This window comes from Brienomyrus brachyistius, chromosome 18 (genome assembly GCF_023856365.1).
Source record: "Brienomyrus brachyistius isolate T26 chromosome 18, BBRACH_0.4, whole genome shotgun sequence".
Taxonomy (NCBI): domain Eukaryota; kingdom Metazoa; phylum Chordata; class Actinopteri; order Osteoglossiformes; family Mormyridae; genus Brienomyrus; species Brienomyrus brachyistius.
In genome coordinates, this window is record NC_064550.1 from 8,851,396 (window position 1) to 9,122,729 (window position 271,334).

The window sequence follows — 271,334 nt, forward strand, 5'->3', positions numbered from 1 at the left end:
AAGTATTTTATTATTGCTGTTCCAACATACCTACAAATTCGTCTTAAATACAGATTTATGGAACATCCGTAGCCTATAAATCTAAGGGTTTGTTTTTATTTAGCTTATTCTTAAGTATTAGCTGGCTATATACAGATGCTCCTCTACTTACGAACAAATTACGTTCCGAACGGCCGTTTGTAACTTGAAATGTTCGTAAGTTGCTATTCAACATCATTTTACGGGTATACGCAAGGACTTAGAACTAGGCTGCTGGGAGTACGCACGCTACACTGCTGCGCGGCGGGAGTAGCGGCCAGAAGTCATACTAGGCGGAATTGGCGCGCAGAAAAAAAAAATGATGTTGCGGACAGGAAACGGGAGCCCAATGAACACAATTTGGACTTCCTCTTCGTTTGTATGTCTGAAAGTTCATAAGTTGAAAGTTCGTAAGTAGAGGAGCGTCTGTATTCCTGCATTAAAATGGGAGGTAAATTTATCTGGCTTAGGCCAGTAACCACATCCCAGTTTAGAGTGCTGACTAATGAAATAACTAGTCCTGTTTAGCCAGGTCTGGTTTTATATTTTGCACAACAATAGAAAAATGACAATAGTACATGTTATTAAGGTTAATAATTGTTATTTAATTTACAGAAGCACCTGTCTAGCTATTTGACAAAAATACTCTGTAGGGGCATTGAAACGAAATAGTTATTTGACGGATGATTGATTAGTGGGGGAACGGGCTTCTTACCTCTGCACCGATAACCCTGCTTAATTACACCCCAAAGCTGTAATGGATAAGAAACAGAAGAACAATCAGAGTGACAGAGACCACTGCTGTATGGGAAGATGGCAGAGAGCAAGTCAATGTAAGAAGCAAGGAGAAATTCCCACACACAAAGCCTCTGCAGGTGTTGCAGAAGGTGGGCTTCTTGTACGTGGTCTCGTGGAAATTGTGCAGAAATTTCAGGCCTAGCTTGGCGCACACGGACATCCCCCTCATGAAATAGGAGTTGATTTCGTTCCGGCTAATTTCTCCTTCCCTGAAAGTGAAAATGCATGAGATGTTTCATATGCGGCGTGTAATCCATTCACTTTATTTCCCTTTTATGTAATTGGATATTAGATTAAAACCAGCATATCTGACCTGTCACCTTCATGAGTACAGAAGGAGAAAGGAAAACTGGCGGCAATTTTCTCAAAGTCCTCTAGGGAGATGTAACCATCAAGGTTGTGATCGTAATTCTTCATTATGGCCTGCAGGAGGCGACATACAAAAACAATGGCAATTATTACTCAGAAAAAAATGAGGAATTTGCCATTACTGTTGAGATGAATCTTGAATAATCATGGGCTCTTTAGAACTCACATCAACTGTTAGTTTCACATGTTTAGAGATGGTGTCAGGGTCAATTCTAGGCGTCACCCCTGATCCCCATTCTGCCACTACTGGAGCTTTGACTGGCATAGCAGGCTTCAAGTAAAAAAAAGAGGGGAAAAGAAGGGTTTGCAATGCACACTCACTGTAATTGGTGTCATGAAGAAGCTAAGATGATACCAAAGTTTCACTAACCTGTATCTTGGGATTCTTGGGCTCCTTGGCATACGACAGCTCGTATATCTCATCCTCAGTGTAATACAGGTCTAGAGACAGCTGAAGAGGCACCAAAGACAGCGCATCACTCGAATGTTTGGAGGTGAAACACAAACACAAGCCAGGAGAATCTATGCTGTGGGTGAAAACAAATTAACGGAAGAACGAAATTTTCTTCAACCCTGACCAGGATAACCGGTTAAAAGATGGATGGATGGATGGATATACAACTTTTTTAGCTAAGAGAAAAGAAAGCTATATACCCCACTCATTACACCTATTATGATAAAAAGTTTTTTTTTATTTTTTTTGTAATTTTGTGGTCTACAAGAACCGAAACTATTAGACTTTACAGCAAAAAGTTGTTAATTCTTTGAAACTGTTTCATATGCAAGTAATGATCATGAACTGATCGTAGTAGCTTAGTAGTGTAGGATCACACATGCATATATCACCAAGCTGAAATTCCAGGTCAGGCCTGGTACGATAGGCACACATTGGCCACCTGGAATTTAAGCTTGGTGATATGTGCATGTGTGATCCTACAGTAGCAGTTCTGAAGTATTATTGATGCAAGTGAAACGCATATCAATAATAATGATTAATTAAAGGTGAATTACTGTGTACGGCTATTTTCATGTTTAAAGAATGCAGAAGGAACCTTGCCTTTCCAACCAGCCACAGTCTATTTAATTTCGGTTCCATTCACCGTGACTACATCCAGATCCACCACCCTACCAGAACCCCTTACCGTGAGAAGATGTAGCAAGTCTTTGTTGGCCTCAAAGGGTGGTTTACAGGAGTGAATGGCCAGAAGATCATTGACATTAGTGTAGAGGTTCTGCAGCTTGCCCAAGTTGATCTTATTGTCCTCCAGGTAGTCGGGCAGAACCTCGTTCAGGGAGATCAGGTCCTTGAGGTGTACCCCTAGGATGGGTACCTTGAAACCTATACATTCACTGTACACCCGGCGGTAATTGCTGTAGTTACTGTAAGATGACAGCAGGTCAGTCATCTCACTCAGGGTCTGGAAGGCAGAGAGAAGGAAGTTAGGACTGGCCTTAGAGATGGGGTACAGTGAGAGGAGAAGACTCAAACTACACAAAATCATAGAATTCTTCATGCTTTATTCATGCTTGACACCATATCTCACAGAGTGCTTTGCTGGGCAAGTTGATGTTGAAAAGCAGAGTTGGATAATTGATTTGGCTTTGGACCACATGACGTAGCTGCCTGACCTTTGTGATGTCCTGAGGCAGTAAGCTGGACGTGTCTTTGAGGCGGGAGATGGAACTGTGGCACAGGCCACCCATCACAGCCATTAGAGTGTTGAAGTTCTGTAGAGCGCGCAACTTCTACACCGAAAGAAATATGAAGCAGACATCAGCGAATTCAATTCAATTCAATTTAGAGCTCAAAGTTCAGAACAGGTATAGAGTCCTGCTCCTGCATTTAGGTACAGTATATAGTAGATGAAATGTATTAATCCCTGAGGGGAAATTAAGGCACAAATATGTATCAATCTAGATGAACACAGAACAGTCATTGATGCCTGTATGAGAGTGCGTGCCCCTGGTACCTGGGCAACATGGATGAACTTGGTGAAAACATGGGCCCTCTGCTGTGCGGTGTGCCTGCTCAGGATCATCAGCTGCACCCACTGAGAGACCCCATTGCACATCATCACTGAGCGTTCCAGGGCTGGGTTGCCCCGCACCGAGCCGTTCACCACATAGCTACGGTAATCCAGGCACTGGCCGGCAGATGGGGGGAGGGAGAGGAGGATCATTTCGTTAATGTTAACGAAAACTCAAGTGATAAGAAAACATTTTCGTAAACTGAAATAAAACACGATGCAGAAATGAAATTTAAACCTACAACAATACAAAATCTATAAATATTACTTCCAAAAATCACGGACATAAAAAAGAACCAATATAAAATATTTTGCGTTACCATTTTTAGTAATAAGTACCTATAAGTATTTCTGATTTGTTTATCCTTTATCAGCAATAATAAAATGTGGAACAATGTGTGTTTCATTTTGAGGACATTAGTGCATAAAGTGCACCATGTAGGATTTTCTAACGATCATTTCTAAGGATCAGACACAAAATAGCTCTACGACTTTCAGTCTATCTCTGGAAATAAAATTACTGAACCTAAAATATAGAAAAACAAAACAGAGATATATCTTTAAAATGAAATTTAAAGGACTAGGTAATGAAAATTAACTAAAACCAAACTGGGTTTCAAATAAAACTGAATTGGGTAACACTGCTTCCCACTCGGCTCGTCGGGTTACCGAGACGCTGCGGAAGTTCTCGAATTCTAGGTAGCTGAGGTGCTCGGCCAGCTCTCCTGGCTCCATGTGGTCAAAGAGGAGTGACACCTTTCGCTTCTTCATCGATGGAGAAGGGGCCAGGGATGGAGTCACTGGGGCGTTACTGAGGAGATTGGAGAAGAGTGGGGTGGGGTGTGGAGATTAACGCAAAACACAAAGATCTGAGGGCTTCTAGGAACATTGACACATACAGTCAATCAGTCAGTGCTGGTTTGTACTTCTCCGATGACACACGGTCTCATTGAACCATTATTTACTATCATTTCCTGTTGGACATCACCTTCCTCCTGCTGCTGTCCAGGCAGGAGGCATATTGCTAGATTGTCCAATTCTCCCGAACTGTTTTTTTCCGTTTGAGGCCTTTGTTTTGTCAACATGTGCACAAGATACAGGCTTGCCGCGGTCATGTTGTCATACCACGTGTCACGCCTTGAGCAAACCGAACAGCCCGTGAAGGCTGCACATCGCACAGGCCCCAACCTTTACCACACCACTTACAGGCAGGAAGTGTCAATCAGCTGCTGGTGCATCTCCTCCCCCTCTTTTCTCACTAGGGTCCACAGGTCACTCATCACCCTCTCCAGCCGGGGGTCAGCTTCAAACACATCTGGGATCTTTGTGATCCACTGCCTGTAACGAGGGAGTGGGTGACCAGCGCTGGTAATAGGATGTGAAAGGGGGGTATTCGGGTTGTGTCAGAGGTTCTGGGAGGGGGGTCATTGGTGGGCAGTCAGGCCATGACGGGAAACTATGCACTGTACATCCAGACCGGGGTTTTGTTTCAGCCAACCAGTTCAATATTGTGTGACTGTGTCTCTTTATGCTTTGGTTGGAACAAAACCTTGGTCTGGATTTGTACTTTCTGGACCTGAACTTTCCACCTCTGGTGTCATATATATATATAAAAAACATTTCATGTCCTTCATTCGTACTGATATGAAACAGCAACTTGTTATGGTTAAGAACTCTGCAATTAAAACACATTAACTATGTAAGAATTACATATTATCAGTATTACTGAAATGTTGTCACATTATGAATACTCCTTGGCCTGGCTAAACTTTCAAATTTGATTTAAATTATTAATACTCCTTTTATCTAAATAAAGTGAGCTGGCAGCCACTTTATCTGACAATATGAAGTACAGGATGTCATGTTACCCTTTTCTTCTTGTTTTTATCGATACCACATGCATATATGTCCGGAAGTATAAGGTACCTCCAAAACCAGCCCCTAACGCTAAAGCTAGCGATCATCTCAGAAATGGTGGTGTGCCACCTCAGACCAGTCGTCTGGCTGAAAGTGTGTGCAGCTGGCTGAAACGTCCAGGCCCGACCTTTCGCTCAGCTCTGAATTACACACCTCAGACTCTAAGCACATGCTGGGATCACACTTAGATTTACCATAAAACACAAGCCTCCTATTTTTGTCTAAGTTGACGAGGCTGGTTCACGTATTACAAATGTTACACAGAAAATATTGAGATTATAAGCATTGATAATATGTATTTATATCTTATTTCCCAATATGACTGTTAACCAAATGTCATGACATATATATAAAGCATATTACTAAAATTAACTAAAAAGTTAACTGAGAATTTAACATTGTGCTTGTTTCTGATTATAAAAATTCAATGTTGAATATATATACACATGCAAAGAAATACATATTATTTTGCACTGTACTGTAAAAAAAAAAAATCCAAGAATCCAAAAGATAAATGCAAACAGAAGAGCTCTTTTGACATCATCAAATGAGCAAAATAAGCATCTAAATTCACTCCGGTTTCTAAGTACCAAATACACAGCCCTTTCTCTATTCCCCTGAATATGCAAATTTCATCCAAATCCAATGCATATACAAATGCAATGTAAATGTAATTCTCAGATGTAAAGTACACAGTGTATCTTGTCTGTCTCTTAATCCTGCCAGTCCTTGCAGTACAGGTAGGACAAGTTTTATTTTGGGGTAGATATTCGTGCTTGCAGGTAGGGAGAGGGCGAGTGAGTGGGTACATATGCACATTTAATAAAACAACTGGTGCAGTGGAGATGATGTATACCTTAAAAATTAAATTGTTTATATTTAGTAAACTGCACTGACCTGATAAAATGGCATATTTGTGCACGCCGCTGCCCTCTACTGTCCACGGGGCAGTCCTTATAAGTAAGATAGTCAAGGAATAACAAATGAAATATCTCCATTGTGCAAGATCTTTTCTTACACACACACACACACACACACACACACACACGCACACACACACTCACATGCATACACACAGCATATATGCAAAAGAAGACAATAATATACTCAGCACCAGAATGAGGAGGATATAGAGAGATCAGCTTCTGTGCAAAGACATGGGAAGGCACCACCCAGTTGTGCATCATCAAGGTCATTTGGACCAGCTGGGAATTCCTGCTGAGCTTTCCTTCTGAGTCTGCAACACAACATCACAACCACAGGTTACAGCACACAGGACAGTGTTTCTCAACTTGACCTTTGTGGGGCCTCTGACAGTCCACCTTTCTTTTCCCTCCCAGCTCCTGGTAGGAGCAAAAACATGGACTGTCTGGGGGAACCCAAGGACCGGGTTGAGAAACACTGATATTTAAGAGCTACACTGGATCGCATAGACAGGTCACTCAGGTTTCCCAGGCGCAAAATGACTTTCATGACAGTACTGAGGATTCATGAACAGGAGCCAAATGACATAGACGGCAAAGTGGTCCCACAGCGCTGGGTGACGAGCATCATGGGTAATATGAAGTGGAACTGCAGAGCACGATGACCCAGAGAGAGACAACGCAAAATCATAATATGAATGCGAGTCTGAAATTAGCAGCATTCCAGAGCACTGAGTCTATTAAAATGCATGGTTTTCTGCATTAAGGGAAGAGGACGCAGCGAACAGGGCAAGATCACACCATACTTAATGAGTGTTTGTTACTTTATTGACAATCGCTTGGATGACGCCACTAAATTCATTAAAACATGGATGGCAGACACTAGGACTGTGAAAATCAGGAAAATCACAATGCAGAAGGAGAGACAGGAGAGATGAATTTTCTTCCTATCGACGGTCCACGTTTTTGCTCCCTCCCAGCTCCCTGCCAGACACAAAATTCTGGGGATCCCCAAGGACCGGACTGGGGAACACTAATCTAAAGGGTCAAAGGCCAACACCTGAGCCACATCCTACTTCACCCCTTCATTTTTTCAGTCTCTCCTTCTGCTTTGTGATTTTGTGGGATTTTCACATTCCACTGAGCCTCTGAACTGTCAGCAGGTCCCTGAGGACCGGACTGGGAAACACGGCTTTAGATGTAATCAGAAGGAAAACGACAGTGAACGCTGAGTGGTTCTGGAGGCCACGCTTGGCGCGCAAACCCCCTGGTGCTCACCAAAGCAGAGAAGACAATGCTGGATGAGGTCGTCTAGGCTCAGGGCACGGGTCAGGTAGCCGTGGGAGGGGCTGAGCAGAGCTCTGCTTATCTCCGAAGCGCTGGGGCAAGTCATTCGCCGAGTCAGTGCTGCCCTTTGACATTTCACCCCACCTGGGCTATGGGCAGACTTCCTGCGAAAGAGAGAAGACCAGGCGTCAAACAGGCCAAACTCTTAATATCAATACAATCACTTCAGTACTGTGCAACAATCTTAGGCATGCAAAGAAACATTATTTATCTGGGTAGTAAGTGTAGCTTTGCTCAGAACAAAAACACAATTTAACATCAAAGTAATAGTAGCACGATAAAAAGTAATAAGAATTTTTTCTGTCCCGAAAAAAAGTGACTGATATCTTGCTGGATGGTGCTTCAGTTCCCAAACCTCTCCTCAGGGGCACCCCAGCCATTCCATATATTTGTTACATTTCACCACCAGCTCACTAGCCGAATCATGGTGCGGTTGTGGTCGAATCGAAAAATACACTGATGTATTGGGTGGTTGATTCAAATACTGGTGTCACTTCATGAGAGGTTTTGAAATGGTTAGGCTGACAAACTTTGACAGACGTAAAGTTATAGATTTACACCAACAACATGATAATTTACATCATTTTCTTTGACTGCCTAAGACTTTCACACAATACTGTATTTCTTAACTAGGTAGAGTCCCGGACTAGGCCAGAATGGACTGGTACTTGGTGTACTGATGTGTCATAAACATATTGCAGGTCAGCTGCTTTGATCTTAACCCGTTTGTTTCAGAGGTCTCCACCGAGCAATGACTTACACAGCAAGATAACCATCAGAAAACATGCAGGGCACCTATTGGTTGAGAAGATCATGTGATGTGTTTGATGGGGGCGACATGCTTTCTGTTTGCGCTGGTGAAAAATGTATGCTTAACACACGGCTAGTATTACGTGATCTTTGAAGTGCTCGTCGGTTGTCCTGAGTGCGTAGCGTGTGTGGGCATGGGCGTGTACGCACCCTGTGACTCGGCAGTGTCTAAAACGAGGTTGCAGCAGAAGAGCACAGTTTCTCATCTTGCTGTCGGCAGCTGATGTGTAAGATAAAGCTGCAGCCGCTTGCCTTAAGGGTTTTCTGATACTTTTTTAACGCCGCTGCAATCAGAGAGCTACCCCTGCTTGAGCTCTGGTGCTTATTGCCTTACGCAACCGCTTGTCTGAGCCTGTCAGCGGCATTCTGGTCTGGCAAAGAGACAGAGCCAGTAGGAAGCATGTGCCTCCGCTTGTTCTTCTGAAGAGGACCAGCTCCAATGGTGAGCAGCTACGGCTCGATGTCACTCTGGGTAGAAGGAACAGGAAGCGCAGCAGCTTCAGAGAAGTGGTGGCGACTTCTTAGAATGTCCAGAACCACACGCGCATTGACCAAGAATCCACACCCTCGCTTTGAGTTTCTTTCACTCTTGCAGACACACACACACACACACACACACACACACACACACACACACACACTCAGACAAAATGCTTATTTTCAGTTCTCCCGAAATTGTTGCTTAGTACACACTTTCACATCCCGAATATGTCCACACACACACAGTCACACATGTAGACATAGATAAAAATCAGGTAGAGGAAATGGCTTTACATGGGCAAATCCCTTGGCTGTATAGTCCCGTGTGCTGTCAGTGAGGAGTCCGATGAGATCCCTCAACCTCATCCCCTACATGCTGCTATTACTGTCAGATCTTTACCAACATGTGTCTTACCTTTATATTTATGGTAAGGGTGAAACCAAAAACAGGAATGCATCTATCAGACAGCCCAATAAAAGCACACGCTGTCGAGCTCGGTCACGTGTGTGTGTCTGTGTGTCACGAATTTATATCAGGACGGGGCACAATAAACCACAGCGAGTACACAACTACACGATAGCCCATCAGATCTATTCTAGAATTTACTAACTTATCCAGTACTCTATTGGGTCTTTTTTCTCTTATGCTCTGGGCGGGACAGGTCTAAATTATCCTGCCTGAGATGAAAATGACAGTGAATACCAAAAGAATGACTTCGGTTTCTACCTAAAATTCACAATTAAAAAAAAGTTTTACTGGTTAAACCATGCGATCTAGACTCAAAGTTCTTTCTCACTAGTTCACTGACATGAACATCACAAATTTGATAAAAATCAGGCCAAGCTCACGTATATGGAAACTTAATCTCATTAACAGGATGGCGAATCAGCCAAATAATAGCAAAAGCTGTTAGTACAGGAAAGCAGGAGCACAGCCTTAAAACTTTGGCCCCTTATCACAAAGTCTGGCAGGCGACACCAAGCCCACGTGAAAAATTTTATGTGATCAGGGCCCATGGTGGAAATATTCTGCAATAATCCAGACAATAATTATATTGGGTTGTAGGATTTCATTTCCACTATTTTTTTTGGTGGGCCAATACGAGGGCACAAGCAGCCAGTGTTCTTCAGCTTTATATATTTAGCTATTTAGACTTTTAACTATTTAGCTGATTCTCTTATCCATAGCACAATTGTGGGGTCAGCCAGTCCTGGGAGGAAGAGGGGCTAAGGGCCAAAGGTGACTTCACTCTTCCGACCATAGGATTTCAACCAACAACCAGTCCCGTGCACAGCATCCTAACCCACAGAGACACACGATCACCTGTCCAGGCTTCAGAGAAGATAATAAGGAAAATGGTAAAAAAAAAAAATAAAAATCCTCCGTCACACTATAGTTGAGTCAAGTCTATTTTGAAACCCTTGCTCATTCGTAGAAGTCTTTACGTCTGTGTCACGCCATCCCCAAGCATACGCAATTCTCACGCACATGCACGGCCAATGCAATCATTACGACATGCATGTGTGCACCCTGCCATGCACGGGCATCTCGTCCAGGGTGTCCCCCTGCCTCTGTGCATCTCAAAATAGGTGTCGGGCTCACCGTAACCTTAGACCTGGATGAGCAGTTATGGAAGATGCATGGAAAGATGGATGGATGGATGGAAGGATATTTAAAATCTGAGACATCTGGAAAAATAAATGATCGCCTCTGTAAATGTGCTCAGTTTAAACACTTCCCCACCTGACCGCTTGATAAGTCAGGGACTTACAGATGCAGCTGCTGTCCATTTCCACATTCTCTTAGTGTCCTTTACGAGTGTTTTCATCTCGTCTTCCATCCTCTTTTTATTTCATTCAGAAAACAAAGCATCCTTTTTTATTGGCTGTCGCCCCCCCCTCACCTCCCCTCTCCTTTCTAACTACACAGCTCTTTCACACGGCGGCTCTAAGGCCAGGCCTGTCCCCCCGCCTATCTGCCTTAATCCCCCCCCCCCCCCAACGTTCCCTCGCGGCGCAAACTGAGGGCATGCAAATTCCCTTCCTTTCTCTTGTTAATTGATTAATTGATGCCAAATTGTTTGCGTGTGAATCTCTCACTCTCTTTCCCCTCAGAGAACTGAGTGTTCACACAATCAGGCCATTGAGCCCTAAGCCAAAGTCAGCAACAAGCCGCGGCCACATCCACCGCGTTGCACCCTTTACGGGAAGGGTTTCGCTAACCCTAAAACGCATGGCTTCCAAATCCAGCTGTTTCTGAACCAACTGAGCTGGAGTATCCGCACTTGTCTGGATTTTCAACAGCAGCCTTGTGCCTCTGTCGTTTTTGGAATTTGACTGGTTTACTTACAGTTGGCTATTTTTTTTCTTCTTTTCTTGAATGTTAGCATCTACAGCAGAACCACAGCTATCTAGGTCAGACACGTTATGGGACCCCCTAACGATGACACAAAGTACCACAGAGTTGTACACTGAGGAATTATTTGGAATGCCTTGTACATTAACATTTCAAATGTTCACAGAGAGGTATATATTTCTAAAATAAGTCTGTTAACTTTTAGCCAAAGAAAGTTTGCATTGTCTTCAATACTAAACGCAATCTAGTATAATACAATAAATCTCGGCTTTAATCTATTAGTTGGTACTTATTCTGATACATACATAATGCAGCTCATCATCCTCTTATCCATTTAAGTAATTAAGCAGGGTTGTATTATTAGACACAAGACTGTTGTACATGGCAAATCAGACCACTCTCTCAAAATGTATGACAGTCAGGTTTTGTGCGAGTTTTCGAAGCATTGTTCTTTAGTTCCTCAGTGTAAAGGGCCTTTCTTTGTGCGTGACTCTTTGGTTATTTCATGAGGAATACAAATATTACCCAAGAACAGACATGCTGCAAAATAGGTTAAGTCGTAAAAACGTTTCATTGGCTGTGGATAATGAGGATGTCAACAAAATGCTCCAGCAATTTGTGTAAATAAATCTAGCCCAAATTCTAACTCCTGTTACTGGGGACAAGGACTGACATAATGATTGTTTGTTCTGTTTCCTGCTAATTTGGGTAGAGAGTTATGTCTAATATCAATCCACGCTAGCCTCTGAGTGTATGTACATTACGAAGGCAAGCTACCAATCCCACGTTCTAGCACACTGTTGTACTTAATCATATCAACTAAGACTATACAGTAAAGTTTCACTGTCACATTTTGACTCACCACCAACTCAGCTCACCAAGCAAGCAATCGGCTCATCAGTAAGACAGTTGGAAAAAAAAAATTGTACAAATGTCTACATATAAAGCACATTCACCTTTTGAAAGGTACTTTCTTCACTTGGAAATCTTATTCACACATAACCATTGAGTGGCACATTTTTATAAAAAATAAACTGTAACATGTCGAGAATAACGAAGCAGGGCATGCTGAAAACATCAACACACAGAGCAACAAACAACACAAATACCACGACACCCTTCTGTGTGGGCTACACGTGTGTCACTGCAGTCCTTGAAAGGAAAATCACCTTGAACAATAAGGACGCAATTCCACAAACCCGAACACTTAACAGGGCAACATTCACACGAGGGCCTGCACATTGCATTAAACTAAGCAGAAACATCTATTCAGCATTGTTTTTACACCTTGTCGCACTGGAGAGCACAGCAGAAAAGTTCCCTTTACTTAACATGAAACTCTTGAAAACCACACGCTCAGACAGATAACCACAAGGACACACTGCAAAAATGCAGCAACTGCATGGTCTTCACACACACAGAGACAGACGCAGGAACACTTACCGAAAACAATGCCACAATGACAAGTACTGAGAGACAGCACAATACAATATAATATGATATGGAGCAATACAAAATAACATAAATATACCTCTTGGCCTCTTTGCGATTCATTGTGAGTTTACACGCCTCTCTTCTCCTCCTTGTGTCCTCTTGAGCAGGCATCAGTTACTGTTCCTGTGCCCTAGACGTCCATGACTGGTTGACGACTTCTGGCTGTCTCCGTGTATCGGTCGTTACTGTATTGGTAACAGACCTGATCCTGCTCGGAATGCCTGGAGAGCAGATGTCACACGCAGGTCTGAGATCAGCCCCGGTCTGGTTCAGATGCTGCTCTGGGGTCCTGGATGAGCAGCTCTAGTGGCTGCCAGATTTGTTCAACCATGAAGCGAAGACACACAGAATGCACTGAAGTGGTTAACACAAGGCTATAGGAGACAAAAAGAATGAAAGCAAAAGAAATATTTACAATTTTTTAAATACAACAGACTATTCATTTAAGCAGAACATACAAGTCCCTTACATAGAGGAACTGGTTCTGAGAGATAAGGGAACTGTCATTAGAGAGAGAGAGAGAGAGAGTAACAGAGAAAAATCGGGGAGGGGGCAGTTTGTGTGTGTGTGTGTGAGTGAGAGAGACAGAGAGAGACAGAGAGAGAGAGAGCGAGCGAGCGAGCGTTAGTTTCACTTGTTTTAACTAAGAGTCAGATTTGAATTATTTACAATACAAAGTCACACGTACAAAACTTACAGAAAGTTCACACTGTAACAGACGTTATTCAGTTAACGGAAGACTCTTGCTTCGTAGTGAACCACAAGGCACGCGGCTATAAAAGAACCAGGGACTAATTTAGCTACTTTGAAACATCCAATTACAGCAAATGAAATGCGCAATTTGTTTTTAATATCATCATCCATTTGTTATTGCTAATATCAGTAGCCAGCCTGGGGCTGTGGCAGGTGTCAACATGCAGCTCTGCTGGCGCGTGCCAGTTCCAAAGGCCGGGCAGGCGGTCTGGGTGCTGCGCAGCGGTGTGCTCATCTCTAACGGCACATAACTCACCATGTGGTTTTTATATACACGCTCTTCTTATTTGGCTCATTTTACTCTGTTGCAATATTAGTGTGCCACAAAGAGGTCGTTTTTATATTCCTTAATTCTGGCGCTATCAGCCCAGCACTATTAGAATTAACGCAAACGACGTGATCAAACTAAAGGGCACTTAAAAAGACCCATGTTGGAGAACAGTTGATTTAAGACTTTGTTTAGTGGAAAACATGAAAGTAAATGGGAATCAAAATAGCAGGTTTCCTTACATCAGAGTTTTTTATATATATAAATGGCTATTGAAAGATGGTCCAACAGGTGTCCATTTTTATTTCAATCTGCCGCTCAGTCTAACTGGCGTCTCCCCCCTCACATCCCCTTCAGTTTGGCTTCGCCCCCCACCCGGTTTCCCTTTTCTTTATCCTTTCGCCTGCACAGTCAGTTACTGTCTGAGGGGTTTGATCCCAGACTGTGCAGCTGGACACCGGGATTCAATGACTTAATTGTGGCACGGAGAAGAGGAGTTAGAGGAAGAAAACAGGAGCAACTGTTTTGCTAAACGGTGATAATCTGACCATGTACAGTAAAAACATGTGTTTGTGTTTATGTACGCCATTAAGATATGCATGGATGTGATTTTAATAACTTTTGTGAGTTAATTGGCAGTTTCACGTTCTCTTGTAATCAAAATTAAGTACTGGGCTTTTTCATCTACAGGTGAGTGACATATGACATCGCTTTAATATATATATAAAAAAAACTTGCTTAGTGACAAATAGGTTCAAAGAATTACACACTAGATAAAGGTGAAACATCCATTTGGAAAACATTGCCGCAAACAATGCTGATTGATATCGCCGATTACGGTCGCGTGGAAATGACCGGAAGTAGATCCTGAGGGTGGGAAGCAGGGATACCTTAATAATGGGGCCTCTAATTGGCCTCGGTGCCGGTTATCTGAAAATGTCGAAGTGCTTCACAGCCACGTCGTGCAACTTGTTTTAGATTCATTTTTTTCCTATGCACTTAAGGCCCGACACGAGTAAAGATACACTTAGGTAAATGTCATTGGTTTTTTCGTTAATTACCATTAGCTGGCTCAAGACTGTACATTTTAATATATCGCGAATCTTCAATTCGCTTATGTAACCTGCAGTTAACCGCAAACCACTGTTTTTTGCATTCTGTAGCTACCTGTGACATTACCAATCAGTTGTGTTTCTTTAGTAATCCAGTACACATTTTTCATTTAATTTTTATCGATTTATCTATTTCCTTTTTAACGGAGGACAAAGTCCGATGCTCCCAATCTGCGGCCATGCCGGCTTTACCTGAGGAGCGTTTGCGCATCTGCGCCGTAATAGGCGCCCTGAAAGGGGCCGGGATCCGGGTGAAGAACTGGAAGAGCTTCCTGAACAGCGGCAACGCCGCCAGGCAGGTGCGCTTTGGAGCAGCGACTCACTCCGTTCACTCTCCAGTGGCAGCATGATTTTCATTCATAACGTCCCTGCTATTATAGCTGTTTCGAACGAAACAAGATATTACAGGGTTGCCAACTTTGGTCACCTGGCTCGAGTGAGATTTTCAATTCGAGACAGTCTACACACGCATTTACATGCATATGTAAGAGTTGTATTACCTCGTGAATAGTCTGTAGTATTTGCAAACTATCCCAACGCTTTTGATGTAGCAAATTTTAGGTTTATAATGGAATACTATAGATTTGCCGTAAGATTTCTTGCGTGAGAGTCTGAAAGCGTGAGTGCCTGAGAGTTGGCAACCCTAATATTACATAGACCTTCACCCATTTATCAAGCGGGGGTCAAGTGCCGTCGTCTTCATCAATCTATTATTAATAACCTATAAGGAGCAAAAGCACTTTTTGGAGGTTGTACATTTGTTTGTTGTAATTAGTGTGGAATATATATTCTGGCAGCAGTTGCTCGAAGTCATTTTAAGCCTTGATGCATACACTTTAAATGCTATAATTGCTATCTAATTTTGTCTGTAAGTTAAGATCATCATTGTTGGATGTTTTTAAGATATTTGAAACCATTGCAGCAGAATTTCCAAACGACATATTTTGTTAATATATTTAGCTGTAGGTTTAAGATAAGTTCTGCCTCGTCTTTGACATAAACCTGCCGTCTCCATCAGGAGAGTCGCTGCGTCTCCTTTGCCTTCGGACGCGACTTGGTTTCGCTACCGCAGTGTCACTTGCCGGAAGTAGGGGGCTTCGTTCCCAAGTATGTAAACCGAACTTAATGCAATTCTGCCTATTAATCGCTGCAGTAATGTGGTGTAGATTGGAAAAAATACAATATACGTCCAGGGTATACCTTATCTTGTCGTGCTTTAATGGGATAAGCTCTATTCTACTCTGTGCTTAAGGGGTTATGGAAGATGGACGAATGAATGAATGATTGGCGATATGTGTGTATACATCATAAATATGTTACATGCATTAAAAGGATTGATTCCCTTGGAAATAATGAAATTCAGTTGTGTCACACACAGTCTTTATGAAAAATATCACGTTAAGAATTCCGCATGAATGATTTGTAATATGATTGCCAAACATGTATTTATCTCTCAGATTCTTGGTGGACTCCTGTGCATTTCTGTCACTCCATCTTCACACTGAGGGTCTCTTCAGGAAAACTGGTTCCCTGAGCCGCATCCGTTCTCTAAGGGTAACATCCTGGGGAAGGGAGGCGGGGAAGGAGACTCTAGGGAAGGGGTATCAAACTCCGTTCCTGGGGGGGCGGAGTCCTGTGTAGCTTAGCTCTTTCCCTGTACCACCACAAATTCTTCATACTTGTTCCTGTAGTGTACATGAATATTTGCATTTTCTTATGCATCTGCTGCATTATTTCTGAATTTTATGACTAAGAAGCTTAAGCAACAGTCCCGCCTGTACATTTCACAAGACCGGAAGACGTTAGTGACAGTAGAGAAATGACTGAAACTAACTGACCTATGGCTGATACTCTCTCTCTCTTTTTTTTTTTTTTGTAAATTTGCCAGGACAAATGTACATCAGTAAAAGTTTTGCACGTTGCAATATAAGGTGTCATTTATTTTGCTTACGCTGCAAATTCAGATTTGAAAAATGTTTTATTTCAGTATCGATTTGGAATTTGGCATCAGCTTTGTTCCAGTTCTGGGCTTTTCTCTTGTCTCTTCAGGCTGCTCTGGAGCATGGTGACCCGGTCTTCTCACCTCCGCGCTCTGCTGCCCTGCAGCCCTGCGATGTAGCCACCCTGTTAAAACAATTCCTGCGTGAGCTGCCCGCGCCTCTCATACCCTTTGAGCTGCAGGGGCCACTGTTTCGCGCTCAAGGCCTAGAGGCCGACGGGTTCCAAGATGGCGAACGAGACAGAATCGTTTTGATGGTCACAGCTCTGTTCCCAGCTTCCCACGCTCGTGCTCTTAGGTATTTTTGCACTTTCCTGAGGAACACCGCTAAGAGGTTTGTGTGTGCTACATCGTTTTTTCTTTTCTTTTCTCTCCATGTACACCTGTATGTTTCTTCACCATGCTTACTTTTTGTTTCTCTATTTGCTGATTTTTGGCCCTCAGATGCAGCGAGAATCGCATGGAGGTCGGTAACCTCGCCCTGGTTATTACTCCTAATCTGCTGCACTGCCCGCCTGTGGGCTCGAAACTGACTGAGGGCACGGGGAGGCTGTTGGACAGACAGGCCGAGGTCGTCAAGGTGCTCATCATGCATTCTGATCTCATCGGTAAGCATAATGACAGGCCAGTATGGGAAGACACTGATATCACTTTACGCCTAGGCTTTGATTTATAAATAAACCCTGCCTTTGTGCCATGCTCAGTTTTTGTCATTATGCTTTCCCTTTTTCTACTGGACATCCAATAGGGGTCGTTCCTCCAGCCATTATGGAGTCATTGTCCTCAATGCCTCAGTCGGGCAGTACTACGCCCCCTACAGACGGGCTGTTCTTTCAGGAGAGGGCTGCTCTTGGCGTATACAGAAGCTTGAGGCGCCAGAGAAGGCGCAGTGTGGGAGGTGAGATTTTTTGACAAAGTTTGGTGGGGGGGGGGGGGGGTAGACCACTTCATTTTAAAGGTCTTTGTACATCTATGCAAAATTAATACTATATTGCTTCCATGTAGATGGATGGATTAGCTTATTTCTTGGTTTAATTTTGGATGTTGAACAGTTATTTTCTCCTCTCTCTCCCTCAAGAGATGTTTGTAGAGGCGCTGAGCAAACTGAAAACTGGTCGCACTCCAAATGGTCATTCTCAGCACTCAGACAACATACTGGGTAAGATAGAAACATTTCATGCTCATAACATTTTGGACTTTGTGTATGTGACCAATTCTGTTTGTCAGTTCCAAACTGCACCAAGTGGCACCGATTTATGTTTTAATTAACTGTTAAAACAGTAACTGAGTAATAGGCTGATTTGACCCTAACTAGCGAAAAATGTAGCCAGAGCTATATTAACTACTTTGAAAAGCATCCTCCAGTTCCGGCACACTCTCCCAGTTGCTGATCTCTCTGCAGTGAAATTTTTCTGTGGAAAGTCCAAATGTTCTACAGTTGCTCCCCTTATTATCCACCATCTTAGGCCAACACATCAGTCCCACGTCCCAATCAACCAGCACCATCAAAAGGAAGTCTACCGATGACACTCTTCCAGAGCTGGTGGGATCTGCCAAAAAGAGGTATCTGTTTCCTCTGCCTGTTTTCTGTATTTTATTTTTAAGCTTCAGGATTGTATTGTTTAGGTTGGCAATTTCCATTTTCACGGTTGTTCTTCTGCAGACGATCGATCCATGATCTGAGAGAGGATAGCAAGCCTGTTGTTCAGGCCTGCACAGATGGTTAGTTTTTATGTATATATGTATATATTTTTTTTTGTAATCAATGGATTAAATGTTTCACAACCTTTGTCTGCCAGCTCCGTAGCAGCTCGAGAATTCTTTCCCACTTAGATTCTGAATCCACGGCGAGTCAAAGCCCCACACCTAGTCTCTCATCTGTCCTCTCCGTAACGGAGGGAAGTGGCGAACACGAACCTTTGTTGTCTTCTGTCATGTCAGAGAAGAAGAAGAGCCAGAGAAGGAGCACCAAGAAGTCGCAGAGGTTGTTTTCCATGTCAGCCAGCAGTATTAATGTAACGTCTACAAGTTTGTCTTCAGCAGTAATTGATATTCTTCGTCTCTTTAGATTTTCTGGATTCCAGTTTACACTCCAGTACATCTACAGTATAGGTGCCGTCCTTTGATGGTACCCTTAACAAGTTTCTGTATTAGTCTTTCCCCTCAGGGCATTTTCCATGTCAATTTGTCTTAGTGTGTTAACCCATATGCTAAAGAACAGTGACTGCTGGTCAGAGGTGGACATTTCAGGTCCAGAAAGTAAAAATCCAGACCTGGATTTTGTTTTAACCAACCAATTGAAATGGTTTGTTGAAATAAAAACCTGGTCTGGATTTTCACTTTCTGGAGCTGAAATGTCCACCTCTGCTGTTGGCATCTCAGGTACCCAGCTCAGGAGAACAGAGAGGAGAGGAGGAGGAGGAGGAGGTCACTACGGTTCTTCACTTTGACCAGCTGGAGCAGCACTGTATGTCTCCAGCTTCTGCATTTCGGTTCACTTGGGTATGGTGGGGCAGGGGAGGGGTCGACTAGGAGCAGGTCCACCACGTGGTTCCTGAGTCGCGACTTATCGTCTTGTAATTGCGCCTTGACCCACTTGTGGTTGCAGTCTTGGTGTTGATGGTGTTGATCTTTTCATCTTTCACTTTTGCGCTGCAGCAGGCCCTGCACTCTTCCCCTGCTCTGATACCGCCCCTTGGGGTTACCTAAATTCTAGTGTAATTACTTGCCAGTGAATGTTCACATGAACATGTGGTGCTAGAGAGCGCTCTCAGCTGTGTGGACAGCGTTTATCGTGGCCCTCTGAGCAGTGGCTCGTATGAGGAGATCTTGATATGGTGTTTGGGTGCCGACTGACGTCAGTGTTTTTAAAACTGAATGTGAAAAAGTGCAAGGTTGCACAGTTACATGTAAAATTGCCCCGATGATTAGTCACTTGTAGATTTCACTCGGAAAGAGTAGCATCGGTATGCTTTCTGTGTTTAACTGTGTGTTTAATTCACTGGCATTGTTGCTCTGCAGAGTACAGCTGTACCAAGTGACTGTGAAGCTGATAACTGGTTAACAAGTAGTGGAAAGGTGACTGAGAGCACAAGTGAGCCAATCACTGCTGAGGGGGCAGTGCCATTTAAGATTCCCCTAATTGTGATTGAGGCTTCAGAAAAAGGTTTGGATTATTTTATTTTCAGTCAGTCAACTTTTAATCTGTTTTTACATCGGCATGGTATATTTAAGTGCTGAAAACTTGAGTCATCCTCGGGGTCTTTTAGAGTGATGCGATTTAGTCTTTTATAGCTAATTTTAATCTATACAATATTTCTCTATCATTTCATAGCTACTTATTTTTGGTTATCACTTCAGTTTCTAACCATTGAATATTGTTGATGTTGCCATCAAACTGCCTGTGCATTTTATTAGCGGTCATTTTTTCATGTTGCCACTTCATTAAGCATTCCGACCAGGAAGCATTTACATCTGGATGACAGATTTGACTTCTTAGCTGGTTGTACGAATCTTCATGCTAACCTGGACCCTGTGACTCTCTCTAGCGGTAGTGGAAACCGAAGTGGACGGTGACCCTGATCTCCTGAACTCTGATCTCTTCTCACTACTTGTGCACAGATGCTCCGGTGACTCCGCCTCCAGAAGAAGCGGACAGCGGGCGATTGGTCAAGGAGGCAGATTTGGAATCCCAGAGTGGAGCCGACGATGGAGAAGTTGGGGTGCACTGTGCCGTCATGAGGACGGAAGGGGAGGCAGAGGTGGGGGTGGCAATGGAGAGTAGCGTAACACTTGAAGAGACCATTATACAGTCTATTGCAGAAGAGCAGTGGTTCGAAAGGGAGAATTGTGGGAATTGTAGTCGGGGAGTGCCGTGTCAGGGCGTGGATGTCTTTCGGAGGGCCAGCCGCCCGCCTCGGCGTTCCATCAGCCTGCCTGATGTCTCTGTTGGACCAGCGGCTAGTCGGGGAGAGGAGGACGAGGAGGAGGAGGAGGAGGGAGGCAGAGAGTTTTCTAGTGCTGATTTCCATGAATGTGACTGCTCTGTGTCAGACAGCACAGGGGATGTGTCAAGGCAGCTGCAGAGCAGCGGTACAGCTATGTTAACGCTGGAAGATGCAGGATTAGGGGCAAAGTGGCAGGCGAACTTAAAGCCAGAGCAATGCCTGGGGTCAGAGAGGAACAAGAAGGCTGGAGAGGCAGAAACTCTTTCTGAGGATGGGGGTTATAAGAAGCCCAGCCAGCGCCTGTCTGTGGCTGAGCATGTGCGCCGGTTTAACATGCTGACTGGTTGGCTGAGGGCTCCCCGGGCTTCGACTGTCACCCAGCAGGGCATCGTACCTCCGGAGGCACCGCAAGCCGCTGGTTCGAGGGGCCCAGTTCGCCTGCGTAGGCAGGGGGCACGCCGGTTCAGTCGTTCCATAAGTCATGAAGGAATGTCCGTCCTGCTGCAGAGGCCGGATGTGAAGCAGCTACCATGTCCCGAGCCTCCGAGATCAACAAAACCGGGAAATTCATCTCAAGAGCGACAGTGGCTGCCGCCTGGCCCACCCCGTCCTCAGGGCCAGTCCCAGCAACAGCAGCGCCGAGGGCAGCACAGCCCCTGGGAGAGAGAGCTGGACGTGCTGTGTCAGCTGCACCACCTGGGAGGAGAGAGACTATCAAGTCATGAGCAACTGCGCCTGCAGGCGGCCCAGACACCGCACTACCTTACCAAGCAGCAGGGATCACGGAGGCAGCCGCTAGAGCAGGAACAACCACCGGAAGAGATGGACCTGCACCGGCGTCTAGAGTTACAGCTTCAGCTGAACCGGTTCGAATCAGCGGAGGATCCAGAGATATCGCTGAAGCTACAGTCGCAGTCCCAGCTGGACAAACCCAAGGACGTCCTGTGTCCAACCTTCATTTCTTCCCAGCAGGAGTTCCTGCAGCAAGTCAGACCTCGTTGTCTCCGTTCCCCTGCCACCCTTCTGCACCCCAGCACAGATGCACACGTAGACAAGGGGCTTGATAGCAACGTGCACATGTCCACCCACGAGAGCCAGACACCACCCCCAGACCCGGGCAGCAGCTCCACCCTGCATGTGAGAACACGTGGTGACTCTCCTCTGCAGAATGAGATCTGCTTTGACTACACGCCACCTTTGTCTGCGGATGACACGACTGACGTGGCGACTAAGGGCATCGCTGATGACAAATCCGGCGTCTCCTCACCGGCCTTGCAGTTACAGATTCCTGCCACCAGGAGGCGATATAGAAATTCTCCTCGTTGGCCGGTTTCTGAGATTCGCATTGCCACCTGGGATCCTGTGCAGCTCTGACCATGAGTGTCTACTGAAATCCTGAAGGACTATTGCTGCGCACGTGAGAACTTGCGAGCAGTTTTCTTCGTCCTTTTAATCTATTGTATTTCTGTTGAAGAGAACATGAATATAAGAGCAACAGAAACACTTATTCATCAAAATGACTGTCCAGTCACAGACACTGTCAGATTGAGCCAGTTTCACTCCCGTTTTATTTGTAGTAAATATTATGTTTTTATTACTGCTATTTATTATATGTGCTGTTTTAAGTATATACCTGTAATGGTCTTAATAAATTGTTTTAAATCATTGTTTTCATGTGCCTTCTGCTTCTTCGGAAGACATGAATGACAGAAGTGAAATATGGAAGGATTTGGCAGGTGCTGTCTCATGGGGAGATGGTGTGAATGAGTTTTCTGCCAGGATGTGCACTTCACATATAGATCAGAAGTGGAGAATCAGCAGAAGTGTTTTTTTTTTCTCCCTATCGTGGCTTCTGCTTTAAAAAGACTGCAGCGATATTGGAGCGGAAAAGTCAAGCTTGCTTGTGATTTGAGGTTGTCGAGGTTCGAAATTCTTCACAGACGGATACATTTTCTTCCCCAAAAGTGCTTTTGATCACCTTGCTTTAAAACCCTTGGTAAAGTACGTTCTCCCTCATGTGCTTCTGAGGCACGGCACATTTCAGACCCACTTCATTTATGGAAGATGACAGGCAAACGGGCTTTACACACACGCCAGCTCCAACGTTTGTTGGTTAAACTGAAGCCAGTAATCCCATCTAGTGGGGATCTTGAGAACTACAGGGTTCAAAGTTTGCAACGTTTGAGCCTTTTAAACTATGGAAATCAAACGCATCTCACAGCAAGCACCTTTAATATTCAACGTCCCATTTTTATTTATGAAAGATCTTGAAAGCTGCAGTTGGCGTTATGTAATTTTCTATGGTATCTAATTTTATTCTGGCTTTTTTTTTCCCCCTGTAGCTCTAAGGGGAATCTGACTACACTTGTATCTGCGTACAAGCTGCCCTTATGCTGGCAAAAATATCCCAGCATCCATTCTCATTCTACAGCTGATTTGGTTGCTATGGGAAACTGAAGAGCGATACAGCAGATTTAAAGTTGACACATAGTTTGAGAAATGTGGAGGTGATGCGAAATGATTATGTTTTGAATGCTGTGTGCTGAAAGGGAGTCTTTTCATTTTCTGTTTGGTTAAAAATAGGCCATGAATCGCCGTAACCGGTTATTTAAGCTGGACTGTAATTTGGGTAATAGGCTGATCGAGCTTTTGTAAGGTTAGTGCTCTAGGGTAATGCTGCCACGTATCTTTTGCGTGAGATTTTTATTGTAAATATGTAGGATGAACATGGAATATATTTAGAATTTGTTCTGCTGGATATGTATATAAACAATAAACATTTGAATGCCATTGAATCTGAACACCAGATAATGGCTTTAGTGTTTTTACTTACGCTATTTTCTTTCTTGCCTTTTGTTGCATGGATTCTCCAGATGTTAATGCTTGCAAAGATGCAACTGTAAAATTGAGGTTATTGCCCCAATATTCTCTACATATTCTATATTTTTAGATTTTAAATTTATCTTTTAAAATATCTAAACTATAATAACAAGCAATGGCGGATGTGATGTTGCTTATTATAGAAACGGCTTTCTCTCTAATGTAAAAAAAATGCAGTATTTGCAATCCAGTATTATTAATGAAAGGAATGCATTACCCAGAGAGCATTTTATTCTCTGTAGATGAACTATAAATTATCAGTTGGGATCCTTGATAAATAGAGATTTGGAAGAAGGCCCCAGATGTAAAATCGGTCAGCTTAGTCTGAGTGGCCCAGTTCCACAAATGCAGGCACGTGGAGGGAGGGGTCTGAACGTGTACCAAGGTATAGGCCACGCCCCCTCACAGCCTCCCCGCTGCCAGGAGGAGAGAGCAGGCGAGAGAGCGGAGCTGCCCGTCACTCTCCAGCACGACGCTGCAGGAGCCACCGATCTCATGCGTTTCAGCACAGAGAGGCTCTGAGCACACAAGTGCGTCGAGAGAGAGAACTGCGTCGAGGAAGGAAGGGAAGCAGAGAGAATTTCCCGACTTCTCCTGAGGAGCTGAAGGTACCTTGAAGGAGAGCATGGCAGAGGGTGGAGACGGGGAAGAGGAGATTCAGTTCCTGCGGACAGTGAGTGACACTTTATTTTAGGACTTGAACTGTAAAGAGCCACTGCAGCCTAACACTATTAATCCGAATGATTAACCCTTCTCTCTATACAGAAACGTCTGCTTGATGTATAACGTAGTTTACTGTGCTTCTCCTACCTTTGCTTGTTGTGTCACCATGCTTGGATGACATTCCACGTCGCGGCAGACACAGCACTAAGCCCGGTGACTATGGAATATTTTTAAACACTGAATTCCCCAACTACTTTGTCCTACTTTCCAAAGGACTCCATTTTGCCTTGTTTGGTTTTGCCATTGCAGAGTGATCAAGCCTACTTCTGTCTTGTCTTTCTGGAAATTGCCCACGTGTGTTCCTCCTTCGATTCGGCCGCTTGTCATCACATGGGATTTTTTTATTTTTTTTCCACGAGTCAACAACGTCACTGATTTTCATTTCCAGCTCATTGCTAATTAATGTCTGTGTTGCTTTTCATGCATTTTGACCTCTTCCATGTTGCCTGCTCACTCTCTGAAAGTTGTTTTTTTTTTTTTTTACGTAACGGTGAGAAGATGGACAGGGACTGGTGCATGTGTTTGGCATTGTTATCTATTTATACCCCAGGAAAGACGAGTTTGTCGCTGTAAGGGACAGAGCCCAGTACACTGGGACAGCTGAGGGCCCAGTGTGTGCAGAAAAACAATGAGGCTTCGGGGGGGGGGGGGGGAGAGTACGGCCTATTACTGTTGTAGACTGTTCATTCCCAAAACAGGACAAAAAACGCTAAATTGATGTGTAGGGTAAAGGGCAGAAAAATGCCAGTAAGGGGAATAAGTGAATGGGGGGAGGGGATTCACAGTTGTGTTAGGGATTGTGGTTGCTACCGTATGTTCACTCCGTGTCTTAGACAGCAGGATGAAAATGCAGCACGATGGGAAAGAGTTATGTAGGAGTGTTATGTCTCTGCTATGGAGGATCACATGATTGCAGTTCAAAGGTCAATGCCAGCCAGAGATGATGCTATTCATCCTAATAATATGAATGATAAAAAATATACATTCCAACAGCTGTACAGTTTAATTAAAACCTGTTACAGCTTTATTTGCTGATCTTTTAAAGGATAACTGTCATGTACAAGGGTGCCTTGTGCTTCTAAACATGACAGGACTTGGACTCTCAGTGCCAGTTTAGCATCTTCTCACTCCACAGGGCCGCAAGGGCTGGAGGTCGTGCCAGGCTGCATAGGACACTTAGCAGGGGAATACCTGAGAAGGTATGCCAGTCCACTGCAGAGCGCACAAACGTAATCTATGGGCATTTTTAAGATGCCAGTGCACCTAATTGTCTTTGGACTGCTGGCGGAAGTTGGAGTACCCAGAGGAAATCTGTGTGTTTGTGTGTGTGTGTGGGGGGGGGTGCAAATTCCTCACATTCAGGGGTGATATTCGAACCCCCTACCCTGTGAGGCGTGAACTGGTAGCGCTGCTCACTTAGCCAGCATGCTAAGCATGTTGTAGCAGGCATTTCAACAGTATTGTGCATTTAACAACTGTGATATTTATACATTTGCATGGGTGACTGTGTTCATTGCTGTGATTTTAAAATACATCGATTAGTCATGTTTTGGAAAGCTTTTTTATGACTTGGGGTACTTTAGCACAATATTAAATACTGAATTTTGTCCAGTCTTCCTCCAGCCTGAACAGTTTTCAGTCTGAACTGTTTATTGGTGTTGTACTCTATGGTGAAAAAGTAGCTGGATTTTCAATACACTGCCGGATTCTTACTCTATTGGTACATCAAGCCTTTATGTCGTTTTTTTTAACCAATGACTTCCATGATAGTTTCAAAGTTATTTGCTTTTTCTAAGCCAAATAAAATTAAATGTTCTGTTTTTGTAGCCCTTCTGCCAGACCAAAATAACACAGGAGGAATATTGAAACATCAATGTGATGGCTGACATAAACTGAATTTAAAAAAGATTTTTGAACTAGTTAGTGGAGATCTGATTCCGCAGCAACAAACCAGAAAAATAGGTAGATAATTGTACCTCATGGTTGAGTGTTATTCCATTGCTTCTCTCTCTGAGCTCATGGATTAAGTTTGTATCTTTCAAAATGATACTGCAGGAAGCCATTTATTACTGGCAGGTTACCCAGCATCGTACCTGTAGGGGTGCGTTAGCCTAGCATATAGCTTTGCAGTCTGTTCCATAGTGCTGTTATTGGTTTCATAAAGGTTTCAGGTCACTGTATAGATTCCTTATGAAGAGGCCGTGACTGGAATGAGAGAGAGAATTTGTATAAGATTTCAGTTTTCTGATACAGTGCTGATTGCTTGAAAAATAGGGAGGATGCATGATTGAGTCTGACCTGATAAAAATGTATTTGCTTATGTATGTTAGGTTACAGTGGCACAGTGGTTCAATAAGTAGTGCTGTTGCCTCTTTCTTCCAGGGCTGGGGCTTTGAGTCACACCCTTTCCTACCTGTGTTAGTTACATATTCTCTCTGTGTCAGACGGGTCTCCTACCGCAATCTCGAGACATGCAGCTAGCCTGACTGGTGTCTCTAAATTATATGTAGTTTATGATAATGTGTGGCACGGGCACCTCCCAGCCTTGTACTCTATGCTGTCTGTGATGGACTCCACCCCCCAATCCAACCCCCCTGCCTTAACTAGCATAAGTGGTTACGCTGTTAGTCAAACCTAGAGTCGTCTTATCGTCGTCACAGAGCTTCTGTATATTTAGATTTCTGATTCCTCACTCGATTCGCAGTCCCACTCAGTCATCCAATGCAATCTACCAAACAGTGTGCCAGGTACCTACACTGTGACAATATGATGTGGGAACCCCGTGTGCACTAACTCGGGTCATATCATAGGAGGCCGGATCACCTTCTGTCCTGCACGCTGACGGACATCCATTAGTACATGAAAATCTTGACTTGGAGGTTTTGTGGAGACTTAGGAGGAGAGCGTTTACCTTTGAGTCATTTCAAAGCTGGTGAAAGGGATTCACTGCCCACAGCGATCACGTGCCAAGCAGTAGACTCAAGTGCGGCTGGCTTGTTTCTGTTGGTGCTACGTGACTGGTGCTTCCTAACGATCTCCCCGTCCTTCGACAGGTGACGGTTTCCGTGCTGCTTTTTGCCGTCACGCCACGGGCCCTCGAGGCCAAAGCGGGGCCGTGAATCATACGTGTAAGTTTGTTTGAGGAATCATTGGGCTTCGCTGTGTGGCAGTTTCTATTTATAGCGAGCTTCTATAAGCGTCAGAGAGGGGCTCAGGAGAGAGACGGAGAGGCTGTGTCCTACATCGCCTGCCAGGACCAAGGTGGTAGAGAAGTATGTGCGCCACGCATCCGTTAGTCAGTCTGACCGTGGGGCTGCTGCCGTGTTCGGAAGTGTGCGTCCGTCTCCATGTCTGGATCCTTTAGTTGCTATTTGACTTACTGAGGCAGTCAGGAGGCCTCAGGCCCCGTGGCAGAGTATTTCCCAAAGCATGAAAGGGTGCAGTTGTGTCACATTCTCGTAGTTTATATGCATAGTTTCCTGTGAACTAGCATCCCATCCAGGGAATGAAGGAATTTCTACTATATGGATGGTTGGAAGGATGGATGAACAGAAAGAAAGAATTTTCTCTAGATGGATGAATGGAAGGAAGGAATTTCCACTAGGTGGAAGGATGGATGGATCGATGAATGGAAGGAACGAATTTCCACTAGGGTGGATAGATGACTAGATGGAAGGATTGATATATGGATGGTGATGGAAGTAAGGACGGAATTTCCACTAGATGGATGGATGGAAGGAAGGAATTTCCACTGAACATGTTAAGCACAAATTTTAAAATTCAGAAAACACTGTGTGTAGTTCATTTTTAAGATTATCTTTTTTACATGGACAATGTCAAATTGAGAAATTAAAATTAAATTAAATTTAAAAAGCAGTGAAATCAAGGCCAAGCACTGTGGTATATTGTATGTAGGCAAATATTGTAAAAATAAGGGACAAGGAGTCATGCTGTTGTGTGAATATATTCACAGCTAAGAGAGGATGTTAGCCATACAGTAATGTGCAGTGGAGAAATCACTTTGGTGCTGGCGTTTCCCATGTGTGGCTCTTTGCTCTCAGCTGGAGAGACAGCAGCAACACCGGCTGAGAAAACATATGGAAAATATAGACAGTTTATTGTTGTGCTTTGCCTTGCCACATATTTATGCCAACACCTATGTATAAAGTTATCAATGAGTGTACTTAACAGCAGTCTGCATTATAGTGTACAGTATATTCGGCTTGTGAGCTGGTGATTTCTTGTATATTTGAAGTATTATTTACAAGTGTTCAGTTAATTTTATGAGAGTGAAAATCAGCACAGGCATTCTCAGTCAAAAGGCAAACGTTTGGGTTAATACTTATAGTGAAAAAACAAAAGATCCTCGTTTCATCCTCCTTTGCCGTTTGCTGTTTAATGTGCAGACTCCCACTTTAAATACGAATGCCACAATTGAGCAAGACAAGTTATAGAAAACTCCTTCAAAATCAACAGATAACAAAAACACATGTCCTTTCTTTGTAACAGTTACATGGGTTATATTCTATATAGAGTGATTCTGTAGATATCTCAAAAAGCTTGACTGTTTGAGATCAAATACAGTACTTTTGCATGCTTGTCTTTGTGTGTGTGTGTGTGTGTGTGTGTGTGGTTGTGTGTGTGTGTGTGTGTGTGTAAGTGAGATAAACCTACCATAAGAGGCTCAGCATAGAGGTGTTGGAATGGGTAGTCATCCCTTACTGACATGGATTTTTGGACACTACAGACATATATATTTAGGAGGGATTTAGATTAACTGGTCTACATACAACCATGGAAGGGCACCTGTTTGCTTTAGCCTTTTTGAGAGCAGGGGTGCGGTTCTGCTGTTAGATATACAATAAATAGACACCAGTTCAGGCATCAGATGTCGTCAGGAGGCTTACTTAGCACACGCATCCCAAATAGCATTCCTTAAAATCAGATACATAAAATTGTCCTCAGTTTTCATGTATCATGTTTGTTTAATCACAAATCATTTTACAATGTGAGACATTTTGAGTACAATATCGTAAACCTTATTTGTATTTCCTGAACAGGAAAGACATATGGATTTGGGACCTGTCCAATTAGCTGCAAAGAGACGTTTTATCTTTAGTGCATGGACGAAGATCTGTAACTGTTCAAATTTCGAGACTGACTGCACCAAGAAAAGCATCCTCAGACACTTTGTCAGCATAACTCAAAAAGTATAGCATAGTGGATTTTTTCCAAACTTTGCAGACACATTGTATGGGTGATTATTTGATACTATTTACATTTTAGAATAATTGCACAACAACTGAAGCAATGCTGCTTAAGTAGCAACAAAGGGAAGTTTGACCATAGAAGACAATTTGACCTTGAGAACATAACTCAAAAAGTATTTGACAGATCTTTTTTAGACTTTGCATATGCATTGCATGGTGAAAGAACTGAAATAGATCATATTTTGAGACAAATTGCACAAATTGAAGTAGAGCTGCATAATCATAGCAGACAAGGGCAGCCTCAGGCACTTATACATTTGCACAATAATTAAAATGTATCTCTGACATATCTTTTGCAAATTGAGCAGACACATTGTATGGGTGATGATCTGGGCCTCATCAAGTTTTGAGTCAAATGTCACAAAAACTGAAGCAACACTGCACAATGGCAACAAAGTGAAGGGTGACCTCAGAAGACATGTGACCTTGTGAGCATGAACTCAAAAAGAATTTGAAGTCTTAGATTTAATCTTTTTACCACTTCACATACAAAGATGACGTGGGTGACAATCTACATCTGATTTAATTTTGCAGCAGCAGCGACTGCAAAGGAAATAAAAAGCCGCTGCAAACACTTGGTCTAGTCAAAACAGTAAATTTGTGCAAAAGACTGGTGAAATTTATCATGGAGGGCCAACCCCCCACCACCACCCAAATTTATTTTGTGCCCATGTGTTCAAATTTTATGGAAGACAAACCACCCCCCCCCCAAATTTTATCAGTAGCAATCAAAATCAAGGCCCAAAAATCAACAACTTGCAGAAGCTGGTCTGTTGATGTTCTTATTTGACTCTATGCGTGGAGTGTGTCCCCTCTGTTCACACCTGAGAGTCATTCCTTGTTCACGATGCGCGTGTCTGATATTTCATTGATGGCCGGGGCACCCAGGGACACACACGGGTGGAAATGTGGCCGTGATTTTACTTGCTGATGGGCCATTATGGAGTCTGGCCACATTCCAGGATTCAGCCGTGTTCAGCCTTCCTGCGTGACCCCTGAATGTATGTCACGCTGAAGAATGGGAGAATGCGAGAGCAGCAGGTGCGGCTACCCGAAATAGAGGCAGAGGGAGGGGAGGCGGACAGTTCAGAAAGAAAGGGACAAAGAGGACGTGTGTTTGAGGAATGGGGCTGCTGACAGAGAGGAGGGCGGACGACGGGCAACCCGAGACGCCGACTGGAGCTGAGCAGGAACAATGACGTGAGAGCGTGTGGTGTGGGACAGAGAGCAGGAGGTGTGTATTAGCAGCATTCAAAGCAGCACCAGCGAAAGCTAGCTGCTAAAATCTCTAATAAACCATCATTTCAATCATACATTTCTACAATATATCACCGGCTGTACAGTAGTATAATTTCCAAGAGAGCTACAAAGCAGTAAATTTATCCTCCAAATCACTTTTATTAGTTTAATTTAAAGGTATCGTAGAATTTTATTGACCACCCAGCTTTTTCCATTCTCTCTGGGGAGTTTAGCTTCTGTTCTTTGACATAGTGTATAATAGTTAGCAGCCTGGACAGCAACTTGTCATACCAAAAGCAAAAAAAAGTCCTGCTTTTAATCCTACTGTAGTTTCTCCAGCATATCAGTGTCACATTCAAACTTCCACTTACTTATGCAATTGTCTGGTTTATATTGTAGTACTAGTTAGGATACATTTTATGAAGTATTAAATAATTATTATAGTAAATACTCTGCACTATACACCTCTTTGTCTGTCTTTGAATGGCTTCTTCAAAATACTTATTTTAGGATGGAAATAAAGTCCAGGATGTGGAACTGAGAATGTTCTAGCTTAATGCATATTGTTTATGAACACAGACAGTTCCCTGTGCTTAAGGCGCATCTGCCGAGACATTGTCAGCATACCCCACATAGCCAGGAAGTAATTCTGGTGATGTGATTCTTAAAGGGGATGAAACTGGATCTTTTCAAAGTGTTAGTCCCCCACTGTCCTTGAGTTGCCATGCTTTCGATACTGTATGAAGAAGCATCATGGTAGTATTTGTTTTTTCAATAACTTTTTAATAAGGTAAGAAAGCAATAACTCCCAGAAGCTTGTCTTGTTATTCTGTTGATGTTCACTCATCTGTGCTTTCATGGAGATAATAGATGAGCGGAACGTCGGTGTCTGTGCTGGTTTTTGAATCCAGGTGAACGTTATTACTGTTGAGAGACAGAGAACCCATTAATCCACTGCTACAATTCTAATGGTTTCGCCCCGTAACTTAGTTTGGGTTTTTTTGGTACGTAATTCGTAATGTGTTATAAGTGACAGCTGTGAAAGAATGGTTTATGGGGACTTAACGGTTTATGGGGACTTACTTTAACAACCTTTCATGTCTAGAAGTGACCCCTCTGGGTTTATTTATGAGTGTTTAACGTCTCCTCTGTAGCAGTGTTTCTTCAGCTGCTCCAGGAGTCACAGGCTCTTCTGCTCTGATCTTTCCATACATCATTTACAGATAGGTGATCAATTTGAAGCACTGGATTATACCCAGTGAGGTGGTAATGGGTCCACACAATAGGGAAGGGCCGGCCCGTCCAATGGGTGAGATAGGCGGTCGCCTAGAGCACCATTTAATCGGGGGCAGCAAACGAGCGAGTTAAGACTAGTTTTAATGCTTCACTGCTTTTCTTGTGAAACAGACCTGAGTTACCTAGTTAGGAGCCAGGTACCCTGTGCTGCAGTAGTGTTTTTAATATAAATTAGTTGACAGAATTTTTCTGCTGCCCCTGGGAGGGGGGGGGGGGGACGCTCAGCAAAATCTCACCTGAAAATAGGGTGCCATGACCAATGGTGATTCTCACAGCAAAAATCTGAATATTCTTAGGCTATGCTAAAGTGGCATTTCCCAGGTGATGCTACAATGTACGATGTCAGGAATTTCCTGGACTGCGCTGTAAGCAAGAAGCAGGCTTTTGTCTGGCCTGCACCCAGCCATAGCCCCAGAAGAGACTAAATCTCATTTCTCAGAGAGCAGTATCTTCCTTCCTAGAAGTCTAGCTTATACAGTACGTTTGGATAACGCTGGGGGTCATTTTAACTGTTTACCCCATTTTTTGCTGCAGTGAAAGTGCCAGATAGTGAGTTGGTTTTGGAAGCCAGTCTTAGCTTCCATGATAAACAGGCGGGGGCTGCTAGGTGACTGGGATTAGCCATCAAAGGTTCCGTGCGTCGTCTTGTGCAAGTTCTCATATTTCGAATTTGCTTTTAGCAATGAGTGCAGATCCTAACCACATATTTGGAGGTGACGCAGTCAGGGCAGAATCTGGGGTTTGATGGGATCCCTAAAGCGTGTCGTAAACAACATATCACACATGCCTTTCCGATCTATCTTCACTTATATGGGAGTGTTAATCCCATGAGTTTTCGGACTCACTCTGAAGGAATTTCCTCTGATGTACAAGTTTGTCTCCATAATGTCCGATGACCCTGCTGAAAATGAAGAACTACCCAGACACATGGAATTAAGCCTATCCATCCGTCTTGGTCCTGCTTATCCAGGTCAGGCTGGCTGGAGCCTCCCCCAGCCAGCGTATGACACAAAGCTGGGGTATACCCTGGATGGAATTCCATGGAGTCCATGAGAGACCACATGCGCACGAAGAATGAGAGACCCCAGGCCAAAGTCACATGACTTGGGGAGAGCATGTCGTCACGCAACCAACACATCCAGAGGCTGTTTGGTACATTCAGTCAGTATTTCAGTCGGCTAAATAATTACTCCGCATGCATTTTTGCACATCCGTTTCCTCTGTCTGTTCTGCCGGCCATTATATATTTTTATATTTCAGTACTCAGTAAGTCTCCTTTCCCTTAAAGTTTATATTTATATTTATTAATAGTAATTGCACAGCTTTGCATTGTTTGCACTTTACTATATCATCTTATTTGTACTTATATAATTTTTCTCAACAAAGAATCTACATTGTCTTTGAATAGAAGCACCGATACTGCCAGAACAAATTCCTAGTACACGCAGTGTGCCTGGTCAATAAAGTGAATTCTGACTCTGATTAAGAAGCAAGCTAAGCAGAAGTGAGAATATCTTCAGGCCTGCCAGCTTTGTAATTCCACTGGTTTAATATTTCCGTGTGGGCAGTGGCCTTTGAGAACTTTTTGCTTTCAGTGAACCAGTGAACGGGTGAACTTGTCACATCACTGGGAGACAATCCAACAGTACTACATATTCATTGCCACATAAGGACCTTCAGACCAAGCAAAGTTATGAACGTTCAGAGGAGTTTAGACTGAAGTCTGACAACCGTAATACATTTTGCAACTTTTACAAAGAAGATTGGAGATAAAGAAAAAATCATCCAAAAGGCAAAATAGTTCTGTGATGTTGACAAAGCTTACTATACTTTTCTGGAACACAAATCAATGCCTGTCGGTGAGGTATTGAAATTGAAAGTCCAATTACAATTTTACTGTAATTTTGTGCTAAAATATCTGCAGTGAAGAAATTTGGCACGGTGAATGTTTCAACAATTTCTAGTATGTTTGGTTGGCATGGTGACCCAGTGAGCAGCACTGAGACCCCGACCATTTGTGGTTGGGGGTTTTTAGTCACGCTTCTTAGTGGGGTGTAAGCTACTGTTTGCCAATCCAATCCTCGAGGACCCACAGACAGTCCATGTTTTTGCTCCTCCAATGTGAACTGTCCGGTAGGGAGCTGGGAGGGAGCAAATATGTGGACTGTCTGCAGGACCCTGAGGACTGGGCTGACAAACACTGATGTATGCTACTATATGACCTGTGCTTTCTAGGATAAGCTGTAGGTTCTCCTGTGATGGGTAAGTGATTATGGAAAATGAATGGATGACAAGTACTAAATCTTCACTAAAATTATTTATACATACAGTACTGTAAAATTAACCTGAAATATTTCCAGAAAATGTTCTTTCACTATTTTTAGTAGCAGAACACATGGTTATTTCATTGCTTAAGAATTATAAGAAATTGTCTTGAAAGTGCACTGAATTGGATAAAAAGCTGCAAAAAGTATGATGTTCTGTTTTGGGGGAAGACTGATACAAAATAAAATTATTTGAAGAATTATAGCAAAATTGCAATAATAAGACTAGTTTTCATTTTAATTTAATTAATTTTTTTTAGTTTTAATTTGTTACAGCACCTACACCTTGCTGAGGTCCTGTCCCGGTCACCTTAGTCTAGGACAGGGTTCTTTAAATCTGGCCGTGGTTTCAATTCTCCCAGGTAGTTGTTTAATAGTTACTGATTCTGATTGGCCAGAGGCTTCACACCTGGCTCACAGGTAAAGGAAGGCTGGAAAACCAGCAGTGCTTGGACCTCAAGGACCGGGATTTGAATAAGGTGTCCCATCCATCCATCCATCCATCCATCCATCCATCCATTCTCCAAACCCATGGGCACGAGGCAGGGAACAACCCAGGATGGGGGGCCAGCCCATCGCAGGGCACACTCACAAACCATTCACTCACACATGCACATCTATGGGCAATTTAGCAACTCCAATTAGCCTCAGCATGTTTTTGGACTGTGGGGGGAAACCGGAGTACCCGGAGGAAACCCCACGATGACATGAGGAGAACATGCAAACTCACACACATGTGACCCAGGCAGAGACTCGAACCCAGGTCCCCGAGGTGTGAGGCAACAGTGCTAACCACTGCACCACCATGCCACCCCCTAAGGTGTCTCAAACATTTTGAAAAAAGAACCACAACAGATTTTTTTTCAATGTCAGGGGTCCGGAACTATTTTCAATAACAAAACAGCATTTTGATGAACTTTAATGAATTACAAATAACTTTCAATATAGACATGAATATATAACTATAATGGGAAATTAATGTAATGACTAGTTTAATACTCACTGATCATTTACACTCTGTGTCATGGTGGTGGGGATTATGATGAGTTACTGTATGTGTGTACAGGGTTTGGTGGTTCTACATTGTCTGTTTTTTGTACTTCAACTCACGTTAAGCATTTTAAATTAAACATGTTGATTCTTATGGTGCATTATCGCTTGGGTCTGGATTACCTTGCAGTACGGTCTGTATCCAGACTGCGGACTTTGTTAACCCTTGCCTTCGTCGTTTGTCTTTTCTATCACTGTTCTCCCAGTCTGGCCACTTAACTGAGACATACATCATTCCCTGATTTTCATCCATCCATGAATTCACACTGATATTAGATATGAACCATCGTGGAGACGGAGTTGGCAGACGGATACCCTTTGGTGTCGACCTGTCTCCTGCTCCCTACGTGCCACAGTTTGGGCAGAAAGCAGACATGCAGTCTTCTTAACTCTTTTTTTTCTTACTTTATCACCTTTGACTACCTTTAATCCATTTGTTAGAGGTTTTGCTCGATAGACATAATTGTAGAACTGTTTTATTGTAGCTTTCACGTGGCTTACGTGTGGATCTCATTACCATATCATCTTTTATACTTTTATAACTCATTTGTTGGCAGGTTTATTGCTTTTCTTCATAAGCATTGAAGTGATAATCAAGCTAACAAGAATGTTAATGAAACGCAACATCAGCTTCAGGATACTGTTTCCTGTTTTCTTTTTCACGTCGATCTTCTCCGTCCACACAGCTAAATGTGCCTGAGGTCTTGGCCTTCAGTATGCAGCCCTGTATGTGCCCTGCTGTTGTCAGTCAGCTATAACGTGTCTTGTTTTCTGTAGGATGATCAGGTGGTTCTGCAGTGTACCGCTTCCATCCTGAAGGAGCAGATCAAGCTGTGTCTGTCCTGTGAGGGTTTCGGGAACCGCCTGGCCTTCCTGGAGGCCACCTCGAATGCCCAGGTAGGGCACAGAGGCAGCACAGAATAGTTATCCTGTTAATTACGGATGCTCGGGCTGCTTGTCTGGCTGAGCAGTTAATTATGTTTTCTCTTACAGAATGTGCCTCCAGACTTGGCAATCTGTTGCTTCATCTTGGAACAATCTTTGTCGGTGCGCGCCCTGCAGGAAATGCTGGCCAACACCACGGAGATGAACGAGGTAGGAGCTATTAGGGGGATACTTATCGCTGAGCACACGGGGGAATAAATTACGTTGTTTCTCTGCATTTTTTATTCCGTAAGAGACATGATCCTCGGGAGGTTTCAGAGTCCGAGAGCGTTCGGCTGAATTGTTTTGGTAGATTTTCAAAATTTTCCCTTATGTCCAAATGTCCTACTGAAATATTGCAAAAGTAATTTCGTGGATATTGCTTAAGTAGCAAGAAATTGATTTGCACGCCATTCTTCAGCAAATGGGTGTGTGTGTGTGTGTATAATGTGAATATATATATATATATAATATATATATATATATATATATATATATATATATATATATATATATATATGGGGGCGGCATGGTGGTGCAGTGGTTAGCACTGTCGCCTCACACCTCTGGGACCCGGGTTCGAGTCTCCGCCTGGGTCACATGTGTGCGGAGTTTGCATGTTCTCCCCGTGTCGTCGTGGGGTTTCCTCCGGGTACTCCGGTTTCCCCCCACGGTCCAAAAACATGCTGAGGCTAATTGGAGTTGCTGAATTGCCCGTAGGTGTGCGTGTGTGAGTGAATGGTGTGTGAGTGTGCCCTGCGATGGGCTGGCCCCCCATCCTGGGTTGTTCCCTGCCTCGTGCCCATTGATTCCGGGATAGGCTCTGGACCCCCCGCGACCCAATAGGATAAGCGGTTTGGAAAATGGATGGATGGATATATATATATATATATATATATATATATAAAAGGAAATATCCCGGCTAAATCAAGAAAGTTACTGTGAGAGAGAATGACTTCTCTATGTCTTTCTCTATGACTTCTGTCTCGTTAACGCCACCTACGGCTCATGGCTGGCCTTACATTTTGACCTTTTGTTAGAAAGGGAACTCAGGTCCATTGAAGATAAGTAAGATCCTCAGCTAAGATCAAACGACACCATAACCATCAGGGTTGTTCCAAAACAAGAAAAAATGGCATACAGACCAACCCACAAAAAAAGTAAAGAAAGCTAACCAGACAAAAGTTCCTCTGTCACAAATGACAGACAAAAACCAAACAAACATAGAACCAAAATTGCGAACACTGCCAGAAAACACACAGGAGAGCAGAAAGACAGAACCTGAAGTAAAGTTTAGTAAATGCTGAGCCCGATTCTATTGGTTTTGCCCCAGGCAAAAGCTTTGGTTTTATTTGAAGTGAATTCATTTCCAGAAATATGCATTTTACATAAAGTAAACATGTCTGTATAGGTGTATTCAAAAATCTAGCATGTTTTGTAGTGTTCTACAAAGCTATTTGTAATTCAATGTTTCAATGTTACCTGGAGTCAAAAAATTCCTTTTTGTCTCCCTTTTTGACTCTGCAACCTGTTCTTCGCTGACGACCAAAGGCAGTCGATTTGGACAAATGGGTATGTCTCTGGTCATGTCGCGCTGTCTGTCTTTTCCCCGCAATGTCTCCTTGTTAATACCCTAGCCCTCTCAACCAAAATGTAATTATCTTCCTCTGGTGACTGAACGCCCTCTTATCGGCCATGTGTAACGGCACTTTACAGCACTCTCTTTTGTCACAGTTTGCCTAGCACTTCCATGTTGAATATTATTTATATTGGAGAACGTCTTCCTCGAACCCTGATCAGCATAAGCAAATGGCAGAACTTCTTTCCCCTTGTTTCCCACACCAAAAATCTGCCTTCGATAATGAATGGGCTGTTTCCTTAATCTGGGATAGTGACCTGGATGCAATGCGTATATAATACAGGGTCCTCATAAACCTGGAGCTTATCACCAAGGACAGGGAACATCCTGGACAGGATGTCATGAATGGTAATCTTGTTCCATCCTTTGCCCTCGACAGTCATCCCAAGGAGGGGGGCATCGTACACTGCTGTATGGCCACGCTATCCTGCTTCGACACACACATTCTGGCATGGTGAGACCTTCCAAATATGTCTTCCAATGTCCTCCATTGTCTGAGCCCCTTACCCTTCAATCTGAACGTCTTTGCTCCTTAATACAGTCTGTGTCCCACTGACAAAAAAACAAACAAAACTTTAAATTGTATGTGCTAGTAAAATGATTTTTTTACAAATAATATATTTTACATATTCATCAATGAGCCAAAACATTATGACCATCCCCACGTGAAGTGAATCGCGTTGACTAACTAATTTAAAAGTCATGCGTCGAGGTCTGGGATATTACATTTGGTACTCGTATTTGACTTTTCAATTCAGAAGAAATGCGCCAATAGTAAAAATCTGAGTGACTTTGACAAGGGCCAGATCATTGCGGCCAGACGACTGGGTCAGAGCCTATGTTGAGGCTTGTGTGGAGCTCACAATGAGTACCTACTGAGATCAGTCCGAGGAGGGAAACACCATGAACCGCGACAGGGTGCTGGGCAGCCTAGACGTGGGATGTGAAGGTTATCCTGTCTGGTACGAATCAACCAAAGGTGCACTGCGGCCAAATTAGCTGATCATTTAAACCACGGTTATGGGAGTCCATGTTAATCACTTCTTCGCAGAGTGGTCGTAATGTTTTGCCTCATCAGTGTATATATATATAGGTACTATAATATAAATAGTAGTCTTTTTTATCCAAGTAATTCCCAGTTTACAGAGCCAAGAAAATAGTGTGTCTCTTCCCTCCTGCCGTAGTACCTCAGCTGCCTGACTACGTCGCGGTCCCTCACTGATAAACTGGCATTTGACGTGGGATTGCAGGAAGATTCCACAGGTATTGACACTAGGATCAATGTCTCTCTGTTACTCTGAAGAATGGGCCAATACTCTATTGTTCCATCATGCACGGAAACTAAAAATAAGAGAGACATCTGTCGCCTTAGGCGAGGCGTGCTGGTGGACCATTCACCCAGCCTCCAAGCAGAGATCAGAAGGCGAGAAGGTCAGAGTGGGAGACGACCTCATCCTGGTCAGCGTCTCCTCGGAGAGATACCTGGTAAGACTTTAGAGACATTTCTGATACTTAGGTTTATCTTTCAACGCCACGATCAGAAGACACTAAGATTGAATTATCTTAACCTTCTGCTGTTCAGCATCTCTCTTACGCTAGTGGGGACCTGATGGTGGACGCCTCCTTCATGCAGACGCTCTGGAACATGAATCCTGTTTGCTCTGGGTGTGAGCTGGCCGAGGGTAAGAAATCTTCAGGTCCTTATTAACGCTATAGTGTGTGTGTATTTTGTGCAGTATATATCCCCACAACAATGCCCTCAGAACTCCGTTCCATCCTTGTTAGATCCTTTAATGCTTTGCCTCACTAGGTTTTCTGACTGGAGGCCATGTTCTGAGGTTGTTCCATGGTCACATGGACGAGTGCTTAGCAATCCCTGCTGCTGACCAAGGAGACGACCAGCGCAGGTAGCCATTTTCTTCTATCTGCTTTCTACACATTCTATGTCTGTAGACGGCAAAGTTGATGTTTTTTTTTTTTTTTTAAATACTTGTACCAGAAATGCACACTATGAGGGCGGTGCAGTCTGTAGCCATGCCCGGTCTCTCTGGAGACTAGAACCTCTCCGAATTGGGTGAGTCCATGTGGTTACTTTAGAATATATGTCTTTGTTGTTCCACCCAACATTTATTAATGGTGAGGTTTGTCCCTGTTCTCTCTCCGTAGGTGGAGTGGGTGTCACATGAAATGGGGCATGTCTTTTCGGGTGCGTCACATCACCACAGGGAGATACCTGTGCCTGGACGAGGAAAAAGGACTCCTGCTGGTGGACCCTGAGAAAGCTAACACCAAAATGACTGCCTTCTGCTTTAGGGCCTCGAAGGTTAGAAGAACCAAAATGTAATGTCCACCCATCTTCTAGTCACTGTGCAGTGGGATCCTGGAGGGCACAGGAGAAGGATACATCCTAAATTGGATGGTAGTACAACACAAGGCACTCATACTCTGTTGGACATTAAGAGATGCCGCTTATCATAACTGCATGTCTTTGGACTGCAAGAGGGCTCTCTACTACCCAGAGGAAACCTGCTCTGTACATGGAAAGCTTGCAAATTCCACACATACAGGGTGTTTATCAATACCAGGAACACAAAGACCGTGTTGTGTTCTGGTCAAGAGCATTCTTGCTAACTTGCTTCCCAAGAACCAACTCGAGACACAATGAATTATGGGATTGTTCTTGTTAGTGAGGATGGATCTTTGATATTTGGGGTGAGGCAAGAACGACATCTAGGGGATTTTTACCAAACTTCTGTTGTTGAGTATTAGAACTATGCTACAGCAATGGAAGATGATGTCAAATAGGTGTGCAAGAACACAAGAATGGTAAAGTATGCATATTGATTAACACCCAGTGTAGAGGTCTTGACCCTGGAGGTATGAGGTCATAGTACTACCCAATGAGCCATAATGGGCCCATTGAAATTTAATGTGAAATAAAATTTATTAAAATGAAATATATTGTTTAATTCCCGTGACCCAGTAGGATAAGCGGTTTGGAAAATGGATGGATGGATGGATGGATGGATATTGTTTCATTGTCTGCTCTGTGCTATAGTGGCAGTATAGTATATAGTGCTATTATACCATGAATCATTAGTGTTATACCATGAAACTAGTACTTCCAGCAAAAGTTATTCACTGTATTGGTAATAAGCTGTAAATAAGTGGATCAGTCCATTTATCCTCCCCTTTCTTCTTCTTTTTTCCTTATTTGTCTCCTGAATCTTTTTATGATTTCCTGAGCAGGAAAAGACGGAAGTGGCCCAGAAGCGGGATGTGGACGGAATGGGAACCCCGGAGATTAAGTACGGGGAGTCCATGTGCTTCATGCAGCATGTGTCCACTGGGCTGTGGCTCACCTATGCCTCAGTGGATGCCAAGTCAGCTCGCCTGGGGCCCCTTAAACGGAAGGTGAGGTGGGCAGGGGGGGTCAGTTTCTGCATCCCCTGAACGGGACAAACGCTTCATGAATGTCACTTCAACAGTCTCAGTGCCAACGGCAAAATGTCACTTGGACTTGTAATGAAAACAGTTTTTGGTGATTGATGGGGTCAGTGACTGATCCACTTTGAGAATGCAGAAGGCCACTGGTGTGATCTGAGTGTGTTGGCAGTGGACCTTTGAGCATCGCAGTCTGTGCTTCTCCCCTAGGCCATCCTGCACCAGGAAGGGCACATGGACGACGCCCTGACTGTGGCCCGATCTCAGACCGAAGAGTCTCAAGCAGCACGCATTATCTACAGCACAACAGGCCTTTTCACGCAGTTCATCAAGTAAGACTGCCTCTTGTGTTAAACCAGGGGTGGCCAGTCTTATCCAGAAAGGCCCATTGGGTTGCTGCAGCTGCCTAATTAGATTACTAATTAGAGAACTGATTGGCTGAAGAGTCCTCACACCTTGGTTTGAACAGCTGACCTAAAGGTTATTCCAAAAACCTGCACACACACCAGCCCTTTGCGAATAAGATTAGCCACCAACATTAGCCACCTCTGCACCGCACAGTAGGGTTGAATGCTATTTCCATGTGTGTTATAAACAGTTATGCCTTACGGTCACCATTCCACTGAGGTTTGTTTCTACTCTCACCAGAGGCTTGGATTCCTTGAGTGGGAAGAACAAGACCCCAACTCAACTATCCCTTCCCATGGATCCAGTGGTTCTCTCCTTGCAGGATCTCATATTCTACTTCCGGCCTCCTGAGGAGGAACTAGAACATGAGGAGAAGCAGACCAAGCTGCGTTCCCTTAAAAACAGGCAGAACCTATTTCAAGAGGAGGTCGGTTCATAAAGAGCTGTATTCGCACGATGGGTGGCCTTTCAAATGCACAGGAAAGACATTTCTCAGTGTCTGTTTCTTTTGATATGGTTTGTTTGTCCATGAATCAGTTTTCAAATGCATCAACCTAGTATCTTTGCAGTTATTCACTATTATAAAGACTCAAAGGCAAAGGTCCCTCATTTAGTCAACCACAGATATTTCTGTATAGTCACTACCTTCTATATTGTCACCTGCCTTAACAGGATTCTCTATACAGCAGAGGTAGAAAGTTCAGGTGCAGAAAGTACAAATCCAATTTGACCAACCAGTTAAATACTCTGTGACTGTGACTCTTTATACTCAACTGGTTGGTCAAAACAAAACCTAGGTCTGGATTTTTAGTTTTTGGACCTGAACTTTCCGTCTATGGTATACAAGCAGTCCCCGGGTTAAGAACATCTGACTTATGAACAGTTCGTACTTATGAATAGACTGTCATAAAGCCTATTATATAAAATATTTAGTTAAATACAATGGTCCATATTAACGAACGCACATACTACTTTGTGATGCTTGTGAAAACATTGTGTGGCTTCAGCAGTTTGAAGTTTTCAGCAGTTTTATTATTACTGCATTGTTACTATTATGTACGGCAATATAATTTTTCTGACTTACATACAAATTCAACTGAAAGACAGACTTAGGGAATGGATCTTCTCCGTAACCTGGGCCCTGCCTGTACTGTGTATAATCTGATTTTTTCCCCTAAAGCCTCCATCTCTATATTTCTGCAGGGCATGATCACACTAGTGCTGAACTGTATTGATCGCCTCAACGTCTACAACACAGCTGCCCATTTCTCAGAATTTGCTGGGGAAGAGGCATCTGAATCCTGGAAGGAGATTGTCAACTTGCTGTATGAGTTGCTGGGTATGACCTTCAGCATGCATGCGCGTTTGAAGGTGATGATACACTGGACTTTTCGAGCAATGTTGTCAGGCAATTACCAATGAGCCGAGACAAAGGGCAACCTATCAGGATCTGGATGATCGCAGACAGTTGCCCAATGCTGATTACAACTTTTCAAATTGAAATTTGTTGCCCAATATCAACGGGAAAGTGGAAGAGCGACACTGGTCAGCAACATTGCATGGCAACATTGCTCAGAAAGTTGGTCCCTGTATCATTACGGTAACACCGTTCTTCACCTTTCTGTTCTCAGTGCACAGCACACCCTTTTGAGATTTCTGACACATATACACAACACATCCATTCATCAATTCATTCATCCGATCACTTACCCTGTACAGGGTTCTGGTAAATCTAGCATCTAACCCAGATATTACACTCAGGCTGGGATACCATTGACACATATATCCAGATTGCTGCAGTTAACCAAATATCAGTTAAAGTTTGATCCATTTCTCCTGTCTCTGAAATTTTGCAAAAGCTTCTCTGATCCGAGGAAACCGAACCAACTGTGCACTGTTCTGTGATAATCTGGACTGGCTCGTTAGCAAATTGGACCGGCTGGAGGCCTCCTCAGGTAGTAGTCAATCTCTCCACATCAAAACGATTCATTAAACACTGGTTCGTACTGCTGTGTTCTTGTTGTCTACCATCTTTCTCCTTTTTTTAAGGTATTCTGGAGGTTTTATACTGTGTTTTGATTGAAAGCCCTGAGGTGCTCAATATAATACAGGAAAATCACATCAAATCGATCATTTCTCTACTGGACAAACATGGACGTAATCACAAGGTCAGCAGTCAGTGACATACTGGACACCTCTGAAATGTGGACATTCACGTAAACGGTCTTGCAAATATCTTGCCTTCATCCTCTTTCAACTGTTCTGTGTTCCTCAGGTTCTTGATGTGCTCTGTTCTTTATGTGTGTGTAATGGAGTGGCTGTGAGATCCAATCAGAACCTCATCACAGAGAACTTGCTTCCTGGACGTGAATTTCTTCTACAGACTAATATCATCAACTATGTCACAAGGTGAGATATTAGAAATTGATATGGAGCATATTAAAACTAGCCTCACGCTACCGGCAAAGTACAAAATCAGTGATCTCTAAGGGTGTTTTCACATGTTGTCCTTTTTTAAAAGAACTAGATTCAGTTCTCTTAAAGTAGACCAAAGAGTGGATTCACAGAAAAGGGACTCAGTTCTTTCTCAGATCTCTTTCTAGTCCACTTCAGCTCTGATGGAGCCTCAGCCCTCTTTCTGTTCACACTATTGTTACTAACGGCTATGGTTCCACTTGTTGGTTCTTTTGAGCTCCATTTCCCAAGGCGGTCTCAGTTCAGTTTGTTTCAGACGGGTCCGAGTGCCTTTGGAGTATTCACACATATGCCAAATGTGCTGACTAATGGCTCCGAGTTCGTTTTGAAGGTTGAAAGGAACCAAGTGTGAAAGCACCCTAAGTTGCCTTTTCTAGGTTATTGACCATCCTCATAAACATTTACGGAGAAATTTATTTTGCAGTTTGTTTTTCTCACTTGATCTTGATCCATCTGTCTAGCATGAGGCCCAACATCTTCTTGGGCACGTGTGAGGGATCTACGCAATATAAGAAATGGTATTTCGAGCTGATAGTGGACCATGTGGAGCCCTTCCTGACAGCACAAGCAGGCCACCTTCGCGTGGGCTGGGCTCTGACGGAAGGGTACAGCCCGTACCCTGGGGGAGGTGAAGGCTGGGGGGGCAATGGTGTCGGAGATGACCTCTATTCATACGGCTTTGATGGACTAAACCTGTGGTCAGGTGAGAGAGTCAGTTATTTTTCAGTAATGTTACCATTCTCAGGGGGTGGGCAGCTAGTTGGCCTTGGACCCCCCAGAGGTTTTTTTTTCCCTATTTGGGAGTTTTTTTGTTCCTCTCCTTCATTGTCAGCTGACTTCCTTTCTTTCATTTCTTTGTCTTCCCCTTTTCCCTTTTTTATTATTAATGATAAATCATTATCTTAATGATGTTGTAATGTACCACAACACACCATGTAATGCATGTGTAGCATTCATTGCATAACGCAATAAATTGTAACCCATTGTCTTCTCCCGCTCTTCATTATTAGGGCGTGTCCCGCGACTCGTGGCCTCACCCAATCAGCACATCTTGGCAGCAGATGATGTGGTCAGCTGCTGCCTGGATCTAAGCGTCCCAAGCATTTCCTTCCGAATCAATGGGCACCCAGTGCAGGGCATGTTTGAGAACTTTAACCTGGATGGCCTTTTCTTCCCAGTTGTCAGCTTTTCTGCGGGTATCAAGTGAGTACCTGAATGCAAAAGCTTTCGAGAGTAGGAGATAGTGGACCGAAAGCAAAACGTAAAGTTACACTAGCTGTGAATCAAATTTTATCGATGCTGCTCGGGAGCTGACCCAGAGAACAACTTCTTCTGCTGCTATGGGGTTGCTTGACTTCTCAGCGAAGGTGCTCTGAAATTTAGAGTTTCCCCTTAATGGGCCATTCACCACAGTTTAATTTCTACTGCAACCCTCCAACACACGTACACAAGCACACGTGCAGTACTTGTTCTGTGACAGTTACAATGGCATTCAATGTTAAACACAAGGCGAGATATGAAATTATAGTATTCGCGCATTCATCCATTTTCCAAACCGCTTATCCTACTGGGTCGCGGGGGGTCCAGAGCCCATCGCAGGGCACACTCACACACCACTCACTCACACATGCATACCTACGGGCAGTTTAGCAAGTCCAGTTAGCCTCAGCATGTCTTTGGACTGTGGGGGGAAACCGGAGTACCCAGAGGAAACCCCACAACGACATGGGGAGAACATGCAAACTCCACACACATGTGACCCAGGCGGAGAGTCGAACCCGGGTCCCAGAGGTGTGAGGCAACAGTGCTAACCACTGCACCACCATGCCGCTCCTATTCACGCATTAAAAATAAAAAAATTCTAAATAAACCATAAAATTTCTTGGGGGGTGCTACGGTTGTCATATTAATAGCTGCAGCACCCCCCCACCCCAAGCCTGCTGTTAAATGTTTCATATATGAACTGAGGGTTTAAAAATAGCGATTGACTTACGCCTTATCTTCTGAACTTCTTTAGGGTTCGCTTTCTTCTGGGAGGGCGTCACGGACAATTCAAATTCCTCCCACCCCCCGGTTATGCACCTTGCTATGAAGCGGTGCTGCCTAAGGAGAGGCTGCGCATCGAGCCCATCAAGGAGTATAAGCAGGACTTCAGTGGCATCCGGAACCTGCTGGGACCAACGCAGTCACTCTCCCACACCGCCTTCACCCCCTGTCCGGTGGACACCGTGCAGGTATCCCACATCCCCCTCAGCGTCACGCAAACCCCTCGATGTTAAACTGTAACCCACCTGCTCACCGTCCTGTCCGTGCAGATCGTGTTGCCGCCTCACCTGGAGCGGATTCGGGAGAAGCTGGCAGAGAATAGCCATGAGCTGTGGGCCATCACCCGTATCGAGCAGGGCTGGACCTACGGCGCGGTAAGGTCTTCCACGTCTCCCGCTGCAATTAGTGCCAACAACAGTATATAATGTAGCTCCCATATTCACGGGTGATGCGTTCCAAAAAAACTGCGGCTAATACCGAACCATCCATGAACCACGTATACCGTATAAGGTTATTTTCGTATACATACATATGCTGACGGTTAAATTATATATTACACACAGTAAGACAAGATAACATCTTTAATTACAGCTATTAATGTAATTACAGTAATTACATTAACCACTTTAATTACAATGTACATTATTATGTAGTTCTGTACTCTCTCTCTCGGATGAAAGGGATTCTGATGTGTTCAGCGAGAACGATAGAGGCAGACTGGATGAGAGTACTTTTGGGAGTCGTGGGTATGGAGACAAAGGGCGATGAGTCATGTACTGTACCGGGCATGGCGGGGCTGACGGATTTAACCATGTCATAGCCTGTACTCACTCGGGGCACGATTTGAAATTTATGAACTGCGTATGTCTGGAATTATCCAATATTTTTTTGGCCCGTGGTAAACTGTGGATAACTGAAACCATGATTACTGAAATATGGGGATTGCACTGTATACTGTGCAAATAATAATGAAATAATGGAAGCAAACACAAATGTTTGGTGTTCTTCTTTGTTTACTGTCAGATTCGTGACGACAACAAGAAGCTGCACCCCTGCCTGGTGGATTTCCACAGCTTGCCAGAACCCGAGAAGAATTACAACCTCCAGATGTCTGGGGAAACTCTAAAGTGAGTCTGACTTTGGCCTCTGGCTTCCGTAGTTTGGTGCGGTGCTGGAGGTCCATATCTACTGGCTGCTTTGTCATATTCCTTACAGAACTCTGCTGGCTTTGGGTTGTCATGTGGGCATGGGGGACGAGAAGGCGGAGGAAAATCTGAAGAGAATCAAACTCCCCAAAACGTAAGTCCTGCATTTATCGTAGTGTGCACGTCGCATCATCTGCATTTTCACTCTGAAGCAGATTGTCACCTGCTTGTGTTCTAGATGCAACAACAAAATGTCATATTATCGCTCTCTCTCTCATTAGATACGTGATGAGCAGCGGTTACAAGCCTGCTCCCCTGGACCTGAACCATGTGAAGCTGACACCCAACCAGAACACTTTGGTGGAAAGGCTGGCCGAAAATGGACACAATGTCTGGGCACGGGATAGAGTCCGGCAGGGATGGACCTACAGCATCGTACAAGTATGACCTCCTCCTTCTAGCCTGGTTCACGTTAGTTTTATTATCACGTTTATGACGCATTCGTGACATCCTTTACGTCTGGATTATATAATTTGGCTTTTTGAAATTCTTTCACCAGGACATTGCAAACAAGCGCAATCCACGGCTTGTGCCGTACAACCTGCTGGACGATAAGACCAAGAAGACCAACAGGGACACTGTGTGTGCTGCTGTACGGACACTCATTGGCTACGGATACAACATTGAACCTCCTGATCAAGAAAGTAGTGAGTCCTTCCACTTGTTTGTAGGTGTTTTTAAGCACATACACTGTTTCTGGTAACACTTTACTTCAACAGGGCACAAATAATATAGTACTATGCCATTACTAATGTACTGATTAACCACAAACTAAGTCTTAGTTACCGTACATGCTGATCTGATGTTAATTCATCATTAATGAATCGTGGTGAGTCTTTTATCTCAAGCGGTTACTATATTTATTACTATATCTGCTAATCCTGTAAACCTTTGTGAACTACTGAAGAAACTACCGAAGGAACAATTCATGAGTAACACAAGATAAATGCTGATTTCATGTTTGTTCATCCTTTATGAATTATGATCTTTTATCTCAAGTAGTAACTATATTTGTTCAAGATTTGTTCATGATTTGTTCATGATTTGTGCATTAGTAGTAACTGATGTATTATTGCTAAGTAATAATTTATAAAGTATTTGTGCCCAGTCAAGTAGTGTTATGCTATTTCCCTTTAGCCTTCATCAAGATCCCAAATGTTACTCTTTTTTTTCCCTACACAGGTGCCCATTTTGCCGGTGGCTTACGAGTAGACAAGATACGAGTATTTCGAGCAGAGAAGTCCTATGCTGTGACTCAGGGAAAGTGGTACTTTGAGTTTGAGACAGTGACAGTGGGTGAGATGAGAGTTGGATGGGCCCGTCCCAACGTAAGTGCTGATGCAGAGTTGGGTGTAGACGACTTATCATACGTCTTCAATGGTTTCAAGGTAATTTTAGATCTGAAATTTTACATTTCTCAATGAAAGTATAATATTATTGCTAAGCATTTTTTGTAACCTCAGATGGTAATATATGGTTTATTAGTAGTAATAATTAATGCATTTTCTTATAACTTTATTTGTGTTTTATTTTTTAGGCCCAACGGTGGCACGTGGGCAGCGAGCCCTTTGGGCGAAGTTGGCAGTCCGGCGATGTCGTTGGCTGCATGATTGACCTTAATGAGCATAACATCATGTTCACACTTAATGGAGAGATGCTCATTAGTGACTCTGGCTCTGAGATGGCCTTCAAGGACATCGAGATTGGGGATGGTAAGTACAAAAGAGGGAGAACGTGAGTAAAGGCAGGAAGACAGAGTCCCAAGGTGAGCTGCCTGTGGTCTTCCTGACTGCTAACCTTGCAGCTAAGGTGGCACTTGTCTGCTGTCTGTTTCCCTGTTTGATACTTTGGTCTGCTTCTTACAATCACATCTCTCTCCCCAGGTTTCATCCCAGTGTGCAGCTTAGGTTTGTCCCAAGTAGGAAGGATTAACCTTGGCCAGAATGTCAGTAGCCTGCGTTACTTCACCATCTGTGGCCTACAAGAGGGCTTCGAGCCTTTTGCTATCAATATGAAGCGGGACATCACTATGTGGTTCAGCAAAAGCCTCCCCCAGTTCATCCCAGTACCTACTGACCACCAGCATATAGAGGCATGTTTTATAATGCAAATTCATGGGACAAAACTTCTTATCACGCTTTTACTATAGTAGAGACTGGGGACAGTTGTTTTCATTTTTACAAAAAGTAGAAAAATTACACAATGGACTTTTTTCCTTTCAAAATAAAGTTGTACTAGTTTGGGGTAATCTCAGTAACACATGAATATTACTTTATCCCTTTGAACAACTGACCCTGTTCAAGAACTCTCTCTGGTCTCCCAAACTCAAACAACTGTAATATTCATAAGTATCGAATTATTAGATAATCTAAAAACTGCTTAATTGCTCATCTTTACTACGAAATGTACTTTTTAAAATATACACTGAATTTTTATGTTTTTTCACTTCCTTAAACTTCTTTAGATATCTCGTATGGATGGGACAGTGGACAGCGCCCCCTGCCTAAAACTGACCCATAAAACATTTGGATCTCAGAATGCCAACACTGACCTGCTGTTTCTGAGACTAAGCATGCCAGTGGAGTTTCATGAGTTCTTCAAGGTGCCGGCTGGGAGGACACTTCTCACACGGAGCCTCATCATTCCCGAGGATGAGGTAGTTGTGGTGGATCCCAACTCTGACTTTGAGGTGCTGAAGAAATCTGCCACTCGTAAAGAGCAGGAGGAGAAGGAAAAGGAGCCCCCTGTACCGAAGGAGGTCCCAGGCAGCAAGGGGGGAGAGAATGAAAAAGATGCCTCCACAGAGAAGAGCAAAAAGAGAGGGTGAGAATTAGAGATTAGAGAAGGGGTTCCAATACCTTGCATTACTGTAGCAAAGGTACAATAACACTACTGCAAAACAGCAAATGAGTATATCGTTGAGGTTGCAGTTAGAATACATAATGCATATTCAGAGAAGCCTAACGGCATGAAACGCAGCATAGGAGGGTGCAGGGAACAGACCAAACACTGTCCTGTCCTGTTTCAGGTTTCTCTTCAAGGCCAAGAAGGCCGCTTTTACCACCCCTCCACCTGCTGCTCCCGCTATTCCGCGTCTGATAGAAGATGTTGTGCCAGATGATAGAGATGACATGGACATCATTCTCAACACCACCACGGTGTGATTTGTAAACTTACCCCCCCCCCCCAAACTAATATTTCACCATCTTAATCCTGTTAATCCTGTCCATATAATTTTCCTGGGCTTACAAAAGCACTCCAAATATACGTTAAAATGAATAAATACTATGCATTATTTTATATGAAATATAAAGTGGAAAAACTGCTCAGAAGACTTAATACAGTTTTACCTGCTTACTGCGTAACACCATTTCTAGGAGTTTAAGCTTATATTAACAAAGAGGTTTTAAAACTGAGTTTAGAGTGCCTGTAACTAATCCTTTCATCCCTCTACAGTATTATTATGCAGTGCGTGTCTTCGCGGGACAGGAGCCGAGTGGCGTCTGGGTGGGCTGGGTCACCCCAGACTACCACCAACACGATCCTCATTTTGACCTCTCCAAAGTACGCAATGTCACTGTCACTGTTGGTGATGACAAGGGAAATGTCCATGACAGGTAAATTCACGTGCACTAGGCACACTGGCCAGCAAATGCATATAAGTACACATGGACACAGACAGTCCTTCACACTGCGAATCCGTTTTAAAATGATAGATATTTAATACCCAAGTATTATTTAATACTAGTAAAACACTGAATTGCATTTGTATTTGCATGATTTTCAGTTGGAGAGAAAAGAACTAGGCAAACGATAGTGACGTCCAATTCATGAACAAATCGTTCTTTTGAACCGCTTATTTTCAATGAATCAGTTGAACTGGTTTTTCAAACTTTTTGTACATCCATGCATTAAATAGCTAAAAAATATTTGACAAATTTTCATTTGCTTTTCATATACTGTCTGTAGCCATGTTGCTTTCAGTGTCCCTCCACCTACCTTAATCCATGTATTTGTGTTATGTGCATCCCTGGCCACAAGGTAGCGTTGGTTCACTGTTCATGTCTAATGATGGCCAACCTGATGTTTCATGAACCATTTACTGTATTTTCTGACCCCACTAGATGGTGCTCTTGGTTTCCTTTGGGGCAAGCTTTGAGCCCTTTTTTGTACAGACAGCACCATCTAGTGGTGTCAGAAAATACAGCAAATGGTTCATGAAGCGCTCTCGGCAATTGACAAGTTAGCGAGTTCAGCATGTTCGGTTGAAGCAGTTACTAGGCAATTCTCGTTAGATTCATACAACCCATAGGAGATGTTTATGATATATTTGAAATGTGTTATCATTATGTCTTATTTAAAATGCATGTAATTACATTATTGGCCACTGGCTTAAAATTTTTTATTGGTGTAAGTTACTAAGTTTTGGAGTCACATTCCCCTAACCCTATTTTTCCCACTGTATATGTATATTTTATTATACGATTTTATTGAACGCAATCGTGTTGCACCTGGACTAACTATAAATGTGCCAATACAAAGATGGCATTAAACCCTAGAATTATATGTTTTGTCTTCACATATTGTTTCTGTCTTTCACTCAGTATGAAGAGGAGTAACTGTTACATGGTGTGGGGAGGAGAGTTTAGCAACGGCTCCCAGCAGACACGAATCAGTCAGGAGGACCTCTTGATTGGTTGCTTACTGGACCTAGATACCGGCCTCATGACGTTTACAGCCAATGGGAAAGAGATCAACACTTTCTACCAGGTAAGTGTTATGCACTTAGGATGACCACCAGCATGACTGTGAAAAGGAGGATACCTGTGTCCAAAAAGGAGGACACCCATGAAAAGCTGTTGAGCAGGGGAAGGGGGGGGGGGTTACATTATACACATACTACGGAAGATCTATCACGATAATTATTTTGTTACCTCAACAGAATGACATTAAAAACATGGCTGTTCTCGAATTCCATAGTTGTTGTGTTTGTGTGTTTCACATTTTTTTGTGTGACTGGGGCTTGGAGAGAGTAGTCCTCGTTGTTTATGGGGAGGCTGTTGGTGGGGGGTGGGGGGGGTGGAAGGAGGACACCCAACAGTAGTCCAGAGGCTGAAAGACCAGACTGTCTGGACGAAATCCAGACGAGTGGTCACCCTACATACACTACTTGCTGAGCTGAGGTAAATTTGCTTAATACTGACATTCTGTGTTTTAGGTGGAACCGAACACCAAACTGTTTCCAGCTCTGTTTGTCATACCGTCCAGTCAGAATGTGCTTCAATTTGAGCTGGGTAAACTAAAGGTCAGAACCTTTCAGGATTATTTGATTATTGCCTCTGAATTGATAATTGCATTTTCTATTAAAAACTCTGCCTTTACATATGGGGTCTTCTCCCCTTCTCCTGTTGCACACTCACTCCCTACTTTCTCTTCTTTTCTTCAGAACATCATGCCTATATCTGCTGCGATGTTCCGCAGCGAACGTAAGAACCCGGTTCCGCAGTGTCCTCCAAGGCTGGATGTGCAGATGCTGACCCCAGTGATATGGAGCCGCATGCCCAACCACTTTCTGGCTCCGCGCACTGCACGAGTGAGCGAAAGGCATGGATGGATGGTTGAGTGTACTGAGCCCCTCATCATGATGGCGCTTCACATCCCTGAGGAAAACAGGTCAGCAAGAACAACACTAGACAGGAGTATAATCCTTAAATCTGAGTGAGTGATTCTTAGACTTTCTTATGGTGAAAAGCTTGCTAAATTGGAAGTTGGGTAAGATAGAATCTCTCGACTTGTTTTTGGAAGTTCAATTCAATTCAATTCAATTCATTTTTATATAGCACCTTTCACAGTGTCTCCCCAAGGTGCTTTACATGGTGTGTTGTGGTGCAACATAATTGAGACAGAATAATACTATTCTTGAATATATTACGTGAACACTAGTCTAGTTATTCAGGAGGCTCACGTGGCTGTAAATTCTTCAGTCATCTCTCATTTCTTCATGCAGGTGTATCGACTTGCTGGAGCTTTCGGAGCGTTTGGACATGCTGAAGTTTCACTACCACACCCTCAAGTTGTACTGCGCTGTATGTGCTCTTGGGAACAATCGCGTGGCTCATGCTCTATGCAGCCACGTGGATGAGTCCCAACTCTTCTACGCTATAGAGAACACCTACTTGCCAGGGCCGATACGAAGCGGATACTATGACCTGCTCATCAGCATGCACCTCGAGTCTGCAAAACGGGCTCGGCTCATGACCAACAGAGAGTTCATTGTGCCAATGACAGATGAAACACGCGCAATTACCCTATACTCAGATGGAGACAAGGCTCACGCATTACCAGGTGTGGGTCTTACTACTTGCCTGCGTCCCAAACTGCACTTCTCCCCCACGGGCTTTGTGGGTACAAACCATGACCTCTATACCCTCAGCCCCATCATTCCATTAGAGGTAAGAGATCATGGGGACACACGGAAAATATACAGTCTCTAGTGTTCAAATATGTCTCTTACTATCTGCTCTTCTCCTGCAGATCTTGAAGACCAAAGCTCTTAACATGTTAACAGAAGCAGTTCAGGATGGTGGACAGGCCATTCGTGACCCTGTTGGGGGTAGTGTGGAGTTCCACTTTGTCCCCATTCTCAAGCTCATTAGCACACTGCTAATCATGGGAATTTTTGACGATGAAGACGTCAAGCATATCCTTAAGATGATCGAGCCGAATGTCTTTGGCGGAATGGCTGAGGTAACGGCGGAAGAGGAGTCGGGAAGGATGACAGATGAAGAACAAAATCCATTCACTAACGAAGACGAGGATGATGTAAAAGAGGAAGAGGACAGCCTGGATGGAGGGAGCGAGCTGGAAGATGAAGGAATGGGGGAGGAGGAGGAAGAGCAGATGGAACTGGCAGAGGTGTCGGAGGAAAACCTGCAGAAGATGGGAGAGGGGGAGGGTGATGCAGAGAACTTGGACGGAAAGAAAGAAGCTGAGGATACAGAAAAGGCCGAGCAGGCTGGCGAACAGCGGACAGAAGGCAAGGAGGGAGAGGATGGTCCTAAAGAAGGACTGCTTCAGATGAAACTGCCGGAGTCTGTGAAACTGCAGGTGTGACTCCCGTGCAGCCCGAAATGAAGCTGTTCTTATGTAGCCTTGGGATTCATCAGGCAAACTACCCTCCCCATTTATTAACACTTTTCTTTCCCTCATATGGTAACAGTTTGCTTGTGGGGTCACAAATAATATACAGTCAGTCCTGCTGTAGCGTGTGATATCACACTGATACAGTATATTTAGTACCCACGTCCGATACAATGCGGAATTACATTGGTATTTGCGTGATTTTCAGTCAGAGAGAAGAATGCTATGTGAACTACAACGTGATATTGTCTTTGTGTGAAATAGTAAATGCATTTTCTGATATTAGAAATAACATTTTAACTAGCTGAAAATCTAATTTCTGATATCAGGAATTCAATTGTCACTAGTTATAATTCAATTTTAAAACTTACGTTGAAACAAATGACAAAAATTTGAAAATTTTGAATATCCCTAGCTAAAATAAAATTTTCAGTATCAAGAACTGGCATTTTAACTAGGTAAAACTGAATTTCTGATATCAAGAATGTGAATTCTACCTAGTTAGAACTGAATTTTGGATAGAAATTAAAGCTAAAATAATTCGCCATAGGCAATCGACAAGTTAGCGGATTTGTCACATTTGATTGAAGTGGTTACTATTCAATTCTTGTGAGACTCATAACAAGATGTTTATGATGTAATTAAAGTATTATTGTTACTTATTTGCAATGCGAATAATTACATTACTGGCCACTGATATCACTGTTTTTATTATTTAATTCATTTTGTTTCACGTAATTTAGGAGTGCGTGTGTGAGTGAATGGTGTGTGAGTGTGCCCTGCGATGGGCTAGCCCCCCATCCTGGGTTGTTCCCTGCCTCGTTCCCATTGCTTCCGGGATAGGCTCCAGACCCCCCGCGACCCAGTAGGATAAGCGGTTTGTAAAATGGATGGATGTATGGATGTTTCACGTAATTACTAACATTTGTAGTTGTATTCCCCTTACCCTCTGTTTCCCACTGGAAATGTGTACACGATTTTAGCAAATGTGAGCTTCTTCAGGACTGACTGTAGCTGTTCCATCCATCCATTTTCCAAACCGCTTATTCTCCAGTTGTAACTAAGTTACTAATAAGTATTTGTGCCCCCTCAAGTAAAGTATTACCCTTCATACAAATCCAGATTTCTCTACTTCATTCTGTACAGGCACAGTATAGGAAGACGTCTCAGTCTGTCTTTGACTCTCTTTCAGATGTGTAATCTTCTGCAGTACTTTTGCGACTGCGAGCTGCGTCACAGGGTTGAAGCCATCATCGCCTTTTCTGACCATTTTGTCAGCGAGGTGCAGAGCAACCAGCGGCAGCGTTATAATGAGCTCATGCAGGCCTTCACCATGAGTGCTGCAGAAACGGCTCGCAAGACACGCGAGTTCCGCTCACCTCCGCAGGAGCAGGTATGCGCAGGCCTGACACCCGCATGCGTCTGTAGGGCTGCAAGAGATCCTAGAACTAAATCTGCATTAAATCTATTTGTTGCTGTCAGACACAAGTCTAAGACACATTATATGGCTAAAAGGATGTGCACACAAGCTTATCCTGCATCTCATTTCAAAGCCAAGGTAATTAAAATGAGTTTGGTCTGCCTTTCTTGCTATAATAACCCCTTCTCTTTGTTCCATTACATGTTGGAACATTGCTGGTGGAATTTTCTGCCTGTCAGTTGGTATTGATGCTGGGTGCTCAGGTTTTTGTGAATTTGCGTGGCCCCACCTCTTAACAACTGAACTTGCTTCCAGATTTACAGGAGTCATTTCACTGCACTTGACCAGAGCAGCTCTAGTAGGGCAGAAATTTGGTGAACTGACTGAAAATATGGCATCCTGTGATGGTGCTTAGTTGAAAGTGACTTACGTGTTCTACCCGACCATCCATTCTGCTGTCAGTGTTTGCTGTTAAAAATTGCATAGCCGTGTCCTTAATTATATTCCTGGGTCAGCAATGGGTGTGGCTTAATTAGTCAATTCCTCTAATTAATAGAAATGTCCATGTATTTTGGTCATGTGTAAGAAGACGTTCTAAAGTGTAGAAGGTGTGATTTTGAATGAAGTTAAGTGGCTTCTAGAATAGTACTCGTATAGTTAAATAAATGTCTTATGCAAATTAGTATAAATAAAAATAATATAGCAATAATAAACAGACTGGTGTTTGTATATCTCTTATGCCCAGATCAACATGCTGCTGACTTTCAAACACCATTCAGAGGAGGAAGTGTGCTCTGTGCCAGAGGAAATCAGAGAATCTCTGCAGATGTTTCACAATGACCTTCTGGCTCACTGTGGTCAGTTCCTCCCTTGGATATTCTAAACTAAGGTTAATGTGGTATCAGTCAGTCATTTTAAGTAAAGTGAGATACAGTAATATTTTGATCTAAGGATGTTAGTTACTGTCCGTCTACCGTTAAACCTATTTCTATGCATTTCCCTATTTAATGGTCACAGGCGTGCATATCGAGGAAGAGGAGGAAGAGCATGAGGAGGACATGTCTCTCAAAGGACGACTTCTTCGTTTGTTGGAGAAGATCAAGAAATTCCGGAGGAGGAAAAGAGATGAAGAGCCAGAGTTTGAGGAAGAAATCAAACCCAGTTGAGACATGTTCATTTGTTTTATGTATTTTTCAGATAGTATCATGTATATTTCAAAACTGTTGCCTCACACTCTCATGCACTGGCGTCCCTTGGGGGTGGATCCCACCCTGGGGTGGTGGACTGCTGGGATTGGCTCTCACTTCCCCCCCAACCCTCTAGTGGACAAACAGTTGGAAGATAGATGGAATGATGCCTCATACCTCAGGAGTCTGGAATTAAAATCAGAGGTGGATAGTTCAGGTCTAGAAAGTACAGATCCAGGCCAAGATTTTGTTTCAACCAACCAGTTGAGTGCTCTGCGACTGTGACTCTTTATACTCAACTGGTTGGCTGAAAAAAATCCTGGTCTGGGTTTAATACGTTGGTAGAGTTTGCACGTTCTCCCCAGGTTTCCTGCAGGTACCCTTGTTTCCTTTCATGTTCCCATGACTTGCATTTCGCCAAACTAGTATCTCTTGCACAATTTAGACCAGTGTTTTTCAGCCTGGTCCTTGGGGGACCCCCGGAGGGTCCATGTTTTTGCTCCCTCCCAACTCCCTACCAGACAGTCCACATTTTTGGCCACTGAGAGGGAGCGAAAACGTGGACTTTTTGGGGGAATGAGAAATGCTGTGGTTGGTGAGCATGACATGGAAAATAATCACTGAATTAAATGTTTATTAAAACAGGCTGAAATGTGATCTTAGTAAAGCAAATTTCAATCCTTAACTCTTACACACTCCTACAATGATTATGTTACTATGAAAGTCACCTGACATGTGCCTTTGGGGTCAATTTGACCCCAGGGTAGGTACAGTATGAGACTTAAATGAATTAGTAGCCTTGGTTTGAGGGCAAGGGGCATTGGGTAATTTTTGGGGCCCAACCATGTCTTTGTGCTGTCCCCCAAATCCCCCCAAACACGTGGCGATCATGTAAACTCCATATACAAAGTGATGGTGTTAAGTTAAGGTACAAACTTTCCACTGCACTACCCAGCAACTTCAGTATTTAATCGTAAAATGTGACATGTTTAATTTTAAAAAAGTAAACATGCACATCCTGATCTCTTATCGAATGCAGGCTTTAATGGAAACTTGTATCTGTTTTCTAAGGCACTCTACAAGAGCTTATATCTCACACCATGATCCACTGGGCCCAGGAATCCTTTATCCAGAACCCAGAGCTGGTGCGCCTTATGTTCAGCCTGCTCCACCGGCAGTACGACGGACTTGGGGAGTTGATCCGCGCACTGCCGAAAGCCTACACCATCAACTGCGTATCAGTGCAGGACACCATGGACTTGCTGGAATGCCTAAGCCAGATACGCTCGCTGCTCATCGTCCAGATGGGACCTGAGGAGGAGAGACTCATGATCCAGAGCATTGGGTTGGTCAACAAAATGTGCCCATACCTGAATGGAAATGCCCCTCTGTTTAATTTGGATGGCCATATAAAACAATTCAGTTTCAGGAGAATGAAATATATTTCTAATCAAACACTTTCCCGGTCAGGAACATCATGAGCAACAGGGTATTCTATCAGCACCCCAACCTGATGCGTGCTCTGGGCATGCATGAGACCGTCATGGAGGTCATGGTGAATGTGCTGGGGGGTGGAGATTCCAAGGTATTCTTTTGTAATCACGCTCATTCACAACGAGTTTAAATGAGTTAGAATCCCATACGCTCAGTATCTAACCACATACACTCAGTATCCGATCACATACACTCAGTATCCAATCACATACACTCAGTATCCGATCACATACACTCAGTATCCAATCACATACACTCAGTATCCAATCACATACACTCAGTATCCAATCACATACACTCAGTATCCAATCACATACACTCAGTATTATTTCAGCTTTTCGGTTAGCTGTGCCCACCACTGCATGTGAGTACTGTGTTGCGCTACAACATCACTAGGTGATAGAAATTTTTCAGCTCCATTATAGTCTTATGAGGCCCCCTTTAGATATCCATCGTTGACTGAAACATTATTATGCGGCGTATGACTGCATAAAGTTTTATTGGGTAAATGGAGTATACAAAACATTCTTAATTTGTAGTATAAAGGAGCTGATTTTGTATATTTCTTTATAATCTATACTTATGCAATGTTTTTAATCAATTGTCTTCCTAGGAAATCCGCTTTCCACGGATGGTGACCAATTGCTGTCGCTTCCTGTGTTATTTCTGCCGAATCAGTCGGCAGAACCAGCGTTCCATGTTTGATCACCTCAGCTACCTGCTTCAGAACAGCGGCATTGGTTTGGGTGAGGGACGATGCCACACATTATTCGATAAAGTAAAATCAGGCATAATTATCTATCTTATAGTGATAATGCTGCTCTCTGCCTTGTGCAGTGAAGGTGATGGAACACAGGTAGGTCTCACATGGTGTGCTTTTCAGGAATGAGAGGCTCGACCCCTCTGGATGTAGCGGCAGCATCTTGCATTGATAACAATGAGCTTGCCTTAGCTCTGCAGGAACAGGACCTAGAGCAGGTAAGAGATACTACCCTCTAATACTTCATATATATGTTTTTTCCCCCATTTTTATAAGCACCAATAAGAACTAGGGGCGGGGCCACCGGGGTACTGCCCTCAGCTGAAAGCTGATTCGTCAGCAGAGTCTCCCCTCCCCGTCACTCTCCAGTTCAAAACTAAAATGCTGAAGTTGTCCCCTCTGTATGAATTATGGCCCCCCCAAAAAATGTGAATTTCCCCTGACAAAAATGCATAATTTTTCTTTCCATATTTCTGTGTGCCAGGTGGTGAAATACCTGGCGGGTTGTGGGCTACAGAGTTGTCCCATGCTCCTGTCCAAAGGCTATCCTGACATTGGCTGGAACCCCTGTGGCGGAGAGCGATACCTTGACTTCCTCCGCTTTGCTGTTTTTGTCAACGGTGTGATTTTACATGCTAACGCCTGTCTGTAGCCGACTGATGTTGCCATTGAATGTCAACCGCACATATCAATGCAATAAGTATTGTGAAACCACAAAGGCAGAATATATTCTTTTTTTGGCCTGCAACCACTTCTTTCTTTTATCCACCAACTAGGAGAGAGTGTGGAAGAGAACGCTAATGTGGTGGTACGTCTGCTGATTCGAAGACCCGAGTGCTTTGGGCCGGCCTTGAGGGGGGAAGGCGGCAATGGTCTGCTGGCTGCCATTGAGGAGGCCATTAAAATATCAGAAGATCCGGCTCGGGATGGACCCACTGTTAAAAAAGACAGACGATTCCCCATGTGAGGCCTGACTTGCTTGCAAAAGGATGATTTTGCTTAGGGTTACCATAAGGTGCAGAGTTACGTAGCCGTGTGTGTCTCTTATGACGGCAGGTTTGGTGGCGAAGAGCAGCAGGAGGAGAACAGGGTGCATCTTGGGAATGCCATCATGTCTTTTTACGCTGCTCTCATCGATCTCCTGGGCCGTTGTGCCCCTGAAATGCATGTGAGTCTGCTTAGTGACAGGAAATTCCGAGCTAATGGTCCCTGTTGGGAAAAAAACAGCTTAAGTTATTTAACCTGCTTGACCAACTTGTGATAGTTAGCCATCTTAAGGTATGTTTTCACACGTCACACTTTACTTGAGGGGACATGAATAATGCAGTAGTACATGCTTACGTAATGCATTAATTAACCAGTGATTAAGTGTTAGTTACATATTGACCCAATGCTTGTTCATAGTTCATAGTTAACAGTTAACTAATTAGTTAATAACTTGAGGAGGCAAACATTACTTATTAACATTACTTATTGACTCATTTACTACTCAAGAAGTCAAGAGTTCAGTAACTAGCATTTTATGTTTCTGTTGCTCCTGCTTAATAGCTAATTGAAGCGGGTAAAGGTGAGGCTTTGAGAATCAGAGCCATCCTGAGATCCCTCGTGCCCATTGAAGACCTGGTGGGAGTGATCAGCCTGCCTTTCCAAATCCCGGCATTTGGGAAAGGTGAGGGGAAAGACACCATCTTGTGTTTCAGCACTTTTTCTAGCATAATCACCTTTTTAAAAAATTCAAAACAATTCTGTTTTTTTTTTTTCTTTTTTTTTTTAGTCTTTGAAATAGTTACTGGAAAAATAGTTGCATTGGAAGCGAATTGTATACAGTGAACATAATGCAGTATTATCTTGTCCTGGGTCTGATTTCAACTCAATTTTATATTTCTTCTCATTTTTAATTTTGATACCCTTCATATTTGTTTCTTGATTCATTTATGTTGCCCTTCGCGGCCAGCTTACTACAAAGAGCAAGTTGGGGGAGGCGTAAAGAGAATTTCCCCACAGGGATCAATAAAAGTATCAATTATTATTATTTTCTGTTTGGGAGGTTAATTTGTTAATGTGTTTTTATTGTATTGCTGACGGACAATTGCAGTTTCCATCGGCGCTCCATGAGCTTCAGTCGTATCTCGTTTCCTTTTTAGACGGCAGTGTCATTGAACCAAAGATGTCAGCCAGCTTCGTGCCTGATCACAAGGCCCCCATGGTGCTCTTCTTGGACAGAGTCTACGGCATCGACAACCAGGACTTCTTGTTGCATGTGCTGGAAGTTGGTTTCCTTCCAGACATGAGGGCTGCAGCCTCCCTTGATACAGTGAGTCTCAGCTATTATCTGGTTTTCGGTCATTGAATGTGTTTTCGTTACTGGGTGCGTGTCTCCTACATGCTTATGATTGTCTCTCCTTATTAACTTGCCATGGATGAATCATTGCATCATTATCAGTCTAACAGGTTCTCTCTCCACTCACCAGGCGGCGTTCAGCACCACAGAGATGGCCCTGGCCCTTAACCGCTACCTTTGCCTGGCCGTATTGCCCCTTATCACCAAATGCGCCCCGCTTTTTGCGGGCACTGACCACCGTGCCATTATGATCGACTCCATGCTTCACACCATTTATCGCCTGTCACGCGGTCGCTCTCTCACAAAAGCCCAGAGAGATGTCATTGAAGAGTGCCTTATGTCGCTATGCAAGTAAGTCTCCGTGGCGACCCTCCCTGATCATTCTCCTCCAGTTCATCTCTGTTAGTTTCTTGTGTGTCTGCTATGAATTTATCAAAGTGCGATATGTAATTCTGTAATAAATAAGGCACACTGCAATTTTAACAACATTTTACCGAATAATGAACAGGAGACTCTAAGCTAGCTAAAGTGAGTACGAAGAATGTGCTAGCTTTGAAAATTTTTAAGAGTATGTAGCTTTCTTTGATTACATAAACCAATCTAAACAAGATATGTGTGGAGTGTTCTACAACCTTGTACTATAAACGACCAACTGTTGATAGCCAAAATGCACGTTAAGCTATTGATAAATTACGATCACTCATGGGGCTAGCTTCATTATTCTACTTAAAATTACAATATGAAACCCAAGGAATTATCGTACGCCACTAACGCATCTTTCATTTAATTCTCAATACCCATTGTTTCATTTTGAATCTGTCCCCCAGGTACCTGCGGCCTTCTATGCTTCAGCATTTGTTGAGGAGGCTGGTGTTTGATGTGCCGATACTGAATGAATATGCGAAGATGCCACTTAAGGTAGAGCACTGCTCATTGTGATACTTTGCTGGAGAAATTACGGTACAGCCTACATATAACGTGGAAACTAGGAGCTGAAGGTAGATCAGCAGATTAACAAGGTTCCCGCTATACTGGAAAAATTAAAACATGGGCAGTTCTAGACTGTCGTCAAGTGATGTGTTCGGCAAACCCTCACGTAAGTCGAATTTAAGTAAGTTGAATGTATCCACTATACCATTCAACGTGCTTGAATTTTTAATCCCTGTCTGGCCCTCATAGCAAAGCCACGTAAGCTAAAAATATACTAGTAATACGTATTAATAGACATATATTAAACAAATTAGAAGATAAAATGTAAACTTGTGTTAGTACTTAACCTCTACATGTGTCAATTTTCAAAAAAATCCAGTTTTATGTTAAATGAGAGTTGCCTGTAGTGCTAACTGGCAACGGTGTTGTGATCAAGTATGCAGCTTTTACTGTAAGCAGAGCATTGTATTCAAATTTATGTTATATTGAGTTGCTTTATATCTAGGCTACTCTTTTTAATATTCGGTTTTGGAAAAACGCCTTTGTAGTATTATATGCAGTTAAATAAATATATTCATAGCCGTGATGTCAATTTCTCATTTGTCTTGGTGACGTTTGAAAGCTGTTGACAAATCACTATGAACGCTGCTGGAAGTACTACTGCCTGCCAAATGGCTGGGCCAATTTCGGGGTGTCTTCAGAGGAGGAGCTGCATCTCACCAGGAAGCTCTTCTGGGGCATTTTTGAATCCTTGGCCCACAAAGTAAGTACCTTATTTTCAGAACTATTACTGAATATCTTGGAGTCACACAAACCGGGACCAATGTTATGGTGAATTTGTGATGCTGATATACACTGTATATTCAGAAAAATGCAGGTAATGGCTGTTCTTATAAAAATAACTATTAATAAGGCTACTGCTAAGCATGATCCCCTCTCGTTCTTCTTACAGAAGTACGATGCTGAGCTGTTTAAAATCGCGATGCCCTGTATCTGCGCCATAGCAGGCGCCATCCCCCCTGACTATGTAGATGCCAGTTACTCCTCCAAGACCGAGAAGAAGGCCTCCGTTGATGCTGAGGGAAATTTTGACCCTAAACCGGTGGAGACCACAAAGTGAGTGTGTATAATGAGTGTGGGTTTAAGGGAATATCTGAGAGGGTGGAGTGGAGAAGGTGATGGTGTGGCTCAGGGGGCTGGCACCCGGTGTCCGACATCAGAAGGTTGCCGGTTCGAATCCCCCGTTTGGACCTTGGGTACTCGATCGAGACCGTTAACTACAAATGCTCCATGGACTGGTTGACCCTGCTCTCTCAGATGTAATTCTCTTTGAATAAAAGGACCTGCAAAGTAAAAGACAAGAGAAATAGTGATGCGGAGATATGATCGTATAAAGGAAATTATTCTGGGGTTAATCTTGCATATTGTGTTTATTATATTCACTGCACACATTAATATGGTAGTGCTGTTCTTTGATTGTAGCACCATCATCCCCGAGAAGCTGGATGGTTTCATCAACAAATATGCGGAATACACTCATGACAAGTGGGCTTTTGAGAAGGTGAGTTTCATCTTAGTGCCCACTGGGGACTAGCATCTCAGATGTCCAGTAATTATGCTATTGCCACACAGAGCAGTTCCTAAAAATCTCTCTCTGTGATGTTCCCTAGCTATTAATATTATTTAAAATGCTAATCTGATGATGAACAAAATGTATCTGTGTTATGCACCCAGTTGTTTGTTTATTATGTGGACCTGCTTGCTAATGCAAACAGCCTACGGCTAATCATGTAGTCGCAAATGAATGCATACAGTAGACAAACAGAGTCAAGAGGTTCCCTTAATATTCACCTAATCATTAGAATAGCTCAGGTCGCTGATTTAGTACAGTTTGAATGTGGTTCTGATTGCTGATGCCGTATGTGGTGGTTTTAGTTCTCTGAAACAGCTGCTTTCCTGGGATTTCAGCACACCGGTGTGCAGTGTATACAAAGAATGACGTGAAGAATAAAGAATGCCCACTTAATGCCCGTCCATTTTTATGGTAAAAAAAAAAAAAACATCCTAATAAGAGAGAACAGAAGAGAATGATTACACTCCTTAAAGCTAACGGGAAGGTCAGAAGTGCAAAATTAACAGCTCAGGACAACTGCTCTATCAAATGCACAACTCATTTGCTTTTAAAGTGGTTCTTGGGGCAAAAGTGGGCCCGCCTAGTACCAGGGCTGGACTGAGATAAAACATCGGCCCTGGACTTTGGGGTCCTCCTTAACCTCACAGTAAATTTTGCTGAATGGGGAGGGGGGGGGGTTCCCATGATAAATTTCGCCAGCCCACATATCCTTTGGTGCACCGGGAGAATTCCCAGTCCCGTCCTGCCCAGTCCCGCCAAAGTACATATAATAAAGTGGCCATTCAGTGCATGATGCTGTAACTTCATTGTTTCTTGTTCATCTCCCTGCTCTTAGATCCAGAGTAACTGGACATACGGAGAGCTGCTGGATGAGAACGCGAAGACTCACCCCATGCTCAGACCATACAAGACGTTCTCTGAGAAGGTTACAGGCACTAGGCGGTCGTACTTAACAAAGTGTCACACTGCAATGTTCCCCTGCCAAACCTTATTTCAGTTGTCAATATTTCTCTGATTTAATTTCATCACAGTTTTATGGATTATCACAGTGACATCGAAAGCGTGTACAATGAGTGTGTCTTTGTGTCAATAACATCTCTTCATGCCTCAGGACAAGGAGATCTACCGCTGGCCCATAAAGGAGTCCATCAAGGCGATGCTAGCATGGGAGTGGACGCTGGACAAAGCTCGAGATGGGGAAGATGATAAGACGGAGAAGAAGAAGACAACCCGCAAGATCTCACAGACAGCACAGGTAAAGACAAAGGAGACAAAATGCCCGGTGGCTTTATACAGTAAGGAATGTGGCTGTGTCTGATAAGTCAATGTTTCAAATCATTTGGGCTTTTTCTTTGCAGGCGACCTATGACCCAAGCCACGGTTATAACCCCCAGCCCATTGACGTCGCAGGCATGGCTCTGTCTAGAGAGTTACAGGTACCACAAGGGGGCGCCCCTGAGAGCTCTGGGTGCATAAAGCAAGTTCTGCTGAAGCCGTTCTAAAATCCCGTTTTCCCTCTCTGCAGGCCATGGCGGAACAGCTGGCCGAGAATTACCACAATACGTGGGGCAGAAAGAAGAAAGTGGAATTACAGGCCAAAGGTCATCATCTGATTTTTAACAGAAGCATAATAGCAGTAAAAACCAGGCAAAGCAGCTTCTAAGAATTTAATTCAGTTGATCGCTGTTAGTTATTCCCTGAAAATGTCTTAATTTGATTGCTGTATGCTTTGGGGAGTGTGTGATTATTGTATGCGTTGTCACCTGTAGGAGGTGGAACCCACCCCTTGCTGGTGCCTTATGACACCCTAACTGCAAAGGAGAAGGCAAGGGACAGAGAAAAAGCTCATGAGCTTCTCAAATTCCTGCAGCTCAATGGATACGCTGTTACTAGGTATGCTGTCACAATTAGCACGATCAGCGACTGAGAATTTGTTAGACTAACCACAGCCATAAAAAAAAATGTAATTTGTGACTATGTCCTTCTCTCAGAGGACTGAAGGACATGGAGTTGGACACTTCGTCTATTGAGAAGCGTTTTGCGTATGGTTTTCTGCAAAAACTGCTGAAGTGGATGGATATTGCACAGGAGTTCATCGCCCATCTAGGTACTAAGGAGTAACATACTAAATGGGACGCTAGAAATCTTAGGTTTAGGAAAAGGTTTATTGAAAAGACTTTATCAATAAGACTGTAGGGTCATGTGAGTCGGACAGCATGTCTACCCTAGGATTGTGTAGTATTAAATTGGCACAGCGCTAAAATCAGTACCTGATTTGCCTGTTGAAGATGGCCGACTTGTGAGTTTGAAGAATGCTGATGTGGTTTGTGAGTACGATGGGAATCACAGGTAGCATGTCGTGTATGTATGCAGAGGCTGTGGTGAGCAGTGGGAGGGTAGAGAAGTCGCCACACGAGCAAGAGATTAAATTCTTTGCCAAGGTGAGATGATTTTACGCCGGTTATCGACACCACATGAATGTGTTTATACCTTTGCGTGGTGTGTTTCTATGTATATATATATATATATGTATGTATGTATGTATGTATGTATGTATGTATGTATGTATGTATGTATGTATGTATGTATGTATATATGTATGTATATATGTATATATATATATATATATATATATATATATATATATATATATATGTATGTATCAGCAGTTACATTAATAAGTTATGTTTATACCACAGATCCTGTTACCCCTGATAAACCAGTACTTTAAGAACCATTGTCTATACTTCCTCTCCACTCCTGCCAAAGTACTTGGCAGCGGAGGCCTTTCATCCAACAAGGAGAAGGAGATGATCGCCAGGTACCCACCTTACTCACTCCCACAGAGCTACACAAAGGCTCTTAATTACAAACTTGACCACAAAGTAGGTTAATGAAGGTAGACATTCATCATTATTCAGAATCAAAATGACCGCTTAACCACGAAAATCATAATGTGTTTAACCTGTCTTATGTCAGTCAGATTTCAGAAGTCAGTTGATGGTAACTGGAATATATCAAATGGAAGGAAATAATTTCTGAACACGAATTTCTTTAGAGATGAATTTAAGACATTGAAACTACACAGTGGTTTTGTGGGATTAAATTTTTTGTTTAAATAGAGCCTGTTGGGACAGTTTCTGGGTTGCCTGAAGGAGCAGATAATATAGTATTATGCTATTAGTTATATATTAATTAAACACAAACTAAGTCTTAGTTATATACTGACCTAATGCTTGTTCGTCATTAATGATTCGTGACGCATCTTTTATCTCAAGCAGCGACTGTATTTGTTCATGATTTGTACTTCAGTAATAACTTAGTGACTTGTGTTACTAAAACGTTATATTAAAATGTAAATAAAGAGCAGGCTATTTAAAATGCACCTAATAACAAGTCAGTGATGCTGCGTATCTTTACACCATCACAGTTTAGCTTATATTTACCGTTAATGAACACGATCGTTTTTTGCTTAGATGTTCGTCCCATCCTGCCGATTTACTCCTCTCCCTGTCTTCATCCTTTGAGCTTTGGACCTGTGATCGCCCTTCCCTTCCCTTGCCTCAACGTTGCTCTTCCTTGCTTCCTGTCTTTCTTTCTCTCTTCCTCTCCTGCTTTAGTATCTTCTGTAAAATGGCCGCTCTGGTGAGACACAGAGTTTCTCTTTTTGGTAAGAAACCCGCATGCTTGATCTTCCCATTTTCCTCGTCCTTCCATATATTTCTTTCTGCCATCCTTAAGAATAGTTTAGTTCTCATTCTCCAGTACTTATGTATATTATCATTTTTCCATCCCCCTGCCTCTTTCTCCTTGAATGACTTCACTGTGAACATTGTGGGCTGCTCTCACTTGCTTGACTGTAGCATGTCTCCACAGAGACGGCCATGAAACTGTGCTGGGACACCCCTAATTTCTGTCTCAAAGGTCTATGCACCAGGGATTAATCACCAAAAATATGGCACATGATACTATATAAAGCTCAATTCCGATCACCTAGAATTCAGTTACTATTTTGGTTGTACAGCTGCAGGGATGGTGGAGAGGCAGGGATACGCTGGCAGATTCAGGGGTGGGGGGCTTGAATATGTAAAATAACACTTAAAATTGGCTGAAGGCTCCCAAAGTGACATTCTGTCATGAGGTCCAGAATATCTAGGTGTGCCTACTAAGTTGGCAGCCATTCTATATTGTATTAAATTCTATCATAAACATTGCAAAGTACTGGAGTATGACGTACTGAGTAGGAAGTATTGGAGTACAAAGTACCTAGTAGGTGAGGCCATCATGGAGGGAACTGCCCTTTTTTGAATTGCAGTTTTGGTAATTTTGTTTCCGGAGATTTCCAAAATGAGTCAATGAGCTAAAATAAATTGAACACAGTGATGACACAGTGATCAGTGAACTTGAAGCAACACTTCTTTTTGCTATACTGCCTTCACTTATTGTCCTCCATGTTTATCAGATAGATATTATTATTAAAATAGTTGCGCTTAATAATTCTTCAACTAGAAACACTTTAATTTTGCTCTGAATGTAATACTCGTACTAAAAACCATGTTTCTTATTGACTTGCAGTTTTGTATCGGATGGCCCGGTCGCTGCCTTCGTTTGTATGGTTGCTTTTGCGTTAACGATTCTGCCCTGCATCTTGTGTACAGGGACAGATGCCTCTGCTATCGTCAACTGTCTGCACATTCTTGCACGATCCTTGGATGCAAGGTACAGTTCTTTGTCCATCATGGACAGCTGGAACTAGGGTGGGTCAAGTGAAGGTGTGTTATTGTCAATTTACACACGTGAAATGAAACTGAGTTTCTTTGGGGCAACATACAGCCAGAACAAGGAAAAGCAGAGAAACAATAATCACCCAACAATAAATACCGGCGGGAGAATAAATGAAGAATTAAATGAATGAATGAAGAATTAAATAAGCAAACAAACAAATAAATAAAAATACAAAACCAAAAAAGTACACAACAATAAACAACAACAACAAATGACACAATGTAAATAATACAAGTAAACAGTGGTGCAGGACGGTGCATAAAGACAGCAGATTGTGCAGATAAGAGAATCAGTGTAGTGCAGATGTGCATTTACCAGCGTTTATGGGGTAGGTGGGAGTTGAGGAGTCTGATAACCTTCGGGAAAATGCTGTTGCAGAGCTGGGTAGTTGCGGTGGATAGTCTGGATCCCACTTCCAGTCACATATTCATGTGATGCCCGATACATTTTCAGTGCCTGTTGGATGTGATATTTAACACTGTAAGAATGACGATTATTGATTAAACAATCGACAATGGAATTTAAGATGGACCCGTTTTATATTAAAAAAAAACATGCTTTCTATATTTTACAAGAATTTGCTGTTGCTTTACTTTGCTCATCTTTTTTTCTGTGCCTCAGGACAGTAATGAAGTCAGGGCCTGAGATCGTCAAGGCAGGACTGCGGTCCTTCTTTGAGAGCGCTGCAGACGACATTGAGAAAATGGTAGAGAATCTCAAGCTTGGCAAAGTATCGAACCGTAGCCAGGTGATGTATTTTCACTGTTAAGTTATTTGCTTTTTGTATTCCTGGACTTGTCGGAGCTGTCGCCACACTGCTAGATTACTAATTCAATTAATTTATGTCATGCAGCAGGTGAAGGGTGTATCTCAAAACATCAACTACACTACTATAGTTCTGCTGCCTGTGCTCACTTCCCTGTTCGACCACATTGCTCAGCACCAGTTTGGAGACGATGTCATGTGTAAGTCAATGTTGAAACAGTGATCACCAAAGCTTTAAATGTAGCCCTGTAGACCGTGTCACTAAACATCTAATATCATATGGAACAAGGGCTGGCCAATATGCTCTAAAGATGATATCACAATATTTTCACGATTTTGATATTTATCATGATATTTTAAAATTCTTACGTAGAAAACAATAAAATGTAATAGGTAACTTGGAGGTTTTTTGATTATGATAACCAAATGTTTTTCAAATAGGTACGGAGCATGTGACTGGTATAATGATAAATGATGGCAACAACAGAATCGTACCTTAATGGAATTTGTGTAAAAATAGTGCAATTCAGCTGTTAGTTATGCAAGAAAAGAAATGTTTAGGCTACATCACGATACTCAAGATATACAAATCGATGACGACATGCCTGTTCAAAGTCTTGATACAATATTTTATCAATATATGGCCCAGTCCTATATGGAAGCAGCCGTGAGTAACCCAATAATTAACCACCATGTTTCGGTCTACAGTGGACGATCTGCAGATGTCATGCTATCGCATTATGTGTAGCATCTATTCACTGGGCACCGTTAAGAATCCGCATGTCGAAAGGTGAGTCGGTACCTCTCTTCGTGTCAGACTGTGGACTATAAAGATGTTGCAGTGCTCGGGAATGGGTGACGATGAAGACTTTGACTCTCCTACAGGCAGAGACCAGCCCTAGGGGAGTGTTTGGCTCACCTGGCAGCAGCCATGCCAGTCGCATTCCTGGAGCCGCATCTTAACGAGTACAACGCCTTCTCTGTGTACACCACAAAGACGCCTCGCGAAAGAGCCAGTGAGTTCCTCACCCTTATTCTTTCGCTTTATCGTCTTTATATCTCTATTTATCTCTTTCTCTCGCTGTCCTTGTGCAGTCTTGGGTCTTCCAAGTCAAGTACAAGAGCTGTGCACCGACATACCTGAACTGAATGTTCTAATGAAGGAGATCGGGGATCTGGCCGAATCGGGGGCCCGTTACACGGAGATGCCCCATGTTATTGAAGTTACGCTACCCATGCTGTGCAACTACTTACCCCGCTGGTGGGAGAGAGGTCTGGAGAATTTCCCTGAGCATGAAGGACAACTCTGCACCGAAGTCACCTCAGAGCACCTCAATCAGCTGCTGGGGAGCATCATGAAGATTGTGGTCAACAACCTGGGTATCGATGAGGCGTCCTGGATGAAGAGGCTTGCTGGTGAGGAGACGTCATATTGTATTAAAAAGTGAAAATGAGGAGAGGTGGATTTTGCGTCATAGTCGGTTTTTTCTTCTAAACTATAAACCAAATCTACAGTTGAAAACACAGGTGTTTACATGGGGAAGTTCCAGAGATTTCAAGAGTGCATCCAATACTGTACGCGAAATCAAATTATATGGTTTCAAGTTTTACATGCTTAACAAACTGAAAAATAGTTTGGTACGTTTTAATTTACGTGCCAAAACCGTTCCCTACCCATAGTCCTTTCTCACTGGGTCCTGCTTTCCTGCTGTCAGTAGCGTCATCTGAGTCATTTCTTTGTTCATGCTAGAAGTTCAAATCGTGCCTCATTCGCGCTGTGGAGTTCTCTGATGTTACAACTGTGTTTACTAGCAGTGCTTTTCCTTTGTGTGTTTAATAACGCTATTTTGTTATTTTCCTATTTAAATTTTTTTAATTACTGTTCTTCATTTTTATTAGAGTGCTCATTTAACCTATTAATAGGAAAAAAAATGTGGAATCAGTATTTTGGTGCCAGTGAGTTGGCGCGTATTAGCATTTCCCAGCATGCTCTGTGAGCTGCGTAAATAGCCTCTGTATGTATGTGTTATTGTAAATATTTGCTGGATTCCCAATTGTTCCCTTTTGTGCGCCCTTTACTGTGTCTTGGTGAATCCTGTCCGATCCTTGCATGTCTCTAGCTGTTGTATAACTACCTACCATGTACCTACATTTACATTTACATTTACAGGATTTGGCAGACGCCCTTAGCCAGAGCGACTTACATAATACCTACCATGTTGAACTACCTACCTACCATTTTCCTCACATATCGCCAGTCTTTCTCACTCTTGTCGGTTTCTCCTCTTTAACATCAGGAGGATACGTCTATTTCTTTCCACTCAGGCTACCCAGATACTTGTCCAGTCCCTCGTCATCTCACGCCTTGACTACTGTAACTCGCTTCTAGCGGGTTTACCACTGAGCGCCATCCGTCCCCTCCAACTGATTCAGAATGCAGCTGCTCGTCTTGTTTTCAACCTTCCCAAGTTCTCCCACACCTCTCCTTTGCTGCACTCTCTCCACTCTCCTCTCTCCCGCATCAGATTCAAAACACTGATGCTCGCATACAAACCAAAAATGATCTGGCACCATCCTACCTAAAACACCTCATCACACCACGCTCTGCACCACGATCTCTCCGATCCTCCAGTACTGCTCGACTGGTCCCTCCTCCCCTCAAGGCACAAGGAAGACACGCATCTCGGCTCTTCTCTGTCCTGGCACCTAATTGGTGGAATGAACTCCCCCTAGATGTCCGAACAGCTGAATCCTTGACTGTCTTCAAGCGACGACTCAAAACATTTCTTTTTCAGAAATACTTGACGTAGAACTTCTATATTCTTTCTCGACTCTTATTCTGGTTTGTTTTAAAAAAAAAAAAAAAAAAAAATTCTGCACTACTCAATGGCGTTCTCAGAGATAGTATTCATAGCTTGGGTCCTTATTGAGCTAGCATCGGAAATTCATTGCAGAGTCTCAAAGCACTTATGTAAGTCGCTCTGGCTAAGGGCGTCTGCCAAATCCTGTAAATGTAAATGTAAAATGTAAATGTATGTGCCTTACTGTCCAGAATCAGACCTCCCTGCATTTCCCCAATATGCATGTTGGAGTTGAGGTTGATACTTGTTTTTGGTCTTTGTAAGAGCTAAAGGCGCCCATCTTGTTCCTGCCCTCTGTGATTCTTGGGTCTGCCGACTGCTTTGTGAGTGTCAGAAGTGGGTTGACAGGACTGTCCTCTCTGGTTCTGCTGAAGCAGGTCTTCTATAATGTTATTCTGCAAGCCCAGCCGACCTGCAGACGACTGTGTTAGTGGCAGGTCAGGAGAAGCAGAGGGACCACCAGGCACGCTAAACAAAGGAATGACTCAGAAGACGCACTGTACTTTTTTTCCCCCGTAATGCTAACTTTAAAAACTTTGGAATACTTGTCACGATCCAAGAGGAATCACTGTCCTATCCCTGTGTTCTGCCACCCTCAGTTTTCTCTCAGCCCATCGTGAGCAGGGCTAAATCAGAGATGCTCAAGTCTCACTTCATTCCCACCATGGAGAAGCTGAAGAAGCGCACAGGAAAGGTGGTGGCTGAAGAGGAACATCTGCGCCTAGAGGGCAAGTCGGAAGGAGACCAGGAGGACGGCACAATCCGCGACGAGTTCGCTGTGCTTTGCAGGGACCTCTATGCTCTCTATCCCTTACTCATCCGATACGTGGACAACAACAGGTAAAGAGGAAAAGTAGAACCTGGGTTTAATCTGATATCTGCACTTTCTGCACAGTTGCACAATACGGTTTTTACATTCATATGATTGGACCTGGGGCAGAGCCAGACGTGTACAATGGGAAGGCCAGACTAGACCCAGTGGTTTTATTGGGGTGGCAATATTGCAACCTGGCTGGGGGAGGCTCAGTACTGTATGTTTTGCCAATGGGGAGGTGCCCCCCTTAGGTCATTTTGCTGATCGCAAACATTAATCCATTAATCATATTGGGATCGATTTGGCAACATGGTCACAATCAACTGATAGACGAGTTGAGCAGCTCCAGATTTCGTTTTTTCTTCTTTGGTTAGGAGTGAAAACGGGGGTGGCCACATATTTATTGGGGGGGGGGGCACAGCCACCCCTGGTCACCCTTTTGATCCGCCCCTGGACTGGACTTGAGCTTGGATTACTTAGATACATTTTCCGACATTCAATGCATGTCTGTCTTAGGGCAAAATGGTTAACCTGCCCAGACCCCGACGCAGAGGAGCTTTTCCGGATGGTGGGAGAGGTTTTCATCTTTTGGTCAAAGTCTCATGTGAGTCCTTACTCCTTACCACTGTTTTGACTCTCATCACATTTGCTTTTCCTTCTAACAAAATACCGTCTTCTTGCTTTGTTTTCCTTACTCTCTTTTCCTCCGTAGAACTTTAAACGCGAGGAGCAGAACTTTGTGGTGATGAATGAGATCAACAACATGTCCTTCCTCACTGCTGACAGTAAGAGCAAGATGAGCAAGGTGAGGTCAGAGATACTCGGCCGATTATGTGTGACTGATAGATTGTGTTTGTTTGTGGGATGCCCGTTGAAATGAAATGATTTGGGTCTGGGTATGAACTGCGGCTATAGCAGCATAGTTAATAGTACTGTATAGTGGTACATAGGGTCGTTTTCGACTTGTTTGAGGTTTAGACTTTCTAGTTTCATGTAAAAAGAGGATTTTAAATACCCTGTTATCTGTGAAGCGACCGCGTTGCTACTATATTGCATTGAGTGAAGAATGGAGTCTGTGATGGAAAAAGAAGAGATATGAGTGAGAGCAAAGTGATTCTGTAGCTGCCCCTTCTTTGAATGTGAGTGAGCGTCCTAAGGTATTGCCACACTGAGAGAATTTGACCAGAAATAGCAACAGAAGTATGCATTTCATATATAACTTTGTGGACATTCTCTGTGTTTCGCGTTGATTTTCCATCCGCTGTGTCTTCACCTGCGGTCTGAAGGCATTTGCTCCGTAGGTGAGGTCAGTGTGTGTGTCGCTGACGAGCCCCTGCAGGTGTATTAATGGTATTCTCTCTCTGACTGTCTCCTGTCCTGTCTCTGTGTGGACGCTGGGTCGCTAGGCTGGGGCCGCTGAGGTTAGATTCTGTTTCTGCACGACAGCTGTGCTGACCGCATGGCACCTCATGTTTCGAGGGTCTTTCATCAACCCCTTCCACGCCTTGACGCGCTCAGCCACCAAGCACACTGGTGCACATGGGTGTCGCTCTAGTTTAATGGCTTACTGTCTTCGCATATCCCACATAGATGGGATGTATCTTGATATTGTTGTCCTGTACTATTTTGCACCCACTTTGAACGAGACACAGAAGTCGTAAGTGGTCTGTGACAGGCTACGTTACTTGGAAACAGGATAGCAGCCGCGCCGAGAGAGTGGGCGGTCTGCTGTCCCGCCAGTGTGTGATGGGTGAGGTGGGAGGGGCTTGATGAAAGCCCTCTGCAGTGGAGACAGGCTTGCGCCACTTGGCTTCACGATGGTCTTTTGGAGGCACGGAAACACGCCATGGAGACCCTCAGTGCAGCTGCCCAAGTCCATCATCCTGCCCATGAGTTTGCATTCAGTTGGTTTTCTTGTTTGATGGAAATATTCATGTCTGCCTCTCCTTTTTTCTTGTTGATGGTTGGTCTTTTTAGCGACGGATGTCCGTGTCACAAAGGGGGTCTCGTTTCCATCGTCATCCATTGTAGGCCCCTCCTACTATTAATTTCATTGTCTTATTAACTCCAAGTGAATCCCTCTAACTTAGATAACCTCATTTCTTCACCGATGTTTAACCTATGGTCTAACTCTTGCCAATGGTTGTGTATTTGTAGAGGGTTTAAAAGGGCTGAACGGGGGGGGGGGTTACCCTCTATAACAAAATGAGGAATCCAGCCTTATGGGAAGCTGTGCTCTCCCTGTTTTGCGTAAATAAAATATTCCTTATCTCCCATTCCCCTCTCAAATCACATTTAACGATAACATGGGTAACATGGATCTTTCCCATACTGTCCCCTGAACAGTGCTACTTTCAGTTCCACGTAAGAACAGGCGTTACAGCCAAGATGTACAGTATGTGAGAGAGCAAGAAACAGTACATTCGTCACAATCTTCAAGTTTTTTTTCATTATCTGTATATTTTTTTTGTTCTTGATTTAAGGAAAGCTGAATTGACTATTTTTTTCTACATGTCCTTTGCACAGATGGACAAATCCAATTCTCCCATTCACAAAAAGTCTTCTCCAAAGCTATGGATCGGCCACGACATATATCGATATCATAGCCCACAGGTCCCGCCTTGTTATGAATCATATTTACACCGTCACAACCCACAGACCGGATAAAGTGTGTTAATGACACCAGATTAGGACAGGAGCCACAGATCATTGGCGCACTGGGTCGGATTCCGAGGATTTGCACTTGTTTTGATGTGTTGTGCTGGGGAGAGAGGCTTGCATTGCTGTCTGTGTGGTACTAACCTTGTTTACCTGGTTTACACTGCAGCACCATGTTTAAAGATCATATTTCACCTAGTATTAACCGCACCTGGATTCCCAAATAATCTTAGACATGGTGATAACGGGAGTATAGTGGTTATATGTTTGAGTGGAATGCTAGGCTTTTAGGTTATTTGTATTATTTTAATCATATTCCTTTCCACTCACTGATTATAAATGGAAATAATCGTATCCCTTTCCTTTCTCCTTCCCTCACCCATCTCTTTCTTCCCAATGTAGTTTAACACTTTAAAATACCTCGTCATCCTCCTGCTTCTCAGACTGTCAGAAAAAAAAGTGAAATATCTATAAAAAAAATAGGAAAAGTGTCTAAATCATAATAAAATCGAACGAAGGCATTTAAAATTATTCTGCTACAGATTAAACATCAGTAAGAAAAAAGGCATTAACAGCCTTATATGAACAATATATACATCTGCATCTCTTTTAAAAAGTACAATATTCAGTGTATGATGTTGACGGCCTGTTTCAGAGGTAAGTCATACGTTTTCTAAGTTTTGCTAATGTCATAAAGGGGCATCTATCTGCAGAAGAGCTGGGATCTTTGAATGGATGTATGAAATGGCTACACAGCAAACAAATGTTGATCTATATATATTTTTTTTTTATTTAAAGGAAATGTAAGAATTCCTAAACCTTTAAATGGATAAGGCATATGTTTTGCTATGCTGGAAGTGTTGAATTACCCATGGAATCCGAACTTGCTTTCAGTATTAATGGTTTTTAGCACATGGTTTTTGGCCCCTCCCCCATACCCTCCCCCATACCCTCCCCCAATGTGTAGACAGAGGTAACGCCCTCCCACTGTGTTCCCTGTGCTGTCACAGGCTGGGGGCTCTGACTTGGAGCGCACCAAGAAAAAGCGGCGCGGAGATCGCTACTCGGTGCAGACTTCGCTCATCGTGGCAGCCCTTAAGAAGATGCTCCCCATCGGCCTCAACATGTGCTCCCCCGCTGACCATGAGCTCATCAACCTGGCAAAAATCCGCTACTCCCTGGTATTCCCATCCCCCCCGTGCGCTCATTTTCCTCACCTCCATTCTCTACTCTGTTGACATCGAGTGCTTTTGTTGCTGTTTTTCTTCTTTGCGTTCGTTGGTTCTTCGGTTTTCTCTCGAATACCTAAGACATGTGGCTTACGTGATATTTTACACGTTGCTGTGTGCATGGGCAGCAGGGAACATCGTTAAGAACGCAGTGAAAATCATCTCGAAGCAATTCAAAGCAATGTCATAAAATGGCTGAATTATATTCATGTGTTTAATTAAGGCAAAATGTTCTGAGTTTCTGAAAGCAAACCGTAAACTATTTTGTAAAATTTGCCTATCTTAATATTACCTGCCCATGGACTGCAGATCAAATTTAGCTTTTTGCCGAACTCTGGGTCAGTTACTAACTGAAAACAAATAAATCATTAACAAAATGCCCCCTTTCTTCATATGTGTTGTGCAGTCCATGGCTGTGTGTGTACGAATGCTCTATAATTATATGATGCCTTTTGCTGACCAGAACTGGCTCTGGTCCACCGCCACCCTGCTGTAAACCTGAGCGTGGAGAGATTAAATCACATTTCATGCCACAGAGCTCAGTTAATCCTTGTTGTTCCTGAACCGTTGACAGAAAGATACCGATGAAGAAGTGAGAGAGTTCCTCCAAAACAACCTGCATCTTCAGGGTAAGGTGAGTGGTAGGCCCAAAGTCAGACCATCCCACGTGGGTCAGGCTGCGCGCCTCATCTCACATGTTCCCTTAGGTGGAGAACCCCTCTATGCGCTGGCAGATGGCGCTCTACAAGGAGATGTCGGGCAAGGCTGAGGATGCTGACATTCCAGAGAAGGTGGTGAAAAGGGTGCAGGAAGTGGCCGCAGTGCTCTATCACATCGAAATGGTACCTCGATCTGCTTTTCCTAGTCACACCTTTGATATGCAATATTAAAATAAGCAGCTTCTTCAATAGGCACGTTGGTCAAACCCAAGTCTGCTGTCTATTAAACCCAATATTTCATATACTCAGTTTAACACACAGGTCACCATATAGCATTCCCATCCTTGAATTTCCTCGGGGACCTCCAGGCAGTCCAGGTTTTTGCTCCCTACTAGACAGCTCACATTCTTGCTCCCTCCCAACTCCCTGAGGACCACTTTGGGAAACATGTAATTGGATTTGCAGAGGCTAATGGATTTCCACTGTCTCTTAGACGGAGCATCCCTTCAAGTCCAAGAAAATGGTGTGGCACAAGCTTCTGTCCAAACAGCGTCGTAGGGCCGTGGTGGCATGCTTTAGAATGACACCACTATACAATATTCCCAGGTAACGCACACTAACGCGCAAAGGTGATGATGCACAGGGAAATTTTTTGGGGGCAACGTGTGACTCAGCAGGCTAAGCTTTTTAGCCTGTGATCAGAAGGTTGCTGGTTTGAGTCTTGGCAGAATAGTTACATGTCTGTGGGCCCTTGAGCGAGGCCCTTAACCCCCCAGCTCCATGGGTATGCAAGGCCCTTAACCCCCAGCTCCATGGGTATGCAAGGCCCTTAACCCCCAGCTCCATAGGTGTACAAGGCCCTTAACCCCCAGCTCCATGGGTGTGCAAGACCCTTAACCCCCAGCTCCATGGGTGTGCAAGGCCCTTAACCCCCCAGCTCCATAGGTGTACAAGGCCCTTAACCCCCAGCTCCATGGGTGTGCAAGGCCCTTAACCCCCCAGCTCCATGGGTGTGCAAGGCCCTTAACCCCCCAGCTCCATGGGTGTGCAAGGCCCTTAACCCCCAGCTCCATAGGTGTGCAAGGCCCTTAACCCCCAGCTCCATGGGTGTGCAAGGCCCTTAACCCCCCAGCTCCATAGGTGTGCAAGGCCCTTAACCCCCAGCTCCATAGGTGTGCAAGGCCCTTAACCCCCAGCTCCATGGGTGTGCAAGGCCCTTAACCCCCCAGCTCCATGGGTGTGCAAGGCCCTTAACCCCCAGCTCCATAGGTGTGCAAGGCCCTTAACCCCCCAGCTCCATGGGTGTGCAAGGCCCTTAACCCCCAGCTCCATGGGTGTGCAAGGCCCTTAACCCCCCAGCTCCATGGGTGTGCAAGGCCCTTAACCCCCAGCTCCATAGGTGTGCAAGGCCCTTAACCCCCAGCTCCATGGGTGTGCAAGGCCCTTAACCCCCCAGCTCCATAGGTGTGCAAGGCCCTTAACCCCCAGCTCCATAGGTGTGCAAGGCCCTTAACCCCCAGCTCCATGGGTGTGCAAGGCCCTTAACCCCCCAGCTCCATGGGTGTGCAAGGCCCTTAACCCCCCCCCCCAGCTCCATGGATGTGCAAGGCCCTTAACCCCCGCCAGCTCCATGGGTGGCACTGCAGGTGACTGCCCTTCACTGCCAAGCTCGCTTCCTGCCATGTCTGTATTTCATGGAGATCAAGATAGGCATAAAGAGAATTTCCCCACTGGGATTAATGAAGGATTGTTATAATTATTATTATTATTATTACTGAGCAAAGTTCCCAGGCAATTTCCAACTAGATGAGACAAAGGGCAACTCATCTGGATCTGAAAAAAATGTTGCCCAATACCGGGAAAGTCTCCGAGCCACATTGGTCGGCTCAAAAAGTTGTGATATATATGTTCACCCATACATTTACAAAGCCATATTTTAATATGTTTTAGTGTCTTTCTATACATTGTTTTAAATATATAAGAACAATAAAACATTTAAGACCATTTAAATCTTCATCTGTTTAAAATTCTGTCAGACATAGGGCATCCAACATGTTCCTGGATGCATACAAGCGAAACTGGATCCAAACGGAGGGATATTCCTTTGAGGATAGAATGATAGATGACTTATCAGTAAGTCTTCTTTGCACCGCTACCTGCTCTTATACCTGCCTTCCTATCGTCCTAACCTGTCTCTGTGGCGGTCACCATAAGATTGAGCCGATCGGCTGTGCGCATGAGCGTGATTCCACCCTTTGCCTCCTTCTAGAAAGCCATGATAGAGGAAGAAGAGGAGGAAGAGGAGAAGGAAACCAAACCGGACCCCCTTCATCAGCTCATCCTACATTTCAGCCGCACCGCCCTCACTGAAAAGAGGTGAGGGCATTCCTGACAAACTGGCAGAGGAATAAAGGGACTATCTACAAGGAGAGTCTCACTTTATAGGGATGGATGAAGGGCCACTACCATGCAAATAGATGCACAGAATTTATGTACAGCATGACTTGACAAGCCACTGGCAATCTGACATGTCTAGCATTCTCAACTGCTGTTCCCCACCCTTTATGTTTTCTGCAACAGTAAACTCGATGAAGATTATCTATACATGGCATATGCCGACATTATGGCAAAGGTGAGTTTTGACAGCGAACAGACATTGACACCAAACTGATCCATCCTCAAGCGTGTGATTTTGGTTTTACTCTGCTTATGGTTAAACATCACTTTTTGTTATCTCTGCTTTTGTTTATTCCCCCACTTTTGATTATACCCTGCGTTTGGTTAAACCCCGCTTTTGGTTATACGCTGGTTTTGGTTAAACCCCGCTTTTGGTTATACCCTACGTTTGGTTAAATCCCGCTTTTGGTTAAACCCCGCTTTTGGTTATACCCTACGTTTGGTTAAATCCCGCTTTTGGTTATACCCCACTTTTGGTTATACGTTGCTTTTGGTTTTACGCCGCTTTTTGGTTATACCTCCCTTTTGGCTATACCCCGCTTTTGGTTATACCCCGCTTTTGGTTATACCCTGCTTTTGGCTATACCCTGCTTTTGGTTATACCCCACTTTTGGTTATACGTTGCCTTTGGTTTTACGCCGCTTTTTTGTTATACCTCCCTTTTGGTTATACCTCCCTTTTGGCTATACCCCGCTTTTGGTTATACCCCGCTTTTGGTTATACCCCGCTTTTGGTTATACCCTGCTTTTGGCTATACCCTGCTTTTGGTTATACCCCACTTTTGGTTATACCTCCCTTTTGGCTATACCCCGCTTTTGGCTGTGCCCCATTTTTGGTTATACCCCACTTTTGGCTATAGCCCAATTTTGGTTATACCCTGCTCTTAGCCATACCCTACTTTTGGCTATATGCCACTTTTGGTTATACCTCCCTTTTGGCTAGACCTTGCTTTTGGGTATACCTGCGTTAAGTTAAACACCACTTTTGGCAATACCCCACTTTTGGCTATATCCCCCTTTTGGCTATACCCCGCTCTCTCTATAGGCGTCTTATTGTTTCCTGTCTTTGTTTGTCTTAGAGTTGCCATATTGGTGAGGAAGATGAAGCAGGAGAGGAGGAGCTAATGGGGGGCGAGGATGAGATGTCCTTTGAGGTGCGACAGAATGAGATGGTATGGGGGTGCAGGGGGCTGGGGACCGGGGAGACACTGGAGCGGCCGCTCCCCACACGCTGAGTATCACTGCACCCCACTGCATCCCACTGCATCTCGCACACCCCCCGCCCGATGCCCCCTCCTCTGTTATTCTTTCTTGTCTTCTTTGTCTTTGTGATGTGTCTTGGAGTTTAACTGTTTGTAATGTTCCTATTTGGGTTCTAATCCTGTGTGTTTGGTTTTTCCTGTTCATGACATGTTTGCTTTTCTGGTGCCTGTGGACCTGTGCTTGCCACTCTTCTCTTATTTTTCTTCAATTTATTCTCATTTTTTTCCCCTCCCTCCGACCCCTTACCTCTTCCTCACCACACTCATTTTTATTTGAATGTTTAAATGTTTTCCTTCATACTCACCTAGCGCATTGCTAATTGGACTACAGTAAAAGCCTCTATAGTTTAACTGCATACTTCACAGACAAATGAGGATACACAAAATGCACGCAAAATAATAACAGGATCAAACACTCAGGGCACCTTCAGGCCACCTGTCAACAGAAAACGTAAGTACAGTAATTGACATCTGCTCACTGAAACATGTCCACTCTCCAAACCCTTAATACATGAAACATACAGTATGAAACATGGCTAGGCTTACGAGGGTGGGAAGGGTGGTGTCTAATGGTTGGGGTGGGAGGTGTCTGTTGGGTTGGGGGGGCGGGTTTAGAATGCTGGGGTGGGTATAGGGGGTAATATAAGACGGCATTGTGGGTGGGCTTTTCTTATTCCGCAAGAGAATCGGTTTTGCTTCTTTTAGATAATGAATCAGTTATTTTGGTAAAATACTATCAAACTTCTGCATAAATATTATATGAATTATCCGTCATTCATATAACCCTGATCCAATTCATGGTCACGGTGAAATGAATTATTTATGACAAGCATTTAAAATTATGATGAGATATTCTGCAAAATGCAGTGACTGAGGTGTTCTGTGTGTCACGTAAAAGTGTGTCATATGCAAAGAAATGGCTAGAAATGCAGTGGGTGACCACTGTATTATTCTGCAAGACACCTGGCCAGTGAGGACAATGAGGTCTGTTTGCTGTAGTCAAACGTTTGCTCTAGGCAGCAAATGTGAAGAACGAGAATAACGATTTTATTTAACTAATACTTCTTCGGATGGACAGAGTGAATGAATGGGAAGGAGAGAGAGAGAGAGAGCAGCTGGAGTGGAGGATGTGTAAAAGTGTGTGTTGGATACAAGGACGTCTTCACTCACACACATTTCTCACACAATATGAGAAGGGAGAGATGCTAGGTACAGTATATGTACATAGGTAGTAAGGCTGGTAGGGAGCTGTTTTGAATTTTAAAATGTTTGTGATTATTGCTTCATCAGAGAAGTAAATATACAGGAAATATACTGATAGCAGAGGTGGAAATTTCAGATCCAGAAAGTACAAATCCAAACCAAGATTTTGTTTCAACTATCCAGTTGAGTCCTCTGTGACTGTGACTCTTTATACTCAACTGGTTGGTTGAAAGTAAATCATGCTCTGGATTTTTACTTTCTGGACCTGAAATTGCCACCTCTGACTGATAGACATGAAGGACCACTGAAACTTAGGCAGCTAGGTGTGTGTTTGCGTGCCAGTGACTGCAGTGCGAGTGAGGCCCAAAGACAGTGTGTGCTCAGTGTAACCCAGTGACACTGCTTACAACTGCACAGGAGAAGGAGATGGAGAAGCAGAGACTTCTGTACCAGCAATCCCGGCTGCACAACCGTGGAGCAGCTGAGATGGTCCTGCAGATGATCAGCGCCTGCAAAGGTACACCATCTTTTACTGCACCTGCGGGTGACAGAACTCTCAGTAATGACACAAGTGTCCCATATCAGCGGTGTAAGAATGCAACAATGTTTCAAAATTCAAAAATATGATGATTCGCATTGTAAGAGTCTAATAATACACCCTTCCACAGTACTTCGAAATTTAACAATATAATGATATGCATAGTAAGGGCTTAATAATGCACCATGACTATAAATTATTTATTAATGTTAACACAAGAGGGCGCAATAGGCTTAAAAGCGGGGTACTGTATTTTTAATTTTGCAGTCCACAGAATAAGGAAAAAACTGTAAGAAAAAAAGATTCTTTCAAAAATTAATGTACATGCTGGGAAGGAAATAAGAAAACTGTGAGATCGTCATGTTTTCAGTCTTATTTTGTGGAATAAGTGTATTGAATCGTGATCTCTGAATTGTCTATTGAACCGAATCGTGAGTAGATTGTATCGTTACATCCCTATCTGAAATATACACCATTATACCCCTGGGACTAAGGCATCTCTTTGGGGTAAGAACACGCGTCATGACTGCAAATCATCTCCTTTGGGTTATCAGGTGTGACCGGTTCCATGGTGTCCTCCACACTCAAGTTGGGCATTTCCATCCTGAATGGTGGAAACGGTGAGGTGCAGCAGGCAAGTTCTCTGATGTGGTGTGTTATTTGCATCATGCAGTATTGGATCCATTAATCAACTGAATATGAAGGTGACATTGTTCGCACCAATTCAGAGTAATATGGTAGCAGAGTAATTAGGTTGTATTTTTAACGTATGCTCTTTTCCCTGCCTACAGAAAATGCTGGAGTACCTGAAAGATAAGAAAGATGTTGGGTTCTTCCTTAGTCTTCAGGCTCTCATGCAGAGTTGCTGGTTAGTATTAGTGCTTAGGTTCAAGGTAGCAAAATTATGAAAGAGTGTTTTAGACATTTTAGCAACTAACACCAAAATATTAGTTTTACTAAATAAAAAAGCAAATGTTGATGCAATGCCTCACAAAACATTGTCGATACCTTCATGTTTGTTTTGTCTGGCAGTGTCTTGGACCTCAATGCTTTTGAGAGACAGAACAAAGCAGAGGGACTGGGCATGGTGTCAGAGGAGGGCACAAGTGAGTCAGACACCACACCTGCTCTGCTTACAGCACCACATCTCCCAGCATGCTATTTCCTGTTACTGAAAATTACTTGCTTGGTCTTTGGCAGTTAGAAATTAAATTATAATTGTTATGAGATTTGTGTTGCTATTTGAAAGTTTTAAAGGATAATTGGAAGTTTAAATGTTTATGAAGTTTAATAAAATGACTTTGTATAGATTCAAATTATTATTACTATTGTTTAGTGATGGCAAAAATGTCACTTCATGAACCATTTGCTGTATTTTCTGACCCCACTAGATGGTGCTGTCTGTACAAAAAAGGGCTCAAAGTATGCCCCAAAGCAGTATAAGTTCAGTTCATTTTACACTAATCTGACAAATCATAAATAAATTATTACATTTGTTTAAAAAATTATGAAAATCTCTGCTCTGAACAGGATGCTGCTTTTGTTGGTTGTTTACACTTTTAAAAGGTCACCAGAGCCTCATATTAATCCAACAAACCCAATCAGCTATTTGACTCTGATGCACAGAGACGTCAATACGCTCAGTGTAGCGTGTTCAATGTAAAATTGTTATGTTTCTGCATTTTTCGCATTCGGATTTTGTGTCCAGACACATGAAATCTATTCATTATTGCTTGACCTGCTCTTGGTATCTGTCAGGTTTGCACTCTTCCCCATAATGTTCCATAATAACAACGCACGACTCTCAAGGGTCAATAATCAAACAATGAATTATGCATCAAATTACTTATCTCAGTTTAATTGTGTTCAACTCTAACCTATACTTTGACTTTCTAAATACTTCCTAAATTTGAGGAAGGTTGTTTTACTTTTGTCTATCTAGCTGATAATGCTCAGTGTATTTTACCATCACCTTGTAGCAATCAGATGTTATATTTCAGTGATTTGAAATGTTAATTACTTTTTATGTAGGTGGATTGTAATTCCCTCCTGGGACATTCCTGATTTACTGCTGATTTACCTCACCACCCCTTTCTCTCCACGCCACAACTGTTTCCATGCACCCTCCCCAAACCTCCACCTTGTACCTGCCCATCCACCTTCTCCTTCATTTCCTGGTCCTCAGACATGAAGCTTGAACGTGGTAAATAATGCCTCAGTCTGTCTGTCCATCTCCCTTCTTCTCCTTCTCTCTCCCTGTCCCTGTCTCTCTCATTTCAGTCTTATTTTTTATTTTTATCGTTTGCTGTGAAACACGGCAGATTTTCTTTTTTGCACTCAAGAAAATATATATGAAAATATATATATAAAAAAACACTTTTTGGTCTGTTTTTACATATTTTTGTTGCTGATTAGTTCAGTTTAGGAAACAAATATCTTAGTAAACCAAATACAAATAAATATTTACGATCATTGTATGCCGTTAAAGATTTTTTTTTTAAATAAATCTCCTACAATATATTATTGTTTTAATTTCTAGCTATTATAGATGAGGTATACAATGCACTATAACGTATGCAGCATGAATCCGTTTGTAATTATAAAACAGAACTATACGAACTAATTGTAAACACTGATCGAAAAGTTGTTTTTTTTCTTCTTCCACTTCTTGAGTGTCTTTACGACAGATCTACTGTAACTCCAGAGCAAACATGTACATTCCTGTTCTTGGGAGAAGCATCACACCCCAGGGAATGTGCTGTCCTCATAAAAATCCACAAAAATCCTCCGGAGCATTCTGTGCAGAACAGATAATGCTTGCTCATCACCACTGACACGAAGCTGTGTGAATACTCACTGCTTTATACCCTAAACCTCATTCTTATAATACTATTAATGATAATAACAGTCATTGTTAACCCCTTTAATGAACACAATATTATGTGAATGAAGGAGAGATCAGTAGTACAGCGTGTTTGTTGATTTCAGTATTTTTTTTTTTCATGCTGTTGCTCTAATGCTATTGCTGCTATTTCTAATATATGGGAAACCGTTATACAGACACATGGTGAGATAATATCTTCTGAAGCAGAAATGACTGCTTATCTCTGAACACTAGTATCTTTGAGCGTCTTTTCCTGTACGTCGCCCTATCGTGCTGAACATAGCGTTCAGCGCTCCCTGATACTTTGGCTGGACCCACCAAGACGCACTGTGCTCCCTCACCTTCTAGCCACAGTAGACTTAATGGAGATCAGTAGGTCTGTCTCGCATGTTTGTGTGTCAGACTGTGGTCTGGTTGATGGCAGTAAGAGGAGACGCTTCTCTTTTTAAAATCTGGTCTGTGTTCAGTTCTGTGTCATACAGTATGATTGAATATGATCGCGATATATATGTTTCAGCGTTTTGTTTACTATATGTTTTCTGTCAGTTTGTTTTCCTGTGTATGTTAGGTTTGAGTATGTTTAGGAAAGTGTGGCCATTTTGTGTGTGTTGTATATTTATGTGTGTATATGTGTGTGTGTGTGTGTGTGTGTGTGTGTGTGTGTGTGTGTGTGTGTGTGTGTGTGTGTGAATAGTTCTTTTTCCCCTTAACCTCCCGTGGGGCTTATGGAGCTTCTCCACATGCCAACTTGAAGGTCATCTGAGAGGAAGCCATGAAAAAGAGGGAGACCATTAGTTCTCTGCTAAAGGCTTTTCCATTGTAACAATAATGGTGAATATTACCTGGAGATTAGCATTGCTAAGGATACTGGGGTGCTGTGTGACTCAGTGGGGTGCTATGTGACTCAGTGGGGTGCTGTGTGACTCAGTGGGGTGCTGTGTGACTCAGTGGGGTGCTATGTGACTCAGTGGGGTGCTGTGTGACTCAGTGGGGTGCTGTGTGACTCAGTGGGGTGCTGCGTGACTCAGTGGGGTGCTGTGTGACTCAGTGGGGTGCTGTGTGACTCAGTGGGGTGCTGCGTGACTCAGTGGGGTGCTATGTGACTCAGTGGGGTGCTATGTGATTCAGTGGGTTAGGACACCGTGCCTCGCTGTTTGGTCTGAGAGTCATCAGAGTGACGTCATTGCTGGGTCCTTCGACAAGGCCCTTAACCCACAATTTCTCCAGGGACTATCTGACCCTGCTTATTCAATCGTATGTTGATTTGGATATAAGCATCCCATAAATAATGTAATTGTAATTGGTCCCTGTTTGGATTATGCAGTTTCAATCCTCCTGTCTCTCAATAACCACCGGACCTTTGGGTCATGGGAGGGACAGTCATAGTCTCTATTTCTTAAATCATTTCAATATCTCATTTACATATATAGTTTAGATGCTTCAGTTTGCAGTCAGCCCATATAAGCACACTATCAAGTGTCTCTATCACTATCTCTAGGTCTAAGTATTTTTGCCCCCCCCCCCCCCCCCCCCCCCCCCCCCCCCCCCAACTATCCTTTTGCTCTAGGTGAGAAAGTGATGGCGGACGATGAATTTACCTGTGACCTTTTCCGCTTCCTGCAGCTTCTCTGTGAGGGCCACAACAATGGTGAGTGAAGAGATCAAGAGGTCATAGAGACGAATACAAGTCAAGCTAATTTAGGTGACCAATAGGATCAGTAACAGCTAATTTAGGTGACCAATAGGATCAGTAACAGCTAAGTTAGATGACCAATAGGATCAGTAACAGCTAATTTAGGTGACCAATAGGATCAGTAACAGCTAATTTAGGTGACAGGCATTAGTCATACTGAGGAATGATCAAAGCTAACATGCTAACATGATCATAGTTTCTTCAATGCGAGAATTCAGTGATACAACGTGAGGAGGCTGTTGTCACGTTCCTAACAGATTTCCAGAATTATCTGCGGACCCAGACAGGCAGCACCACCACCATCAACATCATTATCTGCACTGTGGACTACTTGCTGAGACTCCAGGTTAGCACCTTGGCTTCCTACATCGCGTAAAAGTGCCTCTCCATGTCAAAACACTGTCTCTTCTCTTTCAATCATCAACTTTTACCTCTATCCTTTCCTCCTTTGAAAGGAATCAATTAGTGACTTCTACTGGTATTACTCTGGGAAAGAGGTGATTGATGAACCGGGAAAGAGGAACTTCTCCAAAGCCATGACTGTAGCCAAGCAGATCTTCAACAGCTTGACAGAATACATCCAGGCATGTCAATTTTCCATTTCCTATAATGTAGCCAGCTTCCTGCTTGGCTCCGGGTTTCTCATGTTGAGACCCACATCTCCCCTCTCCTCGTAGGGGCCGTGCACCAGCAATCAGCAGTCCCTGGCCCACAGCAGGCTGTGGGATGCAGTCGTGGGTTTCCTGCATGTCTTTGCTCACATGATGATGAAGCTGGCACAGGTATGAATGGCTCCTTCCTGCTACTATTAGTTCTGCATGTTCATATAGTAAACTCACATATTATCATTCTAATTTTTGGGTTGAAGATACTGTATGGACCTGCTGCCTAACCAGACATAAATGCACATCAGTATCTATGCACTTCATATTCTGACATATTACAAACACACCCAGCAATATAGCATAACTGCGCTAACAACTTTTACATCACTTCTTTCTTAATCCCTAAAACCTCTTAGAGTAGAACTCAATTTATATCATTTTATATCTTTATCAGACTACTAATTTGACATTTGCTTCTAACAAATATCTGTTGAGGTTTAATTTGTGCTCTGTGATTGTATATTTTCTGTTTCCCCTCTGGGGTTTCACAAAATATTATTGTCATAGTGTCCCATTTAAAATGTCATTGTAAAGTCTGGAGTTATTGTTGAGATTTAAAAAAATTCCATCAGTTGCATGGAGAAAAATATATTTTATTGTATTCACACACTGCTGTGGGAGAATACAATACATTTATAAGTTGTTACATTCAAAGTACAAAGAGGCCCATAAGCAGAGTAAAATCAATGTAGAACTTGGCATGGTGTCTCATGTTCTTAGGCAGATCGTGATGTAGCTAAGGAACATCCCAGTCATGGTGCATTCCAACATGTAGTTGGAATCAAATTCGAAAATTTAAATCTTACACAACAGCTGTTTAGTGACCAGGGAGATAGTAAAGTTGTTAGAAAAACAAATCATTAGCACATACTTTAAGTAGGAACTGATCGATAAGTTGCACTGCAAGCGTTTATAATTTTGAATACTTCTTACATTAATCTATTGATTAATCTATACCAAAAAGCTTTTATGCTATAGCGTCTTTGTCTGTGTATCAGATAATGTAGACAGTTCCATAAATGTGCCAATCACTGCCATTTCTAAGGCCTGAGTTTAACAGGCTTAATTGAAGGACTGCACTTGCGGAAATTACTTTATTGTTGAACTTAACCATTTTAAGCGTAGAAGAAAAAACAATTATTTAATAGTAGAGCCACACTGAGCAATGACACAAGTTTAGAGTTAGTTGTATATGATACTTTTGATGAAACAGCGAATCATCCATGAGTAAAAGACATGGGGTTGTTTAACCAGACAAAAGTCCTTGCCGTGGTTATGCCTTGTAACACTAAATCCCACAAGCTATGCTTGCAATGTAACTTCATTTATTCAACACAAAATTTTTTGAATTTCATAATTTTTCAAATGTGCATCTGCATCTTGCCACATGTCTGGATTTGTTACACCATCCTGCGATGTTGCATGGGAGGAGGGTAAATTGGGCTTTGCGTGCTTCATCACTGGAGCTCCTCTGATGTTGTGCAGTGGTTTGGCAGACTTGTGTGTCAGACCAATGGCCTGGCTCTGCTGTATGTACACAACCTATCACAGAAGGGAACAGCTCGTATCTAATGATACGTGTGTTTGCTTCGGTGAGACATGGCCAATCGACAGCGCAAACTTGGGGGTTTTCCAGACAGTGGGTTTAGCAAGTAATCCTGAATGTGCATCTCAGAACCTTTCCGTTCTAGAAACCGAGATCAAAATGAGAGCGACTCAGGTACTGTAGCCACTTAAACTCTGAACCAACCCTACTGGAAAGCAAGTTCAGTTACCAGAAACTCAGGGTTTAAAGAGTGGGGCAGTGGCTGCATCGTTAGCGGTTGTTAGTTTGAGATTTCATGGCCTTTAGTTAAAAAATCTGTCTCAGCAGAAGTGAGAAGCTGAGAAGTGCAAATTACTGGCAGAGCTTCATGTTGGGAGAGGGCGATTAGACGTTCTTTCCTTCCCAGATGAAAATCATCCCAAACGGCGCACTGCATAATAACCGTCTCCACTCTCTAGATCGTTTGTGACACTGCAAAAATTCAGTGCCTAAGCAAAATTTCCAGGTTGCCTCCACAACTCACAAGTGGACTTGTATATCCCCCTGTAGTATGACAGTCTTCCACTCGGATGACACCTTACCCAAAGCCAGCACCTGGACCACAGTCCCACTTCACTTAGTGTCCCCCAAACACAAACATAGCTGCTTCCATTTTGGAAAAATATTATTCATTTCAATGCACTTATATCATATAATATCTTTATTCATTGTTATCTGAGAAGTAAAGCTTGTCTGAACTGTAATAAAAAATAAGGCACAATCTCCATGTTGTTATCATAGCTATTTTCAAATTAATACATTTCTTATATTAATATCCACATTTATGATACACTTATGTACCTTATAGTAGGTGTCAGAAGTTATTAATATTCTATGAAATGTCTTTCTCATGTTCAATACAGGGTAAAGTACGTATTTTTCATTCATTTATAGACGTGATTGGATGCAGTCTGTTTGTCGTTCGATCCCTGCAAGTGTTTTTCAACCTGGATATGAGGCTGGAATTAGCATTTTACAACCTGCATATGCTACAGCAGTGTCTCTGAACTCGGTCCTCGGGGATGCCAGAGGGTCAACGTTTTTGCTCCCTCCCAACTCCCTCATCAGGGACCTCCAGATGGTCCACATTTCTGCTCCCTTCCAGCTCCCTGCCCTACAGGAAGCTGGGAGGAAGCAAAAACATGAACTTTCTGGGGGGCCCCGAGGACAAACAAAAACTGTGCTAAAATCTCAAAAGGAGCAAAAAAACTGTACCTATAAGGCCATTTGCCACAGTTGCAGAAGACAACTGAAGACACACACATGCTGATGTGACGCTTTATATGTAAAAAACATATTCAAACAAACCATATTAGATAGACCTTCAAAGGCTAAAATCCAGTTAAGTGTTTGTCACAAAACACCAATTTCATGAATCAGGTAAAGGAACTGCTTATTCCAGACTTGCCTCATTAATCAGTTTAACCATTTTAACTTATTCAGTTAGTGAGATAAACAGAACAACTTACCCTATAGTTAACTTTGTGGTATATTTACGACTGATTCTGACTTGACGTGCGTTCTTTTTAAAGAAACTTGGAATTTTTGTTTAACCGTAGTGTTTGTGTCTGTATACTGTATTAATCAAAATTTTGTGGTTATTGTGTCTGACATACGTAACATCTAATATCAAGATCGTTATTTAAATTGAACACCTTTTCCAATGGAGGTGGTCACTGTTTGAGAATTCATTTTTGTATTGTATATAATGTTTTTGAGAAAAGTATTAGTGCATTTTATGTAGTCCTTATGTAGTCCTTTTCAGAATTACAGTTTGGTCACAATAATTGTGTCACCATATAATCACAATCAAATCTTAAGGTATTCAATAATATAGTATGAAGACAATAATATGAATAACAGGAAAAGTCTTATCAATACGATTTGTGCTATTTAAAAATATCAGGAATAAAATTCTCTGAAATCGTAGTTGACGGATAATTTGTGACGGCTGCACCCACCGATCATACACCAGTGTTCTATTGTGTCGGTGAGGATCTAAATGACCGTCTATGGCCAGCGTCATGTCATCCTCCTTACTGAGGCACATGGACAGAAAGCAAACACGAAGCTTACATCTGTGTGTTTCTCAATACAAAAATGAATTTCGAGTGTTAATTAACATTTTGTTCTGATGTGTAACCCCAGATGCACCCCGACCCTGGACCTCGAAACGGAGTAAGATCTTGACTTTCAGCTGCCACCTCAAACTCAGGCTTCTTCCATTTTTCCTTGTGCTTTGTCTTTCTTCCTCCCTTTCTTCCACATATGTCTTTGTGGTATTTCATGTGCTGCACGGGCCTCAGACGTGTCTTTGCTTCTCTGTTTTCCCCCTGTTGGGCTGTTTTTAGCTATTCGGACAATAAAAAAGAGAAGTGAATCAGGATATCCAGAAAAAAAAGCGTTAAAAAAAAGGACTACAATTTTTTTTTTTTGAAATAGGTCAATGCATATAGGGTGTGTCACGATCTTGCTGGCAAAGCAGGCGATCGTGCGGGTAGGTGCGTCAGGCGAGCGAGCAGGAACAGGCAGGCAGGCAAGCGGGATACGGGGTAAACGGGTCTTTAATCGGGAACAGGAACGGGCAAGACGGAACATAGGCAAAGACGCTCACCAACATCAATGACGGACAAGGGAAACCGGGGAGACCAGGACTTAAATACACAGGACTAATCAAACTAGACACAGCTGGGTACAATCGGGGAAGTACACGTGGGTAATCAGGGGGCGTGGCACACACGAGGAGCGGACTAGCCGGGCATGACAGCGTGGTACGTTAAACCCGCAAAATTATTCTGTGTTTGGATCACAGAATAGTGATTCTAGTCATTGCTGTAAATATGATAGTAAAAATGTAAATATTCATGACACTGTTAAACATTTTCCATTGGTTGCTAATTTCAACGAAAATGTAGCCCTGTTTAGCCTGTATCCTGAGCCTTCCGTTGTGTCACTGTTATCCTTGTGAGCTGATGCTTAGAATGTGACGCAGATAAAAAAAATTTCAGCAAGTACACTGTACCCTTTTCTGAAATACAGTCATTATAGAAATACAAATGAATGGAGTAAGCTTTACATTATGGTTCTGCTGTACATTGCATGTGCAACACAAACACGTGAACGAAAGCCAGAGTAGCATCGTAGCAGTAAAGCACATCTGGGATCTCAATATACAGTAGTTCCTTTGTTGTGCGAGTTTTCCTTCTCATCGTCTCCCCTAAATGTTAGCTCCTGTTGACTGGAGAATTAAATTGCGTCCACTGGCCTTTTCAGAATCTCATAGTTTTTCCTCACCGTATTGTTGCGTTTGGCTAATTGGAGACACACGCTTTTGTCGATCAAACTATAAATCCTTTTAATACAAATTCCTTTTATCAGTCTAAGAGTGGGGCTGTTTTATACAATTCTTTGTCAGACATTTTTTTAACAGCTGCACTTTTTTTTTTTATAACAGCTGACAAACAGTCTTGTTCTAATCAACTGCTCTCTGTCTAGAGCTGGAGTAATTTATTGGGAAACCAATGTTCTCAAACCACTGATTGCGACTCACTGTAACTAGCATTTGCTGTACCCAACTCTTAGCCACAATTAGCTTAATGATTTCTGTGTTGGACATCTACTTGTGAATTTGCATTTCCTCCATGCCAGTAAATGTATTCATTCTTTTGTTGTGTGTACCGTACCAAGAATTCCTATACTGAATGGTATACAATGAATATGTGTACCATTACACCCCTAGTAGACAGTGACTATACACGTAATTGTTTTGAACATGCACGTCCGTGTCTTTGAGGTGCATTTTATGCCTCATATTTTTTAACAGGCAGCTGGCATTTAATAGCTCTTTTAATGGGAAATTTCAAAACAATCCAGGAAGAATTCAAGCTTATTTGGTTGTGTTGGGTGTGTGTCTATTTCAGGATTCCAGTCAGATTGGGCTGTTGAAGGAGCTACTTGATCTACAGAAAGACATGGTTGTCATGCTCCTCTCTCTATTGGAGGGTACAGTGCTCATATAATTATGCACAATTTTAACTCCCCATTTTGTGGCCTTATATTCATATATACGTATTTCTCTTTAATCCCCCATCACCCGTGATAGGCAATGTTGTCAATGGTACCATCGCCCGTCAGATGGTGGACATGCTGGTGGAGTCATCCAGCAATGTGGAGATGATTCTCAAGTTTTTTGACATGTTTCTTAAGCTGAAAGACATCGTGGCATCAGATGCATTCCGCGACTACGTGACTGATCCTCGAGGGCTTATCTCCAAGAAGGACTTCCAAAAGGCCATGGATAGCCAGAAGCAATACACCCCCTCAGAGATCCAGTTTCTGCTTTCATGTTCTGAAGCTGACGAGAATGAAATGATAAACTATGAAGAGTTTGCGAGCCGCTTTCAGGAGCCAGCGAAGGATATTGGCTTTAACATCGCCGTGCTGCTCACTAATCTATCTGAGCATGTCCCTCATGACACCAGGCTTCAGAAATTCCTGGAGCAAGCCGAAAGTGTGCTCAACTATTTCCGCCCCTTCCTGGGTCGTATTGAGATCATGGGAGCGAGCAGGAAGATTGAACGTATCTACTTTGAGATCAGCCAGGTTAACCGTACGCAGTGGGAAATGCCGCAGGTGAAGGAGTCCAAGCGACAATTCATCTTCGATGTGGTAAATGAGGGCGGTGAATCGGAGAAGATGGAACTTTTTGTCAACTTCTGCGAGGACACCATCTTTGAAATGAATATTGCCTCCCAAATCTCAGAGCAAATTGAAGAGGATAAAGAAGAGGATGATGAGGATGTCTCTGAAGTCGGAGGAGAAGGTGAAGGTGGCGATGAAGATGCTAATGGGAATGGAAGTCAATCAGAGTCCAGTTCAGCCTTTGTGGACTTTTTAAATAGTACAGTCAACTTCTTCAGCATGTTTACCTTTCGCAACCTGCGTCGGCAGTATCGTCGGATAAGGAAGATGACCCTAAAGGAGATGGTGGTGGGTCTGGCCACCTTCTTCTGGACAATCCTCATGGGTGTGCTGCTGTGCATCTGCAGCATCTGTAAGGGGTTCTTCCTGCTCGTCTGGCAAACTCTGTTTGGAGGTGGCCTGGTAGAGGGTGCTAAAAACATCACTGTGACAGAACTCCTGGCCAGCATGCCAGACCCTACGCAGGATGAGGTGCATGGAGACCTGCCCGGGGAGTCGGGGGCTGGAGAAGAGCTGGAGGCGGGGGGAGCAACCGATCTAATGGATACTGGGGGTGGGGAGGAGGAAGAAGAGGACAGCCAGGATAAGGAAGGGGGGCGAATTCCTGGCCTTGACTCCCCCGGTGGATTGGGGGATATGGGAGACACTGCTCCCGTTGAACCCCCCACTCCAGAGGGAACTCCCTTAGCCAAGAGAAAAATGGTAAGATTGCTTTCCTCTAAAACCAGCATAGCACAGACCAGTAGCACATTATTATTTCATCAAGAGGTTTATTTCATGAAATGTTGCTGTGCATTCTGCAACGATTAAATTACAACGGCTCCTTTCAAAGTCTCAACAGTCAAAAGATATGTTACTCATGATTTTAGGGTTAGAAGCTCAGAATAATAAGAATCAGTCCTTGTCACCGACATGTGACAGAATAAAGAACAACCTTGCTGTTTTATTAATGGCTACATAACTGGCTATATCATCCGTCTTTTGATATGGTGTATATACCGGTATAACCTGTCCATAAAATGATATTGGTGTTTGTTATATCTGTTTACTTTGCTATGTTTCATGTAAGCATCTTTGAATTTTGGAAAAGTGCTATATACAAAATAATTATATGATAATTATATACAAATTATCAAACATTCTAGTCCTATATACAGTGCGTACAGCTCTGAAAAATTAAGAGACCACTCTATATTTATTAATCCTGCTTTACTCCTGGTTCTGCTGGCTGAAGGCTACACTGTGTCAGGTTACTTCCAGGCTCAAAGTTTCTAAGACAGCAGTACACAAAAATAAGGTGAAGCAGGAGACACTGGGAACGACCGAAAACCAGCCAGGTACAGGGCAGAAACAGCTTTCTAGTGCCATAGATGACTGTCAACCTGTCTGGCAGTGTCTCATAAATAACAGGATGACCTCAAGTGACCTTCATAAACAATGGGAAACATTACAGTAAGTGGTGTGAAGTGCACTGCTAGGACAACCCATAACAGGCTCCTAGAAGCAGGATGGAAGATCCAGAAGAAGCCCTTCATCCATGAGAAGCAGGAAAGAGCCAGGATGGATTTTGCAAAAAAAAAAAACTGTATATTTCACTCAGGCACATTCCCATAAATTGTGAAATGAGTGAAGCTGAAAATTTTGCTGAGGTCTCTTAATTTTTTCCATGCCTGTACTGTATATGCCGACAGACAAGGACTCGGATGCCATTAGAATAACTAGCAAATGTGTTTAGAAGACCTTATTTTGGCTGTGATGATTTGGATTCTGCACACCCTAAGTGGTATCTCCCTGTCTGCTGTCATGGTTCCAGCCTTCAGAAGAGCCTGAAGCTGCACCTCCCACCACAGAGGAGCCTCCCCCAGAACCCGAAAAGGGAGAGTGAGTCCCTCTGCCTGGTCATCCCCTATCGTGACTTGCAATTTCTTTAGAAGGTTTTTCCTTGATCGCTGAATATGAAACGTGAATCATTTTCTCTTCTGCTCACAGTGCTGAGAATGGAGAAAAGGCTGAGAAAGAGGCGGAGACTAAAGCCAGCGAGGTTAGCGCTGAGCAACCCAAGGCAAAGAAGCCCGTCAAAGTCAAGAAGGGCAAGTCAGCTAAGGAAGGGGGATTCGAGCTCTGGAATGAGCTTGATGTTCAGAGGAACAAATGTATGGTCAGTATATTAAACCTGATGCTCATGTGAAGCATTCCTGCAATATTTGCGTTATTCAATTCCTGATATAATATTAATGTCACTTCATCAGATGTAGACCAACACTGGACATTACTTCTTTTTTCTTCTCATAGAACTATCTGTCTCGTAACTTCTACAACCTGCGCTACCTGGCTCTCTTCATAGCTTTTGCACTGAATTTCATTCTGCTCTTTTACAAGGTATGGTTTTGGAAGTAGCATTTTGGTGGCTTTGGATTAATTTGTCTGTTTCTGTTGTGTTGCAGAATTCAGTTGAATTGTGTTATAGCTGAATGATTGTATATCTTTTGGATGGGGTTGATCTCAGTGTGTCTGCCTTGTGTTTTGAATGCTGTTTTTCTTACCTGTAGCTCTTGATTCACGATGTATTTTTTCTCTCTCATGGAAATCGTCCTAACTGCAGGTGTCAGACACGCCCCCAGCTCAAGACAACTTTGAAGGTTCTGGTCTCTTTGAGGAGTCGGGAGTATTTGAAGGATCCGGGCAAGAGCACGAAGTGTCGGGTATCGAGGATGGGGGAGGGGAAGAGGGGGGGGATGAAGGCCCCGTCTATTACTTTCTGGAAGAAAGTACGGGGTATATGCAGCCCACCCTCTCCTTTCTTGCTATATTACACACTGTCATCGCTTTTATCTGCATCATCGGCTACAACTGCCTTAAGGTTGGTCTGTCTCGCACTGAGCTGTGATTTCATTTCTTATCTGTCTGTTTTATATCCACGTGCAGTGAAAATGATAAAGATTGTCATTGGGTCACCTAAAAACCACAATTGAATCCAAGTGGCATATTGTATATCGTTGTGTCTCAGATCCCCCTGGTCATCTTCAAGAGAGAGAAGGAGCTGGCCCGCAAGCTCGAATTTGATGGACTGTACATTACTGAGCAACCAGAAGACGACGACATCAAAGGACAGTGGGACAGGCTGGTCCTTAACACTCCGTAAGCCCTTTACATAAAACATTTTGACATGACATGTCCCTCTGCATGTTTCCAGATTTCCATTTCATTTGATATAGTATATTACAGTATACTGGATAATACATAATATTTATAGATGCATCATAACCATATATTTTAGCCTTTACTGTGTAAAAAGTTTTGAAAGTTAAAGTATACTTCTATCAGTATATTTAATTGAGTTGTGTATGATATACACAGTGTGCCTGTGTGAGTGAATGGTGTGTGAGTGTGCCCTGCGATGGGCTGGCCCCCCATCCTGGGTTGTTCCCTGCCTCGTGCTCATTGCTTCCGGGATAGGCTCCGGACCCCCCCGCGACCCAGTAGGATAAGCGGTTTGGAAAATGGATGGATGGATGGATGATATACACAGTGTCAGTTAATTAAAATGAGTTTTGTAATTAATTAATTAATCTATTTATTTATTTATTTATTTTAATTACAGGTCTTTCCCAAGCAACTACTGGGACAAGTTTGTGAAGAGAAAGGTAAACTGGTTTTTGAATGTTGTTTGTCAGTGTTGTAGTACTTGAGTCCAGTCTTAGTCTTTTTCACTGAGTTGGTCTTGTCTCAAGGTTCAGACTTGCTTTCAAAATTAGATGAAACACATGAAACACAGTAGTGAAGTACAATTAATAAATTATAAGTAAAATTTATCTTTTATTCACCCTCATTGTATTAGCCAGTGATGGGCAGGTTTCTGCTAATCTGCTAACCACTACTTGGTGAAGCTAACTTATTAATTCGCAGATTAGTGTTTTCGCTAACTTTGAAGACCGTCAGCAGACCTGTTAGCTTCCTCTAAATTTAGTTCCACTAATTGTAAATGTCCTCAGTGATTCAGATCACGTATCGTATCGTGATTCGTATCGTCATCCATAAATAAAATTTTAGTTTTTATTATTAGCAGGGCTGATATTGATGGTGCATAAGTGTATTTAAAACCGTGGTTTTGAAAATGGACTCGATTTTTTTTCTGGTCTCAGAAAATCTCGGTTTTGACTCAGACTCTGTCCTTCCAAGTCTTGGTCTTGAATCAGACTCAGTATAGGTGGGCTCCTCCCCATCACCATTGTTTGTGTTGTTTGAGATGATACAGGGTTAGCGTTAGGTAACCAGGCTATTGTCGCCCAGGTGCTGGATAAGTACGGCGACATCTACGGCAGAGAGCGAATCGCCGAGCTACTCGGCATGGATCTGGCTTCCCTGGATGTCAGCAGCCAACAGCATGAGAAGAAGCCTGAGAAACAAGACAGCTCTGTTTTCAACTGGTAAACGCATACAAGTTCACAATCTAGCTATTCGTCCTCCACCTCCTTATCCAGAACCCGGTGTCTATCCCAAGTAGCACAGATTTCTCACATACACCCTCTATGGACAATTTAGGGAAGCCAGTTTGTGTAACTGTGTGTCTTTGGACTGAGGTAGGAAACCTATACAGCACAAGGAGAACATGTGGACCCCATGTTGTGCTCCCACAGAGCTTCGGGAAGGTTAGGACCTCAGAGATATGACAATGCTGCAAGCTGAGCCTGCATTCCATACTCCATACTACAACCCTGTCTCGAAAAAAGTTGGGATGCTGTGTCAAATGTAAATAAAAACAGAATGACATGATCTACAAGTCAAATAAACCTATATTTAATGCAAAATAGAACAAAGACAGCATATCAAATCTACGGTACCTAATATCATTAAAAGATTGCGAGAATTTGGACAAATATCTGTACGCGAGGCACAAGGCCGAAAAGCGATGTTGGGCAGTTTTGTTCTTTGGGTCCTGCATTAAAACCCAGGCAGATTCTATAGTGGAAATCGCTGCATGGGCTCAGGAACACTAGTGAAAGCCACTGTCTGTGAATGCAGTTCATTGCTAAACCCACAAAATGCAGGATGAAACTCTACCATGCAAAGAAGAAACCATATCTAAACATGATCCAGAAATGGACCCGAACTGTCCACCTCTGACTGTATAAATACTGTACTCCTGTTTTCTCATTTTTAGGGTGACCTCAGTTGATATCAAGTACCAAATATGGAAATTTGGAGTGGTGTTTACAGACCATGTAAGCAAAGTGAAGCGCCATTATTTTGTAATTGGTTGGATGCAACGTTTACATACATTATTGTTTCTACACAGCACTAGATTAGTTTCACATTCACTCTCTTCCTGTTGACCTTTTCAGACTTTCCTCTACCTGGTGTGGTACACAGTGATGTCCGTTCTGGGCCATTACAACAATTTCTTCTTTGCTTGTCACCTGCTGGATATCGCAATGGGTGTGAAGACACTGCGCACCATTCTGTCCTCTGTGACCCACAATGGGAAGCAGGTACACGTCACACAGATTCTGCACTAAGCTCCATTTTAGTGTTTGACTTTCGTGATGTTCTGTAGATTTTGGAATATACAGCATTGTCCAAAGGTCCGAGGGCCGGCAAATTAAATGATGTTTAAATAATCATCATGTTGCTGTACAACTGAGATATTCCGTTTGTCAAAGTGTGTCAGCTTAGTCATTTAAAAATCTCTCTGAAAATCACCCCAGTATTTGCAGTACGCATGCAGTATGCTACAATCAGCAGCATACCATGCTTGGCTAATAAATACATTTTACAAACGGCTGAGGTGCCCCTGAGGAGAGGTTTGGGAACTGAAGTGGTGTTCATCTAGCCATCCAACTAGATATCAGTAACTTTCTGCAGAATAGATGAAATTCTTGTCACTTTTTTATTGTGTGACTGTCCTTTTTATATATTATAATGTTATTTTTTTTAAGCAAATACCCAGATAAATGGCTTTAAACATTTTCTTTGAAGGCCTAAAACTTTAATCTAATGCGGATTCCACTCTCTTTGGACTCATTGTGTAATTAAATTGAATTATACCCATTTTAACCCCTTTTCTGTCCACCTGCCTGCCTTCCCATCAGCTGATGATGACCGTGGGCTTGTTAGCTGTGGTGGTGTACCTGTACACTGTAGTGGCCTTCAACTTCTTCCGTAAATTCTACAACAAGAGTGAGGATGAAGATGAACCGGACATGAAATGCGACGACATGATGACGGTGAGTGAGAGAAAGGACTGTCTGTGCAAGTCGTAACTGTGAGGGTGAACTGACTTCCACATGTATGTGGGAGTGTGTATGAGTGAGTATGAGTTAGTATGGGCTGGCTTTTGTGTTTCCTTCCATCAATCCTACCTCTTCCACATGTATGTGGGAGTGTGTATGAGTGAGTATGAGTTAGTATGGGCTGACTTTTGTGTTTCTTTCCATCAGTGCTACCTCTTCCACATGTATGTGGGAGTGTGTATGAGTTAGTATGAGTTAGTATGGGCTGGCTTTTGTGTTTCCTTCCATCAGTGCTACCTCTTCCACATGTATGTGGGAGTGTGTATGAGTTAGTATGAGTTAGTATGGGCTGGCTTTTGTGTTTCCTTCCATCAGTGCTACCTCTTCCACATGTATGTGGGAGTGTGTATGAGTTAGTATGAGTTAGTATGGGCTGGCTTTTGTGTTTCCTTCCATCAGTGCTACCTCTTCCACATGTATGTGGGAGTGTGTATGAGTGAGTATGAGTTAGTATGGGCTGGCTTTTGTGTTTCCTTCCATCAGTGCTACCTCTTCCACATGTATGTGGGAGTGTGTATGAGTGAGTATGAATTAGTATGGGCTGGTTTTTGTGTTTCTTTCCATCAGTGCTACTTCTTCCACATGTATGTGGGAGTGTGTATGAGTGAGTATGAATTAGTATGGGCTGGTTTTTGTGTTTCTTTCCATCAGTGCTACCTCTTCCACATGTATGTTGGAGTGCGTGCCGGCGGTGGTATCGGAGACGAGATCGAGGATCCTGCGGGGGATGAGTATGAGCTCTATCGCGTGGTCTTTGACATCACTTTTTTCTTCTTCGTTATTGTCATTCTACTGGCCATCATCCAGGGTAAGAATGCACATAAACGCCACTGGACTATGCACAGATATATACATTGGTTTTTGTTTTGCAATAACTGATCAGTGGAATTGATGCGAATGAATTTTCTAGTGTAAACAGTGACGACCCCCCCCCCCCCCCCCCCAGCCTTTCATTATACTAACAAAACTCAACTCTTTGTGTGTGTCCTTCATAGTTAAGTGATTACAGGATTCTCTCTGACATCCTTGGGTAATTTCTATTGTAATTATTAATATATTATAGCAGTTTAGCTATAGCTACAGGCAGTTCTGCTATTACTGTATACTTGTTTCCAAAACACGAATTTGCTCATACGTGTTTGGTAATTAAAAGAAAGGTGTCTACATGAGTGAATCTCCTTTAGTTTACATCCAGATTCATCCCAAACACGGTAATGTTTTTCATAGAACAGTAAATCGGCTAAACTTTTTAGTTAGTGGAGGAACACACCTGATCCTCAGTTAGCCAATGTAGTTCCAGTTCATCCGATTTTCTACAATATGGCTACATCCATTAAAACCCCACATTCAGGAGGAAATCTGGAAATAACCGATTAAGCTGTGACAAAAATCTGCAGGCCTGTCATGTCATAAAACTACTGCATGTTACTCTAATGTTACCATGCACATTACTCTAATGTTACTATGCATATTACTATATTGTTTTTTTGTATTAAGATCTGAAGTTATAGGAAAGAGTTTATGGAGCATGCAGATGAAATTTCAGGTATTAAATGTAAAATAATAGCTTTAACTCACCAAGAAAAGCGTGGTATTACGCAGCACTTCGAACAGTGTAAAATACAGTGTACATGGTATTCCAGAGAGAAAATGAAAGCGATTAAGTTATTTATAGCAAAATGAGTATTTAAAACATCAAGAAAAAAGTTTTTGTTTCATTTAGGGTTCCCAAACTTTTCAACCCACGACCCCCAAAATAGCAGTACCAGAGATTGGTGACCCCCATTTTGGTGACCATGGGGGTCCCTTGATCGAATTATCACAATCTGCCAGTTGCGGTTACGGTTAAAATGGAACAATTTTTTCGGGTTTTTTCAAATGTTATTCTCAGATCCTGAAAAACACCTTCTCTAGGTGTACTTTTATTGTACGGTCGAACCCATTCAAAACTGAAATGTGAAAAAAAATTCTTGTTAGAGGGCTTTAATTACAGTTTTGTTAGTTGGGCGGGCCGATGTACTGTATGGCAAAGGGTCAGATAACCTACCATTTACAGGAAGAGTGAAACTTATATATGCCATATATGGTAAGTAACCAAACTTTGTGAGTAAAACTAGGTATGGGCATTTCAGTATTTCAGATAACATGATTACTTATTTTTTTTGTGTTTAAAGGTTTAATCATTGATGCCTTTGGGGAGTTAAGAGATCAACAGGAGCAAGTCAAGGAGGACATGGAGGTTTAGTGGCTTACTTTACCTTATGATCTACATATGCCGCATGTTATGAGCTATTTTTTGTGTCTAATTTAAAGACATTATTTCTTGAAACAGTATTAATGTCTGCGCTTTTCAAATGTATCCCATTACAGCTGAAGGCACAAGTGTGTGCGTGTCTACAGACCAATTTTGTGTGTTGTGTATTTCGGCAGACAAAGTGCTTTATTTGTGGAATTGGGAGCGATTATTTCGACACCACTCCGCACGGTTTCGAGACGCACACCTTGGAAGAGCACAATCTGGCCAACTACATGTGAGTGACTGAGTAACGATTACAGCGTGAAATACGTGCAGCATTTCTCTTGTGCGAGCATTACATTGGAGTAATGTCCAGATGGCTTTTTTTAAGTCTGTATTGTATATGGGGTCACTGAACAAGAAGGATTCAAACTTCCTACGCTGGGGGTGTGAGGCGACAGGACTTTGATTATGTAATCATATTCATTTAACAATGGCACAATTAGGCACCACTTCTGACTTCTGACATGGTAACATGCCGTTCTTTCTCTTTAAAGGTTCTTTTTGATGTATTTAATAAACAAGGATGAAACGGAGCACACGGGACAGGTTGGTCAGCTTTATCTTTGCTTGACAGCCGTATGTCAGTATCTAGAATTGCTCTAATATGGTACCGCACCTTAATTCCCTTATCGTACTACAGTAACATTCTACTGATGTTGACAAGAAATTCATACTGGATCCTTACCTTTGTCAGCTTTAATTACTGTTCCTGATGCTTTATTCTGTTCATAATTTGGTGGTTAACACTAGTTAAATTTGAGGGCAATTATAATAAAAAAAAAAAATACAAAAAAACGGCTTTAAAGATTGAAATTGAGAAAGAAAACAAGGCATGGTGCAAATTAGTCACTTTAATAATTGGTAATATTCATTATTGCATGGATGTGTAAATCTGCTTACAACATTTTCTAACTTGGAACCAAATTGAAGGCAAAGCCCAACAGCCTAACTGTAAATATTAAAAAAGGCTCTTGCACTGAGCACTTCTCTCGCCATCTATGTCACTCGGATTCAGTTGCTGTATGTCGGCCCTGGCTTCACTCCCTTCAGGAGTCCTACGTCTGGAAGATGTATCAGGAGAGATGCTGGGACTTCTTCCCAGCTGGAGACTGCTTCCGGAAGCAGTACGAGGACCAGCTGGGATAAGGCTGCGCGTCAGACCTTTGCAGGGATTTTATTATTTTTAATGTCAGAATGCTCACTGTGTCTGGACAAGACTGAGGGATTTTGTATGTGTATTCCATGGCCTTCCTTTCTGTGAAACATTTTAGACGCTGACTACTTGAAATGCACAATGAAATAAGTAAATATCCAGACATACAGCACTATATAAGCTGGACATGCAGAAGCGTAATGCTCCCTGAATGTGTGTAGTGCAGTGTCCGAATGAAATTTCAGTGCCTAAAACGTACTTTTAAAAAACCACAATAGCCTGAAATGGGGAAGTCCTTAATTAGTTTTCTTACTAATATTGCTATTTTTAACAGTAATGTTAGTGATATTGCTCTGAATATTAAAAACAGTATGATGTCTGCATTTATTCATTTATATTATACAATTGCAAACCGGGTGTTTTTTGTTTTGCAAATAATTTAATAATCACGTCTGCTTTCGTGTGTCTAAGAAATATCGCTAACACGGTGACTTAAATATCCTGACTTTATTTATGCTGAAATTCGATGCATTATTGTGTATTACCATTGTTTAATATTCAGTGCAGCAAACACAAGCATGCTTTATATTCGTGATTAAGTATCATTTCACAGAACTCCGTTTGCCATTGATTGATTCTCCAGTAGTTTTCTTTTTTCAGCATCAGCATTTCTTGTGTGATTTATGTTCTGAGTGAATGATACGTGACTGAGATGGAGTATATATCATATTAACGTGAATTATGATCATTCTGTAGCTGCAGCTCTGTCCCATGTCCATACAAAACTCAGAACATAGCATTTACTGTTAAAGAAGTTGATATAATTGACTAAATTACAGCTTTCGTGGTTATTATGCTTGTTGTGTCTGTTGAGATTGTTCGTTGTGTACATTTTAGGGGAAAAACATCTTTGTAAAATTGATATTCCTCTAGTTTGCATTTGACATTAATTAAATTTACATTTTGATGATTATTCTACATTTTTATAATGATTATTGTAAAGAAATCTGCTATTTAGGTTTCTGTACAGACATTTCGTCCATGATTTTGATAACTTCATACTAGTATGAGAATCTCCCGTTGGCTGCCGTGTGCCAGGATATATCCCAATATGGCCAGAACAGGAACTATTTCTTGAGCTGTGATTTTGTGTCATCGGACTCAAGCCCATGTTTCAATTCAGAATAAATAAATATTTGACAGTCTATGTCTGTGTAGTGTGGTCTAGAAAAACACAATAAGATTATTTTATACTGGATTGAGCCCAGCTGGTAACAGGAATGCTAATGCTGGTGTTTTCTTTCTGTTCTAGAACCAGAATAGAATGCCTTTTATTGTCATTGTAAAGGAACAACAAAATGACATCTTCGTGTATCTTGTTTTGCGCTTGCAAATAATGGTGAGAGCAAGGCCGGGGGTCTTAGTGTAGACTCAGCCATTTTCCCAGCCCAGCCAGAGCAGTTGTTTGCAGTTAAAGGGCTTTGCTCAAGGGACCAACAATGATGTGATGACTTTGCTGCCTATGGGATTCAAACTGGCGGCCAGTCAGTCACAGGCACGGCGTGTAACCCTGCAGAGGCACACGGTGCCCCACCAGAGGGCGCTCATTATTTTCTCACTCCCAATTTCACTACTTATATACAGACTAGGCATTTTGAGCCCCAAGGAAGTGTATCACATTAGGTCCCAAGCCTATCCAAATATATTCCAATTTTTTAGCGCCCCTGCTAGTCAGGGGCTCTTGGAATCGCCCTAACCCCCCCCCCCCCCCCCCCCTTTACAGTACCCCTGTTTATACAAATTGTGCAGAGATTATTTATGTCAGGTGGATTAACCTTTTTCTAAATCCTTAGCCTGTGAGTGCCAGTGCCGGTCATGGGAGGATTCTTCTGAGCCAAAGAGATTCCATGTGTGGCTGGAGACAAAGAGTGGCACACAGCGATACCATAACGGGGCTGGCTGAGATGCTCCCTTGAACCCTGTCTGAGGAATTGTCAATAGAGAAGTCCATCCATCCATCCATCCATCCATCCATCCATCTTCCAAACCGCTTATCCTACTGGGTCGCGGGAGGTCCGGAGCCTATCCCGGAAGCAATGGGCACGAGGCTGGGAACAACCCAGGATGGGGTGCCAACCCATCACAGGGCACACTCACACACCATGCACTCTCACATGCATTCCTATGGGCAATTTAGCAAGTCCAATTAGCCTCAGCATGTCTTTGGACTGTGGGGGGAAACCGGAGTATCTGGAGAAAACCCCACGACGACATGGGGAGAACATGCAAACTCCACACACATGTAACCCAGGCGGAGACTCAAACCCGGGTCCCAGAGGTGTGAGGCAACAGTACTAACCACTGCACCACCATGCCGCCCCCAATAGAGAATTGTTTGTCTAAAATTAACCAGTAGTCTCTAAGGATAGTTTACTGATTGGCTCAAAAGACAAAATTTACAAAGCAAAAGAAAATGTATGAGAAAAGACAGACAGTCACATCACATAAACACTATATCTGAAGATTCCCCACACTAATGTATTATTAATACATCATCACCATTGTGTGATACGAAAGTCTACATCAGTCACATTAGTATTCGCCATGCTGAATTCAAGAGAAGGCCTGTCTGATCATCTGCCCGCATATCAAGTGATTCTGGGCCAGATCTGCCTGCATCTCCTTAAATCTGGGTACGTGTGATATTCAGGCAGAAGAGTCTGCACCAGAATCTGTTGTTCTGAATGATTACAGTTGGTCTGTATACACTCTGGGGATCCGGCACACATTCGTCTGACCACATACATATGATCGGTCATTTACCAGCTGATGCGCTAGTCTGAGGGACGTTCACATAGCAAGATGAGTCTGAAGCAGCTCCGGGCCAAATGCTGTTCAGAAATCGCCAGAGATTGAGAAACCGGATTTGGCCTGGTGTCTTTTCGCACAACGGACCAATACGGCTCTGAATCCATTGTCTGGATTTAAAATATATAAGGATCATATATGGGTCAAATTTATGTTGAATGTTACCAAGTTTGGTTTGTATTTACGCCAGAATCAAAAGTTTAATTCAGATCTGTTCCAGACAGGGGCAGTGGGTGGTTTTCTGGGCGAAGTCTCTGTGCCTGTGATCTGAAGATTGCTGGTTCAAGTCCCGGCCTCAGCAGAAGGGACAAGGAAGAGATCCGTTCTGATATATGAAGCAGAGAAGTACCATCTAGATAAAGCTGAGCTCATCTATGTCTCATTCAGTCATCTTGGATCATCAGCATAGCTAGGAATTCTGTGACCCCTAACAAAATGTCATCTTTGGCCTCCTGCTTTGTAGGTTTTGTTATCTCTATAAAATACTGGGCCATGTGAATCTGTCGGTGAATCCATGACCCTTCAGCACCCTTGTCTATCTGGGGCTACTAAAGAGACCTTCCCTGAATGCTACAATAGTAGCTATTCCCAGCAGGTAAGAAGGTCACCTTAGTTGTAATTTGTGTCTTGTAAAAGAATAGTATACTTTTGTGTATACGCCACACAACAGGTAAGAAGATGGATATTAACTATAACAGTGGTATGGTGTTCATCAGTGAAGTTGTATGTGAAAAGGGTCTTTGAAAGATCTTCTTAAATTTAAAGTTTGCTGTTGGTGTTCCATTTGTAGTAATGTCCATATTGAACATACTGGCAGAACATAAGTGGGCTCATTAGTTTAACGTAGCTTAAAAATAGCTTCGTAGTTCATGACGTCATTAGATCCATGGCTATGTATTCTGAACACGTGCTTGAAAAGATGAGCTGAGCTGAGCTAGCAGCTAAACCGAGTAACAGTTACGTATCAGATGATCAGATGAGCTGATATTCGATACACAAAAAACACAACAACAAATTTTTTGTCTCTAGATTTATACAAGGATTTATTTAATACATTTATATAATTAAGATTATAAATCCTAATAAATCACATGAGTAAAGTGAATTCGAATAATTATCTTAGTAAAATAAGGGACATGAAACATTACAACGCAATTAACAAAGAGTATTGGCTTTCTGGAAGTACTGTGCATAGCTTTCGAAGCGTATTTGCTTTCTGGAAGTACACTGCATAGCTGTAAAAGAGTATTGGCTTTCTGGAAGTACTCCACATAACTTTCAGTGAGTACTGGCTTTCTGGAAGTACTTTGCATTGCTTTCATGGCTACGCTATGCAAAGTCAAACAGATTCTGTGTATCACCCAGGGTACCCCTGCTATGAGACGGTAACAGTAAAGACTAGTATATCACAGAAACCCTGTGTTCCTCAGAGATTATTATTAAAATGCAGAGTGCACCCTTCACACTACACGCACTTTCTTTGTTGCGCTGAACAAGAAGAAAAACTTCATCTTCAAGTTTCTGGAACAAAAAATATGCATAAATGTAACAACATTTCTGTCACTCCCATCATATTTCATCTACTACTGAGTGGTACCTATATTATAAAAAGGATAAGAACTGAGGCACCATAGATATTTTTCCTTCTCAGGAAACTTAAATAAATGTAAATGGCACTAGCAATGAGAAGGTGGCAAAGCTTGTGGCAGGTAGCATTGGTTTGAGCACATCGCTGTGTTTTGGGTCACCGATAAAGTACAAATTGAAATAACTAATTATTATCCAGACATGAAAAGAGCCTACAAAAATGACTAGAGTATTTTTTTTAATTAAATACCAAGGACCAATCAACAGTCCAGTAAAACAGATCTGACTAGCCGGACCCTGTTTTGTCTACTTCCAACGTCATTTGATTTGACTGCCAACCTACTCGCTTCCTGTTAGCAGTACACAGGCCAAATAATAAGAGGAACGCGCATCAGGTCAAAAACAAAAGTTGAAATTCAGGAAGAATGTATGACATTTGATGATTCTTAAATCACGCCAGTGAAAAACTGAATTCTAGCAATAACACATGGTACAAATAAAACTCCAACATATTCAAAAATGACCATAAACACTGCTTTTAACTGGCCTAATAAATATTTTTTGGAAAAAAAAGAAAACATCAGTGGAGGGATTAGATGTAATGGGACAGCGCTTCTGTCAAACTAGGATTTAAGTATAAAAAAGCAGATAAAATAAAACATAGTACAATTTAATTGCATGAATAATGCATGAATGGCATAGTGCAAAATATGAGTGCTGGACAACGCATTACACAACAGATTACACAGCACACACAACAGTTTTAGAAATTGTGCTTTGTGATAGTGTTGTGTGAAATGTTAATTAAAATGCAAGATTCACCCTAACAGGCTCTTTCCCGTTACCATTTTGTTGTTAATCAGCTTAGAAGCTTTGTTTTGATAAAGCATACATTACAAATCAGTGCATCTTCAGTGGATTCCTGGATTGTTTTGGTGTTCTCCACATCTAACAGTCGATACAATTGCAGAGATTTGGAAATGAACTGGGGCATTTCTCATGTACAAATAAAGTTAGCCTGTGCTGACCTGAAGTTTAGGAATTTCGAAAGCAACATTTAATCGTGCTCCACATGTGGAAAAACTGGAATGAACAAAAGTTAGGTTTGCCTGGAAAATAGTGAAGGCAAAAATGTCGCTTCATAAGTTATTTCAGGTTTTTTATGACTCCATTAGGTGGTGATGTCTGGTCAAAAAAGGGTTCAAAGCATGTCAAGAGCACCATCTAGTGGGTCAAAAAAATACTGAAAATGGTTCACAAGGCGTCATTTTGGCCATCACTATACTGTAAAGTGAGGCCAGACTTAAGCCTATGCTAGGCAGTTATGAAAGGCTTCCTATGTGCCAACAGAGTTATGTAAAAAACTTAGTTGGTGTGATGTCTACATGCTGGATATATACAATTAAGTGCAACAGTTAAGGTTGGGCATTTGGGCCATGTACAGCATCATCATTTAAGACCTGTCAGAAGTAGGCAGTATTACTATATATACATTGTTATTTCCCTTAAATTAAAACAATTAAAATAAAACAAAAACTAGCAAACGGCATTACTAAAAGTTAAGCAAAATCACGTAACTTTTCTTGGGTTGAGTGGTCTTTAAATGCACACAAGCAATCCAGTCTAATTTAAATGATATTTTTCTCAACAGGCTTTGCATTGTTATTGTCATGACGGCCTCCAACCTAACCTCCGTTCAGTCACATGCAGCCTAGTCATGATGCACCTCCAAGTCGTGTCTTGGTGAAATATTTTAAGACCTGGCAGTTTTACTCATCTCTTTGTAAGGTGCTGTGTGTGGCCACCATGCTAAGAGGTCATTCTTTCCCTTCTCATAATCTCTGAGTTTTCTAGCCTTTTATCTCATGTTTTGCCTTGGTAACTTTCTCGGTATTGCACCGGCTGGACCTAATATCCATTGCCTTGCACTGATTTTGGTGTCACAATTTGGATGAGGATTTGGTTTTTCTCCATGGTGGCTTTGCTTGGTCTGTGACATACTGCAGTTATGGACTTAATTTATCCAGTTATGGATAAATGAGTTATTTTAATTTATTATACTAATGCAGTACTTTATCGTTTTGTATCCTACATCTAATCACTCTTTTATTCTTATTGTATCATAACATTTTTTTTTTAAATAGATGCAACTGGCTTTGGAAATTATCAAAGGTGGAACAGCTGGTGTAAACATGCATCAGAATGAGTGCCGATCAGCTGATTTTGGTTTAAAGTGAAAAATAACCTTCACATTGTGTCCTTCAGCTAGATCAGATGGTTAAAAATACAACCTCGGTGGGCTTCTTATCATCAAATGTAACAATATTCAGAATCTGCAGTACTCCTCGTTCCGTCACATCTTCCGCTGTTTCTCTCTCTGATTGTGCATATGCAAAAATATATATTCCAAAATAGACCTATACGTACAATTCAATTTACAATTTCTCTTCTCTCCATTCAGTTCTTGCTACAGATTAGGAGGAAAAGGGTGATCCTGTCGTATTGCTTCTGGTTATAAGCAGTTACTTTAACAGTACTGGAAATATGCCTGGGCAAGACCCAGTCTAAGATGGGTGCCATATCAGCATGGAGGATCTCCAGAGTCCACCACCATCCCCCCCCCCCCCCCCCACACACACACACTTGACAAAATGCGCCCTGTCTTAGGACACAGGTATGTGTCAGGCATCTCATGCTGAACTTCATCTTCAGCGTGGACCAGCAGCGAGTGCCCCTCGACGTCATTGCCTGGAGGCTTTCCGAAGACCGCCCTCCCTGTCCTCTCGTTGCTCTGACAAAGGGGTGGAACAAGACGAGCGCTGCAGCAGTAAGGTGGAGTTGGAGGAGGAGCAATTCAGGTTGAGGCTCTCTGTGGAGTCGGTGAGCAGCTTCTGTGTCTCATGTTGAGGGCAGAGGACGTAGCGGCCAGGCTGGTGCACCTCAACAGTCGTTACAGAGTCCATGCCCTTCAGGGGGAAAGGTAGGGGGGTGAAAAAGGGCTCCCGACCCCCCACGGCCCCCTGCTCAGCCCGGGGCTCATCCATGTTCACATAGAGGATCTCCTCAGGCTCCAGAGTGTCTGGCAGTTCTTCTAGCACCTTCTCCAGCTCACAACGGAGAGTTTCAAAACTTGGCCTGTCTTTGGGGCTCAGCAACCAGCAGGAGAACATCAGGGAGTATCTGAAGTGCAGAAAGTGGCCATTGCAAATTATTTGACAAGGTAACAATTACGTAAGAATACGTTAAGTAAGTAATATATAAGTGCTATGTTCTGCTAAGAAACTTTTTCAAATAACACGCTATAGGTGCTTTTTTTTTCTTACAATAAATTCCATTCTTTCAGTGTTAAATACCCTTCATCTTCAATAATGCATTTTGCCCAAATTATGTAGTGAACTGCTATTTTGTTTACAGACATTAAGTAAATTCAGATAATAACATAGAAAACTAGTTTCCCAGTACATGTCCGAGTCACACACTCACATAACGTCCAGGCAGCCTGGGGGCTGTTTAAGGCGATTTCCCTGTCTTAGGTAGTCGTAAATCTCACTGTTCTCCACTCCTGGGTAAGGTGTCTGCCCCCTAGTGGCAATCTCCCACATTGTGACCCCAAAAGACCACTGAAACGGAACAAAGTAGAGCAATTAGTCAGTATGAGTCCCTCATAAATGTAATACATGCGGACTTAAGAAGCCAACCCTGATGCACTGTAAAAATAAAATAAAGGCACACAGGCCAGGATCTCTGGCATTAAGACTGAAACAGGTTCAGGTTCCAGCAATGAAATACCCATTTTGTCTAATGATATCCAGCCCCAGCAATGGAAGGTATTCAGGAGCAGTTTCACCTCTATGTATAAAACTACTCAATGAAAATGTCAGAACTTAATTGTTTCTTGTCCCTTACTATAGTAGGCTACACTGCTTAAACTGTTGGTTTGATACTTTGTGCATCAAAAACACATTTATTATTCAATGATAATGATTTTTGGGATCAGCCTGCTTTTTATAAGAAGGACAGTCTCCACCCTAACTTACTGGAAGATAAACTAAAAAGTCTGCTTTTAGCCTAGACTAAAATACAGGCGGTCCTTGGGTAGAAGATGTCCAACCTACGACCAACTCGTCCTTACGAACAGACTGCCGTAAAGCCAATTATTTTAAAACACTGGGTTAAACACAATGGTTCCTCATAACAAATGCACGCGCTACTTTGTGACGCTCGGAAAACTGCAATCAGCAGTTCAGCAGCCCGTCAGCTTGCGGTACAATACAGTAACATATGTAGTTACTTTGATTATTACCGTATTATTACTATTATTACGTACCCTTATTATTATTACAGCTTACCTACAAAATCTGGCTTAAAGACAGACTTAGAGAACGGGTCTCATTTGTAACCTGGGGACGACCAGCATTGGTAGGGAGCCTCAATCCCACATACTTGCCGGATAAATGTTCTACAGCTGTAGAGCTCTGTAGGAGAAAGCTCTGCAGTCCAATAAAGCAATTTCAACTCTGTGATAACCTGCCTTTTGAAAGTCAAGCAAATGAGGCGGATTATGTGGAGCTAAGAGATCACACAAATACTCTGGGATTAGGCCATTCAGAGGTTTATAATCTCCCCGTCAAGAACATGCTCCTTGTATCTTAGAATCATCGCTAAACTTAGGAATTTTCTAACCTTTCAAGGATCATAAAAATTCATATATGCATTTATATATAGCATATTAGAGTACTGTAGTTCTCTCAAGGGGCACAAAACACATCTTACAGCAGATTTATGATGCGGCGCAAGAACCATTACTAGGAGTAAATATGACCATATTACATGATTATAATGTCTTTACACTGGCTTCTGGTTAAATCCTGGATATGTGTTAGTGAGTGCCAGTGTTGCATAGATGTATTAAATGCTGAGCAATGTGTAATATACAAATAAAGAAATACACATAAACTGCTGTAGCTCACCACATCACTCTTGGTTGTGTACACCCTGTCCGCAAGGCTTTCAATTGCAATCCACTTGACTGGCATTTTAGAGATTCGGCCTTGTCTGTAGTAATCACCGTTGTAGATCTTCTTAGAGAGCCCAAAGTCTGCCACACATACTGTCATGTTCTCATTTAGCCTGGTAGATTGTGAGGAAGAGGCAAAGGGAGTTACGGCATATCGTACATTGGATGTCATTCTGGTGTTAAGCACAAGGAAACTATTTTGTTTCAGTGCTCATAGGAAGGAAAACCAAACTCACATGCAGTTTCGGGCAGCGAGATCTCTATGAATGAAGCTCTTGCTACTCAAATACTCCATCCCCCTCGCTATATCTGTCATGAACTTGACTAGCATCTGAGAAGGCAGGAACTGAAAGACAAAGAAAGCCAGTTAACACAAGGACACGTTTCACACATTCTCTCCACTAGAGGGGGATATAACACCACTCACGGCAAGAAGAGTTCAAGAGCTGTATATTAAAATGGAGGACATTATATTGTTCTATTTAAAAAAAAAGTCAGCATAATAAGCGTCATATAATCCTTTTTAAAGTCATTATGGATACAACAGAGGGGCAACTTGATGATGTAAGGTAACAGTGAAAACTCACTGCGCCCCCTGTGATCCAGTGAAATATAAAACATATTCCACATTGTGAGCATTCAGCAGAAGCTTCAGTGGCATAATAATTTGATATCAATATTGTGTTGAAAACACTTTAAGTCTTGGCTGAATGCAACATCTTGTGTATACTGGAGTAATACTGAAATTTGTTAAGTTGTCAATTCCTTGACTGGAAATATGAGGCTGCAGTGAGTCATCACACACACAGTCCAGCAGTATGCAAGTGGACTGACCACAGGGCAGTCACCCAAGCGAGAGTACAGCAGGTAGCTGTGCAGGTCTCCATGCTTCATATAAGGCAGGATGACCACTGGTGAAGGATAACCCTCACTCTCCACTGTCTGCAAGCAAACCCCTGTAGAGAAGAAATGGTGGAAAGTGGAGCTGAGTAATTCACACTGGGCTTTTAGGATCTGAGAATTTTGCTGTAAATCATGATGGGATTCTAGAATTGCTTTTAGAATAAGCTTTTGGGACCTGACAATTTCACGATCCAAGAATTCTACAATCTGGGTTTTTAGCATTTTAGTATTTTGCTCTAAACCATGATGGCATTCTAGAATTGGGGCTTTTAGGATCTGAGAATTCGGCTCTAAATCATGAAGGGATTCTAGAATTGTGGCTTTTAGTATGTGGGAATTTAACTTTAAACCCCGAAGGGATTTTACAATCTGGGCACTTCAGATCTGACAATTCTGCTCTAAATCAGGATGGGATTTTAGAATTGGGGCTTTTAGGATCTGAGATTTCTGCTCTAAATTTGTCCTTTATCAACATTGATCAATTGTTGAAATTACTTAGCACAACCTTTCACGCCCCCCTCCATCCCCCCCCCCCCCCCCGCCCCCCATTTGAATAATGTAATCTGAATAATCTTCTCCCTCACCTATGAGCCTCATGACATTCTGGTGGTCAAACTCCTTCATACAAGCTGCTTCCCGCAGGAAGTCCTCCATCTCAGTGCGAGTGCAGATGGCAACTATGGGGTACCATGGAGCAGGGAACGTGTGGTTATGAGAGGCAGCAGCAGATCCAGTGAGGGGCTTAAACACATCATCACAGGCAGCCTGCGGCTACAAATTCAAATGCTATGCACAGCCCCTGTAGCGCTTCATGCCTCAGCAGACTCACTTACTCTTCATGGTTTTGACAGCCACCTTCAGCACAAACTCCTCCTGGGTAAGCAGACCCTCCATCACCGAGCCAAACTCTCCTGCAGAGTGGTGAGTTAGTACACACTCTTATTTCTAGGGAGGACATCAGGAGAACAACTGCGTTTATTGAGTGACAATGGGGTCACTCTTACCTTCACCCAGTGTCTTGCCCAGGGTCAGCTTATGTCGGTCTATCATCACATCTTGTAGCTTCTGCTTAAGCTCATCGCTGATGACCAGGCTGTTCACTATGGAAACAGATGTGTTACATACGCACACATGATACGCACCTTTAACCGACATTTGTCAACATTTTCCTACACAAAGAGCTACATAAAAAGTGTAAGTAGTCACTTAATAGTATAGTCAAACAATAAAATGTATGATTTGTCCGTCATTCAAAGTACGTTTTTAACCAGTAATATTGTGTGATACAGAATATATTGCATGCCTTTTTTGACTTGCATACTGACTACAGAAACCAGATAAACAATTACAGGAAGTCAATCTATTATCTAATGCTTTTCAGCACAAAGGCGACACTATAGCAACCAAGCCAGAGCCCAGATGACATCCATCCAAAAACATTGCTCTAACAAGCTACAGAGGAATCCCTGCACCCCTCTTGACCCCACAGCTAAGGGTATGTTCTCCTCCCAGAGACGTCAGTGCTGTGCTTTCACTGCTCCACAACAGATGATATCACTCATCGGTTAAGATCTGGAAACAATACAGGAAATGTGCTTATGTGTTCTGATCTGGTCCTGATAGCTCTCGCTGGCCGCACTGTGTTGCAGTCCACAAAGTGGCTCTGTTCATGTGCGTAGCATTTTAGACAGAAGCTCTTTGGCAGAAGCTTTTTGCTAAAAAGTGTTTGCAGGCGAATTTTTCTGCTAAATATATCATAAGATATGAGACAAAGGGAAACAGAGGATTTCTCACAGAATCAATAGAAAATGAGCTTAGGAAAAGGACGATCTAAATCAGCTGTTTTTGAAGACACATGCTCAAAGGGACCTACAGTATGATAAATCCTGAAGGAATGACTTACATGTGGCTTCCATTGTACGCCGACCATAGGACCGTCTGGCATGGTACCTCACCACCAAATCTCCACCATCCATCGTCGGCTGAAATGCCTCACTGGAAGATAGGCCAATGCACTGAGTTAATGGGCAGCTCCAGCAGCATCAATGGTGCTTACATGCAGGACTTACAGATGGAGGGCACGGACACATCACGTCATGTCTCCAACGCTCAAGAAACGTCATGGTTTGTGACATCACAATCCAAGTCCTAAAGGGTCCAGTTAACTCTTCCATAACCAGGCGTAATGAAAAGCAAAACTCGACACACACATAAAAACAGCTGACACACATGTGATGTTCCAGGGCTGAAAACCACAGACCTGTTATTTCCATGAAGGAAAACCCCGACAAGTTCTGCCCACAGTTATATTTTGTAAGAACATTCTTCCACATTCATAGGATGGCAGCTTGTCTAAAAGATATATGAAACTCTGAAGATTGCTACACAATCTGGTTTGAAAAAAAACTATAGTAAGCAAAAACAATAATGAACAATAAACAAAAACCACCCGGAAACCTCAGCCTCTGGGACGCACCCGAATCGTGTCTCCTTGCGTCGTAGCTTGACCACATAGGTCGCGATCAGTACCGTCAGGGCAACGGCGGCTGCAGTTGCCATAACTACATACCACCAGTGCCAGGAGAAGGCTGATGGAAGCTCTGCAGTGGAAGAAGGGAAGATGGGGTAAAAAAAAAAAAAACACTGAAAAAAATCAGGGATTATTAAAGATATCATGCAGAACTTGAGGGAAAAAGAAAGAGGCGGTGAAGAGAAGCATTAGGTGTTTCTCAATACCAAGAAAGCCAAGATCGTACTTGTGGTCTTGGCAAGAGCAGTCTTGCTAACTTGCTTCCCGGGAATGCACTTGGGATGCAATGGATGATGGGATTGTTCTTGTTTGGTAACAATGCAACTGATGCATCCTTAATATTTGAGGCAGGGCAAGAACGACGTCCATGAATTTTTACCGTCCTCCATAGTTCTGTTCTTAGTTTCGGAACTGCATACAATGGTATGCGAGAATACGAAAACAAGTATGCATATTGAGAAACACCAGTTGCGTCTAAAGGTATGAAAACATGATGGGCAAGAATGAGGTGGAATTATTTTCTTTGGTAATTAGTTAAATGTAATAATATCCATAGAAAAAAAAACAAAAAAAAAATTTGAAAAGTGGACCACATCTATATATGCATAATATCGTGTCTTCCTTAAATCCATGAGATTATACCTAGGATTAAACAAATTTGTCTCTCTAGGGTGAGAAACCTGAACTGGGATTTATTTATGCATTAACATTCTAGAAGAAGTAGATCAATGAGTATCTAGTATGGTTAAGGTGAGCGCAGCAGGGTTCATGCTGAGTGGGGTTATTTGTGTTACGGGAAGGTCAAGGAAGTGAGCTCATCTGTCCAGATGGTGTATTGGGTGTGTCACTATCACACACTCCCACCCTACATACACAACATTCTCTTCAATATCTCGCTCTTTCTTTGACTGTGCTTACCAACCCCTCCTCCACAACCCCCCACGCCCCGCCTTTGTAAAATTCCTTTTGTCTAGTGGAAACCCATGCAAAAACGCCAGAGAATATGCCTGTGGTGGCACTGGAGACTCTTCCTTGCAGGTAGTATAGAGGTGCATCGAGGATTTATACAGAATTTATATTTCAAAGTATCGTCAGGAATGTTTCGGGGAACTCCTTGTGGGTGATAAGGTGGCGTTTTAGGCATCGCAGTACCCCTCGGCGTGTAGAGCTTTCATTTTTTAGCTTACATATGTGCACCATCACACTGACGTACTGAGGCAGCAGGAAAAGCCTGTTCAGAAACGTACAGCATGAGGTCATTTCCCTTGTTAGAATTACATAAGTGCAGCTGTGTGTGTGTCTGTGTCTCAGGCAGGTTGGACTTACCGCTCTGTTTAAGCTGTCCTGTAAAAATATGACAAAGATGCATCAAATATTGCCAATGCAATACACAGTAAACAGATTTATTTTCAGCTATTCTCTCATTTTCATGCTGCCTTCCATTGACCTTGGAGGTGAGAAATTGTCGCTTGGAATTATGTCACACCTGAGGTAGCCGCATTTCAGTACGACAAATCGGATAGCCATCTAGCAATACCATTCGTGCCAGGTTCATCATTAGTCATTGTTAGCAATACCAGTTGATTGTAATGCATTACATGGTTTTTGCACAATGCAAACACTGTAGCAACATGTTCACAGATCGAGGTGGGACTGTACTGTCTGTATGACCGATTTAGGGAGACAGAAATAAGAGATAAGTGCTAATAGACAGTATTTAACTACAGCTTTCACTTCTGTTGATGAAGAGCACAACTATTTTGAATTCTGAGGCCGGTTTGTAGAGGTTTGTCCAACTTTCCGCGTTGGTAGTTGGACTTCAGGGGGCGTTCCAGTTGAAATTTCCAACTAGGGACTTAGAAATTCAGAGTTCCCAGTTCAAATGGAACGCAGCATTATTTTTACACTCCTGCCTGCCTCCATCCCTCTTCGAACTCCCTACACCATCTGTCCATCGGTTTCCATCCACCTTATTTCAGCACCTCTCTCTGCTCTTCCTACCTCTGCATGTCACTTCCTGTGAATGCTCACCAGCTTTTATGGGGCTGAAGGTGTGGGGGGAGCTCCAAGGCCCAGGCCCCGCCCCCGTATAGGCACACACTCGCACAGACACGTTGGACACGGCCGTTGATAGGTTGACGGACAGTCTGGTGGACAAGCCCACGTCAAGCACAACCTGGGACATAAAAGGCATACAAGGTGTACATGCTTCCTGCCCGTGGTTTTTACGTACGAGGGGGTGCGCTTGTCTGTTCTCTTCCACTCACCTCTCAGAATGATGCACTGAATCCCTACTCATTTTTTGGACAAGCAGCATTTTTAAAGCTTTTCCAATCATTATTTATATTCATATGCTTCATATAAATATGAATTGTGGACCATATGTCAAGAGAATCATGTTAATGCTGAATCAGTCGTTGTCTTTCCAACTGCACAACAACCTTCCAAAACTCACTCAGTCCCCGGGATACGTTTTTCAGAAGATTTCTATGGACTTTAATGAAAGCTTTTCATTGGGTTACAAGAGGACTATGAAAGTTTTGGTTCCCAATCCTGTAACACATGATGAGGAAGCCCGACTTTAGGTCATTGGTGGCCTCATCTCAAAAACAACAAAAAATGGACTGGGAGAGCTTTGGAAATGTGCTCTTCAAGTTTGTTTAAAGACCACAAGGTCCACATCTCCCTGAATTTATACCTGGGACTTACAAGTTAAGCCAAGCAGAATCATATCTCATTACACTAGAGACAAAGGGAGTCCTTGTCAAACTGCTTATGAAAAGAGAGAATGTGTGTGTGTTGTACCTCTGCCATTAACGTGCTGTACTCCAGCCAGTACCCAAGCAAGCGCCCATTGAGCTGGCCTGAAGGCTCTGCCCAGTTCACCGTCATCACCGTGTCGTTGAATACAGCGCTGACATTCACTGGTGCGGCTTCTGGCACTGCATACAAAGTCATAACAGAAGATACACACGTAAACTGATATCACATCACCAATACACTTACATGTATTGTAGGCTTTTCTCATGGAAAGAGTATGGCATGGTACCACAATACCGTAAATAAATTAATAATGCCAATAGGAATCGTTATTGATAATAAACAGAAATATGTAAATAAATAAATACACCAAGTTTCCTTAATTATATAAATATCTTGGCTCCTGTGAAACTCAGAAGTTACCACACATCTATATACTAATCGACTTCATGCTACGTTCCATTGAACGCAGCATGTGGGTTAAACGTTTAGACCCAAATGTGTAATTTTATCATTACTAAATGACCCTGCACTTGAATATCTGTCTTAATTATTTGAGTTCCTGCTTCTCAGTTACTGAATGCTTGTCCTACTTAAATCATATTGTGTCTGTAGAGCGTTGGGGCAATCCAGCTGTTCTAGATCAAAGACTGATGGCTTTATTGATCGACCAGCAATACAGTGTAGTGCTAAGCTCATATCAATGGCTGCCATATCCCCAAAGCACACACAGACAACCAAGCTCGCTGCTAACAGATGACAGAATTTCCGTGGGCTGGAAGGGACCCAGGCGTGGAGAGCCGGGCAAACAGCGTCACATCTCTGAAACACACATGTGTAAAATATCGCTCAGCTGTTGTGAGCTTTTTTCCCTCTCCCTGTTTTCTTTGGTCTTTCCCTCGCAAGGTTTTGCCTGGAGTGCTATTCCCCTCTGGCTCCTCTCTGTATTTCACTTTAAAATCCAGATGACAGTATGCAGGCTGTATGTGAACAAAAGGTTGTGAGTTCCAGAAGGGTCTCCTGTTGTACCACTGGGGAGAAAATCTAAGAAGTCAGAAAATACAGGGAGGTCATAGTGCTGAGGTCAGGCTAAGTCCATGGGTTGGACTCAAACTAAGATGACGAACTGGGCGACTGTCTAAGAGTAGCAGTGGGGAGAGGTTTAGGGGTGTCCAGGAATGCCTAGAATCTTACTTTATAGGAAAAACTGGTTAGCAAGAACATTCAGAAGCCACAGGCTTCCTCTGTGCTCCTGACTGTTGAGGGAACAGAGTGGCTCACACATTCCCTCTCTCACTAATATGCACGACGAGGACCAGCAGGCACTGACAGCCAAAGAACCGGCAGGGCTGGAGCAAAATGAGAAAAACAGCCTGAAAATAGCAGCAGGAATGTGCGTGTGTATGTGTGTGTGTGTGTGGCAGAGACAGAGATGATGACAGAACATCTGTCATAAAAACACTGAGTTTTCTGCAACCGACAGCCTGTCATGTTCTGTTTTTTGCACCCCCCCCCCCCGACTTGCTGTGGCTTAAACCTTTGGTTATTCGCTTTTCTGTCTATGTGATGAATAATCGCCCTGAAACAAATGTACTGCGATCTTTGCTTCTGCTATACAGTGAATCATGTCGTGAATCATACAGAGCACATCTTGTCCTCATTGTGTCCAGTACCCCTCACCCCCCCTCCCCCACCACCCACAGGACTCAGCACCGCCCCCACCCTGCTATTGGCCGTCCCTGCTTTCGGCACTGCCCTGAAAAGGACCCCGTGCGGTTATTAGGAAGCATTTATCTGCTGATCGGTTCCACATGTGGCATTGGATCTGAGCCGATCCCTGCCAATGACAGCATGGGACACGCACAACTGAATTCAGGCAAATAAGTTTGCGGGGGGGGGGGGGGGGGGGTTTAAGTTATTAATATTAAAATCAGGACAGCAAAGGCGGTGTGAATGAAGCAGCTATCTATGACCGCATGTAAGACTCAACATGAACGAAACAATCACTGTCAGTGCAGTCAGATCATCCCCAGCTTAGAGGTTACAGGAGGAGCAGAGGAGCAGAGACAACAGCGCACAGAAAACCCACATCATTTAAAAATGCTCCTGGACCATTGTATAAAGATGCTGTATGCATCTATCTGGTTATTCTTCAGTGATTAATCTGTGGTATCACAGTATTTTGTCTTCCTGAATTCCAATTCTGCTAAATGTTCAATGGACATTCAAAACGGGTGCATGGGTTCGTGTTTTTCTGGGAATGCAGAGTTGATCCTCTGGGACAGAACCGGTCTGAGAATTTAGCAGAAAGGATGTTTTTTTAAGCTGCCCCCCCAATTCGTTCTTGCCCTACCAGCTCGCTCTTGTTCAGCTTCCCTTATCCCACAGCGCTCAGTCATGTTCTCTCTCTCTCTCTCTCTCTCTCTCCCTCCCCCCCCCCCTTCAGGAAATGAAACTGTGGGTCAGCAGGGGCCAGGGAATGGAGGGAAAGAAGTGAGGCAAAAGGGAGAGCATGGAAAGGAAAAAATGAGGTGGCTGAATATGAAGAGAGCTATGTTTAGGGAAAAGGGTATGGAAGTGAGAGAAGGAAACAGAAGTTTGTTTAGAGAATCTAGAAATACATTGTTGGAGTTGTCCTTACATGGTTAATTTCCTGAATGACAGATTCAGATAAGAAAAATATTAAGGGAAGTAATGAGAACATAAAAAGAAACGAGAAGGAACGCTACAGGGACAGCGAGGTCTTTATGTATGAAAGACAGAAGACTGGTAGATTGATCTGGTTATTTAAGGAAAAATAAACTCCCTCGACAGGAAGTTTGTTTGCTAGATTTCTATGCTCTCTCATTTCATTTCGTATGTGAACCTATAGCTGCATGGGTCTGTTCTGGAAGAGTATTGTGGTAATCAGTGGATGTGCTCTCCTTATGTGTGTGTGTTATGTGTGCCCTGGAATGCTCTGTAATCTTATCCAGGGTCGTCCCCATCAGTGTGCCCTGTGCTGCCTGGAACTGGCTCCTGGCCTCCCCCGCATGACCCTGACCAGGATATGCAGTTGGGGGATAGGCGGACCGATCCATTCTTTTCAGACGAATTGCTTCAAAACAACAAGATGCTTTGGCTGCCGCATGCCAGTACTCATCCAAGAACTCTGGGCCGATCCAGCTGTTTTTATAGCAGGGACCGGTCCTGTTCCCAAATCCATTGGTGACACAAGGATGCACTCGGTGCTTGTAAAAGGCGGCCATAACCACAAAATCACAGCACGCACACATTTCCAGATGAAGGAGCGGAGTGCGTGCCGAGGCCGGGGGGGAGCTTGCATGGGAAATTTTAGTCAGCAAGGTGAGAGAGAGACATGAGTGGAGAACAGCATGCCACACCACGCCTCTGCGGCCACGGGGGCCAAGCATAAAGCGGAAAAAGTTGTTCAGCTGATACGAGTGGTTATTTGCTGTTCCAACTCATTTAACTCTCGCTGGTTTTATATTCTCTGGCTCTTCATCTTTCCTACTTTCTCACTAAAACGCTGTTCCTCAGTGTCCCCCCTGTCCATCACCTTGAGCACAGATTCCCCGTGTTATAAATGACTCTGCTTTGGGACTCGGAGACATCACCCATGCCTGGCTTGCCTCTCTCCATCACGGTCTCGGTCAATATGGTCTCCAGCCTTTGTGTTCCCTTCCACGAAACAAAGGGGTTTTTCAATGTTTCAAAAATGGCAAACTGGCGGGAGAGTCCCTCTCCCTTCAACACTCATCTCTGCTCACTGTTTTTTAAGTCTCTCTCTTTTCCTCCCTTTTTTAATGCTCAGTATAATCCCTTTCCAGTTTACTCCCTTTTAACGCTCAGTTTTCTCCAGACTGTTCCAGGTTGCAAAGAGCATGAGTTGGCATAGAGAAGCCCCGCCCTTCATCTCCGTTCAAGCATAATGCAGCAGTGTGGGCCCAGCAGGGTTGGGCCTCGCTCTTTAGACCAGTCTGCCACCTCCTGTTTTTCCCTTAAAACCCAATCTCTTCTTTCCTCCCAGCCTTTTACAGCTCACAGATGCAGAGGACGGATATTAACCACCACGCAAAGGGCATTTGCTCCATTTCCTGGTAAAGCCTTCTTGCTCAAACTCAGACAGAAGCTCCTGCTGGTCTCTAGCTCATGCAAAAGCAATCGCCAGATCTCAAATATTCACTTACGGATGCCTGCATATGACTAGAATGTTATTTGTATCAATGGCTAATCATTTTCCAAGTTGAACAGCTGTAAAGTGTAACAGTCCCACAAAATACGTACATTACACTACAAAGGCACAAACGTAAGGGATCATAAAAGGTCAATCGTAAAAACGCATGTGCTTTTTATACAATAATCTGAATAAACAGAAAGAGCCAGAAACAAATTAATTTAAGCTGAACTGAATAAATATGACTTTATTCCTGTGTCCATGTACAGGAAGAGTGGTCTGAAGATGAATGGATGAATTATACAGGAACAAAGTCAATGGAATACACATGAATTAGACTTAATACTATAACACGCAGTTCTCAGGTCTACTGCTTCAGAAAGAATAAGAAGGTGATGGTGAGTCGTACCTCCCTCACTGGTACACAGCGTGGCCCAGGGGCTCCATGGGGAGATGCCCTGGCTGCTGAGACAGGCCACCCTCACGCTGTAGTTGGTGAAGGGCTTCAAGTTTGGAATCAGGTGCCGGGCAGGTGGCACATTCACGTTCTGGTTGTGCATCTGGTTGTGATGAGTGGGGACCATGTGAAGATCGGATTGGCGTATGGCCTGTAACACAGACACCATGGTTGCTGTTTTCATGAATTATATTCCCTTGTATGTAATTCTGACTGAGTCCACACGCTGCTCCAGATTTTCTTGCTTGACTCCCAGCTATTTCTGTAAACAGTTATGAAATTCCCTTGGCCTGCTCAAATGTGCAGCGTATATGATGTGGTCAACGAAGTATGCTGAATGATGCAATGCTATTGACAAAATTTGGGTTTCCTCATTTTCTGTTCTTGCCGCCCCTTCTTCAAATCACCAAGTTTCACTCTGTACCACAGCAGAAGTGATCCGCTGCAGTTCTGTTTTCTGTGAATATGAATCCCAGGAGCTCAGCAAAAGTGCAGAGCACCGATTTTGAATGACAGACAAACAAGCAACATAAACATGGAGCATCCTCTAGTTCACTACTGTATCACGGCACGGCAGCCAGTGTTGCTGGGCACCCGATACAAAGAGCTGTAGCGTGCCGGCACTGCAGCTGCCAGAGAGACAGAAGGCAGGAGGATACAGGCAAAGGGAGCTGGTCAGAGAAGAGGCAGATTTGAGGGTCTTATTATTGAGGAGGTGCTCGTACAAGACCAGAAGGGCTATTTATAGAATGGAATGTTAACAAGTGCCTGAGCATGGACTCATCGATGACTCAATGGCTAATTGCCCTTGCTGGCAAACAGCTGGTTATCCAGCTTCTCCCTGAGTCACAAAGCAGAAGAATTCCTTCGCCATTTCTCACTTTCCCACTGCCTAATCATTTGCCTATTTTCTCCTTTTCCCGGCTGCTCTGCTTCATTGCTCCTTAGATATCATCAGTAGTTTTGCACATGTACTCCTATTCCTGCAGCATGCCCGCGATTCTAAAAGGCGAAAGTAAAAAGCTAATTCCGTAAACACTACATGCCAACATGGTGTCATTCGCACTCTGGGGAAGTTTCCGTTGCTTTCATTTCTATTTGTTCGCCCGAATAGCTTGGTGGATGATCAAAATTTGTAGCTAAGTGGATTATAAAGGAATAGGGCTTAATGGTCTCTAGGGTGGTAGTGTTGTGGGCTTCAGGCGGCTTGCGGAAGAAGCGGCAGTTATGGTGGTGGATGCGAACTGCAGCAGGGATGTCAGCTAGTTACAGGGACACGAAGTGTAGGAGGTCGTGGTTCGCAGTTTGAACCTGGATGACCTGTCAAAGAATGAGTCGTCTAAGGGAAAAAAAGGGGTTAAGACACGTGTAGAGGGTGTGTGAGTGAAAGAGCTGACAAGCACTTGGATGGAACAAGAAGTACTTCTGACGACAGACAGAGGAAAAGCTGTAAGTCTCATAAAAGGATTCTGGTAGTCTGTGACTGGTCTCTCACACACAAACACACATGTTTATATTCATATCTTTGTGGGGACTGTCCATTCGTTTCTATGAATAAAACCCCAAACTTCCAACCTTACCCCTTACCCAGCCTTAACGTTAACCATAAGTAACCAAAGAAAATACAAGACTTTAGTTTAGTATTTTTGATTGTAGTCACATATTTTCATAAAACTGAGTTTCCCCTTGTGGGGACCGAAAAAATGGTCCTAAAATTCTCAAAACAACAGGCTATCATCACATATGTGATCACTCACAATGTAATATATACATACCCAACACACACACACAGAATGTTTATTGATATAGCAGTTGATAGCTTATTATGCTGAGTTGTCCCACTGTGTGGAACCACACTGAAGCTGAGAACTTACCTGGATGGAGCACACAGTGACAGGGTAATTGCCACCAAAGCCTGGCTGCCAGGAGATATGCAGGCTGCTGTTGGTGACTTCTACAGTCTTCACTTTCTCTGGCTGGGATGGGATAACTGTCCAAAAGCAGAGAGGATGTTTGTAGAGAAAGTCACTGCAATAAGGTCCAGTGAGCCATCACTACGGTTCTGTTCTGTTGTACCTGTGACAGTGCCAGATCCAGAAGTAGCCACACCTTTGTCATTGCGGGCCTCACAAGAGAATGTACTGGTTTTATTGAGGCCTATAAGAAAACAACAAAAACAGACAACCGATGAATAGCATGTAGCACAGCAAGCTATGTGTTAAATGCTAGTTAATTAAATGCTATTCATCAGCTTCACTCTGATGGCTTCAAGCATGAGACCTAGCACAATGGTGGGACTTGTGTTGATCCATGCGTGAAAATCTTATATCCAGTGCAGGACTGTATTGAGCTGCGCTTCCATCTCAGGTAGCAAAAGGGCATGAAGTGTGGGTCACCATGGAAAGGGTGTCAGTCCATTGAAAGCTCTCACTCCAATACACTATGGGCAGTTTAGAGACAGCTATTCATCGAAACTTATTGTCTTCTAGGCTGTAAATGGAAATCAGAGTGCAATAGGAAAACCCCAACATACAATAAAGCAGAACTTACTAAGCTTGGTGAGCAGATGATTCATGTCAGACAGGACACGTTGAGTAGGACAGGACTTGTAAACTACCATTTCAATTAAAATGACCTGGAGTACTTGCTGTGAGCTGATTGGTCAGTCTCCTATAATCATGCATGTGTCACTAATGTTAATATGAAACAGCTGAATGAGACAGTCAGTCAATCGAGGAAACAAATCAGTCAAAACACAAGAAGAGTTGAACTGTTCACCTAAGTTCACTTTGTATAGCTAATCAATAAAAAAATGTACTTTTCAAATGAATGAATGAATTAATCAATTGAGATGGTGCTGAAATGTAAGAAATACATGGAATGGCTGAGGTGCCCCTGAGGAGAGGTTTGGGAACTTAAGCGGAGTTCATCTAGCCGTCCAGCAAGGTATCAGTGACTTTTTGGAGAACATCAGAATTTTTTTTACACGTTTTTATTATGTTATTCTTAATTTGCATATGATCTAATGTTAAATTCAGTATTTTGTTCCAGAAATGTGCACTTACTACCCAGATAAACAGCTTTAAAACATTTCTTTTGACTGCCTAAGACTTTTGCACAGTACTGTATCTGTATGCGTTTCTGTGATTGTGTATAATCCTTCAGCAGGAAGTGAATCACTGAGTAGCACATGAAAGTTCCAATCCGGTTAGTAAACAGCTGAGCTACACACTCCTGCTTCTGCTTTACACGGCTTGCTGCTGGACACACTGACATAAGCCCATAAACACGCTGATAAATAGTCGTTTTAAGTCCTTAGACGCTGTTTGACCAGCATAAAGCTTTCAGATAAATGGCTAGATGGGGGAAAAAGGCAGACCAAAGAACAAATGGACTAGCCTCCATTTGTTAATGTGCATTGTACACTACTCCTCGTGATCTTTCCTGAGCAGTCACCAAGAGATGCTCTCTAAGCGTCTACTTCCACATGGCCACTTTTGTGAGTGTAGAACAATGTATGTCTGACCTGGTACAAAGACGGCGTCATTAAGTAATCAGGCATGCTCCGGTTCAGAGGAGCCAAAGCTTTTGTTTGGTCCTGTGTGCCTGTGTAAGGCGATTGTTGCACACTGCTCTGTATATATCCATTCACGGACTGCTTTGCGACCTTCAAAGCTATTACTGATTCCGGTGCCTCAGCAGTTTGGGTAGCTTCCAATTCATACTGCATGAATGAGTAACACCAATAAAGTGGCAGTGGTCTGTGAGTCAGAGCTGATTCTTCAAACTCCACCCTGCTCCGAGACCGAGTCTCGGAATCACTGGAGCTGCACTTGTAGTAAAAATCCTTCCAGATGCAAGTGTTTTCATAGAGACAGTGTCATATAAAGACAGACATGGACAGTCATAGGGGATGAGCATATCACTACCTGTGATGTTGAGAGTAGAGGGTGACTGAGAGTTTGGATCTTGCAGTCCGGTTAGTGGGATACCGCCCTGCAGCCAGATGACCCAGACGGGTTCTGGAGGACCGTGTGCTTCACAGTAGAGGCTCAGAGAACTGTTGGCTGTTACCACCATATCCCGGGGCTCCACAGAGAAGTGAGGGAGGTCTGGGAAGTCAAGAGAGTTTCCATACATCGTCACAACACGCACACTAATGTATTCAAGCAGGCCATTGACAGGAGAGATTTTTTTTGACCAATAACGAACTGACAACAACGAAAATATGGAAGTCAAGGATTACATAAACAGCCATGCGAGCACTCACCCTCCAGCTGGATGCATCCTGCCTGCGAAACCATCTTCTTCCCTCCTGCCATTACAATACAGCTGTAGCTTCCCATATCTGACAGCTGCAGTGCCTCAATCCTACATGTAGAGAGACGGGCAATAATACTCCAAGGCAATAATAACAGTGAGTAAGAAAACCGACATGCACAAAACATCCTATATCTGAGAACTCCCGTAGCACTTCTATGACCATGACATCAAAAGTGTTTTTCATATGTTATAAACAAAAAGCATACATTTTTAGGCCTTTTGCACATTTGGTATTTTCATATAGCAGTGAAGTTTCAATTAATTTTGGCAGTAGAACTGATTTGAGCCCTGCTCACTGCAAATACGATTCAAACAATGGAATAATAAAAAACTAAAATGTTCAGCCAAGATGGCAAAGAAGGTGGACTTCCCATGTAGTCCAAAGTGAGACGGCAGGCACATCCCAGACCCTGATGTCCGACCCCCCCACCCAGGTACAACTCTTTCTTTCATCCCATGGCGATTTTTCTTTCCTGTGTCACATGATTCTCTTTCCCCTCCCACTTGGAGCAGGTCTTGCACCACAACAGAGATTGGGAAATGGTATAAAGGTATAAAATACATTTGTTACAGTAAGTTTCCTAAGGTTAACCTGGATTGCTTCAGTAAATAATAATGACACTTTGTTGATCTTGTGTGGGGAAAGTCTTTTCTTCCCTGCCCTACTTGCTATCCATGACCCCTTGCTCTCCAAGGTGACACCAAACATGGGGCTGGGGGTTAAGGGCCACAGACATCACTGTTCTGCCAACGCCAAGCGTGAAACAGCGAGCTTCCAATCAAAGGCGCAGAGGCTTAGCCCACTGAGCCAGACACAGAACCCTGGAAGTAGGGCAGTGTGACAGGCCAATGGGGCTAGACAAGGGCTAGACCCACAATCCCGCCACTGATGCAACTCACCGGAGTGTACTGACAGTCTGCCAACTGTCATCACCGATGGAGACCTGAAACTGGTCGGTGTTGGCAAGGTCCAGGGGCTGCCCATCTCTCTGCCACTCAACGTCCACCGGCTCCATGTCTCCACCATACACGTGCAGCACACACTCCATCCGCACCGATCTGCCCAGCGACGAGGTCACATTGCTTGGAGTCCGCACAAACTGCAGCTCTGCAAGAAAGAACATAAGAACATAAAAAATTTACGAACGAGAGGAGGCCATTCGACCCATCCAGCTCGTTTGGGGAGAACTTAACTAATAGCTCAGAGTTGTTAAAATTTTATCTAACTCTGATTTAAAGGAACCCAGGGTTTTAGCTTGTGCTACACTAACAGGAAGACTATTCCATACTCTAACTACATGCTGTGTAAAGAAGTGCTTCCTCAAATTCGTTTTAAAATGTTCTTCTGCTAATTTCCACTTATGGCCACGAGTTCTAGTATTTAAACTAATATTAAAATAGCCATTTGGCTGAACAGCATCCAGACCTGTTAGGATCTTATATACCTGGATCATATCTCCCCTTAGTCTCCTTTGCTCGAGGCTAAACAGATTCAGCTCAGCTAACCTCTCCTTATAAGACATTCCTCTAAGAACAGGAATCAGTCTTGTAGCCCTACGTTGAACCCTTTCAAAGGCAGCAATGCCCTTCTTAAGGTATGGTGACCAAACCAGCACACAATATTCTAGGTGGGGTCTTACCAAGGAATTATATAATCATAGAATCACCTTCCTTGACTTAAACTCCACACACCTAGAGATGTAACCCAACATCCTATTGGCCTTGCTTCCCCACACTGGCAAGAAAAATACTTCTAAGCGGTGTCTAGCAAGCTCTCAATTCCATGGAGTCACAAAAAATTCAGCGAGTTACACCTGGCTGTGTCTTTGTACATGAGGAAGGGATTAGTACAAAAATGGAAAAATGTCAAATTGATTGATAATTAAGAAAAAAATGTTAGCAATCACAGGGGCTGCATGGTGGTACAGTGGTTAGCACTGTTGCCTCACACCTTTGGGACCCAGGTTCAAGTCTCCAGGTTACATGTGGATGGAGCTTCCATGTTCTCCCCATGTCGTCGTGGGGTTTTCTCCGGGTACTCCGGTTTCCCCCCACAGTCCAACATTTGTATTTGTCCAACATGCTGAGGCTAATTGGAGTTGCTAAATTGCTCATAGGTGTGCACGTGTGGGTGAATGGTGTGTGAGTGTGCCCTGTGATGGGCTGGCCTCCCATCCATATTTTATCCAGATCCCCTTCATTTGCTTCAATCCATAATAGTTGCTCGACTATGACCTGAGCTTTAACGGTAAACAAAAGCACTGGACACAATTTTGTCTTTCTGGACATACTCAAAGTTGACTCACAATGAGCCGCTGAAAGTTTTTACCAGCCACAGACCGAACGCTTAGCCATTATTCACTGCCAGCTAACTCCCCCTAGCTTCCCAAACCAGCTCATGTTCCCATAAAGCCAGTCCTAAAGACTTAATTGGCAGCGTATGTAGTTTTGCCAATGCTTTGTAGCTGATTAAAAAAGATCAAATACAATCATCCAGGTGCATGTAAACAACATATAAAATCTAATTAGACATCTGCTGTCCAAGTAACCTTAAATGAACTGCTGACGTAATACACAAGCAAAAACATATATTCTTAATCTATTTTTACAGAAAAGGACACAAGGAAAAAATTTCTTGGATGTTCATCAGTTCAGCAGAATGTGCCCTAGGACATTAAAATCAAAACTGATGAATTTGGAATTCATTTGTTTTAAGCAAGGTGTGCTGTTGAGGGATAGACGAACTCCGCTTGTAATGCTGTCCTTAAATTCACATTCACTGTCACCATTATTGTACCATCTACCCATATATAAGATACATTTTGATTCTAGTTTTGTTTTTCTGTCCCTGTGTTTAACTCAAATCAATATTTATTGGTACAGCAGGGTTCTGTAATGTGCTGAGGACTATTTTTTCTTTCTTTTCAGTACCCGGAAAAATCCAAGATGTCCTTCCTTTCTTTCACTCCCGGTCTCTTTCTTTCTTTTTTCTTTCTTTCACTAACTGAAATGCAGGCTACAATAACAAGACACTAAACAGACAAGAATGTTTGCTATTTGCCCAAACATTAATAAAAATGCCAAAAGAAATGGATATTTAAAGTTTAATGCTTCCCTCACCTCTTGCCAGCTTAATCCCCCTCCCAACCCTGACCCCTCCCTCTGCCCCCAGCCCCTCCTGTTTCACAGTGACCTATCACTTCTCCCTGCAGATTTTTTTTTTTTCATTTTGTGACATTTTTACACACATCCATCCATCCATCCATTTTCCAAACCGCTTATCCTATCGGGTCGCGGGGGGTCCGGAGCCTATCCCGGAAGCAATGGGCACGAGGCAGGGAACAACCCAGGATGGGGGGCCAGCCCATCACAGGGCACACTCACACACCATTCACCCACATGTGCACACCTACGAGCAATTTAGCAACTCCAATTAGCCTCAACATATTTTTGGACTGTGGGGGGAAACCGGAGTACCCGGAGGAAACCCCACGATGACATAGGGAGAACATGCAAACTCCACACACATGTAATCTAGGCAGACACTCGAACCTGGGTCCCAGAGGTGTGAGGCAACAGTGCTAACCACTGCACCACCATGCCGCCCCCGTTAACCGCATAACTATTTATAATAATTATTATAATAATAATGTCTTTTTTATTGCCTTACATTGCGAGGTATATTCATGTGCATCATTTGTCTTTTATATTAAAAGAAATTGGTTTTCATAACCCAAAGATAGTTATAGAAGGCAGTTCAAGTTCAATTGAGAGGGCAGTAGTTCATCTGATGTTTGAAGTATGCACCTTTGTCCAGTGCTCTCACTCTTAAAAGTACTTAAACACCCGGAAATCTTCAAAATAGTGGTGTATAACGACATAAGGTTAAGAAGAGCGCCCTTTACACTGTGCTTGGCTTTATTGCCAGAACAAACTTTTATCGCCACTTCTCATTGAAGGTAAATTTGCATCTCAGTTAAAAAAAAAAGGTGGTGATAGCTGACAGACACCCCCAGATGTTGGTGCCTCCCTTTCACACCGACACCGCCACACTTCTACTGCACCCCCATCCTATCAATGGGCCGCCTCACTCCCAGGTTTCACAAAGTCCCATTCTGGTTTGTGCTTCTGTCCAGAGCTTTGCACATAACACTGACCATCTCCTAACAATCTTACGTCACACACAGTCATGCTGTTCAAAAACAAACAAACAAATAAACAAACAAACAAACAAAACAAAAAAACTTACAATCATGGGGGTAAATTATGGGGGGATTGTAACCCTCCCAATAATCAGAACAGGTCAACACAACCCCCCCCCCCCCCCCCCCCAAATAATCATATTGTCATTGGGCAGGGACCTCAACCCCCTCAATATTCAATCCAAAGTGGTACCCTTGCTCACATTCCAAACGCCCTCAGGTTTGCCACATCATTATTGCCGTCTCCCATCTACATTGTCTAAGACTAGAAACAGTCCAGTACCACGTCTAGCTAAGATGGGCGCCAAAAGGTCCGGAATGGTTCACACAGGTCTGCATTCGACTTTCAGAATTCCACCTGCATGCTGTAGGAAGTGTGCTTACGTTTCCTCTTCCCACGATCATCAACTGGGCATCAGAAAAGTATTGAAAACTTAAAGAGAAGAGCATGTTGTCCATGCGTTTGTTTCCATGAACGGCTCATCTGACAATGTGGGACACTATCATAATGAATACAACGAGTAAACAGACCTAGCCGTCACTTTCAAAAGACATTTTCAATGGACAAGTATTTCATCCCAATTCAAGTTACCCACTTGTTGTGAAAGTTCTTTATTTTTGGAAATTTGTCATTACGTTTCACTTTAGGCGTTTTCGGGGGAAACACAGACGTAACAAAATGCCCCCACTGTGGACCTAATATATTTTGGTATAACTGGTCAGATGGAGCGCTTGCAGACTCCCCCTTTGCTTTTCGTACCAAATAAATCATTAAGTTGTATAGTTTAAAGAAAAATTATTAGTAACAACTCCGACGAACAATTAATTACGTTCCATAACACATGATGAGGAAAAGAAAAGATAAAAGTCAGTAACGGGCAATTAATACAACTTCATTAAAGTTTCCATAGTTTTTTACTTACCAGGCAAAGAATCAGTGCTGCCCATTCGCAACCAAGTTAAGAAGGCAATCAATAGCAGATAAGAGCGCAGTCCGACGCTCATAGTCCTTGTTTGGATCAGACTTGTTTGATTCACTTTTCGGGATGTTTTTAAGGGCGACGGCATTTCTGTCTTAAGGGTTACTCCGTACTATCTCATAGCGCTAGACTCCCCCAGCTTCGTGCGAAAACAGCTTAAGCTGAAGCACAATAAGTGCTGTATTCACCGTTACAAGCCCACTCACTTAAAAAAAATCGAACTGAGTGGCAAATAATATATAACTGCTTTTAAGATGTCTTTCGGGAGAAAAAAAAACTTTGTCAGTTAAATGAAGTTACATCAAACATGTTCCAAGCCCGTCCCACAAAATGCTTATTCTCAAAATTATACAGTAAAATAAAAAAGTGACAAAAAACTTCCGAGTACAGTGTTCAACTTTCTTAAATGTAAGCAACTTATTAAAACAAATTTGTTTTTTTTAAATAAGTTAAAATATTTTTTTAAAGACAAAAATATCGCGTAGTCTGTACATGTCTTTGTTTCGTCAGGAAAAAATGTTTTATTGGGACTGGCTTTGAATTGCTCTAGTCAGTTTTCTCATGTCACTCCAGTTCCATTGCCGATGCTTAGTCCGTATCCCCGTTATGCCGCCTTGCCAGTTTATTATGACGGCTTCTTTACCCTTCACTCGAATTACTTATCCTACCTTTTCCCCATTCGCTCTCCTCCCCTTCTCCCTCCTCTTTCTCTCCCTTCTTTACGCATTTAATATCTGAAAAAAACTTACAACGTGTAGGCTTAATTATTTACCAGTTTTCCAGTAGTACTTAACGATAATTTTTATTGTCAGATGAATCGTTAACTTGTTTTTTTTTTTCGGAAAAAAATATACATCAAATATATGCACTTCTTTTCGGAAGAGATTTTGACAAGTACGTCCTGGAAGAACAGTTAGTGTTGTTTTATATTAATCATATTTCTGATAAACTTACTTTATAGGAAATGACTGGTGGCTCGTGCAGGTAGTGTGAGGTGCACGAGCTAAGCGAGATCATACATGGGGACACGAGGCTGACGAGCCAGTGCGCGTGGGATGCACGCTTTCCATTGTTTACTGCATTTCATGGTGTAATGATGTAGGACCTTATAACTAGGGATGCAGATTTTGTTTCGTGGAACAGATCTGTATGCAATCTGGGCTGCTTTTTTTGTTATGATTTGTTAATGAAGGATGGGTGTTTGGGCAGAGTAATACTGTCTTATTCAGACTTGCCCAGGATATCTCGATAAATAGAATGAGCACGGATAAGTTCCAATGTTGCCGTATTTCAGTACAAGCGCTGCTCTTGGCTGACATGGACACAGGGGCGGGCGAAGCTAAAAAAGACGCCGTTACTGGCAGTACAAGAGAGAGGGCTCCATATGCAATATTTTCTTTGGATCGGGCACTTACTAATCTACTGAGATTTTTTTATATTTCAGACCGTGATCTCGTTAAAGAGAGCTGAATGGCCACCTTCTTACCTGGAAAGAATCCAGGTAAGAAGCAACAGAGCTATGTAACTATCGCATCCCTATACAGTACACGGATGCCAGCATTGATGGTTTTGTATTATATTTCCCGCTATGTGCATTTCCACATCAAACATTGTCAAACCAGATATACGCACCTTTGGCCGCTTGTCTTGGAGTGAAGGAGGTGCACCAGCACAACTGAATACTGTGCTTTCGGTGCGTCCCGCTGCCTGTTCAGATGTTCCAACCACCGGCATACCCCTCCTAGGTGTGGTTAAAATTCTAACGGTTTGCGGGTGGAAAAAAAAATCTGACAGTAAAAAAGCAGTGTATACTTTGGAAATGTGATCGCCTGTGTTGAAGGGCTGTGAATAAGTGGGTAAAACTGCCTCCCTATGGTTGTCAATGGAATTGCAACAGAATAGCTCCATAGTAATATGCATGCCAAAATCAAGTATTTGCGCAATGTATTAAGGGAAGTAAACAAATAATGCCATGTACTGTCTTTATATGTTTGTGATTATGTCTTAGTGTTGCAATTTTTGCATTATATGCAATATTACTCATTTGCCTTTTTATTGCTTAGATTTTTTATTTTTCATCGCTGATATTTTATATTTGTGTATTTCTTTCTTGCTTATTATTTGTATATATATGTGAAATTTTAAGCATAAATGCTGTATTTGAGGTTGACGTTATTGTGATTGATTGCGATTTCCTTGTGCTTGCACAATAACAATAAAGTTCTTGAATCTGGTCTCTCAGCTTCTCCAGTTCAGTATTTCAATGTTTTATAAATGACCTCAGAAGGTCACACAAAAGAATGTGTCAACTTAGAGACAAAACAGAAGCCTATGCTCAGATATGTGTTAGCTTGCTGTTACATTTTTGTATATTCTGGATACTGCTTTCCTTTGGTTAATTGCTATTGATCTGCAAAGCTGTAAAGTCGAAAAGAGGCATCAACGGAATTTACGAGAAAATCCATACATATCATCTAACTGGTTCTTTGAAGTGGGATCTAGCTATTTTCATTAGAAATAATGCATAGCAATGTTCTAAAATCTGCATGCTTTTCCTGTATCTCTTCTGTGGGAAAAATACAATCGTTTCTAATTCATAGAAGGAATGAAAGATCATTAATGGTGTTGAGCAGATGGTCAGAGATAATGTAGAGTACAGAGGATTTAAAAAGGGATCAGACCTTCTATTCTGGCTGTTGTAAAGTGGGAAAGCAGACATCCCCGTGTCCTACTAACTGCAGGTTAGGAAGTCCCAGTTTACTGGCCCAGTTTTTCTTGTCGTGTTCCTGCTAAGGTGCCGTGTCGTAGTGCGTAGTGCTCATGTGAGCAGGCAGGTACGGAAGTGTGAACGTGTGTTTGCCCTGGCCTTTCTGAAAGGCCAATGTGGGAGCATCCGTATGTATGAATCCTAGATGGGACAGTTCTAGGGTCACATTACGCATGTGAGGCACGGTTAATAGACTGCAGGCCTACCATGCAACGGTGTTCTGAAAAATGTATGCTCTACTAATGGTCGTAGAACCGAATGAAAAGTAGCACGACAACAATGACGTTTAACTGCAAAAATCTGCTAGAATCTTGTGATTCGTTTATGGAGTATGGTGCAAAATGTCTCACATAAAATGTTATTTTAGAGGATCCTGGAAGATTTTCATTCACTGTTGCGATTATGATTGTGCTTCTACCCGATTCAGAGCTGATTTGGACGCTGCTTCACTTTTGTTTTGAGGCCAAGATGAGCTGGTGCCCCGGGGATTGAGGTGGGGGGGGGGGGGGGGATCCAGCTGAGCGAGGATTACTGTACTGCACATGTGCACCACTGGAAATCTGCATATCTCCCTCTCTCATACCCACTGTCACAAACACACTAACTGAACCAACAGTTTTTCCTGCAGATCCATCTCCCATTTCCTCATCTCTGATGGAGACTGGCTGCTAGCATGAGCGTTTCTGGGATACACTCTGGTTTTCTCAGAAAGTACGGTAAGGATCTCAATTCTCCCAGGCAAATTTTAATGTCTGTAAGTAGTGGTTGTCTGTTTTTTACTTATCGGGGTGCAATTTATGAATAAGATTACAATAAATTTCAGTTTTATTATATTGGATTTCCGCATTTGTCATCTGATTGCAAAACATTTGTGAAGACAGATTTCATGCAGTTTTGTCCTTGCTAAACGACACTCAACTTTCTCCCTAAAATATTCAAAGGTTGTCATGATCTATACAAACAGCTTTTTTGAGCAGTGGTGTAAAACTGTGGAGTAAAACTTAAAAATCGGAATCACTAATGCGTCGAAAAACACGGGCATCCAGTGTTGCTTTCAACTTTCGTTGTTTTTGCTTAGGCATTCAAGCAATGTTGTTATATGACAAACCACAATATGTTTGTAAAAGGTATTTCCAACCCCTCTGAGAATGTGACTGTTTGCCCTTGAACTGGCCAAAAATGAACCGAGACACACAGACATCCCAAATCGGGGTTTAAACAAGCTTTCTGCGGAAGCTGGATTTGATCAGCTCTCGCAGAGCAACAGAAAAGCCTTTTAAGGACAAGCTCTGACACATTTTCATAGCCCAGGTTATCATGCAAACTCTGTATGGCAGATGAGAAGTTGCTTGTCAATAGGTTTCGCTTGATTCTACCATTAGGACTTGTGCCTCACTTATGGAAATGAAAACCATTGTTGCCAACAGTGACCAGTTTCGATTATCAGGACCTGTTGTTTGGAGTATGGGGACAGAGTGTGCTTTCATCCACAGCTGGTAACCTGCTTACAAGGGTGCCATTTGCCCCTGTTGATTTAGATTACTCTGTGTACCCACCTGCATTAGACTGTCTAGTCCCCAGATCCACTCTGTTTGCTCATTTGCTAATCCCAAATTACAGAGCCACTGCTTATAGTTTAATCTACAGGCAGCCCTGAATGATTTTTCTTTCACCATTATTATAATGACAGTATTAAGATAACACAGTTTTTCAGTCTTATCTATGTCTACTGCCTTATTTGCTGACACTGTTCCTCTCTGTGTCCTCTTGCCTAGGTGGCTTTATGTTCAAACAATGGAAGGAGAGGTACATCGTGCTGACAGCAGAGGGCGACCTGCTGGTGTGTCGTGATGTTGGTTCTCCTCCTGACCAGGTGGTGTCACTGCACAGAGGCTGCGAGGCCATCGTCGAGGGTGGGGAAATCCTAGACTTGCCTCGATTGCCCAACGCCGGCCATAGAGACTGCAGTTTCGCTTTGATTCTACCCCAGAAAAAGGTTCTGCTGCTATTGGCAGACAATCCTAGTGACTGTAGGTGCGTGGCAAGAGGGGGCGAGTTCGCAGGGGGGGGGTTGGGGCATTGCTGGCCAATATGTTAATATTTAGAAGTACTGCTCTTCACTTTAATTTCAGTGTTACCGAAAATGCATTTCTACAAAAGGGAGCATGTATTCTGCACTCACAAAGTGCTTGATGATAACAGCAGAAATGTTGACCTTTTTGCCATCTCTTCACAGCCACTGGCTGAACGTTATGAGGAAGGTGAGAGAGGTGAGCTCGTATTAAACTTACTGCAAGCAAACTGGGTCGTGTTAGAATGACTTTGCCCTAATTGAGAATGCTGAACCTCCCAGGCAGTCATTCCCGTTATTCTCTTGCAGTGTCTCTCATCCCCTCAGTACAACTGCAAACGCCATCGGGGTTCGACCTCTTGCATAACGGATAGAGACCCTTATCTTGACCGTGTCAAGGACAAAGAGCACTTAAACCCATGCAAGGAGCCCTTAGAACCTGGGCAGCGTGATAAAGATGTTCCTAAGAGCAAAGGAGGTGAGACGTCAATGTCACTCAGTGGTAATGTGGAGTTTCTTTTTAGCTTTGGTGACACTGTACTTGTTCGCGGCTGTTTCTCTGAGATTCTGAGTGCAATGCGACGTCCAAGACACTGATGGACTAATCTAATCTAACGATGCTTCCCACAGGTCACGACATATGAACAACCACCAGTACAGAAGCGTTAGATAAAACGGAATTCGTTTAACTCCTACGCAGCCCTAACACTAAACATAAGTAACCAAACTGCATGATCACAGATTTGAATTAAATTGAGGTTATCCAAACAGTGACCCAAAAAATGGCCTCAAAAAGGAAGGAAGTTTCAGGTGTTACTGCACTTTAGGGACATTTTGGTCCCCGAATGTGATCTATGCAACCCTCCCCCCCCCCCCCCCCCCCCACACACACACACACACACACACACACACACATAATCAGACACTACAGGTCAGGGCCATGATACTCGCTGACGGGGGGGATTTGACCGAGTTGCAGTTTACATTGTTGTTGACACAGAACATGAAAAGGGGGGGGCACAGTCGATCCCTCAGGTGAAAGAGGCAGGTGCTTGCTCCCCCCCCATGTCCCTACTATAGGCAGTTCAGAGAAGCCACTTTCCCTGATTCTATATTTAGACTACAAGTGAAAACTTGGGTACCCTGAGAGAATCGACGCAAAGCAGGGAACCCTGTGCTTAAACGACTAAGTGATTAACTCAAATGAAAACCTGCATAAAGACCAGACCAGCCCTGAGTCTGGGTACAGAATGGGGCACACTTTCTGTGCTTTCATTGTCGGTCTCCCTGCCACTCATGCAGGCATGCGGTCTTCACGAGCCCAGAGCATGAAGACGGCATCTCCTCAACACTCGGCCAATTGTTTGCGGCATGGCACCAGCAGCGACGTGCGCGGCGTGAGGGCCGTATACCTGCTCATGGGAGGGGCGACTACATCGTCAGTGCTCGGCTACCTGGGGACCTGCTCTCCCTGCATCCATGATGCTAGACCTCCTAACCTGCCCTCCGCGGTGGGCTTTTTTGACCTGGGTACGGGGGGCACCTTCCACAACTGCAGCCAGGCTGGCGAACCAGCACACTATCACAGTTTCAATTTCGAGGGGAACTTGGACTTTGATGCCTTTGATTGTGGGGGATTTGCATTCTAGAAGGACCTACATCAAGGCATTTAAAGCACATAAATAAATACATGAATAAAATCTCTTTATACTCTTTGCAAACATATACAGTAAATTTTACCACATATTTCTTCAAATATTCTAAAAGATAATAATAATAATTTGTTTTTGATATTAAGATGTTGTCAGGGTGCGCAGTGAGCAGGCGAGCGAACGGGCAGGCCAGCTGGCTGGAAGCAGGCAAGGAGGTGAAAATCGGGGAAAACTGGAGATTTATTACGGGGAAGGTTAGGGAAACAGCGAGAAAACATCAAATGACGCTAACTAACATCAATGACGGACAAAAACCAGGGTAAGACACAGGCTGAAATAGACAAGACTGGGTGAAAATAATCAGACACAGCTGGGCAAGATCGGGGAAGCACACGAGGATAATCAGGGGGCGTGGCACCCACGAGGAGTGGACGAGCCGGGCATGACAGATGTCACATATTTTGTTGTTTGTGCTCTACTGAGCTGACAATCAGTATGTCTCCATCAGAACCTGTTTTTTCACATCTTGTGTCCTTCTCCTCTATCGATTTGTCTTACTCATGAACTCCTTTATGCTGAAGTAAATGCACTGATCAGTTATTTATGATGTTAGTTTGTTATTTATAAAAGAGATCTGGGCTATGTAAAGTCTAAGTCCACTAGCAGTTAAGAACAGAGACTGTTCAGGTCATCACCTTTGTTAGAGAACATTTCTTCTGTGATTTCATAGAATAACTCTTAAGTCCAGCTCCTTATCCAGTACACCATCTGCTAGCAATAAGGGAATGCTCATTTTACGTTTTTTGATGTTGTCCAGTATGATAACCAAAAGCTCACAAGAAAGACGAAACGAGAACTGCACAGTTTAAACTCCAGATCAGTTAAATAGCTGTGTGTGTCATGAGGGTTCATATGTTTTTATCTGGATGTTTGTGTTTCAGTTGTGTTTTCTGTCATGTGTTACTTTGCTGTGATCTCATGAGATTATAGCTGCATCCTAGGCACAACTTAACTGTTTTTAGTCTCTCATTCTTAATACAAGCAAACATACACTACCTTTAGTGACAGGTAAGGAGCTCCATGACAGTGAAAGCACCTACTGTGAAGCTGAAAAGACAGTAAAACAGCTAAAACCTGTTATTTGCCCAAGTAATACAAAATAAACTATTAACAAACAATGCTTGTATTACTAGACGTTAAATCATTATACCTATGTCGCTCTTGTTAATTTTTGCCGTCTTATTTAGACTGTGTAAAGACAGCCATTTTTAATTGTTTGAAATAGTATTTTACAGCGGTTTGAATACTAGAATTTAAATAACACGCCCCCTGTCGAATCAACGCTGTGATAAGCTTCCTCGCCCGGAAACGGACTGTCAAATCACGTGATGAAGACCACCAATAAGGAGCGGCTGACGAGGGGTTGCTAAGGAAGTGGCTCCGGTATGTGTCACCGTTTGGCCTTGGTGACGATAAATCACTGTAAATAAGATTATCTGGAACTAATACATCGGGATACAGCTTCTGATTCTCCTGCAACGCGCGGTATGTTTTATTAATTTTCCCGTTTAGATCACAAAATAAACACACGAGGCTTTTTTATTCCTGTGTATTATAGCACATTAGCTAACTTTAACGGTATGACTGATCGTTCATTCTAATCAGTTTAGTCTTTATATTTATCATGCTAGAGACATGAAACATTGCGAGCATGTTTCGAGCAGAACAAGTAAATATCAGAACAAACAGAATAGTGTTTCATGCATTCTTCTGAGTGTGGCGTTATATACTTTGCTAGTCATTGCAGTTTAGCTGTATAATTAGTGCTGGATAATACACACGACTAACCCCGATTTAAGCATTTAAATTAGACTGATAATTGCACCTGACGGAACCCTTTCAGATGACTTTCGCCAACGTATTATTAGACAATCGAAAAGAATTGGGTTATATTGTGAAGGGGAAGAAATTGCTGCGTGAATTTTTATACGCCTTGAAGTATTCAGGTATCCTGTAAACATTAGCCTCAGAATCGCAAAGTACACAATTTGGTTTTGTGCTGTTGGTGCATGTGGTACACAATCAAACATATAATCCAGACAGAAACAAAAAGACACGAATATAATGGAAATAGAAATAGGAATGGAAATATCAAGTTTCAAGTTGTCATATACAGATAACAATGGAACATCATTACCTAAAATGAAATTTCTTGGGTCCAGAGCCACCTTAAGGTTTGCACAGTAAAAGAACATTTAGCAGTGAAATAACATTTAGGTTTTCAATCAAGCAGAATAAGGTCAAGTAATAAAATGGTAGAAGTAGTAAATAGTAAATTAATAAGGTGCATAGTAGACAGCGTTTAGCATTTGAGGTACTTACAGAAAGATTTAGTATATGTATTTACCAGTGGTGGCCAATCTTATCCTCAAAGGGCCGGTCTGTATGGTCAACTGTTCAAGCGCAGGTAGCAATCTAATTAGGGAGCTGCAGTGAAAACCCGCACACCGAATGGCCCTTTCTTGGTAAAATCGGCCACCCCTGATTGAGACATTCCTTCATTTATGCAAAATGGTAAGTGACTGGTTTGTGCTTAAAGTGATTGTAGAAGGGCCAGAGTTCAGGGGAGCAGTTCAGAGGCCAAATAAACATGTAGACATAAAAAATAATTTCACCTTATTAGCATCGATGCCTAAACCCTGTCACTGTTTCTTCCACAGGATGGCTGAGCTCCACATAATTGGACAGATCGTAGGTGCCAGTGGTTTCCCTCACAGCAGCCTGTTCTGCAAATGGGGAATTCACGCAGGTGCTGTGTCTGTGTCTGTGTCTGCCTCTGGCTTTGTGTATACAGGTGCGAGCGTTTCTGACAGCTGCCTGCTCTTTCAGGAGGAGCTTGGAGGCTACTTTCAGGTCTGAGGGAGGGCCAAACCCAGGTAGACTCTCCCCAGACTTCGGACATGGCCTTTTGGAGTCACCCGATTGACCTGCACTACGCCACCAAGGGGCTGCAAGGTGAAAGAGCCTTAGTGAAAAGCTAGATACTTAATAAATACTAATAATCAGAAAATACATTTAGTGTGAAAAAGTGTAACCCCCCTTCTAACAGTAGGAAATAGCTGATCAGTTTTTATGAAAATTAAATGGCTCGTATAGTATAGCAGAGCAAACCCTACAATAAAAATGTTCCTGCCATGGAACAGATATTTCTGAGAATCCAAGCGTATGGATAAACGATCCATACAAGAACAAGAATAGCAGTAAATTCTGACAAGAATAATAGTGAATGAATACATGGTTACATAGCACATGTAAAAGTAGGCAGTTATACATTCCTGTTAATTGCCTGAAATATGAAATAAAAATGGATTTTCATATTGATGTCCTTACATTCCGCTGTTTTTTTTCTGCCCCCTGAAGGCTGGCCCAAACTGCACCTGCAGGTCTGGCACCAGGACCTGTTCGGTCGCTGCGAGCTCTCCGGCTACGGCTACTGCCATGTGCCTTCCAGCCCTGGGCACCACCGGCTGCGCTGCGCCACCTGGAGGCCCCTCGGCTCCTGGCAGGAGCAGCTGGCGCAAAGCTTCGTGGGCGGGGGGCCCCAGCTGCGGTTCCCGGACGTCATCTACAGTGGGGCTGACCGCTACCGGCTCCATACGGCGGCGGGGGGCACGGTGGAGCTGGAGCTCGCCGTTATACTGCGGAACTTTGACAAATATGGCGTGGAGAGCTGAACACAGAGGAAGACGGCGCGGGATGTGGCAGGAATGGTAACTCCTGGGTGGGAGCAGGGTAGTACAACAGACTGGCAAATGGATGGGGCTGTCACTGCCTTTCGAGCACATCTGCTTTGATTGATCTCTGGTTTCTTGAGGTCATTCAAATTTTTTGTCACTTAGATATACAGACAGTCCAAGAGTGAAATGCTCCCCAAGAATATTGTGCTGTTTTAACACAAGGGGGCAGCATGTACTCTCTCTTTAAAAAAAAAAAAAAAAATGTTTCTACCTATCATAAAAACTCTGAAATGGAATCCTCAGTGTATTATTTAATATTGATAGTCTTTTTTACAGTGTTGTTTTGTATTTTCATACATGTATGTGATTGAATTTGGCCTTGTGTTTCACTTCTGTGTTTTTAAACTTTATTAAACACTTTTTACATCGATCCGTGTGCCTGTGGTTTTATTACTTTATCATTTTATTTAGCGTATACCTCTTTATGTTTGAGAGGTTATTAAATGTAATTGAAAACCATTTATTGCACATATATGGTCTTCATCTCCTTAAGACCTAAGTGGAAACATACCTGAGACACATATGTTTTTAGTCTGGTAATTTATAGAAAGCATTTCATTTTATAAACATGGACACAAGAAGTTTCTTCAGTTTTGGAAATGCTTCTTTTTCTCTGTGTATGTTACATGGGTTGTGAGGTGGAGGGTCTATTTATTTATTTTCTTTGCCCAATCATTCAGTCAGTATTAAATGTGTCAGTTTCTTTATCAAAGAATGAATGTTGTGATCACACGGTATCCAGCGGTCATTATCAAGTCAGTCCTTTTGCAAGGTTTTTACTAGAGTTAAGTGTGTGAGCCACTCCGCAGCCCACTGAGTGCAGCAGCCTGAGAGCGAACAGCAGTGCCCCTTCAAACTGCAGATGTTTGGAAACTTTCTGAGCTTTGTTTCCTGGGCGGAGAGCTTTTCACTGCGTTAAGGAACGAGCGAGAAAAAGGGCGGTAAAGAAGGAGGGGATATGCTGCAGCGTGGGGGGGGGGAGGGGGGGTGTATGTTATACAGCAGAGAGCTCGCACAAATCATTTTGTCACTAGCAAGCTCTGACTAGTAGGGAGTGCTAAGAGGTCGCTGTTAAGGTACAGGAGTGCTGGCACTCTGGGACGACTGCGCTCCGACACTGAATGAAAGAGTGCAATAGTGAGAAGACTGCAAAGTCAGACCAGGCAGAGACTTGACAAGAGTCAAAACCATTCCGGCAGTTTCAGACCGCTTAATGTTTCGTGGACATCTCTTTTAAAAGATGGACTTGAAGGCATCTGGACTCCCTTTTGTTCTTTAAACATCACCTTAAGCTGGGTGCCTTTCTATTCTAGATCACCTGTGCTGTTTTCGTTTTCATTCCAGTTTTGTACGGCTCAAGGCATGTCAAAGACGACGGTTGTAAGTCTATCGAGGATTGTGGCTGTGATGATTTAAGAGTATTCGTCACTTTTCAGCTTAATGTTCTGCCTTTGAGAAGCAGTGCTCCAGAGGTCTGGGAATCCCACATGCTTATCTTGGAACCCTGTTCTTGGACAGTGCGTTAACATCATAAATCATTTTTGCAAATATAGGCACTATCTAGTATGGGATGTGTTTTGTAACGATAGTTCATCTTTCTTAGTTTTGTTTATCGTACATTTTAAACTGATTTTCCGTCCTGGGAGTGGTGTCTTTGTGTGCATATGGTCAAAAATCTCTACCATCTGATTATCTGATCATCTGATTATTTTAGGTTAAATATACTGTGATATTTACTGAGAGAGGACATGCAGATATCACCAAGTGTTGTTTAATTTTTTTTTTTATCTTTCCAATGAAAGTAAAAAGTTCCGGGTACAAGAGATTTTAAGATAAATGTAATAACATTTTTAAAACATAGATGTCCTGAAATGTAGATAAGGAACAACAAGATCTTGAGAGACGTATACTTTGCTGGGTAGGGGGTAATAGTCAATCCCAGCGGGGAGTGTGGTGAGTCATTCTGTCAGATTGCGCCTCTGTGAGATCCGTAATTTTGTAAATGGGCTTTCCTGGAAGGAGGCAGCAAGTGTGGTAAGTTTTGCAGGACTGAGCTGCACATTTTCTGCTCACTGGGGGGAAGATGACTGTGAGGCTGCTTTGAACTTTTTGGGGGGTTGTAGAGGGGGTAGTAGGCAGGAAAAAGCAGTGTGTCCTACCCCTTGTCCAGTCTGAAAAGTATGAGCACGCGGAGGATTTCAGAGGGATCTTGTTTCCTTTAACTTTGTTATGCGGCCCCACGCTGTACTCCAGAGACGCCCTCTGGAGAGCGCTGTGTGAGTCAAATCGGTGAGGCATCGTGCCAGTGAGACAGTGACTCAGTGACCAGCAAGGGATTCCGTGGCCGGTGATTAGCGAGCGAGCCGCTGGTCCGTGACCGGGCCCCGCTCCTCCAGACTTTGCGTGCAGTCCCGCAGTTTGCCGCCAGCAGAGGTCACGGTCAGCACCTCGTGGCTGGTAATAGAGGAAATAGCGGAGGTCAAAGAGCCGCCGGTACAAGCTGAGAGCTGCCACAGCTGCGGGGTGGGGGGAGGGGAGGGGGGGGGATTTATAAGTGCCAGTGTGTTTCTACGCTAAGATCAGCTGTCATTATCTCACCCTCCCGAGTGCGGAGCGTTCCTCAGTTCAGAGGGCACATTTGCCGTAGAACAGTCACCATGAAAGCCAGCTGCTGGATGCTAGCACTGCTGTGGTTGGTAGGCAGTGTGTACCAGAGCTACGCCATCTCCACCTGCAAGACCCTAGACATGAACCATGTGAGGAAGAAACGCATAGAGGCCATTCGGGGACAGATCCTCAGCAAGCTGCGGATGGCCAGGGAACCAGAGCAGCCTGAGGGGGAGCACCAGGCGATCCCCGACGATGTCATGTCCACCTACAACAGTACGGTGGCATACAGCGATGAGCTTGCTCACCAAACCCTGGAGTCACCCTCTGGGGACACAGAAGATGAGTACTTCGGCAAGGAGGTGCACATGTTCAACTGTGAGTAGAAGGAATTACGCATTTAGACATATCAAGCTTTCATACCTGCCTTTTCCAAGCTACCTCTCTTAATGTTTTTCAAGCCTGATTTTCCATGCTAACTGTGCCTTATATTATTGGGGCCCCAGAGATCTGTTACCTGAAATTCGACCTCAGTTTGACGTACCTCTTAGAAAACCTTTTCAGATTCTTGGTGAAAAATATTTCTGGTAAAATGACAAAGCACTTCTTAAATATTGCATTCATTTGCCCCCTTAATATGAAGGGTAGAGTGAACTAATCTGACTGATGAATGGTTTCCTGTTCCTAGTCTTTGAACATATTAGCAGCCAAAGTATTTAAACTATACTGAGTTTAATGGCCATTTTTGTGTTTTGTTGTACAGTACATTTGGTGTTACTTGAGGGGACACAGATACTCAGTTACTACTGAAGTACAAATCAAATACAGTCGCTACTTAAGCTGAAATATGTGTCACAATATATTAACGATGAATAAATATGAGATCAGTATTTAATTTGTGTTATTCATAACTTGTTCCTTCAGTAGTTCACTTAGATTTACATGATTAACAAATATAATAAATATAGTACTTGCTTAAGATAAAATATGTCTGACAATTCCTTGATTTGTGGTTAATTAATACATAAATAATAGCAAAATGCCACATTATTTGTTTCCCCTCAAGTAAAATGTTACTAACATTTAAAAAGGTCTAGTTTACTATTAAATGCTATATGTAATATTTAATAGCTTCTTAAACATCACAACTTTATGTATAATTTAATAATAAATGTTATGAATAATTAAATAATAATCGATGTTTAAACATTAATTAATCATGTGGAAAACACAGTTTAAGGAGGAAGGTTACATGGAGGCCTGTCAGCCCCCTGGGAAATCTCCTTTGTATCTTACTTACAATCGCATAAATGCAACTTTGTGAACGTCAGGAAGACAAAAATAGCCGCTGATTTCACTGGGGTTTTATAGGAAATCCCCATTGCTGCCTTTATTTATGGCAGTAAATCTCACAAGTGGTTGGATTATTATTATTTATAATAATAATAATGATAATGATTACGACTGTTTTAGGTTAACCTCTGTGTTAGCTTTAGAGGTGTGTATATTATATGGTGCACGGGTAAATTGTCGGTATCTAAGGTGTAGTTATTGAGTCATTGTTTCTGGTGCGGGTCTGCTCCAGTGCATTAATCCGCACTTCTCAGTATGCGCCTTTTATCTGCTCCAGTGCATTAATCCATATATCTCAGTATGCACCTTTTATCTGCTCCGCTGCTTGTGACGCTGCCCCTGTTATTTTGTCTATTTCATTAGGAAGAGCAGTGTTTAAGGTGTGTGGCACCGGGGGGGGCAGTAAATCAGAAGGCCAATGGTGTCCGGAGGTGTAAACACCATAACAGTGCTCACCCACCTTTCCCAGGTTCTCTCTCACACACACACACACACACACACACAAACAAACACAAGGGACTTTTTGACCAGATGGCCTGGGCTGCTTATCTGGATGGCAGAGTACTGTGCTGCTATGTGACTCACCTCTCTAACAAATATCATTAACATAAACAGTAAATGCCGGCTACTACCTCGAAAACTAACATCTTAATACCTGTCTGTGCCACCATTGATTTCCCGCTCTTTTATCGAAATTTAACAGCTCTAATTAAATTGCTGTGGTGGGAAACACGGAGGCCTTTGAAGTTCTGTGTTTTTCCTTGGTATTATGTACTTGACACTGAGTAGTATTGTATAGTAGAAATGTATAATGGATTGGACTCACTGTAAAAATCTTTCAGTGCTCAGTAGAAAAAGCATTGATCACAGAGCTAAGTTGCTTCAGCAGAATATATATATATAATATTTTAGTATTATGCTTAGAATCCCAGCTGCATAGCTGAGTGAAGTGCATGAATTGTGTTCTGTTTAATCCACTGAGGGTGATGGCGTCTGCCAACCATCAATGATGATGGTAATAATGTAAGAACTCATAAACGTAGATCCTGAGCATCCTGAGCGAAGCCTCTGAGAAGGGGATTTCTGAAACCAGACCAGCTCCTTCCTTCAGCCCTTCACTCGCAAACATTTCTTTTAAGAATTAAACCACAGAGCTTTTATGCTGATTTAGCAGTGGCAGAGTAAAATGTGGCCGACCGTCACAGACGCAGCCAAAGCCACTGAGGAGCCGCACTCAGATAAAATGCAAAAATGAAGCAGTTAAGGTCGTGTGTGTGTCTGCATAAACAGTCAGTCCTACAGTTCTTTTCCAACCACAGTTTAACAGTCCGTATACGCAAAATATTTAAGAGACTGAAGCATTCAATGATCTTTGTTGCTACATTGTTGGCACGACAGTTGTTAGCTTGTACATTTTTATTGCTTATAGCGTCGTTTTATGTTGAATTTCATAACAGATGGATCCTTGCCATGCTGCTTGTTTGTTTTTCAAGCAATGCCTCGTATGATCAAAGAACTTTCTATAAGTAAAATGCAAAACAGAATACAGTAAAGCAACGGATGGAAATGTTAAAGGAGGAATGACAAGGAGGGGTCTCATGGGGTGATGTTCGGAGGTGCTGGGGCAGATGGCGGCTGGTTGGTGTGGGAGGCAGGTATTAAAGCCTACAGGAATTCTGTTACTCCCTGCTGTAATTACAGAGGCGCTCGACTACCTGTCATAACAGCTGTCCTGATCTTACCTCCGCAGGGCCCTTCATTTAACTCACAAATCACCCATGCGCTAGGAAACAGGGAGCCACAGTGCTCTCCCAAATCCATGCGCCTCCGTGTTGTTTAACTTGCCGCCCTTACATTAATATGAAATGTATCGTTTCCTCATTTTCGGCACATTCATCACGGCCGTTCTTTACCTCGGCGTGCTCTGGTGTCGTGTTCCTCGGTGAATTTCATTAACGCATGCTTCCCAAGATCTTGTCCTGGCTTGCCGTCCAATGCGGCGTTATATACGTTTGTGTAACGTACACATGCATTACATAGAATTTAGTCACAGTGTGAAAGGGATACATGTGAGCAGTATGTCCAGGTTCAAATTCTTACCTTATAAACTGGCACAAAAGCACACAGGGAAAAAAATAAATGAACGGGTGTCACAATTTTGGGATCATGCTGTTAAACTTGGGTTGTACCCGGTGTTGGTTTACAAAACTGAATCTATTTAACATAAAAAAGAAACATTCAAATTATACGCCCTCCCATTTCAACTAAGTTTCCATTTGATCAGTAATTCTCTCCTTGTAATTTATTCCTGACAAAGTGAATAACTGTAAATAAACTGGGTCTCCCGTATGTAAGACAGGGATGTCAGGTTAAGTCTGAAAGCGAGTCAGTCTAAATGGCCTCGGCCAGGGGCGCTGTAAAGGGGGGGTAAACGATGACGATTCTCGGGGCCCATGACTGAGAGGGGGCCCAGAGAAGCCCCCAATAAATGTGTTGGGGGCCCTGTCAAGATTCTTTTCATGGGGCCCAAAATCCTTAGCAGCGCCCCTGGCCTCGGCACAATGGAGCATGATACGGATGACCTAGGAGCCTCATTTGATCCACCCCCCTGTCAGGATGGCACTGCTGCTAGTCCAGGGGTACTTTTGCTGTACACATGCAGACACAGAATCCAACACACTAGAACACGACCAGAGGAAGATCCAAATCCCGCAACAAATTCTGCATCTCCCAACCCCAGTGATTCACTTCCAGCCATGACCGTCAGCCAGTGACCACCGTTCTCTGGCTTCCTCTTAGCTCGCCATGTCGGACCCTCAGAACGTACCTTTCTTTTTTACCTTTTACTTTGTTCCCACCGTGCTCCGTTAATTAAACACTAGAGACGTAAAGTTTCTGAAACTGAGACCGAAACTGTGATACAAATGTTCGCGATCTAGTGTCACAGTTCTGGAAGGTGGTATCGCGATATCTACCCGCAACTCTAACCCGCTGGGTTCTCGATTACATTACTAATGTTACGAAACTCATTTTACATTTCACGATTAACACTGTAATACATATAAATCACAAAATTATTATTCTGTTTAAAGTTATGGCATGCTGTATATTTTGTAAACATACATTACACTTATTTATTGTCTTACAACTGTATGTGTCACGTGACTATTCTGGTCCAATCATGATTGAGCAATCACACTTGTGGTAAAATCTAGGCTAGTTTCATTAGCTGAAGGTAAATAATAACAATGAGATTGCAGAGTGCATTCAGGTCAGGTCATTTCTTTTACCCAGTACAGTATAAAATCTAAAAAAATATTTTTGTATACTTAGTTATTTTACGTGAAGTTATGTTAATCTAACATATTCTTTAGTGTTCTTCCATTTAATGTTCCACATTGTTGGTGATTAAAAAAATCCAGAATTTTTTCCTATTTTTCTTTTATTTCACCCTCTCCCCCAAATGTGAGGCTTGAACCAAACTATAAAACACCACTTTTTCAAATTAAGTATCTCACCTGTTGTTACCGAATAAGGTGGTTTATATAGCTTTTCATTCTCTTGTTTCAGTGTTCAAGCCATTATTTTCTTTTCTGAATTTTCCTAAAGTGTGGCCACGGGACGCATAATTTAAATATGAAAGAAAGTGGCCAAACGTTACGAATTTGCCTACTGTGTGTCGTGAGCAACACCAGCATGCTTGGCAGCTTCGTCTGCCAGCTGTGCGCCTGAGTTCATTGTGATGGATGCACCTGGAGGATAGATGTGTGTGTTTAGGTCGGCCTTATTATGATAGGTGCAGCTGGCGAATTGATGTGTGTGTTTATGTGCCGGTTGTTCTTTGGCCAGGTGTCGCTGGACTTTCCATTCAAGTCAACACACCCCCAAAAGCGCAAAGTTCACTATTCAGTCATGCGCAGTGACCCAGACGTCCGTACCTCCTTGGCTGTTCCCGCAGGTGTGAGCAGTACTAGGAATCAGACGATGTTCAACATGAGTGCCATCCGGACCAGCGTGGGCAGCCAGCAGCTGGTGTCCTTAGCCGAGCTTCGGATCCTCATCAAAAAGCCCACGATGAGGGCGGACAAGAAGCAGAGGCTGGAGCTGTACGCAGGCCTCGGAAGCGACGCGCACTACATCAACCACCACTTCATCTCAAACACCATGAACGACCGATGGATTTCCTTCGATGTCACGAAGACCCTGACATCATGGATGCTCAGGCCAGGTTAGTCACGGACAGCCTCCAGCTAAAGGCTCTGATCGCAACTTCTAATTTATAATATGGTAAAAATTACAAAAGAAAGAACTATTATATATACTGACTCCCTGAGTAATTATCAAACCCATGACATGGAACTGAGCTGTGTGCACGACCCCACATATTACCCTCTTAATTACTTGCACTTTCAATATAACAAAGATCGCAATTTGCGCAACGTACCCTTAACGTAGGTTAAACCTATTGCACTTACTGCACATTAGCATTCTTTACACCTTCCGGAGAATTTTGCCTTCTGTGGTAGAGATGTCATGAAGAATTACTTACTACTCATTTCTCACTTTGTTAATTCATTCCAATCAGTCCTTTGAGGCAATCAGTTTACTCTGATTAGTGACTACATCAAAACTATTCTTCTCTGATTACTGACCACCAAATCGCCATCTCTGCCCTCTAGTCACACCTGGGTAGCCTTCAGTGTCTGATGTGTCCCACTCAGGATATCCGCTTTCAGCAAGGCTGAAAAAACAATCCTGTCTTGATACAGCGACGACTCTTCTTGCTTGAGACAAACATGTCTCAATATAAAGGGCTGTGCTTCAGTCATTCCTGGACAATGTGATTAGCTACCCGTTGAAGGTCTTTAACGTGGTTTTATAATTCCTATACAGACTCTGTTGTAGCACTGACCTGGTAGCCATCACTGTCTATATCCTGTGCCTGTTCATTAGTCTTATTACCCACGAATAAGAAACTGCTAGTGCTAGGAAACGGAGTGTAAAGGAGTGCAAGCTGCAGACAATTAGGACACAATGTCTTCTAGTGTTGGGAGCATAAGCCATTTTTTACGCTTTTGTTGCTTTTTCCCGGAACCTCGAATCGGATCAATTTGTGGTTTTTCCGCTTTCCGTGGAGGGACCATTCGCGTACGGCAGTAGCTTTGACCTGTAAAAGCAGGTTTGGCCTGTAATAATTCCCACAGTGGGGATGCCTTTTCATTCTACATCACACCTGAAATTTCCACTAGCCTGCGGTTTGAAGATCCGAAAAATGTGCACGATATTGTGGCTTCGCAGACCAAAATCGTGTATGCTGACGAAAAGGCAGGGGGAGGGGCTTTCACCGACCATAATGCAGTTATATGTATCTATTCCCCTAGGTTAAAAGAAACAACTTCATATGAAATTGCAACAAGATCTCACAGCATGAGGATTACGTAAACGTGGGGCCGTCAGTATGACAGCTGTCACAAAAAAAAAAACAATGAGTTAGGACAGTGTGGTAAGAAAAAGAGAATGTTATTTGAGGCTGATTGTAGACTGTAATTACAGACTGTAATTCACACTTTGTAGCCTCAGGAGATTTGCATAACGTGCCCTTAAGGTTTACCTAACTGTATTCCTGTGTTCTCCTCACAAGAATCATTTACCATGGTTATATTTTTCTTAACGATAATTTATTCAGAAGATCCTGTGCAAGACACATTAGAATTTGATTACCAGTGTTTGAAATTACATTTTGTGTAGTCAATTTATGTTCCCCCAGTTATTTAGGAATATTCTTTAAACTCTGACGATTATTTAATTCAGGGTGAAAATCAATTTGATTAGCTTTTTCTTTCTACCATTTGCAGTAGCTATTGATTGTCTCTCGCAACACTGGTCATAATTCTGTTGTAAATATGGTCATTACCATCAAAATATTGTACTGGATCTATATTAATGCTCACATGTACATTTTACAGACTTCGAATAAGCGGACATAGGCAACCCTTTACCTAAGGGGGCACAAATAATGTAGTTAATGTTTTTTACTTTCTTGGCATTAACTGTTAATACTGTTACTTAATCTATTAATTAACCAATAACTAAGTATTAGTTACATGCTGATCCCATGTTCATCAGTAATCATTCTAATCAATCATGATAGTTCGTGTATTTCATGCAGGAACTATATTTGTACATGATTCGTACTTGAGTAGTAACTGTGAAACTAAGTTATTTGTGGCCTCTCAAGTAAAGTGTTACCCAGATCTCTTTCTGTAATCATGCCCTTCATGACCGTAACATTATGCTTTGGTATGGTAACTAACACCCCCTCTTTAAGATCTATTCCTTCGGACTCACAGTCTTAATGATGAAATTGAAATGGGGGAGAAGTTACCACAGGAAGAGGGAGACAGTTCTCTCCTTGATAAGGTTATGTTTTCCATCTGTCTCTTTTTCTTCTTTCATCTGGAGCTTCCAGAGCACAGGGACTGAATGAATCTTTCTGCTGCTTTTCTTTAAAAAACCTGCTGACAAAACCAATTTTAACTTTGAAAATTTATTATGAGATACTACGAGTTTGAAAAAATATATAAATTTACTGACAGGAAGAACACATGGCAGAGGTATCGGGACACCAGCCTGTTCAGCATCTCTCTCTGAATCAAAGGATATTAATATGAAGCCGACTAACCCTCAGTGGCTATAATAGCCTGTGCTCTTCTGGGACGGCTTTCCATTAGAAGCTGGTGGGATTTACTGCCATTCAGGTTAGGTATTGATGCTGGGTGATCAGGTCCCTCTCTGTGAGCTTGTGTGGCCCCCCCACCTCGCAGCTGAACTTGCTCCTAGATGTTTCCATGTCACAATCACTTCAGTCGCTGTTGATCAGGGCAGCTCTAGCAGGACAGAAATGTGGAGATCCGATTTGCTGGAAAGGTGTCCAGTGGCATCCAATGACGGTCCTCGGCTGACTAACCTCTTCAGTATGATCACCCAATCTGCTGCCACTGTCTGATGCTGCAGATTGTATGGCTGCGTGCTTAATTATACACCTGTATGTCAGCAATGGCTGTGGTTTATGGGGCCAGTTCCTGTAATTACTATGGGTGTCCTAATACTTTTACCTATATAAAGTGCATGTGTATGTATCATTTATGGTTAAGACAAATCTGATCCTTTTAAGGGAGGTTCAGTACTTCTTCAAGGCACTGTGTCAGTCTAACCTCTTATCCAAATCTTGACCATATGGAGTCCATACAGCTGGGATACACTCAGGACAGGATGCCGTCACAGGCCACAAGACTGGGCTACACCAGGGACACACATGCACACACATTTTCACATAATATTCAGCCATTTTCTTCATTCAGCCAATGTGGTTAAATCAGTTTCTTTTTAATTTGTGGGGCCATTTTTCAGATCCGAACAATATATAAAAATCTGTGAATGTAACCAAAAAACTAAAAATGCCAAAAGTATTTTCTTTGGTTACTTATGGTTAAGGTTAGGGCTGGGTGGGGGTTAAGGTTGTCATTGTTGGCGATAGCGTCTTTAACATAGAAATGAATGGATAGTCCCCACAAAGATTTGGATAAAAATGTGTGTGTGTGTGTGTGTGTGTGTGAGTCTCTGCATGTAGGGTCATCTCATCCAAACTGTAAACTACCACGTGTGTAAGGAAAATACATGTATGGTCATAAATCTTAAACTTTTTTTTTTAATGACTGTTTATGTGTAACTACACTAGGCAGCAGATTGCAGTCTGCGTTATCTCACAGTCATATAGCAGACAGCTCCTTTCCAGCTATTAACTATGAGAATGCTGCTCAGCATGCAGGCTGTAAGTCTCATGACTGCTCTCACAGTGAGGGTCACACTTCCTGGACATCGTCCGTATGATATCCAGCTATCACTATGTGAGATCAGTGGCAGTTCCGGCATACTTGGTGCTCAGGGGAAAATCTGAGCCAACAGCAGACGATTAAAAGTTGTTGGCCAGTGGGTGGTGGTGAGGGTGGGGGGTTCACATATAATAATGACATTTTATTCATCCCTGTGGGGAAGTTCTCTTTTCGCCTACCCCGTCTTGCTCTCCATAACATACAGACACACATGTAGTTGAGAGCAAGCGTGACAGTAAAGGGCAGCTACTCTAGACAAAGCTTATTTGTCAAGGGTTAATGCCAAGAAAGTAAAAAATATTTAGGGTGCAGTTTTCAATAAGGTAAACTGAGTGAGGGAATAAACTTTCAGGTTTTGTAAACAACAGAACTCAGTACTCCAAGGGATGACAATATTGTCTGTGAAGACAGAGACCTGGAAATAGATACTCACAGATGGGGGACACTGTGACCCCACACCTCACACAAATCACTGAACACAAAAACACAAATATGCACAGTGAAATCCGGAAAGCTTTTTGTGTTCTTCATTGAGAATTTTGGAGAAAATGAGCCATCATTTCAGAAAATGTACCTAAACAATTTTTTAAAATAATGACCGGATTTTCTGTACAGAGGTTTAATCAATTTACATATTTCATCATTTTATAAAAGAGACATGTGCACGGAACAAACATGACCCATTTTGTAAGCAGTGCGGCATGTAAGGCTATAAGGCAAACAGTAGCACCAAGTTCAGCTGAACTCCCTGTTGGTGACCTTTGACCTTTGACATTTTACCTATGTGAGCAACCTGACATTCGTACATTATTACTTTATCCATTTATCGTCATCCAGCTTCTTCTGGTGATAATAATGGTGTTTTTACTGTTACTGTCCTTTGCTAAATTGATATTTCCTGATTAATCTATGCATTCTATTTTTCATAATCTTGTTTGCACCATATATTATTTTTTGCACTTTGTATTGAGGTTTGTATGAGTTACCATACCATGAGTTTTTATTTCTGCACTTTATGTTCCTTTGCAGCTGCGTCCCTGCAAATTGAATCGCACAGTTTAGTATTGTATCCCTTTTGTACAGCTCAGAGTTTTATGATGCAGCTTAAAATCTGCATCCTAACAAAATGTACGGCTATAATCTCCACATTGCGTAGCTTCCCAGCAAGAGTTAACTTTGGAAGGATAATTTGACAGTAACCATGAAAAATCCTCAGTTCCAGAGGGGTGTCATAATTTGTATTTCACTCCATTGAAGCTGATTCTCCCCCTTTGATGATAACTGTAGTGAAATCTTTTGTTTTCCTCTGTCGTGCAGAACAGGAACAGGGATTCCAGTTGCAGCTGTACGGTGCCTGCGAGGGAAACACAGAGTTTCATTTTAAAATCTCAGGTACTACATCTCCAGTTATTCACTCACACATTAAGCAAAGACAAATTAGTGAGGAGCTGTCTATAGCCCAGGGGCACTGCTAGAGATTTTGGGCCCCATGAAAGCACATCCTATTGGGCCCACAACCCAGACTAATCCAATTATGGTCCAAATCATCCCAACACCCCTCTTTATGGTGCCCGTTACTTCAGACCTCAGCTTTGAGAAAATTGGGGGACCCCTTTTATGGTGATACTGATGTGGCCAGACAAGTCTTATGGTTTTGTGTTCGTCTTCTAATGAATGTCCATTTGTTTGTGAGTAGGGATGGGAATGGAAGACTACAGAGGAGACAGCGGAGATCTTGCTAAATTTATGCAGAAGCCCCACCTCCTCATTATGTCACTTCCTGCTGACCGACAAAGCCACATAAACACTCGGAAGAAGCGGGACGTTGACACAGATGAATTCTGCACAGAGTGAGTTTCTTGTGTTTCGCTTCCTCAGGCTCACGGTCGATTCTTCTCCTCCCATCCAGTGTTACATTTTTGCTTTATCATTCAGACTGCATTCCCCCCGTTAATTAAAACACTGTCCGTCTTCTTCAGCTCTTATGCTATGAGAGTGATGAATTTAGCATATGCGTGGCATTTAGCATTAGTATGTCAAAGGTTTTGTGCAATTGTTAAACAGGTTTTACTTTCCATTCTAGTCTGTCCTCATAAATAGGTGTGTATAGGTATTTTAGAGCCATTGTCACATTATATCTATGTGCATGTGTGTGGCAGGAAAAAAGAGAACTGCTGTGTGCGGAGACTGTACATTGACTTCCGGAAAGATCTCGGATGGAAATGGATCCACGAGCCAAGTGGTTACTATGCAAATTACTGCATGGGCACATGCACATACTTTTGGAATACGGAAAACAAGTATTCTCAGGTAACAATACTACACACTTCTGCATATCCAGTACACATTAACTGCATATACGTCATTTTAATTCCTAGCAATAAATGTCCAGATTAAGGTCTGAATGTATTTTAGTGAAGTGTTTGAATCTGATGGACTTGCAAGACTTTAGTGAAAAGCTCTAGTGGTGCATTGTGGGAGTTTCAGGCGTAGTCGCAATGCTGGGTTATTACCACACGTTAATCATTCCAGTGATGTTCCCAGCTGCATTTTTAAGTTTGACATGAGCCAATTCTAATTCAGAACTAGGAACAATGAATTTAACACATTAAACGCACTGCTTTTATACATACCTTTTCCGTCAGTTGTTTTGGTTCCAAAACCACGGAACATAGAAAGTGAAAGAGCACTCTCCTAAATCTTGTGGAGGAATAAAAAGAGATAGAGAGCTCTGCCTATAGATCTGAGAAAGCAGTTTTGTTTGCAATTAAGGACTGAGGTTAGAAGGAAGCTGTCCAATTGTAGTTTTGTATATTGACATGAGGCTGGGGTGTGAGCTGGATGGGGCATCAGGACATCAGAGGGCGCATGCACAATCAGCCCGTTTCCGGGTCAGAACCATGGCCTTAATACTGGAGGTGCTGATCCTTGTCCCAACCACCTCACACTCAGCTGCAAACCGTCCCAGTGCACGCTGCAGGTCACAGCCCCATGAGGCCAACAGGACCACATCATCAGCAAATAACAAAGACGTAATCGTGACATCACCGAACATCATCGGACCCTCTCCACCCCTTGGCTATGCCTGGAAATTCTGTCTATAAAAGTCATGAACAGAATCAGTGACACAGGGCAGCACTGACGGAGTCCAACACCCACTGGGAACCAGTCTGATTTACTGCTGGCGATGGGAACCAAACCCTCGCTCTGTATGTACAGGGCCCTGATGGCCAGTAACAACGGACCCCATACTCCTGATGCACCTCCTACAAAACCCCCCAAGAGACAAGATCGAACGCCTTTTCCAAGTCCACTGAACACATGTAGACTGCCTGAGCAAACTCCCCTGAACCCTGCAGCGTCCTTGGAAGGGTAAAGAGCTGGTCTAGTGTTCCATGTCACATCCAGAAACGTATATAAATAACTGTTTGCAGATTTTATAATACAACTAGATGTTGAGGTGTTTAAAAGAGAGGGAACATTCAACTCAAGGCCCAGCTTAGGGTTAGAATGTGCCATCTCTAAAATGACTGGTATTGCAATATCTGGGGGAAACAGGTCTCACAAGTTTAAGATGGAGTGACGTATGGTGCCATTCAGCATTGCCTGGTACCTCTTTAGTAAAGCCCAATAACAAATTTCATGGAATCAGCAGCCACAGAAGAACACTGCAGAATAAGCTGCAAACATTGATTTTAATTAGCAGAGAGCAGCATGATCAATATAACAATGAACGGCCGTCAGTATTGAACTCCTTGGGTAAGATTAGAAAGATGGTAGTGCAGTGCTGCTTAAAATGCATCTTTTGCAGTTTTGGTTTTAAAAAGCTGTTTGAATTGCTTGTCTCAGCATCTGCATGGTGGGAGTGCACTAGCAATCTTCCAGGCATTAAGATACAGTAAGATAAGATACGATAAGATAAGATAAGATACAACAAGATACGATAAGATAAGATAAGATAAGATACGACAAGATACGATAAGATAAGATAAGACAAGACAAGACAAGATACGATAAGATAAGATAAGGTAAGATAAGATGATCTTTATTGTCATTGTCACTTCACGACGAAATTGAGAAAGTGCAGGCGACTCAGTGTGAGGCATGAGTAATAAAAGAATATATTAAAAAATATACAAATTGCACTGATTATACAAATTGAATTTACTATACATATTGCACTGAATATATAAATTGCACTTATGAATATAAAAATTAACAGTTCTGTTTAGAGTTTAAGGCCATGATAAAAACAGTTCTTTTGGTGGTTTGCCGTGAGTTTCATTTTTATGTCTCACCAGGGATGAGTTATACCATCTCTTGTTGCTGATGTTTCTTGATACAAAAATTTGAATGGTGGCACCAAAAAAAAAACAGAACAAAAATATTCAGCTTCCCAGACTTTAATGCATCGTCTAATTGCCAACATCAAATCTCTCTGATCATATACTGTACATTATACAATCCACTGACAGAAAACAGCTTTGAGAATTTGTACATTTCCTTTCGTCTTTAACACGATGTGGCAGTGCATGTAGAGACGAGAGGCTTTCATAAACGCATCTGTTTCCAGGATTTTGATCTAATTTATTTCTACCCTGTAGAAATATTAACCAGATTTTCTGTTTCTGACAATATTTCTGCAGGGATTCCTGCCATCTAAAGATTTCCCTCTTAGCAGGGCTTTTGTTGCATTCCTGCTTTGAATGAACTCAAATGAGTTGCATGAAAACCAGAAGTCTACCCTACTTTTAACTCGTTAATGAATATTATCTTGGTAACGTGCTCAGCCAGCCATCAGCTCCTTCTTAACTTTCATGTACAGCTTGGTAGATTCTTGATCTGTACCCATATCTGGAAGGCAGTGAGTTCAAATCCCATGACTAACCTCACATGCTCCAGAGATGCCTGCTGACTGTGCTTTCTGTCCATCATTTGTATGTCCCTTTGGACAAAAGTCTCTGATAATAAAATGAATGTAACGTTAGCCAGTACTGCGTCAGTGTGAGCCTGGGAGCTATCACAGGCTCCACACAGAATTACAAAAAGTGGAAATTTTGTAGGTGCCAGTTCAACTAACAATAAGCTTTTGGACTGCAAGAGGAAACTCAGTGAAGCGCCATGTGAATAGGGAGAGAACAAGCCACGCCCACACACACAGCTAAGGCGGGATTTGAACCCTGGAGTTATCAGGCAACAGTGCTACCCAGATGTAAAATATTCCAGAACAAATTCAGCCTCTGGTATGACGGAAACTCCTGCCAAATGACACATGCAAATTGTGCAATGAAATGCTTATTCATTTTGTAAGTTTTTCTTAGTAATAGTTATAGTTTACTTTGTCATCCCAAAGGCTGATGAACAATTACTGCCAAGACTATGACCAACTCAGCACTAACATCATAATCATGACTGAATATTTATTTCTCTTCATCAGTTTTCTTTTAAAACTGGCTCACAATGAGTTTATTAATCAAAGACATTTGTTTTTCCAGCTGTCACCCGTAATTACAAACTCTGATATGATGTAACAGTTAAACAAATCAAGAAACAAAACAAACATTTCAAACATAAAGCATTTAAAGTAATGTGAAATACGTCTATTGTCATCAGACTCTAAAACTTTCCTGCAGGACTCAGTGTAAGACATAGTAAGAATGTCTGCATTTGTGTCATTAATCCAAGAGAAGATCATTTCCATCTTGGAAATTATGCTACATGCATTTTTATGTAGCAATTTAAATTCCTGGAGAATATCGAGGACATATGAGGACATGAAAAACTCTCTGCTTCCATCTGAAAGCAAAGGACCGGACTTGATTTTAATAATAAGATTGCTGTGTATAATGTACTGTGATATATTAAAAAGCTGGTCCTTTCGGTTTGGTGGTGAACAACTATTTGTTTAAGAATTGAAAGTTAAGATGGGAAACGCAGAGCCTCCTCTATATGGGCAGCAGCGTGTGGCTCTGTGGGCTAAGCCTGTAATCAGAAGGTCGCAGGTTCAAACCCAGCCTCAGACTGCGGGTCCTTGAGCAAGGCCCTTAACCCCCAGCTCCCTGGGCGCCGCTACAGGTGGCAGCCCTTTGCAGACAACTTCCTCTATGAAAAAAAAAAAGAGGAAGTTGTGGGAGGCATAAAGACAATTTCCCTATGGAGATCAATAAGGTATCGATTAGTATTATTATTATTATAACTCTCAGAAATCATAAAACACAATTTTGCTGCTACTTAAATGTGGTGCCTCTCAGCCGAGGCAGTGGTGCATGGAGGGGCGATTTTGAAGCGTTATCACATACTGTAGCAGCTGCCTGCTGGCTCCTTTGTTTTGCTGAATCTCACAGCTGTAGATTTCTGGGACTTCCAGCCTTTTGTTTAAGTGATATTTCGTAGGATTCCCCTGTTTCAGCTCCACCCCACTGCATCGCCCACAGTCTGTGGACACTCTGTTTTCTGTTTAAACACACAGTAACAAAGAGGAAAGAGTAAACAGTCGTTGGAGGTAAACTGTTCTCAGTCATCCTCCCTCTGTCTCACGCTTTCCGTTGTCTGCTTTCTCTCAGTCCTTTTGCAGATATGGGTTTTGTCATAATTATTATATTAACGGCGATAACAGTTGAAGACTGAGCTCTAGCCCATTGATGTTGACACTATTCATTCTTTATGATGGGAACTATTTATCTTTCAGTGAGACAAAATTCACCTTTTAACGAACACATTAATGAAGACATTCAGCTTTCAAGAAAACTACATAATGGAATAATTGACGGTAACAATTAAAATTGCCTAAATATGTTAAATATGACCACTGACTTTGTCTGTCTTTCTTACAGATACAAAGTTTATACAGACATCATAACCCAGGCGCCTCTGCCCAGCCCTGCTGTGTACCAAATATTCTAGAACCTTTACCCATCATTTATTACGTCGGAAGACAGTACAGGGTCTGTATCCAGTACTATCACTGTCATAGTGTATCATTTTGCCTGCAAAATAACAATCAGTGTGTCAGTAATGGACTACGAGTGCAGAGGCCTTTAAAATCATCCAATTTTTCCTTTACTCTGAACATCAGATAAGCTCATAAAATGCATGTAATGACTCCCACATGAAGAGGAATTTTTAAGTGTTACGTGAGACATTAGGTGAAAAACTATGTGTAATCACACAACCTGTGAACGTTAAATTTATGAGCTACAGTTTTTTGGTAAAAAGACTCGCTGTCTCATATTCCTCTTTTGATCTCAGGGAACTTAACTTACAATTTACGTAATTGAAGAGTGACATATTTTTCTGACTATCCATTTGGTAATTTCAGCAGTGGTTTATCTAGTGAAGGCAGTAAAACTCTGTTAATAAAATAGCAATATTGTGTAACAGCAAAATAATTACATTATAACAAAAGGAAATTCTCTTCCTAAATTTGCTAGAAACTGGACTCAATAATATGTATTTGGAAGCTCATATAAACTCCGGATGGGTTTTAAAACATGTAATGCTATAAATTTAATCTAAGTGTGTTACACTGTTACATTTTCCCATACTGAAGTAAAACACTAACTCCTATTTCCTGATACAAATACTTCCTATTAGAGGTTGTTCCTAATTGTCATAGCAGCATTACTGGAAATGTATCATGGAATATACAGATATACACTGTTCAAGATTGACACATTCATTTTTTCCCATCCCAGGTGGAGCAGCTATCCAATATGATAGTGAAGACATGCAAATGTAGCTAAAAATGTCCTCCAGCTCCCACTTCATCAGCTGCTGCACTATATGGGCAAAAGTACTGCGACACCCATAGTAATTACAGGAACTGGCACCATAAGCCACAGCCATTGCTGACATACATATGTATAATTAAGCACACAGCCATGCAATTTCCAGCATCAAACAAAGGCAGCAGATTGGGTGATCATACAGAAGAGGTTAATCAGCTGAGGACCGTCATTGGACGCCACTGGACACCTTTCCAGCAAATCGGATCTCCACATTTCTGTCCTGCTAGAGCTGCCCTGGTCAACAGCGACTGAAGTGATTGTGACATGGAAACATCTAGGAGCAAGTTCAGCTGCGAGGTGGGGGGGCCACACAAGCTCACAGAGAGGGACCTGATCACCCAACATCAATACCCAACCTGAATGGCAGCAAATCCCACCAGAAAATATTCCAGCCTCTAATGGAAAGCCGTCCCAGAAGAGCACAGGCTATTATAGCCACTGAGGGTTAGTCGGCTTCATATTAATACCCTTCGATTCAGAGAGAGATGCTGGACAGGCTGGTGTCCACATACTTTTGGCCATTTAGTGTATCTTCCTCACATATGGATGTTGACATTTGGGGAAAAGGATCATAAAAGACAAAAAACAGTGAGAGACTGAGCGAACAGAAGGAGCCTTAAAGGAAACTATGATTTTCCTCAAACACAAACAAACAACATTTTCAGGATCTCATAGTGACCCTTAATTTTTAAATATTATACACTTTCATAATGTTTGTGGTTTTTGTTGATTTTTATTAATTTATTTTTAGTAGATTTGACTGTGTTGTATGTTGTATTGTGTTTTTGGGGCAATTATTTTACAACAAAGCCTTTTCGGAGGGAATATCTACTATACAAAAGTAGTAAATGAGGTTGAGGAAATTACATTGCTGGAATTGTATGCATTTTCCAATGCTGAATTTGTTAACGCATCAGGTCAAAGATACACTGGGCAAGGCCAATCAGGACACTGCTTGACTGAATAACACTGGACGGGATTGGGCTAAAATTCAGTGACGTTTCCACCTGTGCCTTTTTCGCAGTTGTACTTTCAACACTAGCTTCTTCACACAGCAATGTCAGTGTTTGTGTAAGTTGTGTCTTGACACAAAAGGTGAGGCGTAGGGGAAATATTGAGTGTATTCTGCCAAAGCAGAGGCTAATCTCTCATTATCAAAGATCTTCATTAAATCCAGCCCATATAGTCACTAGGACTGTCTAAACACAGCCAGTACATTTTAGATCCTCTTTCCACGTCCTACACCAAACCCAACCCTTGTATTGATTTGGCTGTATTTTAATACAGAGTGAATGATTGTTGTGTATTAATACGGCTGCTTAGATGTTTTCGTTATCTCCTGCAGTATTACTAACTGCTTTTCATTTTACTTACTACTTTACCTACATATACTGAAGCATTGAAACACCGTTGACAGGAACACAAGAGCAGAGATCCTTCTGAAACGTGAGCTGGCAGCCTTTTCATCGCAGATCCACGTGTTTTAGTGCCACATTACCTGCATAATAAGGGTCCATTCAAGACACCGCCGTGTGATATTAAAGCTACAGAATGTAAACCAGTCAACATCAATCCCTTGGTACCTTGTTGTCTAGGACATGCATTTTTGAACAGCACTGCTGGGCCACAGAGATCATGATACCCCCATACTGGTTATAGGTGGGGGGGCTGGTCACCCTTAACCCAACCACAACATTGTCTCTTCCTACTGGAGGGTAGCTGCTCCGGATTAGACCATGGAGGTTCAGCCTTAGCGCTAACGTGCAGCCCTCCCCACCAGTTAATGCTCACTAATCTCTCTGCTCACTCTTTTGCTTCTCTGTTCACCTCTTTTCTTAGTCTTCATATTTACAGTAGTAGGTTCATATGACAGTAGAACAGCTGATTGATTGCATTTTATTGATTTTTTTGGTATCTGTATTACTCTCTTTTTTTTAAAGAAATGTTGCATCGATGTCCATTTTATATCACACTCCTGTCATGAGTTACATACAGTGTAGCTCTGCAGAAGTACATTTTTTTGATCTTCTGTTTTAATGTAAACAAAAACTTTTATGTGCATGGCGGAACACTGTGTGCTCTTATATAGGCATTTCAGAACCAGCACGTGGAGCTACCATTGCATTGGCTACCAAATCTCATTCCTTTCCTGCTAAGTGAGAAGGTCTAACCGGTAAACAAACCTCAGCTAGCAGACAATATTTCAATAAAGCTTTTACTTCAAATTTGGTGTTCCCATTTCTTCTCTGTCCATTTTCTGTATCTGCTTGCCCCATTCATGATGACGTGGGGTCTGCAGCCTATCCCAAAAGCTATGGGTGTAAGGGGAGGGGATAATCCAGGGTGGGGGTCCCAACCCATCACAGGGCACACTCACACACCAGTCACTCACTCACACACCAGTCACTCACACACACACCAGTCACTCACACAGGCACACCTATGGATAATTTAGCATGTTTTTGGACTTTGGGGTGAAGTGAACTGGAGTACCAAGAGAAAGCTTCACAGAACACATGTACTGAGCCGTGAACCCTGCCCCCAGAGGTGTGCAGTAGTAATGCATATTCCTTATTTAGTACTTCTGTCCAAAGCAGCACACATTTTCTTGAGAAAGCGGGGTCAACCAGTCCCTGGATGCTAAGGGTCTTGCAAAAGAGCCAAGCAGTGAAATCACTCTGCTGACAATGGGATTTAAACAGATGACCTTCTGATCAACACAAGACAGCACATATTTCACCCAGTGAGCCACACACCTAGTTTTATGACTGTTATTCCTATTTGTAGAATTGAATGGCAATGCTCCCCCTAGTGTTTGGTTTGTTCAGAAAAGCACTTTTGGGGGGCGCACTGGTCGAGGGGCCTCCCATTATTCTGCTGGGGCACTATGGACAGGTATGGATTTTCTTTGCCGGGACTTTGTATTGCAATAGGTTCTTTATTTCACAAACACATCAATTCAAAGCTACTTACCTTCTGCTTTATTGTATAATTCACCAAAGTATATAGCTGAATTTACACACAAGGGAAATTCTCTGTAAGATTCTTATAAGTTTCTACGGCACAAGGGGTGGAATCTGACAGGAACAGGCTGTTCCCTTGTGCCACTACATGTTTCGTTCTTCGTAGGGCACAGCAGCAAACGAATAGGGAGATTAAAGGCAGTCTTCCCCGGCTACGTGGCGGACGCAAACAGGGCACGCCTCAACTCGTCTCGCACGTCTTATTAGCAACGGCACTTGTGTGGAAAATTAAACATGTTGTCACCTATGTGCACTCGAGAATTCACGACCCGCTGGATGTACGGTCGAGTAAACTCATCTCAAAGACGCAGACACACATGCTGAAACAAAGAACACACACAAACAAAGACATGCAAGCTACCAGAAAGACACATTCAGTGCCATTGCTATTGGCATAAGGCATGAAGTATAAGCAGCTATCGCTAAAAATTGCTAACCGTCATAGATGTCACGGCATAGCAGGACACCACACACATTACACTGTGGTATAAGGCGGTCTGGTAATTACACCAATTATATCAGTTGCCTCTCGATCATGAAAAACCTCGCAGATAGCAAATCCTCTCCTGGTTGTTGGCATTGCCCTGTGGTTCATTATGAGCAATCACTCCCTTAAACCTTCATAGGAATTTGGAGAAGAAACAATCATTGCATTCGCATGAAAACCAAATACCTCACAAAGCACTTAAGGTGTAAATTAGGCACTAACTGGAATTTATTCAAAAACGTGTCGGACTTTGTCCCTGAAAGAATGGAATTTTCTGCTGCTGCTTTTCGACTGTTTACGCACGTTATTTCCTTAACACAAAGACCACACTGTGCACTTCATTTTGTTGTCTGTTTTATAGCAATCATTTTTTTTGTCACTTGGCTCAAATGTGTTTTCATTGTGATTGGTCACTGCTGAGGATGATAACAGTCTGGAGTTTGGTTCAATTATAAAGGAAACCTGGACCTTATGTTTATGCTGCTGTACTTTGTTGAGTGGGATACTTTTTTTATAATAATAAACGTTTAGCTTTTAGTCTGCTTATTTTTCAGTATGAAATGAGCAGTGCGACGACAGGCTGAATTATTGTATACTTCCGCCATTCCCATTTTAGTGGGCGTCTTAGTTCAGCTGCTCTGTTTCATATACGAACACAATGTGCTGCTTGTTGTCCTTTGGCAAACGTACTGGGACCTTGTGAAACATGACGTGAAAAACATTGTTACAACAATAAGAGGCCGAAATGACTAATCATTGAGCAGCCTCTCTTGTAGGGCACTTTCCACATGTTTTATGTTTTATCTCTAATGAGAAAACAAAATGTGCCTCAGCTAAACGCCAAATAAATATTTAGGGGTGCTAAAATAGGAGCCTTGGTCTTACAATAAAACATTTAGTGCTCCGTCTTTGTATTTCACTCAGCACATGGTTTTCCTGGGGGCCATGTTTTTAGACTGGAGCAAAACAGTGCTGAATCTGTTAGGGACGCGCAGCACATAGCTGCATTTTTAAAACATTGCATTGCTCAAAGACGGGTAAGGGGACACCAAGCATTTTCATATGCGTTTGATCTGAAACATCTTTGGCAAGTAGCAAACGTGACCCTCCAAAGTAACAAGAATGCTTCTTCTCTTAAGTTCAGGGTACTGCTTAACACTAGTGCATTGGGTCTGTTGGTAGCAGATTTTTAAAGACACTGATTTCATAGCATGGATTTTAAAATCGTTCTCAATTAAAAAATATTCATACAAAGAACGATGATTATATATTAACATGGTGCAAGTGCATTTTGTTGCATACTCCATAGGGTGGTGGGTGGCTTAGTGGCTTATGACGTTGTATCCATAAGTGGAAGGCTGCTCGTTCAAATCCCAGAGTTAATAGAGTGATTTCACCATTGGGACAGACTATTAACCTAGGATTGCCTGAAGTCACTCTTTTTTTTTTTAAGAAAAAACAATGAAATTTTAGATCAGAGTGTCTGTTAAGCAAATAAAGCATGTGAGGCAATCAATTACAATTACTGTACTTGTCTTCAATTTCAAGGATTTGGACTGAGCCTTGCAATGTTGTGATAAGTGACACCTCATAATATAAACTAAGCCCAAAGGCCAGCAATGCATTCTGTAGTGCCGCGGTGTCAATACAATTAAAGGATTTGACTCATCGCTGTTCATTAATCAGGGCTATTGGTTTATACTCACACACTAGATGCTGGCTCAACACTCTTTAATTCATGTAATTAATTTCGTAATTCATCTGGGGCATTCATCCAAGACACCATATCCATACACTTTTTCACGGCTACCGTAAAAGATATCATGAGACAGCAGAGCTCGGTAATAATGACACAGGGCGTATTTAAAAGATCACTTTAGATGCTGCTGACAGATATAGTTCCATGCAGGACCATTTGTTCCTTTTATCTCTTTTTTTAAATCTATTTCAGTTCTTTTCATCTGTCCACCTGCCCCACACCTACCCCCCCATGTCTTCTCCCACCCTTCTGTCACACCTGTAAATGAAAAGATGACTATCACAGCTCTCAGCAGACCATTCTTTCTTCAGCATGCATATTCGGCTCTTTGAAAAGGCTCCTTCACCCGATGCTTTGCTTCTATCAAGCTAGGGGAGGGGCAGAGATAGTAACATGTGGAAGGTGAGCCATGGGAGCCCCCATCGGTGGGTCTATAGGCTGTGTGTGGGTCAGTACAGGTCTGGGAAAGAAAGCAGGCTGAAAATGTACAGCAGGTCTTACCTCAAAACATGGTTTTATAATAGAATGAGAGCACAGTGAAAGATTAGCATGTCTTCCCATGAAAATACTTAGGAACTACATTTACATTTATTACAGTTAGCGGATGCTTTTGCGCAAACAGCACATTAACACATACAACTGTCAGCTGAGCATAAGTGTAGCTAGGCTGAGCTTCCAGTGAAAATGCAGTTACAGGTGTAAGCAGGACTAGAGCAGGAGCGACACACCTTTCAAACATAGCAAGAAGTCGACAAACCCAAATACATATGTGCACATGTGTGGCTGTAAAAATGTGTGACAGTAACTAGGCTGAGCAGATAATCCATGTCAGACAGGACACATGCAGCTGGGACAGGATTTGTAAACTGCCATTTCAATTAAAAGGACCCGGATTTCACTTAAGCACAGAGTTCTTGCTGTGAGCTGATTGGTCAGTCTCCAACAATCATGCATGTGTCACTAATGTTAATGTGAAACAGCTGGATGAGTCTTTCAATCAAGGAAACAAACCAGTCAAAGCAGCAAGAAGAGCTGAACGATTTAGTCAGGCACAGGAGACTTTCAGTTTTAAAGCAGTTTGTAAAAGATGAAGTACAAAGTAACCTCCCTGACATGGATTTTCTGGTCGCCAAACACGCAATACACATCATCTCCAGCTCAGCTCCAGCTTGAAGAACCAAGACTTACAGATTACATGTCCATTAACAACCCAGGTATTTCCCTGCCACTTATACATGTCTGTTGTGTTATAATTTAATCAGTACATTTCACATCTTTTAAGTCTAACCTGTCAATGAACAGTCACCTGCCATCTCCTAACCTGATATACTCCTATGTTAAATTATCGTTAAATCATGTTGTTCCATGTTTATGTGTGTCCCACTGTAGTAACAACCCAGCCTAGCAGCCTCTACTGCTTCAAGCTCACCCAGTAACTCAATACTTTAAATTTCATCATAAATAATAGCAGTAATCCCTTTAAATTTGCCAACACCTGAGTAAATGCTTATCAGATGCTGTGATGCTTTGCTAGATTTTTCTTCTTGCGCAATGATATTCTTCAGATGTTCTATAGATGCTTGTAATCCCCAAATCTTCCTTCAGAACCACCTAGATTTATTTCATCACCCACTAGCATGCCTCCTCTCAGCCTTCAGCGCTGAAATCTTATGCTGTAGATTAAATTCTTACCTTCCCTTGTGTGACTTTGAGAAGGTTCCTGTTTCAGGACATTTGGAGTCTGTTGGTGTAAAATATTGGCATGACAGAAAAGGATCTGTGTGCGTATTTGGGACATTTAGGACGTGTAGCCAGAACATGTCCCTGTAAATGTTTCTTTTCATTACTCCTATCACAAGCGTGGGGGGGTGGGTGCAGTGAGGTCACTGTGGCCCCCATCGCCCTTTCTCGTCGCTATTTTTTTTATGAATTCCCTGAAGAAAAGCACATTCCTGCTTTTTTCTTGCCATACTCTCTGCTTTTGACGCACACCGCTTTGAACTTTGCGGGTCCGTGTCTGGTTCTCTATTTTAAATTTATTTACAGTTTATCCCTGGAAAATAGACATCGTGGGCCCCCATACCAGCTGCAATGTCTCTGAGCTTTGAAAGTGCTAAAATCTCACTGTTATCGACTTTTATATGATCTTGTTTGGGTAGAGTTATTTACATTTTACCCTGACCTGGAGTCATGTTGTCAGGGAAACAGGCATGCGCTTCTTGTGTGTGGTCTGCCAGTGCTCCAATACTGCTTACATTCGTACCTGGGCATTTATTGGACACTTAGCTGTCCTTAGGCTTAGCTGAGTCTTTGACAGCGGTATGCTTATAACATCCTATTTGCTTCACATGGGCATTGCGTTGGAAAAAAGTGTTTGCTAAATTATTGTAAAAATGTAAATGTGTGCATGGAGGTTTGCTACATACAGCAGGGTGGAGTACCTACTATATTTCGACAGTGGTATGGTGTGTGTGTATAGGCGTGAAACTGCTCTGTGTGCGTCCAAGATTGGTACTTGAAGATAGAGTCAAGAATGCTGTGGATTCTGGGATTTAGCAACGAATGACTACCGTGAAGTGGAAGGCTGTGAGTCAGCACTAAACCAAAGGTAGTTGTGCAGAACAAGGGAGTGGGATTTAACTGAAAGCAAAGCAAGTTACGCGGCGGTGTGGTGAACAGAGGGTGTTAATGATCGAAACAGGCTGAATCACTGCAAAAGTGATTCAATGACACTTACTAACATGAAGGGGTTAGGGGTTGGGGGGGTAGCAGGCAGAGTTGTAAGGTAGGGTGTCATCTTTCTGCATCCCCTCCCCCCGACCACACACATACCCAGTAAAACAAACGGGGGAATAAAACCCAGACCTCAATGCATGGGGCTAATTCAGACCAGCCATTTGGAGCAAAGATGACTTAATCCAAGATGTAGCCCTATTAGACCTGACTGCCGCGGACAGGACTCCTATAGAACAGGCTATAGCCTCTGGTTACGAACATCTGCTACAGAGTGTCAGGTTCAGCAGAGATGGGCACGATATCATTGACAGAATTTTTATTTTTTTTTTAAATCACTTTTTAACCAGCAAAGTGTTCTAATATTGTATCTGTTAAGAGCTGCTTGCGTTTGCTAAATGTTAACAGGGAAGAGAACAGGGGACGCCGACAAGCCAAAACATTCTGACCACCCCCACGTGAAGCGAATAATGTTAAGTATCTCGTAAAAACGGTGCATGTCAAGGTCTGGGATGTATTAGACGGTAAGCTGACTTTCGGTACTTGTGGCTGACATGTAGAATGCAGAAGAAATCGGCAGGGGTGAGGATCTGAATGACTTTGACAAGGGACAAATCTCTATAGCCAGGCAATTGGGTCAGAGCATCTCCGAAATGGCAAGGCAGAGTACGTGTGTGTTTATCGTCGAAAGTGGCTACAATGGCCACATGAGTGTCGGAACTGGACCATAGACGCTGGCCTGATGAAGCCCCTTTTTAGTTGCATTGTGTGGATGCCCAGGTACATCAAGCATCTGTGGGATGCAAAGGACCAACAAGTCCAATCTGTGGCTACAGTACGTAGCACAGTATCCCCATAGCACCAGTAAATGATATAATCAATTTTGTCATACGAGGAAAGGTTACTTGAGCTAAATCTGTTCAGTCTCAAGCAGAGGAGACTGAGGGGGGACATGATCCAGGTATATAAGATTCTAACAGGTTTGGATGCTGTTCAACCAAATAGTTACTTCAGCATTAGTTCAAATACACGAACTCGTGGCCATAGGTGGAAATTAGCGGGAGAACATTTCAAACTGGATTTAAGGAAGCACTTCTTTACACAGCGCGTAGTCAGAGTATGGAATAGCCTTCCTGATAACGTAGTGCAAGCTGAATCCTTGGGTTCCTTTAAATCAGAGATAGATAAGATTTTAACAACTCTGAGCTATTAGTTAAGTTCTCCCCAAGCGAGCTTGATGGGCCGAATGGCCTCCTCTCGTTTGTATAGTTCTTATGTTCTTATCATTTTAATACTCCTTGGTTGGCTTTGAGCATTTAAAGCAGAGCAGGTTCATTTTTGTAGGGTCTCTAACATTTCAAAAATAGAAAAAAACTCAAAAAAAATAAAAACCTGAAACACTTATATGAATGTAAGATCATGATCTGGGATAAATGGGATCCAGGCTTAGGGAACAGGGTGATAAAATAAATAAAACTAGTGTTTAATATAAGGCGGCAGGAAGGCAAATCAGCAGAGTACACAGGAAGAGGAAGAGCTTCACAGCAACATCCTGCCCCTCTCATGTATTGTTTTGCGTTCTTTTAAATCCTCTCAGTGCGTTTCATGTTTGTGTGTCCTTTACTTAGCAAAACGTGCTGCCCATCCGTTCTCTTGTGTGAATTTGACGTAACATGCTCAGCATGCTTTCAAATGCACAAACAACACTGCATGATGACAGCAAGAAAACGTTGCATCGGAAAGTTGCACCGTAGCAGAGGGATTGGCATCTTTCTGATCACCTGACGTGCTTTCTTTCATTTCTTTCTTCTGTTTCTGTATTATTCTGTCTTAATGATGCTGCAACGTACCACACCACGCCCATGTAAAGCACCTTGGGGCAACTCTGTTGTGAAAGGCGCTATATAAAAATAACTTGAATTTTGGAGGATAGTAAGTGGCAGGTGGCACACGCAGTGTTGTGGATAAGGGATGATAAATTTGGGAATGTGGTGTTTTTTGAGGCTGGGGTGCACGTGACAGAATGCCAGGGAAATACTCTCACGCTCATACACTGTGGGAAACAAAAATATACCAATTAACCTAAAAGCCTGGTGTCTGACTGTAGGTGGAAATAAGAGTACTCAGAAGGAATCGGGTGTACTAAGGAGAAGATGCAAATCCCACACCCACAGAGCAAAGGTGGGATTCAGTTTCTCAACCTTGAACTATTTATGTGATTTATTTATATAATTATAGTTATCAGGGTTGGGGTCATTCCAGAATGCATTCATCAATTCCAGTCCAATTCAGTAAATGGAACTGGAGCTGGAATTTAAATCTCCCTGAAATTCAAATTCTGCGCTAAAAGACACTTTCCAGAGCCACTGCTACAACAAAGCCGAAAACACTGTAAAGGACCCTTCCCATCCGCTACACGGACTCTTTTCCCTCCTACCGTCCGGAAAAGTATCGAAGCTTCCGCCTCTACCAGGCTGTGCAACAGCTTCGTACCACAAGCCATCAGACCTCTGAACACACACTAATATCTGTACTGTCTCTCTTTAAATACCCCCAAACTGCATATACAAAAACTACCTCTAAATTGTAACTGCACTTTACTTACTTACTAAGTTTACATCTCTGCCCTTTTTATTTATCATCTCTGCACTACTTACTTATTATCTCTGCACTATTTATTTACTTCCTGTTTGCACCTTGCACGCCCTGTTACTATAATGTTAAGTGTACTATATATTGCACCGGGGCCATGGAGAAACGTTGTTTCATCCCTCTTTGTACATGTATGAAGCTACTGATGACTATAAAGTTACCTTGAACCTTGAATTAATGAATGCATTCCAGAATGGCCGCAACCCTGATAGTTAAGTACTTATGTGTATAATTTGAACTGAAGAAGTGACACAGTACATGCTTTTCCTTTAGTCGATCATGGAATCACTGAACAACCTTGAAAAGCAAATCATAAGTACTGTAATATCATAAGTACTGTAATATCATAAGTACTGTAATATCATAAGTACTGTAATCACTGACATAACGGTGTCGATATTCACGTGACTGATAGGAGATGACAGAATGCTATTTTATACTTTTACTACAGAGTTTTTCCTGATGCCATTCAGGGTATATCATATGTCACAGATCAATGCCAAGGTTTCTATAAGGTCAAGCGAATGGTCTATTGTTGATCATGGTCATTTTATTGAATACTTCCCTTATTTTGAGGTTCACCTGTTATGGCCAAGCTAGCTACAAAGCCGCAAGTTAGAACCTTATAAGTGCAAGATATTTCAGTGGCAATTGAATTTTCTAAAAGGGGATAACTAGTGTCCCAGAGAAAGCCACAGTGGCTTGGCCTTAGCTAACGTCCTTCACGTACGCTCAAAGGCTGAGCGGCAAAGCCAAATGAAGTGCCTGACGGCATGACCTCACTGCAACTTTGGGGCCCAGTGGTAAAATTTCCACTATTTTCCTCTCTTTAAACTTTACCATCCACTTATTTTTATTTAATTGAGTTTCATCTTTTTAAAGTCCTTCTTTGTGGGCCCCTGCAGCCAGATCCTACTCCCGTAGTCTTGAAGAGAAATTTATGAGGTTTACACTGTCTGATGCGGTCACGGTGCATGCTGTAATCGTTGTGTGCTATGTGCAAGTCCAGACTTGTAAGAGCAAATGTTTTTTTCCCTGTTTGGATATTTAGGAATGCGTAAAGTCCTAACCTCACCTTTATTATTGCTAGGTGATCAGTCCAGTAATTACAGTGAAGACAGAGGCTGGTAGGAACAGAGTAGTTGGTGTTAATTATCCTGTAGTACTATTTGAAGAGAAAATGAGCCAGATCCCTTACAGTTAGCTGCATTTCAAGTGCAATGTGCTCAGTTAATGAGTATTAAAGTATAATGAAATATAGTGTGGATTTACTAATAGTTCCGGGATGCAGATATTTCAAAAATTATTACAAATTATTAAATCCTTACATACTGCTGCTCTGCCAAGGATAAATATAGAAAATAGACAAAACTATTATCAAGTTTATCGGAGTGCATTTTGGGGTTTTCCCTGAAAGTGTCCCGCTGGGTGCCCAAAAGCAGGCATATACAGAACCTAATTAAAAGTCTGCCTCTATACTGAAAACTCTATCTCTGTGAATTTACTTACAAACTTACCAGCACCTTATTTTGAGTGTGTGTATATATATTCTGAGATTCTATTTTATGCCTCAGAATCTATTTAATTGCAAATATACTGTGCATCTGCTTGGCGTGTTCCAAGCTAAATCTCATTGTACTTACAATGGCAAAAAAACATCTATCTATCTGGTTATACATACAATTCAATTCTTATAATTATATATACAAGAACAGAGCAATTGAACTATACAAAGCAGAATTTATTTTTTTGAGGACAAAAAAATCCCTGCTGACTAATTATTACTGGTGAATCTTATAGACAGCTGCACACACACTGTATGAATAATATGTTAGCAGAGAAAAACATTCTGAACGGGTTACATGTATTGGAACACACTTACCTCCAAAGCTTTTTTTTTTACTCTTTTTACTCTTTATTCATTCATTTTATTCTGGTTTCCATGCAGCTAATAATTTATTTCTCCATAATATATATTAGGAATTTTTATAAAAGTCAGTTTTTTTTTTTCTTTACTAAATACCTACTTGTAGACAATCAATGTTACGCATTCTATGGATATTCCGTTTATCACAGCATTTTACTGACATGTCGGAGCGAACGGACATAAATATTGGTAACATTCTCCATGCTCACAGGATTTACAGCTAATTTGCCGGAGGTTTTGCCAAACAGAAAGACAGTGGAGGGGACTCTACATTCCCTGTTTGATACAGTCTCACTGTACAGGCAGTTTCTTCAAAATGTTGCTTGTGATACGACAAACAAAACAAAACCAAACTAAACAAAATAGCAGGAAACGGGAAAATTGTCCCGCCACTGTATATTTGTCTCGTTCCCTTCAACTCTACGTGAATTTACTTCTGCACTATGAAGTACATCGTAACTGCATTTTCGTATGCTGAATCCTTTTAAGAACTTGACGAGAGTTCACTCTGAGCTGAAGCAGGCCAGATGCAGATGTGTAACTGTGAGGCCTGCGCAGGGGCTAGGCCTTGGGGAATGTATACCACGATTCACAGCTCATAAAGAACAATGTGTAGAGCCCGCTGTGTAAACAGGCTGCACACCACAATGAGATGTCGCTACCATTTTATTAGCGCTAAAACAACAGCCACACACAGTGATGAAAGGCCATGTACTGGGTGAATAATTTTTTTTTTCTTTGCCCTAGAATGACTTTTGAAGAGGAGGTGTTTTTTTTTTTATTGCCTCTGTTTTAAACCACTGTGGGCTGACTGCAAACATCATGCCACTGGGCTGAGAAAGCTGTGGGGCTGCGGAGGCAGTGATTTCTGAGGCGTGCATGAACATCTGCAAAGGGTATGAGTGGTGATTGGGAGGTGTCCCGGGACGGGGATATTGGGTATTCGTGTGTGTGGGAGTCCGGAATGTGCTGCGGCGACGCAGCCATAACCTCAAGTTGCAAGGCTGACATCACAGAGAAGGGCGGAGCCGGGCGTGAGGCACGAAGGAGGAGTACCCCACCTTCCATTTGCATCTAAACATAAGCCAGCATCTTGATATCAAGTCGACGCTTTCTACTCTTCCCTGGCCATGCCTTCTTCCAGGCCCTTCTTCACCGTGACCCACCCCTATCTCATCTCCCAACAAAGATATGCCTCATTTTCTTTAATCTCATTCATTTCCTGTTTTGCCTTTGTATTTGATCCCTTCTTCCTCTGCCCTACATGCAGAAAAACATTCGTCCGGTACGCGAAGGAATGTTAGTTGGGGGCTGGCAGGGTGTTGTCCGTTTTTACAAAAAAAAAATAAATCACTTTGTTGTTTATTCCGGTTTAGCTCATCCAAGGCTCACCTAAGACAAAGACAAAACGCGTGACATCGCTCACAGGTAACACGTCAGGAGCACTTTGTGCTCATTTCTGGGATTTTTGTTTTTCTTTTAAGTTAGTTAGCTGACTTCGCACATTAGAAGTGATTTATTTTGCCATTATCTCCAGTGGTGGAGTGGTACATATATTTTTAATAAGGATTCACGGTGGCGGTAGGGGTCAAATACCACGATAAAAGTTGCGGAGTAGATTGACGATGGTAAAATTTGTCTAGTGGGGGGAACAATCGCATGGTCCAGATTAAACTATATTAAGTTTGGTAGTTGAGTGGATTGATTTTCTATTATGTGAGTGAAATTATGCAAATCAAGGATCGGTAAGGGAGGTCAACAGTATTTTGGGTTTTATATACATATACATACAAAGGCCAAAGGCGAAGAAGGGAACATAGACTGGCCTTCGCGACTCCTGACCTAGCCTCCATTTCCACTGTACGGTTATGCTGAATCCACAAAACTGCAGCCAGCAAAGCAACCCACCCATCAATCTCACATTCCTCTTTTCAGTTACTTATGAAGAAGATCCCTATCAAGTCTCACCAGAAGGAAGCAATTCACTGTTCTGGGAGATGTCAGTTCTCGCCTGTACCCTCTTTGCAATCAACATTAAACTGCATGTTAGAGGTCTTAGTTGAATGAGGCTAAAAGACAAAATAACAGTAAATTATGGAGAATAGTGATGGCAAAAACAACACCTCATGAACCATATGCGGTACTACCTGAGCCCACTAGATGGTGCTGTCTGTTCAAAAAAAGGGCTCAAAGCATGCCCCAAAGCAAACCAAAAGCACTACCTAGTGGGGGTCAAAAAATATCGTAAATGGTTCATGAGGTGTCATTTTGGCGATCGCTACTGCAGAACTGTTCTGCCAAGGCTCATATCTTTATATCTAGCCCATGAAAATCACCAGTAAGAGCAGAAAAAAATGCATCCTTGCTGTACCCACACCTTAACCTGAAGGTCGTGCCAAGGATGCAGACATAAATCTTAGCACATTGATGTAAAGACCAAATAGAGGGAAGTACTGGCCTTGGTATCCCGTATTCCTGTGGCACCTCCCACAGTATGTGACGGGACATGCAGGCTGCTGAAGCATTTTCCCAAAAATCTCCCCACAGAAGTGCATGGCAGAAGAGTCAGCTGCTTCATCGTTTTATGGCCTGCCCAGGATACACATTGCTGTCCCTGACACCCTTCTATCTCCCTCACAAAGTCAAATTTGATTCTCACCAGAAAGCTAATGTTCCACATTGATATGAGGCATCCGAATGGTCGCGATGGCCAAATGAAGCTCCGTGAAGTATTTTCTGAACATTTTGGACAGTTTTATGTTTCCAACTTTGTGGGAACTGTTTGGAAAAGTCCCTTATCTGTTCCAGCATGACTGTGCCCCAGTGCACAAAGCAAGGTCCATACAGACATGGTTGGGTGAGTTTGACGTGGAGGAACTTGACTGGCCCACACAGAGCCCTGACCTCAACTCTATCAAACACCTTTGGCATAAACTAGAACAGAGATTGCGAGTCCGGCCTTCATGTCCAACATCAGTGCCTCCAAAATCCTGCGGAAAGCCTCCCCAGGAGAGTGGCAGCTGTTATAGCTGCAGAGGGGGGACCAGCTACATATTGCTGGATTTTGAATGGGTCATCATAAAAGTTCCTGTGGGTGTAACAGCCTGGTGTCCCAATACTTTTGTCCAAATAGTGTATCTTAACATCCAGCTGATCAATCAGCCTGGAGCAATACCCCCCTCCCCCTGCTTGGCGAATTCTGGCAACAGCGCTCCCGCCCCCACCCTAATCGGTAAGGCTGCGGGCAGCCTACACTCTGATTAGCATATTATTGACGTTCCATCATTTTAAATTGCCTCTTGTTTCTCTTCTGGCTCCAAAAGGGGGCCCCCTACTCAAGTCAGCCTAGGGTCCCCAGAGAAGTGAGTCCGCCCCTAGTTTCAGTAAAAGCAGCTGTAATGCTTTCAGATGGTGGTTAACCATCCAGATGTTGCCATTAAACACAAATCCCACCAAGTCCTTCATAAACACCCAACCCCAAAGAAGGTTTCAATCACCACACAATGCTGATTCGTTCTCCAGCAGCTGTAACTTAGGGTCCTGCCTCGGATGTAAACGGATAAATGCTTCTAGCCGTAGGGCAAAATATCCACCGAGAGGAGAAAAAAAGGATCAAACCGCCAAGGATACGGAAATTAAAATGCTCCAGCTCTGAGTGCATGTCACGTAACACAGGGAGTAAAAAGGGAGAGTGAGATTCCATGTATGAACTAAATAAAAAGTGCGGAACGATAATGATGAGTGGATACCGCAAACCTGGGGAAGGGGAGAAAATGTGGGAAGGAAGAAAGGATAAAACAAAGTGGGTGGAGGAGTTAAGAGGGAGGAAAAAGCCAGACCCATGGTCTTGGGAAAAGAAACAGCTACATGACTTTATCTTTCATGTTCTTTGAAGTGGTCATTACTGCAAAATAAACACAGGTTTCTAATAACCAGCCACATCAGACCCCAATACCTCCAGGCCGGAGGGAGAAGGAGGTAGCCTCACAGTGGATATGTTTATGAGATGACTTTATGTCTGTGCTATTTCAGTTATTAAAAACAATGACCAATTACCAAACAGTTCAACATGGGGGGTAGGGCTTATAGAGGCAGATATAATGGCGTTGGTAGCCAAATTCCACATTTGTTTATACCACACATGGACAAACATCTCACTTTCTTCCCCTTGGGGCAGGAAACGAAATCTTGTCCGGTGCTGATTCATGATATGTGACACGCACATTTATATATACACACACATCACAAGAAAGTACAAATAACCGTAATGGTGATTCCATAAAGACAGCTCATTCTGTGGCAGCCGCTTTGCGGTTGGCAAGTGTCTTTGATTATGTTGCGGTCCACAGCAGTCCATAAATGAACGATTTCCTTGTACCCTTGGCCTCTTAATGTGTTTCTTCAGTGACACCGTGATGCATATTTCCTACGTATCTGACTTTTTTTTTTGCCTCGGCTGTGACTCTCATCGGCGTCTCTTGAACTCCTCTTGTTTTAACTTTCCCAGGACCTCTAGCCGAAGTGTTTGAGGGGAGCGATCTGTGCGCCTCCCACAATGCCGGTTATATTTCGTCTGTATTCTCTGCCTTCATACACCCACGTGTCTTTATTCCTTTTTCCACCCTAGGTTTCCCATCTTCTTCCACATTTCCATTTTTATGACCCTTGAGCTCATTCCTCTGCAAACCGACACCACGTGGGGTGAGTTATGTGTCCGACAGAAGAAAATTTACTGAGTGAAAGTTAGGGCGCACGGTGAGCCGCTGTGGTTCTACGTGTACGGAGCGAGTCACACTTCTCCGGATTGTTGTACTGCGGGGATACACGTTAGTCAGGAGACTCCAGACAAGATGCATGATCTCTGTGTCAAGGGATGTCTCTTCGTCTGCATCATCATGTCTGATCTCCACCTACTTCTCCCATCCTCTGTGTCCATCTATGGCCATCTGAGGCAGCCTGGCAAGCCGGTCTCGGCAATTGAGTTGGGAGAGTTTGCATTTGTTTCCCATGAGACCCCAGTCAATTAATTTAATGTTAGTTGGCAAAATAATGACATGATTCCTAAATGCCCCACAAATGGCAGGTTTTTAAATGGATTTAGCCAGACACAGGATTTAGCCAGTACTCACAGATATTACAGTCCAATGAAATGAAATAATTAGAATGGTGTTGATGGAAATATAGGGGAATAAGGGATGTGAATATCTCATAGTGAAGGAGATAAGGGATGTGAATATCTCATAGTGAAGGAGATAAGGGATGTGAATATCTCATAGTGAAGTGGATAAAGGATGTTCATATCTACCACTGATAGGGGGATGAGGAATGTGAATATTTCCCATCGATAATGGGATAAGGGATGTGAACATCTACCACTGGGCATCAATTTATAAAGACCCCTGAAACCTGCTCTGCTCTCGTACATTTACTTCCCAGAAGTGAACACGAGTCCAGCTGACAGGAACCACACCACCACATCAAACAGAAGAGGAAAATAAACGAGATGATGGTCTTAGGAGAGGGGGGACCTAAATGACTATTTCACACGAATTGCCCTAACCACAATCAACAATTAACAACTTCTAAAACTCGTTTACATCCTTTAAAGGTGCTTTATATAATACCCATTATCAATACCCACTATCAATATCAATATCCACTATTTCAGCATAAAAAGCTATAAACAAAACTTGTATTTCAATGTTAAAGTTCTTAGCATTTTCATTTGGTTATTAGTGAGTGGCTCTGTGGGCAACACTATTGCTTCATATCTCTGGGTTTGAGGAGTTGAATCCCTAGCTAATTCCCCCTATAGATATCTTTGCTATTATATTACAGATCTGACATCCAAGGTGGGCTGACCTCCTCCACCGTGTAGCCTTCATGCTCGCAAACCTCTGCAGGAAGTAATTACAGCGAATAATCAGCATCTCACTCAGGAATCCTCTGTGCCTGTGATCGGAAGGTTGCTGGTCTGAGCCCAGCCTCTGCAAAATAGTCGCATGTCTGTGGACCCTTGAACGAGGCCCTTGACCCCCAGCTCCACGGGCGCTGCTGTAGACAGCTGTCCTTTACTGCCAAGCTTGCTGTGTCACCTACATGTTTGTCATGGAGAGCAAGGTGGGGTGGACATAAAGAGAATTTCTCAACAGGGTTCAATTAAGTGTCATTACTATCTGTAGCTTACCCCCGCCCTCACCACCACCCACTGCCCAACAACTTTTACCGTCTGCTGTTGGCTCAGATTTTCCCCTGGGCACCAAGTATGCCGGAACTGCCACTGATCTCACCCAGTGATAGCAGGATATCATACGGACGATGTCCAGGAAGTGTGACGCTCGCTGTGAGAGTAGTCATGAGACTTACAGCCTGCATGCTGAGCAGCGTTCTCATAGTTAATAGCTGGAAAGGAGCTGTCTGCTATATGACTGTGAAATAACGCAGACTGCAATCTACTGCCTAGTGTAGTTACACATAAACAGTCATTAAAAAGCAGCATAAGATTTATGACCATACATGTATTTTCCTTGTGCACGTGGTAGTTTACAGTTTGGATGAGATGCCCCTACATACACACACACATTTGTAATCATATATTTTCCTAACCCTAATCCCAGCAATGACAACCTTAACCCACACCCAGCCCTAACCCTAACCCTAACCAAACAAAATACAAAAATGCCAAAATACTTTTAGCATTTTTGGTGTTTTGATTGCAGTCGCAGATTTTTATAAAATTGAGATTTCCCTCACGGGGGCCGAAAAAAATGGTCCCCACAATGTCAAAATAACAGGTTTTTGTCACAATGTGGGAGTCTCTCATATATACATGCACACACCACCCTCTGTGAGCAATCTAGAGACAGTGGCAGAAAATCAGAACTCCTGGACATGAGAAGATCATGCAAATTCCAAACTAAAACTCTGGATGCTGCCAACTGAAGAACTGCGCCACTGCAATTAGCTAACGCGCTAACAATATGTAATGACAATGAACAATTAGCTCAATTATTTTTTAGAATCTACAAGAACAGGCAATAGCTGTTTTATGTTTTAATGTTTCTTTTTCTATTGGGACAGGAACGAAAACTAAACAGCCTAAATACAAGTTTTAAAAGTACTATTAAAATAACAAATAATTGTGCATTAAATGGAGCTTTTAAAAAGTGCTGAAGCTTAAGAAAAAGCTTCTGTAACGAAAACTTCAATGTGACTCGGCAAATGTGATCAGAGCTGCTCTTCATTCTGAAAGTCTTAAATAATCCCAAATCCTCATTAAACTCTTGGATCTTGGGCGCCCCCTGGAGGCGGATATATAGTGCAACAAATGTTTACTATAAATGTATGTTAAGGCTATGGGAAACGATATTGTCTAGTTATGTTAAAGTGATGATCTGACTTAAAATAGAATCTATTGACATATTATTTTGACCTAGACTTAATACAGGAAGAGTTTCATTAGAGAACATTTTAGTAGACATTTCTACCAAAAGCAATACAGCTAGTTGACATCACAACGTTAACAGTTACCTCAACGAACACAATGAATATATGTCTGCTGGGGTATCATTCCAGAAAGTTTAATTTGTATTTGAACTGCCTTCCAATACCCAGTATTGTCTTTACACTGTGTCACAGTATTTTATTATATAATAAATAATGAATAACAAAAAATAAACCACTTTGGTCAGATACTACAAGTGGATTCCTCAGATTCTTTTAAAAAGGTCAGCATTATGGAGGTCAAATAAGGCACAACATTTGAGATTAAGCTTATGTAAATGCGTATATTAACAAAGTATTGACATAGAATCTGTGCTTTGAAGAAGGAGAGCGGGATGGAAACCAGACCTGGGGTGTGCACTCACAGTGCTACTCACAGTGCTACTCACAGTGCCCAGCCTTACATCTTTGCTCTATCTGTACTATTTACATAGTACTATTGATAAAAAAAAAAAACTCAATAAGATTCGAGTGAGAACAAACTTCAGATACAAAACTGCTAACTCATTACAGGTACTGTGCAATATGATATAGCAGTACAAAGTTCAACTGAGGGGCGGCATGGTGGTGCAGTGGTTAGCACTGTTGCCTCGCACCTCTGGGACCCGGGTTCAAGTCTCCACCTGGGTCACATGTGTGTGGAGTTTGCATGTTCTCCCCATGTCGTCGTGGGGTTTTCTCCAGGTACTCCGGTTTCCCCCCACAGTCCAAAAACATGCTGAAGCTAATTGGAGTTGCTTAATTGCCTGTAGGTGTGCATGTGTGAGTGAATGGTGTGTGAGTGTGCCCTGCGATGGGCTGGCCCCTCATCCTGGGTTGTTCCCTGCCTCGTGCCCATTGCTTCCGGGATAGGCTCCGGACCCCCCGCGACCCAGTAGGATAAGCAGTTTGGAAAATGGATGGATGGATGGAAGTTCAACTGACTATTATTATGGAAAACAGATTTATATAATAAAGAACTAAAATGTGGATATAATTATAAATACACAATTATGCAATACCGGCCCTTTTGAAATAAATGGTGCAAATGCAAAAATAAAACACATAGGCAGTAATTTGCATAAATACAATGCAAAGTTGCAGAAAGCCTGTCCTGGGATATACCTTGGATTCCAGCCCATCATCACGGACATGAATATAAAGCATAATTTGAAGACGCCGAGCCATCTACACTGCTTGTCTTTAAAATTGTTAGAGGGAATGAAGAGAGACACAGGAATAACATGCAAACTCGGACACACAGGGCTGAGGCAGAAAGTGTTAGACATGAGGCCACAATTCTACCCAAAGGACAAAGGAAGACAGTACATTCAGGATGCAATGTCAGTACAACAAATATGTCCCTCACTCACACAATTTTGAGACACCAATCCAACTGAACAATACATCTACGTACTGGTGGAGGACACTGGAATTCCACGGATGAAACCCACGTGAACGTGCGAGCATCACAATCAAAGTGATAACATGCAAATTGCACACACATAGAACAAAGCCCCACGATGACTGAGGTATGAGGCCACAACTACTCAAGAAGGATTTGAAGAGAGATTGTACATCCATGCTTCCAGCAGGTAGTTCCTATCAGAACATAGTCATCTGGCTTCACTCAGACCCCAGAGTTTGTGTCGAGTTCCTCTGACTTTGCCAATCAGGAGGCAGCCAGAGTCCAACCGATAGCCTGTAGCAGAAAGAGTCAAATACTCATTGCCACAGACATAGAACACTGATCTTCTCTGAAAATGATGTTGTCCGTGTAACAAGTTTTTCTCCATTACATCATGACAAATGGACTAACATACTCATACCAGACATTCGGTGTTCTTGATTGGCTGGGAGCTGACAGGAAGAAAAAAATGTGGAATGTCTGGGGGGTCCCCGAGGACCAGGTTGGGAAACACTGGTCTAAGGGAAAAACTGCTTGACAATGAAGCTCCACTGCAGCCTCCCCAGAAACAGTATATTAACTTTATCTAAAGCTTCAGATTCTTCTGCCTCAATTTCTTGCACCTGAAATGCAGGTAGATTATTTAAAAGCCAGGTAATCGGCGATAGGAATCAAGGAATACAGCCTCCTGTATGCTTGAAGCTACAATTCCCTGAAAGGAGTTCAACCAATCACAGTGATTATACACGCACAGCCACACATAAACAACACAAAAGGATAAAGTAATGAACATCGCCAATCACGATGCCTTGGAAAACCATAACAGAAAGAAAAGTTTCCCTGTAAACAAACATATTGTAAACAGCCTTTCCTCCTTTGAGAGATCACAAATCTCTTTACTGGGTTGAGATTCTTCTATTTTTAATGACCAACACATTCACCTTCAAGGTGACAGTCAGGAAAAAGACCAAAAGAACCCATCATGAAACTTGGAGTACATTAAGAGACATATTTTGTCTCTTCCCAGATGACCAGCTCTTCAGAATTTCTCACCAAGCTGTTCTATGGGACACGTGGAAGAGCAAACACATTGGACCCCAGAAAGCTTTCATATATTGATCTTGTCTCGCCCAACATTCAGCCCCTATAGTACAGAAGGTTTATAAGGCCACATTTAAGTTGTTGGCTCCACCTTTGTATTTGAGGTGATTCTCCAACTTTATATGGAAATCATGCTTTTCATCGGAGTAGCAAAACAGCCAGACCAAAGAAAACAAAAATGCTGATAACCACTAAAATATTTAATTTCATCAGTAAGCACTTTGGTTTGATAAACCATTTAGAGAGACTCATGTAGCCAAATAAAACCCCCATTCATTTCCCATCCTTTGGGTTGCCTAGGGCCGTCCTCACCACTCCTCTATAGGCCAAGACACACGTGTCCGTAGAATGCTTTAGATAAGGGGTTTCAACCTTTCTATAGATCCCTGAATGAAAATGACCCAGAGCTATGAACCGCCTTATGAACCCACTAATGCATGATCACACCAGCAACTAAGAACAAAGCATCATGGGAAGGGGGGAGGGGGCATCACAGAAGTCATAGGCCCCTGGTTGCAAAACCCTGTTACAGATTACACAGGTTAGATTAGATTACTCACACAAAATACACATTTGTAAAGAGGATTTATTTCTTCTGTAGGATTACATGACGATCACAACCCTTAAACACTGGCAAGTAATTTAAAAATAGTCTATGACCAGTAAAACATTAATGACAGGTCATCTACTGGGCCCAGAACAATTAGTCAGATTAGTGTAAGTGGGTCTGTGCTAATAATAATCATCATATCACAGGCCAATCGCAGCCTCTGGGCCCCTACCATTCCTGAACCACCTTCTCACTGACTAGCTGTCCATGTGGCTCGGTGGCTCCCAGAGGCAAGAGGGCCAAGTAAGTGGGCGTCTGAGCTCCTTCCTCCGGGCTTTTGGTGGCCTTGGGGCCAGCCATGTCTGTCCTCACCCAGCCGGGGCAGCAGGCATTGAGCAGAATGCCATCAGATGGCCGGGTGCGGGTCAGAACTCGGGCCTGAATCCTGGACAGCACGGTCACCCCAACCTGCAGGAGACCAATCAATTAACCAAGTGAGAAACAGTCTAACCAATTAGAGAATCTGTCTTTATCAAGCACTGGCAATGCAACAGCTGGCTCCATGGTGGGGACACAGTCCAAGGCCACAAACTATGTCATTAACCATGTCAAAATGTATTTGGGAATTCCTTACTCAGTCTACTAAAATGTAGTTACTTCATGCACATAGATTGTGATGCACAAAATACTATAAAGTGTGATTTACAGATGTTAGATTTTCAGCCTTCTTATTGATAGCATCATATATTTAATTAGTTTAAAACAGTCCAACTAGAAATATTGAGATTAACATTACCCTCAATATCAACTAATTATAATAGTTAGAAAATGGTAGAATATGACCGCAATTAATACAACATGCTATTTAGCTGTATGGAGCCTTTGAAATTCCATTGTTTCCTGGCAATGAGCGTCAGACACTTTTACTCTAACAAAAATACAAGCGGACATTTTATCATGACGTCAGCTTGCCGTTTTTACAATCGATCTTGCTTAGTGGTCGTGGCCGTCTCCTTGTAACCCCACAGGCAGGGCTGTGACAGTCAGGACCGCACGGGTGATACCTTGGTGGTGCCATATGCGGTGCTAGGCCACCCCTGGGTCAGGTGGTCCCCTTTCTGGGCGGCTCTCACAAAATCCCGCATTAGAGAACACAGCTCTTCTTCCGAGAGCTCAGGGTCACGGAACCTTCAGCGTAAAACAGACAGAACAGGGGTGGTACGATCCACATAAACTTCCGATTAAAATAGACGGAACAAATGGTCTGAAGAATTCTACTAACATTCATCCAATCCTTCCAAATTATCTTTTTTTCTGGCAGACAACCCCCCCCCCCTTTACATAATATCTAGCAAAAACAGCAATCGTTAAATACACCAGAAGCAATATTATAGAAGGGGGGAAGCAAAAAATAATCGTATTTACCACTTTCTGAGTAATCGCTGGTTCAAATATTTGGATCCCACAAATCCAAAAGATAAACAATTAAAAGTAACTATTTACAAAACCACACCACCCCCCTATCTTAATTGAATAACCGGATAAAACGAAAACATACAAACACAGAACCATATCAGATAGTCGAGTTTTAGACCCATGCTCTAAACTTCAGTTAGCCGTTACGGTGCTTATTGTGGAGGATCTTACTTAGCCTGCAGTTCTGGGCAGCACTGCCCCAGGGCCCTCTGGCTGACAAAGCTGGAGACGTTCACCACCCTGGCATGAGGCCGCAGCAGCGGCAGCAGTGCATTGCTGGCCCACAGGGTGCCCCAGAAGTTTGTGCGCATGGTCACCTCCGCTTGTTCCCCGAAGGGTTCCGCTGCATCGTCTGCAACAAAACGAATCTATTGCTGTTACACTGTAACTTAATCTTAAAAACGTGCAGAAATCAGTTATAACTGTAATTACGCCGTTAAGATTTGGACAATTTATTTTAACGATAAGCGATAACAATTGATGTGTGGCTCTGCGGTGGCATTTTTATCTAACATTGTAGATCTTGTTTATTCTAACTTCCACTGAAAAAGAAAATAGTGCCAATGCCAAATACTATATAGCCGTTGTACTTAGAATTCTTTCCGAAAGTAATGGAGCATACTTAACTTTTAAAAGCGATTCCTGCGTTATTAACAAGCACGTCGATGCCGCCGTAATTCGTCCGTAAAAAGTCGGCCAGTCGCTTGGCACTCTCTTGATCGCAAATATCAAGCTTATGAAAGATCGCAACGCAGCCCTCTTCTTTCAGTTTCCCTACCGCTTCTCGTCCACTCTCCTCGTTTCTTGCAGTAAGGAGGACGTCCCCTGCAAAACCAGCCTTGCAAAGTTCCTTCACGATCGCAAATCCAATGCCTTTGTTGGCGCCAGTTACCACCGCCACTTTCTTTGTCATCGTTTAGGCTCAAAATGTCCTTATGATTGGATTCTAATTAGAAGGAAAAACTAAGGTGCCTGGAGCAGGATGAGAACAACGAAACCACTTCCCCTTAACTTACACACCGTATAAAATGTGTTAAGTCACGGTGACCCGCGTTAAATACATTTTTTCCCCACCTGTCTGCAGGCGTGGTCAGTGACGCTGCAATGTAAACATACATTGTTATGCCGAAACGTTAACTTTTTTTTTTTACGTACAAACGTGTTCCGGACTGTGCAGAAGTCTTAGATAGTCAAAAGAAATGTTTAAAACTTTTTGTTTGGGTAGTAAATGTACACTTGCTCTGGACAAAAAACAAAATTTAACATGAAATCATATGCAAATTAAGAATAACAAGATTAAAGCTAGTAAAAGTTTCTTTCGTTCGTCTGAAAGTTACTGATATATTGCTGGACGGCTAGATGAACACCGTTTCCCAAACTTCTCCTCAGGGGCAGCTCAGCCATTCCATGTATTTGTTACATTTCACCACCAGCCAGCTCATTTAAAAGTAATTTTTATTGATTAGCCATACAAAGTGTGTGAGTGGTCAAGTAAAAAAATACAGAGGTATATTGCATGGTTGCTGTAAATACTGGGGTAATTTTAGCAGATTTTGAAATGGCTAAGCTGACACACTTTGACAGACATAACAGCGCAGTTTTACACCAACATAAAGACCATTCAAACCATTTTCTTTGGCTGCCTAAGACTTTTGCACAGTACTGTATATTGTTGTTTCAACATGGCCATGCGATGCTGGCATCCTTTTGCACATCTCTGCACACATCTCACTACATCAGCACTGATATCACTGTGAGGTCAACTCAATTGTTCCTTTTGGAGAAACACCTCAGTCAGCCATCAAAGCATAATCAGCTAATGCAATAAAAACCTGTATCACCTGTGCAAACACAAACAACTAAAATTATTCACTCGATTCCCTATATATACTTTAGTGAATAGATGTGAGACAAAAAGCCGGGGGAACTAAACGGAACAAGAAAGAGTGCAGAGGGGAAGAGGTAGTGAAATATGCAGTCGATGAGGGAGCAGCAGAAACAGCACGTGAGATATAAGTGATTTTAGTGGATTTTAGTGTCATCAACTATGTCAATGACCATGCGAGAAGCTGGGCAGCCAGTTTGAGTCTGCATGCTGTAATTAGAATTACGAGAACATTTCACAATGAAAGCAGGTGAATCTCACAGCATAATTGTGTAGTAATGGCTTTTCTATGTCTAGAAGACACAGTGACTATTTTCACCATGCAGACTTCATCAAATAATGAGAGAAACCGTCTCTTCAGTGAAAAACAAGAAATGTCATAAATCCATAGGCTTCAATATGTAGCAGGTCCCCCCTCCGCAGCTATAAGAGCCGCCACTCTTCTGGAAAGGCTTTCCACAAGATTTTGGAGGGTGTCTGTGGGAATTTTTGCCCATTCACCCAGAAAAGCATTTATGAAGTCAGGCACTGAAGCTGGATGTGAAGACCTGGCTCGCGGTGTTCATTCTAGTTCATTCCAAAGGTGTTTGATGGTGTTGACGTCAGAGCTGTGTGTGGGCCAGTCAAGTTCTTCCACACCAAACTCACCTAACCATGTCTTTATGGACCTTACTTCGTGCACTGGGGCACAGTCATGCTGGAACAGAAAAGGTCCTTCCCCAAACTGTTCCCACAAAGTTGGAAGCATTGAATTGTCCAAAATGACTTGGTATGCTCCCCAGTGCATTTAATGAATATTGAACACCGCCAAAGAATTTAAAAATTGTATACGAGGTATATAGGATTAAGACTGCATGATATACACAATGTACGCAACACACAATATACAACATGATATAATACAGAAACAATATAATATATTGCACATTATATAAAAGAATACCATGGAGCTATTATTGCGTTGTGATTTATTACTGCATATAACATTTCTGATTAGTAAGATATATTGTTTTTGGAAAAAAGCTCTTTAAGTTATAAGCAGAGGTCACATTTTTGGTTCTGTAGTGTTTTCCAGAGGGAAGTGTTTGGAACAGCTAGTAGACAACATGAAAGGGATTCAACAATGATCTTCTCAGCTTGCTTCCTCATTCTGGATGCATACACTTCCTGGATTGAGGGGATGTTGCAGCCAATGATCTTCTTTGCAGACTGGATGATGGTCTGTGACTTGTCTTTAGATTGGGCCATTGCATCATAAACGCAGATGAGAGAGACTGTGAGGATGGACTCGACTACTGCAATGTAGAACAGAACCAGTACAGGTTTGGGAAGACTGAATTTCTTAAGCTGCTGCAGCAAGAACATTCTGTCCTTTTTTCATAATACTTGAAAGATGTCCATCCCATTTAAAATTTGAGGTGAGAACAGTGCCAAGAAACTTGAATGAGTTAAAGTCAACTGTTGAGCCATCTAATAACATTCGGCTCCTTGTGTTGTTTTAGTCCCACCCCCAAAGAGACAGTATAGTCCCTCAAACCATACTACCTACTGTATGCTGTCATATGGGGTAACATTTTCACCATCATGGATCATCCAGCAAAGATTTGATTCCCACCATTTAATGATCTTCCTTCCAGCACACACCCTATTCCTCATTGTAATTTGCTGTAATACACAGGCATACCACAGTAACTTTTTTTGTTCTGCAAAACAGTATTCCCATGACATTATAATTAATATATTATTCTTTTGTCCCTCTACCAGTTGTATCCTTTATTTTCTTCATAGATATTTTTTTCTTTTTTGGCAGCACAGTATATAATTAATGCCTACTGTTTTTGCTGTGTGCGTGAGATTCTTACCGTTGTATGTAGGTTTTTTTCAGGGTTGAGCGAGTTCATCCCTGCGTTCAGTGTTTTTGGGACTGGTTTTTGGGCTTTGCTTGTATAGTTTCAGCTTTTTGTGTAGTATTATGTGAAGTGTGTGTTTGAGCAAATGACAAAAACGATAAAAAAAAAAAAAAGTTTTCTAACCACTGTTTAATTCGTGAGAGCAAGTACAGCCAACACCCAACGCTTGTATTGTCAATAGACGTTCAGGAGATCCACCCCTCCGCGTTGCAGTAAAATCCATAAAAAGCAATGAACACATAAAAACCATCAATAAAAGCGTGCGCATTAGGAACCAATGAAAACGACTCAATAAGCGAAGAGATGTTTCATTAGCTATGCCCAAAACCTCTCGGGCGCCCTAATCATAGCGTGTCAATGTTTTGCTAAGGCGTCGATTTACGGCAGTATTTGAGAGTAAAGTGACGCGACAAGGCACACTTTGCGACCGCACCTCATTGGCAATGGCGGGCACAACGAAAAGCGGCAGTGCGAAGATGGCGGCGAACGAGCGAAGTGCCGAGGACCTCAAGGAGAAAGCGAATAAATACTTCAAAGGTAAAGCAAACTAGGAACTAGTTCTTTATTGAGTTTTTATTTGTTGTGAGAATATGTGGCTAAAATTTAAACCTATTGTAATTCAATGTCATTGGTGATACCTGATATGTTGGTAAGTGACTCAACCACGAAGCCGGCAACGTTAGCTACACACTACAGTGAGAAGGCATGTATGATAAAAGCCCTGGGGGTGAATTGCTTTTAGCTAGGCATTGAAATTTAAGCACTTGAAAACAGTTACAGATACAGAAATTAGTGAAAATAGTCTATATACGTAGTTAGGGGGCTTTTGGAGAATTCTAAAACAGGAAAGTGCATATAGGTTAAAAACAACAGCTATAGATATTCTGATTGTTGCGGTTAGCTTTCTGGCTAGGTTACCACCTGTCAACTGAGTTGGCCGAATACACGCACATGTGGTAACTGGCTGTCTTTCCTTTTGATTGTGAAATGACTTAACACTAAAAGTGTGATTTATATTTTGGCAGAGTAGCTACCTGTCTGGACAATTAGGTTATGAAATGTTTCGTTAGTTAAATGGTTTATGTGGTATTTACTAAAGTCAGTCTTTGTGCCCTCGCCAATAGTTAAGGGCGTTTTCAAGTTTGCGGCATAACCATTATACCGATTCAAAGTAAGGTGAAACGTACATAGTAATTAAATACAAACTGTGTCGTGGTTCCCACACACAGTGACAATGGTTATATGCGGCGAAGTGTCTCATAGTTTAGATATTGAACAAAACACGCGTTCGTCACCAATGAGTCTTAACTGTTCGTACTTGAAGTTAGCTCCAGTTTACGCGGTATCGGTTGCCATTTATCACTCTTTTTTGAATAAGGGAGGAACACGTGGAATGATTTTAAACTTGAATTTAATAGTTGGAAGTTTTGGAGAACATCCGTATGAGAAATGAGTCTGCACGATGCACTTCCACTCCTAAGTACAGCTGCGCGTGGATCAGCCGTCCTCGCGGAGAACTCTGGCACCTTGCTGCGCGCCTTCCGCTGACGTCACGGCCCCTTCGCCGGGTTCACGCGGCACTGTGACATCTGCGCTCATTTATTTATTCCCATTCATTTGTTTCCGCTCTCCGTACTTCCCCTTAAAGGGCGATGAGCGGCAGGACACCTGCTGGGCACCGCAGTGCTCCGTTGCTATTGCCGGTTCGATTTTTAAGAATATCCCAATCTAATGTTTCTACTGTAATCTTAAAGCCTTTTCTTTTGAAAATTTGGTGTTTATCATTTGCTTGGTTCTCGACGGTCACCTTTTTCTCCTTACGAATGAGGAAGTTAGTCGGATCATTTTACTCATTATTCAGTTTTATATTTATTATGTTTAGGTTCAGCTGCATAGGAGAGAGTTTGAATTTGGGGGGCATCTTGATAATTTAAATAGACAAAGGTCCAAATTAATATTGAGGGGCACACGCCCCTGTTGAAGTTCAATGCTTTTCCTCAAGGCTATGATAGCAAAATTGTCTGCTGTGCTAGTTATTTCCTTTTACATTTACAACATGTAGAAATATATATATATATATATATATATATATATATATATATATATATATATATATATATATATATACTTTGCACAACTTTCAAGATATGTAAAATACAATGTTTTCAAGGAACACAATCGGTTATAACCAATGTATTACTAAAACAAAGCTAATGCAAGATGGATCTTTGTGTGTGAGCTGCCTGAATGAGTGATGTGAGTTACCCACTCATTTTGCCCATAGCATTACCAGAAGGAATTGAAAGCAGTGGTCCTCTCCATCAAATTAAGCTGCCTGACAGATTCGATCTGAAAAAATAGCTCAACTCGTGTCATACTGCCCAGAGCTATTTGTTTTTAAAATAAGGTTTCATGCACGGTGTTTGTAAAGTTTTTGGGTTTAGTAGTATTTTACTTTATCACATTAAAAATGAAACACACTTTTTATGGTCTGAACTGATATGAGACCTATCACCACAAAATGAGTCTTATGGGTGTATTTCTACCAGTGCGACTTAAGACTCATTTCGTGGTGATAGGTCACATATATCCATCCACACTGAATTGAATTTGATTGGGAACTTTCATATACAGCTGTACTGAATGGATGAATGGCTTTCTGTACATAATTATTCCTGGTATTATTTCATGGACCTGCTGGCTAGGACTACAGGCAGCCCCCAGGTAAAAAATGTCTGACTAACGGACAACTCGTACTTACGAATGGACTGCCGTAAAGCATATAATAAACATTTCATTTAAATACAATGGTTCCTAATGATGAGTGCACACACTACATTTTGATGCTCATGGAAAAAATGACCACGCTTTAGCAGATTTTTGGTTCAAAGTACAATACCATTTGTAGCTTTAAAAACAGTACTTTCACTGTATGACCATCACTATTATTATGTACTGTATTTTTCCAACTTGCCTACAAATTAGACTTAAAGACAGACTTGAAGAACGGATCTTGTTCGTAACCTGGGGACTGCCTGTATTCCATAACGGTCATTATTAGACATGTTTAGCTGCCACTGAACAAGCAAAGGTGCTTTTTCATGTAGCTTACAGGTAGTATATGAGTAAGCACGTCGCAATATTTATTCCATCATAAAAATAGTTAATTCTATTTTTGAGCATTTTTAGTCTTGCTAATATCAGCAACTTAGTTAGAAAAGGGAATAGTTGCATATACAGCCGATTTGAATACCTCATACCTGGCCAGTTTGGTTCTTTGTATTGCTAATGATTCCTATGTCTTTAATGTATCTCCTTGCCTACATGGGATTAAGTCAGCCTCCCAAGGGACAAGGGATGTTCAGTCCTGTCTCTTCTCTTAATCATTAAAAAGCATAATCGATTTGACATTTGAGGTTACGTTGTCAGATGATACTGTAGTTGCAGCTTGTTTCACCGTCATCCCCCGGCCTGCCTTTGAGATCGACGTCTTGGTGCGCATCTATAATGTCCGGATTTTTTTGCTGAGTATTTAAGACCCGGAGGTTGAAGACCTTTTGGACTTACAACGTTATCTTCTAACTGCCAGTTGTGTTTCTGTGTTTCAGAGAAGGACTATGATAACGCTATCAAGTATTACACAGAGGCTCTAGAACTGAATCCGGACAATGCGATCTACTACAGTAACCGCAGCTTGGCGTACCTGCGCACGGAGTGCTATGGGTATGCACTGGCAGATGCTACGCGTGCCCTGGAAATCGATAAAAATTACATCAAAGGCTACTACCGACGTGCCACCTCCAACATGGCACTGGGCAAATTCAAGGCTGCGCTCAAGGACTATGAGACGGTCAGTGTGCTGATCCTTCCTCTTAACCAGGAACTGAACAAAGGGTGGGATTGATTTTGCTGACAGTTGTGAGGAAATCCTTGGTAAACAATAAATGTTATCCTAATTCTGTAATTCCTGTGCATTTTCAGTCATTTTGTAATTACATTATATCCTGTTAAATGAACCTATTTAATGACTTCGCACTTTTTACATTTTTAGCATTTTTCACCTTGAGTTGCTTAGTGGATGTGTGTTTTTTTTAAACCACTTGGCAGGGCACACAATTAGCAGTGTGATAGTAGTCCAGTCCAGTATTCACTCCCTCTACATCATCCAGTCAGTCACTATGTAACATGTTATGTGTTCTATAAAAGGGTTCATATGTAGATAATGTCTTTTAAATCCCCTCATGGGACGTTCACTATGGGACAGTACAAATTGCAGTTAATACAGTCGTCCCCCCATTACCAGAATTATCCTCAGTATTTAGTGCTAATATGACTTTGACAGCCTCTGAGAAAAAATTAGCTGTGCAAGGAGTCGCCTTTGTCGTGTGTGTGTGTGTGTGTGTGTGTGTGTGTGTGTGTGCTGCTTTGGCTTCAGTATAGTAGTATGCTGTTGTCTTATTAAGGAAACTGCATGCATGCATATGTAAACCAGTGTGTGTGTGTGTGTGTGTGTAAACATGCTTGTATAAATTAGTCTTAGGGTACTATTGATTTGTCTTTATCAAGCTGAGGAACAACTAGATCGACTGCAGTCATTGGTGTTTTTTCTTCCTAACAGCAGGGGATAGAATTGCCTACTAAATGTACGGTACTTTCCAGAAATCTTAAGGGGACCTACAGTGCAGGATCCCTGTGAGAGATTTAACACTAAATTGACTGTTATTCTGAACCAATGTCTTGTTTTGTGAATGTCTCATTAACGAATTCAGGTAGTACGGGTGCGGCCCAATGACAAGGACGCCAAGATGAAATACCAGGAATGTAATAAGATAGTGAAGCAGAAAGCCTTTGAGAGAGCCATCGCTAGTGACGAACTCAAGAAATCAGTGGTTGACTCCTTGGACATTGAGAATATGAGTGAGTATTGCCTGCAGAGTTTAAACACCAATAGTCTGTAGGATGCATTTTTAATCTCTATAATTAGAAAAGATCTTATATTTTAAGATATTTGACGGTTTAATAGGCCTATTAAAAATAATTTTGGAATGTTTTCCCTATAGATCGATATTTTGCCGCTTGAGATGATTCATGTTTTCTCCCTGCAGTGATTGAAGATGACTACACAGGTCCGAAACTTGAAGACGGAAAGGTGACTGTACAGTTCATGAATGATTTAATGGAGTGGTTTAAGGATCAGAAGAAACTCCACAGGAAGTGTGCCTATCAGGTAGGGTTTGGAAAAACAGGCCATTTCGACCCTGCTGCTTTGACAAATTGCCATTTCAGTGGCTTGTTGTGATGTTTGTTTGTTTGACTTTTCTTGGGTGTTTCTTTCCTATTTTAGATTTTGGTTCAGGTCAAAGACATTTTATCCAAACTCCCAAGTCTTGTAGAAATAACGTTAAAAGAGGTAAGAAACTTCAAATTTGTTTTAAATGTGTGCAGTAATTGTCACTGTATCTATAAATTGCCTTCATTTGCTACTTTGAGTCATTTTTACTTGTCAGACTTAATCTTTTAAATCTTTGCCTTTCTCTAACCAACAGTCAGAGAAGATCACTATATGTGGTGACACGCATGGCCAGTACTATGACCTCCTTAACATATTTGAGCTGAATGGATTACCCTCCCCGACAAACCCCTATGTATCCTTCGGCTTTTTGTTATATGATTTCTTAAGGTCAGGTTGTAAAAACTGCTATTATTCAAGGAATGGGGCGGATTATACAAATGCTGGAAATTTCTGGTTTCTGTAGTCTTCTTTCTTAGTTGTACAATAATTATGACCGTAAGGAGTGAGTTTATTTTGCGGTGATGTACTTGTAGTGAGTGTGAGAGAGCGCTCCTATTGGCTGAGGTTTTCCTTTGACCGACGGCTTGCAGCTGTTCAATGGTGATTTTGTTGACCGTGGCTCCTTTTCTGTGGAGGTGATTCTCACGCTTTTTGGCTTCAAGCTGCTCTATCCAGACTACTTCCACCTGCTGAGGGGTGAGTCTAGCTCTTCCTGCCGTCATCTTGGGTTTATAAAATGGACAATTGCTTTCCTCACCTGAAGGAAATATTCATACGCGAGTCGTGTTACCGAAATCAGTCAAAATACTGATGGTCTTTGCAGGTAACCATGAAACGGACAACATGAACCAAATGTACGGCTTTGAGGGGGAGGTCAAAGCCAAGTACACGGCGCAGATGTTCCAGCTGTTTAGCGAGGTCTTCCAGTGGCTGCCCCTAGCACAGTGCATCAACAGTAGAGTTTTGGTAAGGACGGATCTGCCGTGACTGTAGGAAAAAGGCAGCCCTCTTTGTGTATGTTGAGCGGATGAGAGACGCCTGCTTTGCCCGTCGTCAGGTAATGCATGGGGGTCTCTTCAGCGAGGACGGCGTGACGCTAGATGACATCCGCAAAATTGAGAGGAACCGACAGCCACCAGATTCTGGTAGGTTCTTCAGTCCATTCTCAAATTACACACATTACTGACTGACTGCGTATAAGTAGCAGTGACCTTTTCACTGATATATCAAACAAACAGGAATTTTATGCTACGATGTGACATTTACTATCAGTTTTGCCAAAGTCATTTTATCAAGTTTTAACTGGCTGGCAGCCTTAAAGGGCCAGTCTCATGACACCAATACAAGCTGATGTATACCCCTTACAGGCCTACCACCACACTCTCCTCCTCTTTTCCTTTATATAGCAAATAATTCAGTCAACCATTATACCTGAATGCCTCCCAGTCTTTTGAACAACACAAAATAAACTGGAAATGTGGTCTCATTTGTAGTTAGAATCGATAATGCGCATGTTCATGTAGTGTAACTTTCACGCACGTCTGTGTGTCAAAAACTACATAAAAATGTTTTTTTCTGGTACATGCTAATACATGCCCGACAAGATGATTGATTGCATTAGCTGTATCAAATTAACGTTTCTAATGCATCTATTTATATATGCTGTAATAACATTAATAATTAAATGCCAGGGCTCTTCAAATCTGGCCCGTGATTCTAAATCCAGGCCATATTTTCAGTTCTCCTAGGTAGTTTATTAATTACTGATTCTGATTGGCCAGAGGCTTCACACCTTGCTCACAGGTAAAGGGAGGCTGGCAAATCAGTGGGACTCTGTCCTTGAGGATCGTGATTTGAATAACCTGCCCTGTTCTGTTCCCATTTCAGGCCCCATGTGCGATCTGCTGTGGTCAGACCCCCAGCCACAAGTAAGTTTCCGTAAAGAAGCTCCTTTAGTCTGCCAACAGTAGAAATGCCCCGTCCAAGGGTGATTCCCAGAGTGAACATGTAACGCTTATCACATTATTGCTGTATTTATGTAACACTCGTTATTACCTTCATTTGTACCTCTCAAATCTGTCTGACCCCCCCCCCCCCCAATCACTCCAGAATGACACTATATAAGGACTGTTTTACCTCGCACTAAAGCAGGGGCGTCACGGCACTGTCCGCGATCCTGCATCTTGTTGCTTCTAGCGCCATTGTACCAGGCGGCCACGCAGTTTGATACCGGGCCTCGTGGCGACGGGTCACAATTTTCGAGTGTTGCACGGCACCCTTATGCACCGTCCAAGGCTGGCCTCTATGATAAAAAAAATTGCATCGTAGTTGTTGCGCTCACTGTCTCGTTGACGCGTCCTCATGAAGTAAAAGCCAGCCGTAAGCCTGTTACCTGGCCTTTCCTCCCTCAGAATGGGCGGTCGATCAGCAAGAGGGGAGTGAGCTGCCAGTTTGGGCCAGACGTGACGGAGCGATTCCTCACCGAGAACAAACTGCAGTACATCGTTCGCAGTCACGAGGTCAAGGCCGAGGGCTATGAGGTCACCCACTCAGGGAAGTGCATCACTGTCTTCTCGGCACCCAACTACTGGTACGTCATGGATGTTCGGTGTCTGTCTCTTTAAAACCAATGGCCTTAATGCATTTGCAGCATTACAGTTACAGTGTTGCGTCTCTCTCCTCCAGTGACCAGATGGGTAACAAAGGAGCCTATATCCACCTCAGGGGGTCCGACCTTAAGCCAGAATTTCACCAATTCACTGCTGTGGTCAGTATCTTCCTAGTTACCATAATGAACTCCAGGAGATGCCTTCTTATTGTTCTCGTCTGTGGTTTTTCTGCTTCAAAAATGTTGATGTTATGTGTCTTATTTCGAGGTGGCACAGTGGGTGGGCTCACACCACCTGAAAAAAGAAAAAAAAAATCCCACCTCCATTTTGAATGTGTGAAATATGCATGCTTTCCCTGTGTTGTGCAGGTCTCCTGTAGGTATTGGTTTCCTCTAGCAATGCAAAGGCTAATTGGCGTCACAAAATTGCCTGCAGTGTGTGATTGTGGGTGTGTCCCCTGGCCCTGTGCCCTGTGTTGCCTGGGATGAGGTCTAGGCAGTGCCAGTTGCAGGGTGTTCCTTATTCCCAATGTCAACATCCCTTCCCGCCCCATGTCACTCAAAATACGCTTTACCTTTCACACAATCAAGTAGGGCCATTTTTGACGTTCTATCTTTGGTACTGGGCTATCGTGCCCAATAAATATCCATAAAACACCCTTTGTGTTGAAACTTCTCTGTGTATCTACTACAGCTTCATCCACAATGAAGACTCTCAAAGTTAAACTGAATCTATTTCTTCTTTAATAAAAGTATTTTGATCGTGATTCTCATATACTACACACCTAGTCTGCGGCTGTATTTTGAAAGATGAAAGCTCTCATTAATTAAGTTTTAATGAAAGCTAGGCCATGGGATGTTTTCCCCAAAAAAACTTAGTTTCTTTCTTTGGTAAGCATTTTTAAATTTTGCAGAAAATTCAATTTTGTTGCAAAGCTTTGCAACATCTCAGACTCTCACTCGTTTGTTAGCTTACTTTGTCAGAGAATGTAAAATAAATTGCAGGAATAATGCATTTATGCAGTGTTGCGTTAAACAGCATGTGTATGCTCTGTCTTCCCCTGCAGCCTCATCCGAATGTCAAGCCCATGGCGTACGCAAACTCCTTGATGCAGTTGGGAATGATGTAAAGAGCCTGTCTGTGTGTGTGTGCGTGCGTGCGCAGGTGTGGCATCTTTACCATTTCGTTTTGTTTTTTTGTTTATCTGTCTTTTTTTTTTTCGTATACAGCTCTTATTGCCACTAACCTTACCTCCTCTCAAAAAACTCTTCTCAAACTCCATGTACGCACACGAGGGAGGTTAGGGTATTTCTCTACTGGTCCAGTCAAAAACATGTGCTTCGATGTTAACGGTTTAGTACAACTACGCAACACATCTCTGGCCAATTCATGCTATGACATAAATTTGTAATTATTAGATTTTTTTTTTTTTTAATTTAAATCACATAACTAGTACATGATTACTTCAGTGTTGGGATTCAAGCACTAGTTGGCGCCAAAGACCAGTACTGGAACAGCTTTCAAGTATTTGACATAACGTGATTATCCACCTTAGAGGAAATCTTTCGGGTGATGCTGAGTGTGTCTGCGTCAGAATGTGACAATATCATGGTCCTGTCACTTTGCCAAGTACCGTCTTTTTAAAGTTGATGCATCCCGCCGCCCCCACAATTACTTTTAATTTGTGGGATGAATATTTTAAGTACAGTACTGTCATTTAAAACCAAATATAGGTTATTCACTTCGGGGGGGGTAGTCTAACCGAGAGAATTGTCACAGGTTCTATTTTAATAGTTCTGTGTGTTCTTCTTCCATATTTATTCTGAGGCTTTCTGACAAGCTTGTCTTGGCAAAGTAAATGCGCTACTTACCGTTCTCTCCCAGTACCAGGTCCTGGTAATGGGGGGGACGCTGAAGCCACTTTGCTGAGAAACACACAGGCAATACTTTCAGTCCCTTCGTGTGTCGTGAAGCTCCCTTTATGAAAGACGTGTTACGGACATGTAAAGCCATCGTCCTGTTTCTGAAGCGCACAGCAACATTGTCCTGGGCTTTTTAGATAATGTTATACAAATGTGTATGTGTGTGTATATATGCTGTATATCATTTCAGATTCCAGTGTACATGTTTGAAGAAGCAGGAGGAGAAAATAAAATGGTCGTCAGTAATTTTAAACAATGAAACATCTGTTTGTTAAATGAGTGGCTGTATAGCCTGCCCCCCATGAAATGAATTTGTACTGCACATGCCCCCCCCCCCCCCTTATAAAAAAGCTTACTGGTATTATCTTGTTGTGTTTTAATCCTGCTACTTAGTGCTGTAACTTATAAAGTGACTTTATAATGTGTGATTTTGGGCAAAGAAAGACAATGATCACACGAGAGTAATCAACGCAGCTTATGTCCATGGAAGTCACAGTAACACTGAAACTGAAGCCGGAAATGTTAATAAACATCTTTGGAAAACTACGGAAGTGAGTTAAATAAAACATAAACATAAAGCCCACCCTAGAATTTATTCCAAAGGGCACAAACAGAAATTAATTTTTGGTTAGATTCCCACATTAAGTTGTTTTCTGTGGTACACTAACCATTAACATTCAATGTAGTTAAATCTGGTTGTTATTCATCATTGATTTGGTTTTCACACCAAGAAGAGCCCAAAAATAATACAAAATTAAATGCCACCCATTCTTTTACAATAAATTTTCATGCACTCTGCACCTCACTTTGTGGTCTGCCACTTCATGGCTGAGTTTTTTTTACTAAATGTTTCCACTTTGCAATAATACCATGTACAGTTCACCGCAGAACACCTAGCAACAGGAAGAAATTTCATAAATTGACTTACTGCAAAGGTGGTATCCTGTGACAGTACCGCGTTTAAAAATCATTGAGCTCTTCAGAATGACCCATTCTTGTACAAATATTAGTAAACCTGACTGCATGGTTAGGTGCTCGATTTTATTTACCTTTGGGTCTGAAAGAAACACTGGAATTCAATGATTCAGAGGTTCAGGATATTTTTGTCCGTATAATGTATGTTGGGTTAACGTATGTATATAATACATTTACTACTTTGCCTGCTGTAATATATCAACTTTCACACGTCAACATCAAAAGCTGCAAGCCTACATATATTTTAATTTGTCAACTATAAATACAATATAAATGTCTCACTTTTAGGACATCATTCAAAGTAGTTTTCCCCGTATGAGGTGGTGTCTACTCCAAGTCACATCTATTTGCGGGCATACCACACCCCGCAAAGTGACAGCACCTCCAGGCCACCAGTGACTGACGCGCAACGTCGCGGAAATCGGACCGCACAGAATTAAAACCGATGCGACCCGGGAGCGTTATACGTCCCGTCTGCCCACCCAACTAATCACCGCCCGGTCAACAACTGTTAACCGCACGTAGTCCAATACTAAAACTTACAGTGATGAAATGCACGAATTAAGGAACCTTATCTATTTAAAGTCAGGGTTGCCAGCTCTCACGCATCTGGTGTGACACTCATGCAAGAAGTCTTACGGCAAATGTATATTATTCCATTATAAACCTAAAATTTACTACATCAAAAGCTCTGTGGTAGTTTGCAAGCCCTACAAACTATTTAAAAGGTAATAAACTGTTAATTACATACAAATCAATGCGTGTGCCTGTGTGTGCAGGTTTGGTCATATTGATAATCTCACGCAGGCCAGTTGACAAGCTGACAACCATGTGAAGTTAAACTTAAATGAATGTAATAATAAATAAAGCGGAGGTGTACAACAAAATCACTTGAATTGGTATTTTTTTGTCCGCTGATTTTTCCTTTCAGGAGATTTAGGGGAACGTAGAAATAAGATGACGGTGCTCATGAGGATGATGGCGTCAATTAAGGGGGTTACATAAGCAAACTGGCATGTGTTCTGTGTCAAGATTCGGTCCAGTCTGAGTTAAAGAAAGAAAAACAGACGGTGCTTTTAATCAGGGGTATTTAAACTCACAATCGAGTTGCATAGTGAAGCTGATTTAATAAATATGAGCGAATATGAGAAGAATTTTAGCCGTCCGACGCCGAAAGCCTTTCTGAGGGAGTTTTGTTCCGATGGAGAAGGAAAGAAAGATTCCTTTCGATCGCGAGTTAAGAAATTGCTGCATGGAAAATTATCCCAATCGGTGAATCTCCGGAGGAAAAGTCAACGAAGTAATCCGTGCCGCAATCCCCAGAACGAGGTGAGAAAATTATATTGTCTGATGCCCTAAAATCCGCGAATCAGGTGAAGTGCACGTAAGATGGTATACAAAAATTACCACAAGAGCTCCTTTAATCTTAATTTACGACAACGTATTTACTTCGTAACGTCCGGTACATTGTCTCCAGGGGACTAGAACTGCAGGTTTTTACGCCTAAATTTGGAAAGTGTTCATCCAGCGATCACTTTTGTGTTGGACTTCCCTAGCAGGTATCAGGGTGCTAGGATATAATTTTAATGATCCCTCTCTGGTTGCAGGTGGTTTTAGAGACGGTGCATGGCATCACGACTTTCAGCGATAGTGGCCTGGCCTGTGACCCCCACGCCGGAGTGGTGGCCTATCCCGCCGGGTAATCTGCCGCCTGTCTGATGCGGATTCTGCCGTCTGGAACGTGGCCATGACCATTCCTGCTATGAGCACAGCAACATCTCCCTGTCTGATAGCTGACACCAGGAGAAATCCAGTGTTGGAAAGTAACTAATTACCTGTAACTGCGTTGCGTATTGGAATTCCAAAATGAATGTAATTTAAATCCGTTAGTTACTGAGAATAAACTAGTAATGGCCAACTAAAGCCTCATGAACCATTTGCTGTATTTGTCTGACACCACTAGATGGTGCTCTTGGCTTGCTTTAGGGCATGCTGTGTGCCCTATTTTCTACAGGCAGCATCATCTAATGGTGTCAGAAAAGACAGCAAGTGGTTCATGAAACTTCATTCAGCAGAAAAAAATGGGTAATTGAGTTAGTTACCAAATGTTGGTGATTACAAAGGGGTTATAATTGATTATATATTCTTTTCAGTGAAAAGGTTATGTAGAATATAACATTCATTTTATTTGCTTTGCATCTTTTCAGCGATCCTGTTTGGGAAATTTCAGACACATGGGTCAGCAAAGCTGTTGAGACCTTTCAGCCTTATTTCCCAGTTTAACAGTTATTACAAAAGTAATCATATGCATGGGTGTAACCCCCCAATAATCATCAAAACCAACCAATACAACCCTGTAGACCCCCTTAATTGGGTGGAGACCTCAACCTCCCCAATGCCCAACCCAAAGTGATGCCTTTGTTCAAATGTAATAAATGACATAACTGTTAAGTAATCTGTAACACATTCCATTTCAAATGTAACCTGACCCAATCATTACTCCTCAGTGTATCCACACTTCATGCAGTTCGTTGTCGTCACCTTGTATATTGTACACAGGTGTGTAGTTGTCATCCTGCATCCCAAAGAGAGAACACAGAGTCACATAGTGAACTCTTCCAGGTGAGCTTTTGCTTTATTTTAATTTCCAACATACTGAAATAGACATCAGCCAGTCTTATGGGTGTTCTATACCGTTGTATTATCGTCAGTGTGGTGATCAATGTATGGGCGTCAAGCTGAGTTTCACTGGGGCGTTTGTACATGAATGACTTTTAAAATTATATGAAGTTTTCTGAATTGCTACACTTGACCTGCTGTCACATTGTTTTCTTTTGTTTAATTTCAGGAAAGCTTTCACTGCCTTGGCCTTCTCACGAGATGGGAAATACTTGGTTACTGGTGAAGTAAGTATTGGGAAGCATATGGGCATTTCAGAGGAGTCCCTCTTTGTGTAAGGTTAAGTTGCGTAATTGGTACTACGACAGAAACCAGCTCCCTCATCATCCATCTACATGTTCAACCCGTTGTCTATTCTGCTTAGCCAAAAAACATGTGGTGATGCATGCGCTGATAAGAGGAACTGGCATTTAATAGTTGACACAAGGTGTCCAGGTGGTCATTATTTTAGAATGAAAATATCGTAGGTTTAAGCATAAATATAAAGTAGACATTGTGCAGTAGTGTCATTGGTTTCGAAAGTACGATTTATCAACAGACTTGTTGGTTTTGTATCTTTGTCATTTGTAAGGTTATCCTTCTGCCAATGCATTTTCATAGCTTTTCCTAGGGTTCCCCCCCCCCGATTATTTTCCCAGCTTTCTCATCCTTGTCTTTCATGTTATGGTCCCCCTTCAAACAGCATGGTCACAAGCCCTGCGTGCGAGTATGGGACGTGTCCAAGGGGATGGAGCTGGCAGAGGTGCAGTGCCATCAGTATGGAGTTGCCTGTGTGGCATTCGATAGCAGCGGGGACTATGTTGTGTCAGTGGGCTGCCAGCAGGACATGGCTGTCAGCGTATGGGAATGGAGGGTGAGAATGAACGAGATCAAGTCTAGAGTAGCTATCAGTGGCGTTAACGGTATTTATGTGAACAGTTGCATACGGTATGCAAACAGTTCTTTTCCTTTGAAATCATACATTTTGTATATTATATATTATAATATAATATGCACTTTATCTGCTTACCCCCTAGTGATGGCTAAATGAAGCTTCATGAACCATTTGCAATGTCTTCTGACCCCACTAGATGGGGCTGTCTATTCAAAAAAAGGGTTCAAAATATGCCCCAAAGCAAACCAAGAATGCCATCTAGTGTGGTCAACAAAATACAGCAAGTGGTTCATGAGGTTTCATTTGGCCATTACTACTACCCTACCCCTTCATGTTAGAAGGAAAGTGTTTGCCTGACAGCTATAAATTCCAGATACTTGGATATTTAAATTGCGTCGGGTCTTCGATTTTACCTTTCTGCAATACAGAAGGGAGTTGTAATAGCCTCGAACAAGGTGTCCGGCAAAGTGCTGACTATGTCATTCTCGGAGGACAGCAGCTATTTTGTCACAGCGGGAAACCGAATGATTAAGTTCTGGTATCTGGACATCTCCAGAAATCGACAGGTGAGAGAGACCGATCTCGAAGAAGCAGAAGATCTTCATACTTATTGTAGTAGTAATTGACTATTTGACAAGGTTTTTAAAATGTGTATTTTTTTATTTTTTACCCTCTTCCTTTAGGTGAACAGCACGGTGCCTCTGACTGGCCGGTCAGCTTTGCTGGGGGAACAGTGGAATAGTACCTTTTGTGGTTTAGCGTGTGGGCGGGGCCACATGGCCGGAAGCACTTACTGTGTCACCATCCAAGGTCTGCTCTGCCGGTTTAATAGCAGGAGGTTGCTGGAAGCCTGGGTTGATCTGAAGGTCAGACCTGAAGATATTCGCCTAACATTCTTTTAATATTAGCTACAGACTGTCCCTGACTGCTTGGTGCTTAAAAGAATGAACTAGCCCCATCCTCGTTCCCTTCCTTTGCAGACGGCCCCAGCACACTGTTTGTCCGTCAGCGAAGATTATGTCTTCTGTGGCTGTGCCGATGCTACTGTACGAGTATTTAAGCCCTCAGACCTTTGTTACATTACCACCTTGCCCCATCCTCAGAATCCCTGCATGGACATTACGAACGCTGCTGAAGCAGGGTGGGTACAGCTACTGTTGTGTAACTTAGTTACTTTACTTTTAAGTTACACATGCATGGATGGTGTTTGGATCTGCAGATTAGTAATCTCTGCCTTTGTGGTGAATGTTGTTGGTTTCAGTCGCATAGCTAGCAGAATAATTTCACTGATGGGCCCTTGAGAAAGGCCCTTAAACCCAGTTGCTACTCCAGAAGTGCTGGAAAAATGGATTATTAATTTTCGCTCTGACCGGCCACAGGACACCTAGGTGTGATATGTGAAGACCTGTACTGGTGCTTGTACGAATTGCAAATAAACCTAAATTATTATTTATCTCTTTCAAAAGTGAAATTTTGGGAAACGTTCTTCTGATGGTAAATTTTATCTTAGTTTTTTTTACTTCACCTTTCAGAGACCTCCTTGCTGATGATCAGGTGGCAGGTCATCCTGATACTCTTGCCCTGGCCTTTGATCCTCTGGCAAGATATCTGACGTGTGTGTACAGTAACCACAGCGTGTATGTGTGGGACGTTCGTGACATCAGAAATGTGGAGGTGGTCTACTCCGCCCACTCCCATAGTAACGGTGTCTGGAGTGTAGAGGTGCATGTAATTTTATACTTGCAGAGTAACATTTGATAATGACTAATCCTCCCCTAACATATGGCTTCTAAAGCTTCTTGTATTCAGCTATTAAAGTTTTGTTGAACAATTGGAAATTTTTATGCTTTTTGTTAGTCTTGAGTAGCTACGCAAGTTAGAATGATTCTAGTCCTCTACTTTTTATAGGGTTGAAGTTGTTTTGGTGAATAAATGTGTTTTTTTTTTTTGTTTTTTTTGGGGGGTTTGAGTTACAAATGACCATGTCTGATGGCATCCTAGATGTACCCTGATATGGAGGAGCAGGCTGAACCATGTCTGACCGTGGGATCCTTCATCACCTGCTCCTCTGACGGCACTATCCGCCTCTGGCCTGGAGACCCCAGTAATTGCTGTAGTGGAAACACTGGCTGGAATGTATGTGTTGCATTGATTTGCTGGTTTGGGTTGCCGACACTGCCTGCCTCACTTGCACGCCGCATGCCACTGCAGGACCCCAGGCAGGTAGTGTGGCTGAAGAAGGATACGGAGCAGCAATGGATTATGGGTGAACCCAGAGAGGCCAGGAGCTCTCATGTGAAACCAGGGATTAGAGTGATGAGTGTCAGCCCAGATGGTCTGCATCTGGCTGCTGGAGACTGGAGTGGCTCCCTACGGTGAGAAGCGCACTTTTTATTAAGATGTGTGAAGTAAGCATTAGAGAGACATTTCTAAAGTAGTGACATCCTTCAAATGGTCCGTTTCGCTGGCAGAGTATGACGGGTGACGTCATACTTGGCCTCGGAGATCCATAAGCATTTAAAAACTCATTTCTGTTGAATCGTCTCGTACCCTCTAGAATACACTGTTAATAGTCTCTTTAGAAACGTGAAAGGTTTATGTGGAGGAATGTTTACATGAGGACTAGACTATGAGGAAGAGAGCGAATGTTTTCCCTTCTGCCTCCAGTGTCTTCTGCTTGCAGTTCCTACACGAGTTGTTGCACATAAAGGCTCATGACTCTGAAGTTCTGTGTCTGGAGTTTTCTCCCGCTCTCATGGGTCAGTTTGAAGCGGCTTCCCTGTCTATAAACGTATTCCTGCTTGCCTAGTACCATCTCCACTACACTTTGCAATCCAACTTTTCGTTGTACATGACTGTTTTGCTGGGAGCTGTTATTTTTTTAAATACTGCTTGACGAATCTCCTTCTACTGTAGGTTAACTAAAATTCTGATTTTCTGCGTATTTTGTGATTTCAAGAACCAGATGCCCATTTGATGTTGTGCAAGGGCAGTTTAGGAAAGCATAGTAACATATCACAGGCGGATAACGATTTCAAGCGGAGTACTTGTGACTGATTAGCTTTGTGGATTGTATGAAAGAAGCATTAATATTTTATGTCTCTAATCCTGCAGGCCTGGATCTGTTGGCTTCAGCAGGCCGCGATGGCTGCATTCACATTTTCAACAGGGAGAAGGGTTATAGTCATGAGCAGACGGTGTGCGGCCACTCTGCCTCCATTATCGCCATTAAGTTCACAGGTCAGTGGGGCTGCTTACTCCGTGTGTGTGTGTGTGTGTGTGTGTGTGTTTGTGGATTAGATTTATGTTACATTGGACCAAATGTCCCCCACAATGTAATAAAAACCTGTCTCATTGATATTATGGGGCCCATTCTTCAAGTCAAGATCTGTGAATGCAATCAAAAAAGTAAAAAAGCTAAGAGTATTGTATTTTTTTTGGTTACTCGTGGTTAGGGCTCGGTACGGGTTAAGGTTGCCAAGTATGTTTTCCACATAGAAATGAATGGAGAGTCCCCACAAAGATAAATTACCACATGGGAACTCCCATCCATCCATCCATTTTCCAAACCGCTTATCCTAGTGGGTCGCGGGGGGTCCGGAGCCCATCACAGGGCACACTCGCACACCATTTACTCACACATGCACTCCTATGGGCAATTGGAGTAGCTCCAATTAACCTCAGAATGTCATTGGACTGTGGGGGAGAAACCGGAGTACCCTGAGGAAACCCCACGACGACATGGGGAGAACATGCAAACTCCACATACATGTAACCCAGGTGGAGACTAGAACCTGGGTCCCAGAGGTGTGAGGCAACAGTGCTAACCACTGCACCACCATGGTGCCCACATGGAAACTCAATTTTATTTAAAGATTTGTTTTTTTTTTTGTTAATATTTTTCTTTTGAAATCTAGTTTTAATTTTCAGTGTTGTGTGTGTTTACTGATACATACGGTACTGTGCTTAAGTCTCAGCCCGTCAAAGCAAACGTGTTAAGCTGTTTTCTGGGTATTAAGTATATATTTGCTTGGGACAAAACACAATTTAACATTAGAACATGTATAAATTAAGAGTAGCGTGTAGTTCTCTTTTAGAGAAGAAATTCTTATTGAAATCTTGCTGGACGGCTAGCTGAACACTTCTTCAATTCCCAAAACTATCCTCAGGGACACCCCAGCCATTCCACGCATCTGTTAAATTTCACCCTCAGTTCAATTAATGTAGTTATTTTAATGTATGGCTTTTTAAAATCATACATGCAATGAGGTATTGCTGAGCCATATGCGGTGTGCTTTTGGTGGAATCATTTTCATCTCTTATTTCAGCTTACTGAAACCTTTTTTGTTAATGATGACCCTTGTCTGCATGTCCCATCGTGTGTGTTTTGCAGGTGCTTTTCCTAACGCCGGCTTGCTGAGCTGTGAAGGCGACGGAAATGTTTATCTATACACAGCTGAAAAGGCAGGTGTCTGTCTACACGTGGGAACGAGGTGACATGTAATGAACTGACTGCTGGGAATTTTTGATAACTATACTTTTAAAATAAGTGGCTTGTCTTAGTATTCTATTATGTTGTAATATGAAAATGGATCAGGAAATGCTTACTAGTAGAGAGAGAGAGAGAGAGAGAGATTCATTTAGAAAATGACTTTCTCTTGGGGAAAGAACATTGTTTGGTATGGCCAGGCATGCTAGCGGACATTAATGATTGTGTTCCAAGCTGTGAGGTGTAAGATTTTTTTAAATTTTATTTTTTCCTGTCATAATAATCCACATTAGATTATAGTAATCTGCCTGTTAACCCTTTGAAGGGGCAGCTCTCTTGCTCGAGTCGCATAGCGACGAAAACTACGGTGAACGATATGAGCCTGGATGCTGCGTCGCGTCACTCTGTCGTCGCCTGTCAGGATCAGAATATCAGGTTGTGTTCCCTGGCCCGTTACCACGGTTATCTTAATGCCAGCGTAAGAGGTCTGAGTGCCATAGTTTGTTGTTCCTGAAACAGGGTTTACAGCCTGAAGAGTGGAAAGATGACGAAGAATATCAAAAGCCCTCTGAGTGACGTCACCTTTCTTAAAGTAAGCGAACTGCAAGAACTGCCCATATTTGGTCAAAAGCTAAGCCTCAACTCCACGAAACTAGTTGGTGCTGTGAACGGCAAAAATGAATGTGCGAGCGTTATTCATGATGATGTACTTTTTATCATCCATCCCATAATATTTATTACACTCATTAATAAATAAGTGAAAGGGCTTTTTTTTCCTACTGTGATGTTCTCTGTATTTGACTTGTTTCAGACCTTGTCTCACTTTAATTTGGCCCATGATTTGGTCCCCTTCTGCATTTGTGTGTGTGCAGATGCAGACAGATGTTTCTGGTACTTTCCTCGCTACCAGCTGCTCAAACGGTACCATCTGCATCTTCGACTACTCATCCGGTGACTGTGTGGAGACTCTCTTTGGACATTCAGGTATGCGTTAGCCGGCCCGCGTTGCTCCTGTAATGTTGTAGCTGAATCCTTCTGTGCTATTCCTGGTGTATCCACAGATTCCGTGACAGGAATGAGATTCAGCCATGACTGCCGGTACCTTATTACTGTATCTGGAGACAGGCAAGTTCGCTTGGTGCTGCTTTGGGTCTCTGAGTGGTGTATAATGGAGTAATTGCCTAGAACGTCCTAATATGTACAAATTTTTGCTCTGCTACCCATTTATCCAATTCAGGGTGACCAGGGAAATTAAGCTACACAAACTATAACGTAAACTAGTTTTAAGCTATAGAGGTAAATCAATTATATTGATATACTGCAGCCAAACTTTCTATCTCGTGAAAGTAAACCCTGAGAACCAAAAGGGGTGATTGTTACATAGTGATTAACAACATCCCTCTGCGGAATAAGGGATTGTGTCTGTATCCTGGAATCCGTGAGTGATATCAGTTTCATTTTAATGACCTGTTTGTCAGGAAATTGCATTTCAAGACGGTATTCTCTCACATGCACATTCCTGCACTCACAGCTGTGTGTTTGTCTGGAGGCTTGCTTCCAAAATGACAAAGGCCATGAGGAAGAACCTGGCTGATATCAGACGGAGAACTTTGTCTTGTAGCTCCTCCGGAACCACCATCAGCCAGCTCCCTGCCAGGTTCAGCTTGACCCTTGTTACTTTATTCCACTTAAGCCTAATGTGATTTGTAGTTCTAGCCGCATAATGGAATGTGATGGCTGCACGTAATTCATACAACGGCCCTAGAAAGCAGACTTGTGAAGATGTACGCGGACCGCTGACTCCATCTAAAGTGATTAAGAGGCCGAACCAGGAGGAGCACTGTGAGAACATCCTCACCTACTCCGCTCACGATGAAGGTAAGCATGAGGACAAATAAAACCACCAGAATTATAGGAGTGATTGTTTTCCTTCCATTTTTCAACCTCTTGTTCCTTGCAGGGGTTTAGGATAATTTTATTCTTTAACTGGGTTGGATTAAGTTTTAGTTTGTAAGCTGATAAGAAGCAAATTAGTATTTCAGTCTTGGTAATATCTCCAGAATATCTTTCTCCAGTTAACCAGCTTTAACATGTATTAACATTTTAACCATTGTCTTGGTGATAGACTTGCATTGCTGTAATCTGCTTGGTTCGATTTTTGTTTGTTCAAAGGTTTTATGTGATTTAAAAAAAAAAATGTACTACAGTGACCATGTTCTGCAAACCTCCATACAAATCAAGAACACACCCTGCTTATTCTCCACATGGAACCCCCCCCCACCCCCCATCAGTGACCCTGACCCCTCTGCAGAAAAATGGTGGGCCCATGTTGGCCAGGACACTGGTAGGTCATTCACAAACTCAGAACGAACATGGTAAACCTCACTTTTTTTCTGCTGTTGTTCATGTCTTTAAAGGTAATCTTATCGATAACTTGCCCCCGCCCTTATTGAAAGTCTCCCCAGGCCCTATGTTCTGTCGCCAACCCTGGCAAAGAGCAGATGGGGGGCTCATACCAGCCGCGTGCCCGGTGGGCTGAAAATTCCAATCCGGAGGCCGTTCTCCTGGCCCTGGAGACTCAGAGCTTACGGAGCCCCCTCACTCCCAGCCCGGGGGGGAAGGATGCAGCCAGCGAGGGTGACCCCTTCAGGCACCATAAGCAGCCCCTTTATGAAGGGGAGCTGGAAGATTATCTACGTCTGGCCTGTCCAGATAAGCAGGTAAAGCAACTTGGGCTGCTGGCTCATTATTGGAAGATCACATACAGTACTGGTGAGAATCAGATTCCTGTAACTCGCTTTTATTAAAGCTATTGTAAATTTTTTGCTAATCACTTTTAGGCAGATGTTCATATATTAGTGAAAGCTATTGACGTACATAGTGTAGTAGGGCTACTTTCCATTACATCACTTACTGTGAGTACAAAAAAAATACATTTATTGTTTCTGGTTGGGCCACTGGATTATCAATTACTGTAGAAGAGGAGAATCTGCTTTTTGCACTTTTTTTCCATGGTTCACTTTTTCTTCCTCACTTTCTCTCTCTTTTCTGTGTCACAGATGACAAAGGCTGGGTCAGAGCAAAGCCTCCCCGGGACGGACCTCCTTTTGCTGCCATGTGATCTGGAGACCTGGTCATTGCAGACTGTCCCACCTGAGATGAGTGACCACAGTTTTCGTCCTACTAATGGCTCATTTTTGCAAAGTGAAGAGGAGTAAGCAAAAGACCAAAATTTATTTATTCTCTTATGGTTCCTAGGCAGTCATGATCTGGTTCTTATGTTCTCATTGTGCTAATATGAACTTGAAGGAGCAGAGTTCTGTCTGGACCCAGTGCTTCGGTGTTCCTGTAATACATCAGCCCAGGACGCCTCAAACCAATTCATGTTAACTGTGAAGAGGTCCATGTGGTTTACTTTTCTGACGACAGAGCTTGACTTTAGGAGTCTGCATGACGTCCCACTGCTTCACTGGAAGGAGAGCGGAGTTGACCTCAGTCTCAGCAGTGTCTGTGGTTCTGGTATAGCTGAGAACCAGGCCTCCGACCTGGACCGGGCCTTTGTTGGTGAGACGGCACTGCCTCACGTTTTTGTGATGCTGCAAATAAGATATCTTCAAGTACTTAAGTGACAAGTGTGTGTGTGTGTGTGTGTGTGTGTATATATGTGTGTTATATTATATATATATATATATAGTGGTTAGCACTGTTGCCTCACACCTCTGGGACCCGGGTTCGAGTCTCTGCCTGGGTCACATGTGTGTGGAGTTTGCATGTTCTCCCCATGTCATCGTGGGGTTTCCTCCGGGTACTCCGGTTTCCCCCCCACAGTCCAAAAACATGCCGTGGCTGATTGGACTTGCTAAATTGCCCGTAGGTGTGCATGTGTGAGTGAATGGTGTGTGAGTGTGCCCTGCGATGGGCTGCCCCCCCATCCTGGGTTGTTCCCTGCCTCATCCCCTTTGACCCCCCGCGACCCAGTAGGATAAGCGGTTTGGAAAATGGATGGATGGATTTTACTTGACTTTACTTGACATGGTAGAAAATAATTAGGAATAACTGTTACTACAAATCATGAACAAATAGTTGCCGCCCCCATTATGATTCATTAATGATGATTTACAGAATTAACAGATATAGTGGCTGCTTCAGATAAAACAAGCATTATGATTCATCCATCCGTTTTCCAAACCGCTTATCCTACTGGGTCACGGGGGGTATGGAGCCTATCCCGGAAGCAATGGGCACGAGACAGGGAACAACCCAGGATGGGGGGCCAGCCCATCGCAGGGCACACTCACACACCAGTCACTCACACATGCACACCTATGGGCAATTTAGCAAGTCCAATCAGCCTCAGCATGTTTTTGGACTGTGGGGGGAAACCGGAGTACCCGGAGGAAACCCCATAACGACATGGGGAGAACATACAAACTGCACACGCATGGAGCCATTGTGGAGACTCGAACCCGAGTCCCAGAGGTGTGAGGCAGCAGTGCTAACCACTGCACCACCATGCCGCCCCCATTATGATTCATTAATGATGATTGTACATGAGATCAGTATGTAACCTAAGACTTAATTTGTGGTTAATGCATAAGTGATAGTATTGTACTCTGTGCCCCAGCAAGAATCGTTACCAAAATTTTGAAACTGTGCTACAGTTAGTGGTTCCAAAAGGTTTTCCTTTTCTCTACAGGTTCCTCAAGCTTCATGTGTTCCTTCAAGGAGGAGCTGAGAAGTATCTCTCAGGGAGTTCCTAGTGTGGTAACATGCAGGCCTGTCAATGGGAAGGCATTATGAAAACTACAAACTATCTCTCTTCCTCATCTCGGTAGGCTTCTTATAGTCCCCGAATGACCATCTCAGAGGTGTTGCCCTCTGCAGGTCCCTTTGACCCAAACCTGCCAGAAAGGCAGTGGCCGTCAAAGATGCACAGTCCCCATGGCTCTCCCAGTTCCCCCGCAGTTCCCATGTCAGTCACCCCTAGTTGGTGTAAAGACTCCAGTAGGTCAGTTTTTCACACATCAGGTCTTATTTCCTTAGTTTGTTTGACGTCCTTGCATAGTAGACATCTGAGGCCGCCTCTTCTAAGATGTGGTGTTTCCCAGGACCTGTTTATGCAGATGGATTATTTGTCAGCTTTAGTGCCCGTGTTTTTGGTGGCGATTTTTATCGAATGCCACCGCCAATTTCTCACCCATCTCAAGACTAATCATGCACAATTTCTGCTTTCTCAGATGGGAGACAGCCTCTCGTCATGCTGATTCTAACAGCATGTCAGCCAACTGCACCAACACTAAGGTATAGCACATCACACAAATTTTAAATTACGAAAGCCACAGGCGCTGAAGATGACATTAAACTACACAAATGTTCTCGTCTTAAATTATTGCATTGAACGGCATGTATGGTTAGATGGGGGGTCAGCAAGTTTTTTTTAAAGGCTTTATCCTCTGCTTTCTGTCATCTTAGCAGATTTCAGAGAACATCCTCCAACAATTCAGATCTGTAAAACCTGGACGCAAATATACTGGTATGTGAATTCAAAATTGGCATGGATAATTAAACGGAAGAAATCATGCAGACTCGTGTTTCTGCTCAGAATATGGATTCAAACCACCAAACTTTGGAAGTCTGAGGCAACTCATTATCGCAGTACAGTACTACTCTCTGTGAACACCTTCCCAGTCTTGGCTTTCTCTGACACCATCTTTATTTCTAACATCAGGAGTTGGTGGTCAACACAAAGGTCTAGCCAGCCCAGTTTCCTGTATCTGCCATGTTGCAAGTTAGCAGCTGCTTGTTGGCTGTAATTTAATTTGTAAAACTCTTGTCTTCTGCATCTGGTTGTGTAGTATTGACTGGTTTTCTCTGGTTTTTAAGGCATCAAAGATAAACCTAAGGACCACCTGATGTCTCCAGGCCAAAGACGATCTCCACCAGGGTCCAGTGATGACATTTCCAGATCTGCCCAATGGTATTCCATGGGTCCCGGCACTAGTCCCCACGCCAAAGTTCTACACAACAGTTCTGAGTATGAGCTTGTCAGGCCCCAAGTGAAAAAACCTGATAAACTGATCAGTCAAAGAGCAAGATCCACCCCTATTCTAAATGCATCAAAAGAGCACAAGGAGTGTCTGCCTGTTTCAACGCCACGCAAGCCTCCAGCTTCCACTGACAAAATTACGCCTCTGTGTCGTCACGTGTCAAGGGCAGGATCTCGCCCTTCCAGTCCTGTGTGCAGAGTGCCTTCTCCCCTAGGCAGCCTGACCCGCAAGAGAGTCACTGTGACCCAACGATCCGGCTTCGCTCTGCCTGGGGACGAGAGCGGCAGTGAGGCGCAGCAGGATGGAGCGAGGCATGAATGCAGCACAAAGAGTTCCTCCATATCTCATAGCCCAAAGGTCCAGCCTGGAGGGACTTGGAGCTGTGGTGCAAATGCCTCGTGCCTGGGGGCTAGCATGCTTCTGTCTGATCCCTCTTCAGCACACCTGGAAAGAGAGGGAACAGTAGAGGTGAAATCAAACCTGCATTCATACTCCCATACCTCTTCCCCTGGAGATGCTATGCCTACTTTGGCTCTGCCAAAGGAGAGCACTATATCCAGCTCAGGTATCATGCTAAATATGACACCTTTTTTTGATTTGACTTTTTTGCTGTCATTCACAGAAGAATCATGAATTCATAATGTCTTTGAAATGGGTGTGAGAAATTTGTCCTAAAATCCTTTTAGGTTGTTCCATCTGTCTTCTGGTTTTGTTTGTTGGTGGGCCTGGAGCCCATCGGAGGCAGCATAGCGCACAAGGCTGGGGAACACCCTGGATGGGGTTCCAGTGTCATCCAGTTCATCCTAAAGACGGCTCTTTAGCAGAAAGCCTAATAAATGCCTTTCTAGTCACACTCACTACAACTATAATTCAAAAATGCTTAGAAAATCTCTTCCCTTCCGAAGCTTTAGTGTCATGGCCTTAGATGATTCTGGGAAATGGAGGAATTACTATTTGGGATTAATACAGACCAAATCTCTTCTTCCTGCTAACTTGTATAAATATACATAATACTTTTTTTTCCTCCATGTAAAATGAACAAATTCACATCAGTGTGTTCGCTCAGTTGCATGGGTGTCTATTTAATGCTCATGACTAATTCCATCCAAGAATCATTTGTAGGAAGGAGAAACTTACAGCCAATGTTGTATCTCCAGTTGTCAGGAATGAGCCAAGTGGACTGAACACCTGTAAACAGATAGTGAGAGATCTGAAGCACTCTGTGACGGCAGCTGTTGGCTTGTATAGGAAGGTAAGTTGAAAATGCAGGCTTGAATGAAATTCATGTCATGGGACACTGATCAGATCACCTGAATCTCCTTTGCTCTTCTGTCCAGTGCTTGAGCCAAGGCAGCCCTGCGCAGTGCTCACAAATGAGATTACTCCTGGACGACGTCTTCTCAGAAGTCAGGAGTGACTTAAGCTGTGCTTTTAATTCTGAGTCTAGTCAAGATCAAGGCAGGGTGACTACTCCCCGGAACACGGAAGCTGTCGCCCTGCAACTGCAAAGCGACGGGATCGTGGCCCTGTTGGAGAGGTATTCCGAGATCCTGGTCCGGATTACAGCCAGAAAAGCAAATTCTGTTTGAAGGCGCTCAACAAACTCTTATTTTACCGTTTTGAGCTTGAAACCTTCCTTATGGAAGCCTTTTCCTCTAAATAATGTAAAACTTTCAGACCTATTAAGTATTTATGTGCATTTAAGAGAAATGTTTTTAATCTGTTACAAAAATAAACTATTTAAACACTTTTAAAAGGCTATTTGAATGCAAAACTAAATGGCTTTTCCCAAGAGAAATGAAGCTGTAAATGATACGATAATGATTAAAATGAAGCCCTTTTTTAGGGTAGCAGGTTTTTAATTTTGGTGCTTATTACAAAAAACATCAGGAAGTGTTGCATGCCTAGTTTCCCTTTGCCCCGTTTTCTTGGGGTGGACTAGTTTTCCCTGTAACTTGTGCTGGATAAACAATATGGATTGCTGGTCATGTCATTCTCTGTACTTTTTTCTTCCTTTTTCAGAACTTTTTGTTTTCCATTTCATAGCCACCCAAAGACATCCCTCTCTGATCAGATCCTTTTTCTGGTTTCATTATAGGCGGATATGGGACTTGTGTAAAAATCACAAGTCGATTTTTGGAATGATTATTGGCTGTGGGAGCCTTTGTGGCCGGTTCACATTCATAGGTTGTCTTGGTTTTCTGTCGGCCTGATTCTTGCCGTCGTATTACAGGTGCAATTTCTTAAGTATTTCAATTTTGTCATAGTGCAGTAAGCAGTGATGAACTGAATTTCCATACATGGTTTCTTCATAGTTTTTGTCTTAGGCAGAAGCAGCAGTACTAATATTTACTCTGCGTTGTGCCTGTTGGTCATGAAAATATACTTGCACTTGAGCCATAGTACAAGTGTTTGCCCAGGCTTGATGTCAGTTTTCAGAGACTCCTTAACGCCTATTCATTTAAATGAGCTCTGCCTCACAACCTTTTTAACGTTTATTACACGATAAAATATCACAAACCATCAAAAACTCTCGGTAATCATTTTTGAAATTTTATGTGGAACTTGCTATGCCATCCTATATAGCAATCCATCCATCCATTTCCAGTAACTGCTTATCCTCTTCCAGGTTGGGGAGGGCGGGGGAGGGGAACCTAACCCAGAAGCTACAGGCATAAGGCAGGGAACGACCCAGGATGGGACACCACCCAATCACAGGGCGCACTCACACCATTCACTCACAGGGTGACCTACGGGCAACCTTGTAACTCCAGTTAACCTAAGCATGTGGTTGGACTGCGGAGGGGAGAACTGCAGTACCCAGAGAGAACCTCACGATGACATGGGGAGAACATGCAAATTCAAAGGAGCCTTGAACCCAGCTCCCAGAAGTGTGAGACAACAGCGCTAACTACTACGCTACCGTGCCACCCCCCTGCAACCGGGGCAAAGCTACGTAAATGGGAGAGAATCTCCCACAGAGCAAGGGACAGTCCGCTGCAGCCGCAGGCTCGCTCCCGCCGGTCCGCTGCAGCCGCAGGCTCGCTCCCGCCAAACTGCTTTTGGAAAAATGAAGCTTCCTTGCTAAAGAAGGCAAATGAGTGGATAATTAATGAAGTATATTAAATCAAATTACAATTCCTATTGGCTTGTTTCAAATTGCCTTGGTTACGGAGAGTTGTTCAGCTTTGGTTTAACCAGCTGGTGTCAGTGTAGCACAGTGCATGACAGCTTCGATTTGAATTTTTCTTCTTTTTGGTCTCATCGCATTTAAAATGTACTTGTCCTATCAGATTGGTCGAATACCCTTTTCTGTCTTTCAGTTTCTTAAATTTTAAATTGCTGGTTTAATTCAGAATTTTGGCTATGCAGGGTTGCCGTTTGCTTGTGCTCCTGATATAACGGTCTCCTCCCGCACTCCAAAGACATGCAGTTAGGCGTTTTGACGTCTCTGAATGCCCTCTGGTGCACAAATGTACCTACCATGCAATGGACTGGCATTTAGGGCAAAAGGGTTAAATATTTCAGTTAAACTCCACGCTTCCGTTAATGGAATGGTAAGCATACACTACATACTAAGCATACAGTAGTTACCATACACTACATACTAAGCATACAGTAGTTACCATACACTACATACTAAGCATACAGTAGTTACCCATGTTCTCACCCTGGCTGGCAGTAAATTATCTACACTTCATAATGTTCGAACTCCCTTGTTATATACGATATTCGCTGGCAGGGTGATTGGTTGTAAATCAGTTGTGGTGGATTAATAGTTTCAGAGTATAATGTGCTTAGACATGTAAGCACAAGTTAAAACTTAAAAAGGGCCCGCTCAATAATTAGCATTTTGGCCTAACAAAGACAGTCTGTTTCACAGATGATGATGATGTCGGGAGAGAGACAAACTTTCAGTGTGGTTTATAGAAAACGTGTGTTGCATACTGATTCTGTTTCATACATGGCAAGCTAAGTGCTCCGTTTAGCTCAGGGCTTCCTTTGTAGTGCTGCCGAAGCAGAGATGATTCACCCCGGGGCAAGGCCTGTGGCAGTTCCAGGTGATGCTGTTCGGGCTTTGGACTGTCGCCATCTCAAGCAGCTTATGGAGCGGGTGCCTGTCCATGTGCTTCACAGCTGTTGTGTGGTCTGCCTAGACAATCCCTGGTGCACGTTCCTGATAGCCATGCCTATGCTGATCTCCATGAGCACGGATGGAGACGGAAACCCGCAACATGGGCTCTGAAGCAGTGTCCCCCCAATTAGGGGGAAGGGGATGAATGGGTCATTGCTTATGTTGTTCCTTCTTTAACAGGGCTGAATGCATTTAATGTCGCCTTCACCGTCGAGCCCTTGAACAAGACCCTTAATCCCAGCTGCTCCAAGAAGTGGCGCACCATGCTGTCTCATCTTCACTTATGTCACATTGGACAAAAGTATCCATTAAATAAATATACAGGTATCTGCAGATAAGCAGAGCATTCCTGTGAAACCTGTTCTAAGCCGAAATGGCATAAAGCAAAGAAAATACTATCCTGGTAAAAAGAAAATCACCATAAATTTTATACGGGAAACAATTTTGGCACCCCCAAAGAATAAACTACCAAATCATACTGAAAAACACACCAAACGAAAAGTGACACTAACGAATGGTAAGCGCAGGAGTGATGTGATGAATACGCAGCCTAAAGAAATTATGTATCGGTGTCGTTTCGCTTGGCAGAATCGATACAGAGATGTCGCTTAATGATGGAGATACATTCTGAGAAGCATGTCCTTAAGCGATTTTGCCGTCATGAGCGCCACAGTGTACTTGCATAAACCAAGACTGTTAGCGTACTACACACCTAGGTTGTATGGTATAGCTTAAATCAGTGTTTCCCAACCTTTTTTGAATTGTGTACCCCCTGAGAGATTTTCTCATACCACAAGTACCCCCTTTGTCAAATGTGTTGATGATTCAATAGTTTATGTCTTTTTTTGCTCTTTTCATTGATAAAAGCTGGGTTTGTTATTCATTAAGCAACACATCCCAGATAGATTTTCTTTCTATACCAGGGCACAGCTAATGGAATGGCTGATAATATTTACCCATCATCAGGGAAATTAAATATAAAAAATTTTTCCACGTACCCCCTGTAATGTGCTCGCGTACCACTAGGGGTACGCGTACCCCCGGTTGGGAATCACTGGCTTAAATAACGATAGAATTACACTATAGTAAATGCATAAACCAGTAACGTTGTTATCTGTATGTGCTGTACATAATTGTATGTGCTATACTTCTAAATGACTGGTGAAGCAGTAGGTTTGTTTACGCCAGCATTATCGTAAACGTGAACAATGCCTTATGCTATGACGTTATGATGCCGTCGACGTTACCAGGCAGTAGGAATTTCCACCACCATGGTGTAAGCGATCTCTTCTTGACCGAAATGTCATTGTGCAGCACAGGATTAACACTAAATGATGCTTTTGCTTTTCTCCTTCTTTCGTAAAAGCGAAAATCCTCTTAGGGTTTCTTTCAGTTAGTGAAAGGCAGGTGCTAATGTAGGTTTATAAAAAACGTTCAAAAAAAGCGAAGTGGCGTAAGGCGAACGTTCCTAAAGTGGGGAATATCTGTAACGCAAACGTGGAGCACCTTCAGGCTTCACTGTACAGTCCTCGGATGGGCGTCTGCATGCTACCCTGGGCACATTGTCCTGAGGGCCCTGTTCAGGAGAGCCCGATTGGTGCGATATCACTAGCCTGTCCTGCACTGCCCTCAGGGACTGGAAGGAGTCCTGAGGAGCAGAGGTCCCCATGTGGCCGGATGGTTTCACGCCTTCACTTGTTATACATGAAGCTAACAACATATTGCTACACACTCTTATGAGACTTAGGGAAATTGTGTTGTGAAGGGTGTTATATAAAAATGAACATTCACAGCTGTGGGATCAGTTCACAGCCTTTGATTTGCACAAACTACCACAGTTGCCAAGGGTTTTCTCTGAATATTTCATTTTCTTCCCATTGTGTAAAGACTTGTTGCTTAGCTGGTTTGGAGTCTTTGAGTCCGTTGTGAGTGAGTCAGCCCCGTGATGAATTTGCATGCTCGGCCTGAGTCCCCAGCCCCTGTTCTTACTGGGTTAGACTCAGGGTTGCTGTAACCCTGCACTTGATAAATGGTCTTCAATCATTCAATAGGAAAGCAATTGATGAGGTTTGTTTCTTTTGCATGTGATTTGGGGTTTTGTGTGTGTTTCTATGTATTTCAAAAAATCTCTATTTCAAAGCTTGTATCCCTTGAGTCTAGTTTTTGGCATAAACTCCATCATTTTTCAAAAGTAACACCAAGCTGCTGTCCCGCAAGGTCATGTGCTCTGTCTTCTGTTGCCTAGCAACATTTGGCCCACATAATTGATTTGCCACTTTTCTCACTAATGCTGTTTTTGCCACATTTGTAGCATGTAGGAGCATAACATTTCCCACACTCACACTTTCCCGTGTAATTCAATTTAAATTCATATCTGTGAGCCTGATTTATTTTATTGATCTTGTGCAGCAATCCTAGGATATTCATTTCAGAAGAAAAGGTGTTCTGTTACTGCTAAGAGGGACCCGTTTGACTCTGGGAATAAATGTACGCTAATATTTCTGTACCTGCTAGGACAGTAAGGTGCATACAGGAAGCTCTACTCTGGGTCAAGGTTACGACATTGACTGTCTGCTCTAACTATTAGCAATGTCGCTCCAGAGTCCCTGTACTCGTTCAGGATCAGCCGCACCAGGTCCTTCACATTTATTTTTTTATGACTGGGACATTAGTTGTGGTTTATTTTATAAAATATTTCATAGAAGTTGGGAGGCATCGTTTTCCTCCTTGTTTAAAAAAATGCAGTGGGAAACATTTGAGCGGATAACCGGCTTTAAAAAGTCATTCCAGCTGAGTGCACAAAATTCCCAGAGCAGAAACTATTCCGAATTTACCAGCACGGTGTTTTCAGCGAAGTCACCTTCCATGAAGATATTTGGAAAACTTTGACAAGCTAAAACAATGTGGCTCGTTCAGTCTTACATTTCCTGCATGACTCTCTGATTGCTTGGTTTTTATATTAATCTTTTGGTTTAAAAGAAATTATTTTAAAATGTATGTACTCGTTGTGTATAATATAAAAATTCAATATATTATGTGGATAAATATAAGTGGTTTCAAAATAGTTATTTAAATTATGTAATTGTGTAATACTATGCTGTTCCATGTTTTGTTCATAGAAGCATATGGTCTACTCAAAGTGAGTTATCTGATCCAGATGGTCGTGAAAACCATTCATAAAATACTTTAAATTGTTTAGCTTTAATCTAAGTGTTTTTGCAGTCATGTTGATCATGTCTTCCAACTTAAAATGTTTTGGTGGCTTTGAGTCGGAAAAACATTGAAGGAACTTCTCTAATACGTTACCATGGAGACTGATCCCTGATGACTGATAATCCTTTGCATAATCATGAAAGCAAAAAAGCATACTTCTGTGGCAAAGGTCAACTGAATAATTACAGTTCTGTTTGAAATGGTAAATTCAGCAACACTCATGCTCCTTATAAACTAATTTCTTGCATCAGTCCTCTCACTCTGGGTGAAAATGTCAAGGTCTTTGCGATGCTGGAGATTCTTGCTCAGTATGGTTAATGCCATGTAAGCCTTTAAAAAAAAAACTGGCTGGGCTGTTTCCATGACAACTAGGCAACCATCATGCTTTGGGAATTTGAGTCAACATTAACCAAGAAGAGCCTACAGTATATCTCGAGAGTTGATATAGAGCTAGAATTCTTGTTGGCTTTCTATTTGTGTTGAGAAGGTTAATTTAATATGACGTATTCTCGTCTTCGTAAAACATGGCCATCTGGTCACCATGTATCGTCTCATTTATTATGCTTACTGGAGATTCACTAATTTATTTGAAATATATTTTGGCTTCAGGTTGTTAATGATTATTTAAAAAAAAACTGTAAAACTGAGCAGTTTTGGTCAGTTATCTGGGTTTAATTCTGCATCTTAAGCTCTTTTCATAGATCATAATGACATGGGTATGATATGTCTGCTGAGTGACATTCCTGATTTTACTTAAAGCAGACCCAGTTTTGGAGGGGGGGGGGTCCAGTAGCCTTAAATTCATAGCTGACCCTAGAGGCCCAGTCTTCATGTTGACAAGCTTATTTCTACAGGAAAGAACTCAGTCTTCACGTATTGTACCTGCTATGACTTAGGAAAAATCACTGATAAAAAAGATTATGAAACAAAATTTGAAAACCAAAGATATCAGAGAGGTTTCAGATGTTTCATGTGATATACACACATTATATTCAAATTGAATTGATCCTGACGTCTGACATTATATCAATGTGTTTTGCTATATAGTGTTTTTGTGATGCATATAATATGAACATTTTACAATGTGGCAGTATAGCAATGAACAATTTGAAGTGATCGCCACAGATATTAACATCATTTTATTATACAGTAAGCACTGCACCAGTCATCAGCACAGAAATTTTCCCTTTGTGAATAATTATCATCTCTCCAAGTGGAAAATACACAAGCGTGCAGATTGTTGTGACTTCTTTAGGGATGGTGTATGTCGGATTGGCCCAATGTTTGCAAGTCTTCTGATAATTGTGCAGATAGCACCTCAACCTGGAAAATTTATTTATATTTTTAGCTTTTAACTGGTATAAACTGATCCGATTTCTGACGTAAGGGAGACAATGTAGCAAAGCGACTGAGGGATCCTGTGATGGATGGAGCTTCATACAGTGCTACCATAAGACGTCACCAGCAAGGCTGTCCCCAACAGTAACCAGACCACTATCGAATAAAAACCCCAGAAGATTCTTTGGGTCTGCTTCATGTAGCATTATTTAGTATTTCTCAGATCTACGACTTCAGGTCTGCCAAGGAACAGCACGCAACGGATTTGAGGTGTGGCTCTTCCAGTCTGTAGTTTGAGACGGAACAATGTCATAAATCAAAACCCAGTTTCTGGGATTCATCATGTAACAGCATCTCGTACATAATGAGAAAAGGGAAAATATGCACAATTACGTTTAATCCTCACTAATGGATATTAACTTTCCTCAAACAGTCCTGCAGGATGAATGCAGTTTTAGCTTCTTCCCACTTTAAACATGCTTAATGCATAGTTTCACCAGTCTTACTAGTAATGTAGCCTTGCAGTTTTTGGCATTTTAATTGAACTCATTAATAAACAAGTACTGTATAATGTAATTTAAAATGCCTGTAGAAGAAGCTGTCTGATACTGTACATGTGATGGTTTTGTGGGTAAAACTATATGATCATTTTTATATAGTACACATAGTAAAGTGTTAAGTGCAAATGTAAAGCACAGGTATTGTAATTCTGATTTGTGTGACACTGTGATGTTAGATTTAATAAAATACATTTTTGTTTCTTGCATTTAACGACGCCAGAATTTTATTTGTGTATTTAAATAATAATACTTTTGAATTGCATTTTCTGCAAATTAAAATCCAGGTAAGATGTATGTTTCCATTGGCTTAGTTATTTGGTTTGGATTCGGAAGCTGGATCCAATAACCCTCCGAGCTCCTCAATGCTTCTAACACTTACAATGACGTGGAGACTTCTGGGTAGCAGATACTGTAGACAGCGTGTGGTGCAGCTTAACATTTTTACATTTATATAAGGGGCAGACATAAGGTCATCTACTTGTCTAGAATTGCACTTTTTTTTGTAGGATGTATAGATATATGATGTTGAGTTTGTTCTTACTGTCTCATGTGTCCGAGCTCATTTTCTCAGGCTCCTGGTTACTGTAGCAGAAGCAAAGCAGTTTTCCCCAGAATGAAACGGTCATTCGCTGCTGTGAAAGCCGTTGTTTTATAAGTGTAGGTGGAAACAATTGACCTCATTAACCAGCGTCACAGCACAATGAGCAGTTGGAGCACACCCCGGGACGGAGGACGGCGGACCTCGTTTAAAGTGCAAAGATGCTGATATCAGCTTAGATGTTTAAGATCATCCTGAGGAGAAAGACCTCTGTGTGGTTCCTGTGTGTATTTTTACCCTCCATGTTATTGATATGCCTGACTGCAACTCAACATACTGACGTCTTTTAACGCCATGAAAAGGGGCATTAACATATCTAAGGGGCCGAAGTCCATTTATTCCACAGTGCCCCTCCAGGCAGAAAAAGCTTATAGTTGTATGATTTCCAATTCTGCACATATTAAAATTGTGTACTATGTCTTTTTTTCCCTCAACTGAGAGACTGAGAGAGTGTTTTTGGACGACTTAAAAGAAGGGGAGGGTGATCTAACGTGTAGGTAAGGAAGCCAGGAATTGGGAGATCACATGAAGCCATTACTTATGATAGCATTGCAATGCCACGGCAACAATCATTGCGGAAATACAACAGTCAATTAAATGTATCATTTCCTGTTACAGTTTTTTAATTTTCTCTTTGGAGATTAAAAGTTTTTCTTTATTGTAGTGCTTCCCCTGGGTAAATAATGTTTGTCTTTCTGTTTTCTAACTGCCTGTCCTGGTAAGAGTTGCAGGATAAGGTTGACTCTTCATTTCAAAACATGTTTCAGAAAATCCACTAGATTCTCGGGTTTTGAAAATGCAAATATTTGAATATTATATTCTCAAATTATTTTAACCATTTCTGCTATCAAGGAAAAGGTTTTGTAAATTTATTTGTTATAGAAAATAACGTTGCTCGGCATTCCAGTCTCTATTGCTCAGGCCTTGTTTGGGCATTTTAATTTTCTTACTAAATAAAAGTAAAATAAGGAATCGTCTGAGCATTTCCGTATTGACAATGGTGTCGATTCTTTAAAACATTTTGCATAATACATTCAGCCTGGGTAGAATCGATCCAGTTCAGAATTAAAGGAGTTTTTATAGGATGTGTGGCTTTGTGTCTGCCGTCACTTAAGGAAAGTGATTATGAACTATCTAATGCCCATGAGAGATTAAAACATCACGCCATGCATCACATGCTCCTATGTAAATGAAGGAATTATACTTGTATTATGCTGATGCCTAGCATTTCAGACATATTGGATTGTTTCCATAAAACGACTGGCTACTCCTCCCACGATGAATAATTAATGTCCCCTTTGCCATTTTGAGAAATGTGGTCAAATAAAACATTATTGGACCATTTTATTGGCAATGCATTTCAGATATTTATTTTGGCATGCCAGTTAGTGGAAGACGGAGCAGTTTATACAATTACAAATGTGAATCTTTTCTCAATACGCTACAGAAATGTAGTTGTTGATTTTGCTAGTTTTGTCCACAGCTTTGTAAGCAGGCTGAATGAATTCCTCGTTCACAAAACCAGCAGATTGATTTTAGGTAGTGAAACATAATTAATAATAACCTATAATGCAATAGGAAAGCGTAGTGGACAAGACGACAGGTAAGTGAAAAGCGTAATTTTAATAAGATTTTGGACATAATTTTATAACACTTTACCTGAGGCGGCACAAATAATGTAGTATTATGCTATTACTTATGTATTAAGTAACCACAAACTAAGTCTTAATTCTGTAATATTTGTGAGCTAATGGAGGAACTATTACGCAACTACTGAAGGAAGAAGTAATGAACAATACATGAGATACTGATCTCATGTTTGTTCATCATTAATGAATCCTGATGCATCTTATCTCAAGTAGCCACTATATTTGTTCATGATTTTTACTTCAGTAGTAACTCAGTTACTAAGTATTTGTGCCCCCTCAGGTAAAGTCTTGGCCATAATTCGACCACAGATGCTGATGAATAGGCAATTTTTTTCCCCTCGCAACTTAGTTGTAATGTAGTATTAGACTATGCTCAAGAGAGTTCAAAAGCTTCCGTATCTGCCAGAGCAGGTATAAGCGCACTACGGCACGCTCATGCACGTGCGGATCGGGAGAGAGAGAGAGAGAGAAGTGAAACTGTGCAGAGCCATGAGATTTTAAGATTCCTATTAAGAGTGATCTCTAAGATTTCTCACCCGCACTGAGGGTTTTAAATCTCCTGGTCTGGATTTACAATACAATTCATCAATCCTACAACAGGCACATTGAAAGCGGGGGTGGGGGAGGGGGCGATCTGAGAATGAGTGTGAGAATCACCTGTCCCATTGAGTGTGTGTTTCTGTCCGGGCGTGGGTGCCCGCAGCGCGCGCGTCTGCTCGAAGCGCCATTAGGCATGCCGTTTAATTTGATTCAACAGGAAGGAAGAGGGTCAGAATGCACAAGAGCAGGCAGATGTGCCAGAGCAGCTACTGCGCTCAGTGCACTTCCTCAGCCTGTGCGGCTGCATGACGAAGATCTCCCTCCCACGCATCTCTGTGCATTAGCGCTCCAGTTCCCCGTGGCACGGAAGCCTGGGCTCAGCGGCGCGCCGATCCTCACGATGGGTGACAAAGGCACAAGGTAAGCTGGCGGATTTTCCCTTGCTGCGAAACGGACGCGGTCGTTTCCTTCAGGTACTAATGTTACTCTGAAGCCAGTGTTGATTGTGGATGCTGTATTGTAGCAGATGGTAATGCGGTCTTTCTGCGGTAATTCGTTTTTTTGCCAAGGTGTGAAATTTCTGCAAGAGCTTTAGTTTTAGGGAACCTGCTGCTTTTTTGTGCTGTTACTTGGGCAGAACAATTCCTGTATGTCAGCCACAGCGGTCGCACACTCCCCAGCACAAAAGCACTCTGCCTCCACAAAGGTGCGGCCCATTACGCTGAATTACAGGCATGTCAATATTTATTAGTGTCTAGATTTGCTGCTTAAGGGCAGTGTGGGTCATATAACTGCCAAGCATCATCCCTGGCTTCTTGTTTTTCATGCTTAGTAGCAGGAAAGTTAACGAAAAAATTTAAATGGTCTTGCTTCTGCCATTTGTAAAGTACCGAGATCACGTTCCCCTAAATGTAAGTGATGAGCTGTATTGCTAATAAATGACAGGAGGACAAAAATGAACAGTGGGATTGCCTGGGACACAGGGAATGCTTCTTATGGATATTCCAGGTTCTAGCACCTTCTCACGCCTCATGCCCTGTGTTTCCAAGGATGGGGACTAAGCTCGTCGTAATTAGGTAAAGATAAAATACACAAACACTTACGAAAGATGGAAGGACACATTCTATGTTGTGTCCCGATAATCATACGCGTTCAGATATCAGTAAGGTGTATTTCTCAGTGTTCCTGTTGGAGGAGCATTTTAAATTTTGCCAAGGAAGTGAGAATTGAAAAATTCTTGGAAACCTACTGGGACGGCCTCCTCTCTGGGGAGACCATTATAATTAGTTTGCTTTGACTATCTAGAGATACACACAGTCACAAACACAGTGAGTTAATTTGTATGTTGTCAGTTTCATTTAAATAGAAATGTACATTATTAATGGTGCGGGGGGGGCAGTCCTTCCCACGACAAATGATCCAGTCTAGCTGTGATCTAAAAAGATTGTCATCATTTGGGGACATTTCATGCACCACCCAAACTGCCACCGTTACAATTTTGGTTCCTTGGTGCAATCAGATATCCCCAAAGTGGGCCTGAATCTGAATTAGCCTCAGTTTTTATAAATGTCAAAAAGCATAGAGAAATGTTCAATATTTACATTTTACTACAGAACATATATACTGTAACAAGCTACATGACGTCCCTCCGACTGCAGAAAAATGGGCTTTTGAAAACTTCTGTAAACATTGGATTTTTTATTTTAATATGACTAATTGTAATATTTGAAAATAGCATTAGGACATTGCAGTGGTCGGCATAGTTAGCTGGCCTTAGCCCAATGTAGCATCCTTGGGATTATTTAAATAGCCTACTTTGGGAGTGTGTCAAAAAAAATCTAAAAAAAAAAAAAAGATTAGTACTTGCAGTGCAGAATTACCAGGGAAAGGAAAAGAAATATGGTGTAGATTGTTCTAATGAGAATCTTTACTTCCATGTCATAGAATCTTCACATTCCTTGATTACTGTCATATATTTAAGTTACACTCATTACTGCCATTCAGAGCTGAACCCTAAAGGATGATGATAATAAATAATAAGTGATTACACATGGTACTGTACTGTAGTTGAGCCCACGAACCGCTGAAGCCGCGCAATGTTTTCACGAGCATCACATCACATGGTAGTGGGTGCGTTCGTTATTACTAACCATTGTATTTAACTAAAATTTTCAATATAATAGGCATTCATAGCTATGAGTTGTCCCTAAGTCGGATGTTCTTAATCCAGGGACTGTGTGTAGCATTGACAAGTAAACATAATGACAGACTTTCTGTTCATTTGACATGTGACTGCAGTTTTTAAGAGAACCCCATTCATGAGGTCCCGTGAGCTAGAGGCTAATTAGCCTTCCTGAGTGACTCTGCTCTGGGACTGTGCTCTCCCCGCACAGCACTGCAGCGCCCTTGTAAGACACATTCAATGAGAGCTGTTATTTAATTTCCCGCCGAGATTAGAGACCAGTGCTGTTTGACTCTTATGAGTGTAACATAACTCCTGTGAGTGTAACGTAACTCTTATGAGTGTAACATGTGATGGCAGAAAGAAATGAAGATAAACCAGGCAGCGTTTTCAAGCTACGCAACAGAAACTAAAATGAAAAAATCTGTTATGTAAGGCAAAAGAATTTATCTGACAGTAATGAGTATTTTACGTGATCTAAATCTTTGAGTAGGTGTTTGTGCTTTTGTGAAATAGTCCCATTTTTCTGCGTTTATCTCACTTGTATTTTCTTAACAGTGTGCAGAATGCTTTATACAACAGTGCCCTTTGTTTAGGATATAAACATTGTTCTACACCTCTATTGGTTGATTCAGATGCCGTTTCATATGACATCTGTGCAATACCCATTGCAGTTCTTGGTAGCTTATTGAAGTTATTAAACTGTAATTGCAGATTTTTCTGTGAAGGATGCAGATGAAAGAGATCTTCAGAATTAGGTATCATCTTGCTGTCATATTATGAAGCATGGTGGTACTATTTGTAGGACTCATTTTTGTATGCCACAAATATTCAGAAGACTTCAAGAGTGTAACATAGTATATAAAGTGAGTATTTTACTTTCAAAACAAAATATATTATTCACATGTAAAGAAAGAGCGTGTCTATTTTCAGAAGCAGACTCCAGATATTGGCAGACATGATGGGCACTACTAGAGCCAAAATATGTCTAGCAATGATGTTTTCAAAATTTGAGAAGTGGACTCTTTTTTCAGCCTCAAATGAGACCATGATCCTTACGTATATTCATGCTCAACGTGATTAACATCAATCTGATACTTTGAGGTGAATAATGAAATTTTAGATGATTTAATGTGCCTCAAGTCTGTTATTATTAGAAGAGTGTTTTGGGAATAGCGTCGACTTAAATTTCTTATAGAGCGAGGGTGTTATTAGCATATATAAGCAATTAATTACTGGACCTTTGCCCAGTCTTGGAAAAACTGGACAAAGAGCATCAGCTTGTTGAAATTTTCAAGCCTAATAAAAAGGTTTGTTTTTTATATATAAAAAAACATTTTCAAGCTGCTGTATATGTCGTTTGGGTTCAGAGGTGGGATCAATGATTAGTGAAGGCTCGTTAAATACATAGTACCATGAAATGTATGGATAAGGCAGGTTGTGGGGATTGATACGGAGGATTCATCGGCACCGCAAGATGCTGACGTGGAGCATCATGAGATTTTAATGTCTTCTACTCCAGTAATGTGAGTAGAAGCTGGAGGGAACTGGACCAGCTGACTGTAATTTTGGAGTTGAGGGAGGTAATGAAAGTTGTGATGGAGGCGGATAAGAAGAGAGTGGAAAAGCATGAGCAGGGATGGAGAGAGATGGAACTGTTACACAGATTCGAAATGGCAACTATGGCACCCAGGAGGATTAAGAGCGAGTGCTGACTATCATCAGCTACCTCAGCAGGAGCGAGAAGCTTTTCAGCTGCTAGTAAGAGCAGCAGTGGTGTGACAATCCACCAGAGATGTGAGGTTTTTGCCACCAGAAACATAGCAGGACCTGCGTGACTACAAGCAGTTGGCGCCATCACTAACTAGTGACTCTGGATCTTCAGCTACTACAGCTGGCAATGTTCAGAAGAACTACAGAGAGTTGTTGGTGGCCATCAGAGCAACGGGCAGTGTGTGGAACGGGTTAGCTGAAAGTGATGACGCTTACACAGCGATGGATACAAATCGCATACATGACATGTCAATGTCTCAAGCAAGCAATTTTGGAAAACCACAAAACAAATTAAGCTAACTTGGATGGCTAGGAGAAGGTACAGGCCTGCCAAAGGAAATGCCCCAGGAGCTGAATGTCTGACTGAGTGCACAGGTGAAGATGCAGATTTCACTGGAGGAAAAAAACAGTGCTTGCAGTCACTGGCACTTGAGTACTAATGTTGGCAGCCGCTTCTCGCTTAGTGGGCGTTGTGCTGAGTCTGACAGACGTGCCAGAGTGGATTTATGAGTCCAATCTTGCTGGAGTTTTTCCCTCGGGGTGACACACACAGGCTCACAGGTACCAGCAACCTTACAGTTAAAACCTGGGCAGTCCTCTAGTGCAGTGTTTCTCAACCCGGGCCTCGGGGTCCCCCAGACGGTCCACGTTTTTTGCTTGCTCCCAGCTCTTTGCCAGACAGTCCATATTTTTGCTCCCCAGTAGGGTGGTTGGAGGGAGCAAAAATGTGGACCTGAGGACCGGATTGGGAAACACGGCTCTAGTGTAGCTGAGTTGCTATCTTTCATCATGCCGGGGGCATCTCTGACTTAATCCTTCAAATTTGTGTCATGTCCTGTAAGATGGCCCGAATTACTCAGCATGTCTGTACTTCAATGTTGGTTGACACTAGCAACATGTAAACATTGATTCAGTCTAAACTAATTGAGGGCATTAATATAAGGGGGTCAGGTCTTGCGTTCAGGGTAATGTAAAAATATCTCAGACAGGTTAACTGCTGAAGCGACAGTAACCAGTCAAGAGTATGGATTTCTTGTGCATGTTGATAGTACTGATCCCCCATAGGGTCTCATTCTGGGTTAAGTTTTTACTTTGTTACAGTTACTACTTCTGCTAGGTCAGAGATTTTTCATTGTTCACAATTGGCAAAAGAAGGATTCAGAGACTGACTGTGTTCATAACGCAGAGCTTCCTACTGCAAACCCTGAGATGGATGAATGTTATAAGGGGAAAGTTAACAAATCATGCAGAGAGCAGAATGTTGTGGAGCCCAGCAAAAATTTGAGGACTATTTATCAGGGTGAAAGTTTACTGCAGCACATGTCAAAGTTAATGAACAGTAATGAATGCAATAATGTTGTTTTACATGACATATCATTAACATAACTAAAGTATAAACATAGAACAAATAAGAGAACCACACACAATCGCTTTGTGTGAAACACCATACACAATTGCTTTGCCAAAATTTTGTTTTGTTTATTTTTATTGCCTCTTTTATGACATTCCACAATTCACTCAGCATTCATACAATATTTTATGGTCGGAGATCAATCTGCATGTACATGCATTCATAGAACATTCATAAGCAGCATGTAAGTATACCATAACATCCTAACATATCTAAGCAGTTTAAATAAACATGAATAACAAATATTATATGTTAACAAACATTATAATCATAATATTTGTCATTTATGCATATTTAAGCTGTTAAGGTACATTAGGATGTTACATTGATATCACTTTATGTTAACTGCACCTTCATAATGCATTCATAGAATATTCATAATCAACACGTAAGTATACCTTAACATCCTAATGTACCTTACCATGTTTAATATGCATAAATAACAAATGTTATGATTTTAATGTTTGTTAACATATAACATTTGATATTGATGTTTATTAATGCTGCTTAAATATGTTAGGATGTTACGGTATACTTACGTGCTGATTATGAATGTTCTACGAATGCATTATGAAGGTGCAGTTAATGTAAAGTGATACCAATGTTTTTAATATAAATTAACTCTCAGTAGAATCTCACCTAAGGTGACAGAACACCCATAGCTGGCCCTGGGTGAATAAAAAGTGATTATTAAGTTAAATGTATTCATGTGTCTAATAGCCCAGATGTCCTCATTTGCGTTTCTGGTTAAATGAAGTGATAAAGGAAATGATGTATTCCAGTCAGACCCAGTACAATATCAAAATCACGTCCAACAATGATCGCAGATAACAGGCATGTTAACTTAAAAATCCATTCGTTCACTTTCTGTACCATTGGTCTTACTCAGGGTTGCTGGGGTACGGAGCCTAGGCAGGGAACAACCCAGGGTGGGGGGCCAGCCTATCGCAGGGCACATTCACACACCATCCACACACACATGTGCTCCTATGGGTAATTTAGCAAGTCCAATTAGCCTCAGCATGTTTTTGGACTGTGGGGGGAAACCGGAGTACCCGGAGGAAACCCCACGACGACATGGGGAGGACATGCAAACTCCACACACATGTAACCCAGGCAGAGACTCGAACCCAGGTCCCAGAGGTGTGAGGCAACAGTGCTAACCACTGCACCACCATGCCACCCCTATCCTAATACATAAACATCATAAATAAAATTTAGGGTGATCACGATTATGTTAATCCTGATTTATTATAAAAACTGGCACTGAGGAGTCTTCCTTCTGTCATAGCCAATCTTCCTCTGCCTCTCCTCCCCATACATAGCACTGGCCCCCCCCACTAGCCACCCCAATGAGAAAGTTACTACAGGTGCCACTACTAAGGACGATGAAGCAAATATCTGATGAATCTGCTCCTCTCTTAATTCTTTGTGTGCATTAAATGGATCTTGTCTAATAGCTTGTCTAATCTCAGGTCTGTTGTTTGTTTGAAATACTTTTAGCATCCGCCTGATTCATGTGGGTCAGTAACACCCTTCACATTGGCTCAGTAGCTGACTACTTATGAATCACTGGGTGTGCTGAGTAGAGATTAGCTCAGACCAGAGGCACGTTTGTGAAAGAGCAATACCATAAGCTAAAATAGGTCCACAAGGCAATTTCACCTGTCCTCAGTATGCTCATATTACATGCCCTGCCCTCTCTCCAAACGAAGGACTTAGAGCAAACAGATTTTTAAGCTTATATACTTCTGCCTGGTGTATTTCATCTTTCATAAAACACATCATCGCTGTTATAAAAGGCATGAAGGATGACTGAAAATTGACTCACTTCATTGTTGTGCGAATGTTAATTATTAATCTGCAGTTCTGATATTGCAGAAACCCTTAAAGAAGCAGAGCACTGTAAGAGCTCAGCAGCCTCTCTTAATTTACAGACGCCCTGCAGATCATAGTCATTCAAGAGCCTTACGCAGCCCCCCCCCCCCCCCCCCACCCCCAGCAGAAACTTAATTTAATAAAACCTCGGATTCACCTTCCAGGAAGCACAGACTTCTCGGGCTTCTCATTGTCGTAATTCTTCCAATTTCGCAATTGCATTGATATGTCTTTTTGTCTAATTCCCGGCGGTTTGTTATTGCTTGGAATGTTCGGAATCAGAAGAATCTAACTGTGTTTTGTGAATTGTTGCTCTTGGAATAAAGTATGTTGTCTTCTTTTTTCAGTTATCTAGAGTTAGCATTTTGGCGCTTGGAAATGGCCTGATCTATTTCTATTAAAAATCATACAGGTTTCCTTGACAGAATCTGAAAAAAAAAACAAGTGTCAAAAAATCAAAAGTACTTCAGTGTACACAAATTTACTTGTAAAGTTTTGACTGTAATGTGTGTATGAATGAAAAAGGACTTGAATTAAGTGGTATGTAGTATAGTTTAAGACCATTGCTCTGCGCATTTGTTACACTTATACTCATATTTATTTGTCTTTCATAAGGTTTATTGTGTAACATTTGAATAATTATATTTAAAACATATACATCTGTTGTTCAAACTCTTTTTGGGACAAATCATCAATTGAAGGCTAAAATGGTTATTGATACTATGGTCTAAATCCAGACTTAATGTACAGAGAAATCTGTATGTCAGTGTCACAGGAGGTTCGTAACAACAGTTTTATTTCGACTTGTTTTACATCATCAGAGAAAAGTAGAACAAGACAAAACAGAACAGTAAATAGGGGAACACCATTTTTGGGGGGGTGGGTGGGGGGGTAGTTGCAGTTTCTGTCACCCCTCATTTGAAAAAATGCACACAACATAAATGGAGAAAGGCAGGACAGGTGTGGGTAATTTTGGTTTGGAGTGAGATGTAGGGGCATGTCTAGAGATTTTGGGCCCCCGACTCAGACCAATCCAATTATGTTACAAATTATTTAGGGCCCCTCTCACTCAGGGTCCTTGGAATTGCTCAAACTTTACCCTCCTTTGCAGCCCCCCCGCCCCCCCTCCACTAAACAGCGTAATCACCAAACACTGACAGAAAGGATAACCAGAGCAGTCCTTGACCCAAAATGGGTGAAACCTAAAACCCTGTGGTTTCACATTAAGTCCATAACCACTGTCCTACTTTGGTTATAGGTTATAGCAGTGTTTCACATTCCAGTCCTCCGGGACCCCAGACAGTCCACGTTTTTTTGCATCCTTGCTTCCTAGCAAAAATGTGGACTGTCGGGCAGAGAGCTGGAAGAGTGCAAAGACGTGGACCGTCTCTGGGTCCCCGAGGACTAGGTTGCGAAACACTTGCCTAGACCTTGGTCATTTACTGATATGCCAGTCTCTGAGTCCTCAGTTCTGGTTGTACTGGGTGCTGTTGACTGTGAGCTATAGATGGTATGGAGGAAGCTGTAGATCCACGCAGGCTCCGGAAAGCAGCTCACAAGAATACAGGATGTTAAGCTAAACTGGCAACCACACCAATTCAAAAAAAATGAGGTAATCGGGAATTGGATACTGCATAGGGATATGTTACCAAACCCAGGACTGAGCTGGGTAAGTTTAAATAATCGACAGAAAGACTGCAGGTGTAAATGATTATTGAGTGTAACCATCTGGAGGTAGACGTAGCTATGAGGGACAATGCCTGAGACAGGAAAATCCGGAAGCCAAATTCATACCAGATGGGGCAGAAATATCCAATTTAAGGTATATTAGAACAGTACCTTTTATGTATGAGTGTTTTATTGTGGGTGTGCTGGTTTTGTCTCTGAAAAAAGGTGAGCTACAGAAAGGAAGTATTTGTCCTCTCACACATTCAAGCATGCCGCAGGACAGGTGACTATTTTTACAAAAGAGGACAACTTGACCTACGTTGTTACATATTCATAGTATAGATGCAGGTTTAAAATATCCTTTTCATGCTTTGACGAAATGGGCATGTTTGCCTAAGCAATGAGAAACACTGACTTTAATTGCACACCTGACACCTACTCATCATTTTCACAGTTTCCGGAAAATTTTAAAGCTTTGTAAAAATCATGGTTTAGCTGTTAATTTTTAGCTTTTTTTCTTATGTTTTTATGTGAGTACATGTAGCAAGATTCTGAGAAGTGCTTAGCAATATCTAAATTTGTGTGTCTGTCAGTTTTTTGTGGTAAACACCAATTAATGTGTATGAGGAAAAATGTAGCAATATGTAGGTGAAAATTGCTGTTCATTTTGGGCCCGGTTATTTTCCTGGAACACCCAAACTTGCCAGTAATGTTCCGAGTTTATTATGGTGCAACAGGAAACACCTGTCATTTTTATTTCATTAATATACCAAAAGCATGATGTAAGTAAAGCAAGTAAAAGAACAACAGAGGATGATTTATTTGTATAAGAGGATTTTGTTTTTGTTATAATGAGGATCCCTGCAGTAGCTCACAAATAATCAAACATGACAGAGCAGAAAAGGCAATAGCTTACGATAGCTATATCTAAAATGTTACAATCCGCACAACATAATGGGGAACACATCAAAGCTCAAAAGTGGACAAATCGTTGGCGCGTGTCTCGCTGGCGCATCTGTGACCAGGACAGCAGGTCTTTGTGGTGTATCGAGAGCCACAGTATCCAGGGTAATGTCGGCATACCACCACGAAGGACAAACCACATACAAGTGCAGTAACTGTGGATGCAAGAGGAAGCTGTCTGACAGGGATGTCTGGATATTAACCCGGATTGTATCCAAAAAGCATAAAACCACAGCCGCTCAACTCACTGCAGAATTGACTCTCCTGTTTCCACTGAAACTGCTCCACAGGGTCAATGTTCATGGTCGGGCTGCTAAAGCCAAACCTTTGGTCACTTGTGCTAATGCCAAACGTCGGTTTCAATGGGGTCAATCAGATCTGAATATTATTCAGCCACTTTTGGGTGTTTGGGAGGAGCGAGTCAGGAAATGTTTTCCTCCACGAGGAGTCTCACTGGTGACAAAACAGCTTGAAATAAAATGTTTCAACTTGTAGGAAAAGAGTCAGATCGCAGCTGATGTGATGACATCATATTTACTAATATTTAATGTAATATAGATGAAGTATATTAAGGAAGTCATGTTCTTTAGATCATTTTGCAGATGCTAATTTGTCTTGCTAATTTTATTGCCCACAGCGACACACGCTCACACATACTGTATTAGTGCCCTGATTTCATTTTCTGCCAGGAGGCTCAGTAATACTCTGAAGTTCGACTGATGCCCTATCACAGTGCATAATTTTTTTTGATGCGGAATTAAGCTACGTGCTCCAGTAATATTAATGCATGACCACCTGCCTCTCATTAGCTTTATTAATGCACCAAACTGTCTTGCTACCTGCTGGATATGACAGCAGAACTATGATTCACCTTGCTGAGCCATGAATAGTCATGATCAAACTCTTGAAGGAACAAATGACTACACATGAATAGGTATTTTTAATTAACATTTCTACTGACTGAACATTGATGGAACAGAAAATGAGAACAGGTGTGCCTGCTGAAACTTGGATGCAAACTTTGTTTATTGTATTATAATCCAGTGTGTTTGGAATGATTATTCAACATTTAACTTTCTGACAGATGTGCGCCCGAAGTACGTGGCCTCCCCTGTTGTCACACCACGTCGAAATAATAAAAATCAAATATGCACAATTTTATTTTCTAAGCAGAACCAAAGAATAGACTTGGTTTAGCACGGGCAACCCCCAAAATATAACTGGTTCTGCTGACGGCACTGCTAGGCTGGAACAAAATAGTGTTCTTTACCTAAGCAGATGCGTGTCTATTAATAATCGCGACTCCGTATCTGCGTTGTATATCACCGGCGGAGCTGCATGTCCGTTATAGCGAGCAAAACTACAGCTAAAAGCAGCCCTGGGGACCAAACCGTTTATCCGTTATAAGCGAAATTCCGCTATATCCGATGCTTTTTCTGCATGTTCTTAAAGGCGCACGGCCGTGACCAGCGGACCTCGTCCGCTATAGACGATATCCACTATAACGCGATTTTACTGTACTCTTTTAATAGCACATTTACAATTCAGCAGCACAAGAAACCTACTCATTAGAGTCTTGATTTTTTTTCAGTCTAATTGTAGGCAGTGTTGAGGAGAATTTCCAGTAATTAATGTTTAACTTACTATGTAGGCAATAATGCTACACACAGGCAAAGATTCCAGATTAAGACAACAACTAATTTTATACGATTTGTCTTCATACCTTCATACCTCTCTGCAATAAAATGAACTAATAAAATCGGAGCATAGCGCTGATGGGAATTCAGTAAATATGGAAAAATGGAAAATTAGAATTTTTTAGGTAATAGAAAGTCCTCTATTATGCATAATGCACAGTCCTGGTGCGCTGTTTTACTCAAAGGACACTGAATATCAATTAACATACACCTGCAATAAAATATTCCATGTTTTTGCATGTATGCACATTAAAATAAACTATTTTCAATGCTTTGAATCGCCTTACAATTTGCAGCAGTTTGTATAGCTATTTTCTGACAGTTCTAAAATTAATTAGGGCCAACAAAGTCAGAAGGAATTGCTGAATACACCTAGTGTGCTACACCTAGAAGTGCTGAATACACCTAGTGAGGCGAGGCGTGCTGGACAAGCACCAGCCATGAACATATGATATAATATACTGTATAATCCTTTTGTAGAATACTTGTGAACTGAGTCATGAGACACGGGGGCATTAGTATTGAGTAATGCTATTTAGTCATCAGGGTGGAGCTTCCATGACACAAATAGGAACAGTATATGAAGGATCTGGATTTACAGCTGAGGAGCTTGTACAGAGCTGCCGGGGGCATACCCGTTGCGTAAAAGGAGTTTGCGTGCCTTGGTATTGGCGCCAACGAAAATCCAGGTTACAGAAGGTGGAAGAAAAGCAGAGCAGCCCAATTTCTGCAGAAATATAATATCATAGTGAATGAGGGACAGGTGGAAGTAATGGAGTAAAATGGGTCACATGGCTTCCTCCCGAGATGGTGACGCCACACTCCCCCTTTCTTTAGATCGATAATAGAAATGCGTCTGTATAAGAAACCTACAGTACTGTGCAAAAGTCTTAGGCACTCAAAAGAAATGTTTAACGCTATTTTTCTGGGTAGTAAGTGCATATTTTCTTATAACAAAAAAAATATAATTTGACATAAGAACATATGAAGATTACGAGTAACACAATAAAAACTAGTAAAAATGTCTTCTGTTCTCCAAAAAGTTACTGATATCTACTTGGATAGCTAGATGAACACTACTTCAGTTCCCAAACTTCTCCTCAGTGGCACCCGAACCATTCCATATATTTGTTGAATTTCACTACTAGCTCGCTTAATTAATTAACTTAATTAGTTTAAAAAGTGAACGAGATATTGAATATATGAGGTTTGCTAGTGGTCAGGTCGAAAAATACACGGGTGTGTTGTATGGTTGCTATAAATAACAGGGTAATATTAGCAGAGGTATTGAAATGGCTAAGCTGACACACTTTGCCAGGCGTAACAGCACAGTTTTACACCAACATGACAGTTATTTAAACATTTTTTTTTGGCTGCCTAAGACTTTTGCACAATACTGTATATATGTACACTACCAGTCAAAAGTCACATCACAGGTTTTTTACCACTTTGCCATTTACTCTTGTTAACCACTGGAAAGTTGAGTGAACTATAAATGAAAATATAAGTCAAATAAACTAAGTTTCCATTATAAGATGGAAAGAGTATGTAACAGTGCATGTCTGACATCCTATTCACTGGTTCTGTGGTAATGGCATAGTCAAATTCTAGGCTGTCCTTTAACTTTAGATGCGCTAGTTAACTGTTTCCTTCTATGAAACATAGCAGTACGTAATGTCGCTGGCAGACTGAATGCATCGAATTTTCTCTGTTTGCCTTTTAACTGCTAGAGGAGGTTACTACGATGAATCAAAGATATGACGTTTTCTTGCTAATAAAGGTACTCAAATGGTGAAACATACTGTAAACTTATTTGTTAGCAAAGAATATTGTGTGTAGTAAATGTTAAGTGTGTAACACGCAAATGCGGATAATCTCAGTGTGCGCAAATCTTCTGACTGGTCTTGATTATATAGTTCTAATGTTTATAGCTGTGCTCTGCTACATGTGACTGTTTATTTCCATTCTTTAATTTCCTATCATACTGCTCTTTAGTTACTCAATTTCTGTATTTTTCATTATCTTCAAGTTTCTTTGCTTTTGTGTAACACGAGGAGTCGGTGATGTAATGATATTCTTAACACAAATTCAAAAAAGACAGTCTGAATGTTGTGCTGTCAAAATAGTGCCTGGATTCCCCTTACAAAATACCACAAATATTTTTAAATGTTCACTGAAGGTGAAGATCTTTCACTTTCGTCGAGTAAGAAAAGTTTCCAAGCATACCTGAAATGTCAGCGTCTCTAAACTTTCGTTTGCAGATACGTTTGTCATTGGGCCGCAGAGAACAGCAACATTTTCATAATTTGTTCTACTTTTTTCAGAGTATTCAAGAAAGCAAGCCCAAATGGCAAAGTAAGTTCAGCTGAAATATTTCACATTTTATAGCCACACTTACAGTATCAGCAATGTATTCTACAATCCTTGTTGCATGTAATGTGAGGGATCTGGATATAATGTATTAAACACTTAAATAAGGTTGATTGCCCAACCTGTTACATTTTTTTGCATTGTAACACAAGTCTCTTTGAGAATATTACAGTTAAATCAAAAATCGTCATTTTATACAATCTACATTCCTTTAGTATGTCAGCCTTGTATTGGATTACAGAAGATGGGTGGATGAATGCAGGGCAGTTTAATTCTGAATTTTAAATTTGTTTTCACTAAAGAACTGCAGTGGCTGAGATCTCTCTGTACTTGCATAGCTAACCAATAGTTTTTGCTGAAATAATGGTGTTATAAACAGTGTCTTTTTTCCAGCTCACTGTGTATCTGGGAAAGAGGGACTTTGTTGACCACGTAGACCTTGTGGAGCCTGTTGGTAAGGCAACGTTAGCTAATCTCGGTTCATACAGTATGTAAGTTAGAGCAGGCATGCTATTCATTCATTTAGCAATAATTCTTCCATAATGAAATACTGCTTTTTATTTTAGCATTTCTCTGTCTGTTTTTGTTTATTTGAATCAAATGAAGTATATTGATATTTATAAATGTCCACTACCTTTAAGCACATGTGTATGTTTTTAAAAATAATTGATTATAATACAGTTAAATTGTAATACAATCTGTAATATTTGTTACAAATTACATCAATGGCTGTATCTTACAATGGATAATGTTGTACAGATTTTAAAATACATAAACAAAATACATAATTTAAATTTTAGAGTACTTTTTGGTAACTCAGAGGGAGATGAGAATATTCATTAATAGACTGATCTTGTAAGGCTTTTGGGAATCTGTTTTGGGAATTATGTCCATAGTAGAATTTCCTGTGAACTATAAAGATTATTTGATCCACTCCTCATCAATGAACATCACAAATGTATCTTCTGCAGTGTCTAGTATTTATGTAACACAGTAATTCAATTGCCTTACAGACGGTGTGGTTTTGATTGATACCGAATACCTAAAGGAAAGAAAAGGTAATGACCACAGTAAATTGTTGACATCATAAATACTTATTTTATCTTCTGAATACTCCCCAAGCCTCAGCTGGAGAGTTTAAGCTTTAATATATAGACCTGGCACTTGACCTCCTAATTTAAACATTAATGCCAAACAAAAATTAATCTAGCAAATCATTAAATATTTAACCTGCAGACAAATGGAATTCAGATAGCATTTAATACTGCAAGAGAAAGGTCACATAATTATGGTATAATCAAAGAGATGATTCAAAGTATCTAATTTTATTTAATCGATTGTGTGGGCAATTATAGAATGACTGGGAAAGCCACATTTACTCATAGAAAAGATCTCAGATATACTATTTTGTAGTGTCTTGATTGCTGTGTTTTATTTTGATGGTGATTTAAAGCTCAACTCATTATAAAAGTACTGTTATTCCCTTACTAAATCCCCGTTGTTTACTTTCCAATTACTTCAATATAAAAACAATTTTTTTTTGTTATTTTAGCAACAGTCCACATTTTATTCCCTCCCTGCTCCAAACACCAGGTATTCGGTGTTTTTTAGGGAGTGAGCAAAAGTGTGGACTGTCTGAGGTTCTCTGAGGACTGGGTTGGGAAGCACTGATGTAGATTATTCCAAAGGTGAAGCAACATGTTGTGTAATAATGCCACATTATGTAATAACAGGCCAAAATGTTAAAAGTTAAAAGTCACAAAATGCCATGTTATTACATAATGTGTTATGCTATTAACTTAACAAAATGTAACACATTTTCATCACATAATGCAGTGTTATTATATAATGCATTGTCTCACACACAATAACAACACATTGTGTAATAACACCACATTATGTAATAAGTCACCAAAGTTTAAAAAATTTCATTAGATAGATTTAGGAAAATTTAGGTAATTTTTTAGGGGTGTGTTTCCCGAGACTTTTGTGATGCTAAATAGTTAGTTATCTCATACTTAAGATCATTCATTGATTAATGAGTGTTTCTCAAAACCCTTGGCAACTAAAGGAGTTTGTAACCTTGTTCATAAATTATCCGACCCACTCGTTATTTTCTGTGTTGTTCTTTGTTTGAACTTTTGCCTGCTATTCAGTCACTCGCAAAAACACACAGATGCTTTTTTTTGAACAATGTAATAATAATGAGGTTCTTGTTGATGATGATGATAGCCGTAATAATAATAGTTTCATTTTAAAATATAAAATTATAATGTAGGTTAGAAGTTTGTTACATTTTGTCTAGTTATTACATAATGCAGTATTAATACATGTTTTGTTACCCAGTGTGTAACATTGTGTGATGAAAATTTGTTACATTTTGTCAAGTTATTACATAATACTGTACTATTACATAATGTGTTGTTGCCAAAGGATTCCTAAACTTTATTGCAGCTATATATCTGTCCTGACATGCAGTCATTATTCTTGCATCATTTATCCTCAGTTTTTGTGACTCTGACATGTGCCTTTCGCTATGGCCGAGAAGACTTAGATGTTTTGGGATTTACATTTCGAAAAGACCTGTTTGCTGACAACATCCAAGCCTTTCCACCAGTGCCCGAACAAAAGAAAACGTTAACTCGTCTCCAGGAGCGCTTGATTAAAAAGCTTGGAGAGAATGCTTACCCCTTCACCTTCGAGGTAAAATTGTACATATGGATGTTATTTTTTTGTTTATTGTAACATTGTTTCTAAACTATAGAAACTGGAATATGTGAAATCCCCAAGAATCAGACCACATAAAAAAAAAAAAATCACGTAGCCTAGACATCTTAGCCAAACGGTAAACAAGCTCTCGTCCCACTCTGTGTGCTGCGTTAGTTTCGACCACATGATTCGCCGTTTGAAGGAGCAGCCTGTTTGCATTAACAAGCAGGTGAACCTAATGAGGGGGCGGCATAGTGGTGCAGTGGTTAGCACTGTTGCCTCACACCTCTGGGACCCGGGTTCGAGTCTCCGCCTGGGTCACATGTGTGTGGAGTTTGCATGTTCTCCCCATGTCGTCGTGGGGTTTTCTCCGGGTACTCCGGTTTCCCCCCACAGTCCAAAAACATGCTGAGGCTAATTGGACTTGCTAAATTGCCCGTAGGTGTGCATGTGTGAGTGAATGGTGTGTGAGTGTGCCCTGCGATGGGCTGGCCCCCCTTCCTGGGTTGTTCCCTGCCTCATGCCCATTGCTTCCGGGATAGGCTCCAGACCCCCCGCGACCCAGTAGGATAAGCGGTTTGGAAAATGGATGGATGGACAGAGTGTACACCTTTTCATTTACTATGTGACTTATTTGGGTGCTGAAGTTGTGGGTAACTTTATTTGGCTCTGTCTAACTGTCTTCCAGATTCCTACAAATCTGCCTTGCTCTGTCACCCTTCAGCCTGGACAGGAGGACACCGGCAAGGTGACCGGAATAACATTACAAACGATATACATAAAATATATTTGTTAACAGGTCCCAATATAAATTCTCGAATGTCTTGTTTGTATTAATAGAATGATTGTTTCTTTTTATTGGATGCTACAAATATAGAGTTCATGGATTAATTTTAGTTATCTCTGTCACTTATGATTGACAGACTGTTATCCTGGGTGACATATATGCTGTACTTTATTCTGTTTGAAGGCCTGTGGCGTTGACTTTGAAGTGAAAGCTTTTTGTGCTGAGAATTTGGATGAGAGAATACACAAAAGGTCAGCAACAACGACATGCTGTGACTTGTGACTTAGTAAGTCTTGAACATTTCTGTTTGAACAAATTAAAAAATCAGCTGATGATCACCTATGTCATAGCAACCTCCAGAATTGAGGTCATTAAACAGAGGTAAACTATATGGGGAAATCAACTGGTTTATTATAAATATTCATCTTCCAACCACTTATGCTGATGAGAGTCATGGAAGTGTATAAATATACAACCAATGTGTGTGAAAAGACGCAAGAAAAGTGTTTTATTAAATTTAAAAATCTAATGTTTTGTCAAACATATTACCCATTTCTTTTGTGCTGAGATCAGCAATTTTTGATCACTATATATATTCAGTGCATTTTATTTTTCACAAAATGCGCAGACAGAACTGTAATTTCTCATAGACTCAGCACACAAAAAACGCAGAGATGTAGATGTTAGGGAGGAGCATAAAAGATCCGCGACTGTCATCGATTCTCACCTTGCCGACTCCCTAATGGCCGTGTGACGCAGGAATTCTGTACGACTCGTCATAAGAAAGGTCCAATATGCCCCGGAAAAGCCTGGTCCCCAGCCCATGGCAGAGACGACGCGACAGTTTCTCATGTCGGACAAGCCGCTGCACCTGGAGGCCTCGCTGGACAAAGAGGTGAAGCACTTTTCCACTGCATTTTCACATTTGATCATTTTGAACATCTGGAACAGAATCAGCAGGAAATTCCATTGTCAGTCACTGGTCCAGACAATCTGGTTAGAGATCTTCCAGCTCCTTCCTATGATACTGTTTCATTTTCACTTCTACTGGCATCTGTGAGAACTAACCTAGAATTACAATTAAATTTGCTATAATGTATCCTATAGAATCAGAATAATCACAGTGAAAAATACCACACCCACATTCTACTGTTATAATGGGCAAATGTGCTTCTTTCCAGATTTACTATCATGGAGAACCAATTAATGTCAATGTCCATGTCACCAACAACACCAACAAGACTGTAAAGAAGATGAAAATCTCAGGTGACTGTAAGATTTTTGATCAGGAAATATGAATGTGTCCTGGGATCACTTTAATCTCACCAGTTCTGCGTGTGTGTTCATGCAGTGCGCCAGTATGCAGATATTTGCTTGTTCAACACTGCACAGTACAAATGCCCAGTAGCAACAGAGGAATCAGAGTAAGTCTGAAAGGCACTTTCAAGACACTGCAATTGACTACTGCAGTTTGTCAGGTTTTCATTCCATTTTGAGTATTACTATCATTTTTTTTTCCCAGTGACATAGTTGCTCCCAGTGCAACATTTTGCAAAGTATACACGCTTACCCCGTTCCTCGCCAACAATCGGGAAAAGAGGGGTTTGGCCTTGGATGGGAAACTTAAACACGAAGACACAAATTTAGCCTCCAGTACACTGTGAGTACCCGTACCCTACCCCCTCCTGAGAGCAACGCTCTCTGTCTCTTATTATGAAACATCATCCAGACTTCATGCTTATTTTGAACTTTTTGTTATTGGTCTCCTACAGACTAAGAGATGGAGCTAATAAAGAGATCCTGGGCATTATAGTGTCGTACAAAGTGAAAGTGAAACTGGTGGTGTCTCGCGGAGGGTATGCATTTAAAAATGTTATATTATACTATTACAAAATCATTAAAAGACTGTTCTAAGCTGTTAATAGCATAGGAGCACCTTATATCATATTGCATACAAATGAAAACGAACATTAATGGTAAAATCCACTCATACATACTCTATCAGTGTGTTAATGGCAAAATGTGTAATTCTGAATGAGAGAACTACTTTTTTGATATTTAATAAACTTTAATCTAACCATTTTCAACTATATTTAACAATTTTTAGGCTTCTGGGGGATCTTGCTTCGAGGTAATCCTTCTTTATGAATAATGGTCATTGTAATTGTTGTCCAGTAATAATAAATAATAGTAATGTATATTAATACTGAATACTTTGTAGAGTACAAAAGAGTATATTCTGTTTATTTTCTAAACTATTAACTGTTCCTTCCCAGCACTGAAACATAAAAATGTATACATTTCTATTGTCCTTTAGTTTAAATTCTTAAAAATGGGCAAAGCCAATCTTGGGGATTAGCTTGCTACGAAGATCAGTAGATATGATAGTTGAAAGGTTAAGATTTTCTCGTAATTTTTCTTGCATTCTTAATTTTATCGATATAACTTTGCTTTATTTTCAGTGATGTGGCAGTTGAACTTCCTTTCACATTAATGCACCCAAAACCAACTGAGGAATCTTTCTACAAAGATGGTATGCACTTTTTCGGTGTTATTACTGGTGAATTCTGTCTACATAGAATATCAATCACATGATATGTTAAATTTCGCAACAAACTACTGTAAAGGCACCTGTTTGTGTATGCTTTTGATATGTATGGTTTTATAGTGGCACTTATAAACATTTGCAGCCAATAAAATGTCTGTCAGGTAGATGAATCTCTTTTTTGTCCTGCTTCATGTACTTCAACATGGTGACAATCATTGCCGTTATTTCTGTCTCAGTTGCAGAAAATGAAGCACCGCTAGACACAAACCTGATAGAATTTGAAACAAAGTAAGCCGATAGCTTAAGCCTTGCTGTTGTGCATTCTACACTGCATGATCATTAATACTGTGATGTTAAAACCCTACTTCATATCCACTTCCTTCTAAAAACAAGCAAATGTACATATTAGTGTACATATTTATGCAGCTCATAAAACATCTTGGTTTATTTTTGCATATCGTTATGTCTTTTTTTTCTGCCCTGCTATACTATTGTTTTGGTTTGATTTATTTATTTTATTGACATTCTGTTAATTAAGCTTTGTAGTAATGTTTCAGTAATTTCACATATTCTATGAAATGTGCATGCAAAAAAAAGTTGAAAGCATAATGTGCGAATCTTTTCCTAGTGATGACGACATCATCTTTGAAGACTTTGCACGTCAAAGGCTCAAAGAAGCGAAGGATGACAAGGACGATGACGAGGGGGGGGCCAATTTGCCCAGGCCGCAGGACAGATAATCGTATGAGTGCTGTGTGCTGTACTGTGATGCTGTTTCACACCAACTGCTGTTTCCTGTGTCCTGCAGGAAAGCAAAAGCCATGGAGACCCTTAGCAGGTTCACGGTGGTGCCATTGTTTTGTTTGGTTCATGTTTTCATGTTTAATCCACACAGAAATGTGGAAACGTAGGAAAGCAGGCTTTCAGTAAAGTAGAAAAGCCAGGCTTTAAAACTATGGAGATGCCCAATAAGCAGAAATTAAAAATGGGGTAGGACATTCCATTTGGTACAGCATGCAGTTGTGGAATTTACAAACGTACAATATACAATAAGATTTTGTTATATCATTTTGTAACTTTTTCAGATGAAGCTGAGAGGCAAAATCCTGCCAAATTACATTTATTCGTAAAACTAAATGAATGTTATCAAGTAAAAGAAATCAACACGCATTTTAGATTCGAGGGTTCTGTTACGTTGCCAGTTTCTCAGATGTTTACATTTTTAAGTTTTAAATGTATAGATTTTTTTCTCTGTTCTGCATTCCTATGGTCATCAAAACACTTATTAATTCTGAAAAAAATCAAACAAATGCACATACAATCTCTCTTTTTTATTCCATTTTAATACAGGTGAGGTAAACAATCTCAGGAAAGAATATGCAGTGTTTTATTTACAAATAAATAGGACTCCTGTACTGCAAACATATAAGGGCATGTGTAAGTATATCTGAATATCAATTTCAGTATCATTGACTATAGGTGTTTCATAAGCAATGAAATATGAATCTTAATAGTATGTGCAATGCCGATAAGTTACCATTTAAATGCAAGAGTGGCCTTGTTTTTACATCTATAATCAGATAAAGTCTTTCAGTGAAAATGTTTTTTGTTACGGGTGCAGTTTATTTTATTAATTTCATAACAAGTATTGTGTTAATGGAAAGCATTGAAATTTGCTGGTAAGGAAGGGCACTTTTCAAGGGACTTTTCACAGTTTACGATACTGATACTGTTTAGCTGTGAAACGACAAGTTATCCCGTTCTGGTTACGCCTCAATAGCATTTTTAATTTGTTTATTTATTAAAGGTAAAAAAACATGACATGAAAATATATCCTTTCCAAAGCTACTGTTTTAGCAACATAAAATTGTAGCATTAGCATCTTTTTGATTTTAAACGAAACAAATTAAAATAGCTTATTAGATTCTTATAGTGCTCAGCAGTCAAAGTAAGCTGCTTCCTGCAGCTCTAATCTGGGATCAGTTTCTACTGTAATACATGCTTTTATTTTACAAAGGTTGTTAAATAATATTTATTTGATTTTTTTAGAAGAAATGCACGTTAAATTTGTGAACTGACAAAGGTGAAGCAGAAGATGATGAATCAATGAACAGGCTGTGTAATACATAATAAAGTATATAGCTACGGTAATTAACGCAAGAAGGTCAATTAGAAATAACGCTTAAGGAGTATAAGGTAGAATAATCTAGAGACACTCATGTACACTGCTATAATATAGTCATAATTCTACAGTCCTCTACCCTCCACAAAATGCTATAAAATGCCAAACAATGGAAATAAATCTCTATGGAAAAATAGGGTCCAAAATATATTCCTTAGTAAATTAAAGATTATGAGATGCAAGGATTAGGCAAGCCGGTGGTGTCAGATATTATATAAAAAAAAAACTGATTGCATGACACAACAATGTAAATGTTCTATATTAAGTTTTGTTTTCTTCAGGAAATTAAACGATAATCTTGACAACCACAGGAACAAAACGTGTTTCGAAAGGGTAGATAAAGTTTGTAATAATTTTTGCGGCAGGACACTATCACTGTGTACATTAAGTACATTTCCACATTCCTCTGCAATTATAATATTTGTCCCACATAGCTGCGTCTAACTTTTGAAGTTACATGGCTCCCTGTTGTTTTTCAAGTAGAGTTATTAAAAATATTTTTGTATTTTTCTTATTTATATATATTGAATCTATGAATAGTTTTGTGCAGCAAGGAAAACGACAGCAGGCAACCTTTAATAACCTACAATATTGCATATTGCAATCTTTTATATTAATTTAAAGGTTTTTAAAACTTCTCTTATTATTATCTGAGATTTTAGATTTATAGATCAAAATGACTTCATTAAAACTCTCATGAAGATCAACGTTCCCTTTATTTATTTACCAGTCAGAAAGTATTAGTAATTATGTGCAAACTGTTTTGCAATAGAGTGCAAATCTTCACAATGTTTACAAAACATAGCAGCATTTTTCAAATGAAAACACTTAATATCGGCATTTATTACTGGACATAAGGGATAATTTACATCTTATGGTAAATTAAGAATTTAGGGAAAATGCTAGGCAAAACAATGGAATTTTTAAATATATATATATTGTTATGCTTGTGGTCTGCATCCATTTACTCAGCAAAATAAAAATCTCTGAAAATGATATATCTCTTCTTTAATTCCACACCCACTGCCTGTACAGTACTATGTTTAAGGTCTTGCTTTATTTGTCCTTATTATTCTTGGGTTCTGTATGCTGTAGTAAGGTCAATAAAATATAGTTTATAGTATTTGCTTTCTCTTTACAGTTTTGTTCATCCATCCATCCATCCATTTTCCATTTTACCCTACTGGGTTGTGGGGGGTCCGGAGCCTATCCCGGAAGCAATGGGCAGGGAACAACCCAGGATGGGGGGCCAGCCCATCGCAGGGCACACTCACACACCAGACACTCACACATGCACACCTACGGGCAATTTTAGCAAGTCCAATCAGCCTCAGCATGTTTTTGGACTGTGGGGGGAAACCGGAGTACCCGGAGGAAACCCCACGATGACATGGGGAGAATATGCAAACTTCACACACACGTGACTCAGGCGGAGACTCGAACCGGGGTCCCAGAGGTGTGAGGCAACAGTGCTAACCACTGCACCACCATGCCGCCCCCAGTTTGGTTCAATAGTCATAAAATCTTAACATTCCAAATTGAAGCAATGTTCTTTTGTCATGGGGGCTAATGTTTTGAGCATATTCGTACTTTACATATATACTTTATTCAGGTTCATACAAACGACACAATGAATTAATACATGTGAGATACTACTGACATGCAGGGCTGTCATCTGCCTGCCCTGTTCTTCCTGGAATAGACTCCAACTCTCCTATACCGGATACATGAATGGATATGAGAATACGCTGTTAAAGATACATTCACACATTAACAGTAGGAAAAACACGTTACAACGTATTTCAAATAAAAAGTAAGTGAAAAGTTTTACTTTAGGAAAGCATCTAGAAAGTCAAAGAATGTGAAGTTATCCCATGAAAGAGTATTGATCAAACGTCGTGATTGTTCCTGCAATGCACACTGATTTGCTGACGCAATAGGAGGTAAGAATTGGGGGATTTATGGAGGTTCGTTGGGGGCATTGAGGCGAATCAGCTGTTGAGATACGGGTAGCGTTACATTTCAAGTACGACACATCACCTGTGGTCTGAAAAATGACAGCCTGTGAAATTATATAATCAATTTACTCTAGTTTTATCTATGAAAAGTGAGCCCAGTTCCCCAGGTGAAACAGTAAAATAATCACAGATTTAGATATCAATTGGGATGTGTAATTGCTTCCCTCATTTCCCTTAGCAATAGCTTGTCTAGGACTATCTTCTATTGGCCATGTGCACCAGTGTACTGGAATGCTTACTCAATCGGGAATACCTAGTTCAGGCAATTATCTGGAGCCATTTTTACTGTGCAGTTATAATCTCATTAGTGTGGGCAGAGGAAGAGCTTTGTGTTCTCTGTCGAGATTACAGATCGTAATCATGACTCATTTGTCTCTACTTTTCAGCAGGGCATCTTACCTAGCACAGCCAGTACTGCATATCAGTTCGTCAAACATTAAAGCATGCATGCGAGTTAAGCATGATGCAAATCACTTGGTGTTCCCATCCGTTAAAAGTATATGCTCTACCACAATCTTATGACCATCTTTTTCCCGTTATTGGACAGAATAAGCTATTTTTGTGGTATATACAGGGCTGGCCCAACCCTTTTCAAGGCCCGTAGCAAAATTCGATTAACCCAGTTGCCATTTGTCTTCTTCCGTCCCTTTGTGATAGGCTGATCTGATGGGGTCACCCTCGTAAGCAGCCTCTTAGTTCCATTATGCCTTGGGCTGGTCCTGAATATATGTAGAGGTGGGCAGGGTTCCACTAATCTGCTAACTGCAAATTAGCAAAGCTAACATTTTTGGTAGTGGATTAGCATTACCGCTAACTTTGGAAACCTTCGCCAGACATATTTGTTCCTGTTTGTTGTGAGTGTGTCTGCGACTGTCTATTTGGTGCACTGTTGGCTGACGCCATGGAAACACAAGCCATGATTAGTCGGTAACTTCTTGGATTTAAGGTAGTCTGGGCTAAATGTAAATGAAAGAAAATAAACTCCGTTTAAACTAGTGTATCCTGCACTACATGGAGAACAAGGGGCAGTATCATGGATAATTTGTTGGATTTAAGGTACACTAGTTTAAATGGACTTTATCTTCGTTAACGTTAATCCAGACTACCTTAAATCCGACAGGTTATTCAGGCTAAGCAAGAAATCCTACTTTGTGATACAGGCCTCCGGTTGTATTTTCCCAGTTCTGACTGCTATAGACCAATAAAAAACGGAGACTCTCCTTCCTAGTTCCAGGTAAACGGCGCCATGTTTGTAGTCCCCAAGCGGTTCCACTGAGGGCAAAATGTCAGCATGGGCCCATGCTGAACAGGGTTATGAAAGAGCCTGGATTAACTGTGGACAGTATAGGGCACAAGGCTGGGATACACATAAATGGGATGCCAATCCTTCACATACATACACACAGTCTTTAACAGGCAATATAGTGATATCAATTAATGTAAATGAACCATTGGAGAAAATACATGCAACACAGGGAAAACACAACAGAACTGACACTGATGTATGAGGAAACAATGCATTGCAGTGAACCACCCAAAATTACAGAGGTCTCTTCTTCTTTCTAATACACTGTCTGGATACTCCTCCATTATGAAGCACTGCATCATGGGATATCAAAATAACTGCTTTATACCGAAGCTAATGATTCTCCTTTGAGCACTTGCAGGCCATTAAAATAATGTTTTCTGTGGCCAGAGGCTATTTACTGGATTTTGTTCAACTATGCTGACATCAGTAGATGCAATCACTGAGACAGATATCTGTTTCAGCTCTAAACGAAGGCTTTTTGAACAGCTTCTAATAAGTAAGTCCAGTGAATGCTCTGCCTTCGGCATTGTTTTGCATTTAGTACAGAAAATGAAAAATATAATAATGTATTGTTGCTGCCCAATGAAAACCATGTATGTCCACTTTTTGAAGATTGTGAATTTTTACTATAGATGGAATATGCGCAATCCAGTCCAATAAGAACAATGGGTAACATTTCAAAGCCATGTTTTTAGTAATTTTAAACACATTCATAACAAATAAACATGCATTCATGCCTCAGGATTCCCCCAGAGGGGCTTCATGAAGTGGCCGGGGAGAGGGAAGTCTGGGTTTCCCTGCTTAGACTGCTTAGACCTGACCCGGATAAGCGGTAGAGGATGGATGGATGGATGGATGGAGAGGGGTGTATATGATGTGTGTTTATCAGATGTGTAATGGATACCAGGTTACGCTGCAAAATTCATATTCACAGTGAGCAAACTGGGTAGGCGTGAAGAGAATTTCCCACTGGCAGGTGAGTGTAGCATTTAGCAGTCGAGTCATTTAATTCTGTTGAAGCCTCCGCAGATGTACACCTATGAAAATCAGTGTACATGTGAAAAGTCTTATGCTACATATGATTGCTGATGGAGATTGCTGATGATTGCTGATGCATATCGAATCCTAGGGAGGCATGGTGGTGCAGTAGTTAACGCTGCTGCCTTCCTCTGCTGCCCCCTGGAGGATGGGCTCCCCCTTTGGGTCTGGTTAGGGTTAGGGCTTCCTCTGCTGCCCCCTGGAGGATGGACTCCCCCTTTGGGTCTGGTTAGGGTTAGGGCTTCCTCTGCTGCCCCCTGGAGGATGGGCTCCCCCTTTGTCTCTGGTTAGGGTTAGGGCTTCCTCTGCTGCCCCCTGGAGGATGGGCTCCCCCTTTGGTTCTGGTTAGGGTTAGGGCTTCCTCTGCTGCCCCCTGGAGGATGGACTCCCCCTTTGGGTCTGGTTAGGGTTAGGGCTTCCTCTGCTGCCCCCTGGAGGATGGGCTCCCCCTTTGTCTCTGGTTAGGGTTAGGGCTTCCTCTGCTGCCCCCTGGAGGATGGGCTCCCCCTTTGGGTCTGGTTAGGGTTAGGGCTTCCTCTGCTGCCCCCTGGAGGATGGGCTCCCCCTTTGAGTCTGGTTCCTCCCAAGGTTTTTTCCTTCTAGGGAGTTTTTCCTCGCCACTCTCACCTCTGGCTTGCTCACTGGGGGGCATTGGGCAGGAATACAGTAAAGCACTTTGAGACAACGTAATGTTGTGAAATATTAATAATACAAATACAAATACAATACAAATAAAACTGAATTGAACTGATTTGTTAGGGTGCACATGGTCATCAAGGCTGCCCATGGCATAGATGAATCCATTGAATTTTATGTATCGGAGCAGGAGGATGTGGTGTTTGATGGCACCCATCACCGTAATGAACACACGCCTGCCAGTCGGAATTCCCCGTGACAGCATTTAACACATGACGACCCATGAGAAATGACACCTATGGGCACTGTAAGAGGAATGTGCAAATGGGTGTTGTGAAGTGCTAGATCCGTCACCAAGACACATATTCATCATCACTATTCATTTATTACTCAACAATATTGCTAGAAATCACCTGTACCCTGAACTGAAACATTAATGTTACTTCAACAAATTCAGCTGGTACATCAGGAAGAAGGAAAAACGTGAACCTAACTATGTATGTGTGAAAGTAATACACAGTCTTGTGACTTAAGTTACATTTAGTTAATTAATTAATTAATTAATTTTATAATGACTAACAAGAAATAATAGTTACTAATAATATGGAAGTACACAGAAATAATCTGAATAGGGGAGTCGACATTTCTTTAAAAACTACACGAAATCTATTCTGCAGGTTCTTTTTTCTGAAGCTAGAGTATAGCAGGGGGAAGGTTACAGAAAACTGTCACCGTTGAACCATTGTTGGCTGATTAAAGAATAATAAATCACACATTGTGTCAAATAAGAACACAAGGAGTCTGGGGTAATGCATTGTGCTGACAGTAATGTATTCCAGCAATACAGTACTCAGCTGAATATACTGATAACAGAACCACAGTATTCCCCTAAGAGCGCTACAAAGGAATATAGTTGAAGACAACATAATTTTCACAAACACAAGTAAGCACAATAACAATCGAATGTGTATTTTTTGATGCAACTACTATGCAGATATATAGACTCTCAACATTGCTATTGCTTCTGCCACACACCTACTTTCAGAGAACTAGATCTGGATTTTGACACTAGACAAATTCTCCACTAATATGCTTATACAAACAAATGCTGATGATGCTCTGTTGGGTCAATGTACAATGGCTGAAGCTGTAGGACACTTTTGTCCCACCAGATGGAAGGAGGTGGGTAGACTTGAGCTCACCTTGTTTGGGACAATGTGAGTTTCCACTTGGCTGGTATAGCGTCCCTGTCTGGTCATCATAATTTTCCATTCCTTAGCTCTACTGAAGTGTTCTTCCTAGAGTTATAGTAGGAGGAATATGACAAGCAGACAACAGTGTGTGAAGACGTCTCTTCTGAGTCATACCAGGGATGGATTTGCCAAGCGAACAGTGGACCAAAATATTGTCTGTGAACTAGACAGGATGAGACATACTCAATCGATTTGTTTATTTTTCAGCTGAAATCATTTTACTGTAGTTTCACATTACATCCTGCAGATCAGAAGAGTAGATTATAGAGTAGATTACAGTAATATAGTTTCTGCAAGACAACTATAAGCTCATTTCTGAATGTACAGATAATGGATGGAACAGTCAGGAGGCTTAAATATGGCTGGAACCAATGGCCACCTTCCTGGATGGTTAAATCATGGGGATGGTTATGTATGGTCTTGCTCACCTTCTCATTCTTATTTTTACTGATCCCATACTAGATAAGTGGGTATGTTATGGGATATGAATGGATGGGCTGTTTAAAAATCCAACTGGACCCCCCACGGTACCAAAATCTGGGTTCCTTGAAAGATTCTTTAATCCAAATCTGAATAATCTGAATCTCATTACAAAACAATTTCGTCAGAAAGTAGGAGGCGTTTAAAAACAAATTTAAGGGAACCTCATTTTATTTTCACTTTCAGACATATTCTATATTGTTTTGTGTATGCCAGAGAGATTTAAAACAAGCACATTAAACCAGTGTATGACAATGGTTTAATTACTCTCATAAAATCCACAGAATTAAAACACAGGGCAGTTTTAGAATTGTTAATTAAGTGCTATGGTAAGACTTAAAACAATATTAAAAGGTTACCAGAGCACACGTTGCTATATTATATGAAACAACACTACCCCCAATTGTCAAGTTGAAGCACTGCAGATCCACATTCTCAGTTTCATGTGGTTCATAGATTCACTTCTGTGGTTCATAGATTCACTTCAGTGTTTCTGAAGATGTCCTAGAATGGAGCAGTCAAAGTGAACTTCAACCTCATCAAAAATCCTTAACGTTATTTAAAAACTGCAATCTGTTCGTGGGGTTACATAAGCTTTCTTACTTTTTCTTTCTTTCTTTTATTCATTCGACCATTCTGTCTCCACCATGGTGACCAATATGCAATTTACAACAATGAAGTTGATTTTATTGAAATTACTATGAGTGACTATCTCACCCTCTCACGTGTTATGATGCATAAGGGCAAAAAGTGTTTTGAAATGAAAATCCATTTATAATGTGTGTGTTTCTTTTTTTAAACAATTCACATATTTTTCTCTGCCATAGACATTGGTGACACTAAGAAAAATTACCACTTGGGTCCAAACCAAATCAAGCAGATTAACTATGTCCTGTGTATGGCTTAGGGTTCAGATGCGATTTCTGCGATTGGAAGGTCGCTAGTTCAAATCCTCCGTTCAGCAGAGTGATTTCTATGGTGGCCCATACCTGTCAATGCACTGCAAATTCTGAACATACTAAACAACAAAACAAAAGACTCCACAAATCTCCTAATAACACAATGGAAGTGAGCCGTTGCTGGCGTTTCTGGGGGACAATGAAATGAGATGGACCATTTAAACAGGGTGGTATATCAAATGTTTATAGCATATCAATATATTTTCAAAACGAGATGTAGGATGACACAAAACCGTTTATACCAATATATATTTATATTGTGTGTTCAAATTAGGACATTATCAAAAATTTTTAATAGAGAACAATAATATTGCTTCCTGGTTGTAAGCAACACGGCAGCTTCAGTTATGACTTTGCACAGATTCAAAGAATTCGCAGTTAAAATCAGACCATTCAGATAGTGTTCCGTGGGGGATTTGGAAAGGAATCATCGTTATTTTGTTGTTCTGATTTAAAACTAAACATTTAGCAAACTTAACAGAAAATCCCATGTATGGCTAATCTGCCTAAAAATACTGAGATGCAGTTTTCTGTCCGGGTTGCTCAGCCCTATGGACCAGACAGAGACGATATGGGATATGCAGTTTCCCAAGTCACACAGTGAGTGCGAGCTGTGTATTTGTCTTAGCTAACAATGACTGTGTTTACATCTGGGATGGGTTGGCGCCCCGTTCAGGGTTGTTCCCTGTCTTCCTATGGGATAGGTGCCAGACTCCCTGCTACCTTAAATAGGACGAATGGGTATAGAAATTGGATGGATAGATGGATGAATTATGTTTACATGCAATAAAAAGAGATGTTTTCAAGCGTTCTTAATGACCTGATTACAGAGGCAGTCATATAAGCGCAATAATCAGGTTACTGGAGAGCAGGGGAAGAGCCAACTATATTACTACCCCTGACCTAGCAAGGGATATTGGCAAGTCCCACTGGAACAGAGAATACACACTGGCAGCTTAATGTGTACTGTATGTTATTGCATGCAGTGTTATGCAATAGAAATTCAACCACACATTGAAGAGGGGTTTGGTTGTTTGTTTTAATTATTTACATGATGTTAAAAAAGTTTTACTTGCAATAGCACCCAATAATGTTTTGAAGTAAAGCACTGAAAATGTATAAATAAAGACTAGGTGAAGCTAAATGTCTACTTTAGTCTTATTACTGTAGGTCTGTTTTTCAAGGCAGTTGATGTCTTCACTCTCTTGCTTTGCACTCATTGTGGAAACAACCTTCTGACACATACCCTTTTGAATAAAGTTCTTATTTTTGGTAGCCTTAAACCATATATTATAGGAGTAAAGACTGGGGAAATCATTAGAAAGTACACTGATATAATCACCCGAATTAAGGATGGAATGTAAGACAAGTCAAATCTGCTTTGAACAATTTCAAAGAAACAAGCAACAGAAAAGTTTAGCAATGAGGCTAAATGAGGAGTGCAGGTCTTCAGGGCTTTCGCCCGGCTGCCTTTTGATTTTAAACATACAATAAATATTTTAGCGTAAGAGTAAAAAATAAAGAAAAAGGGAACGACAATACTTAAAAACAAATTAACCAGACCATAAACATTAATAGTAGTTGTATTTATACATGAAAGCTTGACTAACGAATAGTTGTCACAGTAAACTTTATTAATGGTATTTCCACATAAAGGTAGCGTCATAGTGAAAATAACGGTAGTAGCTACTTTTAGGATGGGGTACATCCAGATAACAAAAATAAAGGCAACCACTTTTGCCGGCGTCATGATCAGGTTGTACTGTAAAGGCTGAATGATGGCCACATACCTGTCATAAGACATTACAGCTAGATTCAAAAGTTCTGCAGTTCCGTAGGAGTGGAGGCAGAAAACTTGCAGAATGCAGTGCGTTTTGGAGATCACGTGGGTTTTTGATAGCATGTTCAGTAACAGTACTGGGTACAGGCCAGTGCTTCCATATAATTCATTTATGCACAGATTGCACAGGAACACGTACATGGGTTCATGCAAACTTCTCTCTGCACAAATCAGTGATATTAGCAGTGAGTTTGCCAAAATGATTGACGAGTACATAATGAAAATGACGAAGAAGCAAAAATATCTGATCAATCCGATGTCTTCATATGCGGTCAGGAGGAATGACGTGACACTGGATGAGTTCATGGCCTGCCGATCTAATTCCATTCACCTCTGAGCAAACAAAAGGATACATTTACTTGAGATTTACAATTGTTTGAAACAATTTTATATTTGAAAAGTATGCATAAGGTAAAGTGTGTACAGTATTAATACCACAGAATGCCATTTAAAAAATAAATAATAATAATAATAATACATATAAAGTGGGATAGAAAAATGTATATTTATTGCACTAAAACATAACTCCTCATCTTCCAGTATTGCTAGAGAACATACATGAATTATATTTTAATTTTTAAAATGATGCATTAATGGATACATTTCAAGAGCTCACATTCTGCAGTTATTTAAATTTATATAAGCAAAATAGCAATTTTGAAACTGAAGATTACAGATGAGTATCTCAATACTTTTAATTAGTACATTAATTAGAACATAATCAAAACAACTTACAACTAGTGACATAAAGGGTGGTTTCTTATCCTATACATGTGACATACAGTATTCTTGAAATGTATGCACAATACAGACAGATAAAAAAATAAATATAAATGCCTTATTAGGTAGCAAAATCGTAATCGAGTCTTAGGCTACTAAGGTATATTTTCTTCATAAAACCCATACAGAGTAATATAATTATTACTATACTTACTTAATCTGTTAAGTCTTTTCGGGTTATCTGACAATAGCATAATTTGTAAAATGGGTTTGTAATTTTCAGGCAGGCCATAATGTTTTGGGGAATTCGATCCCGATTTCTAAAGTCACCTATGAAATCTGTCAAAAAGTGACATACAGCAAACCTGTTCTGTACTGGGGAAATATATATATATATATATATATATATATATATATATATATTATCATGCCTGATACTTCATATAATACATAATAGCTTTGGACTGAGGCTAAAATCTACAAAATCTAAAACACTACCAAACGAAAAATACTGATGTTGATTAATTAATTATTTAAATATAATTTGATTCATATTAAGTAGGCTTGTCTGGTACTAAAAATGTGTAACTGTTTATTAAAACGCAATGTTAATTTTGCAGCCACTGGTGTAAGGTATCGTTCCTTATAAAATATATCCTTACCTGGTGTGTTCTCTATTCGTGCCTCCCTCTTCCACAGCAACAGAAATAACAAGAAGTTCGCTGAATTAAAAAAGAAGATACAATCTTTCTCATATTTTAAAAATGAAAAACAAAAAATAGATAGATTTTTAAAACCACCCACAAGAAAAGTGTCTTAACAAAAAATAAAATATGTTGTATAGATGTATGTACTATTTATAAAATGAAAAAAATTTAAAGTTCAACAAATCTGATCAAAATGCTACTGTAGCTCATGTCATGCATGTGACTTGGTCTCAATAATGGTGATCCGTACAGTGATCAGTGCCGCATTTTATACTATCTGAACAAGGCCTAAAACTGCCGTTAACAAATTATTTGTTACCAGGGTTCTACCAAGGGAAATAGTTTGCCACAGGTGATATTACAATGAGTTCAAACGTCAGCAGATGTGTCTCAGTGGTATTATTTATCCTACGGAGAGGATGACCCACCAATCAAGAAAGAAAAAGATGTCAACATGCATTTTCTGGCTATATGGTGGATAAAAATTAAAAATAGATATTGCTTTGAATAAAACAATTATAAAACAACTGAACATTTTTATGATACAATACAAAATAATATTAATTCTTTTATATCAAAAGGAAGTTGTGTTACTGATCCCATGAAACTTGAAAACTGTCAAATTTCAACTTAATGTCAAAATGACTGTGGATAATAGTGTGACAGGTGTGGAGCATTTTAATAAAGGGGACAATCCCGCTTTACAATGGAAGTTCTGACTTTAAGGACAGCTCACTGCCAGCGTTACACAGAATGGAAACCAGCAATTTACATTGTGGTGGAAACACATGGACTTCACAGTATAACATTACATGGTTACAGCACTTACTGTCCAGTTTTGCTTCGTAAATATACCGACACACACATGGCTAGCCCTGCTGTGCATAAACGCGGAGGTCTGCAGTGAATGCACTGGGCATCTCACTTATCCGTCTCCACAGACCGGTCAGCTTCCCCTCTCATTGCCTCTTCCAAAAGCCGCCTGCTGAGGCGCGGACCCAGTGCTGAGCGCAGTGGCATCTTGCTGCTCCTTGGGGGACAGGCTAAGGCGGACATCCTCTTCCAGTGCCAGTGGTCCGCTGCCCCAGCCGCCGTGCCACCCCGTGGGGTACACCCGGAAAGTTAGGGGTCCGGCAGCTCATTCCCGCCATAGAGTGGCAACTGTAGGGTGGTCTTTTCTGGAGGAGGCCGGATTTTTCCCTTGCAAATACAAGGTGACGAGGAACAAATGTCACTTTGAATGTCTCTGGACAGGGTGGTGGAAACATGCAGCCATCAGACAGGAAGCCACGTTCGGTTCCTGCAATGCTACCCAACTTAATGCCAGTCGACAAGCCCCCCTCACCCTGAAAACAAAAAAATGAGCTATTGTATGCTCAGATATGATGCTGATTTTGGGTATATAAGTGTATGCATTTGGATATATAAGTGCATGCATTTGGTTATATAAGTGTGTGCACTTGGGTATATAAGTGTAGGCATTTGGATATATAAGTGCATGCATTTGGTTATATAAGTGCAGGCATTTGGATATTTATGTGTATGTATTTGAGTATATAAGTGTGTGCATTTGGTTATATAAGTGCAGGCATTTGGATATTTATGTGTATGTATTTGAGTATATAAGTGTGTGCATTTGGGTATATATGTGTATGCATTTGGGTATATATGCATATGCATTTCACTCCTTGTTTATAATTCTCTTCCAAACTGTATTTCTCCCACATATGTTATTCAATAGCAGGCAAGCCGCAGTGTCATCATTTACACAATGGTGCAATTTTCACTCAAAATACTGACCATAGCGGTAATACTACTGGCTGGTCAGTAGGTGGCATCATAGGCCACACAATGGTAGGGAAAGGCAGTTTATCTTCCTGCTTATTATCATTTTATTGTCATTACAACAGTTCACAAGACCAGGTTCACAGAGACAGATTTGCCAACTAAGTAAAGGGTGTGTGTGTGTGTGTGTGTGTAGAAAGTACTGTCTTAGGCAGTGCAAAGAAATGTTTATAGCTGTTTATCTGGGTAGAAAGTGTACTTTGGTTTAGAACAAAAACCACAATTTAACATTAGATCAAGTGCAAATTAAGAGTAACACAATAAAAACTAATAATAATTTCTTCTGTTTTCTAAAAAGTTACTGGTATCTAGTTGGATGGCTAGATGAACACCGCTTCAGTTCCCAAACTTCTCCTCAGGGGCACCTCAGCCGTTCCATGATTTTGTTAAATTTCACCAACTGCTCAATTAAATAATTAAATATACTGGTTTAAAAAGTCAGCGAGAGGGGGCGGCATGGTGGTGCAGTGGTTAGCACTGTCGCCTCACACGTCTAGGACCTGGGTTTGAGTCTCTGCCAAGGTTACATATGTGTGGAGTTTACATGTTCTCCCCATGTCGTCGTGGGGTTTCCTCCGGGTACTCCGGTTTCCCCCCACAGTCCAAAAAAACATGCTGAGGCTAATTGGACTTGCTAAATTGGATGGATGGGTGGAAGTCAGTGAGAGATTGACATGCTTCAGTACTTCCAAGTAATAGATCATTGGCCTCTTGATCCTGCCCATGAAGGAGCCAGTCCGTTCACCATGTCCCCCCCCCAGCCTTTAGTCCCGCCAGTGGAAAGTGCATGAGTGCCAACCCTATGCCACGTCTCCAGCCATTGAAGCAGCATGTGGCGATACTCCTGCCCACTGCGTAGCCAGGGAAGTACATGATGCTATATATGTAGCAGGGAGTTTGGGTTTGGATAAATAACTGAAAAACATTTGGTGGAAGTGAAATGTTAAAACTTACTCCATGGGGGATTAACTGCAGCATCTGCTAGAAAAGTCTGTTACAACATAATTAATTCAATATTCTATCAATATATTACAAATAGATGCTGTTTATTGGTCTATCCATCTTAACCAATATGTCGCAATCCGGTCCTCGGGGACCCACAGCCAGTCCACGTTTTCGCTCCCTCCCACCTTCCAGCAAGAACGGTCTGTAGGTCACCTAGGGTTGAGAAACAATGATCTAAACACCAGCACCTGAGTCGCACCACACTGTCTGGGAGTCAAAAGTCTAACAGGGAAAAAAAGTCAAGCCTGAAAAAAATTAGATGAGCATACTTTATTGATCCCTGGATGGAAATTCTCTTTTTGCTTTCACCATCTGGTTCTGAGTAGCAAAACAAGCTTGGTAGTGAAGGGCAGCCACCCATAGTGGCGCTCAGGGAGCTGGGGATTAGGGGCCTTGCTCCAGGACCTACGGACACGACCCCTGCTGAGGCCAGCCTCAAACGGCCACAGAAGCTGAGCCAACGCTGCCCCCAAAGTCTCATGTAAATATCTATTTGTCTTGTGCCTTTTACAGTGTTACATTATGCACTGCTCTGTTGCAAAAGTCTTACAGTAATAGATAAATATTTATATCTTTTAATTTATTAACCAGTTATACAAGTACACTGGAGTTGTTTAGTGTCTGTATACTTTATATGTCTCTCCTGTCAGACAAACACAGGAGAAAAGAAAGCTTGAGGTGAAAGTGCAGGGGCAGTTATTTAATTACGCGCTTTTTTGGGGTTAAGGGTTTTGCTCAGGGCCAAACGGTAACATCGCTCTGCTAACCATATGATTTGAAACGGTCTCAGTCAGATTACAGGCACCGGAGTCTTATCCCACATGCCCACACTCTTGCACAGATTCATTAAATTAACTATCCACGGTATAATATTTTGATTCAGCATTTCATGCATTGGCTGAAGTGTTTCATTTAGAGACAGGATTTTAAAAAATTATGAAACCAGATTAAAATAGACAAGAGCCAGGTCGTCCCTGTCACTAATGAATCCTTCTTGAATATTCTGCGTTCCGGTACTGGTCCCAGTGTCCAATAACAAACAGTAGGTAGGACGCATGTCACTTTCAACACATTTTGCAAAGTGCTTCCAGGACCCCCCCATGACCCTGAAAAGTATAAGTGTTTACAGAAAATGGATGGATGGGTGGATGGATGGATGGATGGCAATTATAATAGTTTACAACACAATATTTATTTACTTAGCAGTTTCATTTAATAAATCAAAGCGATCATTTTTCTAGAGAGCTATGTTTATTACACAGAGTATTATACAGATTTAGAATTTTGCATTCAAGTATAACATGTTCAGCAAATAAACTGGAAAACAGCAGTTCTACAAGGCCTATAAACACCATGAACCAACATCAGCACTTTAGCATACGGCTTGACTGAGCTCCCGGTAACTGGATTTTAACTGTTCTGCGATACATACTGGCAATTAAACGTTTCCAGATAGCAACATAATAGAAAACTCACACTGCACATTCTATTTTTTAACCACTGGTGACAGCCTACTTTTGCCTCTGAACAGGCAGATGATTTGGATTCTTATGGTCCGGATGCTCACTCCATAAATAACAGGGTTTAACAGCGGAGGGAAAATCAAAAAGTACAGCGACAGGAAGGTATAAGCTTCGTAAGGCATGTGACTCATGTTAAACCTGCTCTGAATCACTTCAAAAAGGCAGCCAACGCAATAATTGATGACTGCCAATAAGTGCGGTCCACAGGTACGAAGGGCTTTGCCCTGAGATTCTGCACCTGAATGCATACAGATTATGAGTATCTGAGTGTAGGAGAAGAGGATAGTTATAACCTGGGGTAATATAAAGACGCCAATTGTTAAAAGACCAATAACATTGTTAACCGTTATATCATTGCAGGAGAGTTTCAGCACAAAAAAATTGGCACAGTATACTTTAAATATGACTCTACTGCAGAATGTGAGTCGTACAGTTAGTACGAAATACAAGCCGAATGTAACAAAGGGATAACACCAAGAAAATGCAAGGAGAGAACGCAGTCTTCTAGCAGACATGATACTGTGATATTGTAATGGGTAACAAATGGCGATGTACCGGTCGTAACTCATTACAGCCAAAATAGTAAATTCAGTTATGGAAAAGGTATGTAAACAAAACACCTGTGCTAAGCAACCAGCGACTGATACCTCGTGAGATTGCGATGACAAATGTTTGAGGAGAAAAGGGAACAGGCTTGTGCTACCATACAGTCCGTTACACATCAGGTTACATATGTGTAAATGCATAGGTTCATGCAGCAGTTTTACAGTGTAAATGACTCCAATAAGAACTGAATTGCTGACAAGGATGCAGATGTACAAAATAAAGAAAACAGAGAAATACAACTGTGCCAACGTTTCCATTTCAGAATAGCCAGTCAGTATGAAAGATGTCACTGCCGATGTGTTTCCCATCTCCTTGGTTACATGAGACTGTAACAAAAAGATCGGTGTAAGCCGGAGCAAAGGCAGCCCTACTGAAGACACAGTGTATCAGCGGAATTTATGGAGCTATTACATCTGTGTCAGTATTCGTTATACATCAAGTACAGTGGTACCTCAGAACTTGAACGTAATCCGTTCTGGATTTGGGTTCGAATCCTAAAAAGTTCCAGTTTTGATAGAATTTTCTCCATAAGAAATAATGGAAAACCAATTAATTGGTTCCCGGTCCCAAAAAATTTAACCTAAATATATATTTTTTTAACGTTTAAACACAGAATGAACAGGATAAAACAAGAAAAGCAGATATTAAATATATCTAAGCACATTTACCAAAGTAATTTGTAAAGTAAGAAAATAAATGTATCCACACAATGTCCATCCATCCATTTTCCAAACCGCTGGGTTGCAGGGGGTCTTTGAAAATGTATATTTTCCGGAGCCTATCCCGGAAGCAATGGGCACAAGGCAGGGAACAACCCAGGATGGGGGGCCAGCCCATCACAGGGCACACTCACACACCATTCACACACACAGGCATACCTACGGGCAATTTAGTAACTCCAATCACCCTCAGCATGTTTTTGGACTGTGGGGGGAAACCGGAGTACCCGGAGGAAACCCCACGACGACATGGGGAGAACATGCAAACTCCACACACATGTGACCCTGGTGGAGACCCAGGTCTCAGAGGTGTGAGGCAACAGTGCTAACTACTGCACCACCATGCCGCCCCATACAGTGCTAACCACTGCACCACCATGCCGCCCCGCCACACAATGTGCAAAGAGAAAAAAAAACCAACGACACATTTTTCATAAACCCAGACACAGCGCCAACACTAGACTATGACATAACTTATTGCGTAAGTTTATTTTTACTATTACTCTATATTCGTTTGTTCGGAAATCGCAAACTTTTAGGTTGTAACATTTGTACAATTATTGCGTAACTTTTTGGTGAGCAATAGCTACCAAAATGATATAAAGTACAGTGTATTACCTGAAATTTTCAATAAAAAAAGCAACCAAATCACCAACAAGCGATGCTATGACAGCGAATGCAAGGCTGAGACTGAAGTGTTAGCCTTTGTTTCCGCTGAGAAATTAATTTCCCCACGCAACAGTTATCTTAGGTCGGCGTTCACGGTTCTACTTCTGAGATTCAGATCGAGTTCTTTTTTTTTTTCGAACTGCTTGGTTCGACTATTGAGAAATTCGAGTTCTAATGAGTTTGAATACTGAGGTACCACTGTACTGTATATGAAACGAGGCGCTTGAAAATGATAGAAAATAATACATGATAGATATTACATAATATATTTTTTATATATATATATATATATATATATATATATATATATATACACACACACACACACACACACAGCTCTGGAAAAATTAAGAGACCACCCTACATTTTCAAATCCTGGTTTAATCCTGGTTCTGCTGACTGAAGGCCACACTGTGCAACAGGCTGCTCGCAGGCTCAATGTATACAAGGCGAAGCAGGAGGCAGAGAGCAGAGGTAACTTTCTAATGCCAGAGATAACCGCTAACTTATCCGCTGGTGCTTCATGAATCTGAGGATGATATCAAGTGACCTTCAAAAAGAACAGGAAGCATTAAGTGCAGGTGTGAAGTGCACTGCTAAAACAGTTCGTATCAGGCTCCTAGAAGCAGAACTGAAGTTCCATAAAGCGAGGAAGAAGCCCTTCATCAATGAGAACCAGGGAAGAGCCAGGCTGCAGAAAAATATATATTTCACACAGGTGCACACCTATAAATTGAGAAATGAGTAAAAGTAAAAATTTTGCTTTGTCTTCTATTTTTTTTCCAGAGCTGTATATATAAAACAAAAATTATAAATATATACTAAAATATTCCATAATACTGTTCACTGAAATCAAAGATGATCTTCAGTACCATAATCATAATCAGCAATGAGTAAAAATAATCTATGACCTATACATTAAAAAAAATCGGTACCATACATTCTCACCATATTTTACAAGTACTATAGTAGGATTAAGCCATTTACCATCTTTTTCTACAGCCTTTATGTTGCCTATAATACAGTCGGTGCTGACCAGCGAAAATGAAGCGGTTGCACACTCTCCGAACCTTTTATTTAGAACAGAAATTCCCAACGTGACCTTTACCCATCCCATGTGACCTTTACCCATCTGATGCAGACGTTCCTGAATAACCTGCAGTATGATGAAACCTCCACTAATCTGAATTTCTAAGATGGGGGCTCTTATTCTTTATACAGTAAGGCAACAATTTATCCAATGCTTAACACAGTTTAACCAATTTAACTAATCAATTTAGTCTATTTAAAAGCTTTTCTGTCAAAAAGTTTTTATTAAGTAAAGTTTTGAATTCGATTTTATATTTCCTTATAATATAAATGACATATCAAAGCCATTATTAATCTAACCTAATCATAATATAATCTTGGCTGTAATTGGCATTGATTGCTGTGGTGGTGTTGACACCACAATAATTATTAAATATAAATGAATAAGTTCAAAAATATTAGAAATTGAGAATAGGGATACAAGCTTTAAAAAAACTAATTCTCTTGGGGTTGTATTTGTCTCGTATCCATCCCTGAGTCCAAAGGTATGAGCGTTGTCCTTGAAGACAGCTGTAACCTATCTGCCAGCATGGATGGAACACTCCGTCTAACAGCGCATTAAGAAAGGAAACACTCCGTCTTGCAGGGCCTTGAGAGATGGAACAATCCAGCCAGCAGGGCCTTGAGAGATGGAACACTCCGGCCAGCAGGACCTTGAGAGATGGAACAATCCAGCCAGCAGGACCTTGAGAGATGGAACAATCCAGCCAGCAGGACCTTGAGAGATGGAACAATCCAGCCAGCAGGACCTTGAGAGATG

General features: G+C 41.9%; 13 protein-coding genes and 1 long non-coding RNA gene across 33 annotated transcripts in view; 8 read left to right on the plus strand and 6 right to left on the minus strand.

Moving 5' to 3' along the window:
- Window positions 1–13,565, minus strand: part of LOC125713233 (RAS guanyl-releasing protein 1-like) — a 16,103-nt gene extending 2,538 nt beyond the window's left edge. The window contains exons 1-15 of one of the 4 annotated variants that reach the window (XM_048984211.1): window positions 13,549–13,565; window positions 12,577–12,913; window positions 7,331–7,503; window positions 6,261–6,366; window positions 6,027–6,089; window positions 4,419–4,550; window positions 3,882–4,023; window positions 3,156–3,329; window positions 2,815–2,931; window positions 2,328–2,603; window positions 1,556–1,636; window positions 1,352–1,456; window positions 1,130–1,239; window positions 881–1,025; window positions 734–770 (exon numbers count right to left, since the gene is read on the minus strand). In XM_048984211.1, the coding sequence (XP_048840168.1) occupies window positions 734–770; window positions 881–1,025; window positions 1,130–1,239; window positions 1,352–1,456; window positions 1,556–1,636; window positions 2,328–2,603; window positions 2,815–2,931; window positions 3,156–3,329; window positions 3,882–4,023; window positions 4,419–4,550; window positions 6,027–6,089; window positions 6,261–6,366; window positions 7,331–7,503; window positions 12,577–12,650 (1,735 nt within the window). In that variant the 5' untranslated portion in view covers window positions 12,651–12,913; window positions 13,549–13,565. Of the gene's footprint in view, window positions 1–733; window positions 771–880; window positions 1,026–1,129; window positions 1,240–1,351; window positions 1,457–1,555; window positions 1,637–2,327; window positions 2,604–2,814; window positions 2,932–3,155; window positions 3,330–3,881; window positions 4,024–4,418; window positions 4,551–6,026; window positions 6,090–6,260; window positions 6,367–7,330; window positions 7,504–12,576; window positions 13,066–13,236; window positions 13,255–13,548 lie in introns of those variants that run through there. The other 3 variants (XM_048984210.1, XM_048984209.1, XM_048984208.1) reach the window with 3 other exon arrangements.
- A 305-nt stretch (window positions 13,566–13,870) lies between these two features.
- On the plus strand, window positions 13,871–22,248 carry zgc:153345 (uncharacterized protein LOC566129 homolog). Of its 5 annotated transcripts, none has more exons than XM_048984204.1 (14): window positions 13,871–14,095; window positions 14,822–14,971; window positions 15,691–15,779; window positions 16,130–16,226; window positions 16,722–17,005; window positions 17,116–17,279; window positions 17,420–17,569; window positions 17,750–17,830; window positions 18,138–18,234; window positions 18,335–18,393; window positions 18,505–18,655; window positions 19,054–19,138; window positions 19,693–19,837; window positions 20,293–22,248. In XM_048984204.1, the coding sequence occupies exons 2-14, from the start codon at window positions 14,852–14,854 to the stop codon at window positions 21,990–21,992; spliced, it is 3,222 nt and encodes a 1,073-aa protein (XP_048840161.1). In that variant the 5' UTR covers window positions 13,871–14,095; window positions 14,822–14,851; the 3' UTR covers window positions 21,993–22,248. The 5 variants fall into 5 exon arrangements, with proteins under 5 accessions (XP_048840161.1, XP_048840162.1, XP_048840163.1 ...); XM_048984205.1 differs by having other exon boundaries at window positions 14,829–14,971; XM_048984206.1 differs by lacking the exon at window positions 13,871–14,095 and adding an exon at window positions 14,194–14,250 and having other exon boundaries at window positions 14,829–14,971.
- Window positions 22,249–23,928: 1,680 nt separating this feature from the next.
- On the plus strand, window positions 23,929–106,151 carry ryr1a (ryanodine receptor 1a (skeletal)). 2 transcript variants are annotated; one of them, XM_048984093.1, is made up of 108 exons: window positions 23,930–24,171; window positions 36,178–36,297; window positions 36,394–36,495; window positions 37,876–37,896; window positions 38,343–38,417; window positions 39,148–39,226; window positions 39,336–39,448; window positions 39,546–39,645; window positions 39,774–39,870; window positions 39,963–40,037; window positions 40,130–40,286; window positions 41,213–41,377; window positions 41,618–41,739; window positions 42,056–42,242; window positions 43,019–43,154; window positions 43,675–43,770; window positions 43,865–43,983; window positions 44,091–44,224; window positions 44,752–44,993; window positions 45,301–45,493; window positions 46,308–46,524; window positions 46,606–46,710; window positions 47,360–47,463; window positions 47,552–47,635; window positions 47,763–47,922; window positions 48,041–48,188; window positions 48,724–48,929; window positions 49,079–49,253; window positions 49,425–49,633; window positions 50,006–50,364; window positions 50,570–50,699; window positions 50,998–51,158; window positions 52,146–52,311; window positions 52,760–52,846; window positions 52,988–53,214; window positions 53,549–53,993; window positions 54,076–54,648; window positions 55,874–56,074; window positions 56,847–56,958; window positions 57,119–57,262; window positions 58,360–58,633; window positions 58,759–58,873; window positions 59,396–59,528; window positions 59,666–59,760; window positions 60,027–60,162; window positions 60,319–60,505; window positions 60,599–60,710; window positions 61,091–61,211; window positions 61,687–61,856; window positions 62,014–62,234; window positions 62,711–62,801; window positions 63,436–63,576; window positions 63,766–63,929; window positions 64,296–64,374; window positions 65,282–65,371; window positions 65,558–65,701; window positions 65,805–65,882; window positions 65,972–66,047; window positions 66,216–66,339; window positions 66,438–66,553; window positions 66,820–66,887; window positions 67,146–67,267; window positions 68,067–68,116; window positions 69,105–69,165; window positions 69,853–69,979; window positions 70,085–70,196; window positions 70,705–70,786; window positions 70,882–71,012; window positions 71,092–71,412; window positions 73,457–73,697; window positions 74,188–74,275; window positions 74,384–74,476; window positions 75,078–75,092; window positions 77,340–77,510; window positions 78,133–78,192; window positions 78,266–78,400; window positions 78,711–78,823; window positions 80,254–80,350; window positions 80,487–80,593; window positions 80,798–80,849; window positions 81,753–81,845; window positions 83,556–83,655; window positions 84,231–84,310; window positions 84,468–84,544; window positions 84,709–84,782; window positions 85,862–85,879; window positions 88,128–88,208; window positions 88,511–88,599; window positions 88,709–88,837; window positions 88,931–89,035; window positions 92,652–92,681; window positions 94,424–94,505; window positions 94,606–95,906; window positions 97,018–97,085; window positions 97,194–97,362; window positions 97,497–97,583; window positions 97,807–98,064; window positions 98,212–98,342; window positions 98,806–98,848; window positions 99,495–99,631; window positions 100,366–100,426; window positions 100,547–100,693; window positions 101,294–101,428; window positions 102,146–102,302; window positions 103,669–103,733; window positions 103,925–104,025; window positions 104,288–104,339; window positions 104,844–106,151. In XM_048984093.1, the coding sequence occupies exons 1-108, from the start codon at window positions 24,124–24,126 to the stop codon at window positions 104,937–104,939; spliced, it is 15,273 nt and encodes a 5,090-aa protein (XP_048840050.1). In that variant the 5' UTR covers window positions 23,930–24,123; the 3' UTR covers window positions 104,940–106,151. The 2 variants fall into 2 exon arrangements, with proteins under 2 accessions (XP_048840052.1, XP_048840050.1); XM_048984095.1 differs by lacking the exons at window positions 92,652–92,681; window positions 94,424–94,505; window positions 94,606–95,906; ... (13 more) ...; window positions 104,288–104,339; window positions 104,844–106,151 and adding an exon at window positions 91,367–91,540 and having other exon boundaries at window positions 23,929–24,171.
- Window positions 106,152–108,829: 2,678 nt separating this feature from the next.
- On the minus strand, window positions 108,830–136,505 carry LOC125712867 (tyrosine-protein kinase receptor UFO-like). Of its 2 annotated transcripts, none has more exons than XM_048983406.1 (20): window positions 136,383–136,505; window positions 130,469–130,676; window positions 129,516–129,616; window positions 129,175–129,357; window positions 127,322–127,402; window positions 127,120–127,235; window positions 125,198–125,396; window positions 120,657–120,793; window positions 119,883–120,027; window positions 119,178–119,195; window positions 117,798–117,921; window positions 117,225–117,316; window positions 116,326–116,421; window positions 116,155–116,232; window positions 115,906–115,998; window positions 115,253–115,374; window positions 114,655–114,764; window positions 114,372–114,531; window positions 112,885–113,021; window positions 108,830–112,581 (listed from the first exon to the last, which is right to left on the minus strand). In XM_048983406.1, exons 2-20 carry the CDS (start codon window positions 130,615–130,617, stop codon window positions 112,143–112,145), a joined length of 2,580 nt encoding a protein of 859 aa, XP_048839363.1. In that variant the 5' UTR covers window positions 130,618–130,676; window positions 136,383–136,505; the 3' UTR covers window positions 108,830–112,142. The 2 variants fall into 2 exon arrangements, with proteins under 2 accessions (XP_048839363.1, XP_048839362.1); XM_048983405.1 differs by lacking the exon at window positions 136,383–136,505 and adding an exon at window positions 134,694–135,402.
- A 1,613-nt stretch (window positions 136,506–138,118) lies between these two features.
- On the plus strand, window positions 138,119–142,418 carry LOC125712868 (uncharacterized). 3 transcript variants are annotated; one of them, XM_048983409.1, is made up of 6 exons: window positions 138,122–138,233; window positions 139,293–139,323; window positions 139,408–139,551; window positions 139,754–139,787; window positions 139,898–140,066; window positions 140,891–142,418. In XM_048983409.1, exons 1-6 carry the CDS (start codon window positions 138,191–138,193, stop codon window positions 141,235–141,237), a joined length of 768 nt encoding a protein of 255 aa, XP_048839366.1. In that variant the 5' UTR covers window positions 138,122–138,190; the 3' UTR covers window positions 141,238–142,418. The 3 variants fall into 3 exon arrangements, with proteins under 3 accessions (XP_048839364.1, XP_048839366.1, XP_048839365.1); XM_048983407.1 differs by having other exon boundaries at window positions 138,119–138,233; window positions 139,293–139,551; XM_048983408.1 differs by having other exon boundaries at window positions 139,293–139,551; window positions 139,754–139,778.
- A 219-nt stretch (window positions 142,419–142,637) lies between these two features.
- b9d2 (B9 domain containing 2) lies at window positions 142,638–145,407 on the plus strand. Its single transcript, XM_048983410.1, has 4 exons — window positions 142,638–142,785; window positions 143,961–144,049; window positions 144,130–144,255; window positions 144,661–145,407. The coding sequence occupies exons 2-4, from the start codon at window positions 143,962–143,964 to the stop codon at window positions 144,972–144,974; spliced, it is 528 nt and encodes a 175-aa protein (XP_048839367.1). The 5' UTR covers window positions 142,638–142,785; window position 143,961; the 3' UTR covers window positions 144,975–145,407.
- Window positions 145,408–146,073: 666 nt separating this feature from the next.
- On the plus strand, window positions 146,074–166,901 carry LOC125713144 (transforming growth factor beta-1 proprotein-like). The gene is made up of 7 exons (XM_048984058.1): window positions 146,074–148,022; window positions 152,956–153,225; window positions 158,207–158,281; window positions 158,586–158,739; window positions 159,049–159,199; window positions 163,723–163,833; window positions 164,584–166,901. Exons 1-7 carry the CDS (start codon window positions 147,695–147,697, stop codon window positions 164,629–164,631), a joined length of 1,137 nt encoding a protein of 378 aa, XP_048840015.1. The 5' UTR covers window positions 146,074–147,694; the 3' UTR covers window positions 164,632–166,901.
- A 20,915-nt stretch (window positions 166,902–187,816) lies between these two features.
- On the minus strand, window positions 187,817–190,350 carry cbr1l (carbonyl reductase 1-like). Its single transcript, XM_048984393.1, has 4 exons — window positions 189,902–190,350; window positions 189,446–189,626; window positions 188,863–188,986; window positions 187,817–188,266 (listed from the first exon to the last, which is right to left on the minus strand). The coding sequence occupies exons 1-4, from the start codon at window positions 190,185–190,187 to the stop codon at window positions 188,027–188,029; spliced, it is 831 nt and encodes a 276-aa protein (XP_048840350.1). The 5' UTR covers window positions 190,188–190,350; the 3' UTR covers window positions 187,817–188,026.
- Window positions 190,351–190,715: 365 nt separating this feature from the next.
- On the minus strand, window positions 190,716–193,347 carry LOC125713159 (uncharacterized). Of its 2 annotated transcripts, XR_007383491.1 has the most exons (3): window positions 193,022–193,347; window positions 192,709–192,824; window positions 190,716–192,454 (listed from the first exon to the last, which is right to left on the minus strand). It is a non-coding gene; the product is annotated as an uncharacterized LOC125713159 (long non-coding RNA). The 2 variants fall into 2 exon arrangements; XR_007383490.1 differs by having other exon boundaries at window positions 190,716–192,824.
- Window positions 193,348–193,374: 27 nt separating this feature from the next.
- ppp5c (protein phosphatase 5, catalytic subunit) lies at window positions 193,375–203,254 on the plus strand. Its single transcript, XM_048984096.1, has 13 exons — window positions 193,375–193,606; window positions 196,678–196,919; window positions 197,839–197,986; window positions 198,175–198,296; window positions 198,414–198,479; window positions 198,616–198,714; window positions 198,953–199,058; window positions 199,186–199,328; window positions 199,420–199,507; window positions 200,250–200,290; window positions 200,774–200,952; window positions 201,048–201,129; window positions 202,038–203,254. Exons 1-13 carry the CDS (start codon window positions 193,513–193,515, stop codon window positions 202,098–202,100), a joined length of 1,473 nt encoding a protein of 490 aa, XP_048840053.1. The 5' UTR covers window positions 193,375–193,512; the 3' UTR covers window positions 202,101–203,254.
- Window positions 203,255–204,789: 1,535 nt separating this feature from the next.
- Window positions 204,790–219,713, plus strand: LOC125713491 (mitogen-activated protein kinase-binding protein 1-like). Of its 7 annotated transcripts, XM_048984675.1 has the most exons (31): window positions 204,790–205,197; window positions 205,476–205,567; window positions 206,428–206,490; window positions 206,717–206,774; window positions 207,230–207,400; window positions 207,850–207,987; window positions 208,105–208,287; window positions 208,402–208,562; window positions 208,954–209,143; window positions 209,423–209,557; window positions 209,633–209,796; window positions 210,089–210,180; window positions 210,536–210,661; window positions 211,815–211,885; window positions 212,236–212,345; window positions 212,430–212,502; window positions 212,783–212,894; window positions 212,972–213,035; window positions 213,442–213,567; window positions 213,667–213,788; window positions 214,118–214,254; window positions 214,367–214,630; window positions 214,970–215,124; window positions 215,353–215,474; window positions 216,607–216,695; window positions 216,794–216,918; window positions 217,148–217,211; window positions 217,383–217,443; window positions 217,794–218,522; window positions 219,115–219,209; window positions 219,295–219,713. In XM_048984675.1, the coding sequence occupies exons 1-31, from the start codon at window positions 205,003–205,005 to the stop codon at window positions 219,544–219,546; spliced, it is 4,539 nt and encodes a 1,512-aa protein (XP_048840632.1). In that variant the 5' UTR covers window positions 204,790–205,002; the 3' UTR covers window positions 219,547–219,713. The 7 variants fall into 7 exon arrangements, with proteins under 7 accessions (XP_048840632.1, XP_048840628.1, XP_048840630.1 ...); XM_048984671.1 differs by having other exon boundaries at window positions 209,423–209,796; XM_048984673.1 differs by having other exon boundaries at window positions 209,423–209,796; window positions 217,386–217,443.
- A 9,456-nt stretch (window positions 219,714–229,169) lies between these two features.
- LOC125712878 (beta-arrestin-1-like) lies at window positions 229,170–253,281 on the plus strand. 2 transcript variants are annotated; one of them, XM_048983424.1, is made up of 17 exons: window positions 229,170–229,404; window positions 230,208–230,410; window positions 243,887–243,917; window positions 244,326–244,386; window positions 244,946–244,990; window positions 246,439–246,635; window positions 247,330–247,389; window positions 247,612–247,679; window positions 248,188–248,323; window positions 248,610–248,694; window positions 248,780–248,852; window positions 248,951–249,088; window positions 249,201–249,284; window positions 249,536–249,559; window positions 249,891–249,961; window positions 250,213–250,264; window positions 250,605–253,281. In XM_048983424.1, the coding sequence occupies exons 2-17, from the start codon at window positions 230,391–230,393 to the stop codon at window positions 250,714–250,716; spliced, it is 1,257 nt and encodes a 418-aa protein (XP_048839381.1). In that variant the 5' UTR covers window positions 229,170–229,404; window positions 230,208–230,390; the 3' UTR covers window positions 250,717–253,281. The 2 variants fall into 2 exon arrangements, with proteins under 2 accessions (XP_048839381.1, XP_048839380.1); XM_048983423.1 differs by lacking the exon at window positions 229,170–229,404 and having other exon boundaries at window positions 229,898–230,410.
- A 7,651-nt stretch (window positions 253,282–260,932) lies between these two features.
- LOC125712879 (olfactory receptor 6N2-like) lies at window positions 260,933–263,353 on the minus strand. The gene is made up of 2 exons (XM_048983425.1): window positions 263,074–263,353; window positions 260,933–262,024 (listed from the first exon to the last, which is right to left on the minus strand). The coding sequence occupies exon 2, from the start codon at window positions 262,016–262,018 to the stop codon at window positions 261,068–261,070; it is 951 nt and encodes a 316-aa protein (XP_048839382.1). The 5' UTR covers window positions 262,019–262,024; window positions 263,074–263,353; the 3' UTR covers window positions 260,933–261,067.
- A 3,870-nt stretch (window positions 263,354–267,223) lies between these two features.
- On the minus strand, window positions 267,224–270,536 carry LOC125712860 (olfactory receptor 5AC2-like). Its single transcript, XM_048983391.1, has 2 exons — window positions 270,473–270,536; window positions 267,224–268,423 (listed from the first exon to the last, which is right to left on the minus strand). Exons 1-2 carry the CDS (start codon window positions 270,473–270,475, stop codon window positions 267,455–267,457), a joined length of 972 nt encoding a protein of 323 aa, XP_048839348.1. The 5' UTR covers window positions 270,476–270,536; the 3' UTR covers window positions 267,224–267,454.
- Window positions 270,537–271,334: the final 798 nt, after the last annotated feature.

What these genes read in the sequence shown, in the direction of transcription:
- LOC125712868 (XM_048983407.1), top strand. Translation starts at nt 138,191, where the DNA reads ATGAGCGTTTCTGGGATACACTCTGGTTTTCTCAGAAAGTACG. An exon ending in GACAATCCTAGTGACTGTAG is followed by an intron (nt 139,552 to 139,753) that starts GTGCGTGGCAAG and finishes ATCTCTTCACAG; the next exon opens with CCACTGGCTGAACGTTATGA. An exon ending in TGTTCCTAAGAGCAAAGGAG is followed by an intron (nt 140,067 to 140,890) that starts GTGAGACGTCAA and finishes CCACTCATGCAG; the next exon opens with GCATGCGGTCTTCACGAGCC.
- LOC125713144 (XM_048984058.1), top strand. Translation starts at nt 147,695, where the DNA reads ATGAAAGCCAGCTGCTGGATGCTAGCACTGCTGTGGTTGGTAGGCAGT. An exon ending in GTTTCATTTTAAAATCTCAG is followed by an intron (nt 158,282 to 158,585) that starts GTACTACATCTC and finishes GTTTGTGAGTAG; the next exon opens with GGATGGGAATGGAAGACTAC. An exon ending in ACGTCGGAAGACAGTACAGG is followed by an intron (nt 163,834 to 164,583) that starts GTCTGTATCCAG and finishes TTCCCATCCCAG; the next exon opens with GTGGAGCAGCTATCCAATAT.
- zgc:153345 (XM_048984204.1), top strand. Translation starts at nt 14,852, where the DNA reads ATGCCGGCTTTACCTGAGGAGCGTTTGCGCATCTGCGCCGTAATAGGC. An exon ending in CTGAGGAACACCGCTAAGAG is followed by an intron (nt 17,006 to 17,115) that starts GTTTGTGTGTGC and finishes TTTGGCCCTCAG; the next exon opens with ATGCAGCGAGAATCGCATGG. An exon ending in CATGCATTCTGATCTCATCG is followed by an intron (nt 17,280 to 17,419) that starts GTAAGCATAATG and finishes GACATCCAATAG; the next exon opens with GGGTCGTTCCTCCAGCCATT.
- ppp5c (XM_048984096.1), top strand. Translation starts at nt 193,513, where the DNA reads ATGGCGGGCACAACGAAAAGCGGCAGTGCGAAGATGGCGGCGAACGAG. An exon ending in CCGACAGCCACCAGATTCTG is followed by an intron (nt 199,508 to 200,249) that starts GTAGGTTCTTCA and finishes TTCCCATTTCAG; the next exon opens with GCCCCATGTGCGATCTGCTG. An exon ending in TTCACCAATTCACTGCTGTG is followed by an intron (nt 201,130 to 202,037) that starts GTCAGTATCTTC and finishes CTTCCCCTGCAG; the next exon opens with CCTCATCCGAATGTCAAGCC.
- b9d2 (XM_048983410.1), top strand. Translation starts at nt 143,962, where the DNA reads ATGGCTGAGCTCCACATAATTGGACAGATCGTAGGTGCCAGTGGTTTC. An exon ending in CAAATGGGGAATTCACGCAG is followed by an intron (nt 144,050 to 144,129) that starts GTGCTGTGTCTG and finishes CTGCTCTTTCAG; the next exon opens with GAGGAGCTTGGAGGCTACTT. An exon ending in CGCCACCAAGGGGCTGCAAG is followed by an intron (nt 144,256 to 144,660) that starts GTGAAAGAGCCT and finishes TGCCCCCTGAAG; the next exon opens with GCTGGCCCAAACTGCACCTG.
- ryr1a (XM_048984093.1), top strand. Translation starts at nt 24,124, where the DNA reads ATGGCAGAGGGTGGAGACGGGGAAGAGGAGATTCAGTTCCTGCGGACA. An exon ending in ACAAGTGGGCTTTTGAGAAG is followed by an intron (nt 64,375 to 65,281) that starts GTGAGTTTCATC and finishes CCCTGCTCTTAG; the next exon opens with ATCCAGAGTAACTGGACATA. An exon ending in ACAAGTTTGTGAAGAGAAAG is followed by an intron (nt 98,849 to 99,494) that starts GTAAACTGGTTT and finishes ATTGTCGCCCAG; the next exon opens with GTGCTGGATAAGTACGGCGA.
- LOC125712879 (XM_048983425.1), bottom strand. Translation starts at nt 262,018, where the DNA reads ATGGAATTAGATCGGCAGGCCATGAACTCATCCAGTGTCACGTCATTC.
- cbr1l (XM_048984393.1), bottom strand. Translation starts at nt 190,187, where the DNA reads ATGACAAAGAAAGTGGCGGTGGTAACTGGCGCCAACAAAGGCATTGGA. An exon ending in CGCAGGAATCGCTTTTAAAA is followed by an intron (nt 189,627 to 189,901) that starts GTTAAGTATGCT and finishes GTTTTGTTGCAG; the next exon opens with ACGATGCAGCGGAACCCTTC. An exon ending in TGCCCAGAACTGCAGGCTAA is followed by an intron (nt 188,987 to 189,445) that starts GTAAGATCCTCC and finishes TTTACGCTGAAG; the next exon opens with GTTCCGTGACCCTGAGCTCT.
- LOC125712878 (XM_048983423.1), top strand. Translation starts at nt 230,091, where the DNA reads ATGAGTGTGAGAATCACCTGTCCCATTGAGTGTGTGTTTCTGTCCGGG. An exon ending in GTAGCAACAGAGGAATCAGA is followed by an intron (nt 248,853 to 248,950) that starts GTAAGTCTGAAA and finishes TTTTTTTCCCAG; the next exon opens with TGACATAGTTGCTCCCAGTG. An exon ending in CTGGTGGTGTCTCGCGGAGG is followed by an intron (nt 249,285 to 249,535) that starts GTATGCATTTAA and finishes AACAATTTTTAG; the next exon opens with GCTTCTGGGGGATCTTGCTT.
- LOC125712867 (XM_048983405.1), bottom strand. Translation starts at nt 134,838, where the DNA reads ATGCCGTCGCCCTTAAAAACATCCCGAAAAGTGAATCAAACAAGTCTG. An exon ending in GCGTACAATGGAAGCCACAT is followed by an intron (nt 116,422 to 117,224) that starts GTAAGTCATTCC and finishes CTGTTTCCATAG; the next exon opens with TGAACAGCCTGGTCATCAGC. An exon ending in GAATGTCATGAGGCTCATAG is followed by an intron (nt 115,375 to 115,905) that starts GTGAGGGAGAAG and finishes TCTTCTCTACAG; the next exon opens with GGGTTTGCTTGCAGACAGTG.
- LOC125713491 (XM_048984671.1), top strand. Translation starts at nt 205,003, where the DNA reads ATGAGCGAATATGAGAAGAATTTTAGCCGTCCGACGCCGAAAGCCTTT. An exon ending in TGGCCTGTCCAGATAAGCAG is followed by an intron (nt 214,631 to 214,969) that starts GTAAAGCAACTT and finishes TCTGTGTCACAG; the next exon opens with ATGACAAAGGCTGGGTCAGA. An exon ending in CTGTTGGCTTGTATAGGAAG is followed by an intron (nt 219,210 to 219,294) that starts GTAAGTTGAAAA and finishes TCTTCTGTCCAG; the next exon opens with TGCTTGAGCCAAGGCAGCCC.